A 245,465-nucleotide genomic window follows, 5' to 3' on the forward strand; every position below is an offset into this window, starting at 1 on the left:
GGAAGAGGGGATTTGCTCTCGGCAGAATTTTCAGATGGAGCTTGAGCTTAGGCTTGGAAATTTGCAGAGGAAGTCGTTGAAGTGAAAGGAAAAGGGAAAGTGAAAGGCAAGGGAAAGGGGAAAGTGAGCTTGTAGAGAGAGAGTGAGCTCAGATTCGGTTTTGGACAAGGAAAGTGGAGACAACGTCCTTTTCCACCTGGGTTCTTTCGGGCAGAAGCTTTAACGGTACGTGAATCTCACGTGACCGGTTTCGTTAAATGGTGGATAAATTGCCGTTTGAGGATAACATTTGGTCTAAAATTCTTAATTCAGACACCAGATGTGTCATGCCCGAAAGATGAGGGACGAAATGTGTCTTGTGTCCAAAGTTTGGGGACGAAAACCGGTATTTTTCCCTTCAATCATTATCCAAATATATATTCTCGAAGCGTTCCGAAGCTAACTCTGACCCTAAATGTCTAAACCAACTCTAGAAATTTGGACTTGTTGTTTGATATAATTATAATTTAGGACTTCTTGCGCCATTTCAATGTTGTTTAAGATTTTGACATGGGAATTATAAACATATTGTTTTAGTTTTGACCTTTTTTTGTTTTCAATTGGAAGACGAGAGGAAATTCAAAATTTTTGATTAATTACTTATAAAGTCTTGGATATTATTGAATTACCAGTTATTCGATCGCAAACTAATTATGAACATCTAATTTACGAAATCTAAATTTAGATGGTAATAAAAAATTGAAAATTTTTATTCCAATTCATGATTATTGTCCTTCAAAAAAAATGAAAAAATCGTTCAAAACATCCCTTATATTTTACAAAATGACTTTTTTCATCTCTAACTTTTAAAAGTGTAATTTTATGTCCCTTACAAATTTATATTGGTCAAATTTAGTCCCTACTTAAGTTTTCGATTAATTTTTTGTCTGGAATCCACCACACGCCTTGCATGTGATCATTTTTTAGGAGCAAAATTGTCAAATCAAATTTCACATAATTCGATTTTTTCGTCTCTTACATTTTACAAAATAAATTTTTTCGTCCCTCACATTTCAAAAAAATATATTTTTCCATCCCTCACATTTTACAAAATGAATTTTTTGTCGCACACATTTCAAAAAGTGAATTTTTCCGCCCCTCATATTTCACAAAATGAATTTTTTTATCGCTCATTGATCATGTGTTCAAATAGGGTTTTTTTCAAACCCATGTATATATTTTTTTGATTTCACCTGAACAATACAAATAACATGTAATATATCTGTATTTGATTTCATCTACAACAACAATTAGTTTATTCAAGTGAAATTAAATAGAGATACTTTACATGCTATTCGCATTGTTCAGGTGAAATCAAATAGACATATACATGAGCTTTCAAAAATAAGAAGAGACTATCGTATACATAATTAACGAGGGATGAAAATTTTCATTTTTGTAAAATGTGAGAGATGAAAAAATTCATTTTGTGAAAATATAAGGAATGAAAGAATTCATTTTGTGAAATGTAAAGAATTATGGATCAGATTATGTGAAATATATTTGACAATTTTACTCCTAAAAAATGATCACCTGCAAGACACATAGTGAATTCCGATAAAAAAAATTGGTCGAAAATCTAAGTAGGGACCAAAGTTGATCAATGTGAATTTGTAAGGAACACAAGATTATACTTTTAAAAGTGATGGATAAAAAAATTATTTTGTAAAATATGAGGGATGTTTTGAACGATTTTTCTAAAAAAAATTCATGATTATTGATATATCAACACCCTAATAGCCGACTTCACATCATAGAACTGGGTCACTCACTCTTGGTCCAAAAGAGACGTCAAAGGTACATAGCAAAGAGCCTTGGGTTAGAGGCAGCTATTTGGGTTGGGTTCTTTGAAGCTTTGTTTCGTTTTTTCGGGTATAGTTGGATCTTGTTGTTTGGGCCCCCAAAACAAGCAAAATCGCTGAGCTTTAGCGACGCTTCTACTTGAAAAACGCCTCCCAAAGTAAAACAGGGACACGACCCGACAACCCCTTCCGGTTCCGGGTGTAGTTTTCCTCCTCCATCAGTCCATCTCCATTTGGGTTTTCTTCAGACTCAGTTGCTTCTCCAGGTACTCCTTTCCTCGCCTTCTCTTATCTGATTGTAAATTTGCCTGTTTGTATTATCAAGCCTGGTTTTTTTAATCATCTTGGTTTGATTTTAATTATCGGGTTTAAATTCTGGTTATCTTTGGCCCTTCATGCAAGGTTGAAGAAAAAAGGGGCTGAAAAAGGGATTAAATAGCAAAATGCTTAGAAAACTTGAGAACGAATTGGATTGTGATAAATTTTTTTGGCTTTGTTGAATAAGCTATGGTACAATTTCAGGATCAGTGGGGGGGAATTTTGGTGATCATGCATCCTTTGCACTGCCCTTCTTTTTTTATGCTTGTAAAGTTGTGGTGCTCAGCTGAAAGCCAGAGAAGCAAAATGGAAGCTTTATTAGCATTGGAATTTTATTGGCTCATTTTTCTTCTGGTTGGAAGTTTTAGTTTTCATTAACTTTGGTTCATACAAATACAAGCTCAACTGTCTACTGATTAGATTGGTTGTAAATTGCATAGGAGGCAAAGTGGATATCTCTGTGTGTGAAATTGTGCCCCAAGTCGTGAACTTATGTTCAGGGTAGGTTGCATTTGAAATATGCCTTACTATTTATGGTTGAATTATGCTACCACGGGAAGTTGAGGACCCCAATGGGCATGGTACAATTCCTGCCTGTGCCAGCGTAGACAAATGTGGTGAATATCCAATGGAAAAAGAGGTCAATGAGAACAAGGGCGATACTGCAGATGGTGTTGGTAACAGAAATGAGGTTGAGGATGGATATGAAGATGAAGATGAGGAAGAGGATGTAGATTTCAATCCTTTATTAAAGGATTCTCCTTCTCAAGAAGCTTCTTCAAGCTTGAGCTCTGAAAATGAAGGTTTGGATGCTGATGTTATGGATAGTAGGGAAAATGCTTCTGCATCTGTAGCTACTGATTCCACAGCAAAGCTTCCCAGTCCAGTGCAGGACTGTCCTGTGGGAGACACTGACCCAGGTGAAGAGGTTGTGACACAGACTGAAACTTCTACTGCAGGAGAATGTAAAAAAGGCTCTGAAATTGGGTCCCTGCATGAAAAGAGTGAAGGATCAGGCAGCCGGATGTTTGTTGATGGTGATTTGGTGGCTGGGGAGTTCAGCCCTGCTGTACATTCCGGGAAGCCTGTAATAAATATGGACGATGAGGATGCAATTTGCATGCGCACAAGAGCTCGATACTCACTTGCTAGCTTTACACTTGATGAATTGGAGACTTTTCTTCAAGAAACAGATGATGATGATGACCTTCAAAATGTTGATGATGAAGAAGAGTACAAGAAATTTCTTGCTGCTGTTCTACTTGGTGGGGATGGGGACCCTCAAAGTGCACAAGAGAATGACAATGTTGATGATGAAGATGAAGAAAATGATGCAGACTTTGAGCTTGAAATTGAAGAGGCACTTGAGAGTGACATTGATGAGGATGCAAGGGATGAGATTCAAGAAGAGGTTTATGATGTTGCTGGTCGCCGACCCAAGACTAGGCAAAATAGACGCAAGAAAGCTTCTGTTGAAGGCAACAAGAAGCTTTTGGGCCAGTCGAAGAGGCCATTACGCCCGCTCTTACCAAGTGCACCTCTAGCACAACGTCTGCCCTTTTCAACTCTGGATGGGAAAAGCTTCATAATGAACCATGCTGCAGATTTTCCTCCTTCAACAACTGATGGATCTATAAATGGATTTTCTCCACATCAGATTGGGCAATTGCATTGTCTGATCCATGAACACATGCAGCTTCTTGTTCAGGTATTTTCCATTTGTGTACTTGAGCCTTCTCGACGGCACATAGCTGCCAAAGTTCAGGAATTGATTAAAGAGATACTTCATGTACGTGATCATGTGTTAGCGTGGAGAAGATTACCATATCCTAGTTTCTGCTTCTTTCCTCCTCACATTCATCCATCAGTGCCAAATGAAGCACCCAGAATTTCCCCAGTGCCATGCATTGATGAATCTTCTTCTGTTGTTGACGTTTGGAGAAGCTGTCCTTCAGGGAATAACATGGTACCGCCTGATATCATCTCTGCTTCAAAAGGAAGACGTGAGTCTCTTCGTGATGGCCATGGTCCCGAGGGTTCCTTCTGGATGCCATACATAAATGGTCCAGTATTGTCTGTAATGGATGTAGCTCCACTCAGATTAGTTGGGAACTTTGTGGATGATGTTTCTGCTGGTATGTTATTCAAGACAAAACTATAAGCTATATCTTTTCACATTATGCATGTTTAGTCATGGAGGCATGATGCTTCCTCGTATATTTGGAACATTCTGGTTTATCTGTTATTGATCTTTAACTCATACAGTGGTGCAGGAATATCATAGACGCCAAGTGGGACTTACGTGTGATACTCGCTCAGAAAGGGAACCGTTATTCCCTTTAAGCTGTTTCCCTGCTTCTGAACCATGTGATCAAATTTTGAGAGGTGCTGATTCTCCAACTTTGAGTGTGGCACATTTGTCACCTAAAAGTGATCGAACACCTAAGAAGACAATGGCATCTGCCCTGGTTGAAAGGGCCAAAAAGCAATCAGTTGCTCTAGTTCCAAAGGAGATTGCTGAGATAGCTCAGAGATTTTATCCCTTGTTTAATCCTGCCCTTTACCCTCATAAGCCACCCCCTGCCCCTCTTGCAAACCGTGTACTTTTCACCGAGGCAGAGGATGAGTGAGTTGTATGCTTTTCATTACTTTTGCTAATTTATCATGTTAATTTTTTATATGTTGGAATGCTTTAAAGTTCATGTCATTGGCTATGACTCATAGTTCAATTTCCATTTGTCATTTTTTGGTTTCTTTTTTTAATCATTCAGCTAGAAATGCCTTTTGCCTACTATTGACTTGTAACATACCGCATTGTTTCCCAATGCTTTCCTGTTTTCAATTGTCTTTGTGAAGATAAGGTTATTGAAAGTCAACCATGGTTAACTATAGTACGTGGTTTTGTTAGAATTTAGCATTTGATCAAGTTCTAAAGTTAGAGTATTATTGTTATTTGCTGATTATCTGCATTTTCATACTCATGCAATTTTGCTTCTGTTATCTTCTGCAACTGAAAAGCGTTAGAACTTTATTTTCTTGTAATATCTCAAATGCAGATTATTAGCATTGGGGTTAATGGAATATAATACAGACTGGAAAGCAATTCAGCAGCGCTTTCTTCCTTGCAAATCTAAGCATCAGGTGATTTATTTTTGGACAAGGCAGTGGCAAGAATACGTTATGCCTTTTTTCCCCCACCAAACAGAACAATTATCCCTCTCTGTGAAATGGCATCACATCTTGGTTCTGATTGTTGCATTGTCTCGGTAAAGTAGTTGTGTTTAAGTGGTAATTCTATAAAATTTTTGACAGATTTTTGTAAGGCAGAAGAATCGTTCGTCCTCTAAAGCACCTGAAAATCCAATAAAGGTATGTTTACACTTGTTTGGTTCACAACTTGAAGCTCTATTCGACTAATCTGCTGCTGCTGTGGTCCATCTTCATTGATTATAATATTACTAGAGTATTCTTAAACAAGTGGTAGAATTAAGTTCTGGTTCATTTCTTCTTTTTTGCTGTAAATAAACCTCTGGCTCAGGAGTTGGATCTAGTTACTTAATGCTTCCAGGAAATGTCTGTTGTAAGCACCGCTTTTCCTCCTCCAACAACTACCCTTTGAAAAAGAGAAAAAGAAAATCATAGTTATTGAACAAATCTAAGGGCATCAGGATCATAAAATTGTCTCCAACATACCAAACAGTGCAGGATAGATGTTATAGCACGGAGAGGAACTTTAATATCATCATCATTTAGATCTTGCAATGATTTATTTAACATTATGAAAAAAAAAAAAAAAAGAATCCCTCTTCAAATAACTTCCTCAGCATGGCACACTCCTATTAAGACGAAACCTTCTTAGTTGGTCTTGTTTCTGGTTAATTTGGGTCCAATATAAGCAAGCCATTACAGCCAATGCTGTGTTCAAAGAAAATTTCTATTTTCTAAAATGGAGATGTAAAAATTCTCCAAGAATTCCTTCCAGTCAAGATATAAATAAGATAATTGACATCTGTGTATATGCAAGAGCATTTTACATAAGGCGCTTTCCATAAGATTAAAGAAAACCTTAAAATAATAAAGCATCTTTAGATACTCCAGTGTTTATTTGATAAGTTCATCAACTTGAGTTCATCTATATCAAGAAAATCGTAGTTTGCCTGTTAGCAAATTGATAAGCCATCATCTTGGTTAAGCTGGATTTCGTTATCTTATTGGAATTTTGGTGCTGAGAATTTGTACTTAGTATGCTTCATGATGAAATTCCAAATTTTGGGATTATGTAGGCAGTTCGAAGGATGAAAAATTCTCCCTTGACAGCTGACGAAATAGCACGCATAGAAGAGGTAACTATGTAATAGCTGAATATAATTCATAGGCATCCTTTCTATTTATTGATTATGTAGGGGCTGACGTATTTAAACTGATTGGATGTCTATTGACTAATGATACTATGTATAGGGGTTGAAGATATTTAAACTTGATTGGATGTCCATATGGAAGTTTTTTGTTCCTTATAGAGATCCATCCTTGCTACCTCGGCAATGGCGTATTGCTAATGGAACTCAAAAGTCATATAAATGTGACGCAACTAAAAATGCAAAGCGGCAGCTATATGAAAGAAACAGGAGAGCAAGCAAACCTGCAGCTTTGCCCAACTGGCAGACTTCACCAGAGAAAGAGGTAAGCTTTCATCTTTCAAATGGTATGTGTTGCACACTTACTATGCACCCCCCCCCCCCCCCTCCTTCTTTCCTTTTCAAAAGAACCCATTAACAGGTGAATAATTGCTACATAAACAATATATTCTATATCAGTGCCTTATCGCTTTCAGCTAATTTTACTATTTTTATTTTTGTTTCAATTATCTTGGCTTGTGTTAAATATATAATGCCTAATCAGGTACACGTGAAAATTTAAAAAAGGATAAACAAAGGAGGGAATTGTTTTTTTTTTTTTGGGGTTCAATTTTGTTGTGTTGTTCAGTGGTGTATGTCAATGTCAAATGTGTGCTTGCATAACCATGTTTGCATAACTTCTATGAGCTCTCGTTAGAAGCAAACCCACTGCAATAAGGTTTTTGCAGATTTGGAGCCTGGGAAGGGGCAGATTGTCCCATTCTTTGATTGTAATTGGAGAGATGACCCCACGCTGCAAGCCTATGCGAAGTGGTAGTGCAAGCTAATCTTGGCCCTTGTGCTTTTCCTTCCCTATAAGGTCTTATCTTTTAGTTTAGCAGGATTTCAATGGCATTGTGTCCCTCCCCCCCCAACCCACCCACCCACCCACAACAAACAAACAAAAAAAAAGAAAAGAAAAACCTTTTCTCTCCTTAAAAGCCCAAAAATACAGGAAAATGAAGAAAAAAAATTGAGAGCATTAAGCCTGGTGGAGAGACATTTTGTTATTATATCTCATGAATGATAATTAGTTTGCTTGTTTGCAAACTTTGTGCACAGAGACTGAGTTGCAGTTCTTTGGCTTGAGTGAAATTTGTTGATTAGCATCTTGGGTATCATATTGTTTTAGATTTTAATAACTGGCCTTGGCTTTTTGTCTCTCTCTTGACTTGTGGCTTTGGGATTACCAGACACAACCGAAGAGCTCTTTTGATCAACTATGTGTCTCTACTTATTTGAATTCATAATTTACAGGATAATAGCACGGATAAAGTTTGTGTAGACAAAAATAATGTACGTAATCAGATGGACAGAGAAGAGGAATCTTATGTTCATGAGGCATTTTTGGCAGATTGGGGACCAGGTACCTCCAATCTTGCTTCCAGTTTTCCCAACTCACAGCAGCAGGAGAAGTCCCCTCTGCAACCACCATTGCAGGAGGGCTCCCAAGTCAGTGAACAACTGCATAGGAGTGGGTCAGAAGGTGCCCAAGCCCCTATCTTCAATGAATTTCCAGCCGCTGTAAGGTACTTCAGGCTTCTGCACCATTATCATTTCATCTCTTTCATTAGTTTTTCTGAAATCAATTTGGATATTTGACAATGTAATTCACACTGTTATCTTGGACATTCATTTAAATGCTCAGCTAATGCTTTTGATTTAACTTTAAGGTCATCTAGCTCTCAAGTATGTGGCAGACCCTATCGTGCACGTAGAGTTAATAATGCCCGTCTAGTGAAATTAGCTCCAGACCTGCCTCCTGTAAATCTTCCACCCTCTGTCCGTGTGATGTCACAGTCTGCTTTTAAGAGCTATCAGGGTGGAGCAACTGTGCAGCCTTCAAGTGCCAATTCTTCTGTTATAGGTCCTGGAGCAGAAGCTGGAGTTGGGAAAGTGGTTAAGCATACTGCAAATTCAGGAGTTTGTAATTCAGCAAAAGCAGGACAAATTACAATAAGCCCTGTGAACGCCAACACTAGTAATCGGCAGCCTCGAGATTCTCTAATCATCAGGAATAAGGATGCTTCTGAAGAAAGAGATGAGTCTGATCTTCAGATGCATCCTTTACTGTTTCAGGCCCCTGAAAACAGTCATTTTCCATATTATCCATTGTACTCTAGTGCAAGTACTTCTAGATCTTTTAACTTCTTTGCAGGAAGTCCACCCCAATTAAATCTGAGTCTCTTCCACAATCCACGCCATGCAAACAGTGCTGTTAATTTCCTTGCAAAGTCATTGAAGCCGAGTGAATCAGGTTCATCTTGTCGGGTTGATTTTCATCCACTTCTTCAAAGATCCGAGGATGTGAATTCCAGTTCAGTGGCTGCATGTTCCACAGCTCAATTTTCAACAAATTTAGAGACATCTGAGGGAAGATGTGCTCAGGTTCAAAGTCCATTAGGTGGCACACCTAGTATGTGTCGTGCGCATAATAGTTCTGCTGCCTCTGCAGTGAGCCCCGGTCAAAAGATTAATGAACTTGACTTGGACATATGCCTCAGTTCCACATCCAGACAGCACAAGGCACTGGGAAGTGAAGATGTAAATGAATGTGGTACTGCTGTATCAGTAGCAAATACCAAGGATTTTAGAAACCTAGGATCTCCAATGCCAAAGGATTCTTTGAAACAGTCCAGCCAATCTATGCCTGTGGCTTATGCTCCAGATAAAATTGGCAGTAAGTTGGATTCGGGTGTCCATGCGGTGGTTGTAGCTAGTGATGAAGGAAACAGGAGCAGTGCTGATAATACTGAGGACCAATCTCTTCCAGAAATTGTAATGGAGCAGGAGGAGTTAAGTGACTCTGAGGATGAAGTTGGAGAGAATGTGGAGTTTGAATGTGAAGAGATGGCAGATTCAGAAGCCGAGGAGGGATCTGATTCTGACCAGATGGTTGACATGCAAAATGAGGTATTGCTCCAATGCCTTTTTGCGTTTTCAACTGCCTGAATTCTTGTGCCCTGGCAAGATACACTATGATGCTTTATGTCTTTTATTTTTTTTGTGGTAATTAATTGGGTTTGTTAATGCTGCTTTGGTGATTAGGTTGCACAAATCTGCATGGTAGTTTCTTTATCATGTCATTCATGTGACAGAAAGAACTGTATGGCTTTCAAGTTTATTGTCAAACTTAAAAAGAATAAGCCACTCAACAGTTTCATGGCAAACTTCTGTAACTGTTAGTGTATGACGAAGCTGGGATTTATACCTTTTCATTTGGACCTATATAAAGTGTAAAATATCTGATTATGGACATTGGCTTGTCAGAGGGTAGATTTATTTTTAGTTTTCGTTGTTTAATAGTGCTGTTTACCAAGTTCTGATTGATTGAACTTGTTTAATGTGAGATTTGATTTCATTCTTTCTATAAATTGCTTGTTTCTTATTGATTACTTCTAACTTTTGATTAGGATGTGGAGAAGGCAGATGCTGATGCCGATTCTAATGATCAACAGGACGATCCAATTAGGTGTGATGATTCAGAAGGCAATGCTTTTCAAACCGTAGAAGGCCGCCAGATGGGCAAGAAAATTGATCATTCCTCCAGCTCTTTATCTTTAAATTTAAACTCCTGTCCTCCAGGCTCTCCTTTAATGAAGAAGCCCAACAATGGAAGTCTGAAGGGCAGTAATACAGCTCCAGACGAGAAGGTTCATTCTGGTGCCAGAGCAGCTACTGAAAACATTCCATCAAATGATGACAATGTAGCGTCTCAGAAGCAAGTCGTGGAGCTTGGATCACAATCAAATCTGAATTCTGGCATCACTTCATCGAAAAAACCTAGAAAACGTGCATGTGGTCCGGATTTGCGCTTACGGAGGGGCACACCAAAAAGAAGAAATACAAGCTTGAAAACTGATATGAACTCAGCAAAGTCCAAGCAAGACAGCTAGGGTTAATTCGGCTAGGTATGGATAGCTCTTCAATTTTTTCAAACGTTCGAGCTTGTTAGGCTTATTCTACTCGTCTTGGAGGTGGTGCTATGCCAGATTTCAACACCTTGAGTTGTAAATAAAAGGTGAAATTTTGTCTGTAGATTGGTGGATCTCAAGAGGTAAGAGTGGGGGTTCCTGTATTTGCACAAATCCCCCACCATGTCTCATGCGCAAGGCCTCCTGAATTTTGGTTTTAATGGCAGCAAAGAAAGAGAGATAATCAGATTGAAGTTTCTTTAATCTCTGAGAACAGTCAGAGTTGGTGAACGGCTATACAAAACTCGCATAATTAATGCCAAATGCATTTAGATTTGTGAATCCATTTTTGTTCTTTGTTGATCCAAGGGACTCTTTATCTCTGTGCCTTCCTTATATGGGGGGAAGGGGAAAGGAGAGGGCACAGAAAAACTGAACAGGAAAGAGTCGAAAACTCTTCCAATCTTCTACTAGCTCTAAATTCTAGAGTTAGCAGGGATATTAGTCAGATTACTATGAGTATTTTTTTTTTTTTTTTGTTTGGTTCGACTCTTAAACTCTCTTATTTTTTTTCCCTTTTCCCTTGTAAATGTTGGAATAAATAAATACGTAAGTAAATAAATAACATAAAAGCATTAAGACCTTCAAGACTTTTATTTAACTATCTAATCCGGATTGATAACGGAGCTGGGTAAAAGTTTGCAAGTAAAAGTAAGTGAAAAGAAAAATTGGGTGCATTAGGGTATTTCATCAACTTTTTTGATAGTTTTAACATCAGTTAGATTAAAAATTAGCTAATTCTTTGCATTTCCTTCATCGTACTTTTGTATTTCAGCCCAAAAGAACAAAGAGCTAATAAACCATTATTTTCCAGTAAAAGATTTGAAAAAAACAGCAATATTCTTCTAAAAATGTGTGATTTTACTCCCTAGAGTTAAATGAAAATTATAACAATGCATTAAACACAATTTGAAAATGTATATTGGTTTGTCAATTAACCTATTCATTATTATTAGCGCAAAAACCTTTTTAACCACTTCGACGAAATTGTATATCAACCTTTTCTTTTTTTTTTCTTTTTTTTTCTTTTTTTTTTCTCTTTCAAATCTAGCCTAACTTAGCCCACTTTAATAAATCCACTCAAGCTCAAGTAAAACTTGACTAGCTCACCATGTGAATTTTTCATAATCTACACTTATTATGTCAATTGGAAAAATAAACAAAATATATGACTTTGTTTAATCTTTGATTTGATAAACTTCCTATTTGGATTGCTATTTTTTTTTCTGAAATTTTTGTATACAAATATATTATAATGATTTGATGTATGTGAAACAAAAAAGTGATTGAGAAATATATTTACAAAAAAAAATGTAAAAATCTTTTGGAAGAAAACTTCAATTCAAAGTTTTTTTTGAGACATATGAGATAAAAAGATTATTATAGAATCTGGATAACCTTTTTTTAGTCCAAATAGCCTGGTTTGCTTTTACGACCCGTAAATAATTACTGCGTTTCCCTGTTGTTTTTTTTTTTGGGAAAACAGGTAAATAAAACCTTGAAAATGTGCCCCCGCTGCTGCTTCTCCTCTGCCTTTTAGAACAAGACAGTCGCATTTTCCTATTTACTTTGCCGCCAGCGACTCCTCTTCTCTGTGCTCTCCATAGTCCCCTAAGAACCATAAAGGGAACCCCCTGGAACTAATCCGGTGAGTCCCCATTCCCAAGTTCAGGATTGCATTTGTTTGAGTTTTCTGTTTCACTTCTTGGCGGTTGTTATAGTTCTACCACTTGTTTGATGGAGTGTTTGACAGAGAATGTTTGCCCTTTTTCTTCTCTGTTAATTTGTTTAAGTTTAATTGCAGATATGGGTTTTTATTGTTTTAATAATTAGGTTAGATTGTTGCAAGATGGATTTCTGGGTGTACAATTTCTCAGCAGCCCATGAACTAAAATTGTAGAAAGAAACTATTTTTTTTTTTTTTTTTGGGGACGTGATACGCTTGGTCTTCATGTTTTTTTTTTTTTATTATTCTGGATACTGCGAGTATCACAATCCAAATAGACTATTTTCGTTCTTCTAATTGCAAACACATTTTGTGGCTGTTTTAACTGTTTCTGGCGTCAATTACGCATCTATATATCGTCTGTCATAACCTATTTTCCATTGAATTGAAAGCTGAGATACACTTAAAACATTTTCTTGAAAACATGTTTTCTTGGCCTGGACCATTATACGTTCAACTAGTGAGGGCTGCATGGTTAATTCAGTTGAAGCAGATTAAATTGCGAATTCTTGCTGTCACTTAGCTGCTGGCTCACTGACTATTTCTGTCGAAACACCTGCTTATAGTTGAGATAGTGGCCTGAAGACTGTTAACTCAGCTGCTGAAATTCCACTTTCACTATCTTCGCCTCTATGTTCTGATTGCTCTATATGCACTTTTTAGTTTGTTCTTCACGGATATGGTCAACTTTTGTCTGCTTATATTCATTTTCTTCAAATAAATTTGTTTGGCAACCTTTTGTTTGTTTTTGGTATGAAGCAGGCTATGCTATGAAGTGGCTTTGTCCGTTCTATGTTTTTAGGCTTGTTTTCACCAAAAAGACAATGTCTTTTTATCAGAGGCTTTCATTTGGCTAAACAGTTTGCCAACCCAAGTGCTGAAGATATTATTTTTAAGGCAATTTGTGTGAACTTAAGGCAAAAGAAATGGAATTTACTGGACAAAATGTTGCCAAGCCTAACAAGTTCTGTTGTTTCTCGTGTCTTCCACGAGTTTCAAAGATCCCCACCAGTAGTTTTAGAGTTCTACAACAGGATTGGAGGGTACAAATTTATATTGGATTCTTCAAGTTGTTGTGGTATAGTCATTCATGTCATGGTGAATTGCAGAAAGTATGATGATGCACTGTTTTTGATGAAAGAATTGATGATGGCTAGGGGATGCTCGCCCTTAACTGTTCTGGAGATATTGCTTAACAGCTATGACTCGGTTTTTTCAAGTAGTGCAGTTTTTGAAGCACTTGTGGGGGTGTGTACTCAAATTGGCTCAACCAAGGGTGCTTATGAGGTCATCAATAAATTGAGAGTGGAGGGCTTTTGGCTTTCTATTCATGCATGGAATAACTTTTTAAGTCATCTGCTGAAATTAGATAAGGTAGCTCAGTTTTGGATGGTATACAAGGAAATCATTTCATATGGGTATTATGAGAATGTGAATACTTTTAACTTGATTATATATGCTTTTTGCAAGGAAAGTAAATTCTTTGAAGCCATCTCAGTTTTCTATAAGATGTTGAAAAATGGGATTATGCCAACTGATGTTGCTCTCAACATGCTTATTGATGGTGCTTGTGGTATGGGTGACCTCAATGTGGCATTGAAACTTGTCAGAAAGATAGGAACCATGTCAAAGGGTTGTGTGACCCCTGATTCAGTTACTTATAATACTCTCATCAATGGATTTTGTAAGTTGGGGAGTGTGGCAAGAGCAGAGGACTTTCTTGATGAAATGCTCAAGATGGGTATCAAGCCCAATGTAAGAACTTATGCAACACTGGTTAATGGATATTGTAGAAATGGCTGTTTGGAGGAGGCATTCAGGTTGTGCAATGTTATGGTTGAAAAGGGTTTGATGCCTAATGCAGTTGTTTATAATTCAGTTATTCATTGGCTGTACATGGAAGGGGATGTGAATGGAGCTTCAATATTATTGTGTGACATGATCAAGAGGAATATATGCCCAGACAAATTTACCTATTCCATTCTTGCAAATGGACTCTGTATGAATGGCCATATGAGTGAAGCTGTTAAGTATTATAAGTGGATATTAGAAATGAAGCTTGTTGAAGATGTTTGTCCTGCCAATATACTTATCAATTATCTTTGCAGAACTAAAAATGTATCAGGGGCTAAGCAACTTTTGTGCAATATGTTTGTCCGTGGACTAATTCCAGACCTGGTCACTTATGGTTCATTGATTGATTGGTATTGCAAGGAAGGAAACATGGAAAATGCCTTGAGAATTTATGATGATATGGTAAAGGTGGAGAAAAATCCCAATTTGGTGATCTATAATTCTATATTAGATGGTTTTTGCAAAGACCAATCTGTAAATGCAGGGAAACTATTGCTAGATGCACTAAAACAAGCAGATTATTTTGATATTGTAACATTTAACACTTTGTTGAATGGATATTGCATTAGCGGCAATATGGATAATGCATTTCAGTTACTTGTGGGTATGAAGAAGGTTGGAATTTCTTTCAACAGAGTCACTTACAATATATTGATCAACTTCTTGTGTAAGTTTGGGTTGATTGAGCAGGCAAAGGAACTTGTGGATATGATGCTTGCTCAGGGCATAAATCCTGATTCTGTTACATATACGACTCTTATTATGAGCGGGATCAAGCACTGTGAAGCTGAGGAAGTTGTTGAATTACATGACTACATGGTGCTTAAAGGAGTAATTCCTGATAGTCACGCAAACCAAGCCATTGTTCGTCCACTCACAGCAGGGGTATATTCAGATTCCACTTGACTTTTTACTGGACATAATGTTGTATATGCATCTCATGAAGTTGAAAAAGCATATTCCTTTTTTCTCATTTTGGTAGAACATGCATTGTGTACTAGACTTCTTTAAGCCATGACTTAGAGGCATGCTGTATCTGTGTCTTAAATGGCTGGGAATATTGCATATTCTGTTCCTACCTATGCTACAGAATTTCTCATGTACTAAATGTTTTTGGCTGGGCACACCTGAAGGTTAAAGGTTCTTTTCGACTTGCTTAAATTAGCTTTCTGATTGAGGTGAGTTTCGGGATCCTTTTCTCCGTTATGTTTCCACTTGAATTTTAAGTGTTTAACATGTAGAAAGTATAATCTCTTTATCCTCAGAAACGGTCTTTTTGTGGGTGGGTGGGAAGAGAAACATTTTTGCCTGCTGAAATTAGGAACTTGCAGGTGCTGAAATTAGGATGCAAATTGAAGAGGTACAAACTGCTGAATGAACTGAATGTTGTTACCTCACAATTGGTGGGATGGATGGTGCTTATATATTGTATCAATCAAAGTGAAACCCAATTTCTATTCGAAACCGATAAAGAAAAAAGGGAAGAAAGAAAGCAACAATAAGTTAAAAGCCGAGTTTGCTGAAGCAGACGCTTCTTGAAGAATCACACACGCATTGCCGCATATTCCTGCAGTACGAAACGGTGGACCCAATCACTAGAGGACATCTGCCTCACAAACCATGCAATCCAGAATCTAATCAAAATTTTAATCGAGTTTAAGGTGCCAAATCCCACTACGAAAACAAAATTTAGCTCCCAACCGTAATCTCCAACGGTCAAAATCCTTATCCCAAAGCCTCATCCAATTAAGCACCTCTCATTTCCCTCCTGCCCTCGACACCAAGAGAAATCTACCTCAAGAAACCAACAACAGCGACAACAACAACAACAACGCAATAGAGATAAGACATCATTGCACAGAAACTCTTAAAACAAACCAACCCCACACCTCATATCTTCTTCTCTTCCCCTCCCTCTGATCCTCCTCTTCTCCTCCATTGCCACCGGTTTTTGTAGAGCTCCAAAGAGGGGCTGAAGCCTGAAACCATGTCTTGCTCAAATTTAACCATGTGGGTTTCCTCAAAAACTTCTCTTTCTGATTCAACTGCGCTTTCTTTTCGCTCTTCAATCACCCCTGTTCAGCTCCCTAGCAACAACTCAACCACTGCCAACCCCTCAAGGCCATCATCAGTAACTCCAATTCATTGTGGACTTCGCGAGCTTCGTGATCGTATTGTTACTGTGAAGAACACACAGAAAATCACGGAGGCCATGAAGCTTGTGGCTGCTGCTAAAGTGAGAAGAGCTCAAGAAGCTGTGGTCAATGCCAGGCCATTTTCAGAATCTCTAGTCGAAGTTCTTTACAACATTAATGAGCAGCTCCAAACTGACGACATTGATGTTCCTCTCACCAAAGTTAGGCCTGTTAAGAAGGTTGGTCTTGTAGTCGTTACCGGTGATCGTGGACTTTGTGGCGGTTTTAACAATGCAATTATTAAAAAGGCGGAGGCTAGGATAGCAGAATTGAAGGGACTTGGCCTTGATTACACTATAATCAGTGTGGGGAAAAAGGGTAACTCATATTTTATCCGCAGGCCTTATATTCCGGTAGACAGATTTCTTGATGGTACTTCTCTTCCCACTGCTAAAGAAGCTCAAGCAATTGCAGATGATGTCTTCTCGCTTTTCATAAGTGAAGAGGTGGATAAGGTAGAGCTTTTGTACACTAAGTTCGTTTCATTAGTGAAGGCCGAACCAGTGATTCACACTCTGCTTCCGTTGTCTCCAAAAGGAGAGATCTGTGACATAAATGGGAACTGTGTTGATGCAGCCGAGGATGAGTTCTTCAGATTGACAACCAAGGAAGGCAAATTGACAGTGGAAAGAGACATTATGAGGACTAAAACAACAGAGTTTTCGGCGATCTTGCAATTTGAGCAGGACCCTGTTCAGATCCTTGATGCCTTACTCCCTCTTTACTTAAATAGTCAAATTTTGAGGTCATTGCAGGAGTCACTGGCTAGTGAGCTTGCTGCTAGGATGACTGCAATGAGCAATGCGACTGACAATGCTAATGAATTGAAGAAATCCCTGTCTATAGTCTACAACAGAGAGCGTCAGGCCAAGATTACAGGAGAGATATTGGAAATTGTTGCTGGAGCCAATGCTTTGACTTAAGCATTCTAATTGTCTCCCATGATTGTGCTTCACTATAGGTATTTTTGTTGAAAATTCCATTTTCATCAAACTATGCTTATTTAAGAACTGTAAAGTAGAGTAGACAGTTTCGTGTTGTAACTTCCAACCACATACAAACTTCATGCAATATGAGAACCACAATGTATTTTGGAGACATGAGAGTGTTTCTGCATCTTTGAAACTTTTATTTTTGAGTCATCTTGTGTAATACCTCTTGTATTAATTCAGAAAGTTTCAGCTCAACATATTTTCTTGATCGCTAGGACATTTTAGATTGTTTTCATAAATCTACTGCTACAGAAACAGCAGAATTACTTGACACTGCACCGGGCATTTTTTTTCTTCATCTGATGGTTAGGTTACTTCGTGGCATGAGATCTCAGTCTATATGTAAAACATTCACCATATGAAATTCATTTTTATGTCCAGTAGCTTGATCATTTTTCTGGGACCTATATCTACAAAAGATGTCATTATGATTACACAATAGTTCATCTTAAGTCAGCTTGAAAGCTAATTATTCGGATAATCTAAACTCATATGCTCTTGGCTGCCATGAGGTAGTCTTAGATAATTTGCTCTGTACTTTACTTCTTCCTAGCTTAACTTTGAAAAATGCAGAGTACAACTGTTGGAAAAATGGCTCTTTTCCCAGTATGTGAAGAAAATCAAGTATCTTCAATTTCTGCCATTCCTTCTGGAAGCTCCCATGCCACCATGAGACTGGACCATTTTTGGGGTATAGCCTTTATGTATGTTACCTCCCAGGCTGCTGGCTGAAATAACTTGTAGCAACATCTCGCTACTGCTGCTATCAACTGATTTGCTCTGCCAATTTCTCGAGGACATATGAGCCTTCTTCTTACTTTGGTTTCATTAGCATCAAACCAAGCTATTATTATTAGAGATCCCAGTAGCTACAAAGTTAAATAGCAAATATGCTAAACGAATGAACTTTTCATGACTAGTCGCATTGTGCCGCTTGCATAATTAGCTTTTAATGAGCTGTTGATGGTGACTTGGAGCTCATTAAGACATCTCAAACTAGCTTCTAATGCAAATACCATGGGCAACAAACTAATGAATAACCACAATACAAGTTGTAACATCGGCTTGTAGCTGAAAAGAGGACACAAAGGAGGAAATATCTGGGACAGACAGCAAGATATTTCTCCTCAACTTCTAGTTCAGACTTTAGCAGACTAAGATAATTTTGTAGTCTGGAGATGAAAGAGCCAGAAAAGCTTTAGGTCTATAGCAGTTTTGTCCAAGAAACAAATCAATTCCTTTAAAAGATTATCCAGCCACTGATACTGGGCTTCCAGGAGCTATGAAAATGTCCACCTGTGGAGCTGTTGATAGAGTGAGGAAAAAGGCAGGATTAGGCATAGTAGTCAGAGATAACAGTAGGAAGCCAACAGCGACAAGGGCGATTCCTTTGACTTTCAGTGGAGATAGGATCTTAACTGAAGCTTTAGCAATTCGTGCAGGACTGCTATATGCAATGGAGAAACAGTGGGCTTCTTTAGAGATCCAATCTGAGTGTAAAGCCTTGATAGATAGACTGAATGAAGATGCTGAAGATGAATCCCAGCAGTAATCATCAGAGATATAAAGCAACTTCAAGCATCCTTTTGGAAGTGTAAATTCTCATTAGTTAGTCAGCAGGAAGATAGAGTTAGTTTTAAGCTTGCAAAATTTGCAACCAAACTGATACATGATGTTAAGTGGGAAAGAACCTTCCCCCTGTGGCTCAAAGGAGCATCACAGTTCTGATGGAGCAGTTGCACCCTTTTGTATACTGTTGTAAAGGCATTAACTATTAATAGAAAAGTAAGCGACATTTTGACAAACAAAAAAAAAAAAAAACTGATACTGGTCTTCTTTTATATTAATGAGCTTATCCTGTACAAACATAACTGGAGTGTTTGAGAGCTGAGAGTCCTGTATTAAGGAAACTCAAAGTCAATTAAACCCTCTACTTTGCTCCATTGTCCTATTAGTGATTCGATGCTTGCCAGGCCTGGGAAAATCAGAACGAGAAGAAATTGCTATTTGATGATCCATTTAAATTACCCTAAGTAGGACACTTACACACCTTAGGCATTTCCACATTGCACTAGTAAAAATAAAACAAGCAAAATATCAAACCTCTCCAACATAGACATCGTTCTTCATTTGATTTAAAACCCGTCACCCACAAGAGAAAAAAAATTTAAACAAAACTGAGTTCCGCACGAATTACTTCTATAATCAATCCACTATAAACATAGGTGATAACTGCCAATGAACAACCCATATTCAAAAAAGAAAGAAGAAAGACAGTACTTTTTTTTATTAATTTTTGAGTTTCTACATCATACATATGGTATTTTTTTTAGTATAATGATTACTGTAATTTCAGCTTTGCTACTACAATCACAACCGATAATGGATAAAAAAATGAACAAAAGAAATTAGAGATCCCAACTCAAGTTTCCGACTACAACTCGGAAAATATCGGGGTGACAGCGATGAGTTTCTTCCGGAGAAGGCAGCGAGGAGCACTGCGGTTATTCTTGAAGCTAAAAGTGAAACAAGGAATCGCCTCCATGTCGGAAATAGATGGCCGCAAGGTCAATTCAGAGGTGGGTTTGAGTTTGTAGAGTGAAATCTGGGTAAAATTCAAATTTTCTTTTGCTTTGAATTTGGCGGTGATTTTGGAATTCCTGAATTGGGCTAATGCTCCGGGCTTCAAGTAGCATCTGCAGAATGTGGATGGCGGTGATCTGATGCTGCTGCAGATTCGGATTCTGGATTTCATTTTTCAGCAAACAGATGAGTAGCTTACAGGTTATGAGAGAGAGAGAGAGAGAGAGAGAGAGAGAGAGAGAGAGGAATCGAGAAACCCTAGAATGAAGCATAAGGAGGAGGAGGCGGGGAAGAAGGGTTTTTTAAATACAAAGGGCGGATAGGCGGGAAAAAATGGGATGATGAGTTTTTGTTGGCGACTCTGCTTCCTCTCTCCTTATGAAGTCATGTAAATGGGCTTTTGGCTTCAAAGGCACCATGCTTGCCTTTTGGCTTCAAAGGCACTATGCTTTTCCTTTAAATTCTTTTTTTTTTGGGGGGCAAGGTAACACTAAATTCTTGAAAAGTTGACAACCTAATTTGATTACAAAAGTGGGGTTAGATGTATAATAATTAGTTATAATTTAAATTATATGATTAAAATTGCCAAAAGTATACAATTAAAAGTGTCACTCTACAAACTATGTAAAGTTTAAAGAGACTTTGAGTAAGTTATACTAGTACCTTGCATATGCACCTTCTAGATCTAATCTGTGAACATATTTTTTAGGGCAAAAAATCATGGTGGTTCTCCAACTTTAAATTTTGCACACTTTTAGTCCTCCAACTAATAATTGCGCAAATGTAGTTCTCGAATTAAAAAAAATGTATATTTCTAGTCCATCCGTCCAATTTCGCTGTTAAGATGGACGGGAGAGACATCACGGACTACTCTCATAATATTTGTTGGGGGCAATCTCGTCAACACAGCAAAGGGGCTTACCTTAAAAATCTCCTTCTTCTCCATTTTCACTCCATCTGAAGCTTGTAGGAGTGGTACTAGTAGATTTTTGGTCTCAATTGAGCCGAAAATAAGGGGATTGAACACTCCAACTCTCTCTGTGTGCCCCTGCGGTAAATCGATAAAGATGGTGACTTCGTGGACATCTCGAAATCCTGGCAGGATGTATGCAGTATACGCAGATAGGGGTTGCGAGTTTTGAGATTGGATCGATGGGAAAATGTGTCATCACTCAATTGAGGTAATACCTGGTCTTCTAAGAAAGGTGAATGCAACTGAGCAACCAAGGGATGAATTGCAAATTATACTGACCAAATTGAAGTCAAAAGCTGCAAAGTTGAAGGTGAAAGTGAAGGACACGGAACACGAATTGGCGAGGCAAAAGCATATTAGGAAGTGGCTTGTAAGACTACTGGTACTCTCTTGGGTTTTAATCTTATTAGTGGTGGTTTGGCTTTGAGATGAAAGATGGACTTCTGGAATGCTGCAAATTGAGAAGCTCTATGAAAATTGTGTTCATGTGAAAATTGTATCTATCAAGATGTTGATGAAGTAATCTGATTTTAAGATAATGTAAAAATTGTGTTGTAATCCTGTCATATTGTATTGGCCTTTTGTAGTGTTAGCTAGGCTAACGAATATGCAGTTGAATTGTACTCAATGCTTTTGGAAGAATGGAAGTAATAGAATGAAGTTTGATCTAAACTGGTGTAGCTGTGAAATTGTAATGGTAGGTTGGCAGCCACACATGAAGACGACGTTCAGTTAACAATTAGTAGACAAAACATAATAAAACAGTGGGTACCATCCAACATAGCTTTACAAGAGAAAATAGTGGGTACCATCCAACAAAATTTGTACCATCCAATAGACATTGAATTAGTGCTAAAAATAATAGTAGAAACCAGAATAAAACAAAACAAAACAAAATGCCCTGTTATATGCATTTACAAGTGGATACCATCCAACATAGTAGTCAAAACAATAGTCAAGCTTGACCATTTAACAATTAGTAGATAAAAAACTAATCCACTTATACAGAAAAAGCTAAGCAGTTGGACAAAACCATTACTTGGTCAAAAGCTGTCTATTACAAAAGACAAAAGACGTTTCCCAGTCAAAAGAGATCCAACAATAAAGTATTGCTAGGTTTGCAAAACAATGGGTGTTGTTGTATTAAGCTGCTATCTATCCTCTTGTACCTCCAATTCCTCTTCCTCTACCAACTCTTCCTCTGCCCCTGCCACTCCATTTTCCCTTCCAATTCCCAATAATGAAGGGAGGTTGCTTGCCAAAATATGCGTAGTTCAGATTGATAAATCCTTTATCAGCATCTGTTAAAGGTTGGTTTGTTGAATTTTTCTGCTTTTGTTTCTTAAGAGGTAGTTTCTGTATTAAGGGAGTGCTACAAGAGGCCTGCTGTTCTTGAAGATTAGCGCCATGCTAGAATGATGATTGGTGGTCTTGCTGATCCATTTGTTGTTGATGTGTCTCATTCTGATGCTCATGTTGGTGTTTAGATTCAAATCCCAAAAGTTGATGCTCATATGCCTCGTCAACTTAAAGAGATCATCGCTGCACATTTCTTTTTTTCTTCCTTTGTTGGTCTTTTCTAACCTGTCAATGGCAGCAAATAGCAAAAAACAAGATTTTAATCTGCATATTCATGTATACCACAATTTGTATACACTTACAGTCTGCCTTTTAGATGGCCTCACAGAAGACTTTGGACTTTTGGGATTTTCTGCACCCTGTGGAGTATGTACACCAATATTAGTATCCTCTTCTACTTGATTAGATTGAGTAGACTCTTCTTTGCAGCATATAGCTACATTGTGACATGTCTTCTCACACTTTCTATAATGTAGAACAATTCTCCTTCTCAGTTTTCTACCATGATTTTTTTCTTTTGTGATATCTCTCCTTCGAGCCTTTCTTGGCCTCTCAGGTTGAGCAACATCGAGTGTTGGGTCCAATATAGACATGATGGATAGGAGCCATAGAATTTCACTACTAATTGGTTCGAAGACATTACAATATATCTTCAAAAATATATCTGCATTGTAGCAACCTTCAACTTCATTATAAGAATTTTCATTATTCCTATGAATTGCTGCTATTGCATGACAGCAAGGAATTCCACTTACGGCCCACAATTTGCACATGCAATGTTTTTTTTTTTTTAGGTCTACAGCATATTGGTCTCCTTTAGGGCACTTCACTTGATAACCAACAACAACATTCCAAATAGGATTCCGGTGAGTTGAACGCTTCACCCTCTCATCAACAATTTTGGTGGGAAGTGGTCTAATAGGACCTTTACATTTCTCCATGGCTACTTTTCTTTGTTGAATCCTATCCATAATATATTCTCTAATAGTCTCCAGTAGTAAAATTATAGGCTGATCTCTGAATTCAAGGATATGAGCATTGAAAGATTCACAAAAGTTATTGACCAACATATCACATTTGGTATGAGTTAGGAAAAATGCCTTGCACCAATGCCGAGGATGATGTGCCTTTTTCACCCAGTTATGTGCTTCCTTGTCATACGTCTCCAGGTTTGACATTGCCTCATTGAAGTGCTCAGGTGTAGTACAGCATGCAATATTCCAGATCTCTCCTTCGACGCGTCTCCTGAATGTTTTTTCTTAAAATTTCTATATAAATGTTGCACACAATATCGGTGCTCACAATTTTGGAAGCACCTAAGTTAATGCTCTGTTCAGTCCCTGCAATATAAATAGAAAAGTAAACACCTAACTTGACGATAGAAACCAGATTACAATAATATAGTGCATAACCTTTTGTTGGTTAGAGATAAAAGTGTAGTAGTATTGGTTTTCTATTTCCAAATTCTCACTCAACAACTTCAGAAACCATTCCATTGTTCTGTGGTTTCTTTCTCCACAACTGCCCATGCAATTGGCCAATAACTATTGTTAGGGTCCATTCCAAGAGCAGTAAGTAATTGTCCTGGATAAGTGTCTTTTAGATGGCATCCATCTAAGCCTATAATAGGCCTACAACCATCCTTAAAGCCTTGCTTAAGTGGCCCAATGCAGCAGTATAGTCGCATAAATCTTGGATTACTTGTAGGCAGTCTGAATGGGGTAAACATGACCTCCATAGTACTTCCCTCATGTGTCTTCTTTATTCCATTGCAATATTCCCAAATTTTCTTGTATTGTGCCTCTGTAGACCCCTTAATAAGCTGTATAGTTTTGGCTCTTGCTTTTCTAGCCACCCATTCAAAAATCTCAACCTTATAATCCTCATAAACAGTTTGCCTAAGTTCCCTAACGGGCATCTTTGTGTTAGATTTAATTCTCTCCATATACTTATTGGATAGCCACGTAGAAGTCATGTTTTTATTCTTCCAAGCGTGATTGCAATTCTCATGCACATCATGCATTGTTTTTATCACCAAATCTGATGTACCAAGTGCCCTCTCAATTGATGCAAAGACAAACCAAGGACACGAGTCTCTACAAACAGTTCTCACCCTTTTGGTATCATTTTTACACGTCCAGACCGGTTTATCTGCCTTGAAACCATATTCGGTCACTGCTATCTTGAATTGTTGCCTTGACTCAAATTTTATTTCCAATTCAAACTTGGGGTCTATCATGAATTTATCCCATACAAATCTTTTGTATCTGCCTTCAAACTGGTTCTCATTTTTTGTTCTCATTTTCGTCTGTTGAACTGTAATCACTGCTTAAGTGATATGGTACATAATCTTCATCCAATGCATTTATCTGTCTCTCAGGACCTTTATCTACAGGTTTCTCTCTTTTTCTCCTCACTTGTTTCTTCCGCTTTTTTGGTTGCTGTGGTTGCTGATTGTTGGTTTTCTACTGAACAGAAGGCTGTTAGAGTTGTTGCTCAGCTCCTACTTGATTTTTAGACTGCTAATGCTTGTTTCTAACCTGCGAAGACCTCTCAGATGTATCATGCTGCTATTCACCTCTTGTATCCAATTGCTGCTGGTCTCCTTCTCTAATGAGGTTATAAAGAAGCTGTTCATCTCCACAATAATCATTATCCCAAGGAAACCTCTCTATTTCAGCATCTAATTCAGATGCAACTTCACCATCATATACAGTGCCCTCATGTGTAGTTCCAGACCCCTCATGTGTAGTACCCTATTCATTCTTTGGATTTTCAACATGACCTCCATTGTTCCTTAGTGGTTGTGCTAAGTCCATAGTTCCAGGCCCCTCATGTGTAGTGCCCTCATCTGTAGTTTTAGGCCCCTCATGTGTAGTGCCCTGTTCATTTCTTGGATTTTCAACATGACCTCCATTGTCCCTTAATGGTTGTGCTGAAGTCTGCCCAGTGTCATTGTCAACAGTTTGCCAAGTTGACTGTGATGCCCCTACTCCACTACGTACCATTTGTAAACAAGGTTCCGCAACCACCCTACCTTCATTATCTAGTTCTTCAATTACCACACCATATTTTTTCCGCTCTACTGAATTACCCCTACCAGCAGCCTCTATCAAAACTTGATCAATTTCTTCAATTGTTAAGTGGTTACAGTAAACCTCCATCACTTTATGTTCATAAGCCAAGTTGCAAAATTTGTTTACATCGGCATCTGTACACAATTCCTTTAACCCACTGTTAAGATCTTTAGTTGGTTCAAAATAGTAATACATTATGGTTTCCTGAATATGACCTAACTCCTCTACCATTTGATTTAATTCATGAATTGACATCCGTTCACAATTACATAAGTCTACATTATCCACATCACCACCAACATAACTTATGTAACTTTTTCAACGAATCTTTCTCCTGTGATGCATTCTTATAGTAAACCATTCAGATCCTGCATCTACATTAACAATTACAAGTAATCATTAATTTGGTAACTCATTAATTTTGTATATAAAAGACCTTAATCCCAAACCTAGGTCAATAGGCGCAATTAAAATAATATATACTAAACTAATCAACAATAGAAATTAAATAATTAGGCTAGCTCAACAAGACAAAGTAGTCATGGCCCAGTTGTTTAAAAAAATATGCTTCAGGACCACTAGTACTTATTTATAGATAGAGATAGTGAACCCAAATATGGGACCACTTTCCTCCCATATTTGAGACCAAACACCCTCACATTCAACCCCACAACCAAAATAATACTTCCTATTCACTTACCCATCACTGTAACACAAATAACCATCAATTGTTGTACCATTTTTGCAGAACTTTGTACAGTTTAAGTGCACTTACCGTATACTAACTGGGGGTCGAAGTAGATGCCCCTTCTCTTGATTTTCTATTCCACCATTCCTCTGGGTAGACTTCAAACCCAATTGTCTTTTTCTCTGCTGCAAATCTTGTTACTGCAAGGAGTAATTTAAGTTTCTCTGGAAAATGGAGTTCCACTAACAGTCCGAACTTTGAAGCTTTCGAGGGACTTTGTTATTTTTTGTACCATAGTGCCCCCAATAAATGTTATGAGAGTAGTCCGTGATGTCTCTTCCATCTATCTTAACAACGAAATTAGACAGATGGACTAAAAATATACACTTTTTTTAATTCGAGGACTACGTTGCGCAATTATTAGTTGGAGGATTAAAAGTGCGCAAAGTTGAAAGTTAGAGAACCACCGCGATTTTTTGCCCTATTTTTTAACTATTTTTTATCTCACAAATATTAAATTGTTACAATACATTTTTCTATAAAAAACATCAGAAAATAACAATAATCCAAATGGGCACTTTTCTCTTTTCAATGCATGCTAAAGGTAAAAAGGAAAAAAGAAAGGTAGCTAATCACTTATTGTTACAAATTTTTAAGCTTGTAATCCAAATAGAAAATTTTAAGATACGTGGGGCAAATTGAGGTGGCATTTGGTTCGCATATTGAAATCAGATTCGGATTTGGGATCCTTTATCCTGAGTTTAGAATAGAGTCCGTCATTTCAATACATTTGTTTAGTTCAATACTAAGAATGTATATTATTACTATAATTCATGTTTGGTTCATTGACTCTTTTGAAATATGATATAAGAAAGGGCAAAAAGTCCCAGTGGCCCTCAAACTATTACCCGGATAAAATTTTGGCCCCCAAATAATTAAAAGTAAAGTTTTGGCCCCCGATCTATTCAAAGTACAAATTGTTAGACCTTCTGTCAAATTCATCAGTTAATATCGACGAAATCTACGATCACGTGAGAAGCACGCCGAAATACGAAGGGCATTTTTGTCCATAAAGAACTGTTATCCACTTGGTAAAATGGGACTTCTTCCTGAACTTGAAAAAAGAAAAACTCAATTGCAACCACAAGAACCGGTATAACCGGCCTCACCATCGCCCCAGGCCCTGTCTGGTAACAATGTGCTCGTGACGGAGGCCAGAGAACGAGTGGGCGGCAACATTACCACGGTGGAGAAGGACGGATATCTATGGGAAGAGGGTCCCAACAGTTTCCAGCCCTCCGACCCAATGCTGACCCTGGTCGTGGATAGCGGCCTCAAGGATGATTTGGTACTGGGAGATCCCAAAGCCCCTCGTTTCGTTTTCTGGGAGGGCAAGCTCAGAGCTGTCCCCTCAAGCCCCACCGACCTTCATTTCTTCGACTTGATGTCGTTCCCCGCCAAACTCAGGGCCGCTTTTGGTGCCTTAGGTTTCCGTCATTCATCTCCAGTGCATCCTATTTAGTCTCTGTTCTTTTGCCAAAGAAAATGATAGTCTTGTGATCTTGTCTAGTTGTCATGCATTTCTTATTGAAAATTTGGTACTACTAGTACATTGTCATGCACCAATTGAGTTTTTCTTTGTTCAAGTTTAAGAAGAAGTCCCATTTCACCAAGTGAATGACAACTCTTTATGGACAAAAATGCCCTTCGTATTTCGGCGTGCTTCTCACGTGATCGTAAATTCCGTCGGTATTAACTGATGAATTTGACAGAAGGTCTAACAATTTGTACTTTGAATAGATCGGGGGCCAAAACTTTACTTTTAATTGTTTGGGGGTCAAAACTTCATCCGAGTAATAGTTTGAGGGCCACTGTGACTTTTTGCCCTATAAGAAATTTTCACTAATTAGATGTATTAGTAAATTTAGTATAACTAATTAATGAAATCAGTCATTCTAATACATCTGTTTAGTTTAGTACCAAGAATATATATCATTACTATAATTGATGTTTGGTTCGTTGACTCTTTCGAACTGGGATATAAGAAATTTTTATTAATTAAATGTATTAGTAAATTTAGTATAACTAATTAATATTTTTTAATAGTAAACATGTATAATTATTAGTATGATTGATAATATCAATTATATTACATATACTAATATATATTATATAATAAATATAACTAATAATATCATTATTATAAGTTTGTAACTAATTAAATTAAATATTATGCATATAATTAAATATAAGTATACTAATATTATAATATAAATATATATAATTATAATTATAATATATTGTTATATACACATAAATATTATATATATGCAAATAAAATATGTATTTATAAATAATATAAATATATTATTATATAATATTATATATATTATAATTAAATAATTATAATATATATTTATATAATATATTATATATGTGTACATAATAATATATTATAAATGTAATATATTTATTATTATAATTTTATATAAATATAATTATATATTAATTTTTTTAACCGGTGGCGGGATGGGTCCCATTCTAAGTGGGGCAAAAAAAATTCCCCCTCCCCCGGCCCCATTCACCTCAATTGCCATCCCTAGTTTTTGATAAATTAAATAAAAATCAGACTTAAGTTTTGTTCAAAACCCTTTAGGTTACTAGAGAATTAGGGAATTCCAAATTTTCAAATATGATTCCAAAATTTCAATTCCGATAATAGTAATCCAAACAATAATTATGGAGTTTATTCTAATATTTCATTTCGAAACTCTCTTACCAAACACCTCCTGAGTTGTTCATTAGTGACATATTCAACATTTTGGACAAGGCATGTTATATCATCAGAAGAAGTAAATGTTTATAGTCAAATTTAGATTTTAATGACCTTTCATGAACTTTTTCACGTTTGCGATGAGCTTTTAAATTACATTTGAACATGCTTGTTTGAAGCACAATCTTGGTAAACCTAACTAGTATGTGGACATTTTGGCTAAGAAAGGAGAAAATAGTGATGGTTCCTTTTGATCTATTGACTTCTGTCCTAATTTTGTATTTCATTTCTTATGGATGATTTAAGGGGGTTTTTTATGTTTCCCCAATCCCCATGACTTAATCTGTCATATTTTTTTACTTCTTCATTTTTGTTTCATCTTATGCACTTCTTTTACTATCTAAAGAAGAGAAGAAATAAAAAAGCAATCTTTAGCTTTACAAACGATAATACATTTCAAAGAAAATTGTACCCTCTTTGCTCATAATTCAGAATTGTACTTAGAGCTGCTCATAATTTGTTGCAGTTTTACTATGTAATTTTTATTATTTTTAAGATCTATTAAGTCCAGTGATTATTCAGAGTAGTTGTATCTATAATATGTTTAATGTACTTTCTGCTATTAATGCACATCTCATGGAATGAATTTTTTGTTTAATAAAAAAAGAGTCGTACTCAGAGTTTTAACACAACTTTTGCACTCTTAAACTATTGAAATTTTCGATATTTGCATCCCTTGCATGGCATTTTTTTTTTCTAAATTTCTTTTGTATGTCACTTTGATCCAAGCGGGTATGTCAAATACACAATTTTATGTCCATAAATTTCAGTTCTAGAAGAAAGAACCTACTTTGCATTATAGTCTCGCACATTCAACACATCATTCATCTTTAGGTTAAGAGTGAGCCCAATATCGGTCAAGAACGAAATTGGGTAAAACCTAGAAGTTTATGTACTCAATCGTCACAAATAGATATAGATCGTGGACAAGGTTAATTCTCGGAGGTTAATACTCAATAATTTTTTTCTCTTTCAAGGGATTTCTTACTAGTGATGAAGAAATGAATAAATTGCTTTAATAGCATGGAATTCAAAGATGTATACCTAATGACATCAAAATCAAATTCATAAACCACACACTCAGTAGTGGCACTTTTTTTTTCCCCTGAAACAATAGGAATTGTATTCATAAATCCAAAAATTTTACACTTGTAGAGCAATGACTCAAAGAGGCTATATAAAAGTGTTAAATATTTTGAGGATTGTTCCATTTCTCATTAACGCAAATGCCTACTGCATAAGTACTAACATATTTACATATATTATCATTTGCTACATCTAAACAGAATGAGCGTTTTTTAAACAAAGAGTTAAGATTGTTGATATCATCCATCAGATTTGCCAATCGATTGTCTTTGGTTTTCCTGGACATCAACGAGGATAAAAGCTGCTTTCTGAGGGATATGGACTTTAAATTCTGTCCAATGCTCTTCTCTAGCCTTGATCAAAACTAATCTTATTGTTTCAACTAAATCTAGTATTGGTATGCTTGTGCCTCTGTTGCTCATGGCCCAAGCTGTCTTAACTTGTCCCATGTGATTCTTTGCCCCCGTGCCCCTTCCCTGCCATTTGATATCCTTATCCTCATAGACAGCTATCTTCGGATTAATTTCATTTGCCTCATCTTGTACCTTTTTTTTGACAAGAAGTTCATCAATAACACTTAAATTAACTCTATAAGATACAATCAAAAGGCTGACTTTTGGTTGCACCCATGAAACTTAAGTACTACTCACGCACACACTCAACAAACGATATGGGACACAGAGAGAGGAAACAGGGAACCTCTACTAAGCACTAACTAGCACTCACTCAAACTAGCACTAACTAGCCTCATCTTGTACCTGAACAGCTTCTTCACTGACTCTGGATGTTTCAAGAGTGCTCTTTTGCTCCTGCCTTTCCTTTGCCATCGCTTTCAGCAGTGCCTCTAGGTGGGGGTCATTTCTTGGGGACAGTTCGGCAATATTGGAAAGTAGATGATCAATTAGTGATTAACAATTATGCCTCTCCCAGATCAAACTAGTCAAAGATCAATTAAAGTATATGCCTTATCAGTTCACCATTGAATCATTATACTTAATAAATCAATCAAAGCCACCCTCGTACGTTTCTTTAGACAAACCAAACTCTTTTTTATCTCCAAGTGTCACTTGACCCCACCCTATTATTTCCAGTTCTTGATTGGATTGCCCTGTCCCAACTGGATCAGCATCACCCCGGAATGTCGCATTCTAGCTACATCTTCCCACCTCCAGAAATTTAAACCCAAAAATATAAAAAAGAGCATGTAATACTTACTTAGTAATGGAACCCAAAAATCACCACCCTTGAATCCAGTAGATAACCATTCTCAGCCGTAGGATTATTTCACGCAATTTCGTTTCATTTTTTTTCGTTAAATATTTGATTATGACAGAAAAGAAAAGAAAAGAAAAGAAAAAAAAGGAACATTTTGCTTCTATGGTTCAGAATTTTGGGACTCTCCCGTTCTGTTATCCGTGAAAGAAATAATACTAACTAGTAAGAAAAGCTGATTACCAAAGTAGGCTGAGCACCTCATCTGGATTTTAGTGCAGATATTTTTTTTTCGATTTGTTTAATAATAGTAAGCACATACTTGTACTATTATTGATTACTACAGATACAGAGAGAGAAAAGGTGAGATTAAGTACAGAAGGGATTATCAATATCCATATCAATTCAATCAAGTAGAGAATCAAAAGGGGATGTTTTTAACCGATTCCGAGGTTAAAGAAAGAAGACAGACCCTCGTGAAACATTCTTGAAGATATCACCAATGGAGGTCCCTTTGCCACTGCAGAAACCATTGAGTTGTAGAGCAGTGGTTAATGGTAGAACCCACATCAAGATCACGCCTTTTTGGGGATTCCTGCCTCATAGAACCACAAGCTTGTTGTCTTCCCAAGTAAAACTTTGCTTCTCACTCACTGTTTTATTTACTTAAAATGCTACTATCGTGAGCAAATTTCCCCTGTTAACTATGGTAGTGATGCTAGGGGTTCATATTAGCATTTAATATGTGCTTGTGTGTGTGCATGTCTTGATGTTTGGTTACTCGTTGCTTTTATGCGTAAGCAGAGATAGAGCTTGTCCTGTATCAATCAGAGGCTCAAAATGATATCTTGAGTAGAACCCTTTTGTATAAGGTAGTGATTATTGATTGGATTGCACTTTTTTTTTTTTATAATCAGTCTTGATGGGAATTAGAACCGATTCATGTCTCTTTAAGGCTAGTGTGTTCGCCTCCTCCCCCTCCCCCTTCCTCCTCTCTCTTTCTCTCTTTCACACACACACAAACACAAACTGAGTACTTTGCCGCTGATCATGATGACATTCTAGCTGTGGAAGATGGCCTGGGGAGGGGTGGCTTTACCACTTGAGCTAAAGCTTACTCTTTTCTAGGCGTAGTTTAGTGGCCACTTTTCATTAACATTTTTTGTATGCATATATGCTGTCTCACAAACTGTTAAAAGGGTTTGTCTTTGTATTGTTTCTTGGTAGGCATATGTTTCTGGTCAGTTCGTTCTATTTGGTTGTGTGCCCTTTGAGGCAGAACCAGTTGTCTGTTAATACTTATAAGACTTTGTTCAATGCTACATCAATAGCAGTTTCATTATTTCTGTCAAATTCTGGTAGCTTTTTGTGTACATTGTGGATTATAGTGGACTTGCTGCGTTGATATATTTTATCCTATCTGATGCATTTGTTATAGTCTTCTTTATGGAGCAAGGACTATGGGGTAGCTCACATTTCGCATCGAATCACTGCAAGTGCAGGTTGGTTGCTTTCATTTTTAAGTTTCCATTGAACGTCTTGGACTTGAGCTATTTCTCTAATTTTCTTAATATTTACTTGAATGTTGCATTGTGTAGATTTTTCTAGAAGAAGACAAAGAAGAACACCAACTCCTAGAACTCAAGACTCTACACCAAAAGGGTTTGTGCCAAGAACACAGCCAGGGACAAGCAGCCAGAGAAGAGATCAGAAAAACAATGGGCAGAAAGAAAGTCAGAGTAACTTGCCACCCAAGGATCTTGGGACTGCAAACAAAAATAGAATTGACCTCAAACAAACCAGTGAAGAACAGGATGATGACATTGAACAAGCAAAGGAGGAAGATTATGAAAATGAAATTGACAATGTTGTTGAAGAGGACTGGCCAAGCCGGAAACCACCACTTGATGCTGAAATGAGCAAGTTGACAGAAAATGGAAGAATTAGATCTGGTAATAAGGACCTAACTGAGACAAATGAAGTAAGAGGAGTTGCAAAGGAAAATGAAGTTGACGGTCATTTGAGTGGAATTGCTTTAGAAGATCAGCCATTTGATGTTATCACAAGTAATAAGCCCGTCGAAATTGATGACCCAAAACAGCAAGACACAATTAAGAAAAATGATGTAAACCAGATCGGGAGTACTCGAATTGTCAAATATATGAGTGAAGATGAATTCTTGAAACCAGAGCAAAAGGAGAAGGATGATTCTTCTCTAAGGTTAAGGATGGAAATGGAAGCAAATTTACGCAAACATGCATTGGAAAGGCTTGCTGAAGAAAATTTTGAGAAAGGAAACAGATTATTCTGTTATCCTGAATTGGTAAAACCTGATCAAGATATAGAAGTGTTCCTCAATAGAAGTCTATCCACATTGAGTAATGAACCTGACGTACTGATAATGGGAGCCTTTAATGACTGGCGATGGAAATCTTTTACTACGAAGTTGGATAAGACAAGTCTCAATGGTGATTGGTGGGCTTGCCAGGTCCATGTTCCTAAGGAAGCATACAAGATAGATTTTGTGTTCTACAATGGAAAAGATGTCTATGATAATAATGACAAAAAAGATTTCTGCATTACTGTTGAAGGTGGTATGACTGTTCCTGAGTTTGAAGATTTCTTGCTTGAGGAGAAACGCAAGGAGTTGGAGAAACTTGCGAAGGAGGAAGCTGAAAGGAAAAGACATGAAGAAGAACAGAAGCGCATAGAAGCAGAGAAAGCTGCACGTGAGGCTGATAGAGCGCAGGCAAGAGAGGAGGCTGCAAGGAGACAGGAAATGTTGAAAGAGTGGATAAAAAAGGCTGCGAAGTCTGTTGATGATGTCTGGCACATAGAACCTAGCGATTTTAAAGGTGGGGACAAGGTCAGGTTGTTCTATAAAAAGAGCTCAGGTCCATTGATTCAGGCTGAGGAGTTATGGCTGCATGGAGGTCACAATAAGTGGAAGGATGGGCTGTCCATCTCAACAAAGCTTGCCAGATCTGAGAGGAAAAGTGGAGATTGGTGGTATGCTGAAAGTAAGTATGATATCCTATGTGATTTGAATGATCAATGATGCATGTTGGTATTCATGATAGAGTATGATATGAAGATTCTTTTTGTCAAGTAAAATGTTTACCTTACATAAGAAGTGCTTCATCTGATTTGATTTCTAGTTTGTTAGGACTTGGGGAATCGGTACTTAGACTGGGTAGAGCTAGTCTTTTGAAGGATAAAATTGGATTCCATCAATATTGATTTCTTTGAGAGAATCTCATTTCTTGAAGTGATAATATGAACTTGTTTATCAGAGTTCATGCAGATTCTTCTGAAGCTGAAAGTTATGTTATGGAATTTATCATGAATCTCTGAAATTCTTCCTATTCGGAGATCTACAGTTGTGCACTATTTGTTGGAGATTTCTTTGTGCATCTTTTACTGAATTTTTGCGTTTATGATAAACACTTCAATTTTTTTTTTAATAATTACTTGAACCATTTTTTTACTTGCAGAGACATAATATATTATTTGCAACAGATGTTTGTATCTCTGAAAACTTCATGCACTTCTTCTTCAGCTTTCTTTTTCCATTGATGTTGCAATTTTATCTGATCTATTTTTATTTTGTTTACAGTTGTTGTGCCTAATCGTGCCCTTGTCTTGGACTGGGTTTTTGCTGATGGTCCACCTCACCAAGCAAGGGTTTACGATAACAATGATAGGCAGGATTTCCGTGCTATTGTTCCACGGCGTGTTCCTGAGGATCACTATTGGGTTGAAGAAGAGCATCAGATATACCAAAATCTCCAAGAGGAGAGACGGATCAGAGAGGAGGCCATCCGTGCTAAGGTTGATGTTTTGAAAAATATATTCAAAAGATGTTGTCAAAATGGCACCTTGATTTCAATTCTTTATGATGCAAAATTGATGGAGTAGAGAAATTCTTTTCTAACTGCTGCCTGTGCCCTTCCAACCCCCCACCCCCCCCCCCAAAAAAAAAAAAAAAAAAAATCAGTCCAATTCAATTTTTCTTTATGGGAAAAATTTCTGTTGATATATCTAAATCTTAATCTCTCGTGATCTGCCATCTGTAGGCTGAGAAGACAGCATGGATGAAAGCAGAAACAAAGGAAAGAACTTTGAAAACATTTCTTTTATCTCAAAAGCATATTGTCTACACTGAACCTCTTGATGTCCAAGCTGGGAATGCTGCAACTGTTTTCTATAATCCTACCAACACAGTCTTGAATGGGAAGCCTGAAATTTGGTTCAGATTCTCATTCAATCGTTGGACTCACCGTATGGGTCCATTGCCACCACAGAGAATGTTGCCTGCTGATCAAAGTTCTCATGTTAAAGCAACTGGTGTGTATTTTTTGCTACTATGTACAGCGAGGAAGTATTTTTAGGTTTATTAGTTTTCTTTAACAGATTATTCTGTTTCCTGCTTGCATTTTGATATTTAACAAGGCTAGGCATTTTTCATCTGGGGAAGAACTGACTGAAGTCTTTGCTTCCCTAGATCAAAATTTTATTTAATTTGTTCTTTCAGAACCTTTCGGCAGACCTCTGTTTACCTTTTCTGCACATACATTTGCTCTGACCCAAGATAAGGTGGCTAATAGTCGTCTGTGATGTTTTGGATGCTTACAATACAAACTTATGATGTGTAACTAAAATTTCTGAATTGCATAAAACTTTTCTGCATAAAACTTTTCTGGAACGCAACCATGACAAATAAAAAAAGTAGCATCCTGTAAATTTTACATGCACAGTTTGGTAGAACCAATTCATGGCTTAGTAGGAAGATTAACAATAAGTGATGCATATCTGCAGCCACCTGTATTCATGATACATTGCGTGAATATGGATTCCATTTTCTCAGCACTCTTAAGACTATATACATGCTGGATGTATCTTTTATTCATTTGCAAGTAAACCTTGAATAAGAATACATCCAAAATAATATTCTTATGCCTTTTTCTTTCCCATAGTTAAGGTTCCTTTAGATGCATATATGATGGACTTTGTATTCTCTGAGAAAGAGGATGGTGGAATTTTTGACAACAAGAATGGCATGGACTATCACATACCTGTTATTGGAGGAGTTATCAAGGAACCCCCGATGCATATTGTGCATATTTCAGTTGAAATGGCTCCCATTGCAAAGGTTGGTTTCAAGGTTTTTTCAGATATGTCAAAAAGTGAACACAACACACTTGCTCATTTGTCCTTGATTAATTTCTCCAACTGTTATCAAGAAAGTAGTAACAGTTTCAACTGTTTCTTTCTCTGATATACTGATGGTTTGGGAGAAACTTCTTTTTTGTGATGCATGTGATTTGTACCATTTAGGATTGGTGTTGCAGTTGATTCATGCTTGTAATTTCAAAACCATTTTGATGAAGGCTGTGGTCATCTACTCATTTTTGCAATTTTCTCTATGCTTTAACAGGTGGGAGGCCTTGGTGATGTTGTCACTAGCCTTTCCCGTGCTGTACAGGATTTAAAACATAGTGTAGATGTTATCCTTCCGAAGTATGACTGTTTGAACTTTAGCCATGTAAGTTTTCATCTGTTTATATGGCTGGGTGTCATGTCTTCCTTACGGCTGTGAATAGTGGCCTGCAGATTCTATTTATTTACTTTTCTGATCTCTTAGTTTGATGGAATATTTCTTCCAATGTATTAAATGTGTACTTTTATGGATCAGTCATATTTTTTAAATGCCGTCATTGGGCAGTTGAAACAGTCTGACTATTGCAGTCATTGCAGTACTATGATGATTGCACATCATTGATTATTTCTAACTCAACAGAAGTCTTACTACACTAATATATAGACAGATGTATATTACACAATATTTCTGGATATTTGCTTCCTGAAATGTAGAGATCTAGTGCCTGATCCATTGTTCTGTATGACCAGTTCTCTTTTTATGCTAATATTGTTAGCCAATCAGGAAAACCATCTTAGATGTTATTTTTATAGGAAGTGCTTCCTCATAATCTGTTGGCTGAACTAGTAACCTTTTGCTCGAGAGCTGATTAGCTCTATGTCATTTGAACAGGTCAAGGATTTTCAGTTTCATAAAAGCTATTCTTGGGGTGGGACTGAAATTAAAGTTTGGTTTGGCAAGGTGGAAGGCCTCTCTGTCTACTTTTTGGAGCCTCAAAATGGGTAATTGCTGTAATACCCATACTCCTTTTTTTCTGTGGTCCCCTTGTTTAATTCTACTACGATTTTGCTGTATAGTGCAAACACTATTTAGGGAGTACTTGATGACCAGTAATATACTCAATATTTTAGCTTCTCTTGCTAAAATGCTTCCTGATTCTTTTTATTATTGTGGTACATTCAAATGTTCTTGATAAAATTAGTCTTTTGAGTTATTTGTAGGAAAGTTCTTTCTACACAAATCACATGACATGAAAGGTATTATGTTTCTTGATTTGTTCTTTGAAAAATGGGTAATTAATATGGGTAACTTGTATCCCAACTTATGGCCTCCTCATATCTTCTTATCCTTGAGAGGGCTTTACTTCCCTCTCTTATGTACCCATAGCTCTCACGAAAATCAATTGGTGTTGAAGTGCATGTTTCTTCTTGGCAGTTTCAAAATACAAAATGGAACTAAAGAGTTGGTCAAATTAGAAAAAAGTAATTACAACTAAATGGGGCTATTTTTTTTTTTCCATTGCAAGTAATTATACTAAGTATGTGGTCTTGGAATCTACATCTCAGTTGACCATTCAATTGATATGAGTCAACTCATCGTAGTTGATAGATCATTTAAGATGATAGCCTATCCCCGCCTTCATATTTTGCACTATAAACTCTTTCTTTCTGGAAATGTTATCCCTTAAAAGGTTGTTTCGGATCTTTAGGTTCTGATTGTCTCACAGAAAATAAGCTAAACAAGATAGAACAAATTTCTGGAAAAAACTGTATTAGTATAGCTGTCTCGTCTAAAATTTTTGACAGGAACACATAGAAGCTTTACTCAGTTTGAGAATTTGTTCCTGGTTGCCATATCATTGGAGAAATGGGAAACTTGGTATTTCCTTTTGCTTGGAAATTTATGTTTCCTGAAGTAATGTATTGTGTCTCTTCTTCTTTTGAGTTCTGAATCAACAGAGACGTGACTTTTTATTTAGATCCTTTCTTTCCTTATACATGTTCCAACAACTTGATTGCTACTACGAATTTGATGAACCTTGGCATGTGATTCCTTTACAATTTCATAATGAAGGTTTATATTATTTTGCCTATTTTGTGCATTTTATTGTAAGCTTCACTTATGTTATCATCTAGTAAAGAGGAGAACTTTTCATGCCATCTGTTTCTATCGTTTGAGTCTAGAGTTTTGCTTTGTTTCTGGATGTGCATGTTTGCTTTCTTCCTACAAGTAGAAGGGTAGATCAACTTCTAAGTTGTCTACCTGAGAAAATGAAATGGTGCAGTGAGTGAAGTCTTTATTATGAATTGATAATTGGCTAACTAATGTCAATTTGTTTGGTGCAGTTTGAGATTTCAGTTTCACTATGTTTTTAGATACATTTTTTCTATCGTTCTCTCTGAAATGTTGAGTGGGGAAAATCAACCTTATGAAGGATGATAAAAAAGAGAATGAAGTTGTTTCTCAGTTACCTCACATATTCAGTACAATTATACATCATATATGTTCTTTCCCTAGGTCTTTGTAAATTTGTTTAGGGGAAATGGCTGTTGTATTATACATTCATTTGCCTGTGGCAGGTTTTTTGGGAAAGGCTGTATATATGGTTGCCATAACGATGGTGAAAGATTTGGTTTCTTTTGTCATGTTGCTCTTGAGTTCCTTTTGCAAAGTGGATTCCATCCAGTAAGTCTAATTTTTCATAAAGTAACAGTCATTCACCATTAAGAAAATAAATTTTAGTTTTGTTCAGATCTGATGTATGAGTGGTTTGTTAAAGTACTATATCCAATTTCTCTGATCATGTTGATGAGTGATGCATTGTGTGAATGGAGGCACTTCTTGCGTATAGATTGCTCTGATATCTAAAAAGATGCACATAATCAGAGATGACTTTTCTGGAAAGCTTCTGAAAAGATGCACATATCTAAAAAGCTTCTGAAAAGAATACATTCTGGAAAAGCTGTTTCAAAGTTTAAAAGAGAGCACGTGTTGGCCCAAATGCTGAAGCCACTGTTCTCCAAAACTATATTTTTACTGTTGTTGCTGCCAATGTCACCTTCCCATTGACATGGAAAAAAATAACCTACAAGTTAGTAAAAAAATTATTTACACAGGACTTTTCCTGTTGAAGAACCATTTCTCAAGTTCAAAATAAAAAAAAAATATTTTAGAGGTAAAAGCTAAATGTGAATACCTTAAAACCAATTTTAGTTTGAACCAAGCTGGAGCCTACTTCTTTTGAGAAAACAAAGGAAGGTGTAATTAACTTCTGATGTTCTGATTTTGATTTTCATGTTAGTTCTTTGTAAAGGTACATAGAGTAAGTATATTCTTGCTATCTTCTTTTCCTTTCTCCTGGTGCTTCCATTTGTCCTCTCTGTCTGTCGAGCAGTAAAACCAATTTTTTAACTGTATAATATCCAAGAAATTTGTAGGCAGTACGTACAAAGGCCTGATTAGAGTACGTGCAAGGAACAAAATTGAGAGTCCATTGCTTTGATGACATTTACTGTTACTTTTGTTTTGACAGGACATTATTCATTGTCATGATTGGTCTAGTGCTCCAGTTGCATGGTTATTCAAAGAACAATATATGCACTATGGTCTTAGTAAAGCCCGCATTGTTTTCACAATACATAACCTCGAATTTGGAGCACATTTGATTGGCAAAGCAATGGCATACACTGATAAGGCTACAACTGTGAGTGCCTGATATACTCTATACTCATTTTCCAGCCTGTTAATGATTATATTCTTTACCTTCTGTTGCAATGAAAAAAGTTTCTTCAATCAGTATCACAGACGGCATAAGACTCTGAATGTGTCTTTTGCTTTAGGTCTCCCCCACTTATTCGCAGGAGGTCTCAGGAAATCCTGCAGTTGCTTCTCATCTTTACAAGTTCCATGGAATACTAAATGGCATTGACCCAGACATATGGGACCCTTATAATGATAAATTCATTCCTGTAAGTATTAAAATTTTTTGATCTTCTTTTTCCCTGCTTCTCTGGTACCTTCATTCATCTTTTTACCCATAATGGAGTAAAACTAAATCTATCTTGTTAAATTCCATTTTGTTATATCATTGACTTGTTATTTTATGGATGCCTGACTTTAGGAAGGTTATGGTATTTGCTACTTCAGTACTTTGTTCAACTTTTAGCAGATTTAGTGTGCCTTGCCGTCTAAATAACATCAACACCAATTGATATTGATCAATTATTTGGTACTGCTGGATATTTGCACTGGGGATAGGTTTTATCTAGTACAGAATGAGATACTTTTCTGGAGATGATGATAGAATTTAGAGCTTTGTGGAGCAGCAGGCTAGGGTAAGGCTACTGAAGGTACAAACAGAACTGAAGGAGACACTGTAAGATAAGAGATTAGTTACTGCTAAAAAACATTGTGTGTAATGAACTAAGCAGTCTGAGGTTTAATCTTGGTAGAAGCTAAAGGACGATAAGTGGCTCTATGGGAGTCTTTTTGTGCATGTCCTGTATATTTCAGCTGCTCTTAGATGATCTAGATGACTTTCTGCTTTCTTGAACGAATCAATTGAAATGTTCTTTGTGCTTTGCATAAAATTTTGGTCCCCTTTTGCAGCTATTTAATCTTCTTACTTTCGATTCTATGGAGCTATAATTTGTTTAATGAGCAAATTCTAGTTTTTGATAGGCTAAATCTGCAGCATTGATGTTATCATCCATCATAACTAATGCATGAAGAGTGCTCTAGTACTGTGGTTTCTTAAGCTTCAATTTGTGATATGCTCTTGCGAAGGGGTAAGTTTTCCATATGTTAATTGGGGCCCAAGCATTCCAAATTTGTGTTTGATATGTGTTTGAATGCTCTATGCATTATGTGACTGCCTAGTATGTTGCTGGCTCTATATGTTGATTATGCCTATGAAGACAATGTTTGGTCACTTACTGCAAATTTTTGGGTTTCCTTATGTAAAGAAGAAATAAATTAATTGAGGAAACATTTAAGAGGAGGAGAATTTCCATAGAGGACCTCAAATGTTTTTTTTAAACTTTTTTGAGTCTCCAGCCATGGTCTGACAATATACCATAAAAGGGAGGCCATTTTTTGAAACTAGAAAATTCTCTCCTGTCTAAATTTGTATAATGCTAATGCATTACTAATTATTGCAGGTATCTTACACTTCAGAAAATGTTATTGAAGGCAAAAGGGCTGCTAAAGAAGTTTTGCAGCAGAAGCTTGGCTTGAAAAGGGCAGACCTGCCTCTGGTAGGAATTATCAGTCGTTTGACTCACCAGAAAGGGATCCACCTAATAAAACATGCAATTTGGCGCACTTTGGACCGCGGTGGACAGGTTTTTTGCTTCTTACTTCCTTCTCCGGTTGCTCATAGGGTTCAAATTTAACTGATTGCTTACCCTGCATGTGATTGTTCGAGGATTGCATTTGACTCTTCACCAGATATGAATCTATACCATGGACTTTTGTAGTTTCCTAACAACAATGAATTTTTTTAGTTTTGACGTGTTGTTGGTATCAATCTAAACTTGCCCTTTAGCCTACTTTTTGTATATTCACATGTGATGTCAACTTACCTGTGTAGCTCTATCTGGGTGGTTTGGAGCATTGGGTGGATAAATGAGCTGTATGATTGTGAAGTAAATCATACTAAAATGACCATAATGTGCATATACATCGATGAGTTGAAAGTTCTGATGCTTGTTTCCAATTAGGAAGTGGTTGATATGTTAACCCTGTATTTGGTGTTTTAACGGACTATGGTGCAGGTTGTCCTGCTGGGTTCGGCTCCTGACCCACGCATCCAAAATGATTTTGTTAATTTGGCAAATCAATTGCATTCTTCTCATAATGACCGTGCACGCCTTTGCCTGACCTACGATGAACCTCTGTCTCACTTGGTATTCACTTGTGGAACTTCCTCTCCAGTTTCACATATATTTTCCAGTTGCACTTGTATTAAATGGTTCATTTGAAATTGCAGATTTATGCTGGTGCAGATTTCATTTTGGTCCCTTCAATTTTTGAGCCATGTGGACTCACTCAACTTACAGCAATGAGATATGGTTCGATCCCTGTTGTTCGTAAAACTGGAGGTGTGTGGATAAATTCTGGTCTTCTGATATTTCTGGTGATAGAAAATAGTGACTTTAATCTGTTACCTTTTCTTTTTGCTGAATCCTTGTGTTTGGGAGGTTTCTTTTTCTGTTGTTTTTTTTTTTTCTGAAAGTTATTATTGAACTGAGCCACCAAGCTTTGGCTCAGTGGACACCAAAAAGAGATCAAGTCCCTCTTTGGGTTGTAGGTTGGGGGTTCGAAACGCACCTGCAGTGAAAAAAATTCAAAGGAGGTGCCAGAGCACTCCTTTGGTTTAGTCGGGTCTGTACAGCTGCTAGCTTCTTATACAGCCTCTTTTAGGCTCCCTCTCCCTGTAGAATATGATAGATTAGGTTGTAGGTATGTTATCGTTGCAGCAAAAAAAAAAAAAAAAAAAAAAGTTATTATAGAACTGTCTATTGCATTCTAGGAGTTCAGTCGAAAGTTTTTGCGACTCTATTATGATTAGGATATTGCTCTCTCAGAAACTTTGCCCAACAAATTTCTATTCAAATGGAACTGCTATGCCACCATGATATTTTTTGGTTCGTCTAAAGTTCTGCTCTATTTTTTCTTTTTTCTCTTTCTTTTTCATCTTTGAATTTAATCTCCTAAAAGAAATTTTGCTGTACGGCATAGTTTTGGAAGATTAGGACAAAAAGAAAGCAGGAGAAAAGAAAAGAGAATCTTGCTGAATCATTACCCATCTTGTTTGGGTGTTCACTAACAAGATGTGGCCTTGTAGGACAAGAGTAGACGTGCAGTGATCCCATTTCTGCTCTTTTATTCCTTCACTAAACAAGTAAGAGTGAAAGTGGCAGGCTTTCTCTTCAAATAACTTTTCTTTCCTCCCAAATGAGCTGCAAATGTGTAAAGGATCTCTACACCAGCAGCACAAAAAATTTCAAGGCAAGACTTTTCACAGTTAGGATGTCTTGCAAATTGCTGTTGCAAACCTCATCTATTCCATTGTTTTTTTTCTTTTAAATTTTCTTTGAAACTGATAATTTTCTAATTTCAGTGAAAGGGCCAATCATTTTAAATAACAATCATCTTGAGTTTAACAAGTTGTAAAATGTGCTTTTCCCTGAATCAAATGAAGCAAATTTGGTTTGAACTGGCGACTTGCATGTATAATGAGATCTCTGTTGTGCCAATTTGAATGTTGTCCTTTTATGGCCACAAGAATTTTGCCTCTGTCATATGTCCACTAGTTGTGTGACATCACCTGCAGCTTGTAATCCACCTTGAGGTTCCCTAGCATAATTTCCCAAATCTGGAATTCTGGGTACTCCCACTGTGAGGTATTTAGGCAATGTGTCAGATCATATTTAAGCTTTTCAAGTGACTAAATTCATTTCCTTCTATGTCATGAAACTTTACTAGAACTGGAATGTTGAGTTCCTTAATCTGCATTTATGGCAGTTTTTGATCTTGGATTTTATTTTACATTGACTGTCTTTTCACTGCATCATTCTAGGGCTTTACGACACTGTATTTGATGTTGACCATGACAAAGAAAGAGCACAAGCTTGTGCTTTGGAACCAAATGGATTCAGTTTTGATGGAGCAGATGCTGCTGGCATTGATTACGCACTCAATAGGTAAAATTAATCCGATCCTATTGGGTTGGAGTCCAAATTTGGCACTCATTCCTGCAGTGATAGTATGCCTATTTTCTTCATATAAATGGGAATAGTTAGATCCTTTTTCTCTTTACTTCCTTTTGGAACTTCGTGGGCCAGTCAGAAAGATTAGGCAAGACAATTCTAATGTTTGAGCGTCCAAGTGCTGTCGTAAAATGCTCTACGATTTTTATTTCCATATCAAAAAATGGAACAAGAAAAAATAGTAAAGGAAACTATGCTGTGGGAACAGAAATGTGTTTAAGGGAAAGATAGGAAGCAAGAAATAAGGGGCATACTTAATTGCTAGTTAACTTGGTTATGAGATGTAACTTGCTTCCTGTTTCTGTTTCTCAGAGCTTTGTCTGCTTGGTATGATGGCCGAGACTGGTTCAATTCGTTGTGCAAACGAGTAATGGAGCAAGACTGGTCTTGGAATCGCCCTGCTCTTGATTACTTGGAGCTCTATCATGCGGCTCTAAAGTGAAACAAGAAATAGTGAGATGGTTCAACCTGCAGAGTGGGATGGGCAAACGGTTTAGTACAGAGAGATGGATGTACAGTTGAATACTGGCTCCTGGTCTAGTTTTGCTTCAACACAGACAGCAATGTAGGGCTGCATATAATTCCATTTACTCTAAATAAAGCAAAGGCAGTGCCAGTTGAAATTATGGATGTGGTTCCTGCAAGTTGTGCAGCATACAGGAACACAGCTGAGGTCAGATAATGTAGTCTTAGTACATGGTACATATTATTTATCAACAATCCAAGAACGACAAAGTTTTTTGGGGGCATCATTACGAGAAGGGTGGCAAATTATTGAGGAGAAGTTTGACGTTGCCATTTTGAGCTTGATTTCAGAAATGGGATTAACAATATCGATTTGTACAGAGATTGAGAAATTTTTTTTTTTTCTGTTCCTCTACCAAAAAACGAAAAAAATGTTCTTTTTTTTGTTTCTTGGTGTTAATGTTGAGAGTTCGTGTTGGTGGCACCAGTCATTCTAAGGTTTTGACCGGATAAAAAGTTGGCAGGCATGAAATGTAGATTTGCAGCCTTCGTTTCCTCTATGGCCCCCAAGGTTCTACTTTCTTCTGCACTTCATTTGTCAAATGCTGTAGACTTTAGAGTTGCTCTTAAGTTCCCATTTCTACACCCACTTTGCCAGTAGTCTCCCACCTTCATGAATATCAGCTTAATGGGGTTGGCACTTGGCACTCTAATCTTTCCCAGAATATTATCATTTCCAAAAACACTTTTCCAAATATTGTCCAAAGAAATTTGATAGCCCACATTTCCTCCCCGTGGAGAAATTGTTATCTATCCTTTTCTTGACTTTTAGCGTCTTTCCCCATCAATCAATCAGCACGATTCATCATGACACGACGAAGAAGCATGTGTTGTCCACAAACATGAAACCTCAATTGCACCAAATGGTCAATAATCTTCTCTGATTCAATCATTTATGCGTTTTTGCTAGATTTTCTTGCCTTTTCCTTTTCCCTTTTTTTTGTTATTTTTTGGGTTGTATGCTAGATTTACTTTCGCGGTGTGCTGTCTGATACGATTTATCTACATGCACGTACGACATAATGCAGCAACCAGAAAAACGGGGGAAAAAAAAAGAAGAGGGTGCAATAGAGATGTTCAAACAGAGAATTAGATTGTAAACACCTGATGGAGTGGACTAAAAAACATTGAAAGAGATTAAAGGTGGATGGGTACATGGCAAAATCTAAATTTGAAGTGACATGAGAGAATATATCAAAGAGTGAATAATTAACAGAATCATCCAAGAATGTCGTGCGAGCACAATGGCAGAACCTGAGAAGGTTAATGCTTCTTAGTCATGAGCATTGATAATACATATATATTGGGCAATCGAATCTTTACTGATATATATATTGGGGTAGTCCGAATCTTACTGATACATGTTTGAGTGATCGAATCTTAGTTTATTAACCTCATAAACTTTCAAGTAATAGAAAGTTTTGGCTAGCACTGAAGCGACCAACTCTGTGTGAAAATGATAGTTGTGATTTGTGAAGTTGACTGTTGACAGAAGTTGGCATATTCAGTGGACGATTTCTCTATTGCCTTTAAGGGGCTCCCACCTTTTCTCTTTGCATACTTCTATATGTTATGATGACGAGAAAGGATGAATCTATATCTTTATGTTATGGTGACCAGAAAGGATAAATCTGTGTTAATGTTGTCCACGAAAATCAAGTTAGTAGTAGATAGTACGTGTTGTGCTAAATTAATGAAATGGTTACTGTGATTAACAAAACAATGAGTTGGTGCGCTTTGATTATTTACAGTTAATGTGATGCATCTTGGCTCTTGGGTGTGGTAGTAATGAACAAAAATGAAGATAACTTTCTTAGGAAAAAGCTGTGATGCTGAACCAGTTAACTGTATCTATCAAAATTTAGTTTAAATTCTCTGGAAGTTTGGCTGGACTCTCATCAGTTTCGAACTTGAACAAGCATTTGCTGTAAATCAATTGAGAAGCTTATTTTCTTGCATGCGCTAAATTAAGCCGTGCTTTAGGCTTATCAATCGTGCTTGAACTGGGAGCTTTTAACTGAGTTTTTATCGTGTAATTTCGAGTCAAGTACGTAGTAACTTTGCTCATTTTACACTTTAATTACCTAAAAACGTTTTATCCACCCCATCTTTTTAAGATCTAACACTAAAATAGAAATACTGATGTTAAATGTATCTCAATTTCGAATCAAACTCCAAAACCTTTCAAGCGAGTGATATGTCTTCATTGATGTTACATGTACTTCCAGGTAGTAGGTGTAACTTCGAGGCTTTGAGGGAAGGTGAAATTAGTGTCTACTGTACGTGTATACACTAGTTAAGTAGTGATAGGGTGAGAGCATAAGCCAGTGGGACAGAGATGTTTAGGTATGACATGAAGAGCATTTGTCTGAGCTCATTTGCATGTAGATTAATTTGGTTCATGAAAGCTAGTGGGCATCTTGTGTCATTGAGTATGACTCATGAGGCAGGTTCAGTCATAGGGGACGCTCATTTGGTATTATTACTTGTTGGACCCAAAAGAAAGCTATATATATATGGCCCCTCAACGTCATTATCTCAAATTGTATTTACAAGCAATAGTAATTCTGCTTCTTCTTCTCCTCCTTTTTTTTTTTTCCAAAAATTTGAGGCACTACCTTGCTTATTTATAAGGGATAATCTCAGAAACCTCCCTTCAGGTTTCTAACAATTTCACTAAACTCCCCTCAGATTTGAAAAATTACACTTGCCTCCTTTGACATAGTAAAGTATCTATAATACCCTCGTCGAAAATTTTCCTTTTTTCTTTTCGATGCCGCATGCATGAACTTTAGACATGAATAGCTGATCCCAATATAAGGGGGGGGGGGGGGGGGGGAACACTCACACACACACATTCCACCATGGATATACATACTGTCTTGTTACCACCAGTTCTCAAATCAATGTTGCAAATGCATACAAGAACATTTTCACTCCAAAATCGCCATTAGAAAGGTGCCAGTGGACCACCTCTTTCACGAAAAGGAGAGGGAAAAAAAAAGGGAAAGAAAAGAAGTGCCACTTAATTAAGTGGCATAAACTGTTGTTTTTGCCTTGTTAAGGTTGTTCAGTGATAGAGATTTGAATGCTTTCTTTCACCATCTCAGTCCACAGATAACATAAAAAATGTTCGTCACAAATCATATTTAATATCACCTCGCTGTTAAGTGTCGACATGATTGAAAATTATTGGTAAACCAGTAGACAAAAATACAAATTGGGTAAGAGTCACTCAACTGCAAACATCCTCTAATTGCACTAGCATTTTCATGCACAAAAAAATGTTGAGCAAAGTTGACCCACACAACCTATTGTGATGTCTCCATCCATATAAAGGGTATCTTGCTGATCCAAAGTTGAGAAGACCCATCCTTCAACCCCTGTCCCCCCCCCCTGACATATAATTTCTACCACATTTTTTATGAAAATTCACAGTACCCTAGTTCACCTTCAGGTAAAAAAAAAAAAAAAAATCTAAACTTTGGAAATAATTTTTTAAAAAAAATTTGATTATGTGACCCTGTTCATTTCTCCTGGTATATGTTGTGCTGTCATATGAGCAACGCTATAATCCGAAAACTGAGGACTTTCTTGATGATAGTGTGAAATTTCTCCATCTCTATGAATCTAAGGCCTAATTAAGAAGCTGACTGAGCAATCATCTCAGCAAATAATCCAAAAACCCAGGAGCATTGAAGAATGAAGAGTAACTAATACTAGTTGAGATATATCCACAGCAGGGCCAGTAGTGATGGATCAAACCAAAACACACACACACACCACAAATCTCAATGCAGCATCAGCCAACCAAATGCTTTTACTGCATTAGCACCTTCTCCTAGGCACAAAAAGAAACTATAATTCATTTCATTTCATGGCTGGCCTTTCTCTGGTTTAATGCAAAGTCTTTTATTAACTACGACTAACTATGACTGAGAGTTGGATAAGGGCAGAGGGAAGAGAAGGCTGCCTGCTACAGAATTCAGTGTGAGGTTGGCTGCATCCACCAAGTGTTCTTTTCCACCTTACCCAATTACACACCAGACTTTTTTGATACTTCAGAGGAATTTATAGCCTTTGATAATGTCTATGTATTTAAGCACATTTATGGCCTTGTACTAAATTACTAATAACCTATTGCAATCAATGGATTCCATCAATGTCAACAGAAACCCAAAAAAAAAAAAAAAAAAAAAATCCCTGCATCAAGAGTGGGAAAAAATTGGTGCCACGACAGTTGGCTATATGGTCTTTCCTGTGCCTCCTCCTTATAAGTCCAGAATGCCCTTATCCTGATGCCCCTCACCACCGCTTCCCTAGTGTGTCTATCTCTTCTCTTGTCCCATATGGTAGCTACAACTTCCTGTGGGCGTTTTTAGACCCCTTTTTCGTACTACCAAGAAAGCAGCTTTCAATATCAAAACTGTTTCCAGTTACATGAGAAAGTGGTAGTATATATGAACCATAACATAAAGGTACAACAACAAATTGCGGGAACTGAGATTCTGATCCCTTTTCCTTTTTTTTTTTTCCCTTTAGCTCGGCTTTTTATTTATTTCAGTTACGTATTCTTCTGATCTGATCTGATGGCCAAGATAGTTCACAGCCCATGTCATTTACTAGTATATCTGTGGTGATTGTCTTTTTCCCACTGATACCGCAGGAGACTCGTTTTGAAGTCCCCTTGAAATCTGTGATTTATTTTGGAGTTTTGCATGCCAGAGAGGTGGTATTAGTTTCTGGGGCTAGCTAGCTCTCACAAAACTTCTTACTCCTACTTTTCTTTTTTGGTTGGTTCTGTGAAGAGGTGCACCAAAACCCGTTTCTTTCTTTCTCTTTTTTCATTTCCTATTTACCTGCTGAGCCAAAGCACATCAAGCTAGATTCCATCCTCACCCTCCTCCTGACCCATCACGCAAAAACCCAACCCTTCGGCCTATATATTTCATGTGTTTCGGTGGCGGTGGGGATATTGGGAATTCATCATTTCCCTATCCTTTTCTTGATGTTTTAGGTCTTAAAGTCTGAAGGGCTTTTGACAATGGCTGAGTTTGACACTGGGGGTGATGGAAAGGAGTCAATGTTGGAAGAACAAGATATGCAAGAAGAAGATGTGTGGGGAGCGATGAGGGAAAGAGACAGCTCAGGTTTGAAGTCCAGAAAAGCAAAGGAGTCTCCATCTGCATGCCGCATTCCTCCTCTTCCAAGAGTGGTTCCGAGAGTTCCCAGCGGCAGCTTTGATCCCCGGGCGGCGGTGGAGCTGGTGGTGCATCAACGTCATCATCACCCTAACCAATCATCTGCTCCTTTGGACATTTCCAACTGGTCCGAAATCTATGGTACCAGCAAGAATTCACCGGATATCAACAGCAACTCGAGGAAAGGTGCATGTGCTGTGAAGGCTGATGATCATGGCCGTCTTTCTGCTGATTCTGCGAAGTGTGATGATGATGATGATGATAGCGAGGAAATGATCCCACCGCATGAAATTGTTGCAAGGAGGATGGCAAGGAGTCCAGTTGTTTCTTACTCCATGTGTGAAGGAGTTGGGAGGACTCTCAAAGGAAGAGACCTTTGCACATTGAGGAATGCCATTTTGGCAAAAACTGGTTTCCTAGAGTCATAATCTTTTCACTAGATCATCTTCCTGACAGGCTCTTCCATCACCGTCATTTTCATGTGAATAAGGAAGGGCATCAGAAAAATGCCTCCATTAAACCAATATCATAATCCTCTCAAAAAAGAAAAAATATCATCATCATCATCATGAGTCCTTTTCATTGGCTCTTATCATTAGATCAAGGGCCCAATGTTTTTTTTTTCTTTTTAAATTTTAGTTGCATGACTAAATAGGATTAGGATTTTAAAAACAAAAAATGGTCATGCTGGAAGAGGTGAAAGGGGGGCATAGGTTTTTTGCCACCTTTCCCTTGAACAGCTTCTTGTGACAGAGAAAACAGTTTTAGAATCTGGAATTTTGTCGGGAAGATTTGTATCCAGCATCCAGATATCATATATATATATAAACATATATATGAAAAGAATTTAGTGCTGACTAGCTTATTGTACTCTCCCTACATTGCAAAATTTTTTTCATTGATTTTTCTTTTACTTTATGTATTAATCCTACTTATCAATTGGTATATTCTCCGAGCCACAACAAAGGACACCAGAATCCTTATATACTTATTTATCTCATTGTCCGCGCATAATTATCACTGAGATGGTCTCTCTCTATATCCCCTAACAAAAATATAGACAGGCATGTAATTAAGGACTACATTTGTTCGAAGGTTAAATATTTAAATGCTTTCACAATGTCCTGCTTGAAGATAGATGGTTTCTTGTGGATTTTGTGGTGTTTAACCAGATAATTCCCAAAAGACTAGTTTCCAAGCACATGTGATGTATGTTTTACCCTTGTAAAAACTATGGATATGGAAGGTTCCAAAAAAAAAAAACTATGGATATGGATATGGATATGAGTGTTAAAGATAGCTAGCAGCAATAGGAAACTGTATCTTTCCATTTAACAACAAAGGGAATGGATTGTGGAAGTGAATAACGCTGTTAATTATGACCGAACAACAACTTTTTTTGTGTGGTCCGACAAATTATTTGTAAGTTATATTAGTCCCCAAAAGCGTTGAGATGTTTTAGTTTGAGAGTTGCCACCATCTTTTATCAAACTAAAGAGGTCATAATATGAGATGATCTTGCCATTGGCAGTTAGGGAAGTTCTTGTTTTGGTGTGTTTTTTTTTTTTTTGTGAAAACTAATTGAATGAAGCATTTACTGCTTCGAAATGGGTATGCTTCACAGTCAAGAATCATGTATGTCTAATTTAGCATGTCACTAAGCCTAGTTACATATGAACTTGTTGGCTGGATAATTTTGTTTGCCTTTTCGCCCTAGCTTTAATTCTATATCTATGGGGAGAAAAAAAAGGCAAGAGATGTATACTATCTTGTTTTCTTCGTCATCTCTCTATGTGGATCACATCCAGTTTCTGATGTGGGAAGGCAATCGGAAGTTTTGAACCTAAAAAATTGGCTTAAAGATCACACGCAGAGAGTGGGACACAAAGCTCGAGTCTCTTGCCAGATGCCTCGCCAGGCAGCTCGATCACCATTTTTGCTGATGAATATTTGTTGACATGTGTCAAGCGTGCACAATAATAAAATCCTACCCACGAAAAGTATATAAGGGAGTATAATGGTAAGTAGAGTCATTTCATACGGATTAAAAAAATTTGTCTCATTTTAAGCAAAAATTAAATGAGGGGTTTTTTTTGGCAGAATGAAAATAAATTAATTCACTTAATAGAAATTAATTAAATAAAGAAAATAAATTAAAATTAATCAATAATAAAAAGATCTCTAGCCAAGGATAAATTTTAGAAGTAGTTCACACAACTGCTCATTGATACAATGATAATCTTAGTTATTCATTAATAAACAAGTTATAACTGCCAATAAGGTCTGACAATCAACTTGGTACGATTATTAACTATTAGAAAATAACCCTACGTATGACCATAGAATTCAATTTCCTAATTGTCTTAAAAACTAGAAAAATCCTATTTTAACCAATAAAAATAGTACGATGATTTTTTTAAATTAGATCATATGTCTCCTTGACACAAGTTCAATCATACTAGTTACTGCTAATTTAAGGTAGTCAAACAATTACAGATTAAATGTCTTAATTGGGAGTAGGTTATTCTGTTAATTCAAATACCGGTCTCTTGATGTTCAAACAAAGTAACAATCATGAGAAATTAAATCAGAAAATATACGAATATCAATGAATAAAAGAAACTAATAAATTCAATTTGATATCACAGTTGTAATTGAACCAAATCTTCCGTTGTCCCTTGACTAGAAAGAGAGAATTAGTTGTTCCTCATTGAAGAAAAATTCCACACGAAAGTGTCAAGAATTATAAAAGTCATGCGCCAAGAAAAGAAGCAAAAGTCATTGTTTTTCTTCTTGGAAAGAAAAAAGGAAAAAGTTTCCACCCTACTTCTAATTGCGCATCGGATCTTTTGTGTCACATCCTATACCATTCTCTGTCCTACTTTTTATTATATTACTATTTCTCCAATATAAACATCATGTTTTAGTTCTTTTTTATTTCCTTAAAATTCAATAACTATTAATTGAATAAAAAATAGATATAACAGTTTCAAAAAAGCAATATATATATAGTAGAAAATTAAAAAATACAGCAGAAAATTCATAAAAAATCTCATTTTTTATGAATTTTGATTTTTTGAGTTTGTTAAATTTTTTGTATTACTCAGTTAATAGTTATTAGATCTTAAAGAAATAAAAAAGAACAAAAACATAATATTTGTGTAGGAGAAATAGCAATATAATACAAAGTGGGACAAAAAATGGCATAAGGTGTGGGACAGTTGGCTTCTAATTGCTTTCTACTTCTCTAGTTGTTAGGATAAAATCCCTACTCTTATCGGAATAGAATAGAAAAATATGGACTAACTCCTATTCTAATATGGACCAATCAATTTGGTTCACATGAAGGGCACGCTTGTATTAGGAAAGAATCCCGCCAACATCCAAATTAGACTAGGAAACCCCAATGCATGCCAATTCCAGAATTTCCTGGACCGTGAAGACTGGACTTAGGTTTGCCTATACTGAACTGGTTAAGAGTCTTTTGCTGGAAAATTTCCTCATTTAACCCCTTTTCACTCTTTTTCATTTCAAATTCCTACAATCAACACCAACGGCCAAATATAACTAGAATCTATCAAATAATGCAATATTTGATCAAAATCACAAGAAAATAATTGCAAATTTGCTAACTAATATGCACCCTGTCATTTGTGTCTACTGCTTTGTAGCCTTTGTATGCAAACATATCATACACTGGGCAGTGTTAGCTACAAATCTTTTCCCCTCAAGTGAATTGAACACTGGGTAAAGCACAGAATGCACTCTTGATTGCAAGTTATTGATGCGGTAATGAAAGCGTAGCAAACATCCTTCAAAAGATAAACGTTGCATGAATGGAGTTCAAAAATAATACCGTACAAAGGAAAAACGTTATGCGAACATGAGTCAATAATTCATAAAAACAAGAAAAACTCTCAAGAATTGAAATCACCAATTAATATTCCATTGATATTTGGTAAAAGAATAATGATTACAAAACCCTAGATATGCTTATTTATAGAGTTTATTTCCAAAGTCCCCTTGTTTAGAAATAAATATTCCCACTGTGATGCTTTTTTACAAATTATTACCTTTTGAATCTGTTTCATGCAACGTAAACTTCCATCTTAAATGTTGTGAGACCTCGTGTCAACAAACCTCCTCTTTGTTCTAAGGGATAATATCACAAACCTGCTCTAAGATTTATGCATACCTTTCCTGAATAGTAGTTGTGGGTTTTATGTGGCTGATGTAAGGGAAAAAATTCATATCAATACCTGAAATTTCCATTAAGGAGTTTGTATATTTAAATCAAATTATTCAATGAATATATTTTTGTTTTTTTCCTACTCTTAAATTGTCTTGCCTTAAGCCTAAATCATTTCCTCTATATTCCTTTGGCCAAATTTACAATTGAATATTTGTGTTTGTAACTGTTTATTAAACTTTGGTCAGAGAAAAAAATGAGGACAAATAGAAAGAATAAGAGATGGGTCAATTAAAAAGCATGATTAGCACTGAAATTTGTGAGACATGGAGATTTGGATTATGGAAACGATAAGAAAACTCGAATAGGGAAAAAAAAAAAAAAAGTGGATTGAAGCTATAGAAAAGAAGTAGCATGGAAGTGATACAGTATTTGGTGATGGGGTAGATTCTGGGTGATATGTTTTTTAAGTTTGATAGGCATTTTATTATTTTTTGTAAAGTTTGGGAAGATTATTATAATCATTTTGAGTCCTTAAAAAAAGCATTGTAAGTACAATATTTGAATATAGAGGTGTGCAACATGAGATTATTAGAAATCTTGGAAGAGGTTTTTGAAATTATTCTTTGTTGTAATACTATTCACTTTTTTCTACCTCATGATTATTGATTTCCACATTTGCACTCAAAATGCCAACATAGAAAGCAAATTTCAAGGATGAAAAATAAAAAAAAAGGCAATAAACATAGGAAAAAACTCTAGATTTGATTAACGCTAAAATATTATAAAATGGTTATAGCATTTTCATTTTTTATGAGTGACACTTTTTTTTTTAAAAAAAAAGTTTGGTAGTGGAATGATGGGATTTAAGAAGCGAAAAGGGCATAGGGAGATCAAAGGTCAGGATCTCTAATTCCTAAAAGTAACGTGATAATATTATTTTAAAAAAACCCAATATCGAATCCTATTTGTTTAATATAAAGGAACTTGAATGATTGAAGAGTTTAAAATATAAAATACTTCTTAATTATAATATCTTATCTATTAATCAATTGTGGAATCTAATGTTTGTTGCCCTTTTTTTGGCTTTGAATTTGGTTTTTTGGCGTTTGAATTTTGAGTATGAACTAAGTAAGATTACAGCTATGAGAACGTTCATTTAAGTGAGCCCTTCCTGCATTTAAAATGGGAGCTTACATGGCATAAAAAAGATAAAAATGGCAATAAATTACAAAAGAACATCATGCTGGGGATTTTTTTTTTTCTAAAAAGGGTTAATTCAGAAATAAACTCCCTATTTATAGACTAAAAAGGCATGCACTAAAAAGGACACAAAAACATAAGAAAAAACCTTAAATGAACTAATTAAACTGGCGCCTAACCGTCGTGGAAGCGCAGATGAAGTCCAACTCAAAATTCGACTTGAAGTCCGGCGCCGGACTTCATCGGAACCAACCATAGGATCGGATCCGCAGACAGATCCACGAGACTTCACTAAGGGATCCTCAGTAAACAGCCATCGGAACATTTTTCCTTTGCCAGCACGTCAAGCGCTCCAATTACAACCAACAATAATAATAAAATTATCAATTAAAATAGACAAAACTACGAATAAAATTATAAAATTTACCCTAAATTAGAACCCTAAATAATTTCTCAAGATACAGACGAAGGATCCTTGAACTTAGGGGTTCTCGTTCTGTATCGATTAAGGGTTCAAATCCTTGCACTCGTGACCCGTCCTTGAGTTCAGAAGGTATGCAGTGCTACACTCATTTAGTCGATAGGTGGGTTTATTTAAACTTGCGTTAAACCAAGCCAAGTTGAATTATTAGAAAATTAAAGTGTAAATAATAACAGGACACTTGACGTAATATTATAGGTGGTATTGGATTGACATAGAAAAACATGTCACCGAGAATTCCAAGTGCTGAAATCTTATGCTAGCATACGCCTTGCCATTCACTTTAGCGTCTCTCCCATTATTAGTTGTTAGCGAGTTTTTGAAGCCCAAAACAGTACGACCAGTCACACAGGTGTCTCGGTAAAATGTTAAAAGGCTGGGTTGGGATGATTGCCTGACAAGGGTCTAACACTTTCATGGGTTAGTTATTGTTTGGCACTTGGGCTTATAGGATAATCTTGAATCCTAGACAACTCAAATAACCTCCTGCAATAATTTAGTAGTTTTTCTTTTTTTTTTTTATTATTAAACCTCCCACCCTTCTCTACAACCTTTCCATCCCATTCAAACTTTCAATCTCATGGCAAGAAAAACTCTAATAGTGCATTTGGGAGGAGAGATTTGATAAGAAAAGAGAAGAAAGTAACCGAGGGAATTGATTTTCCACCCTTTGGGAGGTTTTTTATGTCAGAAAAGAAAAGAAACGGGCTGATTTGATCAGATTCATTTTGAAGCTACGGTAGAGAAAAGCTTTCCGGCCATTTTGCCCTGATTTGGACAAAAATTGGAAAGTGGCTAAAAATTCTTTCTTTAAACTCCCAAACAACATCAAAATCTCTTCTTTTCTTTTCTTTCATAACTTAAAGGTTTCATAATCTCGTTTATATTTGCAATCATTCCATTTTTTTTTTAAAGGGTCAAGTTGGTAGACCATCCCGCACGTTCAGACGCCTTTCTGTCGCAAACTATGTGGCCAAAGTTTCCCTCTTGTCCGGTCCGGTGATGTTAATAGCTGTATCAGATCATCAGGTGCCCAATGGCTTCTCTAACGTTTCTGCTAATCATACATTAGTAGAATGGTTAGCATGTTGTGTGCTTAGATTTTGGTTGAATTCTGTGATTATAATGAAAGGCAATATCATGTCTCCGACTCTCCTTAAAAAGATTCTTATGCAGGGTAAATTCCATCTGCAACCAAGTGAATGTTGTAGGATAGATTGTAAAGCTGATGACACAGGCAAGCAGCGAACTCCAAGCTCCATGTTTCACGTTTTGGTCTGATTATAAGCAAACAAAATTCCTGTTTGCCATAGAAATGTATTAATTACTACTAAACTATATAGCACGTAAACCCGGAAATGACTTTTCAACACATCTTAGCTTATAAAGGACAACATGAAAATTCTACTTAGAATAGTGTAGCCCCTGCCAAGAGAGAGAGAGAGAAACTATTTGTAGAAGACATTTCAGTATTTGGAGGTCTGTAAACTATTACTAGCTAGTATAATTCTTTCTTAATGTGAAGATCCAGCTTAGGTCTAAATGACACTAATTTCCAAACCTCGTTTATTTATTGCCAAATTAAAACTGAGGATTATTATCAATGAACTCACAAATATTTTAGATAACATCACTCAGAATGACAGAATTAGGCGCTATTCCTTCATTCAGTGCAACTGTGGAAGTACATTGCAGAAACATATATATATATATATATATAATGTTCCAAATTTCCATTGTCTCCTTTCGTCCATTGTGGGGTCAATACTCAATATGAGTGCAGGCCCTAGTTTTGTTCAGGAATCACTCAGCAGTTTACCTTCTGAGAATTCGAGATGTCGTAGATTAGTTAGCAGCATAATGGGGAGGTGTACCTTTTATAATTCAGTGTACCTTTTTTCCTCCCATGTTTTTTCATTAAGAAGGTGTTCATCACTTCTTGACTGGTTCCTGTGCTGTTTCAAGGGATGGAGCCCCAAATGCTTTATGCAACATGATGCTGTGTAGTAAAATTGCCCTTGCATTGTGGGTGCTTTGTTTTTTTCATTGTCTTTCTATTGTCAGCATAATAATTAGGCATCACGCATGCTTGAGAATACATTTTGAAACAAGCAAATGATCTCCATGACCACTAGTCATAATCGATGGATCACTGGCCTTTTCACACACACACACACACATATATATATACACATATATCTATTTTTTTGTTTGGTTTGAACTACACATCTGAAACATCTGATTTACAGGCTTATAATACATGTCACCTTAATCATGATGACTTCTAAAATGTCATGGATATTCGAATTGAGCATAAGAAAGTGCTGAACAGTTGAGACTAAATCAATATGGGGAGAGTTTAATTCCCATCAAACTGCATGCACGCGTGCAGATGAATCTCACACGACATGCAACCGTGACTCCTATGTTGCTGCAATATTGTAAACGACAAAACTTGTGCTCAGAAGCTAAACACAGTCAATAGATAAAGATGGTCATTATTATCTTGGACTTGCATTATAGACGATATTGCATATGGTTCACTTTTGCAAACTTTTTCCCCTTAAGTTAGCTATAATAATGAGAATTAAAAAACAGAAACAAACAGAATCTTCCACCTGCCACACCACTTTCTAAAAAAAAAAAAAAAAAAAAGTGGACAACCCTTACGGTGTAAGCAAATTAATGCAACGCCAAAGCATTGTCAATTCCAGCTTCATTTCCACCAACTACATGACAATACCCTTTCTCATAATGGGAAATCCTGGTTAACTCTCTTCACGGCTTGAATAAAGTCATGACCAATAATTCTTAATATTTTAGTAAAAGAAAGACCAGTAGAAACTAAAAGAAAGTTGAAAGATGGTACATGTTTCCATTGCCAGGAGCTACTGGTGGGTCAGATGCGTACTCAATTTACAATTGCTGCTCAACTGCATAAGTAAGCAAGGAGCTTCTCTGATACGCTTCTAGGTTCTCTTGCATTCAACTGATGATTCCCAGTCCTGAGGAGTGACAAAATACATCATGGTTGATTGATTTAAAGTTTTTGCCGTAAGATTACGCCAGATGTTCCAGCTTAAGCACCCCGAATATTGCCTGCTGCTTCCACTTTCTGCTATATTGCCTGCTGCTTCCACTTTCTGCTATATTGCTACGAGATTATACTCCTCCTGTGTTCGTTGCCTGGAAGCAGATAGAGAAGGAAGAACAAAGAAACCTCTTTTGCAACTTGGTAAGTAAGTAAGCTGGTCGATGTAAGTTTTGAAGGCCTATGGAGTAGTACTAAGCAAGTATAGAGATACATTTGATGAATTCAATACCTGGTGAGAGATTCCATGTACAGCTAGCTCAAGATTTTGTAACAAGCAGAGAAATGTTGTTGTGATAATTAGCAGTAGAAGCCATACGTGATATTGGCACGGCTCAATCAAATAACGGGGCTCTATGCACTAGAGAGCACGGTTTTCTAATTGAACCGCACCAATATCCCGTATTATTGATATGCTAACTATCACTAAACCCGCCTGCCTTCTGTTTTAGTTGGACGTTCCTGCAAACAACGCAAGTAACAACTGATTCAATTTCAATGTGAAGGAACAGGTTAGCCTTCTTCATATTATAACTGATGTAGGGTGAACAAAGAGGGACTACACACAATCCTTGTGACCACAGATAAGCCAACATACGCTGAGAAGACCTAATCAAATTTTGTGATAGTAGTAAACAATATAATGGCTTGTGACCCTCTTCTAGGAACTTTGTGTCTAGGAAGGAATTAGTACATGTCCACGAAAAGTCAAGAGAAATACAGGAGGAGAAGGAGGAGGGGGACAATATGAGAAGAAAGGAGCAAATTATTTGGGATGAGATATAAGAGAAGCTGGGCATTGAATTTGCCAACAACCCAACAGCAAAAAGGAGGTTGGGGATATTTACTCAAAAGCTAAGAAACGATGAAAAAGCTCACTGAAACAAATCTGGAGCTTTCAATTATGCATTTATGAGGTCGGAAAAAGGCATATTGATGGCCATGACGCCTGCATTTGAATTTCAAACCCATCAAAGGTTCTTTGGTCGGTATATTTACTCACCTATACTGCTGCTCACTAAACTGTTTAATTCCTGGGACGGTTTCTATCAGCCTTCAATTGCATCCCAGCAATCTACGAATTGAAAACCAAGCTTGATAGCTACCGGGCCTCTTTCTTTAGCTTTGCTAACAAAACATAATAATAGTGTTCTTAGAAGTGATGTTAGAGTCCAAGGGATGATTTTTATCCAAATTGCTTGTCGCTAACGAAATGTCTACTGGTCCGGATACTACTGTCTTACTGTTGGAAGACTTGTTGCCTTTCCACACACACAGCAACATTTCATTATAGTTTTCACTAGTTGCACGCATCATGAAGTGCAAGAACCCCATCCCATCCCCATAGACAGATATACAATAAATCAGCATCTTGATGTTACGAACAGAGTTAGAAATATGTTTAAGTGTTTATCACTCTATACCAGTGACAGTAATAACGAATAAATACATGCACTAGTCCTCTGTAGTGCAACTATTTACCTTATAAAAATTAAGGATTGTATGGATGAATAATTTGCAAGTACCATGTAAGTGACCTGAGGTTCTTAAAGCCTATTCTGAAATGCGGTGATAATCGGAGTCAAAATTACCTAAATTTTTTCCTTTAAATAAAAAACTACGTGTTCTTTTCAGTGGCAGTAACTAATAAAAACAAAGTGGTTCTCCATCGAGTAACAATTTTTTGATTGAAATTAATCTTTGTTAGAAACAAAATTCAGTGCTAAGAGTTGGAAAATCAAATGAGGAATGTTGTACTTTTTTTTTTTCATTGTCTGAAGTACTGATCAGATTTGCGTGGGAGAAGTATTGAAGTGGTCAAACAAATAAGCTACGTACATTTTTATTACTCGTCTTGTATATGAATTAGCTGCGAATTAATAATATGCCAGGCGATGGCCCCCTTAAGGTGGAATACTAGAAGAGACCCAAAAAAGGGCAAAAAGGAGTTTCTGAAACAGGCATAGTTATCGATGAGATGAATTAAATTCTACAGAGTACGGTATACTACTTTTGAAGAAGCTCCAAGGGTCTGGTATTTATTTCGATTAGGTCCTCCACAGAAAGCAAACAGATTAGATCCAGAATGGACAAGCGGCAGGAACGGTTGCAGGTTATACGCATTTTGCAACCGTTTCTTAAGGTTATATGCATATTACACGCGACGTAACTCTCTTTGTATATGGTGTGATTTATTTTTAATAATGTATAATTTTAGAACAAAATTTTGTAGACTCCACACATGTTGTTAAAAATAAGATATAAGATAAGATCTGATCCGTACAACTTTTTTGATCAAATCTTGACCTGTGAATTGCTCTGAGACGATCCACCTGATGACCGTCCCTCCCAAATCCATCCAGAAGAATGCCGTAACAGTGAGCCATGATAGAAATAGAGAAAAATACAGTTTTATTCCCTTATAAGGTTTTAGCCCTTAGAATTTTGGCAAAAGTAAATCTAGTTGTTCGTGTTTAGCACATGTGCAGTTTTAGTCCCTAAAGTTTTCGCAAGAGTAAATTTAATCTCCAGCAGATTTTGGACATTTAAAGAATTTTTTTCCAATTTACAACAGAATTTAGTCACGTCTAGTCATGTGTCTGTTAAATTAAATTTCAAAATAAAGAAGCAAACTAGTAGCTAAATTTAAACAACAAAATTAAGAACTAATAACTCGCGTGCTAACTAACAAATTAGTAAAAAAAGAAGAAAATTTTTAGACTAAAAAACTAAAACTAGTCAGAATACCCGGCACAACATCGATCAAGAACTCCTCTTCACTTTCTATCCCCATTGCCCCCAAGCAAAAAATCGCGAGACTTAATTTTGTCATATAGATTAACAAATTTCTTTTTTTTTTTTTTTTGTTTCTTAATTAATTAACTACTTATGTGCCATCAAGTGAGTTATTGTTATTCTTATTGTTTAGATTACCTGCTATATATATTGCTTCTTCTTTAAGATGTTTAATTCAACAAACACGTGATTGATTCCATTAAAATTTGAGAAAATCAATCCATTGCCCTAAATCTACTTCAAGTTGGTAACATTAGGAACCAAATTTATTTTTGCCCAAACTTTTAAGGACTCAAACTACACCAGATATCGAACATTAATGATCAGATTTATTTTTACCAAAACCTTAGCGACCAGAATTGCACAAGTGCTAAATATTGAAGGTCAAAATTGCATTTCTCCTAATAGAAACATCCCAAACCAGCCAGAACCCTGCACAAGTTCACATCTTCTTGTTTAATTCCTGGATTTAGGAGAATGACAAAATGATAACCAAACCATACATTTGGGACTTTTCGAGTGTGAACACTGCCTTGAACAGCTTGAGAGACGTCTTCAAGTCCTTCTGTGAACGAAATTTGACTCGTGAAAATACAGAATTTGGGCTACATCATCATCAGCAGTTTAACTTTTGTTGTCATGTTCGCATTGGAAATCCCTGGTGGAGTAAAATACTTTCGGTGCGGTATGTCTTGTTGTGACCTTAAGCTCTTCAATTATTTCATTTGTCCTACCGCATTATTTCGCACAGCCAAAAAAGAAAGAAAAAAAAAATGATGATCTCAACAATCGTCAGTTTTAATTATCAGCTCCAAATGTGAAACCAGAGATGAGATGAGGTGAGGATCTTGACACATCTCCTTACCATTTTATGGAACTTTAGGATTATTATGTCCTTACCATCTACTGATAAGCTTTAAAGGAAAGTGTATAAACAATCAAATATCTATCCCTTGAAACATTTCCTTGTACTGTTATCCAAAATTATTTTTTTTTCTAATTTGCTTATGCGCATCAAACATCAGTACTACATCAGATGCTGAGTTGTGAGAGTAGAGCAATTAGATGGCATCCAAGTTAGAGATTTAAAGCAATTGTTGTTTTTTTTTTTTTTTTAAGGGCAAGTTACATCCACCATTAATTGACAGGGAAATAGTCTTCCTCTTCCTTCATTGAACCAGTACAGTCCTCTATCTCATCATCATAAAAGTTTACAAAAAAAATCAGGATCAAGATTAAAGAAAGAAACACCAGCTGCTTATGCTCATGAGCAGTGACCTTATCCATCCAATAAAAGCCCCACAGAGTTGTCCCTCTCTTGACGTGGGTTCGTGTCGACATCCCCAAGCAGCATCTTTACACGGCACAACATCTAATGAATGACTATTTGCCCTTTAATACCATGAGACCATATCAAGTTCTTGTTGATATCTGGCATCCCCGGTGGGACTTAGCTGCGGTTTTTGTAACTTAGAAATTAAAACGAAATTTAGCCCCTGATCCCTCAAATCTTATTGTAAAAGAAGTGAATCAAGAAACCTGGAAAGAAATAGGTATAGAAAACAAAGAGAAGTACTACTGTTATTATATATTTGTTACAGATATTGGACAAGTAAATCAATCAAAATACATCATACTTATCCCAACGCACTAGCATGGTGATGCATTTCCTAATTATGTAAAACTTTGTTCTCTGCTCCTTTGCAAAAGCTAGGCACCTTTTTCTCAAGCTTGACGATTCTTCCACCTGAGGCTGTTGTCTCCCATCTTCTTCTGATGGTCTAGAAGACCAATGGCCCATTCTTCTAGTAAACTATTTTTTCACACTGAAACTTTACTGTCCCAAGCTTACATGTTGAGAAGTAATCAAAGTATGTTGATACTTAAAGAAGGCCACGGAGGAGGTTCAAGGGCGGCCATTAATAACGCATCTAAATTTTACAGTTGAAACTAGTACCGTAAATAGTTTGAAATTGTGATTTGGATTATGGTAATCTGCAGGGAGTTTTATTAAAAGTGGGTGCTTAGCTGGATTTCCCAAGTAATTTGAACCGCTTCAATATCCATCACGCAGGTACAGGCATGAGAGTACCAAGAATTTTTGTTTTGGGTAGATAAATGTGTGGATGGGTTCAATTCCAATTACTGCTACAGGTCATGGGATGCTTCCGGTATCATTAGGTCACTTATGGGGTTATCACATACCGTCAACCAACACAGCACTAGTAAGTAGTAACGGCAATGAGATTCGAACATACGAACAAATCTTCGACTTCGAGAGAAAGTGGTACGTTTTTACTAATTTAACCTTTTTTTTTTTTTTTGAGAAAGTGACACGTTCTTACCAATTAAACAAATTTGTGTTGTCACCAAGAATTCTTTATTACGAAGGATGCAAATTATAATAAGTTGATTAATTTACATAAATGTATCCTAATCTCATTTTATGACCGTGGACTGTCAGTTACGATTTGTTTTCCTCCTAATCCCATTTTGACTTGAGACATTTGTCTTTGACAAAAAAAAAATCATTAACGAAGAATATGCAGATCATACTTGTACTATGTTTGAACAATTTCTTGCTCCTCACCGTGAGGGAAATGGTTGAGCTTTTGATTTGCGGTCCAACCGTTCGGTTCATACTTCAATTATTTTATTCATTTGAGTAGTAAATATTTTGGATGCCGCTGAATACAAAAACAAAAAAAAAAGGAAGAAATTAATTGAGAAAAGCAAAAACAGTTAGTTGGTTTAATTTTTACCGGTTTAACCAGTTTTTGATCGAATTTGCCAAATTCTTTTATTTTACAGGTTTATATGGAACTGAATTGATGCCATTGCCACTTCGCGATTGACCAGTTGGTCTGGTCCGATTTTTCAAAACTTTGAATTATTCGTATGAATCTCGTCAATTCAAATACTACACTACTTTCTCATGTTCAACTTTTCTTGGGGAACGAGAATACCTGCAATACTAATGCGAGAGTTCTACTAAAACAATGAAAACAAGCACACTCTATAAGGAAATTTTTTTTTACGTTTTTTATGAATACAATTTTTAATTATTTTTTATTTATATATATAAAATTGCTACAATATATTTTTCTACAAAAGCTCTAAAAATAGCAATTCAAACAGCCCTTGTACGTTTAATAACAACTTAAATGAAATTAAATATAAACGGGGAGAATAAATTATTGGTATTACTAGAAAGCAACATATATTTCATTGGGAGGGGCTTCTTTAATATGCTTTGCTAAAAATACTAATGTTAAATTTATGACTGCGCCTTAAAAAATCATTTTCGTCTTTGTCGATGCAAACTTTTTAATCACAACAAATTTGTGATAATCCTTCAACAATTTTTAACTGAAGACTTGTAATTATCGGGTAGATATCTTTAAGAATGTGATTTTTGAAGGTCTGTTATTTCCTCTCTTCCACAATATATTTTTTCTTCTTGAATTAATTATTTCATGGTCATCTAATAAAAACATTCTTTTGAAACTATGGGCAAAATTTTATTAACCTAATTTCTGAAAACACAAATGGTTGGATGGTTTCTTATTTCGAAAGAACCTGGCTTCCCCCTTAGATCTTCGCTTCGTCTTGCATTCTGTTTTTTCTCATGCTTTTTATTAGCTTAAGAAAAAAAAGAACAAAGATTCATAGAACCAAAGAGTTTAGAGAAAAAATATAAACAAATACTGTCGGACAGAAGATTAATTTTTTTAAAAAATTACTATAATATCATAATTCTTTTTGTGGTTTGATTTATATGAGTCAAAACGATGATTGAGAAGATAAAATAATAATTGAAAAACATGTTTTCAATATAAATAAAGGCCTTCTTCTAAACTAATTTATGAAACATGATTTTAGCTTTTGATTTTCAAAAAATTATTTTATTATGTTCCAATCCCTGTTTGGATTGTCATTTTCTGTCAGAAAATTGCGTCGTTTTTCGTGATCACATTTTCCCATTACTTTTTTCTCTCAAATATATCAAATCACTACAGTAATTTTTCCATGAAAAATTATGAAAAATGCAATCCAAACGGGACTGCACTAAACTACAAAAGGTTATATAAGCTTTCATGGTCTCCCTATATTTTTCCTAATTTTATCCCATTTCTAGATTCATCTGTGTGCCTCTTTTCTTCTTCTTTTTTTTTCTTCTCATCCAAAATTCAATCTTTACAAGAAAATGAAATAATTATATAAAAATTATTTAAATAGCACAAAAATTCATTTATGTAACATATAACGGTAACTTGGTCATCTTTTGTCAAAATTAACTTTTTAAACTTTTTTTGAGAATACTTAAGCATTTATTAAAATAACTTAAATGTCTAATTTTCAAGAATCAATTTTGCAAAGTCAACTTTTATGAAATCAGGAAATTTGTTAAATTGGTCCCTAACATTTACACACAAAATTTTTTTAGTCCCTAACATTTAAAATCAACCAGAATAGTCCTTAACATATAAATTATGATCCATTTTGGTCCTAATGCTCGTATTTGCTCATTTCTACGACTAAAAATAGCACACCTCTCTCACGTGGCATATGTTCAAGGGCAAAACTAGAAAATACTATTGTTTTCATTGTAAACGTGGAATTGAAGCTTCTACTGCCTCCACTTCGGTATATTCTCCTCAAACTGAAAAGCACCAGCGTCAATTTGAGGCTTGATCCCCCTAGCAGTGCGGTTGCTGCTGTTGATCCCCTAAGGAACCACCACCATTAAACCCGGCGAGCTTGATTCTGTCACCTTTCCGTTAAAACTGTGTGATCCGATCACCAAGGAACCACCACCACCCTCTTTCTAGTAGATTGTATTGGAGGCGAAACCCGGGCATCAAGATTGTGAGTTTTGGTGGGCTGCGGAAGAGAAGAGAAAAGAGATGACGTGGAAGATGATTTGGGTTGAGAAAGCGAAGCGAACAAAGATGACGATGGTTTTGCAAGCGATGCCAAAAGTCTCGAACTTTTCAATTTTTTAGCAATTGCTGCCCATCCCCTCTCTTCTTGAAGTTTATTAGATTTATGTGGATTCAGGGTCGAGGAAGACGACGAGACGGGGGGCTTTGGGGGGTGGGATTAGGGTGGGGCAAATGGAAAGGAGATGGATGAGGATGAAAAAAATGATGAAGATTTTTGGGGTGGCAGCGAGAAGAGGAATCCAGCGCACCTGGGATTTGAGAGTTGTGGTTTATCTTCTTGTTATTGATTTTGTTCTTCATCGAAAGAGGCGGAGCTCGATAGCAAAGAGTCCATGACCAGAAGCAAAAGGGGAGAAAAGCCCTAATTTCAGAACAGGGAAAGAAAAATATGCGAAAATGTTGTCATTGAAAAGGGGAGAAAAGCTTGTGTTTTTCAGTTTTGCCCTTGAAAATATACCCACGTGAGAGAGGCGTGCTATTTTTTAGTCGGAGAAATGAGCAAATACGAGCATTAAGACCAAAATGGATCATAATTTATATGTTAAGGACTATTCTGGCTGATTTTAAATGTTAGGGACTAAAAAAGTTTTTTGTGTAAATGTTAGGAACCAATTTGACAAATTTCCCAATCAAAATTAGTTGAGAACAAGTCCAAAATTTTTCCCACCCAAGTTATCACCTATCGCCTTGGCCCACCATACATATATAGTTTCTTGAATCCGAGACCATTGAATTGACAATTTCACAGCACGCAAAAGCAAAATGGTACTCAATCTGGGGACAAAGCACCGACGTCGTCTGACCGGCTAACTCTCCATAAACGACATCGTATCATCTTCTTCCAAATTCCAATCCAAGTCATACACAGGAAAATCTTCCGGAGTCTGTCAGTTTCCTTCTAAAACGAAACTTCTAGTCGGTTTCGTGTGAGTACGTTCAGTAATCCCAAATCCCAATTTATCCCTTTTTTCTTTTATTTATTTATTTATTTATTTTGAACTAATTCTCCCTTCCTGTATTTAGCTGAAATTTCTGATTTTCCTATTTTATTAGATTATCTTTCTGAATTTTGACAGCAGCCCTCCCAATTACTTAATAGTTTCATCAATCAAAAGCCCTTTTGTCTCTCTTCTTCGGTAAGTGAGAAAGAAACCCTTTTGCGTAAGTAGCCTGTTTTCTCCGTTTTCGTGAGAATAAAAATCATAGAGATTGGATTTTTATTAGTTTATTTGTCTGATGTATTTAAAGCTATACTGGGCTTATTTTTATGTGGGTATTCGAAAAGTTTTGTGGATTTTTTTGTGATGTTGTTTAAGTGTTTGAGATTTGCAGTAAGAAATCATCAAAGTTTGAGTCTTGCTACCATGGCCAAGAGCTCCTTCAAGCTTGAACACCCCTTGGGTAAATATTCTTGTCTTTGTTCGAAGAGTACTTTTATTTTTAATTATTAATTTCTTTGGAAGCCGACGAATTTGTTTGTAGTTGATTTTAGTGATAATGGGTTTGTGCTACGTTGATGATTTTTTTTTTTTTTTTTAGTTTGGCTGTGATTCATCGATCCTACTAATTTGACATTCAGTCGCTTTCGTGGATATTGTGAAGATTATTCTAGGTGTATATCACTGGCCTAGTTAGTGGCAAGAGTGGTATTTGACATAGGGTTTTGTTTCCATATAACTGAAGTTTCTCGGTTATGAACATAATTCAGAGCTATAAATTTTGTTTCTATCTTTTTTAAGTTAACTACCTGAAGTTTATTGTTTTCCTTAATTGGAGAATGGGGATTGGGAACTCTTCATTCCTCTTCCTTCTTTTTACTTGTCCATTTTGGAAAAAATGTATGTCGCAGGGCTGTTGTGGTATAGCAGCTGAAATATGAATAAAGTTAATCCATGAAGGTTTTTAGCTGGTAGTATAGTTAATATATATAGTTCAGAAAGCATGGAAAAGGAAATTTTTTTTCTTTTAACCTTCTGTTTTTTTCTTTTCCTCAACTTACTTTTAACCTTCTGTTTTTTCTTTTAATTTCTTGGCTATTGCATGCCTCACAAGCAAGAGATATGCATCTGCTATGTAATCATCGTTCATTGTTGTTTTGTAAACTTGTTCTCATATTATTTTCAAGGAAATTATTGCAACTCTATTGAAGTTCAAATTTCTTGGGTTATCTGATTCTATGTGTTCCTTGTCTTTAAATTGGAGGATTGAACTCTGACTTTGTTGTTAACTAAATCTTTTTCTTCTGTATGTCAGAAAGGAGGCAGGCAGAGTCTTCTCGCATCAGAGAGAAGTACCCTGATAGGATTCCGGTAAGATCTTTTGTCTGGTCAATACAGGATATTGGTGATTTGTGGCTTTATAGCAATAAGTAATGTATAGTTTCGAGCCTTTCTGAATACAGGTGATTGTTGAGAAGGCTGAAAGAAGTGATATTCCTGACATTGACAAGAAGAAGTATGTTATCCTTTGTTCCCTTCATTGCATGTGCCTGTTTTCCCAGTTTAAGCATTGAAGTGTCTTCATTCAGAATTGATGACTAGGTCATTAAATGTAATCTATCACAAAAATGGGCAATCTTCATTCAGCATTGATGACTAGGCCATTTAAGTCTTCGGTTAGAAAATTTCTCGAACCACCTATGCAAGATCTTTGCTGATGCTTCTTCAACAATAAGAATTTGTTCTTTTCTTTTTCAATAACCGAATTTAAGACACAATTTTGATGCTGGTTGTTTTCACTTTATATGGTCCATGATGAGCAGTGTACTTTCGTTGCTTTGAATGTAGCTTAAGCTGTGGTTAACAGTAATATGTTCACCATTGGGACGCTTGTTTGTATTCATCTCAAACTTTAAAAGGAGATCATGATCATATCATTTGAGAACGGCGAGGTCTGTAGTTCTTCCTGATAAGTTGTTGAAAAACATGTAGTCCCTCCTAGAAAACATCAATGCTCTTGGCATTTTTTCTGGATTTGCTGATTGCCTGAAAATACGTGTTGGGCAGTTTTTGTAAGTTTGGCAGCTTAATAATTGTTTAATATGGCCAAACTGAATGTTTGATTGTTCTTTCTGCTTTATATTCTCTAGTCCTTAGTGTAATGGATAAAGTAGAAGATGTTTTTTAAGCCCCGCCCAGTTGCATTTTCCATGCTGCCTGCTGAATTTGGCCCATTTGATTCCTACAGCTGTAATTAGGGAAAAAAATTATGGGAAGTTGAGAAATCATTGCACGCTTGTGGAGTTTGAAATCTATACTTTGTATTTCCTGAGTGAACAGTTGGACGTAGTAAATAATCCTGTATTGACATGAGTGAATAGTCTTAAGGTTGTTTTTGGAAATCACTTGGATTTATCACTTCCAAAGATCAGTCCTCGTTGTTGTAGTGAATATTACATAATTTCAGTCTTATGCATCGATTATCCACTCATGTCCATCCTACCTTTTGCATGCAGATACCTTGTCCCTGCTGACTTGACTGTTGGCCAGTTTGTTTACGTTGTCCGGAAAAGGATCAAGCTCAGTGCTGAGAAGGCTATATTTGTTTTTGTCAAGAACACACTCCCTCCCACTGGTATGCTCTCCTCTTTTTCATGTTTGATACTACTAGCGCTTGTCTTAAGCTGTTCAGTGAGTAACGTCTGTTTCTTACAGCTGCTCTGATGTCTGCAATTTATGAGGAAAACAAGGATGAAGATGGTTTTCTTTACATGACTTACAGCGGCGAGAACACATTCGGATTCCCTGAAGTGCAGTGACATCCAAGTTGTGTAAATAGAGTCCGAAGTGTAAATTCCCGCTATCCCCTACATATGGCAAATGTCTTGCATGCTTTACTTTGTTATCTACGGTCTGATTCTGCCTAAATTGGATCAGTTGCATCATTTCTTTCCTTTCGAAATGTTTGATTACACTTTGTCTTAATGAATTTACCTAATATATATACATATATAAGGGATAGCATTGAATTTAATATCAATTTGTCTTGATGTCTCCTGCGTTGTCTGTTCTGCATTGCAAAGAAAGCATAAAACGTATACGGACCCGCCAGAGAGTTGGTGTTTTATGCATATGAACAAAAAAAAGGTTGACGCAGTAACTGCCTTTTGGATAAGCAGCAGCCCTTTTCAGTCTGTTGGGAGGACAAAACTATAATGGTTTAGCAGTGCAAATCACCAGTGCGTCAAAGGGTAGCTTACCTTCATGTTTCATTGAAGCTCCAACCACCCCAGTTGGTTTTGGGCGCGGTAGGTGAAGTTGGTGTTAATTTACTTTCTCGTTTCCTGCAACTGTGTTAGGCATCTGCCCGAGTCTTTCACACAAAAACATTTATCAAATTCTGCCTCGGAAGTAAAGGAATATCGCAAGAATAAAGTGAAAGGGGGCTGCTGATTACATTTAACATGACGATGATAAAGTTGCCTACAAGATTACAAGAGATTTTGATTGGCTTCCAGGTCGAGAATTAAAGCAGGATTGCATGCAGAAGAAGGAGTCACTTTGCTTTGGATCAAGTGGAAGAGTTTTTCTTTTGGCATTTGTTCTTGACCCACTTAAAACTTATTGAAGTGCCGCTCTTGAGCTTTTGCGCGCCAGCAGCGGCTATGGATTTGGCTCTACTGAATCCTGAGGCCGGTTTCTTGTTATTTCCAGCGTCTTTGGTTGCAGCGGAGGCGTCACCTTCGTCCATGGCACCAATTCCTCCAGCACCCCATTGATCTGCCCAGCTCGGTCCGTCAGTAGCCATTTTTTTCTTTTTTGGATCTAATAAAAACACAGAATTCAAATGAAGTCTGCGCAAAAATCAGGTCATCAAGTCTGTAGCATCCGGACACCAGGCTTGTTATTGAGGAAAGAAGAGATAGTACATGATAAACCTAAACCTCTGCTTTCCTGAATGGAATATATATATATATATATATATATATATATATATATATGTACTGAAGCCAATAATGAATTGCAAGATACATACATAATAATAGTAATGAAAGTTGAAGAGGAAGGCCCTAAAATGATCCAAAGATCTCGAGAAGAATTGGAAAGATATACAGAAAGAAACTCTAAAGGGAATTAATTACCTTGCTTGGACTTTAATCTGGAGGGCTGCTGATTCCTCCTATCCTATGAAGAAGAAAGCGAGAAGAGTTGATGATGAAAAGCTTTACGGGAAGATGAAGAGATTTAGGCCTTAAATCGTAGGTTGCTTAGTGGGGAGGTTGTATCTTTGCATGTGGATAGGCTGGCTCGTAATTTGTCCGATATTTATTATTATTTTTTATTATAAAAAAAAAAAAAAAGACGTGCCAACTCACGAATTACCATCTCTTGAAGCAAAGTTTGTACGGCATTGTCCCCCCCCCCCCCCACCCCTTCCCTTTTTTTTTAATCTTTATATTACTTTATTAGTAGCAATAGTACCAACCGTATCCACCATTTGGGCATAATTAATGGCCCTGTTTTGTATTTGAAAACAGTGGGGGATGCCTCTTGCTTCTTCTGATTTGCTGCTTTCATTTGATATTCCCCAACATAGGATAAATTGGGTTAGTACAAATGGTCCATTTAGTGAGTACCAAAATACTATATTATATGATACCATGTGACTAATGTTTACGTCTCAAAATTTAATATGAATATATCACTATTTGCCTACTTAGTGCTTGACCCAAAAAAAAAAAAAAAAAATTTTTTGTTTTGTGGTATGGTGCTTTGAAAAAAGAAAAAAAAAACACCTCGATTACTAATTTTGTTAAGTAAACATTCAACTTGTTCTCGTAAACATGACCTGGAAGCCTATGTGAATTTCACAGAGATTATAGGCTGGCTATCTTCAGTTCACCCACGGCCATCATCAGCTTACAATGACCAGTTGACTTATACAATTTGGCAAGTCGTAGATCTACTCTCAGCATTGACGATACGTTTTTTTTTTTCCTTTTTTGGTCAAACAATGATGATACGTGATATTGGGCTCAACTTGCCATCAACCGTCATTCTACGTGATTTTTCCAAATCCAATCGGTGTCCTTTTTGGTTGGTTTAATTCTCTCCTATTCACGATGGCGGAGTTGGGTTGTTCCCTTTCCAATAGTAGGGTAACAGTAGGAGTACTTTGATATTGAACATAAGTTTGGAGTTCATTCATTCATACCTGGGGCTTGAATTATCACAGCAGTGAGTGGCACCTCCTCCAAGTCCCAAATTCCAATGGTCAGAAAAGCATGCAAGACATACAACAACATACTCTATCATTGTAATCAAAAGTGGAATGATCATTAGGAACAAGAATTCAAGGTCAAGTAAAGTAGCGCTCTGTGATATGAGGTTGCTGCATTGAAAAGCATGCCATTCCTTTCCTTTTTATCATTCAGCAAAGTTGTTGGTCACATTAGTGCATGGAACTGCTAGTAGTATCTTGTTCCTCGTCCAACAACTTGACTGCCCTTGTGATTTAATAATCCATCTACAACAATAAGTCTATATGGTCTTCTTCTTCTTTTTTCTCCCTCAAATCAAGAACCATAAAACCATATTCAGGTGTTTCCATGAGTATCTTCAGATGCATATTCTACCCTCCCTCATTTAGCTCTTCTAGTAGACTTGGACTTTTTCATTTTCCTACTTTTCTCCTCAACCCTACTCCAACTATATCCATTTGGTATAGCAAATGGGTCTGATTGCTGCCCACCATTACACAAACTGCCATTCTGCTGCTTATTCCCCGTAGAACTTGACCGACCGCTGCTCCTCGATAGCCATGAAAAGGATGACGATGATGATGTGGATGATGATGAGTAGTAATTACTCTCTGTACCATCGTCCTCAGAGCTTCTTCCACCATTAACAAAATGTCTAGGACTCGAGAATGGGGTGTAGAACTGTTCAATTGGTTGCAGCTCAACGAACTTGGTAAATGTTATTACCACCCTCACTGTTGGAACCACCGGAATTGCAACCTGCAGTCCCCACCAATGACACACCAACCAACCACCATTGGATCAGTACAGTACAATCATCAATCGAAACAGTCAGCTAAACGAATCACACAGGCCTATATTTATTGAACCGATTTTGTAAGACCAAAATTGAACAGAAACCATTGGACCAAACCAATCAATTTTCAGTTAAAGGAATCGCATAGGTCTGTATTGAACCGATTTTGTAAAACCAAAATTGAACACAAACCAGATTGGGAAAGTCGGCCCCACATAAAATCCTTCAGACTGTCGGGGAACTAGGACCCACAAGATAGATGATACCCCATAGAATGAGCACACGTCATCATGCAAGTGGGTCCGACAAAAGCTTCAGTTGTCTCCGGGGTTCAAGTATGTTAAAGGTCTTTTACTTGTGCATCAAAAGAAGAAATAAAGCAAATTCAGCAGCTCCATCAAAATTCAAAAACCGATGATTAGCGCTTTCAAGGAAAATTAAAAAAAAATTTTTGGTAAGATTCAACGAAAATTAATTAATAGGCACAATTAAAGCCTCCAAGACAACAGATCATGTGGGTCCGTTAAAGATGTGGCTGACAGATTTGCCCTTTAGCAGCGTTTACCTTCACGGGGAACGTGCCAGGAGGAAACGTCGTCGTTAGGAGCTCCCTCATCCGCCTAACGGCTTTCACTTTGTTAGCTAGGATGTCGAGTAACGGCAGCAGCTCCTCCGTCTTCAACGGGAACTGTTCCGTTAACCAAATTAACGGCCGTAAATTCTTCACGTACTCCTTCTCCTTCGTCTGTGGAGGCGGCGCTAACGATATTGAAGCGGCCGCGGACGGCGGCAACCTCCTCCTAGTCTCTGGAATGATATCCACACTCTTCCTTGACACCATCACTCGCTCCCGCTCATCCCTCACGAAGCTACTGTGCCTTCTCGCTTGCCAATCATCGCCGGAAACACTAAACCGCGGATTCTCTGCTACCAGAAATCCTTCTTCCGAATCCTCGTCGAGCTCTAAGTCTATCGGTAGAATTTGCTCGCTTCCATCGACTGCGGTGATTTTTCGTGACCGAAAACTGAAAATCACGTTGTGCACTTCGTAAACCCTAGCTTTCCATTCTCCTACATTCTCTGTCTTCTCTTGCCGTCTCCAATTAGTACGGCTAACGAGCTCTGCCTTGGTCACATCCATTCCAGGCCTATACACGCTCGTTTGATTGCAGAAGCTGGCAATGTCGGCATCGCTCAACGGAGTCCCACCATTTTCGAAGGCGTCGAAAATTTTCTTCTCGTCGTGGTTCAAGACGAGCAGTGAACCAGAAGGAATGTCGAGGCTTTGATCGCCGTCTCCGATGAAGAGAAAGCTTTGATTAGCGCGCTGGATTTTCAATCCGTCGTAGCCGGCGAGCGAAGTATCTGCTCGGAGATTCCCGTCGCGTTTCCAGATCTTATAGGTGTCGGAAGGGGCGACTTTTCCAATGAACGGAACGATAGAGCTCTCGAAGTGGAAGGAGATTTCCATGTAGAAGTCACGCATTCGGCGGAGAGCGGCTACTAGGCGGGGAAGGCGGCGGCGCCACTTGGACCAGGAGGACATGTGATGGTGCTGAAGGAGAGTTATCACGATCTCCGAGCAACGGCGGAGGAGAGCTTCGTGAAGCGGATTCCATCCGGCGGCATTCTGGAGTGAAATGTCAGCTCCAGCCACAGCGAGGGTGCGGACGGCGAAGACGTCATTGAGGCGGACGGCGAGATGGAGGGGAGTTTCTCGGTGGCGGTTGTCGCGGCGGTCAAGGACGGCGGAGATTTGGTCAGCAAGTTTCTCTTGAGAGAGCGAGTCGGACTCGGTAAGAACACGAGTTGGGTCGGTGAGTCGCGGTAAAGAAGAAACGATTTTCGAGAGACTGGAATGGTCGCCAGTTGCTACGGCATAGTGGACTGGACTGTGAATGTAGTCTTCGGGCTTCAACGTCGTCGTTGACGAAGAAGAAGTCGAAGACGACGCCGTAGAATTGCCTGAGGATTTCGACATTTTGGGACATCAACAGTTTTTCTTCGGGGGGATATGAATGCAAGAAATGGTGGAGTGTGTATTGGGTATAGAATGTTTTTGAAGATGGAAAGGCTAGGGATAGGGATAAATAAGTCTTTTCCTGTTCTCCTCGGGGACACCGGGTTTAGAAGTCCGATTATTAACTTCTTGAATGCCCATAAACAAAACAAATATTTACGATAGTTTCAAAAAAAAAATAAATATTTACGATAATTTCTCATATACATGTATATTATATATATATATATATACACACACGTGTATATGTGTGTGTGTGTCTTCACCTTCAATTTTCGGGTATAAGATTCGATTCCAAACTTGATAAAGACCACTCTAACAAGTAGTCATTAGTATAAATATTAAATAGCTTGTCTTCTTGTTTTACCACTTTTGAATTGGTGTATTTTCACGTCAAAGCTTAATTTTAATTAAACTAATTTTGTTTTATATAGACTATGAGAGGGTTTTACTAACATAAGACAACAAAGTAAAAGAATGTAAGAAAAAAGCTTTGTTATGATGCAAAGTATGAGTGTGTTTGCATAGAAGAGAGTATTTGGAAAAATTTTTACAATGTGATAGGTGCAAAATAAAAAAGTGTTGAAAAATTTAAAAAAAAAAGTTATTGAAAAAGTGTATTTTATAACGTAATCAAAAAATTTTTCTTAATAATAACGAATCCAAAAAAAGTTATTCTGAATTTTTTTTTTTGTAATGACAATCAAGTTTTAATAGTAAAATGACAATAATTACTTTTTTGAAAAAAAAAAAAAAGAAGTTTGCTTTAAATTTTGAGAGTAAACAAAGATAGTTATAGTGCAACATTTTTTGGAGAATTATAAACTTCTTAATAAACATAAGTTTTGTGATATAGACATTTTTTCATGAACTCAATTACCGAGTGTCCAACTTCTAATCAATTGGCCATGTATAAATTTTTTTTTAAAAAAAAAAGAAAAAGAAATAGCACGTGTGTTTGGATAGGAGATTATTTGGAATATGCTATTTTTTATGATATGACAATGTGAGACAAAAAAAAATGATCAAGAAGATAAAATGGTTGACACCAAAATATTAATGTATTCATGGTGCAAAGAAATAATTTTTTTGCAATTAACTTTTCTTGTCTAACATAATAAATACTGTAGTAGCAGATTAGTGATGGGTGCACCGCGAGAGGTTCTCGCATAGTCCGAGAGCTTTGTTAACTGCAAAGGGACAAAAAGAGGGAGGGCACACTCGACCTCGTAAGGAGAATATTAATGTAGGACTAAGGGGAGCAGAGGCGTACAGTAGAGCAGGCCAATGAGGTGGACTTTAGTGGGTGGAGGAAATGTCAGATTGGGTACTCAGGCATGGACAGTAGTACTTTTTCAGCTTCCTCTGCAATTCTATTTTGTCGTTTTTGTTGCTTTTAAACTTTCCCACATTAACGCTCCCTTCAGTCTTCCCAGTTCCCACCTATTTTAAAAATTTTTTACTTTGCAGGTTTTTGTTATTTATTTTCAGAGGAAATGTATTGTTTTTGTGTTGCATTGTAGTATACTACTGTATAGTATAGTATAGGCTCTCTTTTTGTTTCCCTGAATTGCACCGAAATTATTGGAAGATTGTGTCCGGTGATGTGATGTAAGGTAAGCCAACAATCACGTGCTTCTTGGACAGCTCCAAGTCTGTTCTTTCTTACATGTGGAGCAGCGCTAAAATTATTGAGCAATCGAGTTTCTCAGAGGGAAAAGGGCTGAGTTTTGGATTGCAATTTTCTTTTTTTTTTTTGTATAAAATTATATTATAGCAATTTGATATATATATATATATGAGATAAAAAGATGATAAAAATATATGTTTACAGAAAATATAGAGATTTTTTTGATAGAAAATCCCTTTCCAAACAAGGCTACATGTTTTGTAGGGTTTCGTCCAATCCAATCGCTCTATCTTTTTAAATTTTTTATATACAAATACATCATAATATTATATGAAATATATGTTAAATAATTTATTCATATATATATATATATATATCACTTTGACTCAAATACAATAATATAATGTAATTATATATCAAATAAGATAAAAAGTACAACAATCAGATCGAATCATATCAAACTTCAACTGAACTAGCCCTGCACCCAAACGGTTAAAAACATGATTTTAAACCAAACATTTTTAACAAATTTTTTTTGTATTTTTAATTTTATATATGTCATGTCAGAAAAAAGTGTTATACTAAATATTTTAAATACCTGTTTGGCAAACAAGTTTTTGCCCAAGTTTGTTTTCTACAAGTTTTTATAACAACTCTATCTACAGTAATCTCCAAAAACTCCTCAAAAATTTTTAAACTATACATTTCAAAATATCCAAAAACTTTTACACACTTCAAAAAATTTTTCCTACAACTTTTACAATAAATTTTAGACAAACACCCAAAAAATTCATTTGCCAAACGAGGCCAATATTCTTTCAAATATACATGCTTGATTTTTATGACATGAAAGCCAATTCAGTTCTTCAGCCTTTTATGCTCAGACTTTCGAAATTGAATCCTAACTACTTTTTTACTTTATTGGTTTATTGATTTTTTTTTTTTGAGTTTATTGGTTTATTGACCATAATTTTTCTAAAATAAGAATATCCTTCAAAAAATGTAGTTGTTCAACCACTATTCCTCGTTGATTTAGGGATTAAAGAACAAAAAATGGCTTATAATTAATGTTCATATATATTTTATACACCTAAAATTTAAGACTTGGGATTGCAGTACACCTTAATTGACAGTAGTATTATTGAATGCGCAATCAAGTTTCCAATATCAGAACTATCTTCATTAGGTTCAACCATAGCCTAAATAATTCTCGGCGCATCCCTTTCAAATATGATTGATTTACTCTAAAACCCCAATACGAATGCCATTGCAGCAAAGGTTTTTCAGCATTCTCTGGTCTTTGAATCACTGGAAATTTTTGAGAGTTTCCAAAAATAAATTCATCCTTGTGGTTAAGGACAACTGCTGGAACGCCCGATGCTCCTATATATACAATGTAACTCCTTCAGAAATGATTTCAAGTGTGTCAAGAGAGAAGCAAGTAGGGTAGCATGTTGATTATAGTTCCATGTTGCAACTTGGAGAGACACGTCCCAGTTGAAGCAATATCAAAAGGAGGGGGACATGAAACTTTAGACTAGAGATTGTACCAAGTTCTTGCTACCTGCTTAACAAAAATTATACACTAGGAAAAAGTATAGAAATCCGGCGGCAAATGTAGGACACAAGTTCCTCAAAAATGTACGTATTTCATCCTTTTCTGCCTGCATTTGACCAGAGCAATCGAGTGTTGATTCGGGGGTAGACCAGTGTGGCTGTAAAGAGAGATTTGGATGCCACAAGAGAGGATTATGTTGGAATGAAGAGGGGAAAAGAAACTGATTTTGGAAAGAATGGTGGGTCAAGTGGGGATGGCTTTGGTCGTGGGAACAGATGAGAAGAGAGGGGAATCTGCAATCTGCATTGGTCAGCACAGCAGGCTGCTTGGCGAGAGTGTATGGTAGGTAACCATTGGGCAGCTAAAGACAAGGGACGTGTCTGGGTCAATGCAGACCAAATCCAAACGGATTTCACACATTACAAGACATCAATGTCGAGACACCTGACTCCCATTGTATTGTAGTTGTATTTTAAGGATGTGTGTGTGTTAAGAAAGGTACGGAGTGATTGGAAGCAGGCAGCTTGGTTTCTGTGCAAAGGAATTCCTGGGTTTGAGAGCTAATTGCCTTCTGGATATGTTGACAACAGAATTAGAGCATTTCCAGCAGACAATTCTTTTTTGGTTCAGGGAATACTACACTGTGTATGCATTGACCGGAGGAGAAAGGCTCAGGGGATTTGCTTTAAATTCGAGGGTAGATTCTAAATCTTGTAGGGCAAGAGAAGACGGGAGAGTTTGAGGGTTAGACTAAGAATTCTATGCTCGTCTAAACAACAATAACGTCCCTCCTAGTTAGATTGGATTTTAGGAACTGATGAGAGATTTTTATAAACTCGTAGAAAAATGATACTGAAGGTTTTAGTGCTAATATGGGTGTGTTCAGATTGAAGATTATTTTAAATAATTATCGTAGCATTTTTTATGATAATAAAATGTACGTGAGATTAAAAGGTGGTTCAGAAGTGTATAGTTATGTTTTGATCAATATATTCCTATCGTTTCAGAAAAAAAAAAAAAAGATTAAAAGGTGGTTCAGAAGAAAATAAGATTGATTGAAAAATGTGCTTACGACTGACACTTACGAGAGAATTCTTGCCCCAACTAATGAACCACATGATACTTTTCTGCAATTTTGGCTTTTAGGCTAGCTAACTTTTTGATGTCATCCAATGATATTTTTTTTTTCTTAATCTTAATTTCTTTTTATATATGAGGTCCATACATCTAATGTGATGCTATTTTTCATGCCATCCAACCCAACCCAATCAAACCCTCCTAGATATTGGTTAAGTAACAATGAAGATGAGATAAGGCCCTACATGTGTAACAATTTGATTAAGATGATTCTGAGTAATATATGACTGATTTTAGTACTTTTTTAATGTGATGTTTGTGAAATAAAAAGTTGATTGAAAAATGTATTGATGACAGACACGAGTAAATAAAAATTTTGGTAAATGATAGACTGTAATAGCACCAAAAAGAAGGAATGAAATAATCTTTCGTGTACTATAAACCAGGGCTGCTTTCCGTCATGCCTGGCCTGCAAAGTTTCAAGAAACTAATTAAGACTGTAAAAACAATAGCTGAATCTTTAGTACGGATGGTTGATGGGCATCATCATGGCTTTGGATTTGATTGCAAGCCCACTCCAGGCCGATATTAACTGTCCTGTCCTTGTACAGCAATTAACTGATTAAGTCCATGGAATTAACCTCGATAGAGATTCTTCAAGAAATGAAGAATCATCAATGTTAATTGCAAGCTTTTACATCTCTTCTATCTGTAAGCAGTTGTTAGGCTACTTGCAACGAAGCAAAATTGACTTGTGTTTCGCATACTCATTTCTGTAATGTTCTCTCATTTTCCAGTACCCTGATGGCCTGATAACCTTCTTAGCAAGTAACAAGCTGTTCAAAACAAGAAATTTTGAACCATAACAACGAAAAGAAGCATAGTCATAACAACTCTGTCTGATGACTCGGTGGATGATCAAGAGCTAGCTAGACCTTCAGGGGGCATTTTCCCTTTACAAATAGTTTCCTCAGAAACTCATCCAATCTGTCACAGGAACCAAATCTAGAACTTATCATCCACAGAAAGCAAGGATATTGGCCTGATGGTCAGAGGATTCTCAAAGAATTTCTAATGTATGGAGGTATTCTCAAGATTGAAAAAGAGAACTAAGACGATTCTAGGAGTCAAAAGTAAGCAAAATTGCGGGAAATTCAGTTCCAGCATCAAGCTCTCCAATTGATGCCATCATTAGCCTAAATCAGAAAGCAAAGATGAAATAACTTCATTCAGCTTATTAGAGATGAATGTCAGAAATAATCATCATTCCATGATATCCAGAGTACAGGGTGGGAAACTGATCACCAGTCTTGTGATGGAGACGAAAAAACGAATGAGATAATTAGAAAGATCTGGCTGCCTATAGCCACAAGGACAGTTCAATAATTTGCAGGCACAGAAACAGGTCTTGATTGGAAAAGTATATATTATGGATAAGAACCTTGAGCAAGCATTACTCGATCCAAAAAAAAAAAAATTTCTTTTATAGCTTTTGGTATCATCTTAATTTGATTAAGCTTGTTATTATACAGTACAAGTCTCAACTTAAATCATCTATGATTTCATCTTCTATGTTGGTTTCATAAAATTTGTAGTCATAGAATTACTCTTTCTGTTTCATTATCCAGGCTAATGTCTGCAAGTAATTGGGCTTAAACCTTGCAAATTAATAGCATGTATGCTCAGAGAACTTGGGCTAAAAGTTTTCCAGCTTAGCTACCTATGACTAGAATTTGTGCAATTGAATTAAGCTCAAGATATACAGCTTGACTGGACACAGTGCCTAAGGCTACACGACATGATTAAAAGAAATCAAGATTGATGATCTATACCTGATGGCATATGCATTATGGCGGACCTACTAAACAGATCAGAAAAATGAAACACCAGATATAGTATAGGATGTTTTCTCGTTGGATATGGAGATCACAACAATGTTTTCCTACTCAAGTTTGTTTGGGACCTTGAAGACCATTCTCCTTCTCAATTGCCAGCAATAAGCTACACCCTCAAAAACTTTTGCCATGTAAAGTCCTTTGTCATGCATATTTGTTACGACATCATACACAGTTCCTATGTACCATTACTTTTGTTACGGCATCAATTGGGTAGATAACAACATCCACTTCAATATTAATGGTGTCAGAACTTTAATCCCGAAATAACCATATAAGTGAAAAAAAAAAAAAAAAAAGACTTACTTAGATTCAAAGGCATGCTAACTCATGATCAACTTCTGAATATGCTATATTTGGTTGACAGCAACTATTTCAACATATTTACAAAATAAAAATTGAAGTGTCCTCATCCATTAACTACTTGATACGATTCTCGATACTCCAAAACGAATAGAATCAAGAACATAAATCATAAGTCCTAGACCTAGATTAGGATCAACATTTGGGGACGGATGTTTTTAATCTATCTTGGACTGCTAAAAAAAATCAAAATGGGTAAAACGACGCCATAATCAAGATGAATACTTGATTAATAAGTCGACGAAGACCAACTCTAAGATGTTCAAGAACGGGTTTCACAAGCCAAAAAAACTCTTTCTCATTTCGTTGAGAAATTTTCAACGAATTCTTATTCCATGTCTTGTCTTCCTTACCAACGTATAACCAAGGGTTTCATAACCTTTACAAGACTTAAAAACCTAACATGACTAGAACTCACCTAACTAAGACTTATCCCTAACTCGACTTAAGGCTTAACTATGGTCAACATGACCTAGCCTTTCACCATCAAGCTAACAACTCAAATAACTCCTTAACAAACAATCAACTAAAACAATTAACTAATATTGCTGGAATTTAACTAAAACAAACCACACTAAACTAAATAACAACTAAAACTTAAATAAACGCTCTAAAACTAAGGAAAGCACGTTGGATTGTTGGACTTTCATTAATCAACCACTTGTATGACTTGAACATAAACCATCGGGTCCTGTGCTCGCATCACTACTCAACAAATAAATTTCCATCAGACGACATTATTATTTGTTTAAGTCCAGCTTAAATTTTTTTTTTTCTTTTGACATTCATAACCACTATTGCCGTGCGACAGTACACCAAATTGCCATTTTCTTGAAAATGCTAGCTGAGCAGATAAACATTTCTGCAATATATATGTAATCCAAGATACTTCCTGGAAAACATTTGGCAATCGGGAAGCCGAATTTGACCAATTCTTCATAATCAGGACAAGATACGTGATATCCAAGAAATTAATCATTGATAATCTATTTTATTTCTTCATCCATCTTGGAACCTGCATGCATAACCTGCCACATAGATAATACTTTATGCTTAGGTCCCTTCCAGAAAAGTTCCAGTATAGATTAAGGGGACAAATGCTGTTCTTTTTTTTTTTTTTTATGTATATAAATGTAAGAATTAATTACAACTGTTCTCGATGAATCCCTGCAAATAATTTTGATAAGCTTTATCACCTATGTACTACAGTTATCAACCAAAACAGAGTGAATGAAAAGAATGGTTATTGCTGATGATTAACTAATTTATGATTTACATAGATGTGATGTATGCAGTTTTTCCTAATCCAACATAGATTATGAGCATGATATCCCTCGTTCAAAACCCTCATCATTCTAAAGTTGGATTAAGGATTGAATTTTATGCCGACTTATTTTTAGACCAACTACTCCTAAGAGTTTTTTTTTTTTTTTTAGTTTTTCTTGCTTTTATTGGATTTGTGTTTTTTTTTTTTTTAGATTTGGTTATCAGTTTCACAATGTAATTCATTTATCAAATTTTCAAATTTGTAGCATTCATTCTTTCAAATCTATTACTATATTCTTAGCTTTATCTAGTCAAAGCTTACCATAATATGGAAACTTGAAACTCTTTACCATAATATCGCAACTCCAAACTATTAATTAGCACATCTGGTGTTGGCATGTTCTTGATGTTGTAGTATTTACTTTTTGAGTTATACTTGCAGTTTCACAATAATGTAATTTATTTATCAAAATTTCAAATTTGTAGCATTTATTCTTTCAAATCTATTATACCTGTATACATCTGATGTAATTTATGCCAATAGTGAAGAATTAAATAAATTATGATTTTTATCAAGGTAAAAAAGGTATAGGCAAAATTTACGTAATGAACAGAAAGAGTAAAAAATTGGTAATTTTGATGTGGTCTTTTCTTTTTCTTTTTCTTTTTCTTTTGTTATTAACCTTACCTGTCTTATTTAACTTAAGATTATCACATCCTTTGTTAAGATCACCAATTCGGGTGACCCCTCAAATATCTCTTTTTTTATATATAAGAAAAGCCAATATTATTAATAAAATAGATGGAAATCATCAACACAATATACTGACAAAGAAAACTGCAATATAGCAGAAAATACATAGAATATGTCATAGATATATATGCTTTGAAAAATCAATACATTTGATAGAGTTACCAAATTTAAAAAAAAAAATTACACTATACTATCAGATCTGATCAATTACACGAACTCAATAAATATCTATGCATGTCTATTATATCAGATCTTCTATCCAACTGATTCAAACTCAAACCTGATGCCGAGATCTGATGAAAAAATTTAAAAAATTCCAGATCTAATATATAAATCTGAAAAAAAAAACTTTTAAATATGAGAAAAATAGCAAAAAATTTTAAAAAAATTCCCACTATGATAGTTTAGGAAAGAAGAAAGCTCCCATTAGTAAAACACTAAAAGAGACAAAACTCTCCCTAAAATATCCTAAAAGAGGCTTTATTAAACATAAAATAAAAACAGAGAAAAGAAGAGGCCAAGGTCTCCCTCTTACGATTGATTGATTGAGAGTGCGTTGTAACGTACTTCGAAGTCATTGAACAACGTGTGGTCTGGTCCAAGAAGAATTTGGAATTCTCTGATTTCTCTCAGGAAATTGTTTGAGCAAGCGACCTTCCTCAGCAGTGCCCAATGATAATTCACCAATAAGGACGTGAGGACCAAGAAATGTTGAATATTCAACTTGCCGCGTCAGATGCTTAGTCAATGTTGAATTTTTTTTTGCTATAAATAGAGAAACAACAATCGACCTCGTCACATCAGTTTGAAGAAATTAAGCAGCACTGTACTGCTACTACTAAAAATTCATCAATTTCATCTTTGAGCTTGAGCGAAAAAACGATTGCCATGGCTTTCTTGTCCTCCTTTGTTGCTTGCTTTTCGTATTCTAGAAGGGTTGGATGCGAAGGAGAAGATGGGAGCAGTCAAAACAAGTCCAGCAAGGTGCAAAAAAGTGGTTCAGAGAAAATGAAGAAAAAGTCCGACGCCGCCCCAATTCCGTTGTCGTACTTTCCCGTTGGAAGCCGATCGTCTCTATTATAGATCCATAATAAGTCAAGAAATTTGCTGAATCTGCGCCATTACTTTACTTCTTCGATTGTTCTTGCGAGGGATCTCGATGAGGGGTTGAATGACCATCCTCTTGGGTCGAGACTGATTAATTTCGTTCATTCTTGGGGATTATGGAGATTGACTGCAAATTGATTTCAAGTTATCGTGTTTTTCTTGCCTACTTTAGGTGCCTCGCCAAATGACTTAATATGTTATTCGGGATTAATTTACCATAATTAATATCCCATCAGGGCAAAAAATTGAGGTGAAATTATACTCTCCTTTCGCCTTGAACCAGCAGCACATATGGCAACAGAGGGACAGTTAGGGGTATCCTATTCCAGTTTCTCAATTTGTCACATGAAGTTGTGATTTTGTCGAATCCAGATTTTATGTGTAAAAGTCGGATTTGATTTTCGATCTGAGTGCAAATATGTTACCTAAGCATTTTGACTGTCAACTGATTTTAGATTACCTTGTCCTAGGCTTAGATATTGTGCATTGAGTTTCTATTTAAGTTGACGTTAATTACTATTGTCATCCAATAGTTGTAATATGGTTTAAACGAAAATGTTATGCAAATTCTAAAAAGGTAATCATTAATTAATTAATCCCTTAAATGATTTAGTTGAGTTTGTAAAATATGAACGTCGATGGAAAATTTTATCAGATTGTCATTTTCTATCAAAAAATTTTTACGTTTTTCATTAATAGATTTTTCAATCGCATTTTTATCTTACATGTGTTGTTAAATAGTTACAATATATTTTTCTACAAAAAAAAAACTCCCAAAAATAACAATCCAAGCGGGCTGAGTTAGTATAGGTCATGTAGCCTTTTGCGTTCGTTAGACAAATGAATCTTAATGGAATGGAGTATAAAATTGACAGGTTTTTCTCCCTTTGACCAACATATATGATGTGTCACTTCATGATAACGATCGGAGGAGAAGTTATCCTTAATTTCATATTGTATTGTTTAAGCTCTTAAATAAGTTAATGTGTAATTATTTAGTCATTCTGTCAATTTCTACTGCATCATCCTAACTGAATGGAAGTACAAAATTATGCGCCTACAAAAAAAAAAAAAAAAAAAACAAAGGGCGAGAAAACGAGTAAAAGGATCAAATCACCATATTTCTTGTCATTTTAGACAGACTGTGGTGTGAAAAATAGTTTTTTCATAGATGAGCAAAATGTTATGTAAATTTATGATTTTCAGTAAATTTTTTGAGCTAAGTGGTAAACCTTTTTTGAGCAAACAAATCGGTCAAAACAATCAGGATTGCTTAATAGCAAAGGATGTTGAGGGACCCTCAAAAGCTTTCAGTTAGTTGCGGTAATTGCGGACTAAATCAGTAGTGATAACGACTTCTATTCTTCCTCAGTCAAAACGCTGGCCTAATTAAATACTAATTACTTTATTAAACGTTCTTTAGAAATTCTAATCATTGCCTGGCCAGGCCAACAAATCAAAGGATTGCCACAGTTAATGCCTCAAGTCTTTGAAACTGACGGTTGAATCATCCATCTAAGTTTTAAATTTTAACTGAACTGACAGTGACCTGAATCCTCCTGCTCAGTTTAATAACCAAGAAAGGATGAGTGTGTTTGAATAGGAGACTCTTTGGAACAATTTTTTTTGTTTTTCAAGTTATACAATTTTGACCCAGGTTGGGTTTGTTCTTTAATTGCTTTATTTTCTTGTGTTTTTGTTTTCTAAAATCTTTTAAAAACTCATTATTGTTTTTTTTTTTTTTTTTTGGTTGATCGTTCAACTCATCTCTATTCTCTATCAAGAGGTCCTCTCAATCCGATGACTTGAGAACGTGTGACACGTCTGGGTCTGGGACAAGTAGGATTAAGGTTTATGGTTTTTTTTTTTTTCCCCTGCAACGATGGGACCTAAGCTAGCCTAATCTAGGAGAAAGGGTATAGCGAGATGGTCAACTAAGACCGGCCACAATTTGTGGCAAATTTGTGGGAGACAAGGCTTGAATCCCTGACCTCCAGCATCACCTACATAGTGATGACCACTGGACCAAATGGCCAGTGGCGGATTAAGGTTTATGTTCGATTATCTGATCATTGTATATTTTACGTGATTTAATATATACTAAAATTAATTTGTTATACATGTCAATTTTGTTTATACACATCAGCTCAATTTGCCAATATGACACATTATTGACTTTAAACGTATGCTAACTTCTAAAAAAAAAACAATACAACCACATAAATAGTTACACATTTAAAAAACGTAAAATTAAACTCTAAATTCTAGAAATTTTTTTTAAAATTTGAAATTTCAAAACAATTCGCGGCCTGGTTCACAATTTCGATTATTATTTACTCCTAGAAAGAGTCACCAGTGAAGCTATTATATACCTTAAGGACTAAGGTACCAAAAATGTCTGGATTCAGTTGATCTAGAAATTCCCAGGAAGCTGCAAGAAGAACAGTTCTTGGAAGTGTAATGGCCAAGAAGTCTTGGATGTGACCCATCATGTCTTTTCAGGCATTGGGGATGACATTCACAAAATACAACCAGCTCGGTCTGGAGCTGTGACTATAAATAGAGGAAACAACACCAGAGTAAAGCATCAGCGGAAACAAGAACCTTTTTTGGCTGCTGCAAGCAGTACTAAATTACGACTCGGTTTCTCGTATATTCACTACTCTCCATTAGCTAGAGTATACTGCTAGGGATTTCATATATAAAAAGATTCTTTGATAAACATATATGGCTCTCTTGTCCAGCTTCTTCGCTTGCTTCTCTGATTCCCACAAGGTTGCTTGTGAAGGTGATGGTCATATGACGAGCAGCAGCCACCCCAAGCCAGGCAAGACGCAAAAAGGTAGTGAAGACAAATCGAAGAACAAATCTGAAGGTGCCCCAATTCCCATGTCATACTTCCCCATTGGAAGTGGACTATCTCGACTATGAATTCGCCCATTTCATCCAGAAAGCTCGGTCTTTACTTTGAAGCATGGATTTGCTATCCAGTCCGATTTGCTTAGTGGGATTGATTCATTCATTCTTTTATGTGTCAGAATTGTATCTTGATGTTGATGTATTGTTTTGAGGGGTGAATATAAAAATTGGTCCGTTATTTGCAGTTATTGAATATACAGGGTTCATTTAGTTTCAGATTGCATTTTATTATCGTTATCTGTTATTTTGGCTTTTCTTTCGGCACACAGTTGAGGGGCTCAGCCAAAAACAATTATGAAACCGCTTTAAATCAGCACATGATCAGCCAATGAGGCCTTGATCTTGTGTTTATGATAATCAAGGAGGTGTACGGATGAGAATGAACAAATGGAGTGACGTTCTGCGGCAGCTACAAATACAGTCGTATCTGTTCTGGGACCTTCTTGGCTCTCTCAAGTTTCTTGTAGTTAAGCTATTGATGATAAGGCTAAGGATTGGATTGTTGCACTATCAATAGATCCAAACTCTCTACCTGAATTTGCTGCCAAGCGGGATATTCTCGGATGCAAAGGAAGGATCTATATTGTGGATCATTTGGTGAGCTGAGAAGTCAAAAATTTCTCCTGAGACAATCTTGCTAGGAGAGAAATCATAAGGAAAATGCAGAAGGTGGGACAGGTGCTGATCAATTAATGGCTTGAGTATTGAAGATGCTACATAGGAAGTTGTTGCAGTCATCCATTCCCAGTTGAAGAATTCCAGATTAATCCTGCTGATTAGGATAGTTTTGTGGGGCGAACATTGCTATGATCATCGGATCATATTATGATCATAACGATAGAATTCGCTGTCATGGCATTGCAGCCAGTCAGAATTAGGCATATTGTATATGGTATTGAGCGGAAGCAAAGTCAGTTAGAACTCTTGTATCACAGCAGCAATAGTCTATATGTGATTGATTGTAGCTACAGATTAAGTAAAATCATCAGCACCACACCTTCATTTCTCTCTCTACTCTTACCTGTATTTTCTTCTTCTTGCTTTTTTTTTTTCTCCTCTTCTGAATTCTTGCCCCAATTCTTTCTTCCTATTCTTCTTTACTCCTTTTCTGTTTGATTCATTTCCAGCTCTCAATCATTACACTATCAATTAATACACATGGTCGTTCACTATCTTTTTACTTCGCATGCATGCATTACATTCCAAGAAAGTGTTGGCAATAACTTTTCTGCAAAAACTCTCCAAAAAATACGATTCAATGGGGCTGTTAGTTTTCTGATCAGCATTTGTCAGGAAGAAGAAATAAGTGAAATGTGCTTTAAATGACCGAACAAGTCTTTAAAACTGATAATTGGTTGAATGATCCCTCCTCCAAGACTGAAGTTTTTAACTAAACTGACTAAAACCTGAATCGCATACTACTCATGAAATGACAATCAAAGAAGGAGGGACACTATTCAGTTTGCGCGGAGATTGGTGAATACATGGCACAACCTAGTCAAACCACGCAGTTAATTGGCTATCTTAATTTCTTTGACATTTCTTACTTATGCGCGTCGCTTTTTAATCCACAATGCACAATTTGAAATTAGTAATTCCTAAATGTCACTGTTAAATACTAAAGACAACTCAAAATGATGTCAACATATACAACTACTTTTTTCTTAATTGGACCAAGTTTTGAGCCTTGCAATTTTGACCCGGGTTATAGGTTTCTTTTTCTTGACTTGTTCCTTCTTTTTTCCTTTTCATTGGTTGAATAGTCCATCTGAGTTCAGCTAAAATGTCAAACCTTTGGCGTCTCCTCAATCCTATGACTTTGACAACATAAGACACGTAGTATCTATATAGTAGCCAGTCAAACCACACCACAGTCACAATTGAACCAACTTAAATCGTGGAGTTCCTTGAAATTTCATAAGCGATCCGTGGCCTACTCCAGAATTGGATTGTTACTCCGAGTTGTAGAATGAGTCATCGTTAAAGCTATTACTTGAAAGGTACCTGAGGTAACACAACTGTCCGGAATCAGTTGACCTAGAGGTTACCTGCCAGGAAGTTGGGAGAAGAAACTACTGTTCTGGCAATAATTAGGTACGTAATGGCCAAGAAATCTTGGATAAGTCATTTCTGGCATTCGGGGATGTTTCGTGGCTGCCACATTCACAAAATACATCCAGCTCGGTCTAGAGCTGTGACTATAAATAGAGGAAACAACACGAGAGTAAAGCATCAGCGGAAAGAGCAACAATTTTTTGCAGCAAGCAGTACTAAATTACGACTCAGTTTCTCGTATATTCAACCCATTAGCTAGAGTATACTGCTAGGGATTTCATATATAAAAAGCTTCTTTGATAAACATATATGGCTCTCTTGTCCAGCTTCTTCGCTTGCTTCTCAGATTCCCATAAGGTTGCTTGCCAAGGTGATGATCATATGATAAGCTGCAGGCACCACAAGGCAAGCAAGGAGCTGCAAAAGGGTAGTGATCAAGAAAAATTGAAGAGCAAGTCCAAAGGTGCCCCAATTCCCATGTCATACTTCCCCATCGGGAGTGGATTATCTCGATTATAGATCCGCCTGTTTCAGCCTGATCAGAGCTAGGTCTTGCCAAGTTAGCTAGTTGGATGCATTGATTTGTTATCCAGTATGATTTGTTTAGTGGGATTGATTCACTCATTCGTTTATGTGTCGGAAATGTAGGTTGCCGTAGACTAATTAGCAAAGCCTTTGTTATTCATGTAATGTTTTGACAGGTGAATATGAAGACTGAAATTGTTTGCAGTTAATACACAAGGTTCATTAAGTTTGCGACTTGTTTGTTTTCTTTTTGTCAGGGTTAGTCCCAAGCAAATAAATCAAATAGAGAAATAAGGCAAACGCAAACAAATCAAACAGAGAAACAAGCAAATAAATCAAATAAAGAAATACAAAAAATTTTACGTGGTTCGATCCAATTGACCTACGTTCACTTGTGATACGTGATTCGGTTCAATTAACCTATGTCTACATGCGATACATCCACGTGCGAAGTGTGATTCGGTCCAATTGACTTAACCTACATCCACGTACGTCGTGCGATACGTGGTTCGGTTTCAATCCAATTGACCTACGTCCACATGCGATATATCCACGTGCGAAACATTAGCAAATTCACTATAACAGAAAGAGAGTACGAAAGAGAAAGTACAAAACTTAGAAAATAATTCTAAGATTCAAAAGGCACCTAAAATTGAAAACACAAAAGAATCTAAATAGTATAAATTGCTTAACAGTCCAAATGTTCATAACCTACTCTTTTGATTTGATACCTAACCAAAACTTCTTTTAAACCGAGATTTGATGCCTAACCAGAATTTCTTTTAGACCGGGACATGAGCCCTACCCGCAAAGCTCTCTTCAAATAGTGTCTATGGCCCTTGAACCAGTGCTTTTAGCACGTTTAAACTCACTATATTTATAATCAATAAAAGGAGATACTCTTTATAAAACTTTTGATGCGAAAGACAAACTAAATTTTTTTTTTCCCTAACACATAGTTGAGGGCTTCAGCCAAAGACAATGAACCAAAAAACAGCTTTAAATCAGCACACACGATCAGCCAATGAGGCCTTGATCTTGTGCCCTCAGTATAAGTATAATGCGTGCTCGAATTTGAAAGGATTTTAAATTTTTCATCAAATCTTTCAATTCAATTCAAATGCAGTCCAAACTAATTCCTCTCGTATCAAATGTCATGGGACCAAGTCAACAAGAACAGTGATCTATCCGCCGCTCAATCTTCATTGGAGACGTGTACTATCTTTCTTCCTTGCTTACTTTTGTCGCACTAAAACCCGTCAGCTGACAGCCAGTCTAGTCACAGCCAGAACCATGAACCAAAGAGCAAAGAACAAGTGAATCACGCTTTTTCCTCAGTATCTTTCATGCCTCGCTCCTCGTCATTAATTTATGTACCGTACATCAGGACCACGGCAACCCCCACCCCCCATTTGTTTCAATTGTTTTATTATCTCAGGCTCCCTTTGGATTCAAGAGTTTTTCAAAAATTAATTTTTTAAATATTATTAAAATTTTTAAAAAATACTCTAAAAAGTAGTCTAAATTTTTTAATATTTAAAAAATATTCTAAAATATATTCTAAAAATTCTGCTACAGTAAAATTTTTCAGGTAACAGAGAGAATAGTTTTCTGTAGAAAAAATTTTACGCGTCCGTAAACATATTTTTAATCACTGTTTTGTTTTATATATAATCATTACAATACATTTTTCTATAATAGCGCCGAAAGAACGAACGGGTTTAATTGGCCTTAAACCCGACGACTATTTTTTTTTTTTTTAACTTTAATTTGCGCAGTGTTGAAATGCAAAAGAAAACACAGATCTTTCTTTTTCTTCCACTTCGAATCTGTCAGCAGCTAAATGTGAATAGTAGTGTAATTTGAACACAACCCAAAAAGTTGCCTTCTCTCCCCGTGAATTCTTTTTGTTTGCCCCATGAATGCTTATGTTGTACGATTCTGCTGCATCAGATTTGGACTCCTGGATGGATGTTGAGGGTAAACCACAGCATAACACAGAGACAAAGCAGAGCCAGACGCCAACCTCTCAATGGCCCCATTCATTTGTTATTGAATGATGATGACTAGCAAAAGGGTGTGAACTAAGCTAATCAAATCCAATGCCCTAGTGTTGGTGTTCAAACTTATTTGATTACGTTAACGAATTTAAAATTTTGTTCAAATGTAACTTATTTATTGGATGAATAAAACTAAAAAATGAGTGAGTTTTTTTTTTTTTTATCGAGTGTAAAACACCGTTCAAATTTAGTTTGATTGATCGAGAAATCAAATTTGACTGGGCTTTTATGAAGTTGAACTCGGTTCGAATATCGAGTTTGTTGATTCATCTTTCATCTTACACTCAAAACATATTACGCCTCTGTTCCGGTAAAATTATACTTACCTTTCATTTTGTTACACATATTAGCAAGTTTAATTAATTCAATCATTCTTGTTTAGTATACATCACTCCGCTTATATTAGCCTTAGTGTTATATTTACGTACCTCACTAAGATAATTGATTAACGAAGTAACATATTTATTGATCAAGATGTACGTTAAACGTTAGCATAGTAGTTAAATGGTGTACATTTTGTCCTTGTATTAAAAAAAAAAAAAGAAAGAAATAGATCTATAATTTGAACCCGCAAGAGCAATATAACAATTAAATTTGGATACAAGATCATTACAGAGGTACGAGTATATTTCTTCGCAATTAACAAAGATTATTACATGTCTGTGTGTATACTGAAAGTTTGGATTGTTTATCAAATTAGCAGAGATGTCAGAGAGTATATTATGCAAAGAATGACTTCACTATTGATTTTCAATTTGAGAAAATTAATCTAAAGACTAACGTCGTAGAGTATATATTTATTGATTTGTCTAACGGGTATCAAATATTTGTTTAATTTCCTGCATAATTATTTTTGAAAAAAAAAACAATATGTCATTTTTGAAAGATAGAAAAAGATATATTATTCAAACTTAAAAATTAATAATATCATTTTTAAAAAATAAAAAATTCAAAATGTAAAAAATTTAATGAAAGTTAGTACTTTATTTTTTAAAAATAACAGAATTATTTTTAAAATTTACTTTATTTATTTATGGGATATGAGTTATGCATTATTAAAATAAATATTTGACTTAATTATGGACCCATGCTATTACACCTTATGGAGTATAATCCATTATGAGTGAAAGTGTAATAAAAAAGGAGAAAATGAAATGCTGACGCAGGCCTGTGAATTACATAGCATTGTAGATGCTCTGAGAACCATTACCGACTGCTGCTGCATTTTTTTTTTGTTTTAACTCTTCTTTTCTTCTCAACTCTTTGGAAACGTGTTACCAACAACATTCTGCTCACCCACTCCCTCCCCCTGTTCCTCTCTAATTACTCATAGTCAGCAGTCTCAGGTCTTCTCTACAGCAAATTCTGTGCAACTAAAAGTTTCATCCATATTCGATACGTCTCTTACCCGCATTACCGCTATAACTCGGGCCGCCACTCCTCTGCATTTACTCAACAACCATTTCTCCTAGGTCCTTTCTTCCTCTTCTTATGTTGTCAACAATGTCCTTTTCTCTCCAATGGGTTTTTCTTAGAAACGTGATCACTTTTGATTGAACTCAACCCCACCAGAAAAAGAGAGGGCCTTTTACTGAATAAAACAAATAAAAAGTGTGTCTTTTTGCCTCTCTCATGAATCTCTGCTTTGGGATTGATACTGTAGCTTGTAATACCAGAATAAAGAATTTGAATAGGGATTGGTACAGAAACTAATGATGGCTAGTATAAAGGGTGTACCAATCTGCAAGGCTTGTTGTGCGACCAATAATAATCACCGTCATTGCTACTATTACTCCAAACAAGTTGGTCTTTCAGAATCTGGGTCTAGGAATTTGTTGAATCTGAGAGTGCAGAACAAATGGGAATGTAGATTGGGGGGTGTATTGACAAAGACCCAGACGGCAACTACACCAGTAGAGGAAAATGACAAGCCTTCTGTTGATGGAAATGGAGAGACTCAGATCACAGAGACAAGGAGATTTCACAGAGATTTACAATCTCTCCCAAGTGAGTAACTTGATTAAGAAAATATCAGCCCTTTTATGTTTTGGCATTTAGGTGAAACAATTCTTTAGTTTTCTGGGGGCAATTTTGATTTGTGAGTTTAAAGTGCAGCTGACCGTGTTTAATTCTTAAAAAAGATTGGAACTTTCTGTTGTAGATTGTAGAATAAGCTTGATAGTTGTATTTAAATTAGAATCTGAATGTTTGCCTTAGTGGAAACATGTGTTGATTAGTTTTCTGCATAATTCTGTAAAGCTTATTGGATTCCGGCAGGTCTCTTGGTCATCCAAGTAATTCATGTCATGTCTCATGCCAGGTGAGGATTTTACACTTGTTGTGGTGTTTCCTTTGTGGCCCACCTTCCATTTGGTTGGTACCGTGCTTCTTGCTGCTGAGAAAGAATTGTACTAATATCCTGGAGTCCCCTTTTCTACCAATTTTAAAAATATTAAAGAATTTCATTTTAGCAATGTTAGGTGGAAAAAAAAAGTTGTCTATTTATAATTTTTGGCATGCACATGACAGATAGCATAATGTGTAAGGAGTAAGAATTGATTACTTGCAGCCACGATGAGCTATGAGGAGCAAAATAACTATGTTTGGGGCACCAGTTCCAATGCTCTGGTTCCAATGCTTGATATGGGAACTTAAAATTTCTAAGCAATATTCTATCCACATTTATAACTAGCGATGAGTTCGACATTCTGTTATATCCTACTTGTGAAGTTTTTTTTTTTTTTTTTTGTCAAAATACTTGTGAAGTTTGTTAGATATATGATTGATAGTATAGCTTCAGTAGCAAGAATGCAGGACTATAAAAATCTCATCAGTTAGTGCATCTGATTACTTGCATTTATGGTTCACATTTTCCATTTAAGCTTATGTGCTTTAGTTAAGAAAGCTTCAATTGCAGGACCATTGTCTGCAATTGATCTTTCTTCTTCTCTAAGTGATGGTTCCAAGGTGCGGGTTGCTTATCAGGTAGGCTTGGCACATTTCATCACCTCTTCAGAATGTTATACTTGCATGACTGATCTTTCTTGCCTCGTGTAGGGGCTTCCAGGTGCATATAGTGAGGCTGCTGCACTTAGAGCATACCCCGAATGTGAGACTGTACCATGTGATGAATTTGAGGCTGTCTTCAAGGTTTTGCTGTTTGCAATCTCTGTTTAAATATTGTTTGTCAGTTGATGTTTAAAACGTAATTCTTGTATCAATTTTCCTCTTTCAGGCAGTTGAATTGTGGTTAGTGGACAAAGCTGTACTACCCATCGAAAATTCTGTTGGTGGGAGTATCCACCGTAATTATGACTTACTCCTTTTTCACAGGCTGCACATAGTTGGGGAAGTGCAGGTGGTCGTAAACCACTGCCTCCTTGGATTGCCTGGCGTTAGAAAAGAGGAGCTAAAGCGTGTTTTAAGCCATCCTCAGGTAAGTATTTCATTCTCATGAGCAATATTCTTCCCCCTTCTTCTCCATGCTGGTTGAGAAAAAAGCCAGTGATGCACCATATATTAAGGTTTAGGCCTCATCAATGTGAATGAAGTTAATTAGTAAATATACCCAAGTTCATATTTCTGAATTATCCATCTAGACGCCAAGGTAGTTGCTTTTAAGATACCAGAAAATCATAGTCTAATTAAGGTCTACCAGTATTGATGACTATTATTGTCTCTCTGAAAGGGATGAATTTCATAGAAAAAGAAAAAGTGTTTGAAAAAATAATGTACAAAATATTTTACTTTATAGCTGCAAATTGGATCTGTTGACAGTTAGTTTCAGCACTTTGACTCGGATACACCACAAAAATGAGAAACAAAAACTATTCATTTTGTTTTCAGGCCCTTGATCAATGCGAGATGACACTAAACAAGTTAGGTGTTACAAAAGTCAGCACCAACGATTCTGCTGGCGCTGCTCAGGTATTCTGTTCAAGGCTTCTTACGTGTTTGAGCTTTTGACAATAAATCAGATTAATGCCTGGGACAGATTACAGCAGCTGAACGTGTGAGGGATACCGGAGCTATTGCAAGTGTGCGAGCTGCAGAAATTTATGGGCTTGATGTTCTAGCTGAAAGAATTCAGGTGACCACAGTATCTGATCTTTGTATCCATTACTTTGCAGTATCCACATTTTATCTTTTTATGCTGCTCATTGCTGGTGAACTATATGATGGCATCATGGCCCTTGCTTTAAAGTTTTCTGCTTCTAAATTTGCCACCATGGTTGCTTGAGATAAAGTGACATGCTTTAGGCTTTGACCAGTTGTTCTATGTACCAAAGTCAATGACCTTGGGCTTTTTTTAGGCAGTGTATAGAGATGTTCTGGTCTTTGAGTTTTAGAAAGATGACAATGCTTCACATATAATTTGAGGATCATTCTGACTGCATAATCATCTGGATTTCATGCATATTAGATTGGACTGATGATCCCATGTAATGCATAACTCGTCCATTAAGTGGATAAGTCATTTTTTTTAAGTTTCGTCATGTATTAAGCTGTACAGAATTTGAAAATTTTGAATATGTATAGGAAGAAGGCAAGTAGAAGGATTTGGTTAGTTGTAGGTTTGCAAAGGAAGAAATAGAGGGTGGGATCAACGCTTTATGTATCTTTATGTTTTACTTTTGCACTTTGAGAGTTTTTTTTTTTTTTTTGGAATTATGGTAGACTATACCACCCCAAAATAATGTAACTCAAATAGAAATGTTTAGTATTTTTTGTTTGGGGGAGGGGGGGGGTGGGTATTCCTCCAAATTGAGATTTGATACTTATCTTTTTAAAGAGTAATTGGTTCTTGACAAAAAGGGGTTTAAACATGTAAAGTGGAATGTGGTCCGTTAATATTGCATAAAATAGGCCAACTGCTCTTGCTTTTGTTCTACTCAAATATCTGTGAGTATGAAAACTCTAATAAGTTAGATAAGTTATTAGTTCCATTTCTTTATTTACTTTTTCAGCCCTCTGAAATTGGGAGTATGGAAAAATGTAGGTTCCAAGGCTCGCATTGTTCTATTTGTGGTTTTTTTTTTTTGGCTTTATTGCCTTTTCCTTTTTATTCGTCTCCTTTTTTTCCACAGTTTACCTTGTTTTTGCACAATAGCTGTTGATGTCACGTGATATTTTGGGTCATGAATTTCACACGTATGTCATCAACATAGTAATCACATTTACAGTCAGAGTTTGTGGTTTAGAACATCCAAATAGACATTAATTCACTTATAGGTGAAACTAACGAGGGCATGTGTATTTCTTCTAGAAGCACCTGATGCATGCGAACTAATCCCATGTTTACAATATCCAGAAATATTTAGATGTCAGGATATTGCAAATTTAACTGGCATTTAATAATTGACAAGAGTAGATATTAGTATATCACTGAACGGAACTTTTTGAGTCTGCCATGCTTGAAATTCCTTTTCGTCAGTCGATTACATTTATTGGTTGATCATTAATATTTGATTGCAATGCACTGACCAGGATGACACTGATAATATTACCCGTTTTCTGATACTTGCGAGAGAACCTATAATCCCAGGCAGTGATAGGCCCCATAAGGTATAATCATACCAATGATGTTAATATATGTTTGTAGTTGCATGGATTGAAGATATTCATTCGTTTTACTTCCAGACTAGCATTGTCTTCAGCCTAGAAGAAGGGCCTGGGGTACTATTTAAAGCATTAGCAGTTTTTGCTTTGAGGAACATTAATTTGTCCAAGGTAACCTTAAAGTCATGGTATATTAAGAGTCATTTTTTTTAATACCAAATTTTTGACATTGATTTCAATGGAAAATGCAAATGCAGATTGAGAGCCGACCACAAAGATATAGGCCGCTAAGGATTGTTGATGACTCTAACAAGGGTAGTGCCAAGTGAGTTTTTCCAACTGAGTTTAGAGACCTCCGTGGAGCTATGTGGCATTTACAGTTCTATGAGTAAATTTGATGCTGTATATATATTGGTGATAGTTTCATGATCTGACTTAGAGAAGTAAGGTGGATGAACAACTTGTAATGGTTAGGGAGGCTAAAATTAAGATTTTTGCATCTTAATGTAACAATCATCTTGACAGTTGACAACAATGTTTTGGTGAAGATGTTTCGTTATGACATATAAAAATTATTCAAAATTATGAAATGTTAATAATTTCTTAAAGTGCAATAGTTTCGTTGAAATTTTTGATAATTTCTCCTCATCATTTTGCCTTGACGCTATCATGAGATGCATTTATTACCATTTTCTTAAAATTTTCCAATATCAGGGTTCACATTGCAGCCTTCATTTTTTTAGGGTTACTCCAGTTTGGAAAGTCTTAATAGCCTCTAAAATTGTGTCTCTGGTCCATGTGACGCATGAATGCATGTCAAGTTTCTTTCCCACAAAGCTTGTTAGCAAAGTGATGTATTCCTGACAAATACTTTTCTGCTTACACTCAAAATTTGAGTTGCTTCTTCTATTTGCCTTAAATCCTGTATTTATCAACATAAAAAATGAGAGAGAGAGAGAGAGAGAGAGAGAGAGAGAGATTAGCTGCAAACTCGGAGTGACTCGTAACTTCAAACAGCCTTTTCTTGCAATGGCCGGCATAAATGGACGATATGATGCAGTGAAGCAAATTCCAAAAAATGGCCTGTTTTGCTTCGCTTTGTATACCCAAAAGATTCATCCATTCTTATGTGGTTCGATTGTCCAATCTGATGGCAGGTATTTTGATTACCTCTTTTATGTCGACTTTGAAGCATCTATGGCAGAGCCTCGAGCCCAGTATGCTCTGGCACATCTCCAGGTTGGTATTATGCCTACTTGTTGCTTTCTCTGTCCATCATATTCATATTCCTTAAGTGGATGGGCAAATACCATGAGATAGTCATCTGTGTTCCAAGATCTGATGTATGTGTGTTTTGCTGCTTGAAGAGCAGTCAGAAGATTGTTTTCTCTTTTGATTTCTGAAAATGAATGTTATAATTATGAAGGCTTGTGGACTGTTTTCCATTTGTTCCCTTCTGACTCTGAAAGGCCGAGCTGCCGCCGATAACTGCTGAAAGGCTTGGGGGTGGGTGATGAAAATAAAGATCATTTATACTGCCATTTGTTTAAATGTTTGCTTTAGCCAAATACCTGGAAATTTCCTTCTACACCATCTCTCGTGTTTTTTTTTTTCATATGTTTTTTGAGGCCTCATGTAAGCATGGTTCTAAGTGCTTTCTTTCACTTCTTCCTGCAGGAAATTGCAAAATTCCTTCGTGTCCTTGGTTGCTATCCAATTGACACAACTCTATAAATGAATGCCCCTACAAAATTTGATCAGACTATTACTTTGATTTCCATGGTACAAAGGAAGGTTTCAGCTTCATATCTGTGCGTATACAGTCTTTCAAGTATTCTGGGAAGACTTTTCCCTACATATGATAAGAGCAAACAAGATTGGATGCCAAGCTTACCCTGACAATATATCTATCGTATTTAATTCTTTTCATCTTCCTAGGAAAGTTTCAGACTCAATGTTTAAGCAACAGAATGCTCATACTCTGCAGAACAGGATTTGCTTATGTTGTAACTCAGAGGCAATTCATTGAACTTTGTGCTCCTAAAGAAGCCCCAAAATTGAGGAAATTTGGCCCTTCTTCTTTGAAGCAGCTGGACTCTGATGTCTTTCCGGTTCTAGTGCCAGATAACTCATGTTGTCTTGACCAATTGCATCTTCCAATGTTAGGGGCTGGGGGATTCCTTGACACATGCAAGTATCCAAGGAATGAAAGTAGACAACTGGTTGATAATTAAACGTGTAATTTTTGGTGCTGACGAGCCATCGCATGTCCATATTCTAAGTTCGTCTGTTAAACGGTGGCAACAATACAACTATTTCCTCCACTGCTTGCAGACTAAATCAACTAAATCAGTCATAAGAATCAAGAAAGATGGTCACGGGCATGCACCAGTTTTCAGTTGTAGAGATGGTGATAGAACATTCACTTAAATTTTAAATGAAGTTACTGCAAATCATCGGCACTATTTTACCATCACAAGAACAGCAAACTAATATCAATATCAACAGAGACTGAAGTAACTGTTCCAAAATCATATCTTTTAAATACAGGGCCAGTTGACATAGCATCAAAACACAAGCATTGCACTGCAGTTACACGATAGCTAAAGTTGCAGGCATTATTTATCTCCTAGTTCAAAGCAAGTCTATCTGATCCATCCAGAAACATTTTCATAACACAGTCAGTCTTTCTTTTCAAGCTCCTTCAGAAAATCTTGATTGTCAACCAGAACCTGTTAAAAGAAAACAACGAATTTGATGAGCTTTCAATATGATGATGGTAGCGCATTTTAAAGCAAAACTAGACAAAGAACATAGACCATATAAAGATTATTTATACAGGATCTTCAGTCATTAAACTATAAAACACATTTGACAAAGAACGTGTGCACTGTGCATCCTGTGTGTTTCATACAATAAACCTTCAAAATTTAGCCATCTCAATTGTTTTCGCTTGTTTTCTTTTTATGCTTTCAGAATCAAAAAGATGTATTAGCTCCAAAGAACCACTTATTTTCGCCAATTTAGGAGGAAACTCAAACAAAAGATGATACATTATAATCTGATAAGGTAAGACCTGTAACTCAAATGTGCATGGCAACATTCAAACCGTTCAACCTCCAAATTTTGGTTGCAACTTGGTTCATTTAATGTCTAAATCACTTACTGTTTTCCAACCATCTGGGTCAACAAAAGACACAATCTTGGTATTGATTCCAGGAATTGGTCCCGGTTGCCTGGTAATCTTCCCTCCAAGCTCTTGAGTTACAACATTTACGACCTCACCACTTTTATAAACATCATCAGTGCTTATTGCAAGCTGGTGCAAACATAACAGCTGTCAATAAGGTAGAAAACAATATGCATCCCGACAAAGAATTACTCGACTTTCAGAAGGCAAATAAAAACCTGTGCGTATGCATTGCCTTTTGTGTATTCTGTCACACCATAATTATATGTCAATTCCAGCACAGTTGTCTCTTGCTCTTCAGCATATCCCAGCATTGCTATGGTGTACTGCATGGAGGTTTAGTTTGGTAGGTAAGATCCATATCCTAGGTGAAAAAATAAATAAATAAAAAATAAAAATCCACATTTAAACAAATACAACCTTCTGTTCCGGTCTATCAGTCTTCTTCACCACCTTCATCCCCAATGCCTATGCAAAACCATACACGTCATTACATTGGACAGTGTAATATTGAAGAACCATTGAACATGGAAGATGCAATCCAAGTGAAACAGTAAATTGAGAAGCAGCTTCAATAAGGAGTTGTAATAGGCACTTTAACTTCAAGATACCTTTTCATAGAACTTGATAGAGCGTTCAAGATCACCCACTCGAAGCATTACTTGACAGAGTGGTTCAGGAGTAGGCCCTCTTTCAATGAGCTCAAAGAGGTAACCGTCTGGATCTTTGGCAAACGCAATGACACTTTTACCACCTTTCACAGGTCCAGGCTCCCTTGTGATGGTTCCGCCCTTAGACTTTATATCTTCAGCAAGTTTGTATACCTTCAAACAAATGCATCAAAAGAAGTCAAGCTAACAAAAAACTAGAATGCAGAAAGTAAATCAACCAATAGAGAGGCACTTACATCTGGGGTTGCAATGGCAAAGTGGCCAAAGCCACTACCAATATCATACTTGTCGACCCCATAATCTGCAGGTAAGCACCAGAAAGAATAACCCAGAGATGACATCAGATCCTTTACTTCCCAATGTGCAATGACGACACACTTCTAATTGACGCTTGATCTCATAACCCTTTTCTCTTATATTAAAAGCACCATCTGCAATTATTCACTCACCATAGGCTGAAGAAATGCATAAAGAAACCAATTCCCCTCACATACAGAAGACATGCAAGTAAATACCAAAGCTACTTTCCCCTAAAAGTTCAATTTTTGCATACCACTTGTTGTATTGATCAATAAGATTCAGCATACCCCGCTACAAAAAGTAGGAGCAACAATAAGCACAATATACCGCAATCAAGTGCATAATGTATACTATACCCATCCTCATGGCAGTAAGCACCAAATTACCAAAAACATTAGGATCCTAAACTTACTGTATGTCAACTCAACCACAAAGTGAGAGTCTTCAGGGCCAAAACCAAGGAAAGCATTGGCATACTTCTCCTCAGGAACATCTCTCTTCCTCAGCAGCTTCATCCCAAAGCATTCCGTATAAAACCTACGACGCCAGAGTCACCATTCAACACATTAAGAACAGAATAAAACTACAAAATCCCATATTCAACAATGGTCAGCTACTTTTCTTTTCCCATAAGCAGTAAAACTTTATACTTGATTGTCCTATCAAGATCACCAACGCGGTACACAGCATGTAAAAATCGACGCTTATCCTTCTTTGGCCATTCCAACAACTCGTCACTTGGAACTGCTGGTGCTGCAGACTCGGCCATATCCACCTATACTTCTCAGCAGCAGATTAGTACCGATTAACGAAGTATTCACAGCAAATAGGACAAAGAGAAAACTTAAGTTTAATTTCATCAGTTTATGCTTTACATTGACCTTTATTTATATTCTATTTTTATTCACCAGGAGATTCAGGCTTATATGTTGAAAGAAAAAGTAAATGCAACCCACTTTTCATAATCAATATAAGAAAAAGAAATTCCTCATCATATTTTCCCTTGATTATCCGTCTTTTTTCATCATGACAATTATAACGTACAAGTTATTTCCTTTTCTTCATCATGACCATTTTATCACCTAAAATCCAAACAAAGGGTTTTGAGAAAAACAAAAAAAAAAATGTAAAAGCAGTAAGCCAACTCCACAGAAAACTCTAGCAAGATCACAACTTTGTATCACCAGTTAAAAAAAAAAAAAAAAAAAAAAAAAAAAAAAAAAAAACTCCTAAAAAAAGCAGAAAATTACTCTTTTTTTTCAAAATATAACAACTTTAAAAAGAAAGAAAAAAAAAAGAGGCAGACAAAGTTAATACTTAATCACCAATAAACAAAAATTTACTGAAGCATGGCACAAAATTATATGGAGAAAAAAAAAAAACAAAGAAACCATATAAATGTAGAAGCAAGAAGATTGGATTATAATTGGAGTGAGAGAGCTTACCAGAGAAAGCGTGAAATAATAAATCCGAGAAATGGAAAATCTATGGATGACCTTCAACAGAGTAACCGGCTGAACTACAGTCTTCCTTTTATTTGCTGTGAAGCGTGAACCTCCTCCTCGTACATATCCTAGAATGTACTACAGATGCGATAAAGTTACGGGGCTGGCCATGACGGCCCGTTTATACTGGACCGCGGTTATGGGATGTACTCCTTTTATGAGATAGCCGCTAAAATGTCAAATAAACACCGAAACATCAACCCAAAAATTTATAAAAAAAAAAAAGAGCCAGAATTGCATTCTTATCCAGGCTCCGTCCCGTAACATTTTGTGAATTATAGTAACATTTTAGTCAAGGAGCAAAGTAGAAAACAATAATTAAGATAGGAGCAAAGTAAATTATGAATTATAGTGTCGGATGAAATAAGAGCACCAAAACATTAAGATAGGGCATGGGATTAAAACAAATCAGGTTCACACTTAAGAAAGTATCAATTATTAGACCATCTAGAAGAAGTATGAGTAAAATATGAACTATTGTATCGATTAAAAAGACAAAAAAAAAAACACGAAACATCAAGTTGGGCACGGGGTTAAAACAAATCAAATTCATAGTTAAAAAAGTATCAACTATTAGATCATTTAGGAGTCAGAGTAAAATATGAATTATCGTGTCAATAAAAAAAAAAAACACCAAAACATCGTGACGAAATTCATACATTAAGAAAGTATGAACTATTAGCCCATCTGTGGTCTCTCCTTGATGAATGTTTGTGTTACGTTAGTTTCATATTTGAATTTTACTAAAACGGAGTTCTTTTACGGGATTTTGGAATTTATTTAAAGGCAAAGTTCCAATCTTTCAACTTGATCTTGATGGACCGAGCAAAGAGAAAAAGCCAAAAAAACAAAAACAAAATTGTGGTTGATATGATAGACACACTTTCATCAATGATTGTTGTTTTGTGCATTTGGGCACACACATGGATACCTTTGATTCCTTTAGATTGTGATGCTATTGCTATGAAGTTGTCACTTATCGTTGAAAAGGCCATCAATCGCTAATGAACAAGGACTAGGTTTGTTTGGATATCACGTTATTTATAAAGAGGAAAATTATTTGTTTGCATCACAAACATATTTTTCAATCAATTTTTTTTTAAATCTTTTTGATCATCTCTAAATCTCACTATATTATATCATAAAAAAATACTGCAGTAAATATTTCAAATAATCTCCTGTCCAAATCCACTTTATTAGTTTGAAGAACTTCCTTTTAATCACTTGTACACACACACACAAAAAAAATGTCCTACCTAACATTTAGGACAAGGAATAGAATGCACAAAATTGATATGTATTTTCCCCTTAGAATCAGTGGATTACAACTTTAGATTTGTTCTAATTTCAATTACAAGCTTAAGGATCCCTCGTTCGATCGTTAACGATTAAACAAAAGATTGATTTGGGCCTGGAGTTGAAACTTGGTGTCAGACAAAGAATAGTTTTAGAATCAGAACCTTTTGTTATTGTTTTTGACGAAACCCAGAGTAGTAGACATCTAGCTCCCTAAATTGATTTGAGAAAATAATGGGCCGATTCTGTAGGCCCTAGTTTAAGGGACTGACCCAATTTATAGCACGTTGGGGCATTTGGTTCACTCAACGAAACTGGGGCCCGAAATTTAACTAATCAAGATTACCATTCGCATAATCAGAATTAATTGTGCAGCGAATTGTTTTATGACTGTGTTGGAACTGAAAGATGAACTAAACTATTCGATACTAGAATCAAATCCAGTTTTGTAAGAGTTCGTCGAGTTTGGTTTGCTAACTCGTCGAGTCAAGTTTGAACGACTTTTTGTGTTCAATAACTTTCAAAACAAGTCAAATTTAAATAAAATTTCAAATTCGTTAAAATAATCAAACAATTCTGAACACTAAATCATTTACATCCCTAATGCCTGCAATACTAGTTAAAAAATTAGGTGATCAATTTCAAACATTGAAAACATTAATTTTAAAGGGGAAATGCAATAAGTAAGACTACACACACATATATGTATGTATGTTAGGCTATCTCATTGAAAAATGGTTCGTAGCTTGAAGGCTTATTTCATTGTTATTTTTGGCACAGCCGTGAACATGAAGAGCAACATTTGAAAATCATTGATCCTTCAACCCTTTTGCTTGAGAAAAGTTACATGGGGTTTTGTTTATGCATACACCTTCAAGAACAAACAAATTCTGGTAAATCAATGCCACGGTCCACATTTGCACCTTCCAGGATGATCACGCATCGGAGGCATTTCGCAGTGTGGAGCTTTCAGAAACGGACACCACAATACATCGCACTCCGCCTGCACTACGCAGGGCCTGTCAATCCCCAAAACCCAGTCCTTAAATGCAGGCCAAAGCACTGCTTCAGTTCCTGGTGATAGACCTGCCATAATTTCTTTTTATTTAGTTTTTTGCAAGCCAAAAAAAAAAAAAAAAAAACAAAAGAGAGTAAAGAGAATTGCTGATATACGTGAGAACTAATCATGGTACTATTATACATTTGGTCTGTAGTTTGTCTGTATCATACGGTATCTTATACAAACAAACACTAATTTAGTCTGAAAAGAAAAGAAAAAAAAATAAACACAAGATGAGTGGTGTGGTTTTGGCAAACTACTATATATAGCATTTTCCTGGAAAGAAAGAGATACTTACAAGACGCCATAATGCAAAGCACCGAAAGAAAAGAAACCATAGATTTTGAAGCCATTTTTATCCTCTTTTTTACTTCTTTAGGCAACAAGACAAGATGCAAACACGAATAAAGGCCATGCTTAGGTCACCCTTGCTATTTATATCTAAAAGCAGAAGTAGAATCAGGGACTAAAAGTCTGAAACTTGGGTTTTTGTTTTTGTTTTTGTGTTAGTAGTAGACTAGGTTAAATGGTGTGCGGATTTAGCCTCATAACTACAAAGTAAGATAACTAGATAAGACATAACACCCGTTAAAACTAGTTAAAGCTTCTACATTAATTTACTTCCATGACTTTAAGCAGTTAGATATTTCTATTTAAGAGTCTATATCTACGTTACTTTGTCTTGAAAAAATGTTATCTACTATTGTAAAATCGGCTCGAATTTGACCTTGTTTGGAAAGTCATTTTTTTTTAAAAAAAAATTTACCTTTTTTGTGAACACATTTTTTAATTATCTTTTTATCTCACATATCAAATCCCTACAATGCATTTTCTACAAAAAAAAAAAACTCTAAAAAATTAAAATCCAAACAGGTCACGCAACTAGATTGCAGCCAGGGGGAAGGGAAGGAGAAGGGAGGAAAGAGGGAAAGGGAGGGAGAGGTGGCGGGGGAGGGAGAAGGGAAGGAGAAGCGAGGAAAGGGGGAGAGGGAGAGGGAGAGAGAAAAGTCAAAAGAAATTTTTTTTTCTTTTTTTTTTTTTTTGCATCTGCTCTTCGTGCTGGGGGGTGGTGGGGGAGGGAGGGAGGTGGGGAGAGGGAATGTAGAAGAAGAAAAGAGAAAATAAAAGAAAAAGAAAGAGAAAAAGAAAAAGAAAAAAAAGTTTTTTATATTAAAAATATTTTCTACAACTTTTATAGTAAATTATAATAAAATTTTAAATAAATACTCAAAAAACTCATTTGACAAATGGAGCCTGAAAATCTTTAAATTTTTTGGTAATTTAGAATTTTTAAATGGTTGTTTTTTAATCCTTCCACCTCTCTCTATACCCTTTCTCCTTTCAATTGCTACTTTTAGAACTTAAACCTCGAACCTAACAATAATGAATGGAAACAACTCTAAAAAGTTTTCTCTTGACCAACGGACGGACCATTCTTGGTAGCTTTAAAATCTTTGAACTAAATTCTCATATCAAGAAGTTGTCTCTTTTGGGGTCGTAAAAGGTCCTAAGGCTTTTTTTTTTTTTTTTTTTTTTGGCTAACGGAGTGGATGTTCGTATCAATCCTTACGGAACTCGATTAATCTCACTCCGGCCTAGGAAGAAAGGTCTCATTCCCCCGAACACGATAATCACAGGATTCGAATTCTTGCGGGTATTGGATACCAGCTCTTAAGGAAGCTTGTTGAGACCAACCGAGTTATCCATGAGGGACAGACAATTTGGTGGGAGACAAGGGTTGAATCTCCTGACCTCCCACACCACTAGACCCTTGACCTCCCACCCCATCATCAGGGAGAGGTGGTTCCTAAGACTGTTTAACTTACGAAATGATACTGCACCAGTGCCCTCCCATGCATGCTGAAGTTCAATGGATGTATGATCATTGGATGATAGAACACTCATTGTACGGATTTTCACTGTAAAAATCCACCCTCTCCGGCCATTATAAATATACACATTTTATACATTAAATTTGTACTAAAAGTTTTGATAGTTGTTCATCATTTGAATCTTATGATTGAGGGTTGTCCCTTCGTCAAATTCAAAGGACCATTCCTCCATGTGTGATGATGCAAGGAAACACGAGGCAACTTGGGCTGAAACCGAGAGAGAAGGACTTGCTGTTTTGAATATGGAAGAAAAGACCGATCCAAAAACAACAGACAAAAATTAAACAATAGTTAAAAAAAAAAGCATAATTAGAGTATTTTCCAAAAGATTACTTAAAGTGTTTTGGGACATTTATCTTAAAGACTGATAACTCAAAGAGAATATATTCATATTATCTTCGAGAAGAATTTTATCGTGCAAAGGCAAGTGGACTGCAATTTATTAATTCTTTTCATAAAAACTTTGAGAAGAATTTTATCATGGCAAGGAGAGTAGACTGAAATTTAAGGAAAAAAAATTCACATCAAGACAAAAGAATTAAATAGTTTCTTTTAAATAAGAGGTCTTGAATTCAGAACTATCGTGCCATTTAATCTAATCTAATCCAACCCTACCTCGAATTAAATAGACTCCACCGTGTCGTTTCTTTTTTCCACAATTACTACGGATCTATCTTCTACTTAATAAGATTTTTGAATATTTCTGTATATAAAAAGAAAAAAAAAAGACTCTATTCAACACGACGTGAAAATCCAAATCGCCGCTCCTCCGTGTTGCAACAACTCTAAATTGAATAGAAAATCAAAACAGACAACAAAATTACCTCTTAATCTATTATTTTACTAATTCTTTTACCAAATTAGGGGAATAACGCTCAATCAACTTGGCAAAGAATGCCTAAAAAAAAGCCATCATATATATATATATATATATATATATATATACGTATTAAAAATTTTGAAATTAAATCTTCGAATATGAGGATTGAAAAAATTGAGAGGATACAATCATGCAACGAGTCAATTATCCAAGAGATTAGATGCAAATCAGGAATTGTTAGAATCATGAGGCCCTCAATAACCAATAATAAGTCAGAAAAAGTGTTCCACAAAAAGTAAGGAATATTTTAAAATAGGAAGAAAAAGAGATCCAAGTTTGGAATCTAAGGAGATGTGCCTTTGACTGGTGCGAAATCCGCAGCCTCTCCGCACCACGACTCCTCTCACCTTCTGTCAAATGACGAAAGTGCTGACCCAAAATAATTAAAATCGTTAGCCAATCATCATTTGCCATGTCAGAATTTAACCGGACTCAAAATCACGTCCAGGTTCAATGAACCTGGAGAGCCACCTCCTCCCTCGCTCCCTTCTTATAGCTTCTCATGTTTTTCCTCTCCCATAACTGCCTGTGACTCTCATTTCTCTCTGATCCTTAGCCGCTCCGAAGAAAATCATACTAATTCTTTGCAAACCCAGAGATCAAAAACCTTAATTTTTACAGAATTTTACGTCGTTCCTCATTTTCTTGAAAGGAGAAATAGTAGAATGGCTTTGGCTTTTAGTTCTTCACCGGCCATTCATGGTTCTTTATCTTCTTCCCATGAGCAAAGTAAAGGTAAATTTTGGCTTTTTTTTCCTGTAAGAATTTATGTTGGTTTCTTGGGTTCTCTTTTATTAGTTTTTAATTTGTGGGCTGTTCTTTTGCACCAGTGGGCTCGCAGTTTGGTTCTTTTCAGCATTTGGATCGGCCGCATATTTTATCATCTTCGCTGAATGTTTCCAGGAGGCGGTCGGCGGCGGTTAAGCCGTTGAATGCGGCTGAGCCGAAAAGAAATAACTCCATTGTTCCATCCGCAGCAACCATTGTTGCGCCAGGTAATTCATGGAGTCTGGTTATGTTAAAAAATTTTGCCTTTGTTTCATTTTTCATTTTTAAAAAATTTATTTTTTGATCAGTTTGGGCTTAATAATGTGGTGCAATTACAGAGGTTGGGGACAAAGTTGAGGAAGAGGATTACGAGAAATTGGCCAAGGAGCTTGAAAATGCATCACCACTTGAGATTATGGACAAAGCCCTGGCTAAGTTTGGAAATGATATTGCTATAGCTTTCAGGTGAAGTTGTGTGTTACTTTTTTCTTACTGGCTTGTTTTCTGTTAGTTGCAGAGTGATTTTAGTCCTTTCATATTCAGTCTTAGGGTCCGATTGTATTACTACTTTGTGATACATGTATAGTTTTAAATGGAGGAAAATCATGGTGTTTGTGAATATGTATACTTGCTACTACATGGTAATGTTGAACAGACGATTCCCCGGTTTTACTATTAGATATCAACATAAGGCGAGGTCTGCCTGATACATGGTAAGTCACTTTAATATGGTTCTTGAAGCTCAAGGTGATTTATGTTCTTGTATGATCATTTTCGAACAGAATTCTTGTGACATGCTTGCATGATCCTGTGGACAGATTACAAAAATTTGATCATATCAGTAATGTGAAAGGATTATAAACACTAGATTTAGAGGGCCTTGCAGTCTGGCTTGATGTATTTAACTTAGTGCCTTGATTTATGGTTATGGCAGTTTGATGATTACTTGCTTTGGTATTTTAGACCACTGGGTTTTGATGAATTGTAACTTAGACACGTGGATTTTTATTATCTTCTGAACGAATGCGGATGTTTTTGTGCAGTGGTGCAGAAGACGTGGCTTTGATTGAGTATGCACGATTGACTGGTAGACCATTCAGAGTATTTAGTTTGGACACTGGGAGGTTGAATCCCGAGACATATAAATTTTTTGATACGGTTGAGAGGCACTATGGGATTCACATTGAGTACATGTTTCCTGATGCTGTTGAAGTTCAGGCTTTAGTTAGGAGCAAGGGGCTTTTCTCTTTCTATGAAGATGGTCACCAAGAGTGCTGCCGCGTGAGAAAGGTCAGGCCCCTGAGGAGAGCCCTCAAGGGATTGCGTGCCTGGATCACTGGTCAGCGTAAAGATCAGTCCCCGGGTACTCGATCTGAGGTCCCTGTTGTTCAGGTGGATCCTGCTTTTGAGGGCCTGGATGGTGGATTAGGCAGTTTAGTTAAGTGGAACCCTGTGGCAAATGTTGATGGCAAGGATATTTGGAATTTCCTGCGGGCCATGAATGTGCCTGTCAACCTTTTGCACTCACAAGGTTACGTCTCAATTGGATGTGAGCCGTGCACAAGGCCTGTCCTGCCTGGGCAACATGAGAGAGAAGGAAGGTGGTGGTGGGAAGATGCCAGGGCTAAAGAATGCGGTCTACACAAGGGCAACCTGAAGCAGGATACTCTGAATGGCAATGGAAATGGGGCTGTCCATGCAAATGGAAGCACAACTGTTGCTGATATTTTTGATACGAAGAATATTGTGAGCTTGAGCAGGCCTGGGATTGAGAATTTGCTAAAGTTGGACGATAGAAGAGAGCCTTGGCTTGTTGTGCTTTATGCACCTTGGTGCCAGTTTTGCCAGGTGATTAATCTCACTATACCTTTGAAACATTTTATTTGCCTACATTGACCTAATTAGATCATCATTCTCACTATGATTTATATAATGTCAAGCAGGCAATGGAAGGATCATATGTTGAGTTGGCGGAGAAGTTGGCCGTTTCTGGTGTGAAGGTTGCAAAGTTCAGAGCAGATGGTGACCAAAAAACATTTGCACAGAAAGAATTGCAACTTGGCAGCTTCCCAACTATTCTCTTTTTCCCCAAGAACTCCACTCGGCCCATAAAGTATCCAACCGAGAATAGAGATGTTGATTCTCTGATGGCCTTCGTGAATGCACTCCGGTAATGGCATTTAGAATGTCAAACTGATTGAGAAGCTTATTAGGTTTACATTCCTCATCTCCTAGCTCAACCAATTCAAGTTGGAAGAAAGGAATAGGACACTGGTGTTGCTTGAGGGTGGTACACGTTGGATGATGGCAGACTAGAAGTTTTGGAGAAGTTCACGTTCGCAGTTGCCTTTAGTTTTTGTCTGAGTGTCTTATTGTATATTGTTCATACGTAGATTTTAGTCCCTTCTGTTTTTGGACTTTCCATGTTCCTTCTAAGGCCTGTTGGAGCTATTTTGGACAATATGTTCCATACGTGGTTCATTGCAGCTGGCCTTATGGATGTGGAATTATTATGTCTGAATCCTGAGTTTCTCCATTTCTCTGCTCGCTTGATTTTCGATAGTGAATCGTTACATCTTACGATGAGAGGACTGAGGAGAGGCGTTATAAAACATGAAATCTACATTCATTATCAATGGGGTGGGCGCTGAAGCCGTCTAGCAAATATTAGGAATTTGGATCAAGAACTTAGGTGGCACCTGGATTGATTTATTAATATGTTGGCACAAAGGTTTGCTACTCTTCTGTCCGGATAAATGCTGCCATGGTGGAGCATTAACAATATACTAAGAGGATCAAGTGACAGTAACCAAATTGGAGTGTTACTTGGAATCATCTGCCCTATAGGAGAAATTTTAAAGAACTCTTTCTTTTACTCTCTTGAAAATAGTAGGACGATCAACTGATAATTTCAAAAATTGGAGGGTCACTTTGTGTATCATCTGCACTAAAGAATAAAAGCAAAAGGCAAAGAGGTTGTGGAAACTAACAAGGAATTCGATCATACCGCCAACGCGAAAGTAGCCTTAGGGGTTTAGTCCATTTTCAGATTCTCAGGGACAGAATACAAGTGTGATAGAACTTAGGAGGGAATCGACTCTGCCTTAAAGGTGGCCGTTACGTTTTCTTAAGAGGCATAATCTTAAGAGGCTTCGTGGAGTCGCCAAGTCATGTTCCAACCGAGTTGAGTGGATCTTTAGTCTAATCGAATCCAATCTCAATTTAATTTTATCAAGCTCGAACTCAACGAATTCTAAATGTAACAACTAGAGCTTAAAAAAAAATAATTATTTTTTTAAATGAATAAAATAATTATTGTTGTTAACAAATAATAAAATATTAGAAATATATATATAATTTTACTATTAAAATAAAAAATAAAAATATATATAATCGAGTCGACTTGCGAACTAACGAACTGAATATTTTTGAACTCGAATTCGATTTGATTAGTTTGAGCTCGACTCAAACTCGATGTTGATCGAGCTTGACTTGAGATTTGACTCGAATTCGATGTTGATCAAGTTCGAGTCGAGTTTTGATTCAAACTGCTCACGAGCGGTTCGATTCATTTGCAACCCTAAAGTAGACATAGCCATGGTTCTAAAATCCTCAGTTCCAATTTAAAAACTTATAATTTTGATTCTTTTGAACGATGAAATTTGAACCGACCCGGTTACAGTTCTTGAATCTCCAGTTACGGTTTCGATTCCTTTTGATTATGATTTTAGTTCTTTTAGTTACATGTAAGTACTTGTTATTATAAAATTGATTCTAAGTAAATATGACAACGAATATAGAAAAAATTGAATTTTATTGTATTATGATGTGACAAGGAAAAAGAAAAATACATATTTTATTAAAAAAAACCTCAATTTATATTGAATGTTTTAAATAAAATAAAAAGATACAAAATTTTCTCATTGTTGAAATAGAGAAAAGGGAAAAAAATCTCAATTAATTAATTATCGTCATTGCTTGCAAATGTACTAAAATATATTGTGTTCTTCATCTTCATTTTTTTTCCATTTCTCGAAGTCTATATTCTTAACTTTAGTCCAATCATCTACGCTTGCTCGAAATTTTAATAATTCTAGAGATAATTTTGCTCTTGATTCATCTATATTCTATTTCTTAGAGTGTATTTTTTAGAAGGTTTGAATAGGTCTTGAACCGTCAGTTCCAATTCTAGTTTTGATTCAAATTTTTTATGAATCTGAACCTAAATCTTTAGCCACGTTCATGGTTTCGGTTCCGATATCTCAAATCCGGTTCCGGCTCTAGCTCAATAGATTGATTCGATTCAGGTTCAAATCTCAACCGTGACTACTCCTAAATTAGGTAGATCTTTTCCCCAGGCTTCCGTTATACAATGTCCCTTATATCCGTTCATTAATTACTAATTATCCAGGTAACTCTCATTTTCAGAGCTTTAAGAATTTCATGAATCCCGGGTTTTAATTTCTTACTCTTGATTAGAGCTGTTAAATTTCACGAGTAGTTCGAAAGCTTGTTAGAGCTCGGCTTGATAAGGCTCAAGCTCGGCTCGTTAGTTGCGATAAACGAGTCAAGCTCGAGCTAGAAATGTGCTAGTTTAGTTAACGAGCCGAGTAAACTCGGCTCGTTTGATATCCGAGTAACTCGTTAGACCTCGTTAATAAAGGGCATATTTGTCATTTTAGAAGTCAAAAGTATAAAAATTGAAAATTATAGATTTTATTGAGATTAATTTGCACGAGGTTGAGCTCGAACTTGTACGAGCTCGAACTCGTGCTCGTGCTCGAGTCGAGTTTGTGATAAACGAGTCGAGCTCGAGCCACATGTACATTTGACGAGCCGAGTTCGAACACATTTTAAAGCTCGTTTGCCTAACGAGCTCGACAGCCAAATACTCGGCTCGATTAACAGCTCTACTCTTGATAACGCTATTCTAGAATCTTATTAGAAGTATTTCCATTAATCCTATTTCTTTATAATTCAAGAATTGTTAATGAATTAGGAACAAACTTTTAATTTCCAATTCAAATCATTGACAACTTGATAAAGGAAATCAAAGAGATGCTCGAAACCCTTGACGAAGACAGGACGCAAAATTCGCATTGAAAATTGGAAGCAACCCATAATTCCTTGAACTATAATTGAGCTTTTATCAAGCTACATAAACTATTATGGTCAACTGCATGTTGCTTCGTCATTCATGGTACAGCTTCTTTTGGGCGGGCATTCAAGTCTTTGGCATCATTTGCAGTTTCAGGCTTTGCTGCAGAATTTTCTGGTGGGTGACATTCGCAGATCCTGCTGACACACTTGAAGGAGGTGGTTCCGGGCGGACAAATAAACTGGCAATCATCGTCCGAATTGCAATGGACGAAAACAACTCGCCTTGCTTCAACCCCGAATAAAACACCTGCAAAGTTTATTCAACATACACTACTTTAATTAAATTCTTCAGTGGATAAACAGCGTAAAATCTCCATCATGCTATACTAGAGAGAATCTATTGGAAAAGCGTTTAAATGGAAAAAGTAGAGATGCTGACAAGGTTCCATCACGCAAAGCGCCAGGAGAAAAACTACTAAGCTAAATGCTGTCTTCATATTTTTCTTTTTCTTCTTGTTTTAACTAAGTTGAAATTGTACGAAGAGCTAATGCAAGCGGATATATATGTATATATATATAGCCATACAACTATTTTTGCGGTACACAGAACGTAGTCGAATCTTTAGTTACCACAAATTTGAAAAGGCAAAAAAAAAAAAAAAAAACACATAATTATCTCCAAATACTTGTGCCAAAAATAAATAATAAACAAGTGGATGGTAGTGCCATCCATTAAATTGTAATTTAACATGGAAAGAGTGCCAAAAACTTTTATATAGGAGTGCCAATATCATTTGCCTTCAATTATTTGGATCTGTATTTTGATAGCCCAATGTTCATTATGGTGGCGTGTATATTCGTGGACTAATCCACTCCAATTTTAAATTCGTGTATATTCTCCCATTTTTTGACCCATTATAGAGAATCTAAGCAAGTCATAATTAGCACCAGATTCAATACCAAAGTTAGCTAATAGTCAACTTTTGGAATAGTTATAATTGTGCATTCTAAGAGTGAAAATATTGTGAATTAATACAATAGATCTCCAAAGATTTTCAATTTATCTATATGGCATTTCATCATACACTTGGCAAGAATTTTTTTTTTTTGAGTTATTGTCACTATTTAAGAAATTTCCAAATATATTAAGAATTTTCTCGAAATAGACAATCAATAATAAATAGAGAAGAACTTTTATTCACTTTGGAGATTGTAGACAAGTAGTAAAATTTGAACTATTAAAAATAAGGATTAACTTTTTATGCATTGACAATGTAGTGATTTTTTTACACGAGCAGATTTGTATGTATACCACATGTGCATACTTTAAATTTCAAATTTGAATTCATTTTATGTGACATGATCTAATCTTGCTAATGTAAAAAAAAAAAAAAAAAATTTATACATTGATAGTGTATAAAGAGTCATCCTAAAAAAATTGTGGATTCATCTAATACGAATTAGCAATTAAACTCCTAAGAGTTGTTATTCATATTTTAATGGGGATTGTACCTCTCAAAAAAGAACGAAGATAAGAGAGAAATTTTAAGAACGAAGATAAGAGAGAAATTTTAAGCGTGATGAGATTTCCATATTTGAGGTGCACATTGCATCAAGTAGATTAACAAGGAAATAAATTTTGAAACCAGATTAGTTTAGAAATTTTTTTAAGAAGAAGATTATTGTGGCAATAAACTCCAAATTAGTTGGATGCATGAAAACTAATCATAATTTAGATTTGAAATTCAAAATTATCATTTGTGCCATAACAATGTTTCTATTGTGAGGGTCACCGTTATAGTAACTTTTAAACGAGAACATCTGATTTTTGAAAAAAATCTTTCATGTTACATCATTTAATTTTAATTCAAAGATGTCTATTAAAATGAATGACGGCAACCTAGTGCATGTGATTATGTGATTTACTATTTAAATTAACTTCTAACACTTTTCTTTCAATAGCAAACAATCCTAATTCATTCTTTGTAATTCAAGTGACATATTTTTCATGGACAATTAAATAAAGGAAATGGAAAGGACATAAAGTACATATTTAGGAAAACAAAGTGCAAGCAAACCATACATTCTTGAACCATGATTGAGCTTCAACAAACTTCTAAGCCTGTAATACTATAGATTTTGGTCAGTTACGTATACTTCATTTAGCTTCTTCTGGACAGGCATTCAACCCATCCTCCTAAGGATAGCTGACCGTCTTGAATTCTTAATACTAAAAATAAAAAAAAATAAAAAAAAAAAACCTTTAAGCCTGGGTAAAGTCGCGAGATTTTTTTACTTCAGCCCGTCTAAGACTCAGGAAAGCCCAATTCACAGAGTCCTGAGAAAGCCCATGTTACAGCCCCACTCGTGGGCCCTGAATTCAAGATTCTCAGCCGTGTGTCCTTTCCTCCATCTCTATGTTTCACTCATCCTGGCTAAAATTCACCACAGTAAATTGTCCAACGAATACGAGGCCGACCAAATGTCCGTTGCGTTGCAAATTTGCAATTTGCACACGCACAATGACAGGATTCTTTTGGAATTACCACCTACTCTTTTTTGGCATAATGGATTTCAATTTATATACTCACAAGTCACATCTTTTTTTTTTTTAATAGATAATTCCTATTATACTCGTACTCCTACTTTATACTAACTCGCTGAAGGGAAGAGATGGATCCAAAGAATCCAATAAAGACTAGGAGAAAACTAAATCGCCGCTGGACCCGAATAATGCACGTCTGATGAAATTTTTCAGGAAGGAGGGCTTGAGTCCCTAGTGGCCATCTCAGCTAGGCTAAATTGGTTCTCACATCCTCTTATCTACCGAACAAAATAATCATTAAAAGGGGATTTAAAACATCAAATCCCGTTGTCAGTTCCCCATTCCATACCGGAAATGGGGTCTGACAACCGTTCCTGAAGGCTCACAGTCATGATGTGGTCTCAAAAAAAGGTTCACCTGTAATCATTTGTGCCCCGTGTCCTTCCATACCCAACCAACTGTTTCCAGAGGAGTTGGTTATCAGGGAGAGCTTTAAGATTCTTCTTAGGTGTAGGTTAAGGAATCCAAACCCTTGACCTGGTCTAGGATTTCTTAGAAATATTACCGGAGGATCCAAAGGTATCTGTTTAGTTCGATGACGGTTCAATCCTCTTCAAATTTTTCATTGATTCCTTTGAGTTCACTTCTTTCCCTTAGTATAGAGTAGGAGTAGTTACAGAATAGAATTTATCGTATACAAAAAAAAATATCCCCATTCCATACCCAACAAAATCCAGCTAGATTTAGACACATGGGGCTACATTCCTGTTCTGGCTCTTTTTTTTTTTTTGGGTAATATATATTCGTGTCCTGTCACTCAAGAAGTGAGATACTTCTCCAAAGAAAAAAAACAAAATAGGAATAACAGGAGAACTGGAACGGAATCAGAGATCCAGGCTGGAGCTCAGGATCAACGCCCTGAGAGTACAGAAAAAAAATCCAGAAGAAGCTCCAAGCATCCTCAAGAAAACAAAGAACTGAACCACATAAAAATCTTGATTATTTACGCCATACTATTCAAACTTTCTCACTTTTTTCACCAAACGTATGATGAAAAAGCTCAAAGTACCCAAAGCTCCCCCAAAACACCTTTCACCGATTTTAATCGGAAAAGCATGTCGGTCCCAAGGCCATTATAGTCATTTGGACGCTACGAATTACAATCTGTAATGTCCTGTACCGCTGTCTAGTCGCAACTGGCAGACCTCTTGCTAGAACAATGTCCCATTTTCTTATCATTCACTATCAATCGAGTTCTACTTTTTCTCCTCTATAACTCCAGATCTTGGAAGTCAAAACCACCCCCAAAAACAGCACAAGTTTTCCCCAAAAGATAATGCAAAGTTTAGCTGACCAAGAACCAGAAGATGATTCAAGACATCCTCAAACCTTTCTTTAATGGCAAATTCTGAGCTAAGCTTCTCTGTTCTCTGCATTGTCTGCATTATATTCGCATCACTGTCCTATCTCAACCCAGGTAAAAGTAACCACAACCCATCTTAAAAAAATTCAATCTTGGCATGTTTGAACTATTTATTTTACTTGATGTCTTTGGATTTATGAGTGGGTTATTTCTTGCAGGGATAAAGGCACAACAAGGCCACGAAGAGCCATATGTCGGAGTGAACCTAGGCACAGATGTGTCGAAACTACTTTCGCCAGCAGACTTGGTTGCTTTTTTGCAGTTGCAAAAGATTACTCACTTGAGGCTTTATGATGCAGATGCTGATATTCTCAAAGCACTGGCTAAAACCAAGATTAGAGTCATCATCAGTGTGCCCAATAATCAGCTTCTTGCAATTGGATCGTCTAATACCACTGCAGCCACTTGGGTTGGTAGAAATGTGGCAGCATATTATCCACAAACTTTAATCACTGCCATTGCAGTTGGTGATGAAGTGTTAACAACAATTCCCAGTTCAGCCCCTTTGCTTGTGCCTGCAATTGAGTCACTTTACAGTGCTTTAGTGGCTGCAAATTTGCATACTGAAATTAAGGTTTCAACTCCTTGTGCTGCCTCTATTGTTTTGGACCCTTTTCCACCTTCTCAGGCATTTTTCAACCAATCCTTGAGCTCGGTTATTTCTCAGCTGCTGCAGTTTTTGTCGAGAACCAAATCACCTATGATGATGAATTTGTATCCTTACTATGTCTTTATGCAGAACAAAGGGGTTGTCCCCTTAGATAATTCACTTTTTAGGCCCTTGACACCATCCAAAGAAATGGTTGACCCCAATACTTTGCTCCATTACACCAATGTTCTTGATGCTATGATTGATTCTGTGTATTTTTCAATGAAGAATCTTAATGTTACTGATGTTGTGATTCTGGTTACTGAGACTGGTTGGCCTTCAAAGGGGGATTCGAAAGAGCCTTATGCTACAATTGACAATGCTGATACTTATAATTCCAATTTGATTAAGCATGTTTTTGATCGTAGCGGGACACCATTGCATCCAGAAATCACCTCTAGTGCTTATTTGTATGAGTTGTTCAATGAGGATTTGAGGTCACCGCCGGTTTCTGAGGCTAATTGGGGGCTGTTTTATGGGAATTCGACACCGGTTTACTTGCTTCATGTCTCTGGAAGTGGTACATTTTTAGCTAATGACACTACTAATCAAACTTATTGTATAGCCGCGGATGGAGTTGATACAAAGACTATGCAAACTGCTTTGGACTGGGCTTGTGGACCTGGAAGGGCGAATTGTTCAGAGATTCAGCCAGGAGAGAGTTGTTATCAGCCTAATAATGTGAAAGACCATGCTTCTTACGCATTTGATAGCTATTACCAAAAGGAAGGGAAGGCTGGTGGTTCTTGTGATTTCAAGGGTGTAGCCATGATAACAACCAGTGATCCAAGTAAGTTCTCAATAAGTATAGATACTGCAATCTGACTCCCAAAAGCTACAGATTCAACATTGTATTCTGAAACACTTTTTTTTTTTTTGGGAAGACAGAGCATTCAATCATGGACAGTAGTTCATTAAGTGAATACGGTATAACATTATTGTATTGAAATTTGAATGTGGACATATGCTGTGGTTGTTGGTTGAAATTAGAGTGGCGTGGTCGGTGGCAAGAGCTTTATTGTTCACTGACTTTGTCATCACGGCGCACTGCCTGGTTTAGAGATGATCCCTAATGAGGAGGACAGTGTGGTTTCTATCTTTATCGATGCCATATTGTTGTGCTCAGGGAAAATCAGTAAATGTTAGTACGCCCGAAAGAAAAGGTCAAAAACAGTAAAAAAAAATCCTTATATTCATGAAAGAAAAGGCTGGAGTAGAGGTTAAGATGGTGGTGGCCTAAAGGTAGGAAGCCCTTTGTAATTTCGTCACTTGGGAGTGCAAAATTGTCTGTTTCATTTTGGTAGCCTTAGGTGACTAGGCTGTCAATTGAATTCTTGGTCTTCCTTGCTACTGCCATATTGTCTCACTCCATGTTTCCATGTGTGTAAGTGGGAGAGGAAAAATGAATTTACCTGAGTGTTTCTTCATTTCTTTTCATACCTTTAAGCATTTGACATTGCTTCACTTATTTTCACTGTTTTTTGTTTGATCTATGTAGGCAATATGTGGTTCCAATTTCTGCTCTGTAATATTCCTCTCTCATAAATTATCATCTGAATTGTGTTTCTTTTCTGGGGAAATTTTGCAGGTCACGGGAGTTGTATATTTCCTGGAAGGTGAGCTGATTGTCTCTGCTTTGTTAGTACATATATTTGTCCTTATCTTGCACATTACCCCACAATAAATTCGAGTAGAACAATTTGCACATGTCTATGAGTTTGTACTTTTAATAATCTTTTCTTAGTATCTTAATTTTTTCTAATTTGTCTTGTATATATAAAATTTTGAGTGCAGCAAGAAGTTAAGCAATAAAACAAGCCAGCAGGTAGTGAACTCAACACAAGCTAGTGGTGCAGTTACAATAAGATTCAGCAGTCTTCATGGTACCAGATTAAGTGCCTCCATGGGCTTTGACATCATCTTGGTGGTCACCTTTTGTTTATTTTATTCATTGCTCCTTCCATAGAACAAAGTTGAAGGTACCAATGCATCATTTACTACATTAATCTATTGTTTAAGTTTAGTGTTTGCCTGAATTTATATGGACTCATCCTGATAATGCATTGCAGAGCTACTTCTCATTCTTTAGATGCTTATTCTTTTGGGGGTGCACCACATGAGCTATATTTGATGGGCCCTCTGTGAAATGTTGTATTTCATGTGATTCTTGAAAAGGCTGATGCAATAACAGTCCAGACCAGAGGCAGAGGTATAAAAAAGAAGTGGGGTTCTCGAGCCTTAATTATGTGAAACTTGAAAGTGGTTGCAACTTCAAGAATCTTTTGCTTGCACCCTTGTTCTTTCTTCTTAATCAGACATTGCTTGAGAAATGGAGAAAGAATAACTGTACCTAGCTGTGATCAAATAAAGAAGGATACCAGAGCTTGGCCTTGGCACTCATTGTTTTGCTTCTACTACTTTATTTTGTGAATGTATAACAAGTAGTGCCAGCAATTATTGTACTTGGGAAAGGGCAAGAATGATCTAAAAGTTCAATCATAAAGATAGGTGGAGGATCCATGTTTTGGTGTGTGTTTATTTGTGTCAGTTAGTAGGGGAAGCTTTTCTTAAATTCTTGCATTGAAGATAGACTACTGTTACTTGTCTGGTTCTGGTGTGTTGAGCTAGTGAAATGCTCCTTTAGTTTGGTGCAGTACAACTTAGGCATCATTTTTTTAGCAAAATTTCAACAACCTTTCGGCAAGGTTTTTAGTATCGTATTTGCCCTCATAACATTTATTAGTAATCATCAGTGAAGATTGATCCCCAAAAAAAAAAAAGAAAAGGTATTAATCATCAGTGAAGAAGAAGTAAGTACATTGGTGTTGTGTCTGGACTCTGGACATCAGGTTTGAAAAACAAGGGCAAGATTTAAGTCTGTTTTAATGTTCAAGCAAATACTTGGCCTAGATTCTCACACGCGACACTTTGCCTTGTTTCTCCAAAGTGTCCAAGGAGTTAAAAAACAACGAAAAGATAGGAAAGTGATAGCTAGTGAAACATGAAACTTGCTTCAATGAAAAATACCATTTGTAGTTCAAATGGAAGGCTGATCTGCTCCATTTCTCGGTGAAAGAATGCCCCTGGAGATTTTTGTGTTACAATACAGTTTCATAAACTTCAAGAATCAGTAGACTAAATTGAAATACTATTCAACATGATGGAACAACAGGTCATGTGTAAGCTAAGCAACATATGAGAAAATTTGTGCCAAACGGTACTACCTTATTTGGATTGCGAGTTTTTCATGGTTACTTTTTTTTATCTTAGATATATTACTGCATCACTGTTATATATCTGTAAAAACTCTCGAAAGCCCAATTCAAACGGGTTTGGATATCACTAGTGAATTGCTCAAGCATTTTACATTGTCTTTAATACGTAAAATTGGGCTCTATTTTTCAAGCTAGAATGGGCTGGCTCATCTTATTTTTACAAAAGCTGTTGTAGAAATGCAGAGAAAAAAAATGTTACACTGCATTCTTTGTTAATTTTGTCTTTATCCCAACTGCAATAAACCGCAATATTAGAGTAATCCAAATTTCGCAGAATAGTATGGGAAAACAAATCCAACATCTCTAATTTTTTTTTTCCCTCAAAATTTTGTCAATTGAGGCTAACTGCCTAAAAGAAGAGAAACCTCCAAATAGGAGCCCAAAAATTTGGTAGCAGAACCGTGGCTGGTATTGGATTTGATTTGACAGCGTATCCATGTAGTAGTCTAGTCTGCCTGGAGCAACCAAAAAGCGGCAAAACGCCTACGCGTACGGTTTTAAAATGCGCCAGTTTCTCTCCCCAAAAATCAAACCGACCCCGGCCATCTTCTTTCCCTTCCTCCTCCTCAAAAGCTCTACTGCAATTCCAAAGACTCAATCTTTACCAATGTCTTGGACGTGTTCGGTCTGCACTTTCATCAATCCTTCATCCCACCAAAAACCCACTTGCCAAATCTGCCTTTCATCACAGCCCTCATCATCGTTAGCATTATCACAATCACCATCGCCCACAAAGCCCAAATGGGCTTGCAAAGCTTGCACCTTTCTGAACCAGTATGATAATAGCAGTTGTGAAGTATGTGGGACCAGGGCCTCTGCTTCATTGTTATCTATTCTTGAGAACGATGATGATGATTTTGATGAGCTTGGTTCTGGTGTTGGCGATGTTTTCTTGCCTTTGAGGGCTTGCAATAGTGGCAGTACAAGTAATAAGAATAAGAGGAAAATTTGGGAGAGCTCAATTGGGGATGCTAATGATTTGGCTGATTCTGGTAACGATTTTAGGGGTGCCAAGGCTGCTAGTAGGGAAGTTCAATGTGTAGGTGCGTTATTTGCTTTGTTCGAATTTCTTTTGGATTTTTGTGTGCTTTTAGGATTTCATTTGTGGGTGTGATGCTTTTGTTGATCTTAATGTTGATTTTTGGTGAAAAAGATTCTTTTTCATGTTCGCTCGCAAAAGCATTTTGGGAAGCTCCGATTGAACTTTGTGTTTCATTTTGCTGGATTTTAGTGAGCGTGGTGTATTATATGATATTGTGGCTCGCGTGCGTAGTTTCGGATTTTTGAACTTCGGCTCTGCTTGATCATGCTTTTTATGTCCATTCTTGTCGGATTTCTGGTTTCTTGATTTTAGTTTGTTCTACCGTGCCAGTTTTTGTTAGTGTTTCAGATAAGGAAAATTGATGTTTTATTTTTGTTGTAAATTAACAATGTACCTTTCGTTTTGCTTTTGTGCTCATATTCTGTACTTGCAACTGTTGCTAAAAAAATTGATTCATGTAATTGGCGGTGATTTATGTATCTTTTTGGTGTTGTCTTGGTGAAATGCTCGTACTAAGCATAGCAATCACTTATTTTCCCGTTTTCTGTGGTGTCGGTTCTAGATCTTCTTTCACATGTAGATATGACTTTGAGATAAGTTTCCAACTACACGAGTAAAGGTGCAATTTTGAATGGTAAACCTGCGGGCAAATTGCAAATCCCATGCCAAATTATGAATTAGAGCTATAAGTTGGCATTTGCAGTTGGTAGTGGGTGTTTCTTCAGGAGTCGGGAGAATTTGATTCACAATTCTATACCATTTTAAAAGGCTATGCTAAGTGCTCAGTAATTAGACTAGAGAGGATGATGCTTGAGTGCTAGAGCTTAGTTTTTCTTGGCTTATCCTCCTGTGGATGATACTGCTATATTATTTGTGATATAAGTAATTCTCAATCAACTTGCACAACGGTGATCCTTGTACTAGTTTTCTAGTTCAAGTAAGAATAAGTACTTTGTAATATCTGTTTTGCTTGCTTTCCTGGAATTTGAGTTTTCTCATGATTCCCATGTGTATATCTATGGCTAATATGCTGATATTGTTTGACATGTAACTGGTTTTGGTTTCCTCTTTTTATTTCCTCTAGATTTGTTTCTGGTCCTTTATTCCTGTATATGAAGTTATGAGTCATGCCCTTTGGACTTTGCAGCAAGTGAAACTGGCTTAGATAGAGGCAATAAACCAGTTAAAATTATGAGTTACAATGTTTGGTTTCGAGAGGAATTGGAGATGCATAAGAGGATGGAAGCTCTGGGTGACCTTATTCAGCTGCATTCCCCGGATATAATATGCTTTCAGGTTTTCCACGGCCCACCTCGCTTCCTTCCTCCATCCTGAGGCACAATTATAAAAAAAATTACTGAAGATGATTCCTTGCTTCAAAATGAGTTTGTACTATACTAACAGATATTTAATCCTGCAGGAGGTTACCCCAAACATTTACGAGGTTTTCCAGCAATCCAGCTGGTGGAAGTTGTATCGTTGCTCTGTCTCAGATGACGAGGCATTTACAAGGGCATACTTCTGCTTGCAGGTAAAAAATTATTTCTCCTAGAAAGTATAAACTCCTTTAATCTATGCTTATTTTTGTGTTTGTAATGGAGAAAGACCTCACATCAGGATTCTGGAAAATATGGTGCTAGTTCATGTTAAACCTGGACCAGGTCATTGAGTTTGATATGCAGTTGTTAGAATGCTGGAGTTTATCTGTTTGACAATGATTGAGCTTATCTATGTATGACAAGTAGCTATGCTCTGGTAGCCTGTTAAACCAACCTCCTTAAGGATTTAGTTCAATCCCTTTAGTAACTGGGAATACAGCAGCATGCCTTCCTAATTCTTGAATGTCTCTGCTTCATTTCACTTTACTATACCTACATTTTACGAGTTCTTTTTGAAGTTAAAACCTTGTGTGCATATAATTTGCAGTTATGCAAGCTTTCGGTGAAATCCTACAGCTGTAGACCTTTTGCTAATTCTGTTATGGGAAGAGAGCTTTGTATTGCTGAAGTAAATGTTCAGACTGAAAGGACATTGATTGTTGCAACTAGCCATCTTGAGAGTCCTTGCCCTGCACCTCCCAAATGGGATCAGATGTACAGCAAGGAACGCGTCAATCAGGCAAAAGAGGCCATAAAATTTTTGGAGAAGAATCCCAATGTTATCTTTTGTGGTGATATGAACTGGGATGACAAATTGGATGGTCAGTTTCCGTTACTTGATGGATGGGTTGATGCTTGGGTGCAGCTTCGGCCTTCAGAAAATGGTTGGACATATGACACCAAGTCCAACAAGATGTTAAGTGGCAATCGAACTCTACAAAAACGCTTAGATCGATTTGTTTGCAATTTACGAGATTTCAAGATAAGTGAGATTGCGATGATTGGGATGGATGAAATTGCTGGCTTATCATATTGCAAAGAGAAGAAAGTGAAAAATGAGGTGAAGAAATTGATGCTTCCTGTTTTACCTAGCGATCACTATGGCTTGCTCTTGACAATCTGTCCCCAGCAGCGCAAGTAGGCAGTGCTTCCGGGCAGAAGATGTTTTGCTGCTATATCTTTTTGTTTGAGAGTTCGTTACCTTGCTGTCCAGGTTTGTGTACATAACATATGGATGGCGCAAAGGGCTAAAACCCTTCATGAGCATTGCAACATTTTCAGGGTAACTGTTCGAATGCAATGGAATGCTCGAACATATAGGACCAAATTTATGCTTCGGACAGCTGTTATTATGTCTTGCTTGTTTTTGTTGTGAAATACTCCATCTCTAGCTGATGCATGTGATACTTGTACGTCTCCATCTCTCGTTTTGTCTTGTATGTTGTGGTACTTGTTTATCAATGCTTTGTAATAGCACAAAATAACGATTTTATCTCTGCATTAGCACTTTCAGAAGTGCTGAAGTTTCTTTCATTTCTTCATAGTTTCAGATGTTGCTGGAGCTTCCAACCTAATATAATCATACATAACTCCACAAAGAACATTTCCTGCCCTGGCCTGCGTGAGAAATCTGATATTATGTCCCCTGATCAGCAATGAGGAAGTAATGTCAAATACGATATATCCCATGTTTTACACAAACTGTATTATCTGTTCCTAAATTCATCACTTGGTTTTCGAGATCTATGTAGTTAACATGGACCTGTCAGATAGTAAAATTGCATTAACGCAGCATACTTAAGGAATTCCAAACGTGCTTTGTATCTTGCCATTCTCCTGCGATGAACCTTACCTTGAAGTCAGAACGGGTAGCTGATGATGCTATGGCCAACCTCAATTTGTAGATTCCGCTAGTTAATGAAATGAGGTTAAACCTGATGCCCCATGTAAAAATTGGCCACTCTGCATGGTAGAGAAGCTGTGATGTATTCTACTTTACATACCAAAAGTTGCAGAAGATCACCAATATTTGATTGAACTTCAGCTGGACGAAAGATGGAAAGTTTAATTTATTTCTTCTGCTCAATGAACAATAGTATGACATGTCCACTCAGTGCTTTTCACAATCTATGTATGCATTAATAATGCAGACAAGAATGGCTGTTGAACAAGAATTTATAAAAAAGGTATGCAATCAAAACGTAGCATCGTGGATGGAAGAGTGATACGAGACCCTGCATGGAAGAATATGTAAAAATTGGCGACTCTGAAAAAGAATGTGGTGAGCGTGGATCGAACACGCGACCTTCAGATCTTCAGTCTGACGCTCTCCCAACTGAGCTATCCCCGCTTGGTTGCCGGGAGCATTAACAAATCAAATGACTCGGTAGCAACTGAATGAAATGTCTTGAGATGTTTACTTATATAAGAGAATTTAATTGAGTGCGTTCTATACATTCATATTTTGCAACTAACATTCTACTCTGTTACTGTCTGCTTCACAGTTACTTATATTATTTCAGAACATGCCCGGCCCAAGCAATCATTTAGAGTATGTAAGAATGTATTAATTCCTGATTGTCAATTAGAGTATTAATTGACAATCAATTCCTGCACAGGATATATAGAGTGGTGAAGTTGATCCAATACAGTTCTTTACATTAGGTAAACCCTTTTCAGATATTGTTATCATTTACACGAGATATTAATATTTTACACAATTTGTTTGCACATAGGGGTAAAAACAAGTTGAACACTCTAGTGTTCAACTTTGTTTAATTATTTTGACAAGTTAAAATTTTATTTAAATTTTGACTTGTTTACGTCTTGAGTCGAGTTCTATCGAACCTTTATCGAATCGAATTCGAGTTGAACTCAGATAACTTTTGCTTTTTACATGTAAATTTCACTAGTATACAAATTGAGCCGAACTTAATTAATAGTTTATCAAATACAAAATACTGTTCATATTTGATTTGACTAGTTGGAGAATCAAACTCGAATGAGTTTTTATTGAATTGAACTCGATCTGAATATCGAATAGTTTAGTTCATCTTTCATCCATATTTGCGCATCTCTATTTTTTTTTTCACCAAAAGTTTTAAATAGACCCGTGTGGCTACAAAATTGTTCAATCCTTTGGTACAAAATACATTGTGCTTTTATTCCTCTAGCCAACTTTGATTGTAGCTGAGCATCGTCGTAATCATTAATGGCCAACATTATACAAGTTGCATAAATTATATCAAGAGCAATCAACGGAAAAGGCAATTAATTACTCTAGGTGACTATGGAGTGTGGTCCATGCCATTACGTATTGAGGGTGCATGTGCATTAGGCATTAACATGCGAAAACATATGATATGAAGAATTTAGTCAAGCTTCAAGAATTTGGGACTTTAATGATCGCCATTAGTTGCATGATTCTACGAAGTAAACGCGTTTTCAAGTGTTTCTCATTTGCTTAAAATATTAAACGAATTCTGGAAGCTTTGTTCTTGTTAATGTCATATTACTCGCAGCTGAAGAATGATCTGCGCTGGCATGCATGATTGATTGTTTTAGCTCTGTCATGCAAGAATAATATGCCATATATACCTATTCATTGGTCCAATTTCTTGTTTTTTTTTTCCAATTTCCAAAGAAAATCCCATCTGTTCTTTGGCTTAAATCATTATAGCACAACTAGTTCAATTAAAAACTCTGCTTACCAAGAGTACTGGAAATCATTATAGCCAGTTTTATATTACTACTATTACCTTAGATTTGTTCGAGTTTCTTAGCAGAAGTGGAACTCCACCTTGGATCTCCCTAAACATTTCTGAAACAGCTCATGTAGCACCCTTCAGTAAACGGACCAAGAAGTTTCTGTAACTAGAGATTAGAGCAATCCTCAGTTTGGGTCTTTGGGTACAATTCACCGTCAACTAATTTGTACACTACCACAATTATTGAGTTTTATTGCTTAGTCAATATCTTTTTTTATGTTTTCCGCGCTCATGGTACCGCCCTAAGATTCCAGTTATGGCCGCACGTGACGACGCTAAATACGCCATTCCAAAAGCTTTTCATCACACTTTTTGGCGGGCAACTAAAATCACCTCTGAATTCTCTGACCACCTGACTTCCTTCACCGCAATTTCTTAATGCTTTTAATCACTCTTCACTGACAACTCACTCACAAGCCTCGCCTTACATATCTGTCCCGAATTTTGCCAGAAGACATATACTGACCCATTCATTTTCTTCCTCCCCCGCCCTTTGACCTTCACCGAAGGAATCCAAGAAAATCTTTCTTTGAGAACAAAATTCTTAGAGAAGGGAAAAAAAGGGATGAGGGACTGCAAGATTTTGTGTTCTCTCATTAGCAGTTGCATTCTTCTTGTTTCTGTTCTCAATGGAGCATATGCTGATAACCCATACAGGTTCTACACTTGGAAAATCACTTATGGTGATATCTACCCATTGGGTGTCAAACAACAGGTAATGTATATGCACTAAAACATGTTTTTATGTTGTTGATGACTTTGTACTATAATACGCATGTGGCAATGTGTTTCTTGGATTTGCTCGAATTTTTGGGTGGTTAAGAGTCGGAAGTGTATATGCTGCAGGGAATCTTGATAAATGGGCAGTTTCCAGGGCCACACATTGACTGTGTCACCAATGATAACTTGATTATCAGTGTTTACAACTACTTGAACGAGCCTTTCCTTATTTCTTGGTAAGTTTTTCACAGTAATCTCAAAGAACTCTTTCTCTTAATTAGTACTGAAGGATAATGGGGGATGTTGCAGTTTGTATGGAGTAAAATGTGCAATGTTTCCCCTGCAACAATGGCGATCTGCTTGGCTATTTTCCTTTTTTTTTTTTTTTTTGTCTTTAACTTTCATATATTTTTCTGCACAAAGATTGCAAATTGTGCCCCTTAGCTCTCAATGAAGATGATGACACTCTCAAATGTTGAGGTGTTAAGTGTAATTAATATCAGAATGCGATGGAGCTCGATTTAATAAGGACTAGTAGTGCAAAAAGAAAGCAACTTTATGACGGAATTGGTAAGCCAAGCCTTGGAAGTATGGTCGGGCATACTGCTATTGGCCCAGTGGGGCTCGTTCTGGTTAGCCTTTACTTCCCAGTTCCCACACATTTGGTCTGAAAATGGTGGTCCACGTAACTAGATGTTGTTTTCTGACTATTGTTTCTACAATTAATGATTTTTACAGTGAAGTTAACTCGAGGAAGTTTTCTACGATTTTATGGACAACTGTACTCTCTGCACATGCTAGATCTCCAGATCTCGGACATATAATACCACATTTTCTTTCTGTTATTTGCTTATCAGTGTATGGTTGAGCAATATAAATTATGCCATGAAGTGTTCCATATGTCTATTGTCTAAAGGCAATATTACAGTTGACTATGTATGCCCATTAGAGTCATGGGGAGTGGGACGCATCACAAATGCTTGATAATATCATTAAACATTAGGGTATCATACCTCATTTGTCTTGTTGTTCTGGTGAGGATAAGTTGTAGTTTAACATCATCATCCTTACTGGATGTATTCCATTCTATATTGCTACAAAGTGAGATCTTTGCCTGTTGGAAGGGTCTTCTTGGCCGTGAAACCATGTCGATATTTAATTGCTAACTGACAAAAACAACATTTCTTTCCTTTTACTTTTTTTTTTCATCTCGTTCACTCTCTGCTTTACCTCTAATCCTGATATTACATTCTTTTGTTAAGTATGGCTTTAATTTCTTTTTCATGGAAACATGAATAACTTGAATGGTAATCTAAGATATGTCGATATTGATGTGTTGACTAGCTTGGCACTAGTGTTACAATTATTAAAAAAAAAAAGAACCTTAAACGTCTCAATGTTGCTAAGTCAAAAGAAATGTTAAGCGTCAGTTTTTTATATTCCAGCAAATGGATTAAATTGGTGGTATTTACTTAATTTTGGATTCAACTGATTACCAGGAAGGCTTATGCTTTTCTCCAGTCCGAAAGTTTTTATTGGAGGCATATAAATTGGAAGTGGACTTCTCTTGTTAATGAAGTGCATGTTAATGAAGTGCATATACTAACTATGCAGCCCGTGAACATATTCAAATAAGATTAGCATCCAATCTTCCCATTTCTTGCACCAGTGACTTTCAGAGTGGAGATTTTGCCTTCGTAATCTCAATCACAGACTTACCTAATAGCATCATCATACCTTTATGAAATACAAGAGTTCATGCCATTGAATGTGCGAAATCAAGAGTGCTTTGTGATGTGCTTCAATTCTTGTTACTTTAGGAATGGCATACAGCATAGGAAAAACTCGTGGCAGGATGGAGTTCAAGGCACCACCTGCCCAATACCGCCAGGGAAAAACTTCACTTACATACTACAGGCAAAGGACCAGATAGGTACCTATTTCTACTTTCCATCGCTTGGGCTCCATAAGGCTGCAGGAGGTTTTGGTTCAATAAAAATTTATAGCCGTCCTCAGATACCGGTACCATTCCCTCCCCCTGCTGGTGATTTTATTGTACTAGCTGGGGATTGGTTCAAGAAAAGTCACCGAGTAAGCATATCTTGGCTTCAACATATAAGAGACATTTTGTTCTGAATTCTGAATTTTTACTTGGAAACTATATCGAACTGATATGTGATATTCCATTTTGATCTTTCAGCAATTAAGGTATATCTTGGATAGCGGTCACAGTCTCCCCTTCCCGGATGGGCTTCTGATTAATGGTCGCGGATGGAATGGTTACACATTTACAGTTGAGCAAGGTATTTGTTCCGCTTTTAACTGAAATGAACAGGTCTTGAATGCCTGCAGATTATGCCTTCGTCATCTCAATGTGAAAATTTTTTGTTTGCAGGTAAAACATACCGGTTTAGAATATCAAATGTTGGGATTGCTACTTCCATTAACTTCAGAATCCAGGGACATTCAATGAAACTGGTGGAGGTTGAAGGATCTCATACGCTCCAAAACTACTACACCTCCCTTGACATTCATCTTGGGCAGTCCTGTTCTGTCCTAGTCACAGCAAACCAGCCTGCAAGGGATTACTATATTGTAGTTTCTTCACGTTTTACTTCTCATGTGCTCACAACTACTGCTGTTCTCCACTATAAGAACTCATTTACCAGAGTTTCTGGTCCTCCCCCTGGAGGACCTACAATTGATATTGCATCGTCCCTGAGCCAGGCTCGCTCCATACGGTAAGTCTTGTTTTACCTAAAATTTATGGTGAAAGCTATCGTTCCTATGGTGGATTGTTATATAATATTCCTATCTGCCATTTTGTTGGGTCAGTATTACCAAATGAAAGTTTTGGATGGTGCTGTACCTCATAACAATTCTTTTAATTTGTCATGTCATGTCTTGTGAGATCAGCTGGAACTTAACAGCAAGTGCACCAAGACCTAATCCACAAGGTTCTTACCACTATGGACTGATCAAGCCTTCACGCACAATCATTCTTGCAAACTCTGCACCATACATAAATGGGAAGCTGAGATATGCTGTCAACGGTGTCTCATATGTTCCTGCAGATACTCCTCCGAAGTTGGCTGATTACTTCAAGATTGGGGGAGTCTTCAATCTTGGGAGCATGCCTGATAAACCTTCATGGGGCAATGCCTATTTTGCAACTGCCGTAATGCATGCAGATTACAGAGCTTTTATTGAGATTGTGTTCCAAAACTGGGAGAACACTGTCCAGTCATGGCATATAGATGGCTTCAATTTCTTCGTTGTGGGGTAAGTTAGTTTGCTTGCCTAACAATTTTGGTCAAGATTTGTTTCCCGCATTTGATGCTAAATTATGGATTGAACAGTATGGATGGTGGGCAGTGGACACCAGCAAGTAGATCAAAATACAATTTGAGAGACACAGTTTCTCGATGTACCACTCAGGTCTGTGAAAATTTACGCGCCAAAAGAACTTAATAATATGAACTAACATCAATGTGAAGGCACACTTGCTTGGACACATATCAATTTACTGATGTTTGGATTAATTCAGGTATATCCCAGATCATGGACTGCAATTTACCTGGCATTGGACAATGTGGGCATGTGGAACATTAGGTCTGAGAACTGGGAAAGGCAATACTTAGGTCAGCAGTTCTATCTCAGAGTTTATACTCCTTCAAATTCATTGCGAGATGAGTATCCAATCCCAAGGAATGCCCTTCTTTGTGGCCGAGCATCAGGCCGCCACACTAGACCTCTTTTTTGAAGCTGCGCAGGTCTTCAGAAAACCAGTCACGAGAGGGTGACTACTATTGTTGTTGCAATATTAATTCATCAGCTTCACTGAAGCTATGTATCAGGTTTATTCCTCCCCTAGCATTTCCTCAATTCTTGGAAAATTTTGGAATATATTCCTTGACAATTTTCAGTAGAAGGTTATTACTTCTTGGTCTGTATTGCTTGCCATCCTAGCCGAAGTGAAATTGCTGTGGATGCACAAAATATAAGAATCACCACCTAATTGTCTGTTGCGTTTTCTCCTTTTTCTCCAGGAGGAAGGCACTGGTACATAGTAATATCTATTTTAAACAAATCCGCACAGTTAGCCAAATAGTAAATATATATCTTCAACTAGAAGATAATAAAAGATCAATATACAAGAACTCAAGTCAATATAAGGCTCTTAAGTAGCAAAGTAATATCTTCGGAGTAATATAAATGAACTTAATTTGCTGCGAATTTCAAGTTGTTCTAACCTTCTGGTTCCATAGTATATCTTGAAAAAATATGAACTATTTCAGGAAAATGTTTGTAGTATTTATTTTTAGAGAAGAAAATGCCCAAGAAGTTGGGGTTAAGACGACACAAGCAAGAGCTCTTGATTGATGCCAAAAGACCGAATTGACTTGTTTAATGAATTTTAAAAGCTCTTGTTATAAAGGCCTTGATAATTTGAGGACTAAATTGAGCGTTTAAGAAAGTTGAAGCAGCGCTGGAGTAATTAACCGCAGTTGACACCATCGAAGATTGAACCTCATGGTTACGTAACACACAATCACGCATTCGACTTGAGAACTTCTCTCTTGCAAAGTTTCCAATGAGAGAGTTTCTTTGCTGATTTTGCGCAAATACAAACGACAGATTGAGGATAACAACGAACGTCAAAGCACAAAAAATTTGACCCAAAATTTTCCCTAGTCAGCAGAGAAACTGATGAAACAATTCTTGTTTTGGATTATATATATGCACTCATAAACCTGATCTGCCAAGAAAGAGAAGAGAAATGGAAAGGGATCGGAGTAATATCGATCCTGACGAAATATCCATCTCTTCTCATTCCACCAAACTTCAATTACTCCATACACATACATGCTTACGATATCTCAGACACTTGTCCATGCTTCTGCGAAATCCATCCAAAGAATATTCCCCATTTTGGAACCGCTTCTCTGCATTTTCTTCCAAAACTCTGTCAGCATGGAATTCTCCCACACCACATCCCGACGTCCAAATTTGGTTTCAGCCATTTTGGCTCTAAGCTAGCTAGCCTTCAGGAAACAACTACACAGCATCCTCGAAACTGGAGATGTTAATCTACACTACGCAACGCTCATAATCTTTAGAAATTGCACTACCAATCAGTTTTGATTTGATCTCAGGCTAAACGGCCATGACGTCTAGCCGTGGACGTGTCTCTCTCAGGGAAGAATGTGTTACATGCGAAGCATGTTCAGAGAGGGAGATGCTAGAACTTGCGAGGTCCAGGCATGTCATGAATTATGATGATGATGATGATGATCAAGGGGTTGGAATTTGTTAGCATTTCTCTTCGTGTGATGTGAAGAGGGGGTAAAAGTTTTGAGATTTGATCAAATGTTGTGCAAAAATTAGATGGAATTAAGAGCTTGTCCTGAGATTAGGCTCTTTTTCATTGCATTGGAGGCTCTTTTTCTCACAATTTTGACCCATTTTTCACCGTTCAAATGTTTCGTGTAAATTAAATATCAAAATATTTTCAAAAAATACCATTTTTTTAGTATGTTGATCTAAAGATTGAAAGAAAATTAATGATATAATGACATAATTTTATAACCTTATATAAATTTAGATATAAGTAAATGGAGATACTCATGGAGGAAAATCCGCTTGAGAGGATCCCAACCCCGTGTCCTCAAGAGCGAGGAGTTTTCTTGGGGAGTAGGATTTTTGGTATGTTTCCTTAAGGACATGCGTTTCCTTATGTCACCTCATCTTTTTTTCATTTCTCTCACGTATGCAATTTGTTGTTTTTTAGCTTTTGTTTACTAATTAGCTTCGTGGATACGTCTTGACACACAAATTGAACGGTAAAAACAGAGATAATTAACTACTCTATGTCACTAGTTATTAAATACAATTTGATAAATCTTTGGAAAACATTTAGATTTTAGAATTCCAAATGAATATTATTGGTCCTTTTTTAATTGATTTAGCTCCAAAAATGGTAAAATATTTCATTTACAAATTAATGAAAAACCGCGTTACACAATCAAGCACAATGGAGACATTAATTAGATTTTTGTTCATATTAGTTAAAAGTTCTCTTATGCCCTTTTTCGTTTATAATTTACTAATTGTTGAGATGTAATCTACAAATCAATAAAATTCATCTTACACTTTTGCCCGTAATTCATGAGAAACTAATAAGATTCAAGGTTTAATTAAAGTCATCTTAGACTGCTGCTCATAATCCAACCTCAGGCGATTGAGACACTAGTTGAGTTGATTAATTTTGCTCTTACTCAACCACGATTAACAATATTATTAAACGCTTTAATTGTCATTTGACAAAATGATCGATGCCTTGTACAAAGTACTAGCTAGTCGTACTTAATATATACTAGTATTAATTTGTCAAGACACCAAGAATGGAATGTTTTGATATTGACATAAAGATAGATATATATTGTCCTTGAAAAGTGATACCACTTATATGTGTGTGTGTGTATATATGTATATATCATCAATGGGGGAACCTTTCCGGGTCGAAATTCTTTTGTTGCACTTTATCCTTCTCTGCAGATGAACTTTCAACAAATCATGAATGCAATTTCGAGCTTATCAGGAAAACTCTGAAATTCCGTGAAGAATTTTTCTGCTTCATAATGAAAATTTAGAGACTTAAAAACTGACTCCAAAAAGCTGCACATACCGCCAAAAATGTGACCACAGCTTCACTCATATTTATTCCTTGCTTGTTTTCACATATATGATATACCAACCAACCGAGCCGAGCACCCCTCTTTGTTTCTCTAGCTCCCTCTCTTTCCCTCTTCAATTTCTTTGGGAGAAATGAGCAATTCTCCATCTTTTCAATCCCTTGATAATTCTGCAGATACCGATAAGTCGTCGGTTACCATCTTGGAAGAGAAGATGGTTGAAATTCCATCACAAAGCAGTGTTAGAAGTCGTGTGAGACCATATGTCAGATCGAAGTTGCCTAGGCTCCGATGGACGCAGGATCTTCACCACTGTTTCGTGCATGCTGTCCAGCGCCTCGGCGGAGAAGACAGTAAGTCAAATTTCTCACATCCTCGTGTGTGTGTGTGTGATTGATGCTGGCTTATTTTTCATCTTTTTTCCTTTGTCTCTTGATGGGGTGGTAGGGGCAACTCCTAAGGCAGTGCTACAGATGATGAATGTTAAGGGTCTCACTGTATCTCATGTGAAGAGTCACCTGCAGGTTTTCACTTGAGCTCTCCTCTACCGGAATGTGGTAGCTTGAAAAAATTCTAATACTTGAATGCCGTCAATGAAACATGCAATTCTATTAGAGAATCGAGTTTGGGAATTTTAATGCTATCGTTTCTTCTGATTTCACATCTTACTTTGCTATGGACAGATGTATAGAAGCATGATGCAAGAGCAGACAATAAAAGGTATGCATTAATTAATCCTTAATTCTTACCTAATAAGGAAAATTCCACCTAAAAAGGGGATAAAATGGCGAAACGTACTTGTGTACATTTGAGATGGTAGTTTTTGGTAAGTAAAGTTCAACTCAAATACTATACTACCAAGTATTTCGTGTTGTGAATTGAAAATTGAATTTGATTTTTATTATCATGTTTGTGTTATTATGAAAAAGAAGGGGAAAAAGGACTTCATTTAATGAATAGTTTTTAATTGAATTTTTATAACTTTGGTTTCCAATATGTCAACGCAATAGGTGCATGCACGCGCGCGCACACACGCGTACATACACACACACACACACATATATATATATATGTATGAGCAACGTATGTCCACGAGCGTGTTATGTTTATCTCTATAATCTTGAAATAACAGCTACACTCACTTAACGATAAACATTCTAAAAAAGGGTCATTTAATATTTCACAATAAAGAGCAATTTTTACGTACATCAAAAGTTAAATGGATTTTAGCATTCAACGTTTTTGTGGTACAATAAACGTCACATTAGAGAAATATTAGTTGATTCTATAAAGTCCCAATCGGTAGGCTAGGAGTAGGTTTTAGCACAACCGCACAGTAGAAATTTTCTTTTTTTCCGTATGATTTTCAAATGAACATTTGCAGACAGATAAGGGCGATAAAATCACAACCCTAGTGCTAGTGATTTGACATTAATCATTACATAGTATGCTGTTGTTTTCAGAAGCAGGAGTTGTAGCAGGTAAGGGCAATAAGACGCAGAGAGGGATTCAGCAACCATCATACTTCTTCCTTCACCCCACCGGCCCTCCTCAGCCACAATATTACCATTACCAGTACAAACATCGCTTGGGTTTCGGGTTTCCTAACTATTACATGAGTACCCCATTTTTGTACCAAAATAATACTCCTACTTCAATTACTTATGGAACTCAAGTCTACAAGGAGCTGCTTCCCACTGGGCTGCCAAATAATACATGGTTCGTACAAAATCCACATTAACTTTTTTCTTGCATAATTTATATATTCTTTTGTTGCATTGTTAATCTTGGCAATCTTTGTAGGAAAGAGATGCCCGCAGCAGCTAACATAGAGTATCACAGGAATATGTTCGATATGCAACTTCCCCTTCCAATTTTCTGCAACGATTTCTTGCGTCGCATTGACGGCCAAGTAAATAATTTGTGTCTCATTCTTCCTGTTGTCTTTTAACATGAGGTACAAACGGATATTTCTGGTTCTAAACTAGACTTATTTCGCACAATTGTCAGGCTGGTGTGAATGAGAAAAACGAGCAAGTTCCGGATGAAGCCAGCTCCAGTTCTAAGAAGATGAAGAAAATAGTAGAGGGTGGATGCAGCACCATATTTTACAAAGAAGCTCCAGGATCATCATCTGCCACCAAAGATGAGAATGATATCAATCTTGAGCTCACTCTTGGTTGACTTGAATTTTGTGTAAACTAAAAATTATTTTAGATGACTATGTATTTTAGATTTAGAATATCGCTCAGACTTGACTGAAACTTTTTTCCTTTTCTGATTCAACTGAAACTTGGTAGAACTATCGTAAGGTTTACATGTTTTTCTAGACATAAGGGATTTATAATTTAATTTAGAGTTTTTTTATTTTTTAAATAATTTCTTTTTAGCAAGGACGACATAGGATTTAAGAAGCGAAGAGGAATTTGAACACAATATCTCTACTTCCTGAGATTTGTAGTTGTTTGACTGTTTTATTTTAATTTTTTGTGTGGTAGATAGTTGTTTTTTTGGCAGTAGTTTGACATTAACCTATTTATTTGAGATTTATTAACATTTCGTAAATAAATAAGAACGGCCTTATAGATAACCAGTACTGCATTTTGGCACCATAAATCTTGTAAGTTGATAGCACTGTTTATGAAGTAATAATTATTTATTACTGAAATTTCAGGTTTTTTTTTTTGGAGTATATATTGTTATTCTTTTTTCTTTATTCATAAATTGAATACGAAAGCCACTTTTAGAAAGTGTAAAACGTTCTGGTCCTCAAAGATTTTGTATTACACTCTCCGTGAATTTCATATTCTTTTTGCTAATTATATCCCCTTGGTTTTTGCCAAGTTTATTAGTACTCCTATCTAAAATTTTGGCCAAATGAAGTCTAAAATGATAGAAGAATACATTAATCTTGTAACCCTTCATCTTAGTCTCGCTCCTGCATGTATTTCATGGGGCTTGCTCTCTTTATTAATGTTAGGCTTTTTGCCTTTTTGTGAAATCCACCGTTGCTTGTACAAAACATTTGGACATCAAACTTAAGTGGAATTAGTCAATTGCATCAAACTCCTTACTCTTCAAAATCATTTGGGAAAAAAAGGATGGTATAATTTGGGGAAAAAAAATTTGCAAATATTATTCTGCTTACATCAGAAATATAATTTTTATTAATTATTTTTTTATTTCATATATATTACATCAACAAAAACGCTATAGTATTATTTCAAATAATTTTTTTTTCAAATAATCTCATATCCAAACACAGCATTTGCATTTGTTTGACAATGTCACATTGGTGTAAAGTAGCTTATGTGAGACTTTTACTGTGCATCTACCGCAGAAATTTCGAACTACAAAGAATATCTCGTTTTGTTCTAATTGATGATCAGAAACTAATCTTTCTGGTGTTTAATTTACAAGTACAACCAGCGCAGCTACATATGCTTCTTCTTCACTTAAATTACATGAAAAAAAAAAAAAAAGTCATGGGCATCAGAATCTTGTCTGTCTCTCATCCTATTGTCAACAAATAAATTCTTAACTCTTAAGAATTTTTTTTTGCTTTACATAATAAATTCTGCAAATAACCAGGCATCATATGCAAAGCAAATCCCCTAGCAGGAATATGGAAAAATAAGGGAGGAAACCACAAACCAATCTGCATCCGGGCTTACAAGTCACCTTGATGAGTGCTCGAGTAGAATGCAGGCAGGAATTTGGTAAATCATGAGAATAGTACCAATACTTTCACAAAACTGTTCAAACACGAATTATAGCTGAAAGATTGACCAACCAAATTCTTTTTAATTATGATTGTGCCAAATTCCCATTTTTGGTCCGCCTTTGTATATATATCCTTCTTTCGAGGTACGTATTTCTCGCTCAATCACGTTGTGTCCTCGTAGAAGTCGAAAATGGCAACCAAAATTCCGTCTCTGGTGCTGATGGCTGCCCTCACTTTCACCATATGTACTGCTAGGATGCTACCCACGGGAAAGGCCAAGGCCATCGACCTACAGAAGACTTTCTTTCACCCCTTCCTCCCACCTTTTGGTGGAGGGTTTGGTCATGGCGGTGCATTTGGAGGTGGCAGCAAAGGCAACGGTGTTGGCTTAGGAAAGGGGTTCGGTACTGGTTTTGGACGCTTCGGTCCAGGTGGTGGCGGGTTCACCGGTGGGGTTGGCGGTGGTCTTGGTGGTGGAGTAGGATCAGGTTTTGGAAGTGGAGATGCTTCTGGTGGGGTTGGGATTGATCCAGGTCGGATTGGAGGACGTGGAACTGCTGGCCGCGCCGATCGTGGTGGCAGAAGTAGTAATGGTGGCGAAGTTGGCGCCTCCGGAGCTGCTGCTGCTTCTGGTGACCGCGGAAATGGGAAGCCTTGATCTGCCGGAAGATAATATACAGCAGTAGATGTTTGCTGCATGCTTAATCAGTCTGTGACGTTACTATATGTTGTGTTGTTTTTAACATTTTCGTACCCTCAATACTGTTTTCATGTCGAAGAAATTCTGTCACATGTATGAATAATTAATGTTTTCTGGCATTGCTATATTGATCATTGGTTTCTTCTTTGTTCTTTAGTCCATCCCCTAAATTTGTATTTGTCTAGCGCTGATATTCCTTCAACCGATCCATTGGTTCGTACGTAGAGCTATTTGTTCTATCGCAGACATTTCTAAAAATTGGGGACAAATAGTCGATTTTGAAACAACTTATTGTCAGCCTTTTTTTCGGATATGAATCTATCTGATTTAGAAAGAAAGAACTTAATTGGATCTCAAAAAGTTACTACATAAATGAGCCAAAATTACAGTACAATACATCAGAGACCTGCAGTGAATCGTTTAGCATCACAGAGTAACCGAGACAACAAAGCCTGAAACCACATGATACATTCACGTCAGAAATTTGTTGGGTTTCGTACAATTCACAAGTGCATCCTCCAGCTAAAGAAGCAAGAAGGCGTGGGTCTCACACTTTCGGTGTTAACGCCTTCACCAAATGTATCAAGAGCGTGGACTCAAGCTTGACAAAGCGCGCTTCCCATTCCCCTTTTTAATACATTTTGCATTTACTACTATTTGTTAATCTGCAAGCTTCCGTCTCATATCCCATTGAGAACAAGTTATTGCTTCCCCAAAATGAGTGAATTCCATTTCTACTATATTTCCACAATTACAATGGAAAATTCAGCAATTGTAAGTTAAGAATTTGGTAGATATTAGTAGATTCTCTTTTGTGTGTGTGTGTGTGTGTGTGTTTTTTTTTTTAGTTTATGTTATTGGCTACCAAGTACTAATAAAAGACTTCTAGTAACTAGAATTGAAATTGAACATTTCTTGACCAAAATGTTGAACTTTAATAATAGAGTTTATTTTATATACATATATTGACAGTGTATGTATTATTATAGTCGGATGTATGATGCATGAACAAAATTTGGATTTTAAATTTAAATTTAGATGAGTTTCATGCAATGCATAGTGATAGTGTATCCATCTAATAAGAACGGTGCATACTGTCATTATATAAAAGATTAATTCTTAAGAATAACTTTTCACATATGTTTTCAACTTAAAAAGTGGTAGGGGTAGGGGTAGGGGTAGGGGTAGGGGTAGGGGTGGGGTTGGGGGGGGGGAAGAAATAAGAAAAAGAGAGGGAACTGAAGATATGGGTCCTAACAACTAACTTGGGAAGTAGGCCCAACTCAGCCCAGTTATAAGGGGAAGAGATCAAGGGTTACACACTGCACCAGCCTTAAGCCCCTCAAATCTTTTAGTAAGGGGACAGCCCAATTTCTAGGCCCAATCCCACCTCCGTCATCTTCCTCCTTGGAAATCAGAATCAAATAAACCTAACCGCCAAAACCTTCCCCTCCCAAAACCCCACGAAACAGAGAACCGAAAAAAAAAAAAGAAAGAAAGAGAAAAGAAAAATGGCGGACGTGGTACAGTTCAAGCTGGAGAGGATGCTGAATGAGCTGGAGGATCTAGAGCGGCGCGGCTTGTTCAGCCGGCGGGAGATAGCCGAGATAGTGAAACAGCGGCGGAAGTTCGAGTACCGGCTAAAGAGGCCGAGCCCATTGAAGGAAGACTTTTTGGCGTATATCGAATACGAGATGAAGCTGGACGAGCTGCGGCTGCTTAGGAAGAAAGCTCTGTTGAAGCATCAGACGGGGAAGGATAAGAAATGGAAGAAATCAGTGGCGGATTACGCGGGTGTCTCCAGAATCGTGGAGATATATCGGCTGGCTACTAACAGGTTTAAGGGAGATATTCAGCTTTGGTTTCAGTATTTGGAGTTCTGTAGGCAAAGAAGAAATGGCAGAATGAAAAAGGTATTTTAGATATGTTTTGTTTGGCTCTGTTTTTTCTTTTTGGGCTGGCTAATTCAATTTAGAAATTTCATTGTTGGTGGTGGATTGGCTTGAAATAGAAGACGGACTTTTGTAACTCTTTGATGTGAAAGGAATGGATGAATGAACAGGGATATGCATCCTAGACATCTATATATGAGTATCTAAATTGATGTATAGTCATGTCTAGTTGAGCGCCTGAGACAATGTATTGTTCTTTAGGAATCAAGTTTTAATCTTTTTAGAGGAAACTGGGTTTCTTTTATACTATTTGGTTCTGATGAAAAATTAGTGGAAGACTAATCATGTGCTCTCCAATCTCTGGTTAAGAAGCCAAATTTGCTTTCATATGGCACAAGTTCTAAAATTTGGGGATTAGGGGATATTCAAACCTAAGTTGTTTGTGGTTTTCAAAGAACTAGGAATTCAGAATTGAGACTGAGAATCATTTCCTTAAGTCGAGTGTGTAAATATCACACACAGCTCGCTTACGCATGCATAGCTATTATGTAGTCATGCGGGATGCTAATTTTGATTCATACATTTTAACATTCTTGTTTCTTCTTATTCTATTCTAGGCACTAGCACAGTTGATCCGTTTTCATCCTAAAGTACCTGGGGTCTGGATTTATGCTGCTGCTTGGGAGTTTGACCAGAACTTGAATACTGCTGCTGCTCGTGCTCTCATGCAGAATGGTTTGAGAGCATGCCCAACTTCAGAGGATCTGTGGGTAGAGTATCTTCGCATGGAACTCACATATCTGAACAAGTTGAAAGCTCGAAGGGTTGCTCTAGGAGAGGATGACGGAACATTAACTCGTGATCCCCGTGAAGCTGCTGAGAAGCAATGGAGAGCCGAGAACAGTGAACTGTTTATGGCACTTGATGAGGAAAAGGAGGATGCTTTAGAATCTAATGCCAATGCTGCATCAGAGGAGAAACCAGATCTATTTCGAGTGAAAGGTTTAAGCATCCTTCGAACTGTTTACAGTGGAGCAATTGAAGCCCTTCCTTCTAGTTTCAGCCTACGAACTAGATTTCTTGAGATACTGGAAGCAACAGACTTGACTCATTCAGATGATATGCGAGATGAGATACTTGCCGACTTACGAAGGGATTTTTCAAAAGAACCAGAATTTTGGGATTGGCTTGCCAGACAGCAAACTTATGAAAGAAGAAGTGGGCAAAAGAAGAATGAAGAAATTTTCCCTGAACAATTTAGAAAAACGATCCAGGTGTGTGGCCAAATTAGAAATTATGCATCATATAGTGCTTTGATTTATGGTGTTACTCTATGGTCATCCAATTCTAAGGGTAGTACTTATGCTTATTGGACAAATAGTATATTGATCCATTGGCTTGCCTTGCCTATAATGATATCACATGAGTAGTTCATCTGTATCAGGTATTTTGGGCTACCATTCATCATCTAAGGTTGCATAATCATGACCAAGCAGTTACATTTATGTCCTCCTTCCTGCACTCAATTATGATAATATCAGTTTTTCATCCTCCTTTTACCCCTCTTAGAGGGGGCTGTGCAACTTCTTTAGTTCTGTACTGCACCATGTGAATGCTGGTATGTCCTGAGGGAAATTCCTAATTTTTCAAAGCCAGATTTTGTGCAAGGAAAGTAGGAAGCTAGCATTTATAGCAAAATGATGCTGGAGCCTTATGAGTCTATTTTTTTTTTGGTCAGTTTTTTTTTTCTTTGTCTACTGACTTTAGCTATCAGGTGTGTTTCAGCTACACTCTAGTTTACCACCCTAAATCACTGTAAATAAAATATTTTAATTATTTTACTTCTGTGCTTTTATGTCAAACATCAGAGGAAGATGATATCTTCTTACAGACTACATCTTGATGCATCTTCTTTCTTGTTCTGAACCTATAGATTTACGAGGAGGGATTGAAAGCTGTGCCTTCAGCTACAATGTTTGAGTTTTATGTAAAGTTCTTAATGGATGCTATTAGTTGCATAATTGGGGACAACCAACCTGAGGATTCCAGCAAATCTGGGCAAGGGGTGGATCCTATTTCTCATTTATTGATGGTTTATGAAGAAGCACAAAACTCGGGGTTCATTTCTGAGGATCTTGCTTGTGAGCATGTGTCATTTCTATTGCAACTGGGGAAACTACATGAAGCTAGAAAGCTTGTGGAAAAGCTTTGTGCAGGAAAATTCTCAAATTCTGTGAAACTATGGGCTTTGCAAATTTCAATAGACATGAGATGTGTTCAAGATCGATCCAATTCTCCTACCAAAGCTAATTTATCATCCATCTTCGATATCCTCATAAATTTTCTAACTCATGTTGCCATTTCAGAAGCAGAAAAGCTGTGGCGAATGGTATGCTGAAACAATTTTTGGTACCCTATCTTTTAGAATTATGGATCTACTAATTCATGTTCATGTTATCATATGTGTATGGGCTTTGGTTGTTAAGAATAGCAGTTGTACTTACCTCATTAGTTTGGGACTGCATTAATTTTCTCACGCAGTTGTACATGTTCATTTATGCATGGACGACTGAATTGCATAGATGGCCTTAAGTTCTAACTTCTAATCCATTTATTTTGCATGTTATTCAGGCTTTCAAATATTTCGCACATCATCAACACTTTTTTGACAAGCTAGTAGAGACTTCAGTAGTTGCACTGACCAAGTTCGGTGGAAGTGATAATGGCTTTTCTCTCGGTTCCACTGTTGTAAATCATGTCCTTCAAAGGGATGGGGTTCAGAGAGCAAGAGGGGTTTATAAACGGTATTGCTGATTTCTCTGAGTATAATTGTGTACTTAATATGTATGCATGTAGTAGTGACTATCATAGGGTGAAAATTATCCCCGTGGAAGAGCCAACATTTAAAACTGTTATACTTGCAGATTGCTTGCGTTGCCTCGTCCAGGGCTAATTCTATTCCAGAACTGCATTGAATTGGAAATGAACCTTGCTTCTGTGGGAAACAGCGATTGTCTTGTAAATGCTCGAAAATTGTTTGAATCTGCCCTCACAACTTATAGCCAAGAACCAAGTTTGTGGAGGGACTATTATACGATGGAGGTTAAGGTAAACTTGTACACTTGATCCCCTATTCCATTTCCGTCCCATTAATGTGTTGTGTTTTTCAAGATTGTTGGTTATGTCGCTGTACAAAGTTAGTGAGTCAATTTTGTAGCTGCCTCAAAGAAAGCGGAGAAAAGGGTGGACAGTGTTCAAAAGGTGTATCATCTTGTTATTGATCTTATTTTTCCTGGCTGATTTTCAGATTGGAACACCGGACAAAGCTGCAGCTCTTCATTGGCGTGCGCGAAAGGCACTTAAATATAATGTTAAACTAGCTACGACAAATTTGTGACAAATGTATATAAGTGGCCAAGCCTCTTAAATTTTGACTCTCTCTTATCCTTTGTTTTTTTTATTGCTGTAATCAGGGAAATGCTGTTAAACATGAAATTTAAGCTTTACTCTTTTGGTAAAGAAACTGGTATCATCCAGAAACGCTTTTGCTGCTGCCCCCTTTTTAGTCAGTTGCATAGCTATTCGGTTTTTCTGTTTCTTCCCCTTCTATGAAAAGAATCTTTGACAATCATGGTATACCAATGAAGGCTTAACCGTTCAATTTCACCATTCTCCCTCTAGGATTCTCAATCAACAGAAGGGATTGCACTCAGAAGTAAAAGAAAAAGACATTTAGACATAATTTTCAAAGGAACACAAAGTGTTGCCATCTGAAAGAGTTGTATTGATCTCAACAAATAATGCAGGTCATATATTAAGATGTAAGATGCTTAGATTAGTAAACACTGCTTTTTACAACAGCTACTTGTCCAAGAAAGTAGTACATAATGCTCTGCCAGAGCCTCCTATTTACAGCTGACAACTATTATATTTGGGGATTCCAGCAAAACATGGATGTGCTCCAATTAGACTACCCTCTTGGCCATTGTGGACTCACAACCTGCATGAATTGTCTGGAAAATGAGAAGATCCCGACTTGGAACAGCAATGTTCAATGCGTAATCTCTTTATATGACGAAATTGTCTGAACATGTTTCAGTACTTCCTCTTCAGAGTGTTTATTTGTCAAACATCAGGAGAAGCTTGGAATGAAAATGTATAACTGACCTCGAGTGTGCTAAATACTAATCTCATTCTGCTGGCAACAACTGATGGCTCTTCTGCATAGCCCACTACTGCCATCTGCTCTAGCTGAAGAGTCTTCACAGGAAGCCTAATGCAGACAAAAAGGTTATGATGTAAATGCTTCTAGCTTCAAGAAAATATCATCACTTCATAGCCATGGGGAAAGGCAGTCATACTACATTAAGATGAAGACATACACAAGGAGTTGACTTTATTCAGTGGACACATTAAGGCCTGTCTCTTAGAGAAAAAGTTACACCAGAGCAGTAGGGTAAGAAGGATATGTTCATAGATATACCAGCAGGGACAAATTTTGTAAAAAAGAAGAATTACACCGGCAAGACAAATGCACATTGAATATAATCATTTCAAATGGATGAACCATCTTTTTTCCCTTCTTCAACAAATCATAAAACAGATTAAATAATCTAAAGCAAACAGAAAACAAAGATCTAACATAAAGCTTCTCAATAGGGGTAAGTCTGAAATGATAATCCACAATAGGAAAACAAAATCATGATGCCTTTACTTTCAGGAACACATTATATTAATGAGTATACAGAGATTTACTTCAAAAACTAAAACAAAATTATAGAAGAGAGAGGAATGGAAATCAAACATCAGACCATGCCATTCCCCTCACAAAGTACGCATTTGCTATGATTGCACAAAAGCCTTTCCAGTGCAGCATCATATCTTCAGAAACTGGAGGTGTGGATGACCATCTAACTATTGTTGGTTGTGGTGTACACAGGATGGTGATGAATATAATGCTCAACCACAGAATGCATTCATCAAGCTGCACAAACAAATTATGTGCTGTTAATCTTCAGTTTAAGCAGATGTTGTTGGTAACCAGAGTTACCTGTTAGCTATCATTTGCAAGACAAAGAAAAGCATTGGTAAGACTACAAGAGCACAGCAATTTGTCTCAAGATGGTCCTTAGAAGTTTAAAATCATCTTAATCAGAGCCAAATCTTCCACATGGTCATCAACCAACAATCAATTATAAGGCATAAAATAACAGGTGACGTAAAACACTGCTTAGATACTCTATGCATTAACTTCCAGCCCCAAAATATCGCATCAAACTTCATAAAAGGGTAGCACGACTTTGGACTCATGCTATCACTTCAAGTTGCCAGCAGATAACAAAGCAGTCAATTGTTGGAGAAGACGAAGTTCAGTCATCTAGTCATTAAACTCATTGATTTTGAGATCACTGACCATCACATACACCACCAGTCTACTAGATAGCGAAGATATTACCCATAGCACCTTTTAGTTAAATTATACATCAGTGATTGAGGAATAAGACTATTGTCTTGTGAGAAAGTACGACTCTCAATTTATTGACACAAGCAACAATTCACCTCATTAAGCAATATAAAAACAGCTATACAACTTAAGCCTCCTAAATAAGTGTTCCAAAAAAATAGATGCTGTCACTAACAAAACAGAGGATTTATGTTAGACAATGTAACCTTGCTTTACGACGTGCAATAGCACATATCATAGTCTGTGGATTTCCTGAATTATGAACATCTGAAGGGGATGAAAATATGAGAAAGCAACTTTGAACAATAAGAAACGATTAAGTGGATTGATATGAGTTCTTACTCATACAGCCCAAAAGAGATCTTAAAAAGAAAATGATGAGTTTAGGTATTCAAAAAATTGCAAGCATCAAAGATGTTCACTATTATACCCACAAGAAAAAGTCGCATTGAAACCAAAGCTTCAACGAGAACAATGAATAAGAGAGGTAGGAAATCTGAATCATTTGTCTTGATTTGGAGGTAATGCTATCCTGGTTGAAAACACAATGTCAGAAAAGAAACCTATATTGTCTACTGACCTGATTAAATTTGAGAACTTCTTTATGTAGAAGTGCTTTGTTCATATAGGAAAACTTTTAACTCACACAAAACACCAGGAAGTGCTGCTAACTGTCCCAATGAAGGCCTCAGAGTACCTACTGTCAGCATACATACTCCAGTCACACTTTGCCCAAGCAATATGATCTCATACCTTTCAATTTTAATATGTTATACACTGTCTTCTTTTTTTCTCTACTTCTTTCTTTGAAATATATCATTGACCTGTTCAAACAGGTGCACCAGCTTACTATTTTGAAAAACTACACTTGCTTCATTGGCATGTTATGTCTTGGCTGCCCTATATCTGGTCCCTTACTACTCAGCTTCTTATTGCCGTAAAGTAGAAATTTTCTTTTAATTTGAGATTATTGTCAAAAAAATCAAAATGCACTTTTCAACTTGGCCCAATAATTGATCATGCACGTTCTATTATCCATACATGACCTTTCCCGCAATATTGAAGTTTGAGCCTCATATTTTAAATGCTTTTCTACCTGACTTCTCAAATTAAGACTTTCCTGGATTTAATCACTCACTACAACATCTGGATTCACATGGACTATAACATGGTTAAAGAACTTGCTGCCATTACCATTGTTGGCAATGTGCCAAAAAGCAAATCAACAACACTATTGCACTGTCTGTTACCTCCTCACTGAATATCTTGTACTTTAGACTGGTGGTTCCACCATATGTTTGTAAAGCTTCAATTTCGGCACCAGATTCTTTCAATTGAATTAGTTCTTTCCTTAATCCTTCGTCAGTACATCCCAATGCATAGGCATTTACACCAGCACCAATGAACTCCTACAATTACCATTCTAACATCTTATTACAGGAAGCAAATAACTTCATCTCGTGGGAGAAAAAGCAACAAAGAAATAAATATACTTTTAAGTTGTCACCTCCTCCGCGCTCCACAAAACTCCGGTAACGCCTGAACAAGCTGATTGCTATATTACGTGATGAACGGTATTCATCGTCAGGTGAAACAGAGTCTTGTAAATGGCACTGAAATGATTACATAAGCAATCACATGAAAGAACCAACATAGTCAGAAAGGACAATTAGTTGAAAAAGTTTGTGTGTTCCCCTTATTAAGGGAAAGAATGCACAACTTAATGCTTACCAGCCATATCTTTGAAGGATTCTGGTATGAGAGGTGATGGACTTTAAGATGAGTAAAGAAATCCCGAGAAAAGGAGCAATTTTGTATTCTTTTAGTAAAAGGGTCCCTTGGAGAGTTAGCAGAGCTGACACTACTGCTCAAGGGATTTAGAAGCCTAAGCTTTCCAGATGCGGTTTCATTCAGTAAATTTGAGTCCAAATAAGCGTGGCAGTTGTTATACATTCCCAGATTGTGAACCGTCAACATGGTTGAACCATGACAGTTTATCTTCAATCAGTTCCAAACACTCAATCATAAGTTATATGCTAAATTAAGAATAAGAGAACAGTACAATAACCAAATTCCAAAACAAGTTCTTTATGCTTTTAGCATTCAAGCATACTCAAAACTAGTCACAAAGATCCGACTGAACAAGTGCAAACACTTTTAAGCAAACAAAAAAGAGACTAGAAGTTTCATTATAGCAGGTTCCCAGGTTTCTGCTTATGTGAGCTACACCTGTTAATATATTTGCTTCCAACTTTTACTAAATCTATGGAACTATACACTTCGATAAAAAACTACATCCATCTTAGAGATGGATAAAACATTAGCCTTGCTCATATAATATGTTGTGAAACTTTAATCAGTTCCAGTTGACCGAAAGACCCTATCATCATATCAGATACCCCTGCAGTATTAGGGAAAAAGTTACAAGCTTTACATAACTGAAGCTTCATTATGCTTAACATTCTGCAAATAAGAGATTTCAATTATCTAAGTTTCATAATTTTCATAAACATTGAACTTTGGAAACAGCAACAATGAAGTGAATGAATACATAAACCCTGCAACTAGTCACACAAATGCAAGTCAAGATGGCACCTATATTCATATAGACCAAAACCAGAAAACCATTGCAATTTGCTGCAGCAAATGTAACTTTAAAATTATCGGTAAAGTCATCCTTTAAAATTTAGAAAAACTAAACGTAACAAAAGAACTTTGGGGGAAAGAGAGAGAGAAACCATTTCTCTGTTAGTTGGACAGCACCCCAGAAAGAATTCGAAGAGCATGGTGATTAAAACAAGGAAATTCATCATTTTTCAAACACAGGATAAAAAATGTTATGCTGATTCTAGCTTCTTTTTCGAGCTCACCTTTTAATAAAGCTTGACAAGATATAAGTATGGCCTACTGAGTACAATCATCAGTAGTAAAACAATGATCACACATGATTCTTGGCTTTAATTCATAGTTACAGAATAAAAAAAAAGCACTTTTTTTGAGAAACACATACCTTTAGGCTTTATCAGGTTTTAGATGATCTCATCTGCCAAATACAGAAATAGATTTTCCAATGTAAAGCTTAGTACAAAGACAGCTGAATCCAAATAAAAAATGAGGTTAATAGCGATCAGAAAATCGAGATTTAAACGAGCAAAATATATGTAGATGCAAGGAAAGATGCTGCAAGGAAGTTGAAGAAATATCTAAGGTAGAACCTCAAGGAGAATTATATGGGGGCCACAAATTTCGTGAATGGCTCTCAAAACTTCTTCATTTGAATCACCTAGAAGGCTCTTTTCAGAAGTGGCGGAAATTTCTGGCTATTGACCAATGGCCTTTCCTAACCTTGGTGTTTTCTGCGCTTCGTTTTGCAAGGCAAAGTGACTAAATGATCCAACGTTGTCGCTTTCGTGTAACGTGTTTTACTTTTGTTAGGCTTCAGGATTGAATGCCAGCAGCACATATTTATTTCTTCAAAAAATTAAAATTTCCAAAAAAAATTATGTAAACTCATCCTTTTCTTTTTGTCCTCTTTTAAAAGCTCGATCACTTTTTCTCAGAGTTTATAGAGTTGTCAATATTGCACTCCATTCTCCTTTCTAGCAAGATGAAACTAGAAAAAATTGAGAACACAGAGCTGATTGGAAGAAAAGCAAGTTTGGGATTGGGACAAACCCAAAAAATAAATAAATAAATAAAACATTGATTGAAACAAATGAAATATGAAAAGGGCAATGTCCAAATGGCACATATTTAAAATTTGGGGAAAAAAAAAAGGTTAAAATGGCATATAACATGTGAAGTATTTTTTTTTTTTCAACAAACGATATCATTTTATAAATATTAACACTTGACCTTACACAGAGTAGTTACAAAAAGGGGATACTACCCTCATCTCTGTCCTAGCTAAATCAGTCAGCCATATTGGGAAATCATTCTCCCATTCAATATCATGTACAAGCTTCACAGCATATTGTGCTAAATGATGGCTGATTTGATTTTCAGTTCTAGGTATAAACACAAAGGAACATTTTTCAAAAGCTAGACTTAGTTCCTGCACATCTTCTAAGATAGTTGCAGTCAAGTAGTCATATTCCTTGCGTTTTGTAATCTGCTCAACCACTGATTTGCAGTCTGTATGGACTATAATTTTTGTCCAACCTGCTTGAGTAGCCATCAGCAGAGCATTTCTCACTGCCCGAGCTTCCACTTCACTTGCCGATCCCTTTCCCTGTGTGACAATTCCCTTTGCCTTCAAAATCTGTCCTTTCCAATTCCTTGCTACTATGCCTTGTCCAGTCCTAACTCTTTTAGCTGATATTGCAGCATCAGTATACAACCTTATCTCTCCCTTTCCTGTCCGCACCCTCCTGGTAGGTAAGTCATCATGCATCCTCCCTGTACTCTCTAGCTGGTCTGTATTCCTAACCTGTTCAGACTCAAGCCATTCATCTTGTGCTTTCCTGACAATTCTTACTGGATCCTGGTTAACATTTTCAAAAAAATTTTTGTTCCTAGCTTTCCAAATTTGCCAAAGGATATTAATCGTAAGACCAACTCTCTCCTGCCCTTGACTCAGTGCCAGCGATTGTGTGACTTGTTCCCACCATAACCAAAAGTTATATTGCATATCCATTAGTCCATCCCACCTGACCGGTGCAAGCTTCCATGATTCCACAACTTTGTCGCAGAAGAAAAACAAATGCTCAATGGTTTCCATGTCTTCCCCACAGCATCCACATCTGCCTTCCCCTCTGTGTAGCCTTTTCGATAGTTGTTCATTGACTGGCAGGCAGTTTTGTAGGCACTTCCACATGAAGTGTTTCAGTTTGGCTTTCACTTTCAAATGCCATAACTGCTTCCACACATTTCGCTTTCGTATCTCCCAACTTGTTTCTGCATCTTGGCCTGTCCTTGTACCTACCTTTCCTTCCTGTTGCCTTGCTACAGCATAACCAGATTTCACATTATAAATTCCAGATTTGGAATGCCCCCATACCAACCTATCCTTTCTTCTTCCTATACTTGTTGGAATTCCTTTTATGTGCTCAGCATCTTTTGTGCTAAACCACTTCTGAAGCAATTCATTTTTCCATTTCCCTGCCTCTATCAGCTCACTCACCCATTCCAACTTGCATTCCACAGGTTTTGTTGTTGAAACAAAGCCAGTATCAGAGCCAACTATCCATCTGTCCCGCCACACACTGACTGACCTCCCATCTCCAATTCTTTTCCAAAGACCATCACACAGAAAAGAGGCTGCACTATGATTACTCTTCCAACACCATGAGGCAGAAGAGACCGGATTCTTATCCATCCATTTTTCATCTCTCATATACTTCGCCTTCATTACCTTACTTACTAACAAATTTGGAGCCATTAAGAATCTCCAAATTTGTTTTGCTAGTAAGGCAGTATTGAAGGCCTCCAAGTCTCTAAAACCTAAACCTCCTCTTCCCTTAACTTCCGATAGCTTCTTCCAGCTTGCCCAATGTACACATGTGTCCTTTTCTCCCTTCCCCCACCAGAATCTCGCAATTTTACCTGAGATTTGTCTACACAAACCCCTTGGAAGTCTAAAGCAAGCCATCACATATGTTGGCATAGCCATAATCACAGATTTGACCAGAATTTCTTTCCCACCTTGACTCAAGAGTTTTTGTTTCCAACCTTGCAACTTATGTCTGATTTTGTTCTGCACAAATGCAAAGACCTGAGTCTTCGATCTTCCTATTACCATTGGGAGTCCCAGATAGGTTCCATTCCTAGCCTCTTCAATGTTATGTAATTCCACCCTCACTCCTTTCTTTCTTCGGTCAGTGGTATTTTTACTATAAAAGATAGCTGACTTTTCAAAATTTACCACCTGTCCAGATGCTTGACCATATTTTTCCAAGATGTTTTTGACCTTCCTCGCCTCCTGCTTGGTTGCTTGGCAGCATAGTAGCGAATCATCTGCAAAAAAGAGGTGAGAAACCATCGGACTATCCTTGCATATTTTGATCCCTGTTATTTCCTTGTTCATCATCGCTTTGTGGATCAAACATGAAAGGCCTTCTGCACATATAATAAACAGGTACGGTGATAGAGGATCTCCTTGCCTAAGCCCTCTACTCGGTTGAATATAGCCTACCTTTTGCCCATTTAAGTTGAAGGAGTAAGTCACAGTAGATAGGCAAGACATGATCCATCTAACAAAAATAGGACAAAACCCCATTTTCATCATAACTCTCCCCACATACTTCCATTCGACTCTATCATAAGCTTTGGATATGTCCAGTTTAAGAGCCATAAATCCTATCCTTCCCTTTCTCCTATTTTTCAAAAAATGCAAGATTTCGTGTGCAACTACTACATTATCCAGAATTTGACGGCCTGGGATAAAAGCGGACTGAGAGGGACTAATACAATGATGCAGGACCCCTTTCAATCTATTAGCTATAATCTTAGAGATAATTTTATACATGACATTGCACAAGCTTATAGGTCTAAAATGCACTACCGATTCAGGAGTATCCACTTTTGGAATCAAAGAAATAATAGTGTCATTCACAGCTTTGAGCAAATGGCCAGTATGAAAAAAACTCTTAATAGCTTCTACCACATCACTCTTAATAATATCCCAATAGTGTTGAAAAAATAGAGGAGACATACCATCCGTCCCCGGTGCTTTATTAGGGTGCATCGAGAACAAAGCTTTTCTGATCTCACTTTCCTCCACTTGTCGTATCAGTTGTTCATTCATATGGCTCAAAATAGTGCTTGGAATATCAGCTAGAATGTCCTCAAAACAGTCCGGATTTGTTGTTGTAAAAAGGTCTTTATAGTGCTGACAAAGTTCCTCCTCGATCTCATGTTCCTCCTTGCACCATGTCCCATCTTTCTTCTGCAACGTACTGATCTTGTTTCTCCTCTTCTTTGCCATGACCGACGAATGGAAAAAAGCTGTATTCTTGTCCCCTTCTTTGAGCCACCTGCACCTGGATTTTTGACTCCAAAACCTCTCTTCCTCTGCATAGGCTTTAGTCAATTGTGCTTTTAGATCGTCCACTTGTGCTCGTTTCCCATCGTCATTTCTGGCTTTCACTTCTGCCAAATTTTCCTTTAACATCTTAATTCTAGATTTTGAGTTTCCCTGCACTTTCTTCCTCCATTCCAGAATAGCCATTCGACATTCCTTTATTTTTGTAGCCACTCTAAACATCCTGGACCCTGACTTCACCTTTGTCCATGCTCCTTGAAACACTCTTTTTGCTTCTGGATATTGTGTCCATCTTTGGTCAAAATAAAATCTCCGTTTTGGCCTTCTGGTTTCTGGATTTGTATCCACTAAAAGCATTAGATGATCAGAGGCTTCAGTTTCTATATGAGTACACTGTGCCTTTTCAAATGTTTGGAGCCATTCGGTGCTGCATAAACATCTATCCAACCTCTCTTTCACTTCCCCATCCCCCTCCCAACAATTGCACCAAGTCCACGGAACCCCTTGGTAACCTAAGTCAACCAGATTATTGTCATTTATAAACCTGTTGAACTCCCTAAAACATCTTTCAGCTCTCTCTGTTCCTCCCCACTTCTCCTCACTAGACCGCAAGTCATTAAAATCACCAACTATGATCCAGTCCTCCCCCCAGTCCCTCATCCTGTCCTCTAAAAATTTCCATTGTGCTTTTCTAATATTACTATCTGTGCTTGCATAAACACACACTAGCCCCCAGTATCCTTGCGTATCCTTGTCCTCAACTCTAGCATTAATAAACCAATCAGTACTTACTATCTTGTCTAATGTCACCTCATTGTTCCAAAATAATGCTAGACCGCCAGCTCTACCTATCGAATTCACAAAATAGCTATTGTCATACTTAATCTTCCTTTGAACCTTACCCATAAAACCTTCCTGATTCTTTGTTTCACAAAGGAACACCACCTTAGGAGAGTGGAAGTTTGTCACTTCCTTCAGTTGGGGAATTGTCAAGGGGCCTCCTACACCTCGACAATTCCACACCACAACCTTCATTTACACATTGGAGGCATTGTGGGGCTAGCCTCCATTTCCCCTAGTGAGCCATCATTTATTTGATCCAGTTTCATTACCTTTACCTTCGGTACTTTATCATCATCCTCCTCCATCGGCTGTGTCCCCTGAACCATACCATCAGCCTTCCTTTTAGCACTCTCAGCCTGCATTGCCTGCCCCTTTGTATCCGCCTTTAAGGATGTTTTAGCCGGCCTCCCTCTTCTTTTAAAACTGCTTCTTTTTTCAGATTTGTTATCTACTTCCCCTGGCATAGTCACTTTCCTTTGCATTTTTTCATTTGTCCCCACCTGCTTAACTGACTCTATCTGCAAATTTTCACCTTCCTTCCTTGAACTGTCCGTATCCATATCCTCATTCCCTACTGATGGGATTACTCTGCTTCCACCTTTTAAGCCTTCCAGTACCCTACCCTCCTTTTCACCAATTCCCTCCATTAAAACTACTGCCCAACTTTCAACCCTTTGGTCTGCCTTTTCATACGGTCTGCTATCCTTTAAGATCTCATCCCACCTCTCTTCAGCTTGTCTCTTCATCATTTTCTCCTTATCCACCCTTTCCTTTTCCACCAACAGTCTACTATTTTTTCCCCCAACATTTAAAGTATCCCCAGCCGTTTGAACCCCAGATTGAACCTCTCCGCAAGGAGACCCTGCCCCCAACCTCCTTCCTCCAGTTTCACTTGCTCCTTCTAGACGTCCCTTTAAGGGAGATACCATAATATTTCCAACTCTCATCCAAGCACCATATTGTTCCTCTCGCTTCTCCCCCCCACCCTTCCTACCCCCGAACAAGACCTATCACTATGCCCTATGATACCACACCTATAACAGAAGTCAGGGCAACGTTCATACCTGAACTCAACCCACACTGCCTGGTCCTTAAAGTTAATCTTAGTCCCTCTAAGCAGTGGTTTTGTTATATCTACCTCAGCCATAATCTTCATGTGACGGCCCTCTTTCCCACCACTCCCTGGGATAATCACTCCCCTAACTGATTTAAAGATCCCTCCTATTTTCCTTCCCACTGCTCTGCTCAACCAATGCACCGGTAGGTTCCAGAGTTGAATCCAAAGAAAGGAATGCTGGAAAAACCTGCTGTTTCTATCAAACCCCTCTACCCACTCCTTCACTATCAGCATCTGGTTGTCTATAACCCAAGGCCCTCCAGATAAGATCTTTTTCTTCTCCCCTTCATCTCCCAGATGAAACTGAAATAAGTTAGGACCTAACTCATTCACATTCAGCTTTGCAGGGTACCCCCATGCATGATTAGTAAAGTTCTTTAGCCCCGTGAAATTAGCTATTTTTTCACCTATCAGCTTTCCTACCAGACTTCCTTGACACTCTGTTACGCCATCTTCCAAGTCCTCACCGCTCAGATCTACACCACCTAACTCTGTTTTAGACAAGTCGAAATTTTGAAAGGCTCTTTCTAAAGCATCCGCCATTCCTGTTATATGAGCTCCTTGAAAAACCAAGCACTATTTCAGAGCTATGAGTGACCTACTGACAGACCTGTGATGCAAAGCGAAGAAAAACGAAGCTGTGTTATCAGTACACACTAGAAAACCAACAGAAATACAGAGAGGAACTAGACTGAAAAAAGGAACAAGAAGAACGAAAAGGAAAACAAACAGAGAAAGACAAACTAACAAACTATTCCACCACCAACCACATAAAAGCAAAAAGGAAAAGGAAAACAGAACGACGCTCCAACTTCCAACAACTCTCTGAATCAATAGATCCTGTCTTGCCCACCGCCATTACTCCTCCAACCGATACCGAACCACAACAAACTTAGTCCCCCATTTTGAAGCCGAAAAGAAAGTGGCTTCAGGACAGGGAACATGAAGGCAAAGGTTGGACAAAGATTTGATATTAGATCTGAAAAGTTAAGCTTTTGAAAATGCTATGTGTTTCAACCTCACCCACTCTCCCACACCGAGGAGGAAACCTCTAAAGTTAGAGAAAGAAGCTCTCAAAGAGAGAGGAACTATAACATGCGAAGTAGAGGAGCTGCTCTACTAGCAAAAATAATTCCACATAATATTTTATTACTTACACCAAAAATATAATTTTTAATTATCTTTTAATCTTTTTAATCACATTTTCATTTTAGGGAAAAGAGTTTCAATGACCCTCCAACTCTTTACCAGGTAAAATTTTAGCCCTCCAACAATTAACGGTAAAATTTTAGCCCTCAATTTAATAAAATAGAATATTCATAGCCCTTCTGTCAAATCTAGCAATTAAATTTGACGGGAAGCATCATCTTGCGAGACGTACGGCCAAATATTAAGGGTATTATAGCCTCTAAGCAAAGAAAAGGTAAAAACACTTTCACCACTGATTTTCCCTCCAACAATTTCCACCCTTTTTGCTCCAACCCTAGTGCGAAAAAGTCAAACTATTAGATCCGAATGCTGCAGCGAAAGTGCTAATTGTTGTGCATCAACTGGAACCAAATGGTCACAATTCATTGCTTGCTCTTAGTCAATCTGAGTATTCTGTAGTGCTTGGACATCTTAATGTTCATACAATTTCATAAAACTCAAATTTCCCACCATCTGCATCTTAGGCTGTTGGAGGTAAATACATAAAATGGAGTTCTGGTTCTGAAGGTTCTGCCAAAGTACTTGCGGAAGTGACAGAGTATCTTGGTGTTGCAATAAATCTCAGACATCAGACATACCTTTTTCTTTGTGTCCGGATCTATGTTTTCAGAATCGGACCGGATAGCGATTCGGCCGAGGTCAGGGGTAAGGGGTCAATAGGTTCGACCGGGGGTCAATAGGGGTCGAACCGGATGACGTCATAAATAAAAATTATTTAAAAATTAAAATATTATATATATAATATTTAATAATATGTTGATATTAATAAAGGTATATTCATATATATTTGATGTTTCAAATATATTTAATAAGAAAATACAAAGAAATTAGAACAATCAAGTAGCAATTTATATTATTTAATAAATATTAATAAGTTTAGAATTAAAATTATGAATTAAATTGAAAAATAACATCAAATTTTAGGACAATATTTATAAATAAAGTATCAAATATTTGAGGTATATCAATAAGTTTTAATAATTTAGGGGGTCAAAACATAATATTAAAAAGTTTGAACTTTTTTTTAAAAAAAACACTGTTGAACCGGAAAATCGGTTTTTTTCCGGTCAAATCCGGTTTTGACCGACTTTGACCGAGTTTTAAATTTCCGGTTTTTTAGTATGACTCGGACTGGCTACCTGGCCGGTTTCCGATTCGACCGACCGATCCGGTCCGAGTTTCAAAACAGAGGTTCGGATCAACCAAAGATACATCTGCCTTCGTTGTTGGCAAGTCGTTGAGAAAAAGAATTCCACCCAAGGGACCCACCATCACATGGCAGCCCAAGTCCTAGGCCTGCTGCCAATGATGCACTATCAAACTCAATTGCTCTCCCACTCCACTCCTGCTACCCGATGGAAGCTAACGCCGACGAAACAATCCCGAACTCTTTCAAGAGTGAAACATTAGTTGTTGCTGCTCCAATCTGAGCAGCTTTTTGTAGTAATGTTGTTGCAGACATGGCAGGTTGTGGTGCAGGCGCATACTGCCTACGTTTTTGCCCTGCTGTTCCAAAAATTGATGAATCATGATTTGCCAGCTGCCCCCAATTTCCACTCCTTCTGCTACTTCAAGCCTTAAATTTATAATTCAGATCTGCGATTTTGACGGGTCAGCCAAAGCTCTCCCTTTCTAGATTTGCAGGTTCCCTCCTTTAGAGACTGAAATGCCTTGATATTTAGTCGTGCATCTCACGAGATAATGCTTTCCGTCAATTTTAACTGCTGGATCTGACAGAAGGGGCATGAATATGCTATTTTATTAGATCGAGGGCCAAAACTTTACCGTTAATTAGTAGAGGGCTAAAACTTTACCTGGTAAGGAGTTGGAGGGCCATTGGGATTCTTTTTCCTTCATTTTATATACGTCATATTTTGAAAAGTACTATCATATAATAATCATTCCAAATAATCTCCTGTCCAAACGCATTCATTTACATATTATGATGCAAAACCTCCAGAGCTATGTAACTTCCCGGAGGAAGATGTTTTCCTGTTCAATTGCTACTAGCTGATTACCACTGTGTCACAAAAACTCTCTCCTACCAACTGAAAAAAAAAAGGTACACTCTATCATTGAAGAAATTGCTTGTTCTTTTTTATAAAGGATCCAGGAGTTCAAGAAGTTGCTTTTGGTTCAAACCCCGTCATAGGTTGCCTCCACTAGAGGGCTATCTCACTAATAGGTAGAGTAGATGAGTCTAAATTTGATGTTCAAATTCTGAAAGATTGCTAAATAGAAGTCCTCAAAAAATAGATATGCGAGTCCTTAAAATACAGGTATTGGAGTACTAATTGAATACTGCAGAGAATACATTTCCTTGTGATGAAATAATTCGGATGAGTTTGGCTGACTGACATTAGAGGTTGTAAAACCAATTTCTATGATTCAAATTATTGGAGACCTGATTGAATTCACGCCTCAAGTAGTGAGGGCTCAAACTACATTTTCTCTGCAAATCAAGACCTCCCCTTGAACTTCTAAAACCAGAGGTTTCAGCTCATCATGAAAGAACTTATGGCAGCGTGCTGATCACCTTTTGCCAAATGCGTATGTACAAGAAAAAACATTAATTTTAACAACTTAGGATGTGAGTATGTGACCAAAATTAGAAATAGTGTCGTCCACATAAGAAAGCTGCTGACTATGCGAAAGGGGTACTAGTGCAATACTCGAAAAGGATTTCTCTCCTCTCTTGTTACTGGTCTCTCACTATTCCAATTTCCAACGTCTCAATTTCCTAGCTCGTCTCCAACCACCCCCAATCCAAACAATAGACTGAGAAAGAAAAGATATGGAGTATCCAAATTCCCACCACCACTCACTAGAGATGGGTCTCGATTTGGCACAGAAAGCCTCCTCCACCCACTACATCCCACCAAACTTCCTCATATTTTAGTCTCGCAATACCTATATGAACAGGTCCCATGTTACTGCTATCTCTTTATTTATTTCTCTAGTTACATTACATGTACCCCTTTTAGTTTGAGATAAATCTTATAATATCCCCCACAAACATTCACATAAGGACAGTCTTTTCTCCATTTCCTTATGGGTATTTATATGTAACAGTCACAAGGCTACTACTCCTCTGGGCTCTGAACTAAAAGGAAAAACAAGAAAAGATAAAGATCAGAGCTTTTAGCTTCCCAGAGCGGTGAGTATCATGAATCTCTGCACTTATTCTCTGTATTGCCATTGTCATGTTTTTGCATGCTTAAAAATGTGTCAAGTTTGTGTCTTTATTGCTTCATCTCATCTTCATGTTAACACGATTGGTTTTTGGGTACTTGCGTCAATGTTTGCTTCTGGGTTTCCGAGATCTATGTCGGCATGATTCTTGGAAATAGTTTCTGTATTGGGATCTGGGATTGCTGTTTTACATCCATATTTGCGTCCTCAAGTGTCAGCGGCAGTCTCTTTATTGTGGAATGCTGAGGTGAATGTTTTTTCAGGCTTAAATCACGTGGAAAGGTAAAGATTGGATTTTGATTAATGAGGGTCGGAATCCTATTAATCCGAGTTTCTTTTTGTTTGATGGTTAGGCACAGTCTAAATGAATTAGTTCACCCTCATGGTACACTTATCAGCTGCACGAAATTTTGGGTTTTCCTTGGTTCGTTAATTGGCCTTTCAATTGTTCCCGTACGCCATTCGACATTGTTAAGGTTATACGTAAACTTAATGATTGAAAGATATTAAGGAATATGATATTGCATACTTATCCACTGGATTTTGCTTCCCATTGGGATACCTTGATTATACTTATTTTTGGATCATATATCTGGCGGGAGATTGTATTTGTAACTGGTAATCACAAAAGAAATCCGCTTTTTGTTTTGTTATTTGAATTTTTAAATGGTTAGTTATACTTGTATTGACTGACTATGATAGCGCTGTTGTTGTAGGAATCAGGATTTTAGCAAAGATGAGAGGAGGATTGTGGCAACTTGGTCAATCCATAACTCGCCGGCTGGTTCAGGCTGATAAAAAGACTATTGCTAGAAGATGCTTCGCATCAGAGGCTGATCTTAAGAAGACAGCTCTGTATGATTTCCATGTTGCCAATGGGGGAAAAATGGTTCCTTTTGCTGGTTGGAGTATGCCAATTCAATACAAGGATTCAATTATGGATTCTACAGTAAATTGTAGGGAAAATGGTAGCCTCTTTGATGTTTCCCATATGTGTGGCCTCAGCCTTAAGGGAAAGGACACGGTTCCTTTTCTGGAAAAACTTGTCATTGCTGATGTAGCTGGACTTGACCCTGGGACTGGAACTTTAACTGTATTCACCAATGAGAAGGGAGGCGCAATTGATGATTCGGTCATTACCAAGGTGACAAATGAGCATATATACCTGGTTGTAAATGCAGGATGCAGAGATAAGGATCTTGCACACATTGAGGAGCATATGAAGTCATTCACATCGAAAGGTGGTGATGTGTCTTGGCACATCCATGATGAGCGGTCTCTACTTGCCCTTCAGGTAGGTTGTCACTGGCATCTAATGGTTCATTTTGTTCAGTTCTGTCACTAAGCATATTGCGTGATCTCACAGTTCATGAACTCTATTAGCAGAAGCATTCACACAATCTTCCTTAGTATTTTCTAGTCCCTTCTCATTAGCCCAATTACAGCAAGAAACGGATTGGGTGAAACAATTGTAAAGTGGTGAAGTATCATATGTTGAGAGCTTCTGCCACTATAGGTTACACCAATGGTTTTCCAGCAGATCCATGATTAGATTCATTGTGAACTGCTCGCTCTACTACCACCATTGTCCCTTGGCTGTTTGTTCTAATTTGAGATAGACATTTTTTTCCTCTTATTTTTTTTATTTTCATTTTTCTTTTGCTTGAATGCATTGGTAAATTTGTTAGGCAAATAAACATCAGCTTGGACTCTTTAACTGCTTTAGGCTATGAGCCTATGTAATTTGTAGTTTTGTGTATTTACTGTTCCTCCTTTTACTTTTGTAGTTTGCAAGTGTCTCTCTCACTAGTGGCAAGATTTGTTACACCTTTCATTGTTCTCCTTGCCTTTTCATTTTCTCTTTGGTCCACACAATACTTTGGTCCCTGTCATTTTAATTTTAAAGGGATATAGGTTTCAAAACATTCTTGTTTACTTGGTGGTGTTTCCTCAATATGTTCGGTGCAGGGTCCTCTTGCTACCCCAGTTCTTCAACACCTGACAAAAGATGATCTAAGCAAGCTTTACTTTGGGGAATTCCGGATCTTGGATATTAATGGGGCAACCTGCTTCCTCACAAGGACAGGGTATGCTGTTTCTTACTGTATCTCTTTGTGTCATTTCAGCATGCATCGTATGGAAACTAAAAATAAGAACTTCTACTTGTTGAATATGAACCTAATTATTCCTTCATTTTGTTTTTTTGCAGTTGATGTAATATAGAAACTCAGTACTTAAAAGCTGTTAGAACATAAGCTTACGAGTTATTTTTTGGGAGTGAGTTGTAAAATAGCTATCTAACCGTTTAAAAGCTACTGAAAGTTGGTAGTTATACAGAAACAAGAAGGTGGAGTGAGGTTAAGTGATTAATATGAGTGCTGCATGCTTGATTCACTGTGTTTCCTTCTGCTGACCTGAGCTTAGAAATTTGAAAATTTTTGGTCATCGTCTTGTAATTACCAGTAAATTAGGTTGAATTTTAAAAGCAGCAGTAGTGTGGTACGACGAATGTTAAAGTGAAAAACATCTCAACGCTTGTGAAAGGAATAGTTTGCACTTTCTTCTCCTTTATTCCCACCGAACTCATGAATTGGCACCGAGACTGAATATGAATTAATTAGTTGTATTATCTCGAGTTCACAGGTACACCGGTGAAGATGGATTTGAAATTTCAGTTCCTTCAGAGAATGCTGTTGATCTTGCAAAAGCAATCTTGGAGAAGTCTGAAGGGAAGGTTAGATTGACAGGTTTAGGCGCTCGAGACAGTCTTCGGCTTGAGGCTGGGCTGTGCTTGTATGGCAATGACATGGAGCAGCACACCACACCCGTAGAGGCAGGACTCACCTGGGCTATAGGGAAAAGAAGAAGGGCAGAAGGAGGGTTTCTTGGCGCTGATGTGATACTTAAACAACTTGAAGAGGGTCCACCGGTCAGGCGAGTCGGACTTTTCTCATCCGGACCACCTGCCAGGAGTCACAGTGAGATTCAGAATGAGAAAGGTGACAATATTGGAGAAGTCACCAGTGGAGGATTTAGCCCCTGCCTTAAGAAGAACATAGCCATGGGGTATGTAAAATCTGGAAACCACAAGGCTGGAACCAAAGTAAAGATTGTGGTTCGAGGGAAGTCGTATGATGGAGCTGTTACAAAAATGCCTTTTGTACCTACAAAGTACTACAAGCCATCATAATTTCTTCTTTTAATACATCATCAACCTTCCAAGTTTTACAGTTGCCCCCTTCCCCTGTCCCTTTTGAACATCTCTTTGTGAACGCAGAATACTCACAGATGAATCTAATTCTGATCCTGGGATTATGGATGTTTGTTTATCACTCTGCCTTAAATTGGCGAGGCCTTGTTTGTTTTCTCTTTAAAGCAAGATGGATTATGCTTTATTGACGGCTAATTTATACAGTGGATGTCTTCAATATATATTTCAAGGAGGTAAAGGAAAGAAAACAGGTGCTGCAAGTGATTGAGTGTATTGGCACAATATCTAAGGTTGTCTGTGTAACTCGGATTAACCCTTGCTTCCATATCATATTAAGGATTAAATCACCTACAAACTGAATTGTTTCATTCCCAGGCAACTTATTTTCCTCACCTCATGTGCCTAAGGATTGATTGCGACCAACCTATGTAATTTTCTCCCCCCACCTCATGGTACTTAAAATAGCTGGATACAATTTATGTAACTTGACCTAGTCCAGCATCCACATTAACTTGATACGAGACCAAGCCCACCCCAAACATGGGACAAGATGGTACAAGAATATGCTTTTGGGTCATCAATCACAAAGTCACAATACTTTAAGATTCTTTTGCATAATCTCCTGGAGAATCCGCCACACCTAACTAAACTTTGTCCCCTCTGGCTCTCTTTCTATTCACTTTCTTTTCCTAAGTTACCTAACAACATTGGTCCATCATTTTATGCCTTCTCACGCCCATTTACCTAACAACCCCATAGAGTCTCCCCTGTTCAAAGTTCAGACTGTTGTAAACAAAATACGGTGCACGACTATATAATTGTAGTGTGCATCTTGACCAAAGATATTTTCGTTGGAAAGTCTCTAACTCTCCGACCAATCTTAGAGAGGGCTAAACTAGTACGGATTGACCAGTACTTCGACTACAGTTTTCCTCGCTTTTCTCTTTCTCTTTCTCTTTCAATCAGGGTCCGGAGTAGAGAAAGAGAAAAGATGGGATCAGTTGCGAAAAAGAGTTTGGAACAGTATCTGTTTCAGCTTCAAAAGCACCCATTACGAACAAAGGTTTAATCTTCAACATCCCTTCATCTCTTCTTGAATTTTTTTTTTTTTTGCAATTTACTGCATATTAGTATGTGAAGTTTCCTTCTTTATTTTTTTTTAAAAAAAGTGTTGACTTTGATATGGGCTTAATCATTTTTCTTGGTTCTCCACTTTAAACTCAGGCGATCACTGCAGGAGTTTTATCAGCAGTGAGTGATATAGTGTCTCAAAAGCTCTCTGGTATTCAGAAGCTTCAACTCAGACGCCTTCTTCTCAAAGTGGTAATGTGTTGAACTATTCATTATAGCTGTTTTTCCTTTGACGCGATGGGTTATGTAGGTAATGAGACTGACTTAATTAAGGTCACATTTGATGGTCCTAAGCCCTTCAAGAAAAATGAAAATATGCAGTAGGAATATGTACGTGAAGTTGGCTAATTGACTTTTTTCTTTTCTTTGAAATTCAAATTTAAAATTTAAGAAGGGTAGGGAGAGGAAGGGGGATGCCAGAATGGGATGTTGAACATTGTTGTCATGTTGATGTTAGAAGGCCTCAACCACTTGGATTAGATCTTGCTTTCCTTTGGTTAGATAACTCGAACTTGGATCCCCTATCAATTCTAATACATGTTAGAAGATTTTCTTCTCTTATCTGGACTCGAAGTTTTGAACCGTTATTAATATTGTTACTTTTGGTTTGGTTACTTGAATGAATCCTGAGGAAAATATATTTTCGAAGTGCTTGGTGAATTCCTTGAACTGTTCTCGATTTTAGGATGAATTCTATCTGCATTAACATATTGCTCTGTATTAGCTATGCTAACATCTTGGTGTCTGGATTTACATATCTAAAATTTTTAACCACCTAGCTTAGTTTGAGGGCATTTGCTCCTGCTTTTGGAGGTTTCAGAGTAAAATCATATTGTAAAAGCATATTACAAGCGGGCAGTTTTAAATTGGATGGCTTGTAAGTTTACCCTATGTTTTATTCCTAATCCTTTTTATGACTTGCTCTTAAACATAACTCTTGCAATCATCTGGATATACCTGCTGTTAATTTGATGCGTTTTTGTTCTGCACCAGTATTACATAAATTGTATGGACGTGTAAAATGTCTTTTATTAACCTCTTTTTCCATCATACTTTTAAGTTCTTAAAAGTAACTGACCTTTGATATCTCCATGAAGTTCATATTCTTAGGAAATTTTGGTGGTTTTCAAGAACTTTGATTTTTCCTTTGATACTTTCTCACGTTGGGAGTTTTATAGCATTTGCACTGTTAATTAGCTTAGTGTTAGTAAGAAACATGCTTATGGGAGCTGTGGATGCACATAAGATTGCTAAATCAATCTTTAGGAGATTAGTAGTTTGAAGGACATGCATTTTAGCGTGCGCTTAGAAAGTTGAACTTTTTTTAGTAGGATGAATCCATCTATATGGAATATCAAATATATACTTGAACGCATAGTCCTTATCCTCAATGGCACAGCTAGTTGGCTGGAAAGAAACCCCTGGAAGATCTTCAGTTCATTTTCATCTATTCTCAATTTAAAGAAGCTGATTCATTGTTGCCCATTGTGCAATTTCTGGTCCTTTTCCTGTAGTTGTATTTTATCAACTTTTAGAGGTCAGCTTTCAGAACAAATCCATCTTTTATTACATTTTTATTCACCAACCTAGGAAAAATTAAATGTCTTGGTATTACTAGAGTAATTTACTACAAATGACTCGACTCAACATTTGCATATTAATAATTTTTGGATACAAATACATTGTATGTTTCCCAGCCAACCCCTGACTCTCAGATTCAAATTTCTCTATGTGCTTGATGTGACTTGGTTTCTGAAGCTTTGCTTTTCGCATCTTTGATGGAACTTGTGCTCGACTTGACAATATACTTGGAAATATGATCGTGCACATCTGATCCTTGTTGAACTAAATTTACAAGTGAGCATCAGCATCTGCAGTGTTTCCTGTTGCACTAATTACTGATATCTCTTTTCTGATGTTCTTCCAAGCAGATTTTTGGAGCTGCATATCTTGGACCACTGGGGCACTACTTTCACATGTTTCTGGATAAGCTTTTTAAAGGAAAGAAGGACACCAAAACGGTTGCCAAGAAGGTATAATCTGCCTCTGGACCTTTTCTTTTTCTTTGCCCCCCATAAACTTTATGGAGACATGGTTGATATAAAAAACTGAAAATTTGATATTCTCATAAATGATACAGCTGTGAAATTCCTGGTATTCCAGTGTGCACAAATAGTTCAGTCTGTTGAAAATAGTTATACTTCCCTCACTTTAATGTGCAAGTATGATCTTTAAGTGGTAATCTGGATAAGTGACTGGACTCTCTTACATTTTAACCTGACATGAATCATTACTGTTGTTGCTAACTTGCATTGGGCATGTTATCCATGACTGTCATATAATTAAGATTACTAGCAACAATGATGAAACAAAGGACAATGGCAAAATATACCTGTGTAACAAAATGTCGAATGCCCAAAATCTTTTTCAGGTCGTGCTGGAACAGGTTACTATTTCACCGTGGAACAACTTGTTTTTCATGATTTTCTATGGGTTGGCAATTGAGGGTAAGTTTGTAGTGTAACCTCTCAACTTGTTCTTAATTTGTTTGTCCTGCATTTACACCAAAAAGAAATGATTTGCTTCCAATGAGATGCCTACTTCTCCAAAGAAAATGTCAGGGATAACAAAGGAGACTTCTAGAAGTAAGATCCAATCTGCAGGGGTTATTTCTGCCTTCATAAGATTAAATACTTCTGACAGCTCTTGGTTTTAGAAGTTATAGGATGGGCTCGGAACTGGTGTACTTGCATTGAGATAAGTGGAGCAATAGTTATAGGGATTTGTAGATGCAAGACTGTAAAATTTGGGCTAAAAGTTTGAGTTGCTATGTGAAATCTACCAAGCTTCAAATGATGGTGGGTTGGGGGTTATGTATGTTTGTTTGGAAACGCAACTTGTAAATTGAAGTTGACATAGTGGTAGCTTCTGTCACAACATTGTGTTTAGCTACACTCGAGCCAACAGCTGATGTTGGATAACTGCCATAATAATGTTGCTCGATCTTTTGCATCACTAGCTTGGCAATTTGTGGAAATCATTCTAAACTACTTGGCAGTGTTCTGGGTAGTGTTCCCCTTGAGTCTTAACATGCCATTTGCTGCAATTCCAAATGCACAGGAAGACCTTGGATGCATGTGAAATCCAAAATCAAGAAGGAATATCCAACAGTGCAATATACTGCATGGACGGTATGCCATTTGCCTCGATAATCTTTCTGCAAATGCAGTTATATTATATGTCATCATTAAAAATGGCAAAGTGTGTGCAGAATGAACTGAACAAATGATTTTGCAGTTCTGGCCCGTGGTGGGATGGATAAATCACCAGTATCTACCACTGGAGTTGCGAGTTGTCTTCCAGAGTATGGTTGCATTTTGCTGGTAATTCCTTTCTGCCGTCTACCTCTAATTTTGGGGATGGAATATGCTCTGTTGATTTGATTTCCATCACTATTTGGGGTGTTAATCCTGTTTTACCATTTTAGGGGAATATATTTGAATCTTCGAGCAAGGTCTTTGGCATTGACGAAAGGCTGAGCATATGGTTTAGGTCAGGGAGATTAATCTATGGAGCTTATTACTTTTGAGAGGAAACAAAAGGAATGTATCCTTGGGACATTCTTGCATTGTTTGCTCTTTCCTTCATGTCGTCGCCCGTGTTCTTTCTTGCTTAACATTGATCATGTTAGCAAAAGTTGGCTAGCTTTTAATTGTGGAGTCATGGAGTACAAATGTGTTGAATCTACGTAGTCGTGTGTGTGGGATCAAGACTAAGAATTGTTAGCTGTCTGTCTTCTGGTTATCAATGTGATATTTTCACAAGTTCATTCTCCAAAGGTCCTGTTTGATTATTCAATTTAGTACTTAAATATAACGGATTCAGATAGATATTAACATGTTCAAATGCATTTGATAACTAAAAATTGAACATCTAAATTAATTAAGTAGAACTAAATTTTTTAGGCAAAACTTGTTTCTAAAAGTAAATGATAAGTTAATCGCTTGTCACTTAATATAACATAAAGTTTAAATTTAGTACTTAACAATTTAACAATTTAATTGACTCAAATTTCAGTTCTTACTTCAGTTTTATCAAACGCATTCCAAGTCATCTTCATCAATTCTGTGTTGGAACCCAAAAATGTATGACCACATCGAATTGGGAAGCATCTATTCTTATTCTTGGTTGGAAAATTGTTCAATTTTCCAAATTATTGAGTATTTTAGTGATTGCATGTCAGTCTAGTCAAAATTCAAGCAACCTTAATTTGTTCATGGTGCGTTGAAGTCTAGGTACATTTTGATTAGAAAAATTCTTCTTGTCATTTCAATTATGAAAATTGCCATAATTCAAATTAAAAAGAAGAGATAAAAAGAAAAAGAAAAGCCTAAATCCTAATTTGCTTTTGTTAGCATTATTGGGCTAAACGCTCATGATACAACAAAATTGGGCCAAGCCTAATACATTCTCCTACTCTAAATGGGCTGGCTAACTTGGTGACCCATTTAGTCCCAGGTTCATACGTCCACACACATGTGAGTTCTGACCCAGGCGATATACTTACTCGGAGTTCACCCCTGTTGTTGGTTTTGCATCACTCCAGAACCTATTGATACATTTCCAGAGGTACAAGAATGAAAAAAAGCCCAAAACACAAAAAAAGAAAAAAAAAAAGTCAGATTGATTATTATTATTTTTTTGGTCTTTTTTTTTTAGGAGACTGGAAGCTGGTTGGTTGTAAAATTATAAAACTTTTTTGAATTGAAAAACTTATTACAATGCAAACATAGACCTCGTCTGACGTGTACGTGGGGAGATGGACGATGTCTTGACGACTGGTTGAGGAATTGAAGTTGGTCAAGCATTGAATGTTTCGGGTCATGGTACCGGTCCCGTCTGGGGACCGCGATCAATTCAATTTGACCAACCCGCGGCACGGGCTGAGAGTTGAGACCATTTCACGCGCGCTCTTGGCCTCTAAGCTTCGCACTTCTTGGAACTTCAGCTGCTGACACTGACCCCGTCGACTGCCAATCTAAGAAGACACCAGTAAATCACAAACGCTCTAGGGAGGGTCAATACGTGATCATACTACAATCCATTGATATTATTATTATTATTATTGGTAATCAAATAGCATTTCAATAAATTCATGAACATTTTGGAAATCTTTTCCTCATCAGTTGATCACCAACTGCTTTGGAGGTGCTCCTGACTTGGTTGTCTGAAACCCTCATTTGTTGCAATTGGAGTGGAGGGTCTGAATTATTGTCTAAGGGCTTTTCGTTTCACATTCAAATTGAGTGTTAGGAGAAAAAAAAAAAAAGCATTAATGGTCAATGAAGAAATTCCAAACTAGCATTTAAGATTCCTGATATTATTTGTTCACCATTCGTTTTCTGGTCTGAATATGCCGTCACTCATCTCATACATTGAGCTATTTATTCATTTATTTTTTACTTTGAAATTGAGACCGCATAATCCACATCGTCTTCGGATTGCCTGAGGATAATGATGGGATGATTTGGTCTATATTTACTGCCAGGACTTGATGTTATCTTCGGATTACTGCCAGGATTGGTCTATAATCAATCTTTTCTATGTTTTGTTATCTTGGACTCTGGATGCTTGTCCAATGTTGCAAATCTTGTGTGGTGTAAAAGATCCCAATTTCTCTCCGTCAAATTCATTTGATAATTAGCAATATGATTTTTACCTATTTAAGGGCAAGCAAATGGTAAAATTATCTGTTTAGTTAATGAATATAACAAACGATTGTGACCAATATGTTTACATGGAGATAGTATTAGTTTCAATAGGGTCACAGGTGATAGCAAACAGAGAAGGTGGGATAAGACGTGAGATAGAAATTAAAGAGGAATTCACAAAGGAATTTAATGTTTTAAAAATCGAATTGGACCGGCCGGTTCGACCGATCGAACCAGGAATCGGACAAGTTTTCGATTCAATTCACTATTAGAGTTGATTTATCATAAAAATTGCAAAAAATCAATTGGACTGTTTTACCCAAATTGACCCATGAACCGCAGTTTTTCATTTTTCCCATTTTTTTAAAAAAATGAACCTATAGTTTTAAACATAAAACTCATATGTTGAACCTTCTATTCTCACCCTCAAACTCAAAGATCACCGTTTTATTTTGTAGTTCTATTACATTTTGTTTAATTTCAAAAGTTTCAATGCATTTTGTTTAATTTCAGAATACGGTTATGGTTTGTGTAGGATTTAAAATTTTTTTCCTAGTAGGTACAAATTGAGATGAATTTATTTGTTTGAATTTACAATTTTAAAAATTTATTTGTGCTTAAAAATATATAACTTTTTATTAGATGATGTCTTAGATTGGTCCATGGGATATCTTATTTTGTACACAAGTGTGTACACACACACACACACACACATATAAATATATATATATATATTTTTATATAATCATCGAACCAGGGTTGAATTGGTCCGATCAATTGAATCTCAATCTGATCACTTCACCGATTCAATTAACGATTCGGGTTTCAAAACAATGCTTAGCATGAGATCTTCTCTCACTTCCCACCCATTTCCTATCCCATGTTTCATTATCTTGCCATTTCTCTTTAGAAAGAATCATATTCTTTTTTTTCGGTTTCTTTAAGTTCCAATAACTAATTTCAAGGTAAAAAATAAAATATTAAACCAACACAATAAAATAGAAAATTATAAAATACAACGGAACATTTTCATAAATTCTATTTTTCTCCACTTTTTTTAGTTTGTTACTATCTTACTGTAATTTTTTTACCCTGCTATTAGTTATTAGAATTGAGGGAAAAAAAGAATTAATCAGATGTTTGTGAAGGTCAAATAACAATGTGACAAAAGGTGGCATAGAGAGTTGGATAAGAAGTGGGACACAAGATCTTTTGCATCATTTTACTTTCTTTCTTTCTTTTTTTTTTTTTTTAATTTTGCATTTTTAGTGTAGAATATAAATCAAGAATGGACTTAATTTACATTTGTCACTTAATAACTCTGGGGCTGGATATATGAATTTTTTTTTATTGCTAATAGATCGAGAAATTTATTCTTCAACTGCCGTAACATATTTTGCATGGCAATAATCATCATAACTAAATAGACTAGCCATGCCATTGTCTTGTTACTAAGAAATAGTCTTGCCCTGTCTCCTGGCCTCGTGGGCCGTTTCAAAACGGCACACTAGTATAAGAAAAGTTACAATTTGTGACTTTATTTTGGTAGTTTTACGTTGAAAGTCAATCAAGCAGCCAATTATCAGAGGGAGAGATCCAACCTTAGAAACAGTCTAACAACGATGAATCAATTCAAAGGTTGAACTTTATTACTGCATGTCCCTCTTACGTACTGTTCTCTATCTATATATACGTACGCCACCTTCAATCCTCTCCATATCACAACATATTTTTGTACTACTTCACAGTTCAAAATCTCCATATTCTCAATTCATAGACACATTAATTGTAGTCAGATATCCCTAACTAAGCCTTCAATCTTCAGGCGATTTTAATTGTCTAATAGATTCAATTTATCTATAAGAGTTCCTTTAGAATCACCAATTACATGGCAACCCTTCAATCTTCAGCCTTATTGCAATATTCATCACCTAAAATATGCAGAGAACGCACCACCTCAGCGATTCTTGGTATCCCAAAATCAAGGACTAGTAATATCCCCCTCCACAATCTCCAACAAGCTGGACCATTGGTGAAGGAGATGGAGTTGGCTAGAGGTTTCATTGGCCACAAAAAATTTACAAAGAAAAATGATGAAAATGTGCTAGCGGATTCATTAGTGATGGCAAAGCTTTATGCAGTGTTGGAAGCAGTTGCAGATAGAGTGGAAATGCATAAGAATATTGGAGAGCAGCGAGCCAACTGGAACAGCCTACTTTTGACGTCTATCAATGCAATTACTCTTGCAGCTTCAACAATGTCCGGTATTGCGGCCACAACTGCGGTTGGAGCCGGCACTCCCTTGGCGGCTTTGAAGCTATCTTCCACGATGATGTTTCTCGCAGCAACCGGGATGTTGTTCATAATGAATAAAATCCAACCATCACAACTAGCAGAAGAACAGCGAAATGCTGCAAGATTGTTCCAGCAGCTGCAAAAACAAATCGAAACAACGATAGCCATAGGCAAACCTACAGATGATTATGTAGAGGAAGCAATGGAGAGAGTTTTGGCACTTGACAAGGCCTATCCACTTCCTCTCCTTGGTGTCATGCTCGAGAAATTCCCATCTAAAGTAGAACCAGCAGTTTGGTGGCCTCAACAAGCAAAAGAGTCCGCCCACAAGACGGGTTCAAAAGCGAATGGCTGGAACTCGAAGCTTGAGAAGGAAATGAGATCGATTGTGGAGGTTATAAGAAGAAGAGATAAAGCAGACTATTTGAGCTTGGGTGGAAAAGCCTTGAAGCTGAACAAATGGTTAGCCATAGGTGGTCCTTTATTAACAGGGCTAGCAGCCGTGGGCTCTGCTTTTGTGTCTTCTTCTTCTCAAGTTGGTTTCTTGGCAGCCATGCTTGGAGTTGTGGGCGGTTCATTGGCAAGCATTGTAAACACGTTAGAGCATGGAGGACAAGTTGGAATGGCGTTTGAGATGTACAGGAGCAATGCCGGTTTCTTTAAACTCATGGAAGAATCTATAGAGTCTAACTTGATGGAGAGACGGGAACATGGTGAATTGTTTGAGATGAAGGTGGCATTGCAATTAGGGAGGAGCGTATCAGAGCTGAGAGATCTCGCAGCTTCTCCAGAAAACAAAGAAGGAGGTGCTAAGGAGGAGTTTGCAAGCAAACTTTTCTGATAGGTTGTTGTCAAAATTTGACAAACTCTTGTAAATTTATCCTGTACACACATGAATAGCAAACGTAATCTGTATATTTTCTGACTTGGATTACTAATATCAAATGTGGTAAAAAATTTTTTAATTCTTTACATTTCTGAATAGGAAATGTAATCTGTATAATTTTTTGACTAGAATTATTAATCAAATGTGGTGATTCTTTTAATTCTTTCTAATTGTTAATTTTGACTTGTTGGCATGAATTGCTTCAGTTCAAACAAGATACAACCAGATGTCTCATTTTTATTTTCGTTTTGCATCGACTTTCTCAGGTTATTGGTTTATCCTATTGCCATTGTCGGGTTTCCTTCCTGTAATTAATATATATTTCAAGTCACTGTGACATCGTACGATTTGACCAAAACAACTCGGAGACCATTTCACTCGAGCTCTTCGTTAGGCTGCATGCATCTTCAAACTTGAATTCCCGTCTGATTAAGCGTCCTTTCGAAACCAGAATTTAATTGACATTCGGACCTGCTTGCATTAATTATGCAATGAAGCCAAGTTTCCTCCACAACCATTAGGTGAACTTAAAAAAGTCATAGGTACTGTGCACACGAATGCTTAGTTCCGTAAAATCCTGTTGAGCTTTAGGTGCATTCAAATGCCTAAATCTTGTATAATTCATGAGTAAGAATAGTAATTAGCACATGTATTACATATGTGCATCGAAGCTCTATGCCTTAACCAAACGTTTGCTTCAAGTCTAAACTGCTCAATTTTTGTTTAAGGGCTATACTTAAATTTTCAGCCATTCTTTTCCATTTTATTTCTAGTTAAATTCAACTCGAAAAATATACTACTTTAGAAAAAGCATTAATCCCTTATACATCTTAAAACGGAATGCTTTAAGAGATGGATTGAAATACTGAAGAAACGTGAAATGCTAATGTAGATCGGATTGTGAGCCTAATTGTAGACCACGAATTAGATCTAAGAGATACATGCTTATGATGATAAAGAAAAATGATACCGATTACGTTGAATAATGTTATTAGAAAATTTAAGTGATTCTTGAATATTCCACATGAATCAAAAGTCAGCCAGTAAATCGTACCTAACTATTTTATAAACGAATACCAGGTTAATCAACAAGAGTATTTTGTATGGCACTTGTTGCATCCTTGGGATGGTGTTCTGAGATATGCATCACTATTTCTTTCTTTTGATGAAATACTGAAAAGACTTGTAATCCCATTAAAATAATGTTGCAGGATAACAATCGAATGGTCTTGCCTCGTGGGTAGGCTGTTTCAAAGTTTTCATATACTAAAATACTAATACTAGTTGATTTCTCTCGTATTATGGTTATACTCAATCCAAGCGGCTCAGTCCATTCATTAGGAAGTCTTTCAATGAGGAGAAGTAGTCTAAACAACGTTCAACCAATTCTACTGTAACAGCTTATTGCGCTACTATATCTGCTCTTATGTCTATTGTCCTCTACAGAGACTACAATTACATATATTAAAGTATCAAACACCACCTTCGATCTTACTTCAAACTCAATCAAGATATATATTGTCTGATTTCAGTCATCTACTTAAAATTGTTCACATCACAAAAATACTGCATTGGATTGGGTTGGACAGCCACAAGAGGTTTGCTTTAGAACAAACAATGGCATCTCTTCAAGCTTCGGCTTTTATATTCCACTCAACATCACCCTCTCCTTTGTTCAGGCTTCACCAGAAGCGAACCGTAAAGGCGATTCTTAATCATGTCACTCAACCGGGGTCATCAAACGGCCACAATGGACAATCGGGGGCGGCGAAGCTGGCCAGGGACTTTATGTCTTTGATCACTGCAACTACTCATGATCAGAAACATGAGGCCAGCTCCAATAATAACAGAAAATTGAACAACATCCATGCTGATGCTGATGGCTCTGATGATACTATGATAGTAATGGCAAAGCTCTATGTAATTGTGGAGGCAGTTGCAGATAGAGTGGTGATGCACAATAATATTGGCCAGCAGAGAGAAAATTGGAACAGCCTACTTTTGGCATCCATCAATGCAATAACTCTTGCTGCTGTAACAATGTCCGCTATTGCCGCAACAAGTGCGGATGGTGCCGGTGCTCCTGTTACAGCTTTAAAACTGTCGTCTACTATTATGTTTGTTGCAGCAACTGGGATGCTGTCGATAATGAATAAAATCCAACCATCCCAACTTGCAGAAGAGCAACGAAATGCTGCAAGATTATTTCAACAGTTGCACAATCAAGTCCAAATACTTATAAACATTGGAAATCCTGCTGAAAATGATGTGAAGGAAACAATAGAGAAAGTTTTAGCTGTTGATAAGGCATTTCCGCTTCCTCTCCTTGGTGTCATGCTTGAAAAATTCCCACGTATGGTAGCACCAGCAGTTTGGTGGCTTCGACAGCAGCCAGGGCAAGCTGAGGAGCTGACCACTAAGATGGAATGTTCCAATGGCTGGAACGTAAAACTCGAGAAGGAAATGGAAACAATTCTTGAGGTTATAAGGAGAAAAGATAAAGCAGAATATCTGAGGCTGGGCGGGAAAGCCTTGAAACTGAACAAAGTGTTGGCTATAAGTGGTCCTGTATTAACAGGGCTAGCAGCCATTGGTTCTGCTTTTACGGGATCTCCTTCTCATGGGTTTTGGGCAGCTATGCTAGGAGTTGTAGGTGGTGCGTTGGCAAGCATTGTTAACACAGTAGAGCATGGAGGACAAGTTGGAATGCTTGTCGAGATGTACAGGACCAATGCTGGTTTCTTTCAACTTATGGAACAAACTATAGAATCTAATATGATGAATAAACAGGAAAACGGTGAATTATTTGAAATGAAGGTGGCATTGCAATTAGGAAGGAGCCTATCAGATCTTAGAGATCTTGCATCTTCCTCTTCTTCTTCCAATGGAGAAGAACATGTCGAGGAGTTTGCTTGCAAACTTTTCTGAAGTTTTGCGAACTTGTGCGTTAGACTAAGATAACATATCATTTTTTAGGTAATAGACCTTTGTTGTAGTTGAAAAATGGTTTTAAAATGGAAGTCATGTATTCGTCATACTCACATGTTCAGCTTTTACAACGCTGGATATTTCTGGACTCGGTTCTTGGTTTTGAATATGTCCTCAGGTTGAACAGTATGAGATAGCCCTAAGGGCTTCATTCATTTAGAAAAATTTAAATGTGGGTGAATTCAGTTTCAATCAGTACCATGTGTTAGAACATGTTTTTGGACCATAGGTTGTCCACCAACAAAGTCGATGTGAGGGTTCTTACATATTGTCCACCAATATAACTCTCACATTAACAGTTGTATCCAAATTCGAACATATATTCTTTTTTTTGTGGGAAAGTGGTTGACTCTTATCAATTGAATCAACTTATGTTGGTACTGCAAATATATGTTTTAAGACAAATGCTGAAAGTCAAAAGTTTGAAGATTAATAAGGGACTTCTTTTTTTTTTTGGTTTGAAAGTAAACATTAGAGAGTACAAATTTATTTTGATGTCTAAGTTGAGATTATACAAACAATCTAAAATTTATAAAAGTTGTGCTTGAATTGTATGATCGCCAACATGTATTCATGAAACCATGAAACTTGTTGGTAAAAATATTTGAGGTTGCTATTACCGCAGCCCTAATTCTTTAAGATAAAATTTTGAGCATTCCCACCACAATATTTTGCAAGAGCATACACATTATCCTCGCAATACCACCATGCAAAAGATAATGAAGTATTAATAATCTAGACAAATTGATGAACGGCAGAATTTGGCAAATTAATTCTACCTTGCCTCTTTGCCCAATTGGATTTTCAAATCCATATTTCTTGGATTCATAATTTTGAGAATCAATAGATTCAGCAACCAATTGGTGGGCTGACGTCATTGGTTCAGTGACTTGGTCTAAATGTCTAATAAACCAAAGACCAGAAACAGTCTAAACAAAGAACCGATTCAAAGGTTGAACTTTAGGAGCACATTCAAACCTTTCATTGTCAACAGCCCCCTCTATATATACCATATTGGCATATTCCTCTTCTCCACCCCTTTGTATCATATCATTTCAAGTTTTCAACAAATACAATTCTCAAAAAAACACTTTGCAACCTCTTCTTCAATCACAAGCACAAATATGTCAACACTTAACTCTTCTGGCATCCTACACTCATCTCCCTATTCTGCAGTATCCCCCAGTCCATGCAAGAAAGGCACATTTATGTCTATCTCAAAATCACGGACTACAAATATTCAAAATCTCCAAACTAGAGTTTTTGGAGATGAGCTGGAGTTGGGCAGAGATTTGATAATCAAATCTTTGACCGGTACCCTTCTCAAGAAACAGGCAAACACCATTAGACCTGGTAGAGACAGTGCTGATGAATCAGCTGATTCATTGGTGCTGGCAAAGTTATACGCCATCTTGGAGGCAGTTGCGGATAGAGTGGAGATGCATAAAAATATTGGGGAGCAGCGAAAAAACTGGAACAGCCTACTTTTGTCGTCCATTAATACAATTACTCTTGCTGCCGCAACGATGTCGGGAGTTGCAGCCACAACTGCTGTTGGCAGTGCTCCTGTGGCAGCCTTAAAGATGTCCTCTACTCTAATGTTTCTTGCAGCAACTGGAATGCTATTGATAATGAATAAGATTCAACCCTCCCAACTTGTAGAGGAGCAAAGAAGTGCTACAAGATTGTTCCAGCAGTTGCATAATGAAGTCCAAACAGTTATAAGGATAGGTCATCCCACAGACAAGGATGTAAAGGAAGCAATGGAGAAAGTTTTGGCACTTGACAAGGCCTATCCACTTCCTCTCCTTGGTGTCATGCTCGAAAAATTCCCATCTAAAGTAGAACCTGCAGTTTGGTGGCCTCAACAGGCAAACGATTCCTCCCACAAGACGGGTTCAAAATCGAATGGCTGGAGCTCGAAGCTTGAGAAGGATATGAGATCAATCGCTGAGGTTCTAAGGATTAAGGATGAAGCAGAATATCTAAGGCTGGGTGGGAAAGCCTTAAAATTTAACAAATTGTTAGCCATAAGCGGTCCGTTTTTGACTGGCATTGCTGCCATTGGTTCTGCTTTTGTGGGCTCTTCTTCTCATATTGGTTTCTTGGCGGCCATGCTTGGAGTCGTGGGCGGCGCATTGGCAAGCATCGTCAACACATTCGAGCATGGAGGACAAATTGGAATGGTGTTTGAGATGTACAGGAGCAATGCCGGGTTCTTTAAACTTATGGAGGAATCCATAGAATCCAATATGATGGAGAGACGAGAAAATGGTGAATTATTCGAAATGAAGGTAGCTTTGCAACTAGGAAGGAGCTTATCCGAGCTCAGAGATCTTGCATCTGCTTCTTCTTCTTCAAACGAAGTTGAAGATGTCAATGAGTTTGGTAGCAAGCTATTTTGATAGATCAGGATTTTCTTACCCGGACGAACTCGAGTCAATGATTGTGTGTATATACTTGTATAACTGACTTTTTTTTAATCTGTAATTCTATTGACCAGATCTATTACATTCAATTATTTTATTCTTTTAAGTATGTTGATTCTGGGTATAGATATAAGTAATTGGTTTAGACTCAACAGCAACTTCTTAATAATTGAGATATCAAGAAGTTAAATTGAAAACAGCAACTTCTTAATAATTTTCTTATGAAATACTTTTCCACATTATTTGTCAAATCTCCTATCCAATTTAATTTGCAACATCAATACTTACGTGGGGTCCTAGGCAGCTTGAAACTTTTCAGCTAATGTGGGACGGTGCTATTCAATTATATTGTGAATTGTGAAGTTAAACATCAAGAAGTTAAACTTTTCATCAATACTTCTTTTGTTTATTCATCTCCGCTAGTTCTAATTTTCTTATGATTATCAATTGTAGTAATCATCCATCTTGTTGAAAGCGTGTTTGTGTACATTTGAAGACAACTTTTTAGATTCCATCTCTAAAGAGCTCTCAATCTCCCATCCTCTTTTCTAAGAATTTTGATCTATTTTAATTATATGAAATACATTAAATGCTTCCATTACATACATACTCCCTCCCTTTTTTTATAACTGACGTTTAAGAAATTTGCTCTTAAGTACTTTTATCTGTCGTTTTATTATTCTCATGCAGCATTAATTATTTTTTCACAATTTTACCCTTTTATCTCTCTTTTCATAATTGGTGGGAGTTAGTTTGCATTACTTTTGGCCTAGTAAAACAACACCATTTAATACTCTAGTGAGAAAAAACATGGGTGAATTGGACAATTAATGAGGGTACAAAAGGAAAGTAGTGTATAGATTTAAACAATGAAAATTTTTTCTTAATTGGTGTGCAAAACCTTAAACGTCAGTTATAAAAAAAGGGAGGGAGTATATACTATGTACATTTATTAATTACCACCATTTTTTTAAATTAATTTAAGTTCCACTGGTTGTTCCACAGCAGGGTGCAATTTATTGACCTGCTTCCACGCCAATTGAGAAAGAATCTCAAAAGCTTCAAGAAAAGTTGCAAATTATTGAGCTCTAGACATCAACTATCCCTTTTGTGTGGTAGCCTGTAGGCACCAAATATGTTTCAAGTGTTGCTGGCAGACTATGGCTTGCAACCTGAAATTAATATATATATATATATATATATATATATATATGTGTGTGCGCGCGCGCGCGTGTGCGGCGTTGCATAAGCAATAACTAAACAATATAAACAATGAAAAATTCAAAATAATCTCCAGTTAAGGTAATGAAAATTCATTTCAGAGAAGACGCAATATAAGTGAATTTTGCATTTGCTTGTGGCAGAATCCTGAAAAGGGATGCCGCTATGCTGCTGGATGAAATGTTTCTTCGTTTGAGTATCTTTACAGGAGTTCAGAACGCAAAATATAGTGACCCCTGGAGAGATTTTGCTGGTTGATTTAGGATATGATGACCCTATTACTCAAAAATAAAAAGAAAGAAACGAAATGCCAACGACTTAAATTTCACTATTTAAAGACAATTAATCTCAATCTTAAATAATAACCAGATCTCTTCAAAATTTTTCCAGTTCAATTATTATCACTGGTACTATATACTTGTTGGAAACTTTAGCTACGTATCATCCATGATTCATGATTCGCCACCCCTCCGGTGGCAGCTCCTCCTAATAACTTATTCTATCAAATCCCAAATTCCGAATTATAAAAAGGCTTCTGCCTAGCCAGCAATGAGTGGTAGCCATGATTCTTCGTGGACCCATTTCTCTGCATCTGTCTATTTATTTTTCTTTCATGGTCTGTTCAATTTAATTCTCCTTTTTTTTTTTTTGTTGCAGTAGGGCAAATGATGATGAGGGCTAAACGAAGGTGCCCGGAGGGGAAGGGAAGTGGGACGGGGAGATGGGTAATTTGAAGATACGAATCGTTGCCAGTTGCTTAAGTTTGAGGATCGTAAAAACGAAGGATTATCTTATCTTATCTTATTTGAAGCAATAATTAAGGACCAACCACTATGCAAAATCTCTAACGCATCCAACGTGTTAATAACTTAATATTGTACTAAAATAAAATGAACTATAAAACACAAAGCATAACTTGGTAGATTACCCAACAAATCAAAAATTAATGCAACGAAATGGAGAAAGGTAAACCAAGCAATCTATCAAACTTGAACTGATCAACCAAAATCCATCTGACTTTGGACTGCTTTAGCTGTTGGGTAGGTAATTCTAAAGTCTAACCCTTTATGTGCTGTCATTATCATAAAGCGTACGAAATATACAACGTAATTAGGGTTGAAAGATGAACCAAATTACTCGATATTCGAATGGAGTTTGACTTGATAAGAGCTAGTTCAAACTTGATTTGCTAATTAGTCAAATCAAGTTTAAACAATGTTTTCTATTCGATAATTTCAAATTCGATAAAAAAAAAATCGTTCAAGCTCGATTCAATAACTAAATAAATCAAATTTGAACAAAATTTCAAAATTGAGGGTGTCAACTGGTGATGTTGATGTTGATGTTGGCTTATAGCATAAAGAAACTCCCAAATATATCCTATCGTGTTAAAGAAAGAAGACTTCCTGAACCTACAATCTTTAATTCGAGGACAATGCCATTTTTATATTGTTAATGAATACACTCACGATCACTGATGATGACAACCATATGCAGTTGCATGTGAAAGTAAAATGAATTCTCTGAATGCAAGAAATTTCCAATTCTACGTTGCCAAAAGTGAACAGTTGTGTGAACGCTCTTTATCTGCAAATAGGACTGTCAATGGGGCTGGGCCAGCCCGAGCTCGGTTCGTTCGGCCCGACAGAAAGCCCGATGAGCCCGATCATTTAGTGAGCCGGTCTGAGCTTGAGCCTAAAAATTAGGCCCGAATTAAATGTGAGCCGAGCTTGGGCCTTATTAGGCTCATACCCGATATAGGCCCGGCCCTTTAATTACACATATATATAATATTTATATTTTGATATTATGTATAATTATATATCCAAATATATTTTTGCTAAATACTAAATATATATATAAATTACAAAACACAAAAACACATCTAAAAACTCTTTCATGAGCTTTCTTGAGAGCCAATATTAGTAATGCATAACTAAATCTCTAATTTTTCTTATTGGTTGAGTAACTTTTTGTATTGGCATATTATTGGTTGATTTTTTTTTTTGGTCTACAAACACAAAAATCATCAAGCATATTTGGATTTAAATCACAAGATTATAAAAAAAAGTTTCAACTTTTAAAGATGTATTGGCTTATGATTGCATGTTTTATTACTATTTTTCATGCATTTTAAACGGATTACATATAAATATTGTTGAAAAAATTTTGGTTTATATACTTTTTAAGAACTATTATTTGTTCATGTTTAGTTTTAATATTATAGTCTTGTAAATGTTAAATTAGTTTTACAACTTAATAGTTATAGTAATTATATTAAGAAAATTCAGGAGTAATAAGTGAGCTTGGGCTAAGCCCGATTAAGGCTCACAACCCGAATATTATGTGAGCTGAGTATGAGCTTCACATTTACGAACCCGAAACTCATAGCCCGAAGCCCGAAAATGTCTCAAATTAAATGAGCTGAGCTTGAACACATCAAAGCCCGGCTCATTAGGCCCGATTGACAGGCCTATCTGCAAATTCCACCATGCGTGTACCAAGGCGTAGAGAGAAATGATCTATGTGTAGTCAAAAACAGCAATGGTAAGAATATCTTCTCTTGAAAGGGCTATATATACTACTGTCATCTGAAATACAAATTTGCACCTAAAATGAAACCGAACATCAAAGTTTCCCCTTATATTTCATATGGAAAAAAATTTGCCTCAAAATTATAATTGGAGCAAAATCGACAAGGGTTTTAACTTGACCCTTAAACTAGCTAGTAAAGAAGCCTCATATTGAAGGAAAGAGAACACTTTTGCACATTCTTCACACGAGTAATGCCTTTCCATGCCTAGTAACTTGTTCAATAATTTCTCACACTTTATCCCACGTTGTGCGCAAAATATTGGCCAAGAATAGCCATATACATTTTTTTCTTTCATTCGAGCAAGTCTTTTCTTACCCTAGAATTGAAATTTTTGAGAGAAGGAATAAGGAAAAGGAAAAAAAATAAAACAGCTAAAGGAAAAAGAAAAAAGAAAAAACTAGACGCAAAAATAATACTAATAAAGAAATTATGTGTAGAGTAGGGATGGCAACGTAGCGGATTTGAGGCGGGGGACCCCACCCCACTGCCCATTAATTTCCCTCACCCCTCGCCCTGCCGTGTTTCCCCAGCGGAACTAATAAAAATTTGTTATATAATTTTATTATAGTCAAATTTTAATAAATAATCAAGTACTTAAATATCAACACTTTACAAAGTTATTATCCATTGTAATTTCACAATTGAAACTCATAAAAACAATCAAACAAAAGTTATTTGAATACAATCTAACATGATGAAACAAATACAACTAAAGTAGTCAAGTTTTTACTTTTGATACAAATATAATCACTAAATCATTATTGTACTTGTGCCAAAAGTGATTGTGTTTGTGCCAAAAGTGAAAACTTGACTACTTTAATTGTATTTATTTCATCATGTTAGATTGTATTCAAATAACTTTTGTTTGATTGTTTTTGTAAGTTTCAATTGTGAAATTATAATGAATAATAATTTGATGATGTGTTGATATTTTAGTACTTAATTATTTACCAAAATTTAACTATAATAAAATTATATAACAAATTTTTATTAACCCCATAAAAAAAAGGAACGGGGTGGGATGGGGCGTGAGGAGTGGAGGACGAGAGACAGGGGACGGGCACTCCGCTCTAACCCGACCCATTGCCATCCTTAGGAACATTATGCAGGGTCAATAAAATGCCTATCAAAAAGTTGAGGCGGATAAAGTTCAACCCACCCAAAAGTTGATAGAGGTTTAGAGTAATTAAAAAAGTTCCAAGGTAGCAGTTGCCAAATACAAACCTCCTACTTGTCTTTAATTCTCAAGAGGCACACATCACTATGATGACCAAACACCAAAAGCCAATAGAGCTTCCATCTTCTTCCTCCCCTGCTGATGTCCATCTCTCTTCCTCTTTTTGAATAATTCTTCTGATTCAATTCTTAAGAAATCCTTGAATCCAAATCACTTAACAAATCCCTTCGTTCATATGATCTAAAGTCGAGAAAAAAGTGGAAAAAAGAAAGAGAAGAAAGAACAAGGAGAAGGGGAAAAGATGATTCGATTACTGTTTAGTTTGATATTCGCAGAGATGGCCTTGATCGTGATCTTCGTCTTTAAAACCCCCTTGAGGAAGTTGGTGATAATGGGCATCGATCGGGTCAAAAGGGGTCGCGGTCCAACCGTAGTCAAGGCTGTTGCCGGGACCCTTTCTGTGGTTATGATGTCCAGCGGCTACAATGCGGTGGCGATCCACAACCGTTGGTCTCAAGATGCCGATATAAATCCGACGGATCAGATTCTTTTTGCGAACTACCTACTTGAAGCCTCTCTTATGGGTAAATTTTACCTTACAACCTTGCAATATGCATATCTGTGTAGGGTGTATGCTGTAGAATTTTGGTAACGAAGGGAAAGCGATTGTGAATTTGACTCTGAGGAAAAAATAATGAAGTGTTACTCAAGTAAGAAGGTGGTAATGTTGGGTTGTAGATTTCGCCAGGGAACTTGTGAACATGTTACTATCTTTATATAATGGTCTCATGTTTTTGTTATGCAATGCTTTCTGATTTCTGATAATGTGATTTTTCCCCTTTTATCACTATAAAAATGTGATCTTGTTCGTATTAGTTTTTATGACCTTAAATTTTTAAGAGTAAGGATTATACTTGATTATCTGGTGTCTGATGGTGTTGAAGTTGGATAAATCAAATCTGCTGTTGGCTGCGGTCTTTCTATTTTTTTCTTTATCTTTTTAATTCTTTTCGGCCTCATATGATATATTTGTGCAGAGTGTCTTAATCAAGTGATTTAGTGTGTGCTAGTGCTCTGCGATGATTACTTAGTATTTGGTTATAGTGGTGGGATTAAGATGTGAAGCTTAAGAAAAGGTTGGAAGAAGAGCAGGGGAATTACATGTCAGGCCTTTTAGGATGGCCTCTGACTTAAACAAACATTATTCATGCAGGGAAAAAGAAAAGAAGGTAAATTTAGTATGCTTTTCTTGGGAGACCTAGCCAGGATGCAGAACTTTCCTCTTTACTAAATCCATTATAAGTTTATAAAACACGTCTGCTTCTGAAGTTTTTTTAATTGTGTAATTGCATGCATTAAGTTGCTATATAATTCAAGTTATGCTGTTGTAGGAAAAACACGAGTCACAAGTTGTTAAACATTATTGAGGTAAGCTATCAGATCTACGCACAAAGCTATGATGATATTTGCATAAATCGAGGTCATTTATGATTCATAAATCCAACTTCTGAGGCTTATCTTTGACTTTTCAATTTTCATGGTAGATTGAGATGCATTGTACTTGATAAGATTTCCTCAGAACTCCTATGTGTTTTCTACAAGTTGGAAGGACTAGTAATCCTTGGTTCTTTTATGTGTGAATTACAATTCTCCAGTTCACAAACTTTTGTTGCTTTTTGAAGCTGCATGATTGTAAATTTGAAAGTTGACTTTTTCTTTCCTGAACTTGTTAAAACCCAATAAACACAGACATACTAGCCAATGTAATTTTTTTTAAGGTAGAATCAGAATAAATGTGAGGATTGCAATTCGCTTTATATTTGCTGCACCTCCTGTAATTTTCCGGCAGCGTTCCAATTTTCAACTGGCCTTTTTTTCTGGTCTTGATGTGTACTTAAATTATCCATGTTTTTGCTGCAGGGTTTTCCCTTTTCCTTGCATTCATGATTGACAGGCTACACCATTATATCAGAGAACTGCGGATACGAAGGAAAAGTATGGAAGCTGGAAAGAAGCAAAACCGGATTTCTGATGATGGGAAGAATGGTGACTTTAAAGCATTGGAAGAAGAATCAGCTGCATTGCGGGCAAAGGTTAAGAACTTGGAAGCAGAGCTTGATGAAAAGACTAAAGAAGCAAGTAGTGCTGAAGCCAATAAATTGGCTTTGAAAAAGCAATCAGAAGGTTTTCTCCTTGAATATGACCGGTTGCTTGAGGAAAATCAAAGCCTTCGAAGTCAGTTGCAATCCTTGGATAGGAGAATCTCACGCTCAGATAGCAAGAAGATTATGTAACAAACAATGACTAATGCGATTCCTTGAGTATCTAATAGTTTCTACATTTCTTACAGCTTTTTGCTATAGGTTCCCTGATACTTGAAAAAGCCGGGAGACAGGTTGAAAGGGGAAGACATTGAATGTGTTGGATCTTTGGTGTTGTCACATTAGCTAATTTTTCTAGACAAACGAGTCAGTACTGGTTGCGTTCTTTCTTTCTGAAAGACTGATTCACTGTTTTGTATTGCTCTTAGTTAGACTTGAGAAAATTTGACCACTAAGGCTAGGATTCAAGACTTTGTCATGGGTCCTATTTCGCAAATTGGATTAGGCGTGACAATACAACCAGGAATTGAGAATTCTGTTGGTATTGATAATCTTCTTCTCTTTGGATTTTCTGATTGGAAATTCTGGATTGATTCTATTTGATATCTGAATGGAAGACAATGAAGGGAGGTAACTGGTTTATCTACCATGTTATTCCCTTGACCAGATGTCTTAATGTAATCCAATTTTATATAACGTCTCTTAAGCTAGGCAACAACTGACATGGTGATTCCCCTGGAAATCACTATTTTTTGTCTTCCTGATTATAAGATTGATTGCGGTTGCCAAGAAAAAGTTGTGGTTGTGACCAGTAAACGGGGTTATATTATCTCTGGTGAAATGCGATTCTTGTGGAAAGTATGGAAATTGTTCAAGAATCAATTATAAACCTTTCTCTTTCTTTTGTTTATTTCGATACAAGGTTAAAAGGAACAAAATGGGAAATTGGGAACAACACGCATAATTTACAACTCAATACAACAAACTAACATATCCATGGTAGGGTGTGAACGCTACCATATGGTCAGAAGAAAGTCACCCAAAATCAAGATTTGAATTCAAAACGTTCAGCACTTAAAATTTCAAACTTGACCGCTGGTAAACCTTAGGTAAGGGTCATTTTCCCAGGCAGCGGTCCAGTTTGGAATGCAGTAATGATCATCAAGCCTAGAAAAATAAGAACTGAGGTGGCTGACAAGAAGAGCATCAAACCAGAAGCCGTCACGCCTTCAATCTGCCGTGCATACTCTTCTGAGGCTAGTGCTAGGAAGGTTACAGGAAATGAGTAAACCCACCAAAGCAACATAGTACCTTTTCATTGATTTCTTGAATAGTGCAGGTCGAGAAGCCTGAATATAAAGAAGAATAAGGATTAGACATTATAGCAGATGTTGGAATGCAAACTCTAGCGAATTTTTGAAAAGCAATTCGAACAAAGACCATTGGGTTAAAAATAAAATGATCTTTACAGCCTTAAGCTTTTAAGTTTCTTCATTTCTTCTTGTCTATCACCATTTGCATTAAATTATTTCCGAGGTTTTTTCTCTAGCGTATCAAGATATGAGCCGGACTGACTTACTAATGAAACAAGTAGGAGCATTGACAGAAAAAATAGCATTTTGCATGATATGTTGAATGTCCCCGAAATAGAGCTCCAAGCTAGGCTAGCAGCGCTTGTTGCAGCAACGAACAGAAAAAAAAAACATGTCGTAGTATTGCTGCAAAACGATCAGCGCCCGGAAGCCTCTAATAAAGTGTGATGAACACTACTAAGTAGTGTATTGCACCAACTGTGAACAAGCAAGCTGCACTTTCTTTCCACCCCATATCAGCTGCTGCCCAAGAAGCCACCATGTCCTTATCACAGACATCTGGCTTGTGCGATTCACCACCATTGACAGGGAACTTTTCTGGGAAGCGTCTATCATAGAGTAACATATTCCATCTCACTTGGTAAACTGAATCTTATAACCTTCTGTAGCAGCTAAGAGTTGTGATATGCCTATGTACAACTTATTTAGGTAAGTTTCCTCAAAATAGGAATAGTTTTACTCTCGTTTTTCATATGAATTGAAATTGACCTGCTCCCTTGTTTGGAGCTTTGTGCCTCACTCATTTCCTCCCTTTGTCATGGCTGTTCATTGCCATCTGATGCATAAGAGAATGTGCGTAAAAGATGCATGACGGATTGGTATTTATTGGGCTGCCAGTTTCACCACTCATTTGGAGGCTTTATTCACCGTTTCTGCAAATTGCAGATTATTTGAAGCTCAACCATATATGCAGTCAAGTAATTTCGGTTTATATATGATACTACTATAAATTATTTGATTAGAAGAGAAAATGAAGATCCAATATTTTCTACGTCACCGAGAGATCAGTGTTATAATCACATACCTCATATACTGTTTTTTCAACAAATGGCAATATCATTATATATATTAACACTTGATAATACAAGAGTTAATTACAAAAAGGGGCAACAGCACTCTCATCCTTCTTAGCTGCTTCTATTAACCATATTGGGAAATCATTTACCCATTCTATGTCATTAACTAGTTTTGTTGCAAAATGTGCTAGCATATGACTTGCTACATTAGTTGTTCTAGGAACAAAAAAAACTGTGCAATCCTCAAAACCTTGTGTTAATTCCTCAATGTCCTCCAGTATGGTTGCTAGATGACTATCCTGCACATTGTTGCTTCTGATTTGGTCGGTGACTGTTTTGCAGTCTGATAGGATTGCAATTTTCCTCCAACCTGCTTCTCTTGCCATTTGGAGTGCCAATCTAATGGTTAAGGTTTCTTTCTTTAGAGCTTCTCCCTTCTTCCTTTCCACTACTCCCTTTGCTCTTAGAATCTATCCTATCCAATGCCTTGCAATTAGGGCTGTTAAACAAAGCGAACAGCTTGAAAACTTGATTGAGTTCAACTCGATAAGGCTCGAACTCGGCTCATCAATTTTAGTAAACGAGTCGAGTTTGAACTAGAAATTTACTCAATTAATTAATGAGTCGAGTAAACTTGAATCGTTTGTTATTCGAGTTACTCGATAAGGAATGACATATATGTCATTTCACAAGTCAAAAGAATAGAATTTGACAATGACAGATTTCTATTGTGATCAATTTGCACGACCTGGAGCTCGGCTCGTTTGTGATAAACGAGTCGAGCTTGAACTGAACCTTGAGTCACATGTCCCATTTGGCGAGTCGCGTTTGAACACACTTTAAAATTCTTTCGCTTAGTTGAGCGAGTTTGAGCCTGACTCGAGCTAAGCACAAGCTCGAGTCAAATTCGACAGTCAAATACTAGGCTCAATTATCAGAACTACTTACAACAATTCCCTTCCCTGTTCTTATATGACAATGCATCAGTTGTGTAACATGTACTAGTTAGGTATTTGACTTTCTTAGTTTTCAATATGCGCTGATGATATGCAGCCCACCAGTTGTGCAACTGGTTGTGTCACAACTCAAATCCAAGGATGGATCCAAGTAATTTTTATACAAGGATGGTCCAAGTAATTTGTAGGCACAATTGAAGGGGCAGTTGTAGACATGTAATTTTACACAATTGAGCAGACAAAAAATTTACAGGCGTTAAATCTTTTTTTTTTTTTTATCCTTCCGTGGCAGCCAGTATTTTGACCATCGTGATCACTGACTCTGACTGGTTTGGAACAAGATAGACATCCAAATGGGATGTCCAACCATTGCGCACGCAGCAGCACACATCAAACAAGCACATGAGAACATGATGAAACAACGAAGATAACAACACAACGAAGGTGCAATAAGAACACAGCACAAAATATATACAAGCATTCTCCACCAAGTCTAAAGCCTTTCGACTTCCGGTTTATGCACCATGTTCCTTGGTGTACTCAAAACGAGTCATACAGATAGATATATTTAAGAAAGGCAACAAGCAAACCAGAAGACCATGGAAGACTATGCTGGTAGATCACATTCTAAGCTGCTTCAGCAAATCCAACCCTCATCTTGCCATAATCAAGCACAGTGTGGTAGCGACCCATGAAGACATCGCCCAGAATCCTACAGTAGCACAACCAGAAAGTTAGGCATGCCAATCCCACATCGGCGACAGAACTATCTACAGAAAGCAATGAGATTCAGGAAAGTAAATACCAAAGAGGTCCACGAGGAGGAGGCATATCTAGACCAGTGAAACCACTAATGCACTGTGCAGCGGCACCTTCACCCACCTTGAGAATATACTGTTCAGACAAGAAATTAGCCCACTTAGCACAACTAAGACAGAATAAATTACCCCAAAAACAAAATAGCAACAACAACGACCAAAAAAAAAAAAAAAAACTTTATATTACGTTAAGTTTAACTGCTTACTACATGGGGACAGCGTCTGCCTGGGTAGGCTTACAATCTATGGGCATGTTTATGATATGCAATTCTTAATGATACATAATATCAAAATATTAATTAGGACGTCTAAATAGCACAAACTCTATACTTTCCAAGTTTTTTAAGATACACTGTGGCTTGGTCCAAGAAGGATGTAACAATCATTCATGTAAGAAGATAAGCCTGTACCTCTTCTGGAGCAAGATCAAAAACTTTGCCACCAATAGTGAAGGAAACTTTAGGCATAGAAGAAATGCTTCCACACTCAACAGATGACTCTCCCATGGGGCTAGGCAACCGGTCACAAAGCTGATATTTTTAAGGTGATTGCAGTTTAAGTCAGGCAAGTAAAACCAGTATGAACTTAGGAAACAAACAACAAACTGAAATTCACCTCGTTGGCATAGTTCAAGATTCGCTCTTGAGTTTGATTCTGACTGAGCTGGTTCTGCATCCAAACTACTGCCATTTCACAAGCTGAGCACATAGCATCACGCAGTCCAGATGATCTTCCAGCATGCTCATCCGCTACACTCTCAATACCCATGCTATTGAAAATATGGACAAAATCAGGAAAATTGTAGTGATCCTCAAATCAATTAATTAGATGGGCTAAAAAACTAGATTGATTCCAAATTGAAAAGACTAGTCCATGTAGTCACAGCACTTCAACGCATACCTAACACCCTGAGTTCCATCAAAAGTGCACAATCCAATCTGAGAGCATATCGTCTTAGGTTGAGCCTGCAGGATAAAACATTGTATGATTTTGCATCTTACACTGCTCAATGAAACCAAAAGGAAGGTTCAAATAAAGGAAAAGTAAAGAGTGGGAGAAATGAAAAACCAAGAATCGAAATGCAAATCTGTTATAGGTTTACAAAGTACCTCTCCCAAAAGCAAGTCCACAATTTTCTGCCCATATTGTTGCACAACAGCCTTGCACTCTTGGCTAACTATACCAGAAGCTCCAATTGCATGATTTATCATCGTGATAATAGTCTGCAGATAAATCGGCGAGTTCGTATGGCAGAAGGCAAAATTGATCAAAAGTTAGCAATGCACAATAGCTTAACAAACCTCTTCATATTACACAAAAGCTTCACAGCTTATGTACTACGTATCACAAACAAATGCATACTAAAAAACAAAGATATAGTATCAAGTTGGCCGAAGACAACTTTCTTGAGGCTACAGGAGTATGACCACGGCAAACCAATAAAATTAACAAAAGCAGCAATAATCACAGTGCACCAAGTTCAGAGTCTTTTGCCACCTACCGTTGGGCCAGCTAACAGAGAAGTTCCAGAGTCTGCAATTGCAGAACATCCACCTTCGCAGTAACCTAATCACACTCATATCAAATAATATCATGGCAAAGTTAAGAACAGTTCTAAACTTAAAAACACAAATAAGAATTCCAATCATGGCTTTTCCGTTGACTCATCAAATGGTTTCTCAACCTGTAATACAACAAGCCACTGAATACGTACCTGTTGGTTTACCCTCTATTAGAACATCCCCCATATCAAACTGCAAAGCACACCACAAAGATGGGATCAGTATGAGAAGTTGTATACCAACTTCAAGCTAGAATATACCATCCAGATAACTAACCTGCCAATAACCTTTCTGTGTCACTGGAACATAAGTGTGTTTTCCCTTGAAGTGATTTGGGTCAACCCCACCAAATACAATCTCACCCCCTTCTTCTTCTTCTGTCTTCCGGTTTAGCCAGAAGGAAAACACCGGCTCCTTGACAAGACCTTGCTTAACCATGTTATACCTGTCATGTAATAACATCAGTAAGATTCAAGATATCAAGCTCAAAACAATCCTCAATATTGTTGATTGAAAAAAAAAGTAAAGCAACCTCATTACCAGAAAAGATGTATATAGTTTTTTTTTCGAACATAATGAAAACTTACCACACTGGAACAGCATTTCCAACTGATATTTCACGGAATCCAAGTCCCATTATACCATCAAACTTGGCAACTAGAAAAGTAACACTAGGCTCCCTTGTTGCTTCAATAAACTCCTGATAGGGTCAACAAACTAATTAGTCATAAAAACTTAAACCAAAATGCAGGACAAACACAAGCAAGAAAAACCATAACAACCTGATCCTTCACAACTAGGTCACCAACTTTGACATTATCCTGACTAAAGAATCCAGATATAGCTCCAGTGCCATAGTGAATCTCAGCAGACTTCCCTATAACAAAACAAAAACAGTAAATATCAATAATCTGATAGCATGCATATTGTACTGAAGCTTTGGTGTTCCTCCAGCATTCCACTGATGTCTTCCATTTTTCTCCTTTAAATTTGAGCCTTAATTGCTTATTAAATGGTTCTACATGTTCTACCACAAAGGTTTTTAACTCCCTAAAGTTAACCCATGTAAAGTCACTGGAAAGACAATGAGAGAAAAAGTATTAAGAATAACAAGGGCAGGCTTAATATTCCGTAACCAGAACACAACTCAGAATGCATAAGCACATATATAGCTATTACAAGCCAAAAAACCAGTATAGACTGAACTCCTAAAAAACGAACCCTAGATCCAGATGCCAGTTTGACAGATTAAAGCTATTCAAAGAATGGTTTTCTCCCAATTGCATTTATGGGTTTCCTGGAGCCCAAGTGGGATGAAAAAGAGTCTACTCATCCAATTCAAGCTCATGTAATTCACATGACATGGATTTGATGTATTTAATAATTTAGCATGTTCTCAACCTAAACAAAGCCTTAAACTGCAAATTATATACTTCAGCTCAATAAAAGTTAAGAATGCAGGATTGTGCTTTTGGAGCAAATGACTTTCTACAAAGTTCTCCGTCAAGAAGTGAATTTGCATTTTTTCCAAAATTAAAACGTCACAATATCTTCATAATACAAACATAAAGAATGGTTAAAGGAATAAAACAAACCATTCTTCTTGTAAGTGCTAGATTGGCTGGACTTATATTTGGAATGGAAAAAACATGGAACCTGCAGCAAAATACACAAGTATCAAAGTTTCCATAGACTCCTCAAGGAGACCAGCATAAGAATTGCTTGATATGCCTTGTTTCACTCCTTCAGGACTTTTCAAACTCACCGAGAAGTAGCATTTTGATGAAGGTACCCACAAATTAGAGCTGCCAGTATCAAAGATTACAGTAAATTTCTGAGGGGGTGTCCCAATACCAATCTCGCCAAAGTACTGAGCATCCATATAGTTCTTTAGTGCAACAATGTCGGTGTCAGCAGGGTCCCCTAGTTTACCACGAAAGTGGTATTTCCTAATTGAAGACCTCAAAGTCTCCCCATCCTTAGATTCAAGCCGTGAAGCAAGGCGGTTGTTTTGATCAAACTTAATTTTTTTCAATCCAATTCTAACAAGTCCATCATTTGAAGAGGAAAACGCCAGAGGAAGCAGCAACAACGAAATGAACAGAGTAACTGTAACAGCATTCATTCGGATCCCCATTTTGACCTACAAGAAGTGCACCAAATTACCATCTCATTCATAATATTCTACAGAGTGTTTAAAGAAGAATTTAGTACTACCAAGTTTATTATTTCTCCAACGAAAAGAAATACTATCAAACCACAATTAGGTCCATTTCAATCTTAAAATTTACTAATTTCCCATCGTTTTCCTCAAAAAAAAAACAATTTTCTTCGTTAAAATTCACCTCCTCCTTTTTACAGAACTCATGCTGCATGAAAGAAAAATTTAAGCAAAAAATAAAAAAAAAAAAAATTTTTGTTATCATTCAGATAAAAATATTTGAAAACTGAAAAACAAATGCAACACAAAATTCATAAAAAAAGAAAAGAAAAGAAAAACTTTGTTATCATTCAGATAAAAATTTTTGAAAACCAAAAAAATGCAAAAGAAATAAATAAATCAAACCATAATATCAAGACATAGCTATAATACATTTTTGGCACGAGTATCAGCTTTCAATTTCTCAAACTTCAACAATTTCTGTTTCAGTCTAGCTAAATAAGCTGGCTGCATCCAACCAAAAGATATTCGAAGAAATAATAAAATAAAAATATTTTAAACATCGCAAAAAAAGGTCAGTGATAAAACCATAATAAACCCTTCATATTCCTCACAAAAATAATAAGAGCGAAAAATTCACCAACACTCAATAAATTGCAAAACCCAAAAGCCTAGTCAAATATATATCATCCACAGAATCAAACAAACACAAACATTAATAACATACACAAACGTCAAACCAAAAACATTCTATAAAAAAAAAGGAAAAAGAATCCAGATAATTATCCGATAAACCTCAAACCACAATATAGTATAACGAGGAAGAAAGTAACAACATGAACAAAATTAATTGATTAAAAAAATGTAAAACCTTACCGGAATTTAACGAGGAAGAAAGTTATCCAAATTTCAGAGTGGAAACCGATGAATTGTTTTGCCAAAAAAAAAATATGGAATGCGTGAATTTTATATTGCTGAACTAACTTTCCGAACAACCATTCATGAAAGATCTGCAGCCGTTGGATCTTGATCAAGAGATTCTTAATCTGAGCCGTTGATTCTCGTGAGCAAGTCGCTTTCACGGGATGCTCGTGTGCGGGAGTGGGAAGTTCAAACAGAGGAAGCAAAGAACATTTGAGAGCGGGATTTTGTGCGACGTGACTTATTTGATTAAGATGGGTTGACGAATCTGGATCGTCCGATTTTCATCGGACGGTGAAGAGAGGGTGAGGTGGGGAAAGCAAGGAGAGTGACGGATAGATTGAGGTAGGTCGGTGACAAGGATTTAGTAGCGTGACGGAAAATGACACCTGGGGAGATGAAACCGTAACAGACTTAGTGCTTACGTGTCAGCAAAGCAAACAATTGTGGAGTGGATGAGGCTTGCTTGCACGCGACACCTGGCTCTGTTTTGCCTCTTTTCTGTGTTTTCTCAGCTTCTGGGGTTCAACCGTTTTTTTTTTTTTTCCAACCGATAACAGATTCCACTCAAATCATAAAATGTTTACATCACTTTGAGCAACTGCTCCTACATCAATGTTGGTTAACCGAAGCAGCCAGCTAGGAAAAGAATTTCTCCAATCAATATCAACAACTAAGTTTAAGGCAAACCTTACCAAAGAATGAGACACCACATTGGCATTCCGTTTGACAAAAAAAAAAATGCAATTCCGAAACTCTTTCTTCAGATGCAGGATGTCAAATAACACAGCACTGGCCTGAGGATCCTCCACCCTTTCCAATTTGATCTTCTCAACCACACTTTTACAATCGGATTGTATAATTATGTCCCTCCACCCACTCTTCATGGCTATGGGCATACCCTTCCTAATAGCTCGAGCTTCCTCCACCGCAGGATCCCCACACCTTTGTTCACTCCCTGCCCAGGCTCCTAGTAGCTTACCCCTACTACATCTGGCTACCACACCCTAGCCAATTTTGCCATCCTTATGACTCAACGCGGCATCAGTGTTCAGACAAATGAAGTGTTGGGGTGGTGGTGACCACTTCCCTGCTCCATAGACTTCCTCCTGTTCATCATACTCCTGCCCATCCACTTCATTGAATACCTCAGCATATTCCCGTCACTCTTGCATAGTCTTACCCACCACAATTCCAGGACATTTCCGATCATTATTAAACTGAATTTGATTTCTAGATTTCTAAATTTGCCACAGTATATTAACCATCAGTTCAATATGGGTCCTATCTTCCGTTCTTGCCTTAGCCTCCACCAAAGTAGTCCACCAATGCCAAAAATTATCAACATATATAGAATAAGAGCGAGTTGGTCTGAGGCTCTTGTTTTCGTCGACCCTCGTTTTCGTCGGCCCTCGTGCTGTTCCGCGCGTGCCATCGTCGTCCTCACGTGACCTTTAGTTCTCGTTTGTTTAGCACCTTGCACTGGCTTCTCCTCTCTTCTCGTTGTCATTCTCTCTATTTCTCTTTTCCTCTTCCTCTAGGGTTAGATACATTCTCAGACTTTGTTTCCTCCTCCGCCGCCGCATCGTCTCCCTCTCCTCTCCTCTTCTATATCGGCTCGTTCTCTACCGTTTCTTCTTCTGTTTTCTTATTTTTTAGTTTTCCCGTCTTTTTCTTTTCTCGTCTCTGCATCCGTTCACTCCTCCTCCTCCTTCTCCACCGCCACACCGTCTCCTTCTCCTTATCTGTTATTTCTATTTCTCTTCTCTCCTCTAGGGTTAGATGCAACTTCAGAGTCTGTCCCTCTATTTCTTGTCTCCTCCTCCGCCGACACACTGTCTCCGTGTCCTTTTCTATCGGCTTCTTCTCTACCCAATATCAGAGATCTATTTTGCTCAACCAGCCCTAGGATTCCCCCCCTTCGCCTTCCTCCGCTTTTTTTAACCGTTTTTTCTTCTGTTTTTCCCATTTTTTTCCTTTTTCCGCTTTTTCATCCGTTCACTCCTCCTCCTCCTCCACCACTACACCGGCTCCCTCTCCTTTATCGGCTCCTTCTATTCTACGCCCAGGATTATGGGTTTCCCTTCTCCTACCAGTCCTAGGATTTCTCTTCTGCCTCCCTCCTGTTCAGGTTCATTCTCGCCGGATCCTCTCTCAGCCATTGGGAGCACTTTGAAATCCGCTGCAAGCTCTTCACTATCCTCGGCATCTCTTACTGCATTATTTTGAAGTATTTGCTTCTGTGAAACGTTGAAGAAAAAGTTAAAGATATGTTGACTACAACTCGGTTTCAAATTATATGTAATTGGATTTTTTTATTTGTTATTTGTAATATATTAAAAATTAATTGCTTCCTGATTATTTTGTCATGCCTTGAGTAGATTGAGGCAATTTTCAGCAACAACAAGGTGTACAATGCGGAGATGATTGTTGTGATGGCCAGTCGAAGTTCAAATTACTGCTTGTAAGATTTTTCTCCAAATATATTTTTTTATCTGGTTTTCTTTTAATTTGCAGAATTAGGTAACATTTTCCCAACGTATATCTACAAGCTCATTACTCATTTCTTTTTTCTTTCTCTAATTTCTGTCATCATAAGAAAAGGATTATTATAACAATGACTGACAAACCGTCCTTGCTTAGAGGAAACAGAGAAAGGAAACAGTTAAAGCAAAAAAAAAAAAAAAGTTGAAAAAATTATACACTTTTTTACTCTAGGCTGACTTATGATGTACTTCCTGCGCCTAAGTGTACCAACCTGAGACTAAGTGTATCAACATGAATTGATATAGTTGATGAACATGTTCTGTTATTCAATCAAAGCAGCTTTTAAATGTGATTGGATATACCTTTCCAGCAAAATGAAGTTCTTTCATGTCAAGAATTGAATGAGATTGAAACAGGTAGACCTTGATAATTGTCTACTACATGAGGGTTTATATGTGTAGGTATGTTTTTGAATGTCATCCGAAACCTGGAGGTGGAAGGGACATTGTCTACTTCGTGAATTAAATTGGATTTCATCTTATTTAAGTGCTGCATATATATTTATCCACAACAAAGAGATTATTGTTTACCAGTTATTTATTGGAAGTTGGCAACTTTGGCCTTTATGTGTTTTTCAGGTTTTGTTAAGAAGGAAAATCAATGCCAAGAATCATTACTGGTGGACCTATCTTTTCTTGATTTATTATATGTTGAATGATTGAGTTGGATCTATTACAATTATCTATTGATTGAATACCTTTAGCTTTTTGCCAGGTTCTGTGTCAAAACTGATTTTAATTTGTAGCTATGGTACATTTGCTACTTGAGGTTGTGATGGTTATGTCTATGTGTGGGATGGAAGCAATAAAAAAAGCTGTATCAATTATTTTTCCTTAACTGAATTTGAAATGTCTTCCGCTCCATGATGACAATGTTCACTCTTGTTCAATGTACAGTGCTCAAAATGCCTAATAAGCATCGCAGTCTTGTCATTCAGCAGAGAAACCATAGATAGTGTGTACAAACTAGGAATTCATTGGTTATTTATATCCTGTAAATTTCTTTTTTCAGAGAAAAAAAAATTAATTAAATTTTTCAAAAAAAATTAATGGTCCCTCTATCCACTTTGATAACAAAATTAATTAATTTTTCCTAAATTGTTGGGTTGCAATCACTTGTTTGTGCCAAGTTCTAAATAATTATATAGTGTGTGTACAGACTAGGAATTCATTGGCTAAGCAGTAGGAATTCACTGGCTAAATTTATACTCTATGATTTACATTGTAGGTTCAACAAGCCTTTGCAGACTTGGAGAGGTGATTTTCCATTTGAAAAGATTGTCTATCCTTAGTTCCAGCTTTATTTTATTATTGCTAACTGTTAACTAAAATTTTCATTTGATTTTTTTTGGGTTTCCAATGGCTTCCTTGAAGATCTGTAATTTATCTTCCTTCATTCTTGGCTATTATTCCTTTCCTTGCATGCTGCTTATTAATTTTTTTCTGTGCTGCCTTTGAACTTTGGATGGTATAAAAATTGCTGAAAGGCTTTCTTTTGAGGAATGTTTGTTTGGCTAAATAATATATTGTTGCTGGGAATTGGCCAGAACTGTCAAATGAATTTCTTTTTAACATTTTCTTCTACAAATATTCTTGATGAGAGCTAAAAAGTTTGTCAGCTCGAAACTAACTGATCTTTCAGCAAAGTAGTTGTTTTAGTATGCACGATTAGGATTGATCATTAGATATTAGCAAAAGTAACTTATTTGATGCAGTACTGATAGGTCAAATCCTTGCATGTGTTATTATATGTAAAACATCTAACAATCGAAGCATATTTGTTTTGCTGCCTAAGATATACGGTCATGTTGACATCTTGCATAGCACGTATTCAGGTTGAGTTATTGGGTCAAATGAATGTTTAAGTTTCACAGTTTGAGGTACCTCCTCTTATATGCTCTGACCCAAGGGCTAATCATGATATTTTATCTATTTACCTGCAGGGGCCGTGGATATCTTGTTCCAGACGATGTCTACAAGGTTATAGTACTGTTTACTATGATTGTTAGGTGTAAGTTTCACAATACAATTGGATAAATGTTTGAGTTCTGGTGATATTCTTTTATTTACTCATGAGGTGATCTGAACTGCACCCCCCCCCAAAAAAAGTTAATTAAGATGGAGATTGAGCAAACTTCATGTATGTTACCTTCTATTTTATATACAATCTCCAGTTTCTCTTAGAATGGTGAAGATTTATATGCATATAGCAAACCTGTTACCTTTGAAGTACTCTGATGCTCAACTGATTTGTGTTTTTTAATGATCTGAACAGTGTGTGTTTCGATGATTTGACACTCAACCGATTTGTGTCTTAATGATCTCACACTTTGACACTCAACTGATTTGACATGTTATCTAAATCTCCAGTTTCTGAACACTTATCATGATCTGTGTTTTAATGATCTGAGGGTTCGGAGCCAACTTGCATTTGATGTGCTCTGACTAATTTTTACCTAGAGTTTACTTGTGCTTTATGGGCTCTGCCTAATTTTTCCCTTTTCAATTGTAATTTGTAGAGTTTTGATCAGAAGAGGAGTGGAAGATTCAGACTGGATGGCTTCATATCACTCTGTATATTTGTACAGTCTGCGCGGTAGGTGGAATCTTAATTTCTTATACGGTGTATTTTGATTGACCAATTAGAGTTATTAGCTTCATGAAAATGTCAGAAAAGTACCTTGCTGAAGGTATTAAAAAATGTTGTGCTCATAAATCATTTATCATTGATGTAGTCAGTTGCTTGTAAATCCCTTGCTTACTTTAAGCTGTGAGGGCTGGATTCCGAAATTTGTATCTGTTTGTGAACTTCTTTAGAGACCATTAGACTATGAATCTAGGCTGTTTTTCTTTCTTATTTCTGATTATTTGATTGTCTAAACCAGCAAAACCTATCCATTCACTATATACAGTGTGTACAGACTAGGAATTCATTGGTTATTTCTTTTTGTTTCAGGTTTTGACAAATGCTGTTTTATATCCTGTAAATGATGTTCTTCTGCGTTTGGTTCTTTCTGCAAGATGTTACTTTTACTTCGGTGTGTTGTGTACCAAGGCATCTTTATAAGTTACTTGTGTAAGGGCTGTTTTAAATGATTACACTTATTCTTCTTGAATGATTTTGAATGCTTTTGACTGAATAAATAATGTGTACAGACTAGGAATTCATTGGTTATTTGTGCTTATGCATTTTATGATTATGTTTCTGATTTTTTTGCTGCAGAATGCTGAACTGAGTGCTCATGTGGCTAAGCAGTAAAGAGGAAGGAATCTACTGTCCCGTGTTAGGCATGCATGTCGTTGGATTATGAGTACAGTTTCGTTGGATATTTTTTAGTTAATGTGTATTATGTAATTATAGTTGTTGGAGGACTCAAGCACAGAAATTATGTAATAGCTAGGTTGTTACTATTGTTTATCGCTTCAAGCTTTGATAATGGACTTATCAAGCTTTAATAATGAATGTACTTCGGTTACCTTAGTTTGATGTTAAGCTTTGATAGTAGATGTTTGAACGGAATGTACTTATTAGCTTTTGATGTTTAGCAATAAAGTTCATGCTAACTTTGGTTACAAAAAAACACGCGGCTGCTTTTTATCCATTTTGACTACAGGCCTGAATAGCATTTTGATTAGTTCATAACTTTGGTTACATCAGAAGCCACGGGTGATGAATCTAAAAAGATATAGCACCAACTTACAAAGCTTCAACCTGCAAGTTATTAGGTTTTCTGAAAATGTAGAGAATACCTCGCTTTATAGTTTGTGATTTTACTATCCAGTGCAGCAGCCAGGTACATTATCATCATCGTTGCCAAATTCATGTAATGCAATGGATTTGAAGTCTTTGCATTGCCTTGAAGTTTAATGGACTTTTGGATTATCAACCTTAATCTATATAGCTCAATGATATTTTTCTCTCTGTCAACTGCCATGCATATTCATACTGATGTACAAAAAAAAAAAAAAAAAAAAAGAACTTGCATGCAATGTTGGATAAAAGAAAAATGCACCAAAATTCAATCACTTCCTTAATTCGCATATTTGGCAGGGCATATTATCTTTAGTCGCCTACGCGCATCGCGCGTTTTATACCTCCTAGTTCCTATAAACGTTGAGACCGTCCCAACAGATGGGAGTTGCCTTCCAAATTTGCTTTGCATGCTGGCAAAAAAACAACATGTGTTCCAACATGGGTTCAACCGTTTTGATCATGCTTCTTCATGCCACGACCACGACATATCTTGTTTAGTATTACTAATAGGTTTTCCAAAATAAGAAAAAAAAAATATTGCCAGATGTGTGTTTGGTTGGGGGAATCACCTCTCCACAATTTTTGTTTTTTAATAAATAAAAATGACGTAAAATCGATTTTCGTCACCACTACATATCAGAATATCTTTGGAATCATAATCACATGTCTATCAACACAGTTCTCGCTTTTGAAAAATGATCCGTCCTTATCAATTCATTCAACTTATGTTAATATTCCTCTCCATCATCAGTTTTAACTTTTCTGCAAATGTCTCGGAATTATAGTCGCTTGTCCATCAGCACAGTTTTTACATCGAAAACAAGATTCAGGTACATCACTATCACTTTTTATGAGAAATTGATTCCAGCTTACGAATTAATTCAACTTCTTCTGGCATCCCAGCTCTACCATGGGCTTTGAGCTTTGGCAGCCGATACATGGTGTTGGTAGGTACCTGTGGGTACGTATCTATTACTACGGACAATCCAAAAGTTGGTATTGCTCAAACAATTTGGACATTTTCATCCCATTCCTGAATTTTACATTAGCGAGAGCCAAAACAAAAATCAAAACAAGAAAACACTAGTGCAAGAGATCCAGCAGTTTCTTCGTCTTTTCTTCATTCTACCCCGTTCCATCCTATTTTCATGCCTCTTGATTTGTTTGGTGCAGTTGACGGTGGTGCCACCCCAGTTGACGGTGGTGCTTGAAGATTAACAAACTGAGGGGAAAATGCTCACAATTGCTGTACAAATTACATTTTTCAGCGGTGAGAATCAAGAGCAAGTGAGGTTCCTGGAAAATAGTTGCTATACCTCTGCATTTCTTGTTAAGATAAATTGAATGGCAAGACTTGTATATAGTTACAGCTCCAAATTGCATGCAACCGAGGAGTAAATATAACTTGCCAAGAATCAAATTCAAAAGCTCCTAGGGAAAATCTCCTACTGCGAAACCAATTGGAGCGGCAGTAGTCTCAGTGCTGCTGCAATTGGTGGTGCTGGTTGAAGAATAAGAAATTGTGGAGAAGAAAAAGAAGTTAAAAAGGGAAGGAAAAAAATTTAAATGTAAAAATCCATTCCTTATAATCTCAATACCAAACAACTGCAAAGGTTTTGGTAAAATCCATTGTGATCGACGAATTTTTTATTGTCATTGACATTGACATTGTCATTCGATGGTGAATGCCAAACGGTTGGTTTAGTATATTAGCATTGATGCATTATGCTTGCGATTTGAGGTAAAGATGCCACTGCCCTCACTATTTCCCCTATAAGGTTGGATAGACTGGTGATGCACGCGGTTCACTTCTGTATCTTCCAAAAAAAGATAATTGCAAAGTTCATCAGATAGTAAGAAGGATTCGCCTTTCGTTCTTACATCGCGAGTTTAGATGCATAACAACAAATTTCAATTTAAATTTGAAGTTTAAGTTTTAAATATTTAATATATGTATATATATATACATATAAACTTGTTAGTACATATAATGTCAGTGTAGAAAAAAACTAAATCTAGTAACAAGTAGAAAAAACAATTGCTCATATATGGAAGAGATTTTGCTCTAATAGTTAAAATTGAAACTTCATGATCTAGAGGTCCTAGTTTCAGATTCTCTTTTCCCTGTCCGGTTCTTAAATCTCGCTCATTTCTTACTAAAAAAATTAAAGAAAAAGATAAATAATTGCTCACAATAAAGGTATAAATTAATCTTTATTACATTGTTACAATAAGCCTTTTTTTTTATATGTACTAGAGATATAGGTGTATGTTATATGTAAAATGAAAGAATTGTAAATTTGAATGAAAATGAAGTGTCATTCATCTAAATCTATTAGTGAAAAAAATTATGTGTAGTAAAATTTCATTCTAAAAAGATTACTAAAATAAAGGTACTTCTCTCACAATCTATTGTTAAGGTTAGAACTTAGAACTCTTATAAAGGGATAATTTGAGAAACCTCCTGTGAGGTTTTTGACTATTTCATTTAACTTTCTCAAAGTTTTAAAAATGACACTTACCTTTTTTGATTGGACATTTTTGGTAACCAAACATTAAAATAGGATCGAAAATTCAATGAATACCCTAAAATGCCCTTATTTTATAAAGCTTATTTTATTCTTCTGAACAATTATAAAGTATTTTGGCACAATTACAAATGGAATGAGTGTCAAAATTTTTATGCCAATATTTATTGTTTGATAATTAACTATAATAATAAATCTATCACTACAATCGGCTACTTTTCATAGTGTTTTATTGAGAATATGGATTCTTTTTGAGATAGAGAAGAAAATGTCTTTTTTTTTTTAAGTTTGTGGACTATTTCAATGATAGAATTACCATAGTTTGATAGTGATTTTATGCCTTTGTTTTTCAGTTATTGTTGATTTATTCTTGATTTTGATACAAAAAAAAAGAGTTCAAAAAATTGGATGATATTAAAAGTTTTTTAAAAAAAATGTTACTACTTTGATGTTTGATCAACATAGAGGTTGAGGATAACATTGATAGTTTTTTGGATTGTCTGATAAATTATAAGAGAAATGAATAAGAATGAGAAAGGAAAAAAAATTATAAAACCCATCCTTTGTATAATGCAAACAATGGAATTTCCCTATAATGTTAAGGCTTGTATTATCATTTTAAATGGCTAAGAGAGGTAAATGTAATTTTTAAAATCTCAAACATACTAAATGAAATCATTAGAAATCTCAAGAGAGGTTTCTGAAATTATCCAATAGATATTGTGTTTGTTTGCGTAGTAAAAGCATCACAGTCATTACCTTTGTAGTAACTATGAAGATTGGAAGTGTAACAAGGTGATTAGTGATCTAGACCATGGTAGAAGAAGCCAGTCAGCTACAGCAAACAAACTGAAGAAAAGAGTGAAGTGAAACGAGCTGGCACATCGCTATCAAAAGCTTTAATCCATTGTCGGTGCTAAGCGGCAAAGTTAAGTATCAGAGGATGAAGAAAAGGGTGAAGTGAAAGGAATGAAGATTAAAGACTTTTCGCCGACGGAAGTCAGTCGCCCACCTTCGTCGTAGCTTTTGTGTCACCTTTGCGCATCATCTCTTAAGTTAAATGCTTACTGGTACATTTTGGCTTGCAGTTTGGAATTATAACCAAGCTAAAGCATTAGAAGATAAATAACCTAACAATTTATGGTAGCATGCTTTGTATTAGTTGATGTATCAAAAGGTATATTAAATTGGATGCGTTGGATTAATCTATCATAATCACATTTTAGTCGCAAAAGTGTTTGGATTGCAATTTTCTACCAAAAAATTTTTACGTTTTCTACGAGCACATTTTCTAATCGCTTTTTAACCTTATAGATATCAAATCGTTACAGTATATTTACCAACAAAAAAACTTCAAAAAATAGCAATCCAAACAGAATTGTCAATTGGTTCAATGATATCTGTAACTTTGATGTTATTATAATATATTTTGACATATACAACAATACTAGAGAGTTTGACGTTCATTAAGAAATTTCTTACGAAAATTAGATACTCAAATATGTTCGTGTCGAGTGTTTGGAAGGGAGATTATTTGAAATATTATTCAAAATAATTACTATAATACTTTTTATGATGTAATGCATGTGAGATAAAATAGTTGATGGGAAGATAAAAAGTTGATTGAAAATCATAATTGTGATGCTAGTAATATTTAAGAAAATTTTTCTAACCAAACTTGAATAATATTTTGAAAGTCCACACACACACACACACATATATATACATATATATATATATGTATATATATGTGTGTGTATACAATGATGGAGCCAAGGGGAGACAGAGGGGGGCCATGGCCCCCCCTAAGTTTTGAAAATTTTAATTCATAATATGTAAATATGTGTGTAAAATAAAATTGGCCCCCCTAAATTTTTACAATTTTAGTTTATATTATGAGAGTTGAGATATATATATATATATATATATATATATATATGAATTAGTCATCTTTGAATTAATTTTTTTCTTCAGAAAAAGTTATTTATTTTTTATTGTACTAATTATTTAACTTTCAAAAATTAAACATATAATGTGATGTTCCATAGTAAATTGACCCAATGTGATGTATTAGAATAAAAATACCCAATTCATAATTGTTAAAAGCAAGAACTAGTACGTCTAAGAATAGAACTTCAATATTTTGAGTTCGACATTCCAAATCATCATGAATTGCAAGAATTATCTGGTATTCATGAGTTATGTCAAGACTTAGTGAAGACAAGAAAATCAGTGATATGTCCTCTTATTGACAGATTTATTAGACTTGTTGTTAGTCTTTCTATATCAACTGCAACTACAGAGCGGGCATTTTCAATTATGAAAATAATCAAGACAAAGCACTGAAACAAGATGCAAGATAATTTCTTGAATGATTGTCTAACTGTGTATATAGAAAAGGAAGTTGCTGAAAAATTTAGCAGTGATTCAATCATAGATGAATTTAGTTCTATAAAAGAGCGTAGAGTTCAATTTACTTCTAAGAAAAGATATCGAAATTTCAAATTATGTTAACATAACTTTTATCTTTTTTCAATTGAAAATAGTTACATTTATATTACATGGTTATATATATATATATATTGCATAGGTGATATATTGGAGAGCATCTTCTCATAATGTGTAAATTGGATGGTTTGTGATGTTATAAGATATTTAATCAAAAGTTATCTTTTTTGTTAATTTTTGTTATGACTATACCGCATATTTATGAATAAACATACCTTTATAATTAAATTTAATATTTGATATTTTTAGATTTCATATATTTAAATAGAAGAAAATTATTTTGAACACAATATATTAAGATAATTTTATTAGGAAAAAATTTTGGCCCCAAAAAAAAAAAAAAACCCTGGCTCCGTCATTGTGTGTATACATCTTGAGATATGCTTTTGAGGCAATTGTGGAAAAAGAGTATTCACAAAATTGAGGGGCTCAGTTGTATGTAGGTTTGCCTCACACTCTACTTTGTAAGAGATCTTATCCACCCTAAGAAGTTGAGAAAATTGCAATTTTGATCCCACATTTTTTGGACATGATAAATTTTATGCACTAACAATATAATAATATTTTTACACTAACAGTTTTGGATGTATGCTACATATATATAATTTAAATTTGATATGTGACATAATCTAAATCTGTTTGTATATAAAAATTTTTTTACTAATGTATTAAAAAGTTATCCGATAAACAATAGGCAATACCTGTAGCCATTCTGGCAAACGTTTGGATACTTGGGCTCAAAGCCCATTTAATGTGTTAGTGGACTCCAACTTGGAGAATTCTTCTTCAACTGTTTCTGATGTCCTAAGTTCCGCCTTTTAACCTTCCAAAAAAAAAAAAAAAACATGTTAGGATGTCAATTATTACGAATTGTTAACAGTTTGGTAGTTTATAGCTTCAACTTCTATGTGGTGTGACTGGATATAAATGACTAGGTCGACTTGTACAGTTGGAATATTAGCAGAATTGCTGTATAGTTCTCCAAAACTTCCATCATTCTTTTTCTTGCCCTTCAAACTTAAAGTAGAATGATAACCTAATCTCTGAACTTTTACAAGCATATCAATTTTGAGCGTATACTTAGGTATTAGAGCCATTCCCTAGATAATTAAGCTAGCCTGACCCAACATTACAGCTTAAACACGTATGTTTCCACCAAATGATAATCCTTTTACATTATCACAGCCAAATTTAGGTTGAATTCTTGACACTCGTACAAATATTGTGATGTCGCTAGTCCCTCACCCCAAAAACAAAGGATAAAGAGAAAAAGAAAATATCGCTAAAGAACAATACAACAATAGTAAATCTTATATATATTGACGGTGTATAAACTATCACGATTGGATATACGACACATATATAAAATTTGAGTTTCAAATTCAAATTCGAATTATGCGTCATGCATCTAATGGCGAGAGTGCATACACTGTCAGTATATAGAAGATTAATTCATACAATAATTATGTTTCAGAATGCACCATTACTGCTAATTGGCAACAAGGCGCGTTCGCATCAATATGCTACACATTTATGAAGATATATAATTCAATAGAAACAAATCTAAGTTGAGATTCTCATATTTTCCTTTGCATTTCTACTAATCATCTTTCCCCTAATTTCAGACATGCATCCTAGAGGATAGACATTATTCCATATTTTAATTTGATATTGTCCATCCAAATAGTGGATTAAAAAAAACTATGTAACAGCAGTCTTAACTATATATCTTCTTGAAGCTACTCAATCTTGTCAAAAAAGAGAAAATCAATTAGCTAAGAGCTACTAAAAGTGAAATTAATTTTGTATATTTTAGTACCTTTAGATGGATGTCACTTTATTCCAATTAAAATTTAAAGTCCATTTTTAACATATCGAACTTGTATCCAAAAGTATCAGTGTAAACGTCATTGGTAGATGCAAAATTAATTTATAAAAATAAGTAATGGTGGACGATGGATGCGCGACCAAATCACATGGAAGCATGTGGGACTTGGACTTGGTGCTAAGGCCGTTGGTTTGGTCAACATTGCTGTACGGCGGATCAAGTACGGTGCGACCCACAAAGTCACAAGTTGGGTTGTTGTCAAAATTTTATGCCCCATTTGAACAAACATGATTGGTGGAAGCATCATGTGCCCAAAGTCAATTTTATATTGCCCAACAACCAAAGTCGCCAAAGCAGCCCTTCTGTGATTGTGATGATCCCATTCCCATCCCAAGAAAATGTTAATGAGGTTGTAGTTTTCTACTAAAAATATTTTTATGTGTGAATATATTTTTTAATCACTTTTTTTTTTATCTTATATACATTGAATTATTACAATACATTTTTTTTTATAAAAAGTTAAAAAAAAAATACCAATCCAAACGAAGTTGATATTGAAATTCACGGGACTGTAGATCCATTACCATTCACAATCCCAAGGAAAGGAGATGTACGTTAACAAATAAACAAATAATTCTTTTTTTTTTTTTAAATAGCAAGGATCATTTCATCGATCCCAGGAGATCATCAATATTAGCAAATACATGGATAAGATGCAGCAAATGGAAAAAGATCTTCTTCCAAGCCCTAAATTTAACCAAAAAATAGTAAACATTTTCAACCTTCAAATATTCAATTTTCAAATAATATTTACAGCTCTAATAGTATGTGCATTAGAGCTATGCATCGACTAGAAGTGTCTGTGTCCCCTGAATTTTTCTTTCTAAATTACATTTAGCTTATCATGTGAATATACATGCTCGCATTTATTGCCTCCTGAATTTAGATACTCCCTCAAATTAGTTTCACTCTTGTCAAACCTATAAATAAAATAGGAGATATCTAAAGGAAATTTGATAACAAACAAGTGAACAATTCAATAAAGATTAATTTTCAAATTTTCTTTTAAGTTGAGAGTTAAGTATAAAAGATTGCAAAATTATGGAATTAATGATTGTTGGGATTTAGACGCAGAACAAATTATTATTGATACATTGAGTACACAAAATTTAATAACAAATAAGTCACAGGTATAAAAGATAAACGACACACAAGATTTAATATGATTTGACTCCATCATTGAACATATGTCTGTGGAGAGAAACCTATTTTTTATTTAGAGAGAATAAATTCCATAGAAAATATAAGTCGAACCCAAATCCAACTCTTATATAATTTCTCTCAACTCCTGAAAATCCTTTTACCCTATGTATAAGGCTATATATCGCTCATTATGTGCTGTATGTCAACCCCCACCTATTTATAAGCCACATTACTTGGGTGTTGGCCCAAGTAATAATAGGAAATAACTACTAATTTCTAAACTTATAGAAAAGAGGAAATAACTTCTAATTTCTAAACTCATATAAATAGAAATTTTTTTGACTATTACTTTAAGTAATTAAAATAATTAGAAAACTAGCTATTTCCACACAAATTAAGATTCCTATCTAAAAGAAGCCAATTTCCTAACAATGAATTTTTAACATTTTTGTGTAAATTTTGTCAATATTAAAATTCTTGTACATATAGAAACTTTCTACTTGTAGTGCTTATAAGTAGTGCTGTTAAGCTAGCCGAATATGTGGCTGCCGAGCTTTACTCGAGTTTAATTCGAGCCTAAACTTGAGTCAAGCTCAATCTTGCTCGACTAGGCGGACAAGCTTTGAAATGTGTTCGGACTCGGCTTGCCAAATAGGACATGTGGCTTGAGCTCGTGTAAATTGACCCTAATAAAAATCTATAATTTTTAATTTTTATATTTTTGAATTGTGAAATGACATATATACCCTTCCTTATCAAGCCTAATCAAGCTACTCGGATAACAAACGAGTCGGGCTTATTCGACTTGTTAATTAAATGAGCATATCTCGAGCTCGAACTCGATTCGTTTATCACAATTAACGAGTCGAGCTCGAGCCTTATCGAGTCGAGCTCAATCGAGCCTTCGAGTTGCTCGTTTCATTTAACAGCTCTAACTATAAGATGACTTAAAATTACGAAGTTAAATACTTGGGCTTGAAGAAGCTAGAGAAATTTACTCTATGAAGAAACACAATTCAGAACCTTAATTCCTGTTATATTTGATAACTTTGGCAATGAATTTAAGAGCATAGGAAACAGAACTATATCGTGATGTCCAAATCATAAGGTTTCAAGTAAATAAATCAACGTTCCGCTAACCTTATTTTATTGTGTTTCCTCCCCTCTTATGGAGAGATATTTTCTTGTGGTTTTTAGTAAACCAGAGCACTCATTAAGATACATGTTTAAGTTACACCTAATTTATCATATTTACCAGTTGAATACACATATTTAGATTTATTAGGAATGCTCTCCTACAATTGAATACATTCTCAAATTAGTTTTGCTCTTGTTAAAATATTAACACTTGAATTTATGTAACCTGAATGCCAGGGAGTACTTGATTAGCCAAGCCCTAACTCCTTAGCCTGACAACTTAAGGAAATTTCGTGTTTGGATTGCAATTTTTTTAGAGTTTTTATAAAAAAAAAAACGTACTGTACCGATTTGATATATGTAAAATAGAAAGATAATTAGAAAATGTGTTCACGAAAACATTGAGTTTTTGTTTTTTTGTGGAAAATCCCTTTCCAAACAGGGAAGAAAAAGCAGTTCCTATCTCCATTTGGATTAAAAGGGGGAGATGAGATTGACTTGCAAATGAAGGACAACAATGACCGCTAACTTGTTGGCTAAGCAATGGCATGGTTACCCAATTATCAGCAATCCTTGTTAAGCCAAAAGAATTCCACATTCAACTTCACCAAAACTGCTTTTCGATTGATCAATATAAAGAGTTTTTATCTGATACCATAGCTCTTGATGATAGGAAGCATCAAAGGCTTGCAGCAGCCATAGGGCGACTCTTATCTTGGAATTACACGGGAAGTAGCTTTTTAGGATCGAGTTGAAGAACATAAATAGACGGGGTCCCATTCCGAAGAAAGAAGAGAACTTAATGGTAGATTTTTTTTGCGCACATATCAAAATCATCAATTACGTGTCACGATACTTTTCCACGCATTGTCATTTGAGTTACAGTGATCATTTTGATATTTCCCCTTTCCGGAGAAAATGAATCATAACCCCTTCACTTACACAAGGATAGTTGCAAACAAGTCAAAGAAGATGATCTTTTCAATTTCCAACTTTATTATTAGGAATTGCGGCATTAGTTCTTTCTTTTCAAGGCATTAGAAGTATAGTTCTTGATGATGATCTTATCAGATAAAATTTTGGTCCCCTCGCTGGTTTGGCCAAAGTAGGCCATTCACTTTTCCCTTGTTTTTTTCCAACCAAGATTTCTTATAGCGTTGATTTCAGGCATTCCTTGGGAATGAAATCTCGTAAAAAATTAAAAGTTTTGCGTTCAAATCTTTGATCCCTCTTCTCTACTTTCTTAAATCTCATTTTTTTTTCTTTTATTAAAAATAATTTTTAAAGAAATTCAAAACTTTTTTTAAAATTATTCATTATTGTGGGATTGATAATACAGCTCAACCATTGTCTCCATTCAGAGACGTAAACCTAATCAACGAGATGCATTCATTATCCCCCCACGAGAATCGTGCTTTAAAGAATCATCAAAAGGAGCTGCCATGAGGTCTCTTGTGGTCTACTCCATCTCCGTCAAGTCTATCCAATTGCGTGTCAAAAATAATGGCCGTAGTTATTGACCGGCGACCACTCCTCCTACCGAATCAGAATATACCTGTCGCTTTTCACGCGTCTGATTATCCGTTTCTTCTTCGTCGACTACTTCTTCACACAGTATTTTCTTCGCCCGCAGATATTTAATAAACCAAATAGAAAGCTGAAATAACATAATTCAAATTCACTCCGAGTAACGCGCAATTGCTCTTGGCGCTTCATTCTTCCTGGGTTCTACGGTACTTACTGAAATTCAAATAAAATTTTATCACTACAGAAAGTGGCAAAAAACGAAATGAAGAAATTTTTTTTAATATGTTCCAACATTTTCCTCTGCAGGCCCGGACCTAAAAAACTAAAAAATATGAACATGTTAACTATGTTCAGCCAAAATACATGTGAGGGAAAAAGGAACAAGAAAGATTAGACAAAATTAATTAACATTAAATATCTCCACAAAAAAAAGCAAGAAAATGGAAGCCTCTTGAAATTAATTCCCAGGAAAATTGGCAGTTGGCGGTGTTGATGTGGTTGGATTACTATTGTTGCTGCTGCTGGGATGAGAACCACCAATGATAGAACTGATAGCAGCTGCAAGGGCCGCGGTGAAGTTGGGATCAGCCGTGATCGCGGCCGTGGCAGCGCTAAGCGTGTCAGCGAATGATGGCTGGTGCTGTCCTTGTTGCACCTGTGGATGTTGCCCTTGGTTTTGCATTTGTGCTGCTGCTGCTGCTGCAGCTTCAATGTCCTGGGACACTTGGAGACCAGAAAACTTGGATTGATTGTACAATGCTTGGCCAAAAACCTGATGCATTTGTGGGTTAGCCACCGGAGGAAAGTTCTGGGGAGGGGTTCCAAAAGGAAGCTGAAATGGGGTGGAGGGTTGTCTTTGGAATTGTAATGGATTTGGAGTTTGAGTAAGGTCTAGTGTGACTGTTGGAAATGGAGCCGAGGCTGAAATTGTTGCCATGTTAGATGAGCAAGGTAGAATGGTTCTTGCTAGAAAGTTGGGATTCATCAGTCCATCGGCACTTGACATGGAGCCCGAAAGTAGCATATTCGCGGCTGCAGACGTCGTCGAAGCCATCGCCATGGCCGCCGGAGGAAGCGGATGGTTGTGAGTACCTTCGTATGTTGTTATTAGGACAGTTCGGTCCTCAGCACACCTCTGAACCTGGAATTGAATATATAATTCATTCATAAATATTATAGCCAGTGCAGATCTTGAAATTGGAAACATGCTTGCTTATCGTTTGATCAAAATAAATGCTTTCTTGGTGTCTAAATTCTAGTAATTTTTTTTACGTACCTGTTTGCGCACTGGACAACCAACAGCCATGGTGCACCGGTAGTAAGCACGCGGACACGGATTTCCTTTGGCCATCTTTTGTCCATATTTTCGCCATTGGCATCCATCAGTAATCTGTATTCCATTTTGATCAAATTGGTTTAGTAAACAAATCAATCCTCACATGTACTTAATATCATCAGCTTGATCATCGTTAAGGATTGTATCATGAATTACCATGGGAGCTTCTGATCGGGCTCGAACAGAAACACGAGCTTTCCTCATGGTAGCTTCGGCTTGAGCATGATCAACAGTCTTCGATGGTGCGTTTAGTTTGGCAACTTTGTTGGGAGCCCAGCCTTGTGACTCGGGGCTTTCTTCCCTACCAACTCCTTTATTCCTAGACAGTTCCATATTATTGCGGGGTGATCCGGAAAGGGTTCTCTCCTCAGACGAAGAATTGGTTGGCTCGTCCATCTCGGCTGTGCCACTAGGGCCCAAGTCCAAGAATTGTCTTGGAACTACAACTCCTCCATTTTCAGGTTTATTTTCTTCAGATTTCCTCTCTCCAATCTGAATGATGCAAAATTTATTCAGCATCCCAAAATTAACAGTGAAAAAAAAAATCCATATCTGATTGAATATTATATCGAATTAACAGTAAGACAAATCTACCTCATGGTCCTGTGTGGTTTGGGGTTTGGCATTCTGTTGTTGCTGGTGCATCAATGTCATGAGGTGCATTTGCAGGGCAGTGTAATTGTTGCTAACCTGACTTAGCATCTCTCTCAACCTTCGATTTTCAGCATTCATTCTTTCAAGCTCCACTTGAAGCTGAGCCAGCTGAATTAATTATGCAAAACAGGAAATTATTATCCAAACGTGAAAGCTAATATAACTAAATCACCAAATTAGACTTGAAACATCATTCAGTCGATAAGAAAGTTAATTGTCACCCTCTTACCTCAAGCTTAGCCCTTTTATCTTCAATATCTGATGAAACTCCATCATCCACCGTGGATTGATCACTTCCAGTGTTCGCGATAACAAGTTGGAGGCCAGTCTATACAGGGCAGAATATATCAGATTAATGGGATTGGATAATAATTTCACCAGATATATCAGATTAAGACAGACAAAAAAAAAAAAAAAGTACTACTGTCTTGTGGGATGCTTACATTTACAACATCCATGTTAGTCTTCATCTTGTCTTCACCATGACAATCTTCTTTCTTGATCAGGATATCATTAGCCTTCTTCTTGTCCGAAAAGAAGTCAACTTCGCCTACAACAACCCTCTTCTCACCATCGGACGAAGCAGCAGCGTGCGAGTCTTCCCGGCGGTTCTGATTGGCCAAAAACTCGGTGGCCGGAAACATACTCAGACTACCCTTGCTAGGATTCAACCTAGGACTCAAATTGAATCCAAAAACCGGCTTATTTCCAAAAAATCCTATTTTGTCAGGATTATCTACGGTTACGCCCCATCCTTTGTCCATAAATATCAAGTTTATCAACCCCAGAAACTAGTAGTGTTTTTGCACAAAGAGAGAAACAGTAGTAGTAAAATACTACTCCGATGAATCAAGAAGATTGTTGTTAATCAGGCTGCAGTATTCCAAAGAGGAGAGAGTCTGAGAAGTTTTTCACAGGTGGAATGGGGAGGGGTATTTAAGGAGGTGGAAGTGAGGCGAGGGTGTCTTGATTTCAAGGTTACGTCGACTGAAAATTGTTCAGATTTGATCATTTTTTGATAAATTTACGTAAGGAGATGCGTCAGAAATGGTGCCAGATGGCAATAAAGTCCACTTCTACTGGAATAAATAAAGTAGTAATATCTCAGCAATAAATAGAGTTGAAAAAAAGGGGGAAATCGGGAAAATGAGGGAAGGTTTCGTCTGTGCTTCGTCAAGACTAAGTTTGACTGGTTCCTATTATAAGGAAAAGAGGAAAAAGCTGGTACTAGTTACTAGAATTCAGCGAAAAAACAAAAAAAAAAAGAAATATAGAGAGAGAGAGAGAAATCCACCGGCCCGAAGGGTGCGGCGCGTTCCACGTGATGAAAATGAAAAGGTAAGAGGAGAAAGTCAACCGATTTGACGGCCAAGGTTTCTGGGGGAGAGAGACGATGATGGATGAGGTGGGGTGTGTTTTTTTTTTTTTTTTTTTTTTAATATTATATGTATATCCTGAGTCCTGACTTAAAGGTTTGGTTTGGTTTGGTTTGGTTTGGTTGGTTGCTTAAAATTAGTAGTAGTGTGTGAGTGCGTGAAAAATGAGAAGCGTGTGCACGGACGGGCGGACGCAGCAGCCACGTCTCCGGATGGATTATTGTTATTGGGAGGGACGGATCTGTGACATCGTGTGGGTTTGGAACCAAGTGTTGACTGTTCTGCTTCGGGATTGGGCGGTTCCCAGACTTTGTAGTTTTGCCTTTGCCTCCGTGGGACCTGGTCCTTAGACTCGCACACAGACTATTTCTATTTACTGAGATTCTACGCCCTTTGCGTGCAATTTTAATGGGTTTCTTTGACTTCTTTTTTCATGTCGAAATTTTTAGTCAGTAATTGTGTGACTAAGCATATACTCCAGATTATTGAACCATTTTAATTGTATGTAATGCACTGCTGTCTCTCTCATTTATGGCATCAGTTTTACCTAGTAATTAAACTGGTTGCTAATTAACATCACTAGCTAATAATGGCCTTGTTTGGATTGCAATTTTTCGCCGAAAAATTACGTTGTTTTCCGTGATCACATTTTTCTATTACCTTTTTTTCTCGCATACATCAAATCGCTACAGTATTTTTTTCCATGAAAAATCATGGAAAATGCAATCCAAACACAGCCTAAATTTTTAATTTTATTGTTTGAGAATTTAAAAATCACGCCAACAAGATTCATATCATTCTAGGTGAACAATTTTAGAAGGAATGTGAGATAGGGAAATATTTGCCGAGTAGGAGTTTTTTGATCGATGAATAGGAGTAATACAAATTACTTCCCCCCCCCCCCTTGTATAAAATCAAATCATTACATAGCTTGATGTTTTTCATTCAATGGGTGTGGTGCAGTCATGATTTCAAAATCATCGGTTTTGATTTCTTTGAAAGGTGGAATCGGAATCGGTCCTTGCAGGGACAATTACTACGGTGACGATTTTGGAATCTTCAATTCCATTCTAGGCTCTAGTTCAGTTCTTTCCGGTTGTTGTTTTCAATTTCTGTTAGTTAGTTTTTCGATTTTGGGCAGATTCTGTTTCCCAAAGCCAATTCCATTTCTAATTTGCCAAATCGCCAATCCAATTCTGACCTTTTTCCTGTTTGAACCTAAATCGTGACCATGTCGGCCACACATCTTATTTGAAAGTCAAATTCATTCACTTTGAGACTTTTTTTTTTTTTTTTTCAAAATGTCAATATTCACATTAAGGAAATAAAAAACATTACAACTCCTACCTTGTTTAAGATAATAATATGTGAACCATTCCTACGAGAAACTTCCATCAAATACAGATTTTCTGATTTTGTTATTATATTGAACTTAAGAAAATGCTTAAGCGAATACTATTTATTAAACATTCAAAACATAAAATTACGTGAGGAAGTACACTAAGGGAAATCTACGCAGTGCGCAAAATGCAACACCAGCTAGCTTACTGTATAGCCACTAGGCCTTTGATCCGAGGGTTCAATCCTTGCTTTTCACCAATTTATCATTAGGGGTTTGTTTGGTTGGAAGTAAAATATTTTCCGTGGGAAAATATTTTTCGTGGAAGTAATTTTCCATGAAAATCATTTCCCTTTCATCATTTTCAGGTGTTTGATTAGTTTATTGAAAATATTTTCTTACTTCATTTTTCAGGTGTTTGTTTAACTTTTGAAATATTTTCACTTTTATCTCTAGCTTTACTTTATACACATTATAACTACATACTTCTTCCCATACAAAATAAGAAAATTTATCTTATTGTTTAACTTTAAAAAATCTTGGAGAAATGTATATATGAATAAAAAAATATCTCCTTAAGCAATAAACAAATTGCTGGCCATTTAATGTCAACTATCAATCACATGCAACGCTTATTGTGACATATATCTTGCACTCTCACTGCTAAAAAATTCTCTAGAAAAGAATGTCCCTATTATACATAATTAATTACTAGCATAGGATGAGCAGGATGGGGGTTTTTTTTTTTATTTTGAATATACTAGGGGGAGGGTTGGGTGGTACGGGGGAGGGAGTGTAAGGAAGAGGTCTTGGGTTCGACTCCTCCTGTTTACACTAAAAAAAAAAGAACATACTACAAGATGTTTTCAGTAAGTTTGGAACATACTACAGGCGAGATGCATGCATTTCGGAAAACAACTTCAGTAAGTTTGGAAGGGAAGTTGTTTTCCATAAGATGAGTGAAAATATTTTACATAGAAAAATGTTTTCAGTAACTTTTGTGTAACCAAACACGGAAAATTAGGAAAATATTTTCACCCGAAACAAACGGACCCTAGATGCGTAGTTTTGCGGAGAAAAAAAAAAACTAGCTTACAGTGCCATTCAGACCTTTCCTTCCTGTCTTCCAATTCAGTCAGATACTACTAAATATCTGCCAACTTGCTCTTGCATTTATTTTTTTGGATTTCTTTAAACCCCAACAGATGATGAACCACCAAATAGGAGAGAAATGTGACTTGTGCTATGAGGCACTTTTATTATGGTAGGTTCCCTTCTAGATAGACGAGCGAGTTACTCTGCAATTACTCTTGCACCGAAAAAGCCAACGCACAATACGAGTATACAAAGACTTGGAGAGACAAGACAAAAAATGAACATTTATGGTAATTAAACGGACCACAATCTCTAATTAACGAAACAAGACGAAGGAGAAAAAAAAAAGGGAGCAAGTGGGAGCCAGAATAGACAGAGAGTCGATGGCTTCTGAACAAGTATGACCAACCAGGGCGTCTCGTGGAAAAAGTTTCACGTTAATTTGACCTTTCAATAAGTACTAGCATTTTGCCGTGACTAAGACGCGATAATTTGCCTCAATTTGACAATTTGGATGACAGTCAGGAGAAGCTGCTGTACCAGTCGCCATTAAGTTCAGACGGAAACATCAACGTTCATTAAGTTATGAGGTTTTGAGATCAAGAAACTCCTCCTCGATCTTCAGACAGGAAATGCCTTAAAAGATAGTAAAAAAGACTCGAGTTTTAGATATATCATCTGATCTTTGGTCCTCGGCAAAAGAAACATATTTTGCCAAAGTATTCTTTTGTTTATGGCCATCCAAAGCGTGCTCTCCTGTCGGCTGGATCCTGTGTAGTGTGTACTTTGTATCCTTTTCGGGATCTTCAAAGAAAAGGGCCCCGACCAAAATGTGGAAAAGTTAAAAAAGAAAACGAAAACAAATCTCCTTGTCTTGTTTGCACGGTGAACAGAATAACAAGGCGCCGCGCCTCGCCTCACCTACTTAGTTGGAGGATTCTACTGCCCGCCTTAGTTTATGTTCTTTTAATCTTTTCTTGATTGCTTAGGTTTGAAAATTCTCTCCACTGTCAAGTTTGGAAATCGAATTTTGGGTTTATCTTCGGCTGATTTGGGTAGGAAATAGAGAATCGTGGTTTGACAGGCTATAGAATTCATAGGATTTGAGTTTTATTAGCTTTGCTGCAACCAACCAAAAAGCAACTGCGGCCATCAGGCACACGCGTTTTCATGGGATCAGGTTAATAATAATACTAGTTTGTAAACACCGCTTGGCCCTTTATTTTGATTATATACTCCAGAAGCAATGGACAAAAACTCTCGGGTGACCCAATCTCTTGTCGTAGTATTGAAAACTATTATTCAAGAAGTAGCTGGCGGTTCTTTGTTTTTGAATGTGGAAACATGATATGATCTCGCGGTCAGCAGATGCAGGTAATAGGTTGTCTGGCTGTGACCATCGTGGGGTTTCTTACGTCAAAGATGTGAGGCTCCCTTTTTCTTCCTCCATCCAACTTTCAAGTCAAGCACAATGACCCTACACGGCTCCGGCGGTCTCCATTTGCAGCTATTGTGTGAGGGAAGTCTTTCTTGGTCATTTGTCTTCCTCTTTTTCCACGAATGCTCCAAAAATAGTACTAGTATTTGCATTTAAAAGAAAACTGGAAGTACCGAATTAAACTTGATTTTTTGTCGAAAAATTGTGTCGTTTTCGTGATTTTATTTTTTTATTATCTTTTTTCCTCACATATATTAAATCGTTACAGTAATTTTTTTACAAAAAAATTCAAGAAAATCCAATCCATCAAAAAAGGGAAACAGGAGAGAAAGACTAAGAGGGAGGATCTCTTGGTGCGATTTAGATGTCGGTTCAAGTAGCAAAAATTTTTAATGCATTTTTTAAAATATAAATTGACTTGTTTGAAAAAAAATATGTTGAATTTCTTCCTTGTAATGAAAAGAAATTTTAAATGAAAAAGTCTTTATAGGAAGTTTCCTCCAATAATCTTCTCAATATATGTAACAAGCTACAAATTGAAGGACCGGATGATAGTAGCAGGATTATTTTACAAATACATTAGATGGAGAATTTAACTGCTGGATCAATTATTTCTCTGTTCTTTAAGTCCTGCCTTTGAATTACTTTTCGATTTTTTCTTAAGATGGGTCAATATGCCAGGTCTTCATCATACGATGTCATGAGTTGATTACCCGTTTTCAAGTGACGATAACGCATGAAATCAGTGTCCAGATTTTCAAGAACCGCAAAAATTTCTTGCTGGTGGGGCTTATCTAAGCTCATCATCTATCTACATAATTGCTTATTCACCAGTTGATATATTTTAAAAAGTTTCTAATATTTTGACGTGTCATTTTTTAAGATTATTGAATTATTTTATTCCTTAATAAATTTAATTCATTATTATCTACTGATTATATGTTATTTAAATCCCTATATAGCACGTACGGGACATAAGTTCAAATGTCTAAATCCTTACCCTTTTTTTTTTTCTAAAATTTAATTTGTTTTTGATCACTTGTAATTTTCGTCCATAAATAATTGGATATAAATAAAGCTAGTTAGTGTATAAGGTAATGTGTTTTTTTTTTTTTATCAAAAAAAAAATCAGTTAAGACGTAAGAGAATAATCGTGCTAATTAAGTAACAAAAGATCGTGGGGTAGTTACTCTGGGTTTAAGGTTCTCAGCCGCACCTCCTGTCACCAATTGGCTGGATGGTGTTGGTTTGTGGGTCCTTCTTAGACTAACTTTAGGGTCCGATTTGGCAATGACTCCTGAGTGTTTCTAACCTAATTGTGTGTGTTACTTCTTCTGTCTATGGAAAAAAGAACCATGTAATTGGAGAGGGTGTGCTCGGGGGGCGGGGGGATGGGTGACTCCGTCCCACATCGAAAGATCGTGGGGCAGTTACTCTGGGTTTAAGATTCTCAGCCGCATCTCCTGTCATCAATTAGTTGAATGGTGTTGGTTTGTGGATCCCCTTATACTGACTTTAGGGTCCGATTTGACGATGATTCCTAAGTGTTTCTAATCTAATTGTATATGTTACTTCTTCTGCCTGTGAAAAAAAAAAAAAAAAAGAAGTAACAAAAGAAGTACTACTTTTAATGGGAGACCTTGACTGTCGGTATGAAATGCGTGCTGTCATTAGCATGAATGGAGAAGATTGAACCACGATTTCTTGAAGCTTTAAACTTTATTTTAACTTTAAAAATGTAGGGCCATCTGATCAAAGCAGCTGTGGAAAAGAAAATTAAGCAAGATGGAGAAGACAAAAGGAGGGTTGACTGAGACTCATTTCCCTTGACCATACACCAACTCCAACGTGGCTTACTTGCATGGCATAGAAAATTTGGCATAAAGATTAGGTTTTGATTGGACCACGGAGATCAAGGTTCAAGAGTTTGGAAGGAAAAGCTGCAGGCACACGATTCTAACAAGAGGTTCATTAGGTTATTTGCCCCTTAGGGAAATGTTTTTCTCATTTCACATGGCAATAAGAAAGTACCAAAAATCGATAAGAATACTATGGTCAGGCAAATTACCTTTTAGATATCAGTTCTTCTTTCACTAGAGATTTATCAGTTTCAAAATGTAGTAGAACTAACGTGATAAATTTATATACTATTCCATGCATTGACTCAAGAACTACAGAGACTTTACTAAAACTCGTAACGTATCAATTCTACCCTTTTTTTTGCGTACTTTACATTATTATGGTATTTTGCAATTGTATCATGAGGCGAAGTACCTAAGCATTGCTATCTTTAACGACATGAGACTGTAATAGTGCACCTGTTTAGTTTGGTAGTTCACTCTTCTATTCATATACATACGTGTTTAATTAGGCTTCTCCTTCTCTTCTTCCATACTGTAGAAATAGTGTAGATTGTTGCTGTCGCTGAGAAAAAAAAAATGTTGACATGATGATGGAGATTGGGGGGAAAGTCCAAGGTATGCTGAGTCATTACGGACGCTAAATTTTGGATTTTGCATTTTGGCATAAATTCGGGGCTCCGGGTTGCTCATGCTTTGGAATCATGCTATGTTTTTAGAACTGGACTGGGTATCGACTCTGTTAAACTCAGGGGTCAATGGGTTCAACCGTATTCGATAGAGATTGAACCGGATGACGTCATAAATAAAATTTATTTAAAAATTAAAATATTATATGTAAAATATCTAATAACATGTTTATATTAATAAAGGTATATTCATATATATTTGATGTTTTAAATATATTTAACAAGAACATACAAAGAAATTAGAACAATCAAGTAACAATTTATATTATTTAATAAGCATTAACACGTTTAGAATTAAAATTATGGACTTAATTGAAAAATAATACCAAACTTTAAGAAAATATTGATAAAGTATGAAATATTTGAGGTATATTAATAATTTTTAACAATTTAGGGGTCAAAACATAATATTGAAAAAGTTTGAGTTTTTTTTTTTTTTTTTTTAAAACTGTTTGAATCGGAAAATCCGGTTTTTCCCGATCAAACCCAGTTTTTGATCGGATTTGACCGAATTTTTACTTACCCAATTTTGAAGCACGACTCGGACCGAACACTTGGCCGGTTCCCGATTCGACTGGCCAGTCTGTCCGAGTCTGAAAACACAGGAATCATGCCGAAGCTCTACGGCGCATGGCTGGTCTCTGTCGAAGTGCCCGTCATGACCAAACCTTTCTAAATTCTCCAATTTAGAGCCAGTTTTCTTGCAACTTTATAAAATTTCTTCGCTGTTCATTTTTGAACGCTTAAGGTTTTGCTTGCTTCTGTTTCTTTTTTTCGTTTTCTTTTTCGAGCAAACTAACCTCCTTTTATTGACCTACAAAAGAAACATATTCCTACTACATTAGAAACTCTAGTGTAAAAGCAACACCATACAACAAATAAAATATTTGCTTGCTCGTGGAAATGGTGGGATGTTTATTAGTAAAATTGATTAGTGAGCATGCTTGTGTAGTTATGACATGAAATTGGTGATAGGCACGAAAATTATAACTTTTAATTCACAAGCAATAGCATGAAATTTATTTACGTGTCACAATTGATTTTGTAACTTATAAATGAGGGTCACCGTCTACATAATGTGAAGAACCTGCATCTCAAAAATAGTAAGTATTTGTCACTGAACAATCATAATTTTTTTTTTTTTGTGAGTTACACCCATCGAACAAATTAAATCGCGAAAACTTAAATATCTTGTCGTGGATGAAGAAGGCATGTCTTCATCTTTGCTATCTTCCCGGTGTCATTAAGGATTTTGAGACCCATACAATTCTTTTCTAGAAACCATCATAATTTGTCTTTATCCATGCTTTTCCTAGAAATTTCCTGTAGCTTTATGCAGAGAGTCTTTTCAGGGAAATTAGAGGGGGCGTTTTCCTCCTAAAAAGGCCGCCCTCAACTTTTGCATTTTTGTCAAAGAACGTTGGCTTACGTTCCAAATTAATCTTTCAAAGTTCAAAATGGTTTCTCCAATTTTCCAAAACCTCCCGAGACCGACAAAACGAATCGCATTCAAACCCATGCTCGCTCTATTCCTTTTCAACCTGTTTCGTTTGGCTAAAGTTTGGCGTCAAATTTCTTTTCCACCTGTATCCTTTATTGTCTCTTAATTTATTTATGAATCGAATACCACTTCCACGCTGCCAGTTGTTCTTTCTTCAATTGGACAGCAGCACCAAGCTTCTTCCTCCAAAAAAGGACGAGAAGAATAGAAGAATGTCAATTCTTTTGACATTGGAACTGCGAAATGACACTCTCAACACAACAGGCATATATGCCTTGGATTCTCTTGACAAGGTATTTAGCACGTATGACTGCTCTTTAATTAACATAATCAGGAGTTTGGTCAATCGCACCGGAAGATACAAGCTACTTTTGAAATTACCAAAAAATTTGTGTGTACCAAAATGTTTAATCTTTCGGGATTAAATGAAGCAACATATAATTTGTATGGACCATTCGATCTATTTTTTTGGTTATTGAGAAGTAAGGAGGTTTCTAGAAAATATTTGTCATCTTATTTTTCTTTTCTCAAGATTTTCTGTTTGTTGTTGGATTACATATATATCTACACTAGAGTTGCGATTTAAATTCGTAATTTTTTATTTTTATGAATGTTAATCAATACAAGTTACTCTTATCCTATGAGACAATTATCCAACATTTAGAACCTTTGAAATATTATTCTTAAATAATTGTAGAGCTTTTGATCTCTAAAGCACTTTTAACACAAGCCCAAAATTGATGCTTTTATAGCAACTTTTAGGTGTCAAAAAAATAAAAAATGAATTCTAAGTATTTTCTTATAAAATTTGAACTAAATGAAGAGATAAATATATTTTAGAAATTTAAATTACATATTATGAAATCACTTTCCATTCATTTTTCACGTTATATAAAATCACACGGGGTTGATCATTTTTCACTTTAACCAATCATTTTTCACTTTATATAAAATCATTAGGGGACAGGACATAAATTAAACTGTGAAACCAAAGGGGGTTGAAAGCAATTCACCCATAATTGTACGTACATTTATCGTCATCATGTTTTGGTACGAATTCAAGACATATTAGTTATTTTGTGATACATATGATACCAATAAAATCATGCAGGTAGTAGGATACGAATATGAATCTGATAGAGTACTGTAAACAGCAATTTAATCTGTTACTGATTTGATCCTAAGTTGATCGGCTTCATTGCATTGTCTAAGTGTTCAAGGGAAGTAAATTCCCTTTCATGACATCGACATCCATCAGTATCATGCAAGCGTGCACCGTCTCTGAGATGGACAGCAATCCCTAGTGTCAAAAAAAACCACAAATTTTCCATACCTAACCTTCAGGTTAAAAATTGAAAATGAAATGAGAGAAAACTGCACGCATGCATGCATGCAATTGGTCTGAACCTGATTGAGAGATCAGAAAACTTTTCCTTCGTGCCTGGTAACCTTTTTCCACATTTTCAAGTTTCCCCGAGACATCAAATTCTGAAATCTGTAATGTTGAAAACCGCAACAAGCATGGCGATTTGTTGAAAACCGACGGGGTCTTAATCAACGGAAAACGGTGGACTTGTTGTATCATCAATGACGCCCGCAAGCACCCCACTACTACGCCAGGGGCAGGGAACGAAAACCATATATTAATTCCGCACAGGTTGCCAACTGCAGGCTGCAGTATGCGTGCCTAAGATACCTTTCACACTCGATCGACTCTGCATTTCTGCCATCTTCAGACTTCAGAGGGGATTGAATTGATACTTATCAAACTCCTGCGGGCGACGTACGGTTGATAACTTTTGAATTTCATCTGATTCTCTATACACCTTTTTCAAACGCATACTATTCATTTCTTGAGGAAGACCAACTTAACAAAATTTTTTTTTTTTTTGTCAAAAAGACCAACTTAGCAATTGCTATACTAGCTTTTCTTTACTTTTTTTTTTTTTTTTTTTGGCGTTTCAATCCGTTTCATGGCATACTTTTCTCTTGGTCAAGGAGACGTAGTCCACAAATCTTCTCAAACAAAATATTCTGAAATCAACCTACAAGCAGCACTCCATCTCACATTGCAATCACTTTTTTCACCATCCATATGAAGTGTTTTTAGCTGCAAACTTTGACTGGTCGGTTTTGCCGTTGGTATTTATTGAAACAATAGGCATGCTAGATGGCATACGAGATGCCACTAGGTTTAGGCCCCGTGACCCAGGGCATGGTCTTATACACTGAACTTGGCCTCCGGCCCATTACATCAGCTACATGCAGGGACGGAATTAACTTTTTCTTTTTCTTTTTTTTTTGGTTTTTTTGTGGTGTCTTGGGGGGCCGGGGAGGGGGGGGGTGTTTGGGGGGAGCGAGCGCGTGGAGTTGCATGGGCAGCAGCCTCTGAAACTTTTAAAAAATATATATAGGGTCTGTCTAACGGGTGTTTATAGAACATTTATTAAGATATATTTTAGGTGTTATATTTTTGAAAATATAAGATTAATTAGAGAAAATAAATAAATATGAAGGAGGGTAGTTAAGATTAATTAGGAAAAGTAAATAAATATGAAGAAGGGTAGGTAACATTAAATATGGAAAGTATATAACTACAAAGAAGAGTAATAATTAGTAGTATATGTATGTATATATATATATATATATATATATATATATATGATAGGTTAGGTGCACGTTAAGATTAGAAAACCCTTAAGCAGGCTTTTGAAAGTTTTCTAAACTTATATATGAAGTCTTAAGTTCTAAATCAAAATTTATCACTTTACCCCTCCCTTTCAACATGTTTATCATTATCATATTTAGATATCAATTAGAAAATCTACTTAAATGTCACTATCTAAACCAACTCTCAGTTTTTTCTCATATTAGCATAAGATATAAATTTATTATAAAACTAATCTTAGTATATAATTAGTATTTGATTTTGGTGTATTCTACTTTTAAATGCAAACTAAAGAATCGCCTTTAATTTTTCTTTGTAAAATATCCTATATATAGCAATTCAAGTCTTAGTTTCCTTATATTAGCATACATATCAGTTTCACTTTAATATTTTTATAGCATTAGTAGCTAGTATAACTTTTAAATAATAAATAAATAAATACTATATTCTTTATGGGTTTTTCTAGCCGGTGTACCATGCGTATTAGTTAATAAGTTATATTATACTTAGCTTAGCTTACCATATGAATAAACACAATCATAATTATTTTAACCCTTGCATTTCGACACTCACAAATTAATTACGCCTTTTAAAAGAATTCTCATCTGAGGCCCCTCTTAACTAGTCTCTCATTCGACACTTGCTATCCAAATCATTCCTTTATTAGATATGATTATTATAACTTTAAAATAATAACTTAAGAAACTATATCGGTAAGCAAAATAAAATGAAAAAGAAAGACAAGACTAAGAGAAGAAATCAAACTCAAGCACAAGAAGATTTAACCACAGGGATCAATTATTAATGGTAAATTTACTTAAGCTAAAAAAAGAAAAAAATAGGAGTATTAATTAAAATAAATATAAAAAATTTCAACTTTTGTTTCTGTTTGATCAAGCATCGATCTTTGCTAACAAGCATTGATTCTTTTACTAAGCTCCAATTTTTAAAGGCAGTTTTATATTACTTTATAATTTCTTTCGTTATATCATAAATTCTAGTTATTAGAGATTTAAAGAATTATTCTTATTCTAAGTTTATAACTCAAAAATTTACGATGAGTATTAACTTATAATATGTTTGTGTAATGGTTGCCCCCCTAAAGCAAAATTCTGGTTCCGTAATTGGCTGTCTGCTAAGTAGCCAGGTACTATTGCACCAGCAGCCTGACCGGGTGTAGCAGCCGCTCTAAGGTTAAATTACGTATGCTAGCGGCAGGTCTTTAGAACTGAATGCTAAACCCAAATTTCGCTCTATTAAGCTCGTTCTGGTTCATTGGATGATCGAATAAGCCAAAAGCTCAAAATCATAATTTTGTGCTCTTTTGTTCTTTTCCGAATTTCCTATCCTGTATCATATTTAATGAAAAAAGAGGACATTTTTGTGTTATATTGCTAACAATGAAACTTCTAAAAAGTTGCCAAAAACATGAGAAGATTGTTTGATCGGTAATAATCAAGATTGTTGGGCGCTACCAACCGGACTGGGGCTCTTAAAAGGTGTTAGGTCACCCCTTTATCTAGTCAGATCAGTAGGCCAAAAGGGTTTATTGTAGATTGGGTGCACACGCCATCTCGCAAGCTTGCAAACCAGACCGAGATCCTCCTCTGTAATCATAGTAGTTAATGGTACTTGGCTGTTTCACTTTCTGCGGTCGAATTATTAAAGGCGCCCGGGGAAAGAGTATTATAGAACGGAAGGCGTTGTTTTTCATGCAATTTATATATGTTTTCATCCTGAATATTCTTTACTGAAATTCAATCTCTCCATTTGAAGTATTTCTCCTTTCATTAACGTTGTGTTCTGCTGATGTTAGTTCTGTTCAATTGGTCCTTGATGCATGGCCTGTCAATTGTACATTGAACAACTTCTACTATGTTTGCTCGTCTTATGTTCATGTCGAGCACTTCAGTGGAAACGTGGGTAAAAACAAATGAAGAAATTGCAGAGGCTGAGGACGTACGATGAAGAAGAGGAATAAGCTTGAAGCCAACTGCTTCTGATCCCAAAAGAGGCTCATAATTTGCTTAGTTTTGGTACCTGAGAGTTGGTAGTGCAGGCTGGCTAGCTGAGCTTTTGCACTAACATATATTGGCATTCTGTGTTTGCTGCATTGGCTTTTCGACACATTTTTCTGTCTTGGGTTAGTTTAACATCGAACAAACAAGATTGTGTACTTCTTTTGGTGCAAATAAAATTGAATACGAATGTTGGATTATATGAAGATAGATATATATTTCTCTTCCCGCAAAGGTAATCATTTCATGAGTGATAGTTAACATTACTAGTGTGACTATTTGTTTCTAACTGAGCATTGAGGAATGCGAGGTTGAACATCAGAAGGTTAGGAAGATGAAATCAGCGTACCAAACTAATTTATTAAGATTAGGAGAAGTACAAAAAGGTGATACAATTTTCCATTAAAAAAGGCGCATAATTTAGACATAAAATGAATAAGATTCTGTTAATTGGTATCTAGGTCGAATTGGTATGTTATTGGTTTTAGTATCCATATTAAAAATTAAAATGGAATGCAAAACAGGTCATGTGTGAATCTCTTTCCTTTCATACACCCTACACTGTAATATATATATATATATATATATATATATATATATATATATATATATATGTATGTATATATATGCAAATAATGTAATATCAATTATTTTTTAAACGTCGACACAGATATGCAAAAAATACAATATCAATGACTTCTCGTCCTAGATACGTATATAATGGAATTAATAAAACGGCTTCCAGTCTTCTACTATTGGTAATGCTATCAAATCAATATCGATTCTTATAAGCTAAAAGTTCTAATCGATAATTAGGGCAAAGAAAAATTTTAGTTTAATTAAACCTTTTTTAGGGCAAATTACACTTTACCCCCTGTAGTTTAGTTTTTTTCAACATAATCTCTCTATGGTTTCAAAAGTTACACATAACCCCCTCATGATTTAAATTAAGCTGTCAAAGTGGCGGGAATGATAATTCGTAACGGAGTCACCTAAAATGTCAAAAATACCCTTATGTAAAGTTGAAAATTATTTATTAACCAAGGAGGGTTATGTGTATATTTTGAAAATTATAAGAGAATTATATGGTAAAGCATTAAACCATAATGTGGATATATAGTAAAATATAAAATCATATGGGTTTAGTGTGTCATGTATTTATAAGGGCAATTTCGATATTTTTAAAGGTTCCGTTACGAATGATCATTTCCATTATTTTGACACTTTAATCAAAATCATGAGGGGATTATGTATACCTTTTAAAACCATGAAGGGTTATGTAAAAAATCGCTAAACTATAGGGGGGCAAAGTGTAATTTGCCCCTTCCTTTATCTGCCCTCTTGTACAACCAATGCACATGATGTCCAACAATATTTTTTTAGCACGGCCTCTGTTGATGCGCGACCAGCCACGGATTTAAGGGGGGGCTGGTGGGGGCTTAAGCCCCCCCCCAAGCCGCCGGAAAACCCCCTATATATAGGGGATTCCGGCGGCCAGCCCATTGCAGGACCGCAGACTCCAAATTCTGCTCCCTCTTCAGCTTGTCTTTTAAAAACCAATCACAAACTCTCCCCGCATTCAGCTCCTCAATCGCACACCCTTCCTGCTCTGCTATCACTTTTAGCAGATTCAGTGACGATACCTGCACCATTTCATTTGTAAACTAAATAAATTACTGCTAAAACTTAAAACACTCAGAGCTCAGATTAAATGAATCGCATGGACACCCCTTTTTTTTTTTTTTTTTGCTTTTTAACTTTTGCGTAATTGTACCAAGAGAAGAAGCATTCCGTTAACCGACATAGAAAACGCTCATGAGGGCTGAGGCCGGATACTTCCACTAAACCCGCTTCTTCTAGAGACAAGAAGCTACGCCTTGCAGTCTTTTTCTCTCCGCCACTGCTACTAGGACTGCATGCTTTTACTGATAGTTCTCTTCTTGAATAAGCAGTGGTGTAAGCGTAATTCGCTTGCCCTTTTTTGATGCAAGCTTTTGGAAGCTTGAAATGATTGGAAATACATGATGGTCTTTTACAAACTTCCATTGGTTTATCGTCTGATCCAGTTGGCATTAGTTTTACCAGTTGCGACTGCTTCTGTTAAAAGAGTATTTTCTGCAATGAATATTGTCAAGACTGATTTGCGCAACAAAATGGGAGACGAGTGGATGAATGACTGTCTGGTTGTATACATCGAGAAGGATATTTTTGCAACAATTGAAAATGAGCAAATATTGCAGCGTTTTCAACGGATGAAGACTCGCAGAATGCAATTGCCTCCTCTTCGTTATTCGAGTGCAACAACTACCAATACTTCAAGTGTTAATCAATAACAAATTTTTGGGTATGTATAATTATATGTTTTTATTATTTTTATAATTATTTATTCTAAATTTTACTTATTAAATATATTTATTTCGTCACAAAAAAAATTTTTTAATACACTTCAGCCCCCCCAAAAATAAATTTCTGGCTCCGTGTCCCTGTGCGCGACCCCAGGCTTATAATATCAAACTTCATTCACCTCACGTGAATGCTTCTCTGCTCATGACTGTTGTTATAGGATGTTTCTTTCTAGGTTAAATCAAAATTATTCCAGTGAAAATACAGTTAAAGTTTCCCATGTTGGAAAGCAAAAGCAGAAGCACTCAATTACATGAAGTGGGAACAAAGTCTTAGTATTGGGAAAAAGAAAAAGGTAAAGCATAAAGTATAAAAAGAAATTCTCAGAGAGATTCCTCCCAAGTAAATGGTTAACTTTACTCATTACTCCCCTAAGCAATGTTGTACTATACAGAACTTGCTAGAGAGTTGAGGTCATCGCCCTGAAATTTTTGCATCGCCTAATTCATATCCAAGATGGTTTCTACATACATGGGAAGATCCAGATGGGATATGATCAATTTACTACTCCCTGGTCATCCCTGCTTTATTTTTTTGCTTCTTTCTTTACTTATAATTCCATCTTTAACAGGTCTTACAGAAGCACAATCAAAGCTCTGCAGAACATCTTGTGGTGATATACCAATCAACTATCCCTTTGGCATTGATGATGGCTGTGGCAGTCCATACTACAGACACCTCTTTGTCTGCTCAACTTCAGGACAGCTTGAGTTCATGACTCCTTCAGGGAGATATCCAATTCGAAATATAACCTATTCTGACCCTCATATTCTTTTAACAGATCCTTTCATGTGGAACTGCCAAGATGGCAACAACTTTCGTCCCACCAGGCCGTTCAGTCTAGACACCAGCACGCATTTCACACTTTCATCCCAAAATGACTACCTCTTCTTCAATTGTAGTGAAAACTATGTGATAATGGAACCAAAGCCTATGTTCTGTGAGCGATTCCCTGAGCAATGTGATTCTGCTTGTGACAGTTCCAGTTACCTCTGCCGACACCTTCCAGAATGTGCATCCGCATTGAGGAGTAGTTCATGCTGCTCTTACTATCCAAAAGCTACCGAATCGTTAAGGTTGATGCTGAGGCATTGCTCAACTTACACGAGCGTCTACTGGAGAAATCTTGGTGTAACTCCACCATTTAATCAGATCCCTGAATATGGTATACGAGTTGATTTTGAGATTCCGGTGACAATGCGTTGCCTTCAGTGCCAGGATACGGCTAAGGGTGGTGGTATTTGTGGGTTTGACACAGAAACACAGAATTTCTTGTGCCTCTGTCAGAAAGGGAATGTTACCACTTTCTGTAAAGGTATGTTTAGTTATGGCCCTTCCAGAAATCTTTGTTTTCCCATTCTGTTTGTTCAAAAAAAATACTCATGGAGAATACTACTTGAACTAATTAGCTATTATTGAGATTCTTTTTTTTTTTTTTTTAAAGAAGCTATTATTGAGATTTAAATTAAGTAGATTAAATAATATTCGCTAAACAGATACAATATAAGATGTCAGGAACTCTGGATTAACATTACGTTAAGGGCAAATTTATACTTAAAACTGTATTAGATCGTTTCTTGTATTTTTATTGGCAAAAGTTGCACCGCTTGATCACCTCAGTATTTGAAATTTCAAAAGCTATCAGGCCTATGGACTGCTATTTGACATTGTTAAATTCGTTCCATCATGCAGATCGCAATAATTCTCAGCATTCGAGAGTAGTTGCAGGTCAATACATTCTCAATCACCTAATCTCGTTATACTATAGAAATGTTGTGAGCTGAGCATTCTGGTACTGTTTATGCTGCACCTGCACCTTCTAACAAGGCAAGTTTACTCTCCCTGATAAACATCTGAACTGTATCAGGTACGGTAACAGCAGTTTCAGTTGCTGGAGCGATTGGAATCGGCGCTGGCATATGGTTCTTGAGGAAAGTGAGGACAAAAGCTCCTGTAACCCACGGCGTGCAGAGCAATGAAAATAGACTCTTTTGAATAATCATTTGTTTCCAAGCCAAAACATATGATGTATTGTCCGAGATTGTCAATTGTAGCATTCGCCATATAGGTAACTCGTGGAAGCGCATGTCAAGTTATAATCAACCTTATGATGCACTTTGTCTATCTTTTACTGCTATTGTTGCCATTTGGAAATTTTGCAGAAATACCGTCATAGTATGCCAGTAATATCATTGCTTTGTACTCTCTATATTGGCTGACAAATTGTACTGCCAAAGCAATGACTTCTGGATTTTCAGATAATTTGAGCAATGAAAGAGATACCTTTGCCTCTTCTGAATTTTCAGATGTCACACCCACGTTCCTTCAGAAATGATCCAAGACCTTCAGCACAATCAATTAAGGTTTCGCTATGATCATTGCATTCACATCACTCTCTTGGGGGTGACTATAGTTTGCCAAAAGTTACCGGATCACAGCCTCGCAGTCTTTTACAATTATTAATCCCAATTGCGTGTTGTAGTATAGGCACAAATATAACAGATGTAGCCATTAAGACATAAATAACATACCAAAACTCAATAAATTTTAACACTCCTTAAAAATTAGGGTAAAGTATGCATTACCGCAAATTTTCACATAACTCCTCTGTAGTTTTAAAAGTTATATATAACCTAATCATAATTTGGATTAAAGTATCAAAGTTACAGAAATAATTCTTAGTAAAGGAACCTACATTAATGTGAGATTTCCCTTATTTAAAAACTAAAATGGTTGAAATGACCAAAATATATAAACATAATATGCATGATATTTTAACTTCTTATAGTTTTATGTTTTATCACATAACTCGCTCATGATTTAGTGCTCCACCAAATAACCTCATTATGGTTTTCAAAATATATACGTAACCCCCTTATGGTTAATAAATAATTTTTAACATTATATATGAATACTTTTGACATTTTAGTTGACGCTAATTATGAAATATAAATTTCGTTATTTTAACACTTTAGACCAAATCATAAGAAGTGTGTATAGCTTTTAAAATTATAGAGGATTATGTGAAAAATGTTAAACCACAGAAAATAAAGTGTATTTTACTCTAAAAATTATGTGCCACAATCAGTCTCATCTACCTAATTTCATATTCAATCAATCCCCACTATAAAATGCACCCTACAATAAAAAAAAGTGATTGAGGAAGCCCTAAGTCCATTTTATATTTGGGTTCATTTAGACCTGTTAAACTTGAACAATCAATAAAGGGAACTTGACTAGGATCCAAGGCTCGAGTTTACAAATTGAACGTGCCATGGGTAAAGGACGGCTACATGAGAAGGTTGTCACCATTTATAGGCTCCATGTGTATTTGAGAAGATTATAATGTCTCTTGGATTTGCTCAAATTTGTGTAAAGGAGCTACAATAGTATGTTACCTAGAGAGTATTTGCATTGCCTTGTACAAGTTTTGTACACTGAACAAAACAGGGCTTGAATTTTTTCTTTTTTAACCATGTCTCGATTTTGCTTGTATAATTTGCCTTGTGGTCTTCTGCAAAATTTGTTACGTCCAAGTCTGCATGTGCAATTAGTTTTTCGAATGCTAAAAATTGCTGTTTGACTCTTAGGGGGTCTCAGTTCTTTGCATTTCGAATGCTAAAAATTGTTGTTTAAGATTTTGCCACATCTTTCAAGTCATGTGTTTCAGTGGTAGAGATCTAATGTAAAATTAAGAAATTACATCTTCTGAATGAGTCTGTACACGAATGAATTTCGATCATTTAAATTTAGCTTAACCAATTTTTTTTGGGGGAGGGGGGGTGTGGTGCGTTAGTCAGTAGCTACATAACCATATTCCGATAAGCACAAACAAGAGGCACTAATATTGTTGGGAATTCCCAAAACAACAAAATTCCCAAAACAACAAAATACTATAGTTGTCTTATGTGGAATTCATTTTGGGATAATGGGAGTGAAGCTCGCGCGAGGCGCGGGAGTGAAGCTCGCGCTTGTATTTTCAGCTGCTCTTCAACTCTTTTTTTTATATTTACGATAAAATTTTAGACAATGTAATAAAATTGGGAAAGAAAATAATAACAAAAAAGGTGTATATGAAAGACAAGTATTCAAGAATATTAGCCAAGACAAGAATATCAGCCAAGAAAAAGATAAAAATCAATAATAAGGTAAGTTTACTAAAACTTGAAGCACAATATCTATTCAAAATTACAAAAAAAAAAAAGAAAGAAAGAAAATGTTTCATCTTAGGAGAAAAACAAAATTAAATGGATGCTGTCGAAACTAATCACAATCATTAAAATAAAAGCCCCAGCCTAAATGCTTGCCTTGCAGCTAAAGGAAAAATATGTTGGTCTATTTCTTGAATTTTTCCTGAATTAAGAGAAATTCGACCTTTTATCTAACAACAAGTCTAAAAATAAATATTTCAAAAATAATTGGAAGTCTTTGTTCTAAAAATTTATAATTCACGATCTCTCAAAGAGCAACACAATCACAATCTGTACAGTCTCGTAAGAAGATTAGCCCTGATATGTCATTCAAGGAAAGTTCCTATACAAATCTTCATAACCAAGTCTTTAGCTTGGACAGTAAGCATATTACAAAGGCATGGCTGGTGAAATCATTTTGCATATTCACCAATTAGGAGATTATTAGAATATCTTCATATCACAACAATATATCAACCATGAACATGTGTATATATTAAGGTAATTATGAGAATATCTTCATATCACTAATATAACAACTATAGACTTGTGTATATACATTAAGGAGAGAAAATTAGAGACTACACTTTCATCTCAAGTAATAATATGATACTAAGGGGAGAAAATATTAAAAATAACGATTACATATAAATTATATTCAATTTATTATATTTTGACTTTATTTCTTAATTTTTATTCCTTCAAGTATTTTTATACCTTAACCTTAGCGCTAGCATTGAATGTTATACTTCTGAGTTCAACTCCTAAGCCCACAATCCTATGAAATTTGATAGTAACCAAAGGTTATAACTTGTTGCCTCGTCAACTACTGAAGATGACTTACTTGATCAACCTGAAAAAAGAATTGTTAGATTGAGTAAACTCAAGAAAGATTATTAAAACGAGAATCAACTTCTAGGATTCATAACTATACAACACACACTAAATCTACTGACCAAATTCACATCAACTAATCAATACTATTCCTGCAACTCGTCAATTAGTTAACCATAGACATATTTTAGTTAATAGTCGTATAGTAGATATACCAAATTATTGCCGAAAACCCTGAGATATTATTACGGGGAAGGATGAACAAAAATCCCGAAAATCTCTGGATTCATCTACTCGAGAAATTGCCAAGCCATTTGACCTTTCACCCATTCCAACATAAAGGATTGGTCAATCAAATAATAGATAGTAAATGGGTCGGTTTGAAAATAAATGAATTGTTAGTCGTAAAATATTATTCTCGACATACTTAAACCTAACTAAACTAAATAAGGGTTTGGACATTTTTCTGCCCTTTCGTCAAAGTAAATTAACCAAACGTTAAGTAAGAAAATTGACCTGAATTTTCTTGCTTTTATTTATCATTAAAGGAATAAATATCTAAGTGAATATGACAGGTCGTCAGCCTGTGCAATAATAAAAATTAAACCTAATTGCCAGTTAAAATGACCAAGACCCAATTCCAAGTACTGGAGCAGGGATTCTAGGTGTGCAATGGATTACTTGATTCACCCTGTTTCCGAAGAGTTTGCTTGATCCGATATACCCGAATGGAATGGTTATTTCTTTTCACAAATAATTATGAATTTGTAGACAGGGCAAGTAGGGTCATATCCACAGGGATTGGGTATATTTGTTTCTTAAGAAATCCAAAGTAACACAGGGGGTGATTTTGTAGGAATGATAACAAGCAAATAAATTCAAATAAGAAAATGAAAATAAAAATAAATAACTGACTAGAAATTAGACAATAATTCACTGAACTCAGAGTAACAATGATTAAAGGCCTGAATCAATTAAAACAAGAAAACGATTAAGAATAAAATCAAGTAGGCAACGAAAAATCAAATGGCAATTCACTAAAACCAAGATAATATTAATTAAGGAGCTAGCCAAGAAGTAACTTCAGCAATGGTTCACCTAATTGATCATTGATGCAAGCCAATTCCAATTATTTATCAATAAATAGGTTATAACTACCAAACAAGCGATGGCAATCAACCCCTCCTTACTGTGTCGGTGATCAAGGTACGCCCGTTAATCACTGCTCTAATTGAGAAATAATCCTAGGTACGCCCGTAGAATTTAATTCCCCAATTGCCTTTCGTATTAAAGGAGTCCTATTCTAACCAAATAACGCACTGCCAGGGTTATTTTAGATTAGCCCGCGTATTCCCCTGACACAAATCTAATCATGCCAGTTATCACTATTTTGAGACAATTAAACAATTACGGATTTAACGTCCCAATTGACAATAGATTACCAAATTAACTAATTATCCGGATCCAAGACAATCAATTAATTAAATAATCATAAGCACTGTAACCAGGAAATATGCGAATACCAATAAATAAAAGGAAAAGATTGAATTAAAACGATCTCACAATTTTTAGGCGAGCCAGAGCCTTCGTTGCTCCTTGACTAGGATTGGAAAATTAGCTTATAATTGATGAACTAAATCCACGGAAAATTGAAAAAGGAGCTGCGGCCATCAATTGAGAAAATGCCCAAGTTCAACTCGGTCAAAACAATAAAGCACAGCAAAGTTTCAGAGTATCATTTACTGTCCTCGCTTGTCCGCTCATACGAAAGGAAGAAGAAAAAAGAACAACTTAAAAGCTACAAAAGTTCATAGTTTTCACTTCGTCTCAAGCTAAAGAAGAAAAGTCAAAGGAAGCAACTCCCCAATGCTCCTGCCATCCGCAGGATTCAAAAGAAAGAAAAAGGAAAAGTCAAAGCTCAAGGCTAACAAAATGCCTCCTCTTCAGAGCCGTGAGTTTCTAAAGCTAAAAATAGGTCCAAGGGAAAAGTCAAGCATTTCTCCTAAGCTACAGACGGAAAAGCTAAGAGTAAAAGCCAGCCCTCCTCTAATCCTCTTTTCTTCTCTTTATTGCGGCGGCTCACAGCAGGAAGAGGAGCCCTCCGTCCGTCATTCCTTTGCGAAAATTACCAAAATGGGCGTGACATCTTCTGTTCCAAAAGTGCCCCTGGGACAAGTTTTATCATCTGAATTTTTTTCCTGTCAATTTGGCACATGTTATCATATTTTCGTTCTACTCCCTGAAATATACGTAAATTAAGAAAAATGAGTAGAATCCAGCAATTAATCCACATCAAGTCAGGTAATAGGGGAAAATAATAATAAAATAAATAGATAAATTGCAACCTATCAATTCCCCCCACACCTAAACCATGCTTGTCCTTAAGCATAAGACACCAAAATTTGATAATGGTCATTGCCCAATCTACCAAATTACCAAGATATTCAAGAAAGAACCACATATCGGGCATTAGTAATTAAAATCCGAGAAACATCCCCCCAGTTAGCCTCTACCACAAACTCCTTCAATTTCCAAATTAACTAATCTAAGGAAAAGGAATGGCACGCAACATTTATCAGCTAATGGTCCAAATATTCACACAAGTCCCCATATTAAGTCCATAAACCAGCAAGCTTCCCTATTATTTATTCTCTCTTTTTTCCCTTTTTTTTACGTTTTTTTTTTCAAGCAATCATAATATTTGACACAAGAAGACTTAGTCTCTAGCTGCCGGAGCCTTTTGACGCGAACTCCAACATTTTTAGATGAAGGAGCCCGGTTACTCAGCTCCTACCGCTATACGACCACGTACTCATAGAAAGTACCACCTTTTGACGCGAGAATCGACACTTTTAGGTGCAGATCCCCAGTTACTCAGTAGTGACTAATAGCGGAGTACAGTCCAGATTATTCACAGCCAAACAAAGCCAAAAACACGAAATACCAACACTAGCAACTAAGCATAGGGGCAGCTCGCCTCATTATTGCCAAACATGGAGAACTGGAGTCAATATTGGACCAGTTCACCTTAAAATGCCAACAGTCATTCCCAACGCCTAGAAAAGTTAACAAAGAAATCAAAAGAGCCAAACAATCCGATATTCACCAAGTAGATATCTTGGATCCAACCACATCAACCCGATACCTTTGTATTTTAAAAACTTGGCAAAAGTAGATTTGGAGTCAATAAGTCCACATCTCAATTTTGGCATTCACATGAAAGGTAAGCACCAAGAAGAAAGAATGAAAACGGGCAACTAGAAATAAAACTAAGAAAAACTACTAAAAACTAAAAACTTATTTTATTTTATTTTATTTTTCACTAAAAACGGAAAACACTAGCACCCCCTTAGATCCCCCCCACACCTATATGACACATTGTCCTCAATGTGACAAATAAAAAATAAAAGTGAAGCAAAAGTGAGAGGGAAAGCAACCAAACTTCCCTGAAATCGGGTCATAGTGGAGGGCGAGGTGGAAACAGAGGTGCAAAGCTTGAATGAAGCAGAAACTGCGCCAAATTCTGCGCTATGTCGGCGACATTGGCGTCAACGTTGACCATTCTAGCCCTCAAAGTCTGAACCTGCTCTCGGAGTTGCTGTCATTCAGAAGTCCCACGTGGTAGAGGTGGTGCAGAAGATGACGGCCCAGCTGTGTCCTCGGCTGACTCATGAAATGAAGAGGGCCCTGCTCGGGGCGAAGGGTGTGTACCCGGAGCTCGAGATGGTCCCGGAGGGGTAAACTGGTAGGAACCATCGGGCAGGCGCTCGACGACTCCCATCCTCTCTAAGCAATCCACATCCAAGAGCTCCATCTCGAACGCCAAATGTAGGTCGTGGTCCTCCAGGTTAAGAACCCCCAGCTCTGTCGCCAAGTGAGTGATAAAGGACCCAAGGATAAGGGGTTTGTTCTTTTTCGCCAAGACGGTCTTGAACTGTGCTGCCAACCAACACTCCAAGTTGACCTTGATGTTATTCTTTCTGCATACACCAGATGAAGAAAAACTCGGGTCGAGAGAGAATGCCGGAGCTGTCCTTGCGACCGGAGTAGCTGTAGGTTAAGAATCGCTGGACGTATCGGGCGCTAGGATCCCTTAGAAAGGAGCTCCTAGACCTAGAAGGGTCGTAGCGCTGCGGATCGGTGGACATTTCTTCCCACACAGTGCGGTAGCGGGAAAGAAAAAGCTCAATGTAATCGCAGACGCTTTCACCATACTCCTTCGTCTCAGCATACTCTCGAGTAATGAACCAAAATGCCAGATTAAATTGGGTAATCGAAAAATTAAATTCCCGACCCATCAGACGGAAGCGAATGACATTAGGTGTCGCAACGGTGAACCTTGAGGGCAACTCAAACTCAAAGGTAAAATAAAACTCCCGAGTCAGCTCGACAAAGGCGGGGCAAAAGATATCGAGATATGGGCGCCACCCGATGGCTGTAAACATCTGCTCGACCTCCTCTCGTATGCCTAGGCCCATCATGGTTAATTTGTCACTAGTCTTACAAGGTATGATACGCCGCTCACAGACTTTAGCATATCTCTGCTGATCAGCAGGTCTAGTGAAGGTCAGGTGCCCTCCAAAGTGAGTTGGGGTATCTACTTGAGCACCCCTACCACTACCCAAACGGGTTCGGACATTAGAAGAGTAGGGTAGGTTGGTAGGTGTATTCACAGAAATAGATGCCTGTGAAGGGGGCTGAGAACGAGAGGCCCTAGACCTAGAGGAGGATTTTGGTCTCACCATATCACCCAACAGTTAGCTCAAAGCTACAGAAGCTCCAACAGGTATGGAAACCAGCAAATGCAACAAGCAAAAGAAACTCAGCAGAACAAAGCAAGAATTTCCCAGTAATAACCCAATCAATAACAAACAAAAGAATTTCAGCAAGTAAAAATGCCCAATGCCCCACAGATGGCAACCAAACTGCGGTGATCTCAGTGACTATAGCAATTAAAGTAACCCCAGAAAGTATGCCAGTCCACAGCAGTCACTGAGTAGCCCGATATAGTAAGGCCCCTCCCAATCAGCAATTTTACAAGTAATTAATCCAAATATGCGGCCAGCCCCTCTAATTCACAAGCAATTTCAGAAATAACCCAACCAAAATCCCAAAAGAAACCTCAGCGAGTTATCTAGCAATTCAAGCAAAATAATGCCCAGCAATTCACAACGAGTCAACCAATGTCCACAAGCAACGTGAGATCCAAAGTGTCCTCCAAAGATAACAAACAGTCACAGCAATCAGCTCACCCAAAGTCTCAACAAATGGCTCTAGTTGGCCAATGAATTGTACAATTTAACCCAACCCAAAAGAAATAGCAATTCCAAGCAAGAATAATCCAACCAGTCCCACTGGTGGAAAATCACCAATTGAGAAAGTAAACTCCAACCGTCAACAATATCAACTATGGAACGACCTAGGCAGTACCAATAAGTATTAAGAAATTGGGCGGCAACTGCAAATTACCTCCACCGTAGATGGTAGCCAGACGAAATGGGACAGTGGTGGGTGTCAGGTGTGCCGGAATCGCGTGAGGGGTTGCGGCGGTGTCCGTGGGCTGGCCTTGGACGAGCTGGAACAGAGCGCGCGCGGCGCACTAGGCCAGGCGGCAGACAGAGCAGCAAGCAGTGTCGTGGAGCTGGGGTGAGAGGGAGCTACGGGCTGCTGTGGCTGGTACGCCTGTGGTTGCGTGAGGAAAGAGCTGTGGCGGGAGAAGCCGCGCGCGGAAGGCGGGGCGCGTGCGCGGTCGAAGAGCGGCGGCGGTGCACGATAGGGAGGACGCGCGACTGGGGAGCAGATCTGGCGGCCTGCGTCGCGTGAGGAAGGTTGGTGGACAGGTGGTGGCTGCGCTGGAGTGAGGTCGAGCTGGTAGTGGAGAGAGCGAGGCGTGAGTAGGCGGCGTGCGATTCGAAGCGGCGGCCAAAAGGGGAAAGAAGACGCAGCGGAGAAGGAAGAAAGAAAAGATAAAGAAAGAAGAAGAAGAAAGAAAGGAGAAAGAAAGAAAAGAAAAGAAAAGAAGGAAAAGAAAAAGAAATTTTTTTTAAGAAAAGAAAAAGCTTACGATTAAGGAAGAAAACACAAAGTTTTTTTTTCTTTTTTTTATTATTAACTTTTTTTTCGTTTGTTTATTATTATTATATTTTTTTATATATTATCATTAAATTTTTCTTTTTTTTTTTAATCCTTACCTTTCTCGCGAACGTGACGCGGGCACGCCATGAGAGCAAGAGAGCTCTCTGGCCGTGAGCTTCCTGGCCGTCATGACGCGGGCACGTCATAAGAGCGAGAGAGCTCTATGGCCGTGAGTGTTCCATGCGCCATCACGCGGGCGCGTCATGACAGAAGAACGCCTACAAAACAGAAAAAACGAAAATTAAAACCCAAAATCAGTCAAATTCAAGGAAAACATATTTTAACTCTCAAACAAAATCAAACAAATAATGAAAAGAAACAATTGGGTTGCCTCCCAATGAGCGCCTTTCTTTAACGTCTTTGGCCAGACATGATAAAGTGCCACTAATTATGACACAGTGGTGCGTTTAGGCTTATTGTCTCCACTTCTCCACTTGGAAAACCTTCGTAATAATGTTTGAGGCGGTGTCCGTTCACCACAAATTTGGCATTTGTCTTAGCACTCCGAATTTCAACTGCACCGTATGGGAACACGTGAGTGACAATAAAAGATCCAATCCAACGGGAACGTAGTTTACCTGGGAATATCTTGAGCCTGGATTGGTATAGGAGGATCTTCTGACCAACTTCAAAGGTTTTTCTTGAAATTTGTTGATCATGAAATATCCGGCTTCTCTCCTTATAAATTAGTGCATTTTCGTAGGTTTCGTTTCGGATCTCCTCCAATTCTTGCAAATCCAGCTTGCATTGGGCACCGGCCTCCTTTAAGTTCATGTTGCATTGTTTAATCGCCCAAAAAGCTCTGTGCTCGAACTCCACTGGAAGGTGATACGGTTTTCCAAACACCAACCTGTACGGCGATATCCCTATGGGGGTTTTGTAAGCCGTTCGATATGCCCAGAGTGCGTCATCCAGCCGTTGACTCCAATCTTTCCTATCGGGGCGCACCATTTTTTCCAAAATGGACTTAATCTCCCGATTCGACACCTCTGCTTGACCATTGGTCTGAGGGTGGTATGACGTTGAGACCTTGTGCAGTACACCATACCTGCGAAACAACGCAGCTATGGTTCTGTTGCAGAAGTGCGTTCCCCTATCACTGACAATAGCTCTTGACATTCCAAATCGCACAAAAATATTAGACCTGATAAAATCTGCAACTACTTTCGAGTCATTAGTTCGAGTGGCCTTAACCTCCAACCATTTAGACACATAATCAACTGCCAGCAAAATATATAAAAAACCAAATGAAGTAAGAAAAGGCCCCATGAAATCTATACCCCAGACATAAAAAATTTCAACAAAAATCAACGGGACCTGGGGCATATGATCTCTACGGGCTATATTACCTACCCTTTGACAACGATCACATGACTTACAAAACACATAAACATCCTTAAACAATGAAGGCCAATAAAATCCACTTTCCAAAACCTTATGAGCAGTTCTCTTGGGTCCAAAATGACCTCCACAGGCAAAAGTATGACACAAAACTAAAATTGATTGAAATTCCACTTCACTTACACATCTCCTCATTACTTGGTCTGCACATTTCTTCCATAGATACGGGTCATCCCAAATGAAATACTTGGCGTCACTCTTCAATTTATCCCTCTTCGATTTTGGCCAACTTGCAGGAAAATTACCCGTTACCAGATAATTGACTAAATCAGTATACCAAGGCAATTGAGAATTTAAGCAAAATAAATGCTCTTCAGGGAATGCATCCTTCAATGGCTCATTAGCCTCCCCAACTGGTATGCGACTCAAATGGTCTGCTACTAGATTTTCTGAGCCTTTTTTGTCCCTTATCTCCAAGTCAAATTCCTGTAGTAGCAATATCCACCTGATAAGCCTCGGTTTGGCATCCTTCTTGGTCATTAGGTACCTCAACGCTGCATGATCAGAAAATACAATCACTTTAGCACCCAACAAATATGACCTGAATTTTTCTAAAGCAAAAATAACCGCAAGAAACTCCTTCTCAGTGGTGGAGTAATTCAACTTGGCCCCATTCAGGGCACGAGACGCATAATAGATGACGTGAGCTGCCTTTCCTACTCGCTGCCCCAATACAGCCCCTACAGCATGGTCACTGGCATCGCATACGATCTCAAATGGTAGACTCCAGTCAAGGGGCTGGATGATTGGGGGTGAAGTCAACAATTCTTTCAACTTGTCGAAGGCTTTCTCACATTTGTCATTGAATTCGAATGTCACATCCTTTTGTAGAAGTCGGAACAACGGGGCCCCAATTTTTGAAAAATTTTTGATGAACCTTCGATAAAAACCTGCATGTCCAAGAAAAGAACGCACCTCCCGCACACTCGCGGGGTAAGGCAAAGCAGATATAATATCTATTTTCGCCCTGTCAACCTCAATGCCTTTAGACGATACAATATGATCCAGGACTATCCCGTGTTCAACCATAAAATGACATTTTTTCCAATTAAGCATGAGATTAGTATCTATACACCTTATCAGGATCAATTTCAGGTTATCTAGACACGTATCAAAACTATCACCATATACACTGAAATCATCGATGAAAACCTCAATTATTTTCTCAACATACTCAGAGAAGATGCTTACCATACATCTTTGGAAAGTTGCAGGTGCATTGCACAACCCAAATGGCATTCGTCTATAGGCAAAGGTACCGAACGGGCACGTGAAGGTTGTCTTCTCTTGATCCTCTGGGGTAATTGCTATCTGAAAGTATCCTGAAAATTCATCCAAAAAGCAATAATAAACTCTACAAGCTAAACGTTCAACCATTTGGTCAATAAAAGGGAGAGGGAAATGGTCCTTT

At 36.7% G+C, this 245,465-nt stretch overlaps 27 protein-coding genes, 2 long non-coding RNA genes and 1 other non-coding gene across 59 annotated transcripts; 20 read left to right on the forward strand and 10 right to left on the reverse strand.

The window, feature by feature from the left end:
• The first annotated feature begins 1,974 nt into the window (after window positions 1-1,974).
• On the forward strand, window positions 1,975-10,809 carry LOC113708615 (uncharacterized). Of its 3 annotated transcripts, none has more exons than XM_027231137.2 (10): window positions 1,975-2,107; window positions 2,600-4,294; window positions 4,425-4,785; window positions 5,216-5,300; window positions 5,472-5,528; window positions 6,443-6,502; window positions 6,618-6,839; window positions 7,811-8,082; window positions 8,227-9,466; window positions 9,967-10,809. In XM_027231137.2, exons 2-10 carry the CDS (start codon window positions 2,704-2,706, stop codon window positions 10,447-10,449), a joined length of 4,371 nt encoding a protein of 1,456 aa, XP_027086938.2. In that variant the 5' UTR covers window positions 1,975-2,107; window positions 2,600-2,703; the 3' UTR covers window positions 10,450-10,809. The 3 variants fall into 3 exon arrangements, with proteins under 3 accessions (XP_027086938.2, XP_027086939.2, XP_071920443.1); XM_027231138.2 differs by having other exon boundaries at window positions 10,012-10,809; XM_072064342.1 differs by having other exon boundaries at window positions 2,600-3,867; window positions 4,433-4,785.
• Window positions 10,810-12,012: 1,203 nt separating this feature from the next.
• LOC113708076 (uncharacterized) lies at window positions 12,013-17,489 on the forward strand. 2 transcript variants are annotated; one of them, XM_027230537.2, is made up of 2 exons: window positions 12,013-12,175; window positions 13,016-17,489. In XM_027230537.2, exon 2 carries the CDS (start codon window positions 13,046-13,048, stop codon window positions 15,011-15,013), a length of 1,968 nt encoding a protein of 655 aa, XP_027086338.2. In that variant the 5' UTR covers window positions 12,013-12,175; window positions 13,016-13,045; the 3' UTR covers window positions 15,014-17,489. The 2 variants fall into 2 exon arrangements, with proteins under 2 accessions (XP_027086338.2, XP_071920406.1); XM_072064305.1 differs by having other exon boundaries at window positions 12,043-12,175; window positions 13,363-15,289.
• LOC113708077 (ATP synthase gamma chain, chloroplastic) lies at window positions 15,945-18,111 on the forward strand. Its single transcript, XM_027230538.2, has 2 exons — window positions 15,945-17,263; window positions 17,868-18,111. The coding sequence occupies exon 1, from the start codon at window positions 16,095-16,097 to the stop codon at window positions 17,223-17,225; it is 1,131 nt and encodes a 376-aa protein (XP_027086339.1). The 5' UTR covers window positions 15,945-16,094; the 3' UTR covers window positions 17,226-17,263; window positions 17,868-18,111.
• A 4,275-nt stretch (window positions 18,112-22,386) lies between these two features.
• LOC140014254 (uncharacterized) lies at window positions 22,387-23,387 on the reverse strand. The gene is made up of 2 exons (XM_072064697.1): window positions 22,512-23,387; window positions 22,387-22,434 (listed from the first exon to the last, which is right to left on the reverse strand). The coding sequence occupies exons 1-2, from the start codon at window positions 23,385-23,387 to the stop codon at window positions 22,387-22,389; spliced, it is 924 nt and encodes a 307-aa protein (XP_071920798.1).
• Window positions 23,388-23,689: 302 nt separating this feature from the next.
• On the reverse strand, window positions 23,690-24,511 carry LOC113709021 (uncharacterized). The gene has a single exon (XM_027231773.1). It carries the CDS (start codon window positions 24,509-24,511, stop codon window positions 23,690-23,692), a length of 822 nt encoding a protein of 273 aa, XP_027087574.1.
• Window positions 24,512-30,106: 5,595 nt separating this feature from the next.
• Window positions 30,107-30,845, reverse strand: LOC113708022 (uncharacterized). Its single transcript, XM_027230451.2, has 2 exons — window positions 30,652-30,845; window positions 30,107-30,438 (listed from the first exon to the last, which is right to left on the reverse strand). Exons 1-2 carry the CDS (start codon window positions 30,718-30,720, stop codon window positions 30,133-30,135), a joined length of 375 nt encoding a protein of 124 aa, XP_027086252.1. The 5' UTR covers window positions 30,721-30,845; the 3' UTR covers window positions 30,107-30,132.
• Window positions 30,846-31,270: 425 nt separating this feature from the next.
• Window positions 31,271-45,058, forward strand: LOC113707870 (starch synthase 3, chloroplastic/amyloplastic-like). The gene is made up of 16 exons (XM_027230250.2): window positions 31,271-31,736; window positions 32,544-32,607; window positions 32,704-34,125; window positions 34,722-34,936; window positions 35,182-35,452; window positions 36,082-36,257; window positions 36,543-36,650; window positions 37,158-37,267; window positions 38,846-38,951; window positions 39,799-39,969; window positions 40,106-40,234; window positions 41,426-41,608; window positions 42,041-42,172; window positions 42,256-42,367; window positions 43,849-43,972; window positions 44,351-45,058. The coding sequence occupies exons 1-16, from the start codon at window positions 31,608-31,610 to the stop codon at window positions 44,478-44,480; spliced, it is 3,582 nt and encodes a 1,193-aa protein (XP_027086051.2). The 5' UTR covers window positions 31,271-31,607; the 3' UTR covers window positions 44,481-45,058.
• Window positions 45,059-67,193: 22,135 nt separating this feature from the next.
• Window positions 67,194-70,442, forward strand: LOC113709115 (autophagy-related protein 8C). 8 transcript variants are annotated; one of them, XM_027231867.2, is made up of 7 exons: window positions 67,194-67,400; window positions 67,524-67,631; window positions 67,803-67,871; window positions 68,724-68,779; window positions 68,872-68,924; window positions 69,925-70,043; window positions 70,124-70,442. In XM_027231867.2, the coding sequence occupies exons 3-7, from the start codon at window positions 67,835-67,837 to the stop codon at window positions 70,225-70,227; spliced, it is 369 nt and encodes a 122-aa protein (XP_027087668.1). In that variant the 5' UTR covers window positions 67,194-67,400; window positions 67,524-67,631; window positions 67,803-67,834; the 3' UTR covers window positions 70,228-70,442. The 8 variants fall into 8 exon arrangements, with proteins under 8 accessions (XP_027087668.1, XP_071921089.1, XP_027087669.1 ...); XM_072064988.1 differs by having other exon boundaries at window positions 67,194-67,396; XM_027231863.2 differs by having other exon boundaries at window positions 67,195-67,400; window positions 67,524-67,606.
• A 397-nt stretch (window positions 70,443-70,839) lies between these two features.
• On the reverse strand, window positions 70,840-71,707 carry LOC113709116 (uncharacterized). Its single transcript, XR_003452560.2, has 2 exons — window positions 71,551-71,707; window positions 70,840-71,262 (listed from the first exon to the last, which is right to left on the reverse strand). It is a non-coding gene; the product is annotated as an uncharacterized lncRNA (long non-coding RNA).
• A 996-nt stretch (window positions 71,708-72,703) lies between these two features.
• On the reverse strand, window positions 72,704-75,488 carry LOC113707953 (uncharacterized). The gene is made up of 2 exons (XM_027230363.2): window positions 74,031-75,488; window positions 72,704-73,428 (listed from the first exon to the last, which is right to left on the reverse strand). Exons 1-2 carry the CDS (start codon window positions 75,444-75,446, stop codon window positions 73,051-73,053), a joined length of 1,794 nt encoding a protein of 597 aa, XP_027086164.1. The 5' UTR covers window positions 75,447-75,488; the 3' UTR covers window positions 72,704-73,050.
• An 18,443-nt stretch (window positions 75,489-93,931) lies between these two features.
• LOC113708520 (arogenate dehydratase/prephenate dehydratase 1, chloroplastic) lies at window positions 93,932-100,339 on the forward strand. Of its 7 annotated transcripts, XM_072065308.1 has the most exons (14): window positions 93,935-94,701; window positions 95,015-95,071; window positions 95,612-95,679; window positions 95,752-95,844; window positions 95,930-95,943; window positions 96,028-96,130; window positions 96,541-96,621; window positions 96,689-96,784; window positions 98,182-98,259; window positions 98,335-98,424; window positions 98,511-98,578; window positions 99,411-99,492; window positions 99,680-99,759; window positions 99,931-100,339. In XM_072065308.1, exons 1-13 carry the CDS (start codon window positions 94,407-94,409, stop codon window positions 99,746-99,748), a joined length of 1,194 nt encoding a protein of 397 aa, XP_071921409.1. In that variant the 5' UTR covers window positions 93,935-94,406; the 3' UTR covers window positions 99,749-99,759; window positions 99,931-100,339. The 7 variants fall into 7 exon arrangements, with proteins under 7 accessions (XP_071921408.1, XP_071921409.1, XP_071921405.1 ...); XM_072065304.1 differs by having other exon boundaries at window positions 93,938-94,701; window positions 95,930-96,130; XM_072065309.1 differs by having other exon boundaries at window positions 94,566-94,701; window positions 94,954-95,071; window positions 95,930-96,130.
• A 387-nt stretch (window positions 100,340-100,726) lies between these two features.
• Window positions 100,727-104,066, reverse strand: LOC113708521 (lactoylglutathione lyase GLX1). 2 transcript variants are annotated; one of them, XM_072065310.1, is made up of 9 exons: window positions 103,860-104,066; window positions 103,065-103,194; window positions 102,827-102,951; window positions 102,351-102,415; window positions 102,055-102,267; window positions 101,864-101,911; window positions 101,662-101,769; window positions 101,420-101,572; window positions 100,727-100,985 (listed from the first exon to the last, which is right to left on the reverse strand). In XM_072065310.1, the coding sequence occupies exons 2-9, from the start codon at window positions 103,181-103,183 to the stop codon at window positions 100,935-100,937; spliced, it is 882 nt and encodes a 293-aa protein (XP_071921411.1). In that variant the 5' UTR covers window positions 103,184-103,194; window positions 103,860-104,066; the 3' UTR covers window positions 100,727-100,934. The 2 variants fall into 2 exon arrangements, with proteins under 2 accessions (XP_071921411.1, XP_027086789.1); XM_027230988.2 differs by having other exon boundaries at window positions 103,065-103,189; window positions 103,860-104,063.
• Window positions 104,067-109,552: 5,486 nt separating this feature from the next.
• Window positions 109,553-112,351, forward strand: LOC113707639 (5'-adenylylsulfate reductase 3, chloroplastic-like). Its single transcript, XM_027229904.2, has 5 exons — window positions 109,553-109,782; window positions 109,878-110,042; window positions 110,154-110,280; window positions 110,859-111,663; window positions 111,759-112,351. Exons 1-5 carry the CDS (start codon window positions 109,713-109,715, stop codon window positions 111,987-111,989), a joined length of 1,398 nt encoding a protein of 465 aa, XP_027085705.2. The 5' UTR covers window positions 109,553-109,712; the 3' UTR covers window positions 111,990-112,351.
• Window positions 112,352-118,336: 5,985 nt separating this feature from the next.
• LOC113708560 (glucan endo-1,3-beta-glucosidase 1) lies at window positions 118,337-125,105 on the forward strand. Of its 2 annotated transcripts, none has more exons than XM_072064474.1 (5): window positions 118,337-118,937; window positions 119,042-120,322; window positions 121,121-121,148; window positions 121,327-121,511; window positions 124,997-125,105. In XM_072064474.1, the coding sequence occupies exons 1-4, from the start codon at window positions 118,859-118,861 to the stop codon at window positions 121,496-121,498; spliced, it is 1,560 nt and encodes a 519-aa protein (XP_071920575.1). In that variant the 5' UTR covers window positions 118,337-118,858; the 3' UTR covers window positions 121,499-121,511; window positions 124,997-125,105. The 2 variants fall into 2 exon arrangements, with proteins under 2 accessions (XP_071920575.1, XP_027086832.1); XM_027231031.2 differs by lacking the exon at window positions 124,997-125,105 and adding an exon at window positions 121,602-122,064 and having other exon boundaries at window positions 118,339-118,937.
• Window positions 122,297-126,724, forward strand: LOC113708558 (uncharacterized). The gene is made up of 4 exons (XM_027231029.2): window positions 122,297-123,850; window positions 124,997-125,145; window positions 125,270-125,380; window positions 125,776-126,724. Exons 1-4 carry the CDS (start codon window positions 123,310-123,312, stop codon window positions 126,367-126,369), a joined length of 1,395 nt encoding a protein of 464 aa, XP_027086830.2. The 5' UTR covers window positions 122,297-123,309; the 3' UTR covers window positions 126,370-126,724.
• A 781-nt stretch (window positions 126,725-127,505) lies between these two features.
• Window positions 127,506-127,578, reverse strand: TRNAF-GAA (transfer RNA phenylalanine (anticodon GAA)). Its single transcript has one exon. It is a non-coding gene; the product is annotated as a tRNA-Phe (tRNA).
• Window positions 127,579-129,384: 1,806 nt separating this feature from the next.
• LOC113707971 (L-ascorbate oxidase homolog) lies at window positions 129,385-133,664 on the forward strand. Its single transcript, XM_027230390.2, has 8 exons — window positions 129,385-129,710; window positions 129,842-129,951; window positions 131,536-131,806; window positions 131,916-132,018; window positions 132,111-132,456; window positions 132,632-132,997; window positions 133,075-133,153; window positions 133,263-133,664. The coding sequence occupies exons 1-8, from the start codon at window positions 129,561-129,563 to the stop codon at window positions 133,476-133,478; spliced, it is 1,641 nt and encodes a 546-aa protein (XP_027086191.1). The 5' UTR covers window positions 129,385-129,560; the 3' UTR covers window positions 133,479-133,664.
• A 2,775-nt stretch (window positions 133,665-136,439) lies between these two features.
• LOC113707790 (uncharacterized) lies at window positions 136,440-138,789 on the forward strand. Its single transcript, XM_027230112.2, has 6 exons — window positions 136,440-136,763; window positions 136,858-136,934; window positions 137,094-137,130; window positions 137,874-138,129; window positions 138,214-138,322; window positions 138,421-138,789. The coding sequence occupies exons 1-6, from the start codon at window positions 136,544-136,546 to the stop codon at window positions 138,592-138,594; spliced, it is 873 nt and encodes a 290-aa protein (XP_027085913.2). The 5' UTR covers window positions 136,440-136,543; the 3' UTR covers window positions 138,595-138,789.
• A 3,397-nt stretch (window positions 138,790-142,186) lies between these two features.
• LOC113707839 (uncharacterized) lies at window positions 142,187-146,279 on the forward strand. The gene is made up of 6 exons (XM_027230180.2): window positions 142,187-142,747; window positions 143,344-144,000; window positions 144,660-145,115; window positions 145,358-145,530; window positions 145,651-145,834; window positions 146,034-146,279. Exons 1-6 carry the CDS (start codon window positions 142,346-142,348, stop codon window positions 146,121-146,123), a joined length of 1,962 nt encoding a protein of 653 aa, XP_027085981.2. The 5' UTR covers window positions 142,187-142,345; the 3' UTR covers window positions 146,124-146,279.
• Window positions 146,280-146,489: 210 nt separating this feature from the next.
• On the reverse strand, window positions 146,490-151,641 carry LOC113708600 (uncharacterized). Of its 6 annotated transcripts, none has more exons than XM_027231107.2 (8): window positions 151,406-151,629; window positions 151,201-151,233; window positions 149,922-150,188; window positions 149,684-149,803; window positions 149,441-149,599; window positions 147,538-147,710; window positions 146,894-146,999; window positions 146,490-146,810 (listed from the first exon to the last, which is right to left on the reverse strand). In XM_027231107.2, the coding sequence occupies exons 3-8, from the start codon at window positions 150,165-150,167 to the stop codon at window positions 146,778-146,780; spliced, it is 837 nt and encodes a 278-aa protein (XP_027086908.1). In that variant the 5' UTR covers window positions 150,168-150,188; window positions 151,201-151,233; window positions 151,406-151,629; the 3' UTR covers window positions 146,490-146,777. The 6 variants fall into 6 exon arrangements, with proteins under 6 accessions (XP_027086908.1, XP_027086906.1, XP_027086909.1 ...); XM_027231105.2 differs by having other exon boundaries at window positions 149,922-150,591; XM_027231108.2 differs by having other exon boundaries at window positions 151,201-151,284.
• Window positions 151,642-160,996: 9,355 nt separating this feature from the next.
• Window positions 160,997-164,865, forward strand: LOC113708606 (aminomethyltransferase, mitochondrial). Of its 6 annotated transcripts, none has more exons than XM_027231117.2 (5): window positions 160,997-161,263; window positions 161,414-161,498; window positions 162,250-162,827; window positions 163,502-163,620; window positions 164,177-164,865. In XM_027231117.2, the coding sequence occupies exons 3-5, from the start codon at window positions 162,270-162,272 to the stop codon at window positions 164,721-164,723; spliced, it is 1,224 nt and encodes a 407-aa protein (XP_027086918.1). In that variant the 5' UTR covers window positions 160,997-161,263; window positions 161,414-161,498; window positions 162,250-162,269; the 3' UTR covers window positions 164,724-164,865. The 6 variants fall into 6 exon arrangements, with proteins under 6 accessions (XP_027086918.1, XP_071920434.1, XP_027086916.1 ...); XM_072064333.1 differs by having other exon boundaries at window positions 161,146-161,263; window positions 162,257-162,827; XM_027231115.2 differs by lacking the exon at window positions 160,997-161,263 and having other exon boundaries at window positions 161,358-161,498.
• Window positions 164,866-165,506: 641 nt separating this feature from the next.
• Window positions 165,507-169,713, forward strand: LOC113707776 (peroxisomal membrane protein PMP22-like). The gene is made up of 7 exons (XM_027230098.2): window positions 165,507-165,807; window positions 165,969-166,067; window positions 167,807-167,908; window positions 168,307-168,382; window positions 168,996-169,066; window positions 169,173-169,258; window positions 169,363-169,713. The coding sequence occupies exons 1-7, from the start codon at window positions 165,736-165,738 to the stop codon at window positions 169,412-169,414; spliced, it is 558 nt and encodes a 185-aa protein (XP_027085899.1). The 5' UTR covers window positions 165,507-165,735; the 3' UTR covers window positions 169,415-169,713.
• Window positions 169,714-173,474: 3,761 nt separating this feature from the next.
• LOC113709018 (probable F-box protein At4g22030) lies at window positions 173,475-174,722 on the forward strand. Its single transcript, XM_027231770.1, has one exon. It carries the CDS (start codon window positions 173,475-173,477, stop codon window positions 174,720-174,722), a length of 1,248 nt encoding a protein of 415 aa, XP_027087571.1.
• Window positions 174,723-176,384: 1,662 nt separating this feature from the next.
• Window positions 176,385-177,695, forward strand: LOC113709017 (probable F-box protein At4g22030). Its single transcript, XM_027231769.2, has one exon. It carries the CDS (start codon window positions 176,385-176,387, stop codon window positions 177,693-177,695), a length of 1,311 nt encoding a protein of 436 aa, XP_027087570.1.
• Window positions 177,696-178,868: 1,173 nt separating this feature from the next.
• Window positions 178,869-180,231, forward strand: LOC113707715 (probable F-box protein At4g22030). The gene has a single exon (XM_027230005.2). It carries the CDS (start codon window positions 178,880-178,882, stop codon window positions 180,158-180,160), a length of 1,281 nt encoding a protein of 426 aa, XP_027085806.1. The 5' UTR covers window positions 178,869-178,879; the 3' UTR covers window positions 180,161-180,231.
• A 5,033-nt stretch (window positions 180,232-185,264) lies between these two features.
• On the forward strand, window positions 185,265-187,862 carry LOC113707659 (uncharacterized). The gene is made up of 2 exons (XM_027229941.2): window positions 185,265-185,762; window positions 187,099-187,862. The coding sequence occupies exons 1-2, from the start codon at window positions 185,480-185,482 to the stop codon at window positions 187,470-187,472; spliced, it is 657 nt and encodes a 218-aa protein (XP_027085742.1). The 5' UTR covers window positions 185,265-185,479; the 3' UTR covers window positions 187,473-187,862.
• A 3,191-nt stretch (window positions 187,863-191,053) lies between these two features.
• On the reverse strand, window positions 191,054-196,269 carry LOC113708960 (aspartic proteinase-like). Its single transcript, XM_027231710.2, has 14 exons — window positions 196,043-196,269; window positions 194,771-195,148; window positions 194,601-194,661; window positions 193,788-193,882; window positions 193,593-193,705; window positions 193,282-193,450; window positions 193,158-193,197; window positions 192,945-193,009; window positions 192,553-192,666; window positions 192,344-192,408; window positions 192,059-192,212; window positions 191,854-191,973; window positions 191,431-191,519; window positions 191,054-191,337 (listed from the first exon to the last, which is right to left on the reverse strand). The coding sequence occupies exons 2-14, from the start codon at window positions 195,140-195,142 to the stop codon at window positions 191,253-191,255; spliced, it is 1,542 nt and encodes a 513-aa protein (XP_027087511.1). The 5' UTR covers window positions 195,143-195,148; window positions 196,043-196,269; the 3' UTR covers window positions 191,054-191,252.
• Window positions 196,270-198,249: 1,980 nt separating this feature from the next.
• On the forward strand, window positions 198,250-202,114 carry LOC113692714 (uncharacterized). Of its 2 annotated transcripts, XR_011821037.1 has the most exons (5): window positions 198,250-198,388; window positions 198,469-198,551; window positions 200,577-200,644; window positions 201,153-201,229; window positions 201,857-202,114. It is a non-coding gene; the product is annotated as an uncharacterized lncRNA (long non-coding RNA). The 2 variants fall into 2 exon arrangements; XR_011821036.1 differs by lacking the exon at window positions 198,250-198,388 and having other exon boundaries at window positions 198,412-198,551.
• Window positions 202,115-213,366: 11,252 nt separating this feature from the next.
• On the reverse strand, window positions 213,367-216,145 carry LOC113707640 (probable WRKY transcription factor 31). The gene is made up of 6 exons (XM_027229905.1): window positions 215,552-216,145; window positions 215,338-215,436; window positions 215,049-215,216; window positions 214,611-214,946; window positions 214,395-214,508; window positions 213,367-214,259 (listed from the first exon to the last, which is right to left on the reverse strand). Exons 1-6 carry the CDS (start codon window positions 215,870-215,872, stop codon window positions 213,576-213,578), a joined length of 1,722 nt encoding a protein of 573 aa, XP_027085706.1. The 5' UTR covers window positions 215,873-216,145; the 3' UTR covers window positions 213,367-213,575.
• A 15,708-nt stretch (window positions 216,146-231,853) lies between these two features.
• LOC113707932 (uncharacterized) lies at window positions 231,854-233,631 on the forward strand. Its single transcript, XM_027230335.2, has 3 exons — window positions 231,854-232,809; window positions 233,187-233,222; window positions 233,362-233,631. Exons 1-3 carry the CDS (start codon window positions 231,951-231,953, stop codon window positions 233,487-233,489), a joined length of 1,023 nt encoding a protein of 340 aa, XP_027086136.1. The 5' UTR covers window positions 231,854-231,950; the 3' UTR covers window positions 233,490-233,631.
• Window positions 233,632-245,465: the final 11,834 nt, after the last annotated feature.

Source organism: Coffea arabica, chromosome 9c (genome assembly GCF_036785885.1).
Source record: "Coffea arabica cultivar ET-39 chromosome 9c, Coffea Arabica ET-39 HiFi, whole genome shotgun sequence".
Taxonomy (NCBI): domain Eukaryota; kingdom Viridiplantae; phylum Streptophyta; class Magnoliopsida; order Gentianales; family Rubiaceae; genus Coffea; species Coffea arabica.

What these genes read in the sequence shown, in the direction of transcription:
- LOC113708615 (XM_027231137.2), top strand. Translation starts at nt 2,704, where the DNA reads ATGCTACCACGGGAAGTTGAGGACCCCAATGGGCATGGTACAATTCCT. An exon ending in TGTGGATGATGTTTCTGCTG is followed by an intron (nt 4,295 to 4,424) that starts GTATGTTATTCA and finishes TAACTCATACAG; the next exon opens with TGGTGCAGGAATATCATAGA. An exon ending in TTCACCGAGGCAGAGGATGA is followed by an intron (nt 4,786 to 5,215) that starts GTGAGTTGTATG and finishes TCTCAAATGCAG; the next exon opens with ATTATTAGCATTGGGGTTAA.
- LOC113708076 (XM_027230537.2), top strand. Translation starts at nt 13,046, where the DNA reads ATGTTTTTAGGCTTGTTTTCACCAAAAAGACAATGTCTTTTTATCAGA.
- LOC113708077 (XM_027230538.2), top strand. Translation starts at nt 16,095, where the DNA reads ATGTCTTGCTCAAATTTAACCATGTGGGTTTCCTCAAAAACTTCTCTT.
- LOC140014254 (XM_072064697.1), bottom strand. Translation starts at nt 23,387, where the DNA reads ATGTCAAACCTGGAGACGTATGACAAGGAAGCACATAACTGGGTGAAA. An exon ending in GGCCATCTAAAAGGCAGACT is followed by an intron (nt 22,435 to 22,511) that starts GTAAGTGTATAC and finishes TGCCATTGACAG; the next exon opens with GTTAGAAAAGACCAACAAAG.
- LOC113709021 (XM_027231773.1), bottom strand. Translation starts at nt 24,511, where the DNA reads ATGAGAACAAAAAATGAGAACCAGTTTGAAGGCAGATACAAAAGATTT.
- LOC113708022 (XM_027230451.2), bottom strand. Translation starts at nt 30,720, where the DNA reads ATGGCAAAGGAAAGGCAGGAGCAAAAGAGCACTCTTGAAACATCCAGA. An exon ending in TCAGTGAAGAAGCTGTTCAG is followed by an intron (nt 30,439 to 30,651) that starts GTACAAGATGAG and finishes GTCAAAAAAAAG; the next exon opens with GTACAAGATGAGGCAAATGA.
- LOC113707870 (XM_027230250.2), top strand. Translation starts at nt 31,608, where the DNA reads ATGGAGGTCCCTTTGCCACTGCAGAAACCATTGAGTTGTAGAGCAGTG. An exon ending in AGATTGGTGGTATGCTGAAA is followed by an intron (nt 34,126 to 34,721) that starts GTAAGTATGATA and finishes TTTTGTTTACAG; the next exon opens with TTGTTGTGCCTAATCGTGCC. An exon ending in TGCAAAGTGGATTCCATCCA is followed by an intron (nt 38,952 to 39,798) that starts GTAAGTCTAATT and finishes TTGTTTTGACAG; the next exon opens with GACATTATTCATTGTCATGA.
- LOC113709115 (XM_027231867.2), top strand. Translation starts at nt 67,835, where the DNA reads ATGGCCAAGAGCTCCTTCAAGCTTGAACACCCCTTGG. An exon ending in CAAGCTTGAACACCCCTTGG is followed by an intron (nt 67,872 to 68,723) that starts GTAAATATTCTT and finishes TCTGTATGTCAG; the next exon opens with AAAGGAGGCAGGCAGAGTCT. An exon ending in GAACACACTCCCTCCCACTG is followed by an intron (nt 70,044 to 70,123) that starts GTATGCTCTCCT and finishes TGTTTCTTACAG; the next exon opens with CTGCTCTGATGTCTGCAATT.
- LOC113707953 (XM_027230363.2), bottom strand. Translation starts at nt 75,446, where the DNA reads ATGTCGAAATCCTCAGGCAATTCTACGGCGTCGTCTTCGACTTCTTCT. An exon ending in CTGGCACGTTCCCCGTGAAG is followed by an intron (nt 73,429 to 74,030) that starts GTAAACGCTGCT and finishes TGGGGACTGCAG; the next exon opens with GTTGCAATTCCGGTGGTTCC.
- LOC113708520 (XM_072065304.1), top strand. Translation starts at nt 94,407, where the DNA reads ATGATGGCTAGTATAAAGGGTGTACCAATCTGCAAGGCTTGTTGTGCG. An exon ending in AGATTTACAATCTCTCCCAA is followed by an intron (nt 94,702 to 95,014) that starts GTGAGTAACTTG and finishes GTCTCATGCCAG; the next exon opens with GTGAGGATTTTACACTTGTT. An exon ending in TTCTAGCTGAAAGAATTCAG is followed by an intron (nt 96,785 to 98,181) that starts GTGACCACAGTA and finishes TGCACTGACCAG; the next exon opens with GATGACACTGATAATATTAC.
- LOC113708521 (XM_072065310.1), bottom strand. Translation starts at nt 103,183, where the DNA reads ATGGCCGAGTCTGCAGCACCAGCAGTTCCAAGTGACGAGTTGTTGGAA. An exon ending in GATCTTGATAGGACAATCAA is followed by an intron (nt 102,952 to 103,064) that starts GTATAAAGTTTT and finishes CTGGCGTCGTAG; the next exon opens with GTTTTATACGGAATGCTTTG. An exon ending in AAGGCAATGCATACGCACAG is followed by an intron (nt 101,573 to 101,661) that starts GTTTTTATTTGC and finishes TGTTTGCACCAG; the next exon opens with CTTGCAATAAGCACTGATGA.
- LOC113707639 (XM_027229904.2), top strand. Translation starts at nt 109,713, where the DNA reads ATGGCTTTGGCTTTTAGTTCTTCACCGGCCATTCATGGTTCTTTATCT. An exon ending in TTCCCATGAGCAAAGTAAAG is followed by an intron (nt 109,783 to 109,877) that starts GTAAATTTTGGC and finishes CTTTTGCACCAG; the next exon opens with TGGGCTCGCAGTTTGGTTCT. An exon ending in AGCAACCATTGTTGCGCCAG is followed by an intron (nt 110,043 to 110,153) that starts GTAATTCATGGA and finishes GTGCAATTACAG; the next exon opens with AGGTTGGGGACAAAGTTGAG.
- LOC113708560 (XM_072064474.1), top strand. Translation starts at nt 118,859, where the DNA reads ATGGCAAATTCTGAGCTAAGCTTCTCTGTTCTCTGCATTGTCTGCATT. An exon ending in ACTGTCCTATCTCAACCCAG is followed by an intron (nt 118,938 to 119,041) that starts GTAAAAGTAACC and finishes TATTTCTTGCAG; the next exon opens with GGATAAAGGCACAACAAGGC. An exon ending in GATAACAACCAGTGATCCAA is followed by an intron (nt 120,323 to 121,120) that starts GTAAGTTCTCAA and finishes GAAATTTTGCAG; the next exon opens with GTCACGGGAGTTGTATATTT.
- LOC113708558 (XM_027231029.2), top strand. Translation starts at nt 123,310, where the DNA reads ATGCGCCAGTTTCTCTCCCCAAAAATCAAACCGACCCCGGCCATCTTC. An exon ending in CGGATATAATATGCTTTCAG is followed by an intron (nt 125,146 to 125,269) that starts GTTTTCCACGGC and finishes TTAATCCTGCAG; the next exon opens with GAGGTTACCCCAAACATTTA. An exon ending in GGGCATACTTCTGCTTGCAG is followed by an intron (nt 125,381 to 125,775) that starts GTAAAAAATTAT and finishes TATAATTTGCAG; the next exon opens with TTATGCAAGCTTTCGGTGAA.
- LOC113707971 (XM_027230390.2), top strand. Translation starts at nt 129,561, where the DNA reads ATGAGGGACTGCAAGATTTTGTGTTCTCTCATTAGCAGTTGCATTCTT. An exon ending in CATTGGGTGTCAAACAACAG is followed by an intron (nt 129,711 to 129,841) that starts GTAATGTATATG and finishes TATATGCTGCAG; the next exon opens with GGAATCTTGATAAATGGGCA. An exon ending in GAGCCTTTCCTTATTTCTTG is followed by an intron (nt 129,952 to 131,535) that starts GTAAGTTTTTCA and finishes TTGTTACTTTAG; the next exon opens with GAATGGCATACAGCATAGGA.
- LOC113707790 (XM_027230112.2), top strand. Translation starts at nt 136,544, where the DNA reads ATGAGCAATTCTCCATCTTTTCAATCCCTTGATAATTCTGCAGATACC. An exon ending in ATGTGAAGAGTCACCTGCAG is followed by an intron (nt 136,935 to 137,093) that starts GTTTTCACTTGA and finishes TGCTATGGACAG; the next exon opens with ATGTATAGAAGCATGATGCA. An exon ending in TGCGTCGCATTGACGGCCAA is followed by an intron (nt 138,323 to 138,420) that starts GTAAATAATTTG and finishes CACAATTGTCAG; the next exon opens with GCTGGTGTGAATGAGAAAAA.
- LOC113707839 (XM_027230180.2), top strand. Translation starts at nt 142,346, where the DNA reads ATGGCGGACGTGGTACAGTTCAAGCTGGAGAGGATGCTGAATGAGCTG. An exon ending in AATTTAGAAAAACGATCCAG is followed by an intron (nt 144,001 to 144,659) that starts GTGTGTGGCCAA and finishes CTGAACCTATAG; the next exon opens with ATTTACGAGGAGGGATTGAA. An exon ending in CAGAAAAGCTGTGGCGAATG is followed by an intron (nt 145,116 to 145,357) that starts GTATGCTGAAAC and finishes CATGTTATTCAG; the next exon opens with GCTTTCAAATATTTCGCACA.
- LOC113708600 (XM_027231107.2), bottom strand. Translation starts at nt 150,167, where the DNA reads ATGTTGACGGTTCACAATCTGGGAATGTATAACAACTGCCACGCTTAT. An exon ending in GAGGAGGTGACAACTTAAAA is followed by an intron (nt 149,600 to 149,683) that starts GTATATTTATTT and finishes TGGTAATTGTAG; the next exon opens with GAGTTCATTGGTGCTGGTGT. An exon ending in ACAAGATATTCAGTGAGGAG is followed by an intron (nt 147,711 to 149,440) that starts GTAACAGACAGT and finishes TTGTTTGTGCAG; the next exon opens with CTTGATGAATGCATTCTGTG.
- LOC113708606 (XM_027231117.2), top strand. Translation starts at nt 162,270, where the DNA reads ATGAGAGGAGGATTGTGGCAACTTGGTCAATCCATAACTCGCCGGCTG. An exon ending in GGTCTCTACTTGCCCTTCAG is followed by an intron (nt 162,828 to 163,501) that starts GTAGGTTGTCAC and finishes TGTTCGGTGCAG; the next exon opens with GGTCCTCTTGCTACCCCAGT. An exon ending in TGCTTCCTCACAAGGACAGG is followed by an intron (nt 163,621 to 164,176) that starts GTATGCTGTTTC and finishes TCGAGTTCACAG; the next exon opens with GTACACCGGTGAAGATGGAT.
- LOC113707776 (XM_027230098.2), top strand. Translation starts at nt 165,736, where the DNA reads ATGGGATCAGTTGCGAAAAAGAGTTTGGAACAGTATCTGTTTCAGCTT. An exon ending in AGCACCCATTACGAACAAAG is followed by an intron (nt 165,808 to 165,968) that starts GTTTAATCTTCA and finishes CTTTAAACTCAG; the next exon opens with GCGATCACTGCAGGAGTTTT. An exon ending in AGTATGGTTGCATTTTGCTG is followed by an intron (nt 169,259 to 169,362) that starts GTAATTCCTTTC and finishes TTACCATTTTAG; the next exon opens with GGGAATATATTTGAATCTTC.
- LOC113709018 (XM_027231770.1), top strand. Translation starts at nt 173,475, where the DNA reads ATGGCAACCCTTCAATCTTCAGCCTTATTGCAATATTCATCACCTAAA.
- LOC113709017 (XM_027231769.2), top strand. Translation starts at nt 176,385, where the DNA reads ATGGCATCTCTTCAAGCTTCGGCTTTTATATTCCACTCAACATCACCC.
- LOC113707715 (XM_027230005.2), top strand. Translation starts at nt 178,880, where the DNA reads ATGTCAACACTTAACTCTTCTGGCATCCTACACTCATCTCCCTATTCT.
- LOC113707659 (XM_027229941.2), top strand. Translation starts at nt 185,480, where the DNA reads ATGATTCGATTACTGTTTAGTTTGATATTCGCAGAGATGGCCTTGATC. An exon ending in ACTTGAAGCCTCTCTTATGG is followed by an intron (nt 185,763 to 187,098) that starts GTAAATTTTACC and finishes TTTTTGCTGCAG; the next exon opens with GGTTTTCCCTTTTCCTTGCA.
- LOC113708960 (XM_027231710.2), bottom strand. Translation starts at nt 195,142, where the DNA reads ATGGGGATCCGAATGAATGCTGTTACAGTTACTCTGTTCATTTCGTTG. An exon ending in AATAGAGGGTAAACCAACAG is followed by an intron (nt 193,010 to 193,157) that starts GTACGTATTCAG and finishes GAGTGTGATTAG; the next exon opens with GTTACTGCGAAGGTGGATGT. An exon ending in TGGACTTGCTTTTGGGAGAG is followed by an intron (nt 192,409 to 192,552) that starts GTACTTTGTAAA and finishes TTTATCCTGCAG; the next exon opens with GCTCAACCTAAGACGATATG.
- LOC113707640 (XM_027229905.1), bottom strand. Translation starts at nt 215,872, where the DNA reads ATGGACAAAGGATGGGGCGTAACCGTAGATAATCCTGACAAAATAGGA. An exon ending in CTAACATGGATGTTGTAAAT is followed by an intron (nt 215,437 to 215,551) that starts GTAAGCATCCCA and finishes TGCCCTGTATAG; the next exon opens with ACTGGCCTCCAACTTGTTAT. An exon ending in GTTGTCCAGTGCGCAAACAG is followed by an intron (nt 214,260 to 214,394) that starts GTACGTAAAAAA and finishes ATTCAATTCCAG; the next exon opens with GTTCAGAGGTGTGCTGAGGA.
- LOC113707932 (XM_027230335.2), top strand. Translation starts at nt 231,951, where the DNA reads ATGGTTTCTACATACATGGGAAGATCCAGATGGGATATGATCAATTTA. An exon ending in TGTTACCACTTTCTGTAAAG is followed by an intron (nt 232,810 to 233,186) that starts GTATGTTTAGTT and finishes TCCATCATGCAG; the next exon opens with ATCGCAATAATTCTCAGCAT. An exon ending in GCATTCGAGAGTAGTTGCAG is followed by an intron (nt 233,223 to 233,361) that starts GTCAATACATTC and finishes GAACTGTATCAG; the next exon opens with GTACGGTAACAGCAGTTTCA.